The following is a 235,987-nucleotide window of genomic DNA, read 5'->3' as shown; positions in this document are numbered from 1 at the left end:
CCTGTAAGTCCTTCCCTTACCTGGGGCGAAATGGCCCTCGCCTGAAGACAAGCTCGGCGTCAGGATGGATTGACCCACTTTAGAAGCAAAAGTCCTTTTTTTTTTTAAAGATGTTATTTATGTATTTGTCAGAGAGAGAGAGAGCGCGCACACATGCAGGGGGAACGGCAGGCAGAGGGAGAACCAGGCTCCCCGCCGAGCAGCGAGCCTGACTGTGGGACTTGATCCCAGGACCCCAGGATCATGACCTGAGCCAAAGGCAGACGCTTAACCGACTGAGCCCCCCAGGCTTTGGTTTAAAGACATACATGTACACATGGAGGTTTAGAAAGAAGTTACCTGGTCAACTCGAGCGCGGTACTGACAAGGGGCTCTTAGGATTATTTTCTAAGGCCGTCAACGCGGGCCTTTTGATAGATTAACATTTTTTCAAAAGCAAAAGAGAAGTTTAGATTTTAATCCTATCTGTAGGGCTTCTGAGCCTTTGTCTTTCGCTTGTTTGCTTCAAATGTCCCCTTCCCACCTGGGCTCTGTGAGGCGATGGGGACAGCCCAGCAGTCGGAACACCTGTCATTCTGTATCCTGGTGCCTCGTCTCTGGGCGTGAGACAAGCCTTTCCTCTGTTAAGATTCCCGAGAAGTCACTCTTTCTTTCATAATAAAAAGCAAACCCCGCCTTCATCCCTACGCTTCCCCCACTGTGTCGGGCTGTTTTATGCTGGCTCGTGGCTTTCTCTTGCCACAAGGACTTCTAAGTGCCATGTAGGTAGGTTCAAAGTTAGCTGTTCTTGTCAACTGTTAACTGCCCAGAGCAGCTCTTGTAAATCAACTTAACATTTGTAAGATCTCTTCTGACTCCATTCTTTGTGTTTCTTTTAAATCCCTATGTGCCTTTTCATTCTTTTCTTTCCTACCACAAAAGGGGATTTTTTTTTTTAAGAGACAAAGGAAATTCAACTTTACTTGTTCTAGGAATTTTGGAAAACCTATCTTGAGTCATGCTGCCAACAGCTCGTCCCTGTACTTTGGGTGTTTGGAATCTCCGGACGAAGGCATATCGGGCCCCAGGTTTTGTAGCAGGGTACATACCCCAGCCCTCTCCTCCCTGTGCTCCAGACCTTGGCTTTGACTTACAATGCTTGGCTTTGACTTACAATGCTTGGCTTTGACTTACAATGCTGTAACATGGTCTTAAAAAAATGTTCAGGGAGGGGCCACGCCACCCACCGAGCCAGGATGGGGAAAGGAAAATTGACCGATTTATGTCCCTTGCCTACAGCAGTGTAGACGGCAGCTGATTCCAACGCCCTGAGCTGGAGTTCTCAGATAGTCACACACATGTTACACACTCTTGTCCACGTATCGTGTCTGGAACGTCCCATGTTCAAGCAGCTAAATCCTTCCAGGAGGGGGTGGCAGGGACACGGGGTGCTGCCTCGTGGTGTCATTACCGTGTCTGTTCTTCAACTTATCAGCCGATCTTGATGTCCCTCCCACTGCCCGTCTGCCTTCTGCGTCCTCAGGAATGTGTGTGCTCCCGACGCAGACCAGCTTCTGATAAGACGCAAGGTCATATCCTGAGTGATTAGTGCTGATAATCACCAGGCCCAAAACTGGCTTCCTGCTGTGCCTCTGTGATGTCACCGATCACGCTAGACCCCATCCGTAGTCCTCCTGGGCTAACATGTAATCCTCCTGACCAGCAGCACACGGGGAGACGGACACGGGAGGGGGAGGGGCAGGTGGAGCCCATGAAACAGGGTTGTGAGCAGGAAGGGGGCTGCTCTGAGAGTGGGCCGTGAAATCACACAGACACACACACACACACACACTGTACGGCGGCCTAGCTCCCCTGGCTCTTCTGGCATCTTTGGGACAACCATTGGGCAGAGGCCCAAAGCAGAATAGGCCATGGAGGGTGGGAGGAGGCACAGCCCCAGGGACCTCCCCAGTCCTGCCTGGCTCTCTGCGGCTGGAAGCAGGTCAGCGTGTGTACGGAGTACTGGGTGCCTTCCTCTCCCTCTCCCTGTGAGCAGGCTGGGCCATTTGCATGGATGGTCTGCCCCTCGCCTTCTCTGCATGCTGAATGCCTTCTCAACCTTGGGAGATGCCCTCTCAGGTGGAATTCCTCATCCTCCCCACTGGGAACACGCTGGTCTTCCCTTTATGGGGGCACCTACCACATGGTTGAGCCCAAAGCCTGCCTGTCTCCCTGCTGTACTTGAATCTGAGTCTCCCAGGACCTGGACCTGGGCACCTTTTCCTTCTCAGGGCCTAGCATGGGTCCTGCGCAGAGCGGAATGAAGGAAGGAAGCTTGCAGGTATCAGTGCAGGAGTGACTAGACGAACGGAGAGGTGGGAGGGTGGGAGGATAGAAAAGGGGATGGATAAATGGGTGGGTGGGTGGGTGGATGGATGGATGGGTGAATAAATAGGTGGATGGATGGCTGAACAGACGAATGGATTCCAGATAGAGTCAGGGGATGGAGGAGGAAGTCACCTCGCCAAGGAAGAATGGGCTTCCCTGGCTCTGTCCTCTAGAATGGCCCCCCTCTAAGAGTTCCATGTCCTCCCATAAGCTGGGACCCCTGCAGGATACAGACAAAGAATTCTTCCAGATCCCCTTTCTTCCTTTAACGCCAGTCTGTGCATTTTAGGATCCAGGTGAGGCAGGAGTGGCTAAAATTTACCAGGCTCCTTTGATGTGCAGACACTGGGCTAGATATTTCTATCGATGTGGTCTTCTTTAATGGAAACAGCACCTGTTTTGTGAAATAGGTCTATTGTTCCCATTTTACAGCTAAGAAAACAGGTTCAGGGGCGCCTGGGTGGCACAGCGGTTAAGCGTCTGCCTTCGGCTCAGGGTGTGATCCCAGAGTTATGGGATCGAGCCCCACATCAGGCTCCTCCGCTATGAGCCTGCTTCTTCCTCTCCCACTCCCCCTACTTGTGTTCCCTCTCTCGCTGGCTGTCTCTATCTCTGTCAAAATAAATAAATAAAATCTTAAAAAAAAAAAAAGAAAAACAGGTTCAGAGAAGCTAAGTGAATTGCCCAAAGTCACACAACCTATGTCCAGCAAGGATGGCATTTGAATTCAAAACCTGCTCCAGCAGCCAGGGCTGGATATGCCAGGAATCCAACGACACTGAGGAGGGGCGCCTGGGTGGGTCAGTCGGTTAAGAGTCTGCCTTTGGCTTGGGTCATGATCCTGGGGTCCTGAGATCGTGCCCCGCACCGGGCTCCCTGCTCAGCGGGGAGTCTGCTTTTCCCTCCCACTCTCTCCCTGCTCATTCTTTCTCTCTCTCTCTCTCAAATAAATAAAATCTTTAAAAACTATATTACAAGTGGCACTGAGGAGACAGAGGCGGGGATGGCCGGGAGTTGGCCCAGTCTTGCTCTAACAGGGGCTCTGAGTTCCTATTCGGGCTTGGCCTCCGTTTTACTGGGAGATCTGGCTGAGACCTTGTCCCTATCTGGGCCTCAGTGTGCCTGTGTGGACTTGATACCCTGGGGGTCCCTTCTAGGTGACTGATGCAGAAATCGAGGCGGCTGTGAATGCTCCTGGCCCTCCCTGCAGGATGCTCCCTGACTCTCCCTGCCAGCTGGGGGCCAAAGGGCAGGGCCACCCACAGGGTAATGGTTAACTCGACCCGACACCCATCTATAAGGAGTGACCCCAGCTTGCCAAGGCTCCACAGGATGCAGTGGGTGAAGGTGCTTGGGGGGGTGGTGGGGGCTGCCGCCCTCGTGGGGCTGGGGATCATCCTGGGCCACTTTGCCATCCCCAAAGGGGCCGATGTCCCCACTCCCAGCGTCTCCCAGGACCTGGACCTGGAGACCCTCGAGACCGTCATGCAACAGCTAGATGCCAACAAGATCCGAGAGAACCTCAGGTGAGAGGGCCGTCCCCGCTCCCCTCCTGCTCGCCACAGACACCTCCCTAACCCCGGGCTTGGCCCTCTGTCCGCCCTGCAGAGAACTCTCCAGGGAGCCTCACCTGGCCTCCAGCCCCCGAGATGAGGCCTTAGTGCAGCTCTTGCTGCAGCGGTGGCAGGACCCGGAGTCCGGCCTGGACTCGGCCGAGGCCCCCACCTACGAGGTGCTGCTGTCCTTCCCCAGCCAGGAACAGCCCAACCTCGTGACCGTTGGTGAGGTGCCATGCGGCTCTGGGGATGCCTGTGCGGTGGGGAGCCTCCAGGCCCAGCCCTGACACCTGTTCCCCTCCACAGTGGGTCCCACCGGCGGGGTCCTCTTCTCCTGCCGCCAGAGTGAAGAGAACCTGACCGGGGAGCAGGCGGGGCCCGATGTGATACCGCCGTATGCTGCCTATGCTCCCCCAGGAACCCCGCAGGTGGGCCTGGAACATCCCCTCCCCAGTTCCCTCTGGCTGCACCCCAACTTCTCCCTTCCTGACCCCGGGCCCCTACATGCACACTCCATTGCTACTCCTTTGGCCCATCACCTAGTCATTCTGCAAACGCTAATGGCCCCTACTTAAGACCAGGCTGGCTTCCGGGTACCTGGACACAGAAAACCAGGGGTAACTCTGTTCCTGGGGAGCTTCCAAGCTCTGGGTGAGGCGGGAAAACAGAATCCAACTCCATCACCCTGCCACGCAGCCTCGCTCTCCTTTCCTCACCCCCTTTTTCCTGGGCCTGGCTCTGACGATCACCTCCTCTTGGCACCAGGGCCTCCTCGTCTATGCCAACCGTGGAACGGAAGAAGACTTTCTGAGTCTATATACTCAGGGCATCGCACTGGAAGGCACCATTGCTCTGACCCGCTACGGGGGTGCAGGACGGGGGGCCAAGGTGAGCGGCAGCCCCCAGGGCGGGGAGCTGGGTGGGGGGGCTGGGGTGAGGGCCAGCTGCCGACAGGAGGCAGGGACAGGGAGGGGACAGAGCAGGGTTGGGGGGTGTGCAGAGCCCTGGGCTGGGGCGGAAGAGGCGAGCTGTATTTGTACCGTTACCACTCATGATGTGCTGTGTGACCCTGGATGCCTCCCCTACCCCTCTGAGCCTTGGGAAACAGGTGGATCAGGCAAAATGTTCCACCTTGCTGGAGTCTAAGTTCTCCTGCAAAGTAGTTCTGAATATTCAACTTAAATCCCTCCTGTTGCCTCCCTCCCAGCCCGCATCTTTTCAGCTAAAAATTTTGACTAAGTATGTCACGTCCATGGTTTTTTAAAAATGTGGGTTTGTTTTCTCTTTAATTTAAAAAGGTATAGAGTGAGGGAAGGGACCAGGGATTAGTGTTTCGTGACTACAGTTTCAGACTGGCAAGATGAAGAATTCAGTGGGTGGTGGCGACAGCCGTGTAATAACCTGCACGTCCTTCATCCTGCTGAACTTTGTGCTATAACATGGAGAGCAGGGCGCCTGGTGGCTCAGACAGTTAAGCGTCTGCCTTCAGCTCAGGCCATGATTCCGGGGTCCTGTGATCGAGCCCCGCATCAGGCTCCCTGCTTAGTGGGGAGCCTGCTTTTCCCTCTCCCTCTGCCTGCCGCTCCCTCTGCTTGTGCTCTCTCTCTCTCTGTCAAATAAATAAATAAAATCTTCAAAAAAAAATTGAAGTGGAGAGTGCCATAAATTTTATGGTATCTGGAAAAAGAAAAAGAAAAGAAAAGAGGGAAGAGGCGTGGTGGAGTTATACAGATTACAGAATTTTCAGTTTTAGAAAGAAGTTGAGAGTGGAAAAGTTCTCCATCCTCCAAAGAGGTAACCACTTTTTTTTTTTTTTTTTTTAGTTTATGGGAGATCTGCCCATAGTTTCTTTGGAAAAGGCTCATACGAATGTGTATTTTTATTTCCCCCTCTTTTTCTTTTTTTTTTTAAGATTTTATTTATTTATTTGACAGAGATAGAGACAGCCAGTGAGAGAGGGAACACAAGCAGGGGGAGTGGGAGAGGAAGAAGCAGGCTCATAGCGGAGGAGCCTGATGTGGGGCTCGATCCCATAACGCCGGGATCACACCCTGAGCCGAAGGCAGACGCTTAACCGCTGTGCCACCCAGGCGCCCCTCCCCGTCTTTTTCTATAAAAGCAGCATACTATATCCACTGTTTCAAGCTGTGCTTTTTTTCACCTTAATACATCCTGGAGATTGTTCTCAATTGGTACATAAATTGAGTCCTTGTTCTTTCTCTTTTTTTGAGGTACTGTTTTGTTTTTATGGCGCTAAAATAGAGCAGCATAAAATGAAATCTAACCTAATTATAAAATAAATCTTAAGTGTTTAACGCAGGGGCCTTAAGTACTTTTACAATGTTGTGGAACCATCTCCACCATCCATTCCCAGGACTCTCGTTCATTCCAAAAGAAACTCCATGCCCATTAAACACTCACGCCCTTCCTACCTCCTCCCCAGCTCTGGGTAACCTCTAGCCCACTTTCTAGAAACTACGAATTTGCCTGTTCTAGAAACTTCACGTAAGGGGAATCACACACTATCTTTGTGTCTGGCTTCTTCACTGAGCGTCAGGTTTTCAGGGCCCAACGGTGCTGGGTTAGCGCGCCGCTGCTTTTGAAGGCTGAGTAATATTCTCTTGCACGCCGGGCACACCGGCTCATCTGCTCCTTCTGCCGGTGGATGCGTGGGCCGCTCGCACCTGTAGCTCTGGTGCCCGAGGCTTCAGGAGCACACGCTGCTCTACCAGGCAGCCACCCCGCGGGCTGTGGCCAGACGCCTCCGTTTCTGCACCAGCCGCGCTGCCAGGCACCGGCCCGCCTCTGCCCCACGGTCTTTGCCACCTCTAGCAGCGCGGCAGAGAACGATTGGTGCAAACATCCTCCTGCCCGTGGGAAGATAGATTGGCCATACAGAGGAAGGAAGCGGGGAGCAGGCCCTGAGCCCGCCTCCCCCGTGCCCTGAATACAGCCTCATCCACCCCCCACAGGCTGTGAACGCCGCCAAGTATGGGGTCGCCGGGGTGCTGGTGTACACGGACCCCGCAGACATCAACGATGGGCAGAGCTCCGCCAACGAGACCTTCCCAAACTCCTGGGGCCTGCCCCCGTCTGGGGTGGAGCGAGGCTCCTACTTTGAGTATTTTGGGGATCCCCTGACTCCCTACCTTCCAGCCAATCCCTCTTCCTTCCGCCTGGACCCCGATGATGCCCCTGGATTTCCTCCAATTCCCACTCAACCCATTGGCTTCGATGATGCAAAAATCCTTCTCTGGTAAGCTCTGGTGTCCCCCGGGGTCCCCCGCTCCCCCCCACTCCAGTGGCCCCCAACCTTCAATCCCCACACCCTTCACCTCCTCCCCAGTAACCTCCAGGGGACCGTGGCCCCCGATGCCTGGCAGGGAGCACTGGGTTGTGACTACAAGTTGGGGCCTGGCTTCCGGTCTGATGGTGACTTCCCAGCAGACAGGTGAGGTGGGGCCCCTCCTCCTCGAGGCTCCTCTCCTCTTTCCTTGTTACGCTGCTCTGCCCACCTCAAGCCCTAGCCTTTCCCTTTCTTCTCTCTCCCCACCTTCCCCTGCCTCCAGACTACCTGTCCTGTTTTGGGGGAAGCCAGTGAAAGCTGCATGGCCCACAAGGCCCTGCGGAGTTTCACCCCCACTTCACCTCTGACCTCCATGCTCCAGCCACCCCCTCTCTTGAACATGCCAAGCTCATTCCCAAACCAACACCTCCGTACTTGCTGTTCCATCTGCCTGGAACACCCTTCCCCACACTCCTGCCATTCCTGGCCAGCACCAACCTCCCCACCTGCCACCAGGTATCCTCTCACAGGTGGGCCTGTTAGTGTCCTGCCCACGCCACTTCACCCCTGCAGTGGCTCACTTCCTCAGGCTTTGTCTCGCTCCGGGGAGGGAGGTCCCAGAGGGCGGGGCTGTGTCTGTCCCAGTCACTGCCCAGTGCTTGCCTACGCTAAGTATCCAGTAAGTACTTCACTGCGTCTGTGAAAAGAACTGGAGAGGAAGAGTGGGGCTTGCTTCCTCTTTTTTTTTTTTTTTTTTTTCCTTTCTGGTGAATAGAGGACATTTAATATTTCTGTGCTGGTCAAACAGAACACAGGTGGGGAGTAGTACATAGGGGAGAGGGCCAAGGGCCCCCTGCCTATCAGGAGGGGTGGCTTGTGCAGGGGTGTATGTAGGGGCTTCTTGGAAAATAGTGCATGGAGTCTTCTCAGCAAAGGGGCCTGGGCTGAGGTATCATGAGCATCCAACACAGCCAATCCTTGGCCAAAATGGGGTCCCCCATAGGGGGTCTGTGGAGTCTCACCTCTCTTCCAGCTCCTTTGCTGGAATCCACACTCCAGCGTGATGGGGGACTCGGTCCTAGTGAGGGGTCTGGAGAGCACCCAGGAAGCAGCCCAGGGTTGGGACCAGGGCTCAGGGCCCACCGCCCGAGGAGCCGAGAACCGCTAGGGCTGTGCACCTTCTTTCCCTCTGCCCTTGTTCCTTCTTCCAGGCTGCCCAAGATCAGAGTGGGGGTGAGCAGGGTCCCCAGCCTCTGCTGAGGCCCAGGGACCTCAGGGTGGGGTGGAGGAAGGGTGGAGACAGGGTCTGGGCCACCAACGGACACTGTAAACTTTCATTTAAAACTAACTTCAGGGACTCCAGGGTGGCTCAGTCCATTAAGCGTCTGTCATCGGCTCAGGTGATCCCAGGGCGCTGGGATCCAGTCCCACATCACACTTCTTGCTCAACGGGGAGCCTGCTTCTCCCTCTGCCTGCCTCTCCACCTGCTTGTGCGCTCCCGCTCTCTCGCGCGCGCTGATAAATAAATAAATAAAGTCTTAAAAAAAAAAAAAAAAAAACAAAACCCTGTTACTTAAGTGGAGGGAGGGCTTCCAGCCCGGGGCCAGGGGGTGGAGCAAGGAGGAGGATCAGGGGGTGTGGGAAGTGGCGGAGGAAAAAGCCCACAAAAAGCTTTAGTTTTTGCTTCCGGCATAAGAAAGGTCTTTGGTTATCGGATCACCTGGGGTTGGGGGTGTGGAGGGGAGGGCAAGGAGGGGTGCTGAGGGAGGGCTTTGCTGCCTCTCCAGTTACTTGTGGGCCAGAGACTTGGTGGTGTCCCTTTCTTGCTCTGGGCCTCAGTTTCCCCTGCACTGTGTTGGGAGGGGGAGTGGGCAGGCCCAAGACTCTGGTCGCCTCCTTGCCTCCCCAAGCCAGGTGAACGTGAGTGTCCACAACCGCCTGGAGCTGCGGAACTCCTCTAACGTCCTGGGGATCATCCGCGGCGCTGTGGAGCCGGGTGAGCGCCAGCTCGGGCCTCCCTGACACTCTAGAGCCGCGCCCCGCCGCGCCCCGCCCCGAGCATCCTCTGACCACGCCCCCTGCACCCCGCCCGCCGGGCCCCGCCCACACTCGCTCCTCCCCGGTTTCTGAGTCTCTGCTCTTCTCGCCAGACCGCTACGTGCTGTACGGAAACCACCGGGACAGCTGGGTACACGGGGCCGTGGACCCCAGCAGTGGCACTGCCGTCATCCTGGAGCTCTCCCGAGTCCTGGGGACCCTGGTGAAGAAGGGTGAGGCGGCCCCGGTGCCTGGTCTAGGGACTGTCCCAGCAGGCGGTCACGTCCAGCCCACACCTCCCTGAGCTCTCAGGCGTCCTGCCCCACCTCCTCTGCCTCACGCTCCAGTGCCCACTTGTGCCAAGCCCGAGGGCCCCGGGGGCCGACCTGCATGGACGCCAGCCCTGGCCTCGCTCAGGTCGCCCCGTGGGATATGGGGACCTTGTGCAGTGGCCTCCGAGAGCCTCCCGTGCCCCTCCAGCGCCGCCCTGAGCAAGGCAGTGCCCAGGCTCTGACTTCGGGGGGCCTCAAGCCCAGTTGAGGCAGGGATAACAGTCGTTAATTCAAGTATGTCCCGTGTGCCTACCGTGTGCCAAGCCAGTTCTCGGCACAGCAGACCCCCACAGCGAACACCCGATCTGCTGCATGCAGAGACAACCCTGGAAGAATATCTAAGCGGCTTTCTGCACACAAGCCCGAGCTCAGGAAGGCCTCTCTGTGGAGCTGGCAGTTTGGCGTGGGGTGGGGATCCAGGTGGAGGGCACAGCATGTGGAAAGGAGGGCCTGGACCAGGTGGCAGGCCCGCGGGGGAGTTTGGAGTTCAGTCTGAGGTTGGCGGGAAGATGGTGCGGGATTTTTTTCCCATGTGTTTTTACTTTTATTAATTAATTAATTTGAGAGAGCCCAAGCGTTGGGGCGGGGGGAGCAGAGGCGAAGGCAGAGGCAGGGGGAGAAGCAGGCTCCGAACTGAGCAGGGAGCCCAATGTGGGACTCGAGACCCAGACCCCGGGATCATGACCTGAGCCGAAGGCAGACGCTTAACCGACTGAGCCCCCCAGGCGCCCCTGGTGTGGGATTTTAATCAGAAGAGTGACTTGATGGAGTCCCAATTGTACACACTTTCTCCTGCTCCAGTGGGGGAGGTTGTGGGGACGAGTCAGAGGCCTTGTCATCCTCAGGGCCCGGAGGGATAGTGCGGCTTGGGCCAAGGTGGGGGCTGTGGGAAGGAGGTCTGTTGATGACAGAGGTGAGGGAGAGGACAAGGGGAGGACTCCCGGATCCCCAATTTCTGGTTCGAGCAACCTAGTGTATGGCAGTGCCATTTATGAAAAACAAATCAGGGGCAGAGGGCAGATCTAGGGGGAAGAAAGTGAATTCTGTTCGTCACATGTTGATTTTTTTTTTTTAGCTTATTACAAATTGTAGTAAAATATACATACCATAAATTTTACCTTTATTTTTTTTCTTTTTTTTTTAGAGAGAGGGAGAGAGAGAAAGAGAGGCAGAGAATCCCAAGCAGGCCCCACGCCCAGCAGGCAGCCCAACACGGGGCTGGATCCCACAACCCCGAGATCATGACCCGAGCCGAAATCAAGTTGGACACCCAACTGACTGAGCCACCCAGGCGCCCCTAAAATTTACCTTTCTAACCATGTTTTTAAAAAATATCATTTATTTATTTGAGTGAGAAAGAGAGTGAGATCACGGGCAGAGGGGAAGGGTAGAGGGAGAAGCAGACTCCCTGCAGAGCTGGGAGCCCGACTCAGGACTTGATTCCAGGACCCCAAATGACTGAGCCACCCAGGCGCCCTCTAACTATTGTTAATGTACAATTCAGTGGCATTAAGTATATTCGGTGTCGTACACCCATCACCACCATCCATCTGTAGGACTTTTTCACCTTCCGGTACATATAACATCCCAAAGTTATAACTATATAATTTGAATTGATACCAACTTAATCTCATACAAAAGCTCTACTCCTGTAAAGCTCTGCCCTTCCCCTTTATGGTACTGATGTCACAAATTACATGTCCGTTTATGCACGTGTGCCCATTCCCATAGTGATTTTGAGGTGCCTAAGAGACATTCCCGGGGACAGGGCAAGCAGGCAGTTGAAGGGGCTGATCTCCAGGGTCGGAAAAGAGACTCCAGAGAGAAACTGAGGAGTCGGTGACATCAATGACATGTAAAACCAGCAGGTGTGATTGAGATCAACTGAGATCGGAGGTGGGGGGGGGGACGAGCTTGTGGAGAGAGGCTGGGCTTGGGGCTTTCCCCTCTTCGGTAGTGTAGGAATTTCTGTCTCTGTTGTTCAAGTGTTTTCTTTTGAAATAATTCCAGACTTACACGAGACTTGCCAAGATAGTACAAAGGAGCCTTGGACATCGTTCACCCAGATACTCCTGATATTATGATTTTACCATGTTGGCTCTTTCTCTCTCTATTGTTTTCTGGAGTGTTTGAAAGTTGCAGAAATGCTACACCTTTACCCATAAACTTATCACTGTGCATTTCCTGAAAATAAGGACATTTTCTTTCATGGCGGCAGGATAATGATCAGAATGAGGAAATGAACAATGTTGCCAACTGTTCTTATGATGACCTCTAGAGTGAAGAAGTTTCTGACCCGAGGGTCAATGCGGGATCTCCCATTGCCTGTGGTAGTGGCGTGTGTCATCTGTGATAGCTCCTTAGTTCTTGTCTTTCACGATCCTGAGGTTATTTTGCGGAGTGTCCCTCAATCTGGATTCGTCTGATTCGATTCAGGTTATGCATTTTGGGCAGGAAACGGTGTGAGAATTTGTGATGGCAGCATAGAACCCTTTAATACTTATACAATTTTCATTTAAAACAAAAAGCTGAGAGGGGAGCCTGGGTGGCTCGGTCAAGGTTAAGCGTCCGACTCTTGATCTCAGCTCAGGTCTTGATCTCAGGGTCATGAGTTCAAGCCCCAAGTTGGGCTCCACGTTGGGCTCCACATTGGGGCACGGAGCCTACTTAAAAAGATAAAATTAAAACAAAGCATTGAGAAATGATCAAAGGGTACTGAATTGGAACTGGAGATGGGAGCAGAACCAGGAACAGGATGTGCTGTAGGCTGCCGGAGGCTGTGGAAGGCGGTGTGGCCAATTCCTTAAGCCCCTGGACTCGGGAGCCAGACCCTGGATTTGAACCCTGGCTCCATGCCTACCAGCTGTGTAACCCTGGGCAAGTCATTTAACTTTTGTGCGGCTCAGTTTCATCTGTGAAATGGAGACAACAAGGCTCTGTCCCTCAGGGCGTTGTTGTAAGGACTGGCTCAGAATGGATAACGCTTAAGGAGAAACTCACTGTATTATGGAGCGGAGGTTGCGGGAGGGTTCCGCCTGGGATGCGTGAAGCAGACAGTTGGGGGTGGAGGGTCCGGAGGTCTCCTGAAGGCATACCGCTAAGGAAGGGGGAGCCAAGGCATTCTGGCAGAAGGGACCACCTGAGATTGGTATAGAGGGCAATGTTGGGGGGTTCCCAGCACGGGCGGGAGGCTGGGAAAAGGAGGACGGTGCCTCGGAGAAGGCTGGGCTGGAGACGCAGCGGGACCTACCCCCTGTCACCGGCTGCCCCACCCCGGCCGGCCCTTCCTCCTCTCCACGTCCCCAGCCTGTCCCCCAAGCCACCCCGAGATCCGGCGACCCTGTCCTCCAGCCCTTTATCTCCCTCCCCAGGCACCTGGCGTCCCCGCAGATCAATAGTGTTTGCGAGCTGGGGGGCAGAGGAGTTTGGGCTCATTGGCTCCACAGAGTTCACAGAGGTGAGGGAGGCCTGCGGGGCGGGCGGTGGAGGGATTCCCGAGGCGGGGCCTGGCCGGGCTCACGTCGGGCCCCCACCCGCAGGAATTCTTCAGCAAGCTGCAGGAGCGCACCGTGGCCTACATCAACGTGGACATCTCGGTGTTTGGTACGGCGCGGGGGGCGGCTGCGCTGACCCGGGGAGAGGGGCGACGAAGGGGCGGCGGCCCGAATAGTCTTTCTCTGGTCTTGCCACAGCCAATGCCACTTTGAGGGCGCAGGGGACGCCCCCGGTCCAGAGCGTCATCTTCGCCGCCGCCAAACAGGTGAAAGGGGGGCGGGGCGGGGACGACGGCCAGGGCGGGGTGGGCGGGGCTGGAGCTGGTCCTTATTAGAGGGGCCTGGCGGTGGGACTGAGGCTGGGGGAAGGCCTTGTAGGACCCGCGGGCCTGTGCTTAGGATGGAGACTCGGGTGGGCCCGGCCGGGGACCTCCTCTTGGGCCTGGGGAGGGGCCAGCCCCAGACGAGATTCCCCTCCCGGTCAGATCCCCGCACCAAACCCGGTGGGGCTCAGCATCTACGACAACTGGATCCGGCATTCCAACCGTAGCAGCGCAGCCTACGGCCTGGTCCCCAGGTGAGCCCAGGGCCAGGACGGGGCCCCCGGGAGGGCGGGCTGGCCCAGCACCCTCCAGCCCGACCATCTTTCTTTTCGCAGCCTGGGCACTCTGGGTGCTGGCAGCGACTATGCACCGTTCATTCACTTCCTGGGCATCTCCTCCATGGACATCGCCTACACCTATGACCAGGTGAGTGGGTACCCCTCTGTCCCACAGCTCAGTACGTTGCTCCCCCAGCCCCTTCCTCTCTTAGAGCCTCTCTAGTGCAGACTGAGTCAGGCTCCACCACTCAGTAGCTGTGCTCCCTTCGCCAAGTTTCTTAACCTCTCTGAGCATGTTTATGCTCGCCTATTATTTTATCAGATTTAAGGCATTACTGACAACATTGCGATATGCGCTCTCGGAGGGGGCCACACACTGCCAGTTAGTTGCAGGATGACAATGACTTAAAAAGCATCCTGGGGCCCCCGGCGGGCTCAGTCCGTGGAGCGCGCAACTCTTGATCTTGGGGTCGTGAGTTCCAGCCCCATGTTGGGTGTAGAGATTACTTAAAAAAATAAAATCTTAAAACAAAAGAGGCATTCTGATTCCAGAGATCATAAAAAATGAAAAAAATGTTTACCCCAGAATAGATTAAATACAGTATGAAACAGGGATGGATTCATAGCATCGGTGTGCGGGCTGAAATGAGGTAAGGGATGTGGGGTGCCCAGCTTGCCTCCCCCTGCTTGATGCTCCAAAACGCCCTTTCTCCCCCTCATGGCCATACCGCTCCTGGGCGTCGAGCTGGGATTTGAATCCTCTCATCTGACTCCCAAGCCTCAGGCTCTTCTCCGTCATGTGAAATGGAGATCTGGCAGCTGACCCAGCTCTGCCGCTATTAGCTGTGAGGTCAGGCGGGTGACTTAATCTCTGAGCCTCAGTTTCCTCCTCTGTAAAGTAGGAATTATGATTTGAGATAATGTCCCTGTGTCGTAGCTCACTGTTGGTACACCCCCCCCCCATCCCAAGCCTGTCACCTTGGCTTTGTTCCCCTAGAGCAAGACCTCAGCCAGGATCTACCCCACCTACCACACAGCCTTCGACACCTTTGGTTACGTGGACAAATTTGTGGACCCTGGTGAGGAGGGGGCAAAGGGAATCCTGAGGCTGGGGGAGGATGGGCCGAAGACTGAGCCCTGGCCTGGTCACCCTCCCTGCAGGCTTCAGCAGCCACCAGGCTGTGGCCCGGACAGCAGGGAGCGTGCTTCTGAGGCTCAGTGACAGCCTCTTCCTTCCTCTGAACGTCAGTGACTATGGAGAGACCCTCCGAAGTTTTCTGCAGGCTGCCCAGCAGAACCTTGAGGGCCTGTTGGAGCAGCATGGCATCAGTCTGGGTACGGAGCCCCCTTGACATGGGGGTATGGGGAGCCCTGCTCCTCCAGGGCTGAGACGCTGGCTGTTCCCCACAGGGCCTCTGGTGACTGCAGTGGAGAAGTTTGAGGGGGCAGCCGCGGCCTTGGACCAACACATATCCGCGCTGCAGAAGGGCAGCCCTGAGTGAGCAAGGGCAGCAAGCAGGTGTCTGGGAGGGCGGCATCCGGGGCAGGATGCAGGCTGGCAGCTGGGCTGCTGGTTCCAGGGTGACGAAGGTCCTGCCGCTTCCAGCCCCTTGCAGGTCCGGATGCTCAACGACCAGCTGATGCTCTTGGAGCGGACCTTCCTAAACCCGCGAGCCTTCCCAGAGGAACGCTACTACAGGTGAGCCTGTCCCGAAGCTCCCGGCAAGTGCAGCGGGGCGAGGCTGGGCAGTGGGCACCCACCTGAGGGAGGAGAATCTAAGAGTTTGCTGGCCTTCAGAGCACAACCCAGCCCCTTGAAACAGCTGGGGAATCCGGCTCAAAGGATGGGAGGCAATCAGTCAAGGTCACCCTGGAACTATAACCTGCATCTCTCACCACCACTGCTGGAAGGGTCCCAGCTTTCGGAGGCAGTGGGGCGGCGCCTTTGTGCCTTGCTATACACAGACGAGCCCGTGCCAGGCCGAAGCTCCTCTCTTTCCTGGTCCCTGAGTGACTTCACTTCTCCCCCGTGTCTCCCGTCAGCCACGTGCTCTGGGCGCCCCGCACCGGCTCCGTAGCCACATTCCCCGGCCTGGCCAATGCCTGCTCCAGGGCCATGGACACCGGCCTTGGGTCTGCAGCCTGGGCTGAAGTGCAGAGGCAGCTCAGCATCTTGGTGGTGGCCCTGGAGGGCGCGGCAGCCACCCTAAGGCCTGTGGCTGACCTCTGACCCCAGCTCCCCACCGTCCTTCATCCTAATGCTCTCCCACTCCAGCTTTTCTTGGGTGTGTCCCGGTCTTCCCTGATGCCAACCTGAGGCACAGTCGCGGGACCCTATCAAGCTTCGGAGACAACAGCGTAGGGTCTCACCAGTTGTGGACACCTGAGGGGAGTGAGAAGCCTTCCTCATTCTGGCTCTTGGGTGGCAGAGGATGAAGAACAGGAGACAGGAATGGTGGGGTGTGGGTGGGTAAGGATGGGATGCGTAATGCCAACCAGAGACCACCAGAGCCACCCCTCAGGGACCAGCAGGGAAACTGAGGCCCGGTAGGGGCAGTCTGGGTTCTTCTCCCCATATACCCCTATCGTGTGTCAACTCCTCCCTGCCCTCCCCTGAATAAACCAAGCAGAGTTATTGTCCCTACAAAACAAGTTCCTTTTACTGTGTAGGAATTATGAAAAAAGAAACCTGAGTGATTAGATCCAGTCCTGGGCTCTGGGAGAGGGCAGGGCTCCTCCTCATGCTGGGGACTTCGATCTGTCCACACCCTCATCTTCTTCCTCTGCCATGACCACCTCCTCCAGGGTGCGCCCTGCAAGTTTGCTCCCCACCAACACTTTGCAGGTCCCAGCAGGCGGCAGCCCTTCCTCAGTGTAGCGACCCCTGAGAAACACAACTCTTTCCTGTCCATCCAAGGGCAGTCCGTGGGCCTGGCACAGGTCCCGCGCCTCTTCGGGCCCATCCAGGGCCAGCAGGTGGACCATGAAGCCCAGAGGCAAGGTCTGGCCTTTGGGGGTGCTCAGGGCACGAGCGAGGCGGGCCAGGGCTCCCCGGCGGGCACGGCCTACGTGGCACCGGACCGCGCAGCTCTGCAGGTAGGGCAGGATCCGGAGCAGGCGGAACAGACGGGCGGCGTTGCCTTCGCGGAAGGCCGAGTCCACAGCCAGGGCCCTGCGTAGGGCCGGGCAGGAACGCAGGGCATCAGGGAGCTGCAGAACCTCATGAAGGGCCTCCACGGAGCCTGTGAGGGCAGAAGCCAGAGTGAGAACTCCTCGTCTTTCCCATCCCGGGCCACCTTCCATCCCATCCCAGTAGGCCTCCCCCGTCTCCCCTCCCAAAGGCTGGGGTCCTCAGCCAGGCCCACCTCTGGCCTGCCACCCAGCTCAACTCCGACCTTGCCCCACCTACCTTCCACTCTGGCCACGCCCTTCCCCTGGGCCAAGCTCACCTTCCCTCCCCCTTTTTTCCATCAGCCCCTTCCAGAGCCTTATCTGAATGAGTTGCCAGAGCCCCTTCAAACAGTCTGCATCCAGACTGGATCCACGAAGTGAGGCATTGTGTTTGGATGAGGGAGACAGGCCCAGAAAAGTTCACGACTTGCCTGAGGCTGTCTTAGAGTTCAAATGTAGGAGAATTTGACACAACACAATCCAAGTTTCAGACTTCAGACCCACAGCCCTTTCCCCACTTGCCCTAGCTGCTGCACAGATGAGGAGGCTGGCTCAGCGGCCCACCCCATAAGGCCTCTTCCCCGAGGACATTCTGCCTCTGCTTCCCTTCCACAAGGATCATGCACACCGGAACCTTGGGCCACTTTTGTAAACTGAGGCTTCTGACCCATTCGTGGGTTTTGAAACCAAGAACATTTTATTTTTAAATTTTTTAAAAAAGATGTCATTTATTTGTCAGAGAGAGAGAGCACAACCAGGGAGAGCGGCAGACAGAGAAAGAAGCAGGCTTCCTGCTGAGCAAGAAGCCCAATGCAGGACTTGATCCCAGGACCCTGGATCATGACCTGAGTCGAAGGCAGACGCCTAACTGAGGGAGCCACCCAGGCATCCCCCAAGAGCATTTTATTACAATCAAATACAACAGAGTTTATTAGAATGCACCATCCATCCACAGGAAGGATCTAATATCTTGAAACTAATGTGTCAGATATATTCTTGGCTGTTTTGCAAGGGAGTTTAAAAAAGTTTGAAAATCAAACAAGGCCAGTATTTCCGCTCCAACACCGACCTCTCCACTTTTATAACCCCCCCCCCCCGCCGCCAAATTGAGACCCAAATATGGGAAGGGACAGGCCAGAAGGCCCACGTGGGGGTTCAGTGGCTCTTGTGCACTGCCTCGACATACATTTAGAAGGCAGGCATGGGGAGGGAGTTAATGGTGAGATAGTAAAGCTTCTCTTTCCTTCCCCGGCCTCCACTGTCCCCAAGGAGGCACCACGTCCGCCCCGCTGCCAAGACCCCGACTCACCCAGATTATAGAGCAGAAAGAGACCCTGGAAGGCGGCCTGGCGGGGATGCGGCCCGGCGCCTTGCGCGTAGCAGCGCCGCAGAGAGCCGAAGCACTCCTGCACCTGCGCCTGCAGCAGCACCGGGTCCGCCGGCCCGCGCTCCGCGTCCGGCCCCAGCCGCGCCACCACGGCCAGCAGCACGGCTAGCGCCGCCTCCAGCACCGCCGCCGCCTCGGCGTCGCCCGCGCCCTGCAGGGCCAGGTCCAGCCGCACGGCGCGCAACCGGTCCGCCACGAAGCTGGCCACCTCGGCGCAGGAGGCGTCAGCGCGCTCGGCCACCTCGCCGGCCAGGTAGCGCACGGTGGCCAGCAGCACGGACGGCGGCCGTAGCTGGCTCGGCGGGGGCCGCGCCTTGCCGGCGGCGGGTCGTTTGTACTCCTTCACGGCGCGCTGCGGATCCGCGCGGGGCGGGTCGCCGCGGCACCCCGGCGCCACCTCGAAGCGGTGCAGGCGGCCCTCCTTTTCGCGCTCGGCGCGCTCGGCGGCCGGGCACATGTCTGGGCAAGTGCCCACGGGCAGCTGGCAGGCGGCCATGGGGGGGCTGAGGGGAAAGCAGAGGCTCTCAACATTCCAGAGACCGGGGCGGCCACCCGCCCCATTCTACGCAAGGGCTGGCGGGGCCGGTCGGGGCTCGGGCGCCGGGGCGCGCGGATCCCAGCTGGGCCCCGCCTACCCGGCCACCACCGCCCTCTCACCGAGTCTCGTCCCCTCCCACAAAGCCTGGAGTAGGCCTCCCAGGACACACTGCATTGTAGCTCAGCGCCGCCACTTCCGACTCAGACGCCTCCAAAGCCTCCAGGATGCACCGCGCACAGTCCAGCCCACTCCCATGATGCACCAGATTGTAGTCCCTCCCGCAACCAATGGCTTTGCAGGAGGGGCGGGAGAGGCATGGAGCCATGCCCTCCCAGGCTTCAAGGCACCGAACCCTGAACCCTCGCTCTTATCCTTTGGGCACCTCCCCAAATGGGTAACCCCAATTTGGGTTCCTCTCCATCATCCCCTTCACCCAGTAACCTGGTTCAATCGGTCTTACTGTCATTCTCTGCTCTTGTTTCCCTGGAGACTACTCTACCCGTTTTCTAGATCAGGGGTCCGCAGACTTTTTCTGCAAAGGGCCAGAGAGTAAATGCTTTGGGATTTGCAGGTCGCAACTAGGCAACTATTCAACTCTGCTGGTGTAGTGGGAAAGCAGCCACAGACAGTATTAAGTGAATGAGTCCGATTGTTTCCAACAGAATTTTATTTTTAATACTTAGATTTCATGTAATTTTCATGTCACAGAATACTATTCTTTTGACTTTTTTTAACTATTAAAAAATGTAAAAACAATTCTACCTCATGGGCCTTACAAAAAAGGGCCCTGGGCAAGATGTGACTGCAGTGGGAAGTAGGATGCAGGAGGTATCTTACTTAGTTTGCAGACCCCTGTTCTAGATGGGTCAACCGCTAGTTTAGGACCAGGGGTGCTGCCCACACAAGACGGACAGGCAGCATCAGAAGTGTTTTGTCCCGGGCCGCCTGGGTGGCTCAGTCAGTTAAGAGTCTGCCTTCGGCCCAGGTCATGAGAGCCTGCTTCTCCCTCTCCTCCTTGCTCGTGCTCTCTCTCTCACTATCCCGCTCTCAAATAAATCTTAAAAAATAATAATAATAATTAAAAAAAAAAAAAAAGAAGTGTTTTGTCCTGATTCCAAAGTGGTAGGTGTGGTCAAGGAGCTTTGAATCATTATTTGTCTCATTCTTGGTCCAGTTACATACAGAAATGACCCCTAGCGTTACAAGACCAGGATATCAGGCCAGGCCCCAGGGAGAGTAAAAGGGAGTCGCTGGCAGTGCTGGAGCTAGAGCCCTGGGTACGGGTTCACGCCCTCTCAGCAGGGGAGTTGGGACAGGTGCAGGTGCAGGATTTCTTCTGCCCTCTTCAGGTACTCGGCGGCCTTCTTCTTCACACCCTCCCGGCGGGCAGGTGATGGGTCACCTGGGAACAGAGAATGGCTCAGCTGAGATCCCTGGTTTCAGAACCCCTGGTCTAGCCCCTTACAGTTCACAGAGCATGAACATGTGTCTTTCCCCACCTCCCGGGGACTCAGATTTATGCTCCTCATTTTACAAATACGAAAACTGAGGTCACAAGAGGTAAAGAAACTGCCCAAGGTTACACGGTTGGTCAGTGATGAGCAATTCTGATCCTTGACTTGTCTTTCACTTTCCCTTCCCTTCACTCCACCGTCCGAGACTCTAGGCCTGACCTCCCACCTTGCAGCCGTACTCACCAGGAACGCCCTGTAGCAGGACGTGCACGCCGTCCCGGTAGCCCTGCAGAGCCGCAGCGTAGGCACCTGCCTTCTCATCCCGCAGAGCCTGGGTGATGAGCTCTGTGGCTTGGCTCAGATAGGCAGGGGCCGGCCGGCCTTCCTCGTCCTCTTCCTCCTCCTGCCCTCCAGGCTCCCAGGGTTCCTGGTCCAACCTTTCAGACTCTGCCTCCATCGCCGCCAGCTCACCCACATGGATGGGACTGGGGCCTGCACCTTCTACGATCAGATACGGACGACTCAGGCCAAACTGCCCTCCGTTTCCCAGGGCCTGCGGCCCATCCCCAGACCTTTCTTGCCCCGCAAAGTACCAAGCTGCCCCTGGTGGAGGGAAGCAGTCTCTGAGCAATTCGAAAGCCACTCATGAATAACAGACTAGCCATGATCGATTTAACGGTGGAGCTCCTGTGATTTTGTAAAGAACCTTCCTGATTCTTTCTCTAGGTACATATTAACATGAGTTTGTGAGGTCTGGGTCACTGGGCCTACTTTCCTCCTGACTACGGCTGATCTTTTGTAGTAGATCCAAACCCAAGAATTCCCTCCGCAAAACTGAACTGAAGGATGCTAGACCAACTAAGCCAGGCCAAGGGCAGAAACGCTCCAAACCTTGGAATGTCAGAATAATAGATTCAGAGCATCTCAGCTCTTCAACTTCAGCTGAGGACCCACCTATGAAGACAGTGGGGGGCGGGCATCCTCACATTCCGGAGAGAAGGTCTCATTCTAAACCCCAGGACTGGCCAAAAGGGGGACAAACATCCCCTCTGCAGCTTATACAAGAGAAGGCTAGAGATTTGGTCCATCTTTGGTGAAAAGGCCTTTGGAGGGAAGGTACCAGAACAGGAAGCCATGGCACACTAGTGGCCTAGAGAGGGAAGGGTGGGCAGGTCTCTAATCCCATCCCAGTGACCCCGTGAGGAGACTGGGGGCCTCCTGCAGGCAGGGAAGATGACCTCTCACTTCCCAGCTGGACATACAGCCCTTCCTGTGTTGCTCACGGAGCAGAGGGCAGAAGAGCTCTTGGGAGGCCCTAACGTGAGTACGAGAGTTCGATGCATGTGTTGAAGAGAGAGACCAGCGCCAGCTGCTTGCTGGGGGATTCTGACGCTGAGGGACTTGCTGGAGGCGCCCACAACAGGGGGGCAAGGAGATGAGGCAGCAGCTAAGCAAACTGTATTTCCAGGCTCTGGCTCAGCAAGAGCTCGGGAGTTTTCTTATGGGCCGAGGGAATGTCTGATGGGAGCTACGTTCTAGGAGTCTTGACAGGCTCCTGGCCACTGGGCACGCCAGTGACCGCGCCCCCACTTTCCCCCTAATCCCTTCTTCCCCAAGCCAGCCGTGGAGGGGCTGAAGGAGCAGGGATGGCAGGAAGCAGAAGTAGAAGAGGAAAGAGTTCTCCTCCCAGGCGCACAGGGCGGTGGTGTGCAGCAGGGTAACTGGTGGAAGACTAAGGTCCCAATTTGGGTCGGACCCGGGGTGAGTGAACCCCAATGCCTGAAATCGATCACGAAGCTGAGGGTCTGCCCAGCAGGTCACCAAAGGGCCAAGAAGAAGGCCAACAAAATGGGCTTAAAAAGATGGGAGGACTCCAAACTGAAACCCTCTCATCATGAGGATCCTGAAGCAGATCAGCCGTTCCGACAGCCCAGCGGGAGGAACAGACCTTGAGAATGAAAGGGGCCACTGTCCCAGAGCCTGGGACTCTCAGCTCCAGGACCCAGACCTCCATGGGAAGAGGCGGGGGGCTTCCCCCTTCCATGGCGGGTCTGGGATGCCCCCACATGCCCGGGCCTCCCGTGGGAGGGCCTCCTGTGCTGCTCTCTGAGCCCAAGCCTCACGGCCCTGCCCAACAGGCCTCTCCTGCTTTTAGGATCTGCAGTGCGACCCCGAGCCGGCCAGGAAACCCCAGCTTGGGCTCCCAACGGACGGAACTCAAATCCTCCCAAGCCAGTGTGACCCCTGCCTGTTCCAAAGCTCTCTCAGGGAGAAGAGCCACCTCTCCCTGAGGAGATCTCCCCTTCCTTCCTCCGAGGTTGCTCACTGTCCAGCGGCACCCAGCTCGCAAACCCTGGCACCGGGCGCCTGCTTCCAGTGCTAAGGCTGCCAACTGCCCACGGTGGGGCGACTTTCTGGGATTTACAAAGGCACTACACACGCTAGTCGGTGGCTCTGCCCCCCCTCCTTGCCCCTACCTCAGCTTCTCCCCCACCCCCCGCTTGTCCCAGCTTGTTACCTTCCCTGGAGAAAGGGTCGAAGAGGGCAAGCTCAGCCTCTGTGAGGGGGCCTCGGGCAGGGGAACTGGACGCTTCCTCGGTACTCCCACAGTTAAAGAGGAGATCCAGGGCCTCCTGGGCAGGGCTGGAGGGTGGGGGATCCGCTGCGGAATAAATCATTGGGGACCTTCATGCCTGTCCTTATCATTTCCCAGCTTTCAAAATGCAATTCCCCTCTCACTAACTCCTGTGGCACCCAAGGGCATAGACGAGCCCCCTCTTCGTAAGGGTTGTACCCCTTTTACAGACTAAGAAACTACAGCCTAGACAAGGAAAATGGCCCGCTGAGAGCGTCTCAGCACGTTACTGGTAGAGGAGCTGGGACACGCCGCAGAACTTTTACTAAGCTCGCTGAGGAGGTGTGTGCCCTCCACCACCCCCACACCCCCCAGCCCCGGCTCCCTCTCCAACCCCCATGTACCTGGCACCTCCACTTCCTCAAGGCCTCTCCTCTCTGCAGGGAGCGGCTGGGGCAACCAGGGCTCCTCAGGGGGCGGTGTGGGGATCAGAGGGGGTGGCAGGATGTGCAGGTGTCTGGACAAGTCGGAGGGCCGGGTCACCTCCCCACCCTGCAGGAGAGAAGACAGGGACGGAGTGGCGTGGGGGGGTGTCTCAGGGTACAGCCCAGTGGGCAGGTAGGCTTCCCAGGAGCTGGGGACGAGGGACAAGCACGGACACGTACCCGGAAGAACTCCTTGAGCTGGGGGCTGTTGTTGAGCGCAGGGATGTGCACAGTGAAGCGAAGCAAGTCCTCGGCCCCCTTCCGCCGCTCTTCGATCACTGAGGCCTCGAACCGGCCTGCAGCCCCCCAGGACGAGGGGTGGGGAGAGAAGCAGTGATCTACACGGGTCACTTTCCTGCTTCCTCCGGAGAGGATCCCAGCAACCAGCTGCTCTCCTCCCCAGTCTGCCAGCAATCTTCCCTGGCTCCTCCCGGGAGGGGGGGGGGAGGGGGCTGGGGTGCTTGCAAGCAGGGACCAAGCTCCCTAGTCCAGTCCTCCAGGTACCAGACGTTTATGGAGCACCTACTAACGTGCTCGGTTCAGAAGGGGAATGGGAGGGAAGCAAGGTGTCTGCTCTCATGGATTCACGTCCTAGACAGGGGAGGCGGTGGGCAACCATCAAGAAACAAGATCATTTCAGATGTTCCTGATGTAATGGAGAAGTGACTTGCCCAAGGTCACACAGCAAGTAGCTCCTTTTTCACAGTCTCCCTGCTCTGTTCTAGGTATGCTGCGGAATGAGCTAACTCTGACCTAGTAGCTGGCTACACGGCCCCCAGCCTGGCGTCACCGGCCGGCAGCAACCCTTCGCCTTGTGTGAAAGAGTATCTCACGTGAGTCTAGAGACCCAAATAACAGATCGGTCCTGCCCACCAGCAACACATCATGAGCGGCGTGTGCGGTTACTAGTTTTCTTGTAGCCACGTTAAACGGAAACAGGTCAACTCAACTTTAATAATATATTCCACTTAACCCGGTATATCCAAAATAGTCTCCCTGGCACCTGTGATCAATATATAAATTATCGCCACGGTTCACCATCTATTTCACTGTGTGTTCGACCCATACGGCTGCTGCTTTGAACAGCGCAGGGCTGGAGGCGACACCAGCTCCCGGGGAGGATTCTGGTTCTGCCACTTACAGCCAAGCCCCTTTATGACCCTGAGCCTCAGCTGCCCTGTCCTGAAAATGGGGCTAAGGAAGACGGAATGCTGAAGGGCTCCACACACACTGAAGGCTAGGCTGCTCTGAGCCTCAGTTCCCCCACGTGTGAAATGAGGCTGTCTCTAAGGGCTGGGGGTGTTGGCCCCCCATCCAGCCCCCACCAGCAGGGGTCCCCTCCATCTCTGGCCTGAATGCCTAGATCAGCACTCACCGAACACCTGGGCGCGGGGAAAGGCCGGGAACTCCTCTAGGCGGCGGAAGAGGTTGCGGTGGGTGTAGGCCAGGTCCCCGTGCAGCTTGCGGAAGTCGCTGTACCGCTTCCAGACCACCACCTGCCAGGGACACAAGCCTTGACCCCGGCTGGCAATGGTGATGGTGGAAACAGGCTTCCCCCCTCCCCAGCCTGGGCCAGCGCCTGCGTGCTTGCATGCGTGCGTGCCCGTGTGCCTGTGTGCGTGCGTGCGTGCGTGGCTTGGGGCACAGCAGCTGCTCCTCCCAGGGCCGAGGAGTTACCAGTTGTTCCTTTGCTGCTCCTGCATCTGGAACTGGGGAATGGTCCCCTTCCTCCCAGGAGCCTCACCTCTTTGACATCCTCTGGGTCCCTCTTTGAGATGAACTGAGGAAGAGAGGCAAGAACCAGGTGAGACCAGAGACTGACATCCGACACCCCATCGCCCAGTAAAATCCAGAGATGCCCCAGGTGCCTCCCAGCCCTCGTCAAAGGGGCAGTGGCCTTTGGCCGTTGGCCGCTGGTATCAAGGTGTCCTGGCTTCACCAGCAGTTTTTCTATCATGTGCTGGTTTCTTCATCTGCCAGATGGGAGGATCCCATCCAGACCCCTTGGTCCTCAGCCCAACTTTTATCCCCGTTCTTCACGAATCTGCGTGTCACCCTAGCACAGGGGCTGCGCTAATCCTCTCTGTATCATTCCAGTTTTGTATGTGTGCTGCCGAAGCCAGCACTGTCTCACTTCACTCGAAGGGCCAAGGCCCGGCATCTCCTTCTGAAACCAAAGAACCTCCAGTCTTCTGAAGAATGAGGTTCTGTCCCAGGAGCCACTCCTTCCTTCAGTGAGAAAGTCTCTGTGGGGCTGCGGGAGAAAGCAACCCTGGGGTTGCGACCCGGGGAAGAGCAGAATGGGTCTGAGCTGGAAAGAAGGCTCTGTACTCACTATGGTATATTCGTAATAATTAGAAAATAACATTCTCCAGTGTGGACTACTTTATAGTTTTCCAAACATCTCCTCTTAATTGTCCTAGATCCGGAGGTGGCAGATACAATTAACACGCCCATTGACCAGATGAGGAAGTGGAGGCGCAGAGAGGGGACGTGACCTGTGCAAGATCGCACAGCACGTTTTGCAAATGATCTATCTGATAACGAGCTGATATCCAAAATATATAAAGAACTCCTACTCAACACCAAAAACCCAAAATAATCCAATTTAAAAATGAGCAGAGGGGGTGCCCAGGTGGCTCAGTCGGTTGAGTGTGGGTCTCTTGATTTCGGCTCAGGTCATGATCTCAGGGTCATAAGACTGAGCTCCATGCAGGGCTCCATGCTGGGCGTGGAGCCTGCTTAAGATTCTCTGTCTCTCCCACTCTCTCTGTCTCCCCCACTGGCTCGTGGAAGGAAGGAAAGGAGAGGGAGAGGACAGGACGAACACTGGTAAAGGTAACTCAATAAATATATATTAAAAAAAAAGGGCAGAGGACCTGAATAGAATTTCTCCCAAGAAGATACACAGATAAGCAACAAACACATGAAAAGATGCTTCACATCACTAAGCACCAGGGAAATGTAAATCAAAGCCACAATGAGCTTTCGCCTCCCACCAGTCAGAACAAAAAGGTAAGAAATAACAAGTGCTGGTGAAACCGTAGAGAAAAGAGAACCCTCGCGCAGTGTTGGTGGGAATGTAAATCAGAGCATCACTGTGGACAACAGTGTGGGATTTACTAAAAAGTTAATAATAGAAATACCACTGGACCCAGTAATTCCACTTCTGGGGTACTTACCCAAAGAAAACAAAACCACTAATTCAAAAAGATACATGCACCCTGATGTCCACTGCAGCATTATTTACAACAGCCAAGACATGGAAGCGGTCTAAGTGTCCATCAATAGGTGAATGGATAAACAAAATGTCGTAGATCTATACCACGGAATATTACTCGGCCGTAAAAAAGAACGAAATCTTGTCATTTGTGACAAGACAGATGGACTGAGAAGGTATTATGCTACATGAAATAAGGTGGACAGAGAAAGACAAATACCACATGATTTCACTTATATATAGAATGTAAACAAAATAAATAAAACCAGAGACAGATTCCTAAAGACAGAGAATAAACTGGCGGTTGCCAGAGGGGAGGTGGATGGAGGGGTAAGTGACATAGACGAGGCGGATTAAGAGGTACAAACTTCCAGTTGTACAGTAAATAAGTCAGAGGGATGAAAAGTACAATACAGGGAATATAGTCACTAATATTGCAATAACTTTGTGTGGCGACCGAGGGTCAACTACACTCACCATAGTCAGCACTTCATAATGAACATAAATGTCGAATCGCTACGTTGTGCACCTGAAACTAACATATTATTGTATGTCAACTATACCTCAGTTAAAAGTTTTTTAAAAAAGTCACAAACCAAGTAAGAGGGACTGTTAGGGCTGAAACCCTGGCCGTTCCTTTTCACAATAGACTCAGCCTGAAATATCTTGGGTAAAAGAAACTAGATTTAAAAACTGTTGAGGAATATATATCCCTGACAAAGGAGTCCTATCCAGAATATATAAAGAACTATAGATGAATACTAAAAAGTCAAACAATTCAACTTTTAAAATTGGGCAAAATATTTGAGCAGGTACCTCCCACAAAAGGTATCTGAATGGCCAATCAGATTATGAGAATATGCTCGACATCATCAGTCGTCAGAGAAATGCAAACTACACTCCAGTGAGATAGCACGCGACCCATCCACCTAAAATGCCAAAAACTGAAGGTGCTGATGATACCAAGTGCTGGTGAGAATGGGAGTATAAAACGATACTTTGGAAAGTACCGCTTTGGAAAACCGGTTCTTCTTCTTCTTCTTTTTTTAATGATTTTATTTTTAAATAATCTCTACACCCAATGTGAGACTGGAACTCACGATCCCGAGATCAAGAGTCACACATTCCACCGACTGAGCCGGCTAGGTGCCCCTGACGTTGGTATTTTAAAGAGATGACCTAGATAAAAGAACCTGGAAAGGACCAGGTCGCACAATTACATTTCAGAGGCACAAGGACAAGCCTTTGGAGATAAATAGGGAATTGGGATTGGTTTAGGGATTGGTAAAAAAGACTGGCAGATTTTGAATTTTCTGGAGCCACACCTGAGTCCTGTGAAGATTCAAGGTGTAAAACAAGGACAGCTGTTTTTAATTCCTCAGGGAGTTGGCTTGCCACCTAAAAGACATCAAAAGACTGACACACCCATCTATGTTGGAAAGTTTTTCTGTCCTTTTGGGTACATTTAGCAGAGGGGTGAAGCCCCCAAAAAAAAAAAGTTCTAATCAGGTCTCAATATCAACCACCAACCTGGCCAACTTCCAACCACAGAGCTACGTGAACACTCTTCTAAATATTTTGTCAGTTTCAGCTAGGACCAACAGCAAACAGCGCCCCGGAACAACTACACATGTAGCTATCAAATGACCCAGCAATTCCGCTCTTAGGTACATACCAAGAAAAAATGGGTGTACATGTCCATAAAAAGACTTGTACATGAATGTTCATACAATTCTACTTGTAACAACTACAAAATGTTTTAGACACAACCCAAATGTCCAACAACAGGAGAATGAATAAAGAAATGGTGGTATATTTCTACAGGGGACTACGATCACATAGCAATAAAAAAGAACACACTACTTACACATGCAACAGGGATGAATTCCAAAAACATTACATAGAGAGTGAAAAAGGCCAGACACAAGCGAGTATTTTCTGTGTCATGATTTCATTCGGATGAGGTTCAACAGACAAAACTAATCTACAGTGACAGAAGTCAGGACAGTGGTTACTTCTGTGAGAGAACTATAGATTGGAAAAATAAGAGAGTCTCTGGGGTGAGGAGAATGTCTGTCTCCTGATCTGAGCATTACCTGCGCAGATACATACATAGGTAAAAATTACCGAGCTCTGTACGCTTATATAAATGACGTCTCAGTGTAAACAATTTACAAGGGGAAACAACGAAAAACTGAGGAATCCCAGCAAGTGACTTGCGGAACTGTGTGTAAATAATAGACTAGATACTCATATCTGCTTTTAAATGTAGGGTTTACCTGCAAGGACAAATAAGGAACTGGAAGCATTGGTTGTCAACAAGATGGCAGACGAATGGGGATGGTAAAGGAGGGAAAACTATTTCTCTTTCAAAGTTATTAAAGATTTTATTTATTTATTCGACAGGAAAGAGACAGCCAGTGAGAGAGGGAACACAAGCAGGGGGAGTGGGAGAGGAAGAAGCAGGCTCATAGCGGAGGAGCCTGATGTGGGGCTCGATCCCATAACGCTGGGATCACGCCCTGAGCCGGAGGCAGACGCTTAACCGCTGCGCCACCCAGGCGCCCCTCTCTTTCAAAGTTATAAAAACATATCGAAGTTATGCACGTTACTTGCTTACAAATCAACAGAAAGATTTTATAGGAAAAGGGTACAGACCCTTCCCACCCCCCAGTCTGGTCTTCCTAGGGACTATCTCTGTGTGTGTGTGTGTGTGTGTGTGTGTGTGTGTGTGTGTTGGGGGGGGCAAGGGAAAGACATAAAAGATATGGGAAAATTTTTAAACATCTAGGATTCTGCACTTAAATCACTTTGGAAGTGTCTTTGTGGGTTTGCTTCCCTTTAACAACTAATGCACAGTTTAAGAGTTGCCTAGTTTAAAATTCTAAAGGTACAAAACAACTTACAGTGAAAAGTCTTCCCCAACCAGTTCTCCTATATCATTCTACAGATATTCTTTTATACTCTTTCTGTTTTTAAATTCTTCACATAGCTTCCCCCATGTATCTATAAAATCTGCTTCTAACGTTGTTACTGCTTCCTAATCAACTTCGGTCTTTCTCTGCTGACTTCCAGCTGTGACTGAAGCTAGAGACTTACTCTTGAAAATTTCTCTTGAGCTGTATGAATTTTTAAAGTCATAGTTTTTTTTTTAATTAAAAATTAAACTTTTAAAAAGGGCTTTTATGTAAATATCAAACAAACCAGATAACACAAATTACTCCAAGAGATTGGAGAACTAACTAATATTTGGACTGAGCCAGAGTTTTCGTGTTAACTTAAATAAATTCACAGCCTGCTCTGCAGGCACCACACGTTGGGCGTGGGAACCCACCCCTCCCACTCCGAGAACTGCCGTCCACGCCCTTTTAAAAGGACAGCGCCCTCCCAGGGCCGCACCCCCTGATGGCTAAAGAAGTAAACGAAGCCCCCTTCGGCAACCTCCCCTTAAAGGGAAATCCATTTCTGTCGTCTAAAAAGGGAGCGTCCAGCAGTGCCTTGCCTTAAGGTAAAACACTGCCCCGCTCCTGTTAAAAGGGTAAAGGTCCCTACCGGGCCCCACCTCACCTGCGCGGTCACTTTATACTCAGTGTAGCCCTTGGGGTGGGTCCGGGGGTCGGAGACTGTGTAGTGCCGCAGGAAGTCGTCCTTCGCCTGGCGGGACATGGCAACCGAGCCGGAGTGGAGCTGACCGCCGGCTTCGGCCTCCCCCACGCCGCCCCCGCCCCTCCGGGTCAGTCTCCGCCAGCCACGGCCTCTCCGGAGCCTGCGCCCTCCAGCCTCGGGCCCAGGGAGCTGGTCGCAAGTGACGGCGCAGTTCTCGGCCTCGGCGTTTGGCCAGGGAGCGTCTAAAAAGTTCTCGGTGGCTGGTAAAGCGTGAACTAGGTGATTTAAGAGTTAAGGACTGGGGAGGCTGATCACTGGGCTCCGAGCAGTGTTCAAGCCCGCCCCATCCAACGTGTCTAAACGACTTCTTTTCTGCTTCCCAGTACCTTTCTCTCATCCCCTCCCCCCAACTTTTATTGTGTTCAGCGTGCCAGATGTGGCCAAATCATTTCCCTGTCTCCCTCCATCGGATTCGCTAATTCATGTTTTCTGCAAGGGTAGGGGAAGCAAAAAGAACTCCAGAGAAGCGGGATGGCTTCACAGGTTTTGAAGTCACACTTCTTACCAGCTGTATGAGTTTCCTTTAACCTAAGTTTCTCATCTCTAGGGTGTTGATAGTGTTTATAATAGGGGATGTTTATGATAGAATCTACTTCAGAGGATGATGCTTTTTTCCCCTTCTTGGTCTGCCCAGCATCCCGCCCCCAACGTCTCTGTTAGCACCATATCTTTGTTTGGAGGTAGTTCTCTTTAGGTGTAGCCCTTCAGCCTCCTACCCCAGAATCCAAAGATGCCAGTGTTGGGCTGGCCGAGAAAAAGGGGCCAAGACACCCAAGATAACCGACTCTCCCGCCAAGATTTAAATCAAAACCTAGGCAGGAAACCGAAACCTGTCCTACCGACTTTCCTCACCCCCCAGCAGTACCCAATGAAAACCCTCGCTGCCTTGCCCTGGGCACGACTTCTCCAACTCACTGCTCTTTCCTGAGTTGCGGAACCTCGCCCGAGGGTGCTTGCAATAAAGTTCATCCCTTGAACCCTGTTTGCCTTGCGGTCTTGATTTCATTGGCGATGAGAAAAAAACTAACATTTGGTGCAGAAACCCGGGAGGAGATCGAGCCCCTGCTTCGGCACGGAGGCTCTCTCCTCCTCTCAAGCGGACTGGGACCCCTCTCTCCCTCTCTAAACATCTCTCGGAACTTGCTGTGGTGAGTGTTCCCTGGTCCCCGATCCTCCTCCGGCACACCCTGTCCTAATCGCGGCCGCGTCAGGGCGAGCCGCCCCCCTCCGGCCACCTGGTGGCCCTCATAGTTCCGGAGGAATCGGGAGACGTCCCCATTCCGGGCTACTACCCTCCCCTCCGAACCGCGACTCAGCACACGGACGAAGGGACGCCTTCCTCCGTGCCCTGGGTTGATAGGCGAAGGGGCCATGGGAACCTCCCATTCCAAATTTGACCCTAAAACGCCCCTGGGCTGTCTCCTGGACAATCTTCGAACCCTAAAATTGGATCAGGACCTACGAGGCGATGCTTCATACATTACTGTACTGTCGCTTGGCCCCAATGTCAATTGGACAACCAATCACAATGGCCCCCCGAAGGCACCTTCCATTATCAGGTGCTCGTGGATCTTGACAACCTCTGTAGACGCCAAGGCAAATAGTCCGAGGTCCCCTGTGTCCAGGCTTTCTGGGCCTTAGCTCTCAGCCTTCACTATGCTCCCGCTGCTCAACCTCTCAGGCCCTCCTCGCCCTCTCTCCCCCTCCAACCCTTCCGCCTACTGCTCCCAAGGACCCTGATCCACCCTCTCTCTCTCCTCTCTCTGAACCTCCTGAGAACCTCTCGGCCGCCCCTCCCCCCCCCCCCGTAAGGACCCCCCTCGTACCTCCACCCCCCCTTACCATCCCGTTCCTCAGCCGCCTGTATCCCCTAATCCTCCGCAGACCCCAGAGCCGTCCCCAGCTCCGGCTACTCCAACGGCTCCTGAAGTTCTACCCCTCCGGACCACCACCGAGCCCCGCTCACCCCCACTCTCTCTCTTCACCTCCCATCTCCACTCATACCCGTCCCGGAATCCTTCCCCCGACCTGGTTTGTCCCCTGAGGGAGGTCGCCGGGGACGAGGGGGTCGTCGGAGTCCATGCACCCTTCTCCCTGCAGGACCTCTCCCAAATCGAAAAGCGCCTGGGCTCTTTTTCAGCCAACCCAGATAATTTCATCAAAGAATTTCAATATCTGGCCCAGGCCTATGACCTTAGCCGGCATGACTTACATATTGTCCAGACCACCACCCTCACCACCGAGGAGAGGGAACGTATCCAGGCTGCCGCCCGAGAGCATGCCGACCAGGTTCATCTTACCGACGCCACCGTGTCAGCCGTCGCTCAGGCGGTCCCAGCCGTGGAACCAGGCTGGGACTATCAGAACGGACAAGATGGCCACAACGCCGCCACCGCCACCGCATGGTCCAGTGCCTCATCGCCGGGATGAGGGCGGCCTCCAATAAAGCTGTACATTATGATAAGATCAGGGAAATCGTTCAGACCCCTGACGAGAACCCCGCTGTATTCCTTAACCGGCTAACCGAGGCCTTGACCCAATTCACCCGTCTAGATCCGTCCTCTCCGGCGGGGGCCACGGTCCCAGCCACTCTATCTCCCAGTTGGCACCAGATATTCGGAAAAAATTTAAGAAGGCCGAGGAGGGCCCCCAGACCCCCATTTCCGACCTGGCGAAAATGGCATTTAAGGTCTTTAATTCCCAAGAGGAGGCGGCTGAGCTTAAACGGCAGGCCAGGCTCCAGCAGAAGGTTCAGCTGCAGACCCAGGCCTTGGTAGCGGCCCTGCGGCCAGCCGGCTCCGGGAGCCAGCAGAGGGGGGCAGCCAACCGTACCCCACCGGGGGCATGCTTCAAATGCGGAGCTGAGGGACACTGGGCTCGTCAATGTCCCAACCCAAAGGCGCCCACCCAACCGTGTCCTCAATGCCACATGATGGGGCATTGGAAATCGGACTGCCCTAACCTCAGGGGATCCTTGGCGCCTCTACGCGGGGGCAACCCCGAGACGGTAAGTCCGGCCTTCCAGCTACTCGGGTTGGAGGACGACTGACGGAGCCCAGACTCGGACACCCCTCTCACCCAGGCCGAGCCCAGGGTTATGCTCCAGGTAGCGGGTAAGTCCATCTCCTTTCTGCTGGACACAGGGGCTACCTACTCAGTTCTGCCATCCTACTCGGGACCTACGCGAATCTCACTGGTCACTGTCACGTGGATCGATGGGACCTCCTCCTCTCCCAGGGTGACCCTTCCCCGTACTTGCAGCCTGGATGGTTTCCCCTTCTCCCACTCCTTCCTCGTAATTCCCTCTTGTCCGGTCCCCCTGCTGGGAAGGGATATCCTCCAAAAACTGCAGGCCACCATTCGTCTCTCTCCCTCCCCCTCGACCTCAGAATGCCTCGTCTTACCCCTCCTTCCTGCCCATCCGACCCCCGCCCCAGATAACCTTCCTGCAGTGGATCCCCAGGTCTGGAACACCTCTAAACCCATCATTGCATCCCACCATGCCCCTGTTAAAATGCAGCTAAAAGATAACTCCAAGTTCCCCTCCCGAGCACAGTTTCCCATTTCCCTGACTCACCGTCAGGGTCTCAAGCCTATCATAGACCGGCTGAGATGGCAGGGGCTCCTGATCCCCATCAGCTCCCCCTGTAACACCCCTATCCTGCCAGTCCGTAAACCCTCGGGGGCCTACCGACTGGTGCAGGACCTGCGGCTCATTAATGAGGCTGTAGTCCCGCTTCATCCGGTCGTCCCCAACCCTTATACCCTATTGTCTCATGTCCCGTCTAACACTTCTCACTTTACTGTATTAGACTTAAAGGATGCCTTCTTTACTATCCCCCTGCACCCTGACTCCTACTTCCTCTTTGCCTTTACCTGGGAGGACCCGGACACACATGTCTCCGGGCAGCTGACCTGGACAGTCCTGCCTCAGGGATTCTGAGACAGTCCGCATATTTTTGGTCAGGCGTTGGCCACTGACCTGCAGCAGTGTGCCCTTAAGGCCAGTACCCTGCTACAATATGTGGACGATCTCCTCCTCTGCAGCCCCTCTCTCTCCTTATCCCAGGAAGACACCTCTACTGTACTCAATTTCCTGGGGGGCAAAGGGTACCGGGTCACCCCTTCAAAGGCCCAACTGTGCACCCCCTCAGTCACGTAGCTGGGTATCTTCCTGACTCCCACCTCTAAGTCCCTTACCGGGGACCGCATCCACCTCCTCCGGGAACTCCAGCCTCCTCAAACTGCGGAGGAAATTCTCTCCTTTCTTGGGCTTGTAGGCTTTTTCAGACATTGGATTCCAAATTTCTTGATCCTGGCCCGACCTTTATACCAAGTGGCCAAGGAGACCCCCCAGGGTCCTCTCACTGACCCCACTTCAGTCCGGCACTTGTTCTCCAAGCTGCGGGACTACCTCACCGCCGGACCAGTCCTGGCGCTACCTGACCGCTCTAAACCCTTCCACCTGTTCACCGATGAGCGCTCCGGCTCAGCCACTGGCCTCCTAGCCCAACCAGCGGGGCCCACATACAGGGCCGTGGCCTACCTATCTAAACAGTTAGACACCACCACCCGAGGATGGCAGCCCTGCCTCCGAGCACTGGCGGCCGCCGCCTCTCTGAGCAAGGAGGCCCTCAAACTTACTCTGGGACAGTCCCTCGTAGTCTACTCTCCCCACTGACTCATGGATCTCCTCAGCCACCGATCCCTGGCCCAGTTAACCCCCTCCCGCCTGCAACTGTACCATCTGCTATTCGTTGAAAATCTGCAAATTTCCCTCTCTGCCTCCCCTCGCTTAAATCTTGCTACTTTTTTTGCCTGCACCCTCGCTCACCCCTGAACCCACTCATTCCTGCCTGCAACTCCTGGAGGACCTCACTCCCTCTCACCCAGGGCTCTCTGATCAGCCGTTGCCTAACCCTGACCGCGTGCTCTTCGTGGACAGCAGCTCCCTCCTGGCCTTGGACGGCCAAAGACATGCCACCTATGCTGTAGTCACCTCGGAGGCAGTAATAGAAACAGCTCCCCTTCCTATCGGGACCACCTCCCAGAAGGCTGAGCTTATAGCTCTCACCCGGGCGCTACACCTGTCTAAGGGACAGCGAGTCACTATATACACGGACTCCAAGTACGCCTATCTCATAACTCACACCCACTCCGTCCTTTGGCAGGAGCGGGGGTTCCTGACCACCAAGGGCACTCCTATAGTTAACGGGCCTCTCATTGCCAAATTACTCGAGGCCCTTAGCTTGCCCACCGAGGTAGCAGTAGTCCACTGCCACGGCCACCGGACCTCCAAGGACCCGGTCTCCCAAGGCAATAACAGGGCAGACTTAGTGGCCAGGCAAACGGCCCTGAACACCTCTTTGGCTCCGATCTTCTTCCTCAACACCCCCCACCGGCCTTCTTACTCTGAAAAGGAGGTGCAAACCCTCCAAGGCCTAGTGGGAAAACCGGAGACAAGGGATGAATCTACATCCAGAATAAAATTGCCCTGCCGGAAAACATAGCTCACACCCTAATCACAGACATTCACCAGTCTCTCCACATTGGCCCAAAGGCCCTCCACCAGTTCCTGCAACCTCTTTTTCACCACCCTTCCTTATCTCGGGTAACTGAGACCGTTCACAGGGCCTGTAAAACCTGTTCGGCCGTAAATGCACAGGGCGGAATCCGCAGACCAGGGCCCAACCATCAACTCCGTGGCCATCAGCCAGGAGAAGACTGGCAACTGGACTTCACTCATATGCCCCGTCACAGAACCTTCCGATACCTGTCAACTCTGGTCGATACATTCACAGGCTGGATCGAGGCATATCCCACGGCCCGAGAGCGGATACAGTGGCCACAATTCTCATTGAGCACATCATTCCGAGATTCGGACTACCCCGAACTCTGCAGTCAGACAACGGACCTGCTTTCATCTCCCCCAACAGGTGGCAGAGAGTCTCAACATCACCTGGAAACTCCACATCCCCTACCACCCTCAATCGTCGGGTAAGGTAGAAAAAGCCAACGGGTTCCTCAAGGCACAGCTCACCAAACTGACCTTGGAAACCCGTCTTTCGTGGCCCACACTCTTGCCCCTGGCCCTCACCAGGCTTAGGGCAACCCCTCGCGGACCCTCAGGGTTGAGCCCATTTGAGCTGCTGTATGGCCGACCCTTCCTTATAAGCCATAACCTCCCAGCCATTCCCCCACCTCTCCTGTCCTACCTGCCTTACCTTCCCTCCTGCGGGCTCTCCTGAGGGCCCATGCTGATGCTGTCATCCCTGCCCCGAACGACCATGACCATAAGGAAGCCCCCTTTCAAGGGCTATTCCCAGGGGACCAGGTCCTCCTCAGAAATCTGCACCCAGGCTCCTTGCAGACACGATGGACAGGGCCTCATACTGTCATCCTTACCACCCCAACTGCGGCAAAACTGCTGGGGCACCAGGCGTGGGTACACATCAACAAACGGGCGCCTACAGGTAATGACTCGACCTCTCAGATGGTGGGCCCTACCAAACTTCGCTTGTACGGGCTCCTCCCTCTGGTTCTCCTGAGCCCCCTGACCCAAGCGACAGAATGTGAATGCATGCGTGGCAGCGGACGCACAAGGTACTTCCAGTCATTCACCCATATGCCTAGTAAATGCTGCGCAGGAAAGTCCCCATATACCTGCACATCTGTCCACGCCCCAGGAAGAACCTTCTGGATGTCTGACTTCACTGAAAGGTACAGTCACCCTTGCGACACTTACCCCAAGACGGGGAAGGTCTGCTGGACATATCTGGCCCAGATAGGACTCTCCGACGGAGGAGGGGTTCAGGACCAGGCCGGCCGTAACCAAAGCCGGCAAATAGTCAGGAGGTTACATGAGCAACACAAGCCCAGGCCTATTCCACCTACAAGGGAATCAGTCTCGACAGCATCCAGAAGGTTCCCACCACTGAGCAACTGACAGTGGTCCTTTTAAACTACAGCTATAACCTGTGGCGGAACGTCTCTCAGGACCGCGACTGCTGGATCTGTTTCCCCTTCTCTACTCTCTCTAACATTGTGGGGATACCCATTCCAACCCAGTGGCCCCTCCCCAATTCCACCATCGACAATAAGACAGTCCACATTGGACCCATTGGAGGGACCATACCAATCCTTAATCTTTCCTCCACCATCGACACCCTCACCCCTACACCCTCACCCCTTGCACCGCCAACATCACCTCCTCTCTTCCTTACTGCACTCCCTCGGGGGTGTTCCTCTCGTGCCCCAAGGGAATCTATCGCTGCCTGACTACTAATGACTCCCTAGACAGTGTATTTATCCTATATCCCCATCTACCAACATCTACTCCCATTCCCAACTCCTGTCCATACTATTCCCCCACCGCGGGGGGGGGGGGGGGGGGGGAGGGCGTATTCCTTCCCCTGCTGATAGGGGCGGGCTTAACCACTGGGGTGGCGATGGGAGCGGCTGGGCTTGGGACGTCAATAAATTTCTACTATAAACTCTCCCAAGCACTCAACGATGACATGGAACGGATCGCCGACTCCCTTACTGCCTTACAGACCCAGATCACCAGTTTAGCTGCCATTGCCCTACAAAACCGATGCGCCTTGGACCTCCTGACTGCCGAAAAGGGAGGAACCTGCCTCTACCTAAACGAGGAGTGCTGTTATTTTGTCAACCAGTCGGGTATAGTCACCTCCAAGATCCGGGAACTCAAGGACCGGATCTGAGCAAGGCGCCAAGACACCTCCATATGGGGCCTAGACCCCCATACCTGGGTAACGTGGCTTCTCCCTTTAGCGGGACCCCTCTGCTTAATCCTCCTGCTAATCTCGGTTGCCCCCTGCCTTATTCAGCATATACAGGAACGCTTGCGGGAAGTAACTCGGGTGTCAGTCAACCAACTGCTCCTATAGCCCATTCTCGCCTGCCCACCTCCGACTACCCCTATGATGACGCCCGACCGTCAGCAGGAAGTAGCCAGAATGGAGTCGACGCCCCCGATACCATTATATAAAACAAAAGGTCGGAATGTTGGGCTGGCCGAGAAAAAGGGGCCAAGACACCCAAGATGGCCGACTTTCCCGCCAAGATTTAAACCAAAACGTAGGCGGGAAACCGAAACCCGTCCTACTGACTTTCCCCACCCCCAGCAGTACCCAATAAAAACCCTCGCTGCGTCGCCCTGGGCTCTTTCCTGAGTCGCGGAACCTCGCCCGAGGGTGCTTGCAATAAAGTTCATCCCTTGAACCACGTTTGCCTTGCGGTCTTGATTTCATTGGCGACAAGAAAAAAACTAACAGCCAGCTCCTTTCCTTGCCCCAGGTCCTGGGTGGGGGTGGGGGACTCTCTCCTGAAGCCTGAATCTTGAGTTTCTTGAGTGAGGGACAGAGGGCCTGGCAAGGGGACCGGTTTGTTCCTGGTGTGCAGTGTTGGCTGCGGGTTTAGCTGCCCAGCCTCTGGACACGCTGCTTTCCAAACCTGGTGTCCGGCATCCTGAGACCTCCGTTGGGATGCTGTGAGTTCTTAGTATCCTTCCAAGAACCGTCCGTTCTGCTGAAGGCAGTTATGATGCATGTCTGGGGCAGACCGTTGAGGACAGCGACGGATACCACGACCGCCAGCTTGTGAAGCCTCAAAGTGGTAGTGTGGGTGAAGCACTCAAGGGCTCGTGGCCACTCTTACAGTGGACACTGTACGGCCGGTTTCCAGAAAGAGACAAAGCCAACTCCCAAATGAGACTCATGGAAGCTCAGACACAGGGTAGATTATCCAGGAGGTGTTTGGGAGGAGGCTTAGATGGGGTGGTGTCCCCTTGAACAACACACACCTCTAGGACCCCTTTTAGACATCACTTCTGCTCTCTCAAGCTCTCCTGGCAGGACTGGCCGTCTTCTTGCCCATCATTCCTTCCCCTCCCTGACCCTGCAGCTCCCAATTCTCTCTTCTCTTCTTTTGCTCTGTCCCCTCCAAGCCCATTCCTTTCTAGATCAGTTTGTGCCCCCCCCCCCCCCCCACTCCAACTCCACCATTTCCATCACCGGGAGAAGCAAACAGAAGAGCCCTCTTAGCTGGCAGGAGGCAAGAGGAAAGCTGCAAATACACAGCCGCCAGCCCGGCCCCCCACATTCCCACCCCCACCGGGCTGACCACAGGATGGAGGCTTGCTGCCACAGCTCAGACCCCCCCCCCCCATCCACAGGCCTTGGTAATGAGTATAACCTTGTTATTTCCTTGTCTTCAGCCATGCAGAAATCACATTTTAAATCAAGACTGCTGCTTCCTAGGGGCCCCCAGGAGGACTTGAACCCTGGGGTGATTCAGCCGGATCAGTGCATGGCTGAGTTCGTGTTGGTTGGGTGTGCTTGAGCTCCTGCCGGTTCAAATAATGAACATGATGGCTAACATTCTGCTTGCGACACACAAGACACCCACCCGTTTGGTCCTTGTCCCACCCTTAGCAGGTGGGCGCCTTATCTTTCCCCAGATGGGGACACCGAGGCACAAACGTGAGGCGCTTGCTCAGCATCATCCAGGGAGTGGGCTGGGCTTTGGCTCTGGAGCCTGGGTGGGTTCACTCACCACAGGGTTTGGGTAGCACGGGGACGACCGTGTCTGTCTTGAGCAGAGGACAGGGCAGGTGGTTTTAATTTTCCACACTGACGGACAGTTTATGTTCTAAGGTTGTCTTCTACCCAACATCGGTTTCCCTTCTTCCATCCTAACAGAGCCCAGATTTTGCACGTGTCTGTGTACCTCTCCAGGAAGGGATCCTGGTGCCAATCTAGGAGCAAATCTGTCTCTCCCTCGCCTTTTCCTTGGGAAAACTACTCTTTCCTCATTGGACACATTAGGCCTCCTCTCTGCCATCTGAGCTTTGAGCAGAGAGACAAAAACCTGGAATAGTACGGTGTAGCAGTTACATGTGCTGGGTCCAAATCCCAGCTCCCCGACTTCCTATAGCTGGCTGGCTTTGAGCAAGTCACGTAACCTCCCGCCCAGAGGCTCAGTTCCCCCATAGACGGGATCCGGAGAGTCCGTACTGCTTAGGGCTGTTCTCGGATGTGATGATAGCGGGGAGAGCTTCGAACAGAACCCGGCAGAGTTAGCTGCCACCGGTAGGACCAGAGCAGGGGGCCCTATGAAGACCCCCATCTGTCGGGCCACCTGCGGGGCCACCTGGCTTCAGACAGCGCCTTAGTCTTCAGAGAAGGACCCCTCCCTGCTCTGCTCAGTTAGCAAGCCCTGCTTGATGCGCATGTCCTTACACCCGAGTCCTCTCTCCTCCCCACTTCCCAAGAGCCCTTGAGCTTCATTTCTTGGTCAGGTCAGGTCACGTGGGTCCCTCTGCTTGAGCCAGCGCCGCCCACACATCTGTGTAGGTAGTCCACTGCCTGCGGGTTCCTGGCTACGGTGGGGAGTTGGGAGATGAAATGCTGCCCATATTCCATTCAGCAGATCATGAGCCCTGATGGGGGGCCTGGTCCCTTTTTCTTATTCACACTCTAAGGGCAGCAGTTGTTCTGGTAAACCGTCCACCCCCTTCCTCTACACAGAGAACTTCTACTTAGCCTTCGCGCCCAACGTGAATGTCACTTCCTCCGGGAAGCCTGCTTGGACTCTTCCAAATGGAATTAGTTGCTGCCCTGTCCTGTGCTTCTGTAATTCTTCGTGTGTCCCTCTGACACAGCAGCAGTGAACCCTCTGACTGGAATGATCTGTTCCTTTCGGTGCCCTGCTACCCTGGGGGCTCCTGGTGGTCTCGTACAGCTGTGGAAGCAACAAATGACTCCCCCGGGAATTGGGACAAGGAACGGTTTATTCTCACAGCTGAGCAAAGGATGAGGCCCACAGCCTTGGTAGCAGCAGAGGCAGCCCCCTCCCAGCCCCAGCCCTCTTCTCTCGCTATGGCAGCTGCAGGCGGGCTGGGTCGGGAGCCAGGGCGAAGCCAGGGCGGCAGCCCTCCAGCCACGGGAGCCGGCTGGCCACAGAGCAGCAGTGGGCGGCATTAGCAGCAACAGCAGGTTACGGAGTGGGGTCGGGGGTGTTCGTCAGGCTGGCTGACTCCCATTCCCCCATGGATGGTGCCTGACGAGGGCTGGGGTGGGGGGAGCTGGACTGTGAGGTGGGGGGCATCTGGAGTGCTTCAGTCGGCCGTGAAGATGCGGCTGGAAATGTCATCCAGGAGCCAGTCAATGCCGAGTAGGAGGTTCTCGCCGGTGACGGCGCTACAGCCCTGGATGCACCAGTGGTGGCTGTGGATGGAGTCCAGCTCCAGGGCCTGGGGGGCAAGGGGGAGAGGGTGGTGGGCCCCGGTGACCACAGGCCCTGCCACTCAGAGTCCCTTCCCTCTCCTGGCCCAGGGGAAAGCCGTGCCTCCTTCCAGGCTCTCAGAAGTCTCCCTGGGCCCCTGGTGAAGATCTGTCCGCACCTCAGGGCACCTGGGCTCCGTGCTCACCACCATGCCAGCACTACCCCCAGTTAACAGCAGAGCAACCCGGGCTCCTGAGCACCTGCTAGGATCTGGGCGTTGTGCTATGCGCCCCACAGACGTCCACGCAGCTAGTGACAGAACCAAGATTCTAATCCCATCCTCTCTCATTCTGGTGCTCACGGTCCAGAGCAGGAGGCAGGATATGATGTGGGTCCCACAGGCCTGCACTGAAATCCTGACTTGTCGGCTTACCGGCCGCGTGACCTCGCTTCTCTAAACCTGCTTTGCCAGCTGCAGAATGATCGTAACGGCTCCTCCCTCAGGAGGCTGGGGTGAGAACTGAGTGAGTTTGTCCACACCAGGAGCCTGGCACAGAGCAAGTACTCACTACTGGCCGGCTGCTGTCACCCTGTAGGGTAACGTTTGCATGTCTGCCTTCCCCCCGCTGGTAGGGCACAACTAGCTCTTATTAATCACGCACTCTCCCGTGTCCTGCATAGGCCCTGCCACGCTAGAGGAGCTAATACACGCTTTTTAAATAACTTAACCAAGAAACGTGCGCCCCTTTTCCTCCATGGGCCTATGCTAAGGCCTGGACTCACCTCACGGATGGCGTTAGAGGACAGTGCTCCGGGCAGGTCTTGCTTGTTGGCAAAGATGAGCAGGGTGGCTCCAGCCAGGCGCTGGGGGAGAGAAACAGGGGTGGGGCAGGGTGTGGGGGCTCAGAGGGCAGCCCGGCCCCTCCTCTGATCACCCAGAGCAGGTGGGGTCAGAGATCAATCTGGAAAATCAGGGCAAGGCCCCAGGGTGATAGGAGAGCCCCAAGTGGGGTAGGCGGTGTGGACGTGGCCTGTGAATCCAACCATACGTGGGAGCGGGGGGAGGGAGGGAGCCCTAGGCGGGGGCCCAGTGGGCACCTCTCTCCTCCATGCCTCAGTTTCTTCCTCCATAAATGGGGAGGGGGTGATGGACAAGATGATCCCAGAGCCCTCTGGTTCTAGACTGCTCCCATGTGATGACCTGACCTGCACAAAGAATGCAACCGTCCGGGGCCATGGGGTCTGCTGGGAGTGATCTTTCCTTCTTCCAAGGTCATGGAGCGCTTTCGCTGTTCACTACCCTGCCGGGCCTCACTCTGCCTCTGCTTCCAGTTACTTCCACGTGTGTTTCTGACCGGGAGTCCCTCCGGGTAGGTAGGTGGATCTGGGCCCGATAAAGGGCCTTGAGGTGCTAGGCCAGGGCTGAGCATGGACAGCCATGATCTCATTGGACCTGCTGGACACCCCCTAGAGGTGGCTAGTGCTAGACCAGGTGACTGCATCCCTGTGTGCCCAGAACAGTCCTGTTTATGCCTGTTTTCCCTGCATAATTATTAACAAGTCCCTCTTTCGTTCTTGAAAGCGTCCTGGTTTTCACCTAAATGCAAGTGTAGTAACCTGAATCAAATCCTGGAACAGAAAAAGGATATTAACGGAAAAACTGATGAAATCCAAATAGAACCTGTAGTTAAGAATAACTTGCCAATGTTAATTTCTTAGTTTTGACAAATGCACGCTGGTACCTATGATGTTACCATTAGGGGAAGGAAGATGAAAAGTATATGGGACATCTCTTCACTATCTTTGCAAATTCTCTGTAAATCTAAAATTTTATTTAAAGGAAAGTGTTTTGGGCCAGGTTTCATAGCATGTCCTGCCCCCAGCACTGTGGGGCTCTCTGGTACCAAGCACACAGGTGGTCTCTGCCTCCCCTAGGGTGCTGGGCACACGGTGAGGGCTCTGTGAAGAAAGAGACCCCGCCCTAGGTGTCCCTCTGGGGTCAGGGGCCCCTCGGGGAATCCGCTGAGGAAGGTGTTCGCACATCCACGTACGGGCACCAAGTATTGGGGCCCGGATGTGGCTGAAGCCTGGCTTCCCCTGCTCAGCCAGGCGCCCTGCCCACCTCCTCCACCAGCAGGCTCTGGAGCTCCCGCTGGCAGTCCTGCATGCGCTGGCGGTCGGCGCTGTCCACCACCCAGATGAGGCCGTCCGTGCTCTCGAAGTAGTTCCGCCAGTAGGACCGCAGGGACTTCTGGCCACCCACATCCCAGATGTTCAGCTTGAATCTGGGCAGGAAGGGGGGTGGCGAGAGGGTCAGCCTGGCCCCTCACCCGTGCTCCCTGCCCTACTCGGGGCCAGCCCACCGCAGGGTCCCCGCTCACCCTCGGTGCTCCAGCGTCTTGATGTTGAAGCCCAGCGTCGGGGAGATGGTGTCAATGTCTTCGCCATTGAACTTCTTGAGGATGGTCGTTTTGCCAGCGTTGTCCAGGCCGCTGGGGCGCGGCAGGTTAAGGAGAAGTCCCCGTGCTCTGCAGGGTGGTGACATCATCCCATGGCCCCTCTTTTAGGGAACGAGTCATTTCCTACCACGTATCAAATTAGTTGAGCACGTGCCTGACACACAATTTATTGGTCCACAATAAGTGGGAAAGGATCGAGAAATAAAGATTTTCTCATCTCTAACTAACCAAAGGTTCCTAAGTTACTCTACAGTATTTATTGAATGCTTACTACGTGCCGGGCCCTCTTCTGGTGCCGGGGGTACCCCAGAGTCGAAGTCCCCACCCTTGTGCGGCTTCTGCTCTAGTACAGAGACCGTCCACAGAGTGCAAACAAATGAGAAACAAGGCACCGTCAGCTCCTGGGTTGTGTAAAAAACACAACTAAGAGGCTTTCGGAGGGGGCGGCTGCAGGAGCTCTCTCAGGGTCTCCAGCTGAGGCCCAAACTACAAGGAGCCAGCTTTTCAAAGGACTGAGGGAAGAGTCTTCCAGATAGAGTGAAGGGCGAGAGCAAGTATCTGGAGGGAGCCACCCTCACCTTTCTGTTTCTGGAATGTTCTAAACCCTTCGCTGCTAAGTGAGTGTGCAAACAAATGGGTGAGTTCAGCAGCTGGAGAAAACCTTCCCCCATCCCATCCTTGCAACACTTAAGAGGGCTTGCAGCTGGGACGGGGCCCAGGTGACTCAAACCAGTAGAATGAGGGTGACAAAAACTCTCCAGAGACCAAGGCTTCGCTCCGATTGCCCCTCTCACCCCACAAGCTCACCATCCACTGGATGGTTCCCATCAGCTGACAAGCTGGTGTCTCTCCCACCTTAGGAGAAGCAAACCACACCCTCACTTGGTCCCTCTTCCCCTCTACTTATTCCTTTATTTCCTACCCCTTATAGCAAATCTCCCCCAAACCGCTGTCCATACTCACCCTCTCCCATTTCTGTCCTCCTGCTCTTTCTTGAACCCATGAGACTGTTGTTCCCACTGCTTCCCTGAAACTGCTCTTGCCAAGGTCTCTAAAGATCTCAAGTTGTTCTCCAGCTGTGTGGGCAGTCCTCAGCCCCCCTCTTCCTCTCCATCAGCAGCACCTCACAGAGGGGCCTGCCCCTACCTCCAATCCCTTGCCTGGCTCCCCTCGCCCTGACCTCTTATCCAGGTATGCCTCAGTTCTCCTCCGTCCACTCTCATCCCTTAGCGCTCTCACCCAGGATCACGCCTTCAAATACCATCTTTATGCTGATGACTCCCAAATGCACACATCCCACCCAGCTGCTCCCCTGGGCTCAGTTCCTCTATCCAGCTGCCCATCTGACATTTACAGGATGTCTTAGAGGCATCTTGTATGGTCAAACCCTGAGGTCCCATCTTTCTGAACCTGCTCCCTGCCCCCTTCCCCATCTCAGCAAGTGGTTCCTCGTTCTTTGCACTGCTCGGGCCAAAAACCTAGAAGTCAGCTTGACTTCACTCTGCCTCTTACACTCGAGTTCAATCCAGCAGCAATGCCTGCTGGGGCTCTGGTCAAAAGGTCCCCCAACTTCCATCACCTCGCTGCTTCCATCCTGGTCCAAGCCACCATCCTGTCTTGCCGGCGGTGCAGCAACTCATCTCAGATCACACGTGCCCTCGGCAATTCTCATTTAAAGGAAAAGCCAAAAACCCTACATGAGGAGGCTCTTCCGTCCCCTCTCTGTCCTAATCTTCTCCTTGCACTGTCTCCAGCCACATGGCCCTCCTTGGCATTCTTTTAAGACACCAGCTGAGTTCCTCCTTCCAGACCTTGCACTTGCCGATCCTTTTGCTTAAACAAATTTCCCCAGATTATCTACATGGTTCATCCCTCACCTCCCTGTCTTTACTCAGTGGTCGCTTTCCCATTGTGGCCTTCTTTGACCTGTTTAAGCTGCATTCTTCTTCATGCATCCTATACATTTTACCTATTTGCTTTGTTAACATCGCTCCCCCCACCGCATCATAGACCGTCCATGAAGATAAGGATTTGTTTTGCTATTTTACCCCAGCCCCTAGGACAGTGCCTAGCACTTAGTAGGCACTCAATAAATATTTAAGCGGATGAGTGAATTCTCTGAGCTCTTTAAACCAGACACGAGGTGAGTACTATCAAGTTATCTGCCTATTTAAATGTCTTCTCTGCCCTGCTAGATGAGCTGCGGGTGAGACCCGCCCAGCTCTGGCATTGCAGAATCCTGACACGGCCTGTCACAAAGAAAGGGAGACGAGCGCAGGCGCCCGTTAACCGGACTCAGAAGGTCGGCGGGGCACTCGGGCCTACAAGCCGTCAGTTGCGGGCAGGGGTTGGGGGGATAGCGACCAGCAGTGCGTCCACAGAGGTGGAGAGTTGGACACACGGACAAACAGCCCCCAGCGTCTACACCCGCCTCCCTTAGGAGCGCAGGGCGGGGCCCGCACGCCCCCGGGATTCCGACCTTGAGGGCGGGGCCGGGGCCTGGCACCCTCGGACGGGGGGAGGAAGGTCAGAGCCAAGGAGGACAGCGGCCTCACGCTCGAGCCAGACCGACGGGTGGTGACATCCGAGTCGCCTCCAGGACCCCCTCCCCCCTTACATAGGGACGTCTGGTCCGGCCGTTGGGCATTTAGGCCCTCACCTTTGGCCTTGGGAACGGAGTCCCCCCCCCCCCCCGGCCCCGAGCCGGTGGTACGGCCTCCTCCCGGCCCCCCGCCGGGGCGATTGGTAGGGCCCACGTGCGTGACGCACAATGGGCAGTTGGTACGCGCCGGCCGCGGACCCCGCCCCCGGTAGGGGGCGCCTGGCACCGCCCGCCCAGCGGGGTCCCCCCGCTACCCTCGCGGCTCCGGCGTCCAGGAGGATACAGCATGAGCAGTCGCAGCTCCCGCTCTTTCTGCTTCATCTTCTTCAGAATGGTCAGAAGCCCCATGGTCCCTGTAGCCCCCTCCCGGCCGCCGTTTCTTCCTAGTCCCGGGACCCCTCTCCCTGCTCCTATTGGCTATCACGCCCACCGACAGCGCAGCCTATTGGCCGGCCTCTCATTTGGTCCCGCCCTCGCTCCCACGTGACCGCGAAGCCGTCCGCGGTGCTGCCGAGTTGGTCCCTCTAGCGGCGCCGGGGGCTTCTGGGGCGCCACCTGCCTTAACCCTTCGCTTCCCGAAGGCTTGGGGAACGAGGGCACCGCCATTCCCTCCTCCTCAGGAACCCAGGCTCGTCTGGGAACAGAAACCCGCGTTGTGTCTTGGCTGCATAGGAAGCAGGAGTTCTGACTCAGGAGTCGGAATCCGTAGCCCCAAGGAGGTTGACAAGCTCGTTCGGGGGCCAATGTAAGGCCCCGTTCCCCGGAAACATGGTCCAGATCCTGCCCGTCTTGGACCTCGCCAGCATCCTAAACCTGCCAGTTAGAGGTCCTCCCCCTTTCCCGGTCTCTGGACTCTTCGAGGGTGGGTCGGGGATTCTTCATCGCGGGCGAAAGTGCCCCCTAGGGGCCGTTTCGAAATGTGCGGGGGCATTTTTAGGTTGTCCCAATTGCAAGGTACAGCCCCTGTGGTTTAGAGAGCAGGGGGCAGACCCGCACAAAGAATTGTCCCGCCCAGGATGCCCATTGTTTCTCCGTTGAGAAGCACTGTTTTTCATTTTGCCAGTGAGAATATTGAGGTACACCGTGACTGGCCTATAGTAGGTACTCAATAAATACCTGTTGTCCAATGAATGACTTTGTCCAAGAATTTGGTTCTTTACCTCAGCCCTCAAGTCCTGGAGAAGTGAAGAAAATGAGGGCAGGGACTAGGCAAATTGTAAACTCAGCAAGGTGAGCGAAACTTCTTGTCTTACGTAGAGCCCTTCCCCCAGCCCACTAGGGGGTAAATGTGAGTAGACAACACAGAGTAGCCTCTCTCTTCCTCTCTTCCGCTTGGGAAAGAACAGCCCTGCACGAGCTGAAGATAATGGCTGATTTCTGTGACTTGTTTATAAAGCACTCCACGTTTTCTGTTTCATCTTCCTGGCAACCCTGAGAGGTTTGTTTCCTTTTCGTAGACGTGATAGTGAAGTCCAGAGAATTTAAAAGGAGCTTGGGCAACAGTGGAAACTCAGGTTTGGTTGACAGTAAAATGCCCTGTTTTTCAGGGGTTCTCCATAGTGTCGGTCTAGAGAGGGAGAAGTCTGGAGCAAGCCTGAGCTTGCAGTCCTGCAGCAGAAGGTTGTGGACAGATGAGGGATGGATAGAACAGGGTGCCTGGCTGAGCCCCCTCGGTCAGTACTGTTTACCCTCCACCAAACACACCAAGGGAAGACAGTGAGCCTAATTCCTATTCAAAGGCTTTGAGACACAGTTAAGATCACAAGATGCCTGCCATCCTGCCTCCAGGAGTCTGTGCTACAGAAATTCCAGCTCCGGCACCAGCACGTGAACATTTATGACAAGGAAGTTCACTGTGCCAGGGTTTGGAACAACAAGAAATTGGGAAAAAATCTAAGTGCCTTCTGTGGGGATCAGTTACCTAAGCTGGGGTACGCCTATGTGGTAGATCCCATGAAGCTTTTGAGAAAGGTGAGATGGAGCATAACGTACTTGCATGGAAAGATGTCATGCCATGTTAAGTGAAAACAAACATTTCAATCCCATTTTAATTTTAAAAATAGCAATAACAACAACGACCCACGAAACAGCGTTTTCCTACGGGATGCAGCCCATTAAACAGAATGTGAAACTACTTTAGTGTCACAAATTAGTTGAGCCCCATGAAATCGCCCATATTTGACCATTTTGACTACAAAGATGTCAGTTTCATATGGTTCAACCTAACAGCATTAGCCAAAAAATTATGTGGAATGAACAGACTAGACAATATTGCTGCCTTTGCCCGTGGATGAAAGGTTAGTCATGTTTGTTGAAAAATCTAGATATTTATATATACATGTCTACTTCTTAGCGAGAGTCCTAATCATGAAAGTTTGAAGATCACTGCAGTTCAACTGTTAAATAATTATTACCTTGAGCACATCTGGATTGTTGTACTTTACGACTACGACTAGTACTGAAATCCTTGTTTAAATATCAGGATGAAAGCCCTGCCCTGTGCAAGCTGTTGTAGCTTCCCACGGGCCACAGGGTAGGATTATAATGGATAGCAATAAAAGAACAAACCAGAAAAAACCTGGAAGCTCTGAAATAGTGGGCCAGGATGTAACTGTATTTAACTTTTGTTGTGGTTGTTGTTGAAGATTTCACTCATTTATTTGTCGGAGAGAGCGAGCGAGCACTAACGGGGAGCGGCGGGCAGAGGGAGAAGCAGACTCCCTTGCTGAGCAAGGAGCCCGATGTGGGACTCGATCCTAGGACTTCGGGATCCTGACTTGAGCCCAAGGCAGATGCTTCACGAACTGAGCCACCCAGGCGGCCCTGTATTTAACTTTTGAATAATAATTGCCTGGGGGCGCCTGGATGGCTCAGTCGGTTAAGCGTTGGACTCTTGGTTTGGGTTCCTGCCATAATCTCAGTGTGGAGTCTGCTTGAGATTCTTTCCCTCCCCCCCCCCGCCCCCCATCACACACATGCATACTCTCTCTCGCTCTCTAGCTCTCTAAAATAAATAATACATAAATAAAATCTTTGAAAAATTATAATTGCCTGTAGCTAGAAATCTAGATTGGAGGGTGGAGAGGAGGGGCGGAGGGGCTTTTAAAGACCAGTGCAGGGGCCTAGCGAATGACAAGCAGTATTTTCATTTGTCTCATTGAAAGGAAGAAAGGGTGCTCTTAAGGAAGTAAAATCTTTCGGGAATACCTTTGGAAGAAAACTGGAAAGATCTATAGAGCTGTAGCTATATATAACTGAATATATATATATTCACCAGAGAGAAGAATCGGGAAATTGAAATACCAAATCTTAACAGCTGTGAAATCTGCTGTTGAAGGGAGAGTTTCTTGAGGCCAAGTAAGTGGATTGTAGCTCGAGGACAGAACTCTAGTGCCTTTTAAAAAGGCATGCTTGTTTACCCAATGTTTGGGGAGGAAATTTTGGCAGTATAATTTTAATTGTAAGAGGTGTCGCCTTTTTGAGTCAGCAACACATTTCGTGTACGGCCTTTATAATCAGAAAAGAAAAGTAACAGAACTCTTTTTATCCTGGAGCAACAGCAGGTCAGGGAAAACCCTGTGTTAATTAAATTGCTGGTCATTAAGCACTGGCAAGAACCATACCTAAGTATTTTATTTATTTATTTGTGTATATAAATATTTATTTTTAAGCTTGCTCTAAATGAATTTTCTATTTGATTCTTCTGAGGTATAATGCTCATGGACGTTGTTTAAAGTCACAGCTTTGATAAGAGAAATCATTTTTTTCTCCCTGCTGAGGCACATCTGTGGAGCACAGGCATATGACAGAAGCACCAGCTGGCACTTGGTGGCAGCATACCCAAGTGTGGGCTGTGTCCTACTAATCAGTAAACAAAGAGCTGGAAGGTTGAGTGTGCAGCCTAATCACTGGAATGGCCATGGCCTACAGATCACAGTTCTGTCCTGGTACTCCCACCCCTGGTCTTCCTGGAAACCGTAAGGATCCGGGAAAGGCCCTGTCCCCAGTGGGTGTGTTCGAGGTGCTGGCCACGGCCAAATGCCTCACAGGGCAAGCCCGAGTGTTCACGCATCCTCATTCCTGGCCTCAGCCCAGCTGCCTCATGTGGGAGCCAGAGGAGGCAGCCTCTCCAACTTACAGATGACGAAAAGACCTGCGTCATCCATCCAAGGGCACATGGCATCCTCAGGCTTTTCCAGAACCTTAGGAGTGGGGAAAGGACTTGAGAACCCAAGCTCTTCCAACAAACATGTCCACGCCCACTTCACCTGAGCCTGTGGCATCCTCAAGAGCCAGGCTGTGCTGAGGCTTCTCGTTGCCACAGGGCCTGGCGGGGTGAAGGGGCTGGTGGGGTACACAGTGGCTATGCCTTCCCTCAGCAACCCGAGAGGCAGGTTCTGCTCTTCCCTTGACAGTTGAGCTCCACCGGCCCAGTCACAGCCGCAGCCTTTCCACCTGCCATTTTCCTGTTTCTTCTCCCCAGCAGAGGGACCTTTTTATCCTGTGCCCAGATTTTGTCCCTCCTCTGCTCAAAGCCGTCCCCTGTCTCTGGGTGCTCCCTTGTATCTCCCAGAGTTAGAGCCCGAGGTCTCCAGCAGCTTGTAAGTCCTGCATGAGTGGCCCACGAGGCTCTGTGCCCCCATCACCTACTCCTCCCACTGCCCCAAACCCATACTTCCCAGTCACCGCCCTATCTTCAATTCTTTTCTTAACTGACTGAGCCACCCAGGCACCCCTATTTTTTTTTTTTTAAGCAGATGTCTCCCAGCACCTACAGCAGGATGCTCGGTAAAATCTGTTGAGTAAGAAGGGTCCCTTAACTCTGCAGCTCACTCTGCCAGAAAGCAGCAGAGCCCTGTCAACCTTGGTCTTAACCACCAGGCTTCTTGGCCTCCAGACCAAGACAGACCTGGCCCCGACCTTGGCTGCTGAGATCCCGCAGATGCCAACTCCCAGAGCAGGCCCACACTGAAAAGGGCATCTCCTGGGCACCCCCCTCCCCACCATGGTGCAGCAGGGGAGCTGAGGCCTAGAGTGGGAGTCAGGCAGGTGACAGTGCCAGGAGAGGGCCCAGGCCTCCCGTGCCCACGTACCCACCCTCAGTCTAGTGTCCCCTTGTCTGATAGAAAGCCTCCTCTGTTGCTCTCCACCAGGTGAGGACACAGAAGGTAGCTGTCTATGTGACTGGAAGAGTGCCCCAACTAGGAACCAAATCAACTGGCTCCTTGATTTTGGACTTCCCAGCCTCCAGAACTGTGAGAAATAAATGTCTGTTGTTTAAGGAAAAAAAAAAGAAAGAAAGAAAGAAAGAAAGCCTCCTCTGTTCTCTCAAATGGCATGGGCTTCCCAAGCTGCAAGGGGTCCGTCTCCCAGAAGGCCTCCATCTGGCCCCAGCCTCCAGCCAGTCAAGAGGAGCCCTGAAAGGTGAGTTGTCACATTCTTTCATTTTACATATGAGAAAACTGAGCCCCAGAGAGGGCACAAGGCAGCCCGAGGCCCCGTGCCTGATAGCACATGAGCTGTCAGTGTATCCAGCTTTCCTGGGACAGTTTCCTAGGTTTCTTCTGCATGGGGATCCCCTTGGGCTTCAGGGCCCCTGCCCCAGAACCTGTGGGAGGGCCCATCCTCATGGGTGCTTGACCGTGGGTCAGCAGTCTCTCCCCTACAGACCCATAGCGGGTTTTCTCCACAGGAAGGAGGAGCGTTCCCCATCCTCCTCTCGCCAAACCTTACTTTCCCCACCTATAAAGCAAGGAGACTGGATGGACAATCTCCAGAATCTTCTGACCACGACTCAGGGCCAACCTGCCTTGACAAAGCTCTCGGCGCCCTCGGTACAGTACTTGGGATGGGTCAGCCAAGGAAAGTGCTCCCTTGTCTCTTGCGTGGGAGACACTGGCCACGCTGAGTCGGGCTTGTGTATCCCACCCCACTTCGGCCCTCCAGGCTCTTGCTCCTGACCCTGGCTGGCCGTTTCCCTCCACTAGCCGCTCAGAGCTCTTGTGGGAACCAACACCAAAGACAAAATGAGGGGGAGCCATTTGGGGAGTGGAAAGGCTCCCACAAAGGCCAAGGTGACAGTCCTTCCTGTCCAGTGTCTCGAATCTCAGCAGGGCACCCAGCCTGAGCTTCTCCGCGATCTGCAGCACGCAGTGGAGATATGACAAGGGAGAGCCAGCCAGGGACGCTGGGACAAGAGGGAACTTGCTGGTGACTGCTTCCTTCCTTCCTTCCTTTCTTTTTTTTTTTTTTAAAGATTTTATTTCATTTATTTTGAGAGAGAGTGTGTGGGCAGGGGGAAGGGCAGAGGGAAAGAGAAGGAGAGAGAGAATCTCAAGCAGACTCCACAACGAGCACAGAGCCTGACCTGGGGCTCGATCCCATAACCCTAAGATCATGCCCTGAACCAAAATCAAGAGTCGGACGCTTAACCCACTGAGCTACCCAGGAGTCCCCGGTGACTGCTTTCCATACGTGGTTTCCGTCATCATGACCCCTCTGGCAAAGCAAGGGTATTATCCCCATTTTACAGACAAGGAAACTGAGTCCCAGAGAAACCATAGGCCGTGTCTAAGGTCAGACAGCTGGAAGTGGCAGAGGGATTTGACCCCTAGCCTGTCGGGACTTGGACCACCTGGACCACCTGGAAAATCCAGGAGCTGCGGTCACCAGGGCCACATCCTGCAAAGGCCCGGAAGGTTTGCTGACTCTAGCGCTCAGCTGTTGATTATTTATACTCCCTGTCTGCTCCCAAAAGTTTGAGTCCGCTTTCTGGAAAGATGTGTATGTTTAAGGGACAGAGAGTCGGAAGCACAGAGCTTTGGGGGCAGCAGAGGGCCTGGCAGAATGAGGGCTTGGCGCCTGCCCCAGCTCCCACTGCCAACTGAGCAGTGACGCCGTCACTGAGCCCTGGTGAAGTCACGCAGTTCCTGGGAAGCCCGACTATTTGCAGATTGCAGCTGGATGAGTGTTCCCAGGGTGCTGTGCTGAAGTGAAAGTCAGTCCGTTCCTCCCTTGGCCCTGGGGAGTCCCCACCATGTTGCTGCCCTTGTCCCTGCCCAGCATTCGGTTCATCTGGAATCTGCCCTTGAGCAAGCCTCCACTTTCCCACCCGTGAGTCCCCGTGAAGCAATGGAAAGAGAGGGTGCAGGGCTCGTGTCAGAGACGTGGGGGCATGGAGTCCATCCCACCTGGGAATGTGACTCCGCCAAGGGATGGACCGCCAGTGGCAGCTTCTTCATATCTGAATCTGAGCCAAGGGGGTGGCGTCAGCCCAGTATCCGTTCCTTCTTCTCCCGCCAACAGCTCTGTGGGGGTTGCCCTTCCCTCACCCCTAGTCCCTAGGGTTAAGACGGGGCCGACCCCTTCTCCTGGGCTCCAGAATGGGCCTGGGACCCCAGCCTTGCCTATCCTACCTTATCTCCTGGCCACAGTGACTGATGTCAGGAATAGCCACATGACCTAAGACAAACCCAAGTGGTGGCCCTTTATTGGAACTTCTGGGAAAGTGGCAGGGGGTGGAGGGATGCGCCCTCCTTGTGGCCATCTTACTAGAAAAGCGAGGGTGAGACCTTGGCCCCTGATGACATTGATGACATGGTTTGGGTGTCATGATCCAGCTGTGCCTGAAGCTGGTCTGCTCTAGACTTGTCAGTAACTTCAGCTTGAGTTAGATCACTGAGAAAACTAAGAATCCAGAGAATCCTAATTTCCCCATCTTTTATTAATACTTTTTTTTCCCCACTGAAAAGGTAGTGTTTTTTTTTTTTAAAGATTTTATTTATTTATTTGACAGAGAGAGAGACAGCCAGCAAGAGGGAACACAGACAGGGAGAGTGGGAGAGGAAAAACAGTCTCCCAGCAGAGGAGCCCGACGTGGGGCTCGATCCCAGGACTCCAGGATCACGCCCTGAGCTGAAGGCAGATGCTTAACAACTGAGCCACCCCTAAAAGGTGGCTCCCCTAAAAAGGTACCCCTAAAAAGGTATTTCATTAGGGGAAAAAAAAAACACCTCATCCCTCATGTACTCCACCATTTTTTCTTTTTTTCTTTTTTTTTTTCTTTTTGAAGATTTTTTTATTAGAGAGAGAGGGAGAGCGGGAGCAGGGATGGGAGCAGAAGCAGACTCCACACTGAGCCGGGAGCCGACTCGGGGCTCAATCCCAAGACTCTGACTCCGTGATCATGACCTGAGCCGAAGGGAGACACTTACATGACTGAGCCACCCAGGCGCCCTTCCATCATTTTTTTCTTAAAATACGTAATAATAATGAAATAAAATACAAGCCTTTGGTTATGTGAACAAAAATTTATCAGATAATTATTGAGTGCCTGTGACTCTCTGTGTGCCAGGCACTGTTCTAAGCCTTTGACATACATTACTTCACCAGATCCTTGTCTCACTGTGCCCATTTGACAGAAGAGGCATGAAGAGTTAAGTGACTTGCTCGAGATCAAGTTCCAGGTCCCGGGAGGGAGCCTGCTTATCCTTCAATGTCCTTGCTAAAGAGTTTCTTTTTTGGAAGGCCTTCTCTGGTCTCCCCAGGAGGAAGTGGCCTCTGCTGCCATGGCCCCCCCACGCTGATGTGCTCAGTGTGTGTCTCACACCCTGGATGGGTGTGAACTGGTAGCAGCTGAGGCTTTGCTCCCACGCAGGCCATCCTCAGTGGCAAGTGGGAAGTCCATAGCCAGCCTCAGCCCCATCCCACCCTCTTGGCCTCTTTCTCTGCTGTCCTGAGAAGACCAGGCCTCAAATGAGGGGTGCACAGAGCGGGGGGGGGGGGGCGGACAGAGGGTCCTCATTCCTGAACAACTGGAGACCCCCATCATCTCTCCAAGCCCATAAGGTGTGGAAGGAACTGGGACAGGGCATCTCCCAAACCAGCTGTGTGACTGTAGCCTCCCTGTGCCTCAGTTTCCTCACTGGTAAAATGAGGAGGTGGGTTGAGGAGAGACCCCCAGGAACCCAAGGCAGGTCCTGTAGGAATGAGTAAGGCAGAAGTCTCTTTACTCATCCAGGAAGCTTTTGGGGGCTTCTGGCAAGCTGTCTGCGGGACTAGCATTCATTTATTCAATTGAACACTCTTCTGTGGAGTCAGGGGATCGATACTTCAGAGAGTAAGACAGGAAGCGACCCTGTTGCCCGAGAGCTCACTCCCTAGCCCTGGTCTGGGGAGGCCTCCCAGCCTCCCCCCCCCGGGGGCTGCGGGCTTTGAGCTAGAGGGCCAGGCCCTTCGCACTGGCTGTGGAGGAGGGCTCAGGGCGGAGGAGAGAGGTGCGTCCTCCCTCCTGCTCTGCCCCCGCTGGCCTCTCTGGGCATTAGTCTCCTCACCTTCTAAGAGAGAGAGGTTGCACTGGCTGACCCTGAAGCCTGCCCTGCCAGCCTGGAAGGGCGTCCACCTCCCGGGGGAAGGCACGCACCACCGTTCATGGTTAAACATTACCAATTCTGAGTCCCTCACCCCTGCCACGCCTCAGGGAGAGCCAGCCATAAACGCGGCCTCCTTCAGACTTCCTCCAGGGTTGTGGCCTCCTGAGAGGGGCCACAGGCACACTTGCCGTCTCCCTTCCACCCAAAGCTGGGGTCTGCAGAGGGGAAGACTGGGGGTCCAGGTCTGGGGCTGGGGGCTGTGGTGGGGAGCAGTTGGGCCCTAGCCACTACCCCCCTGCCCCACAGACTTTGTCTCTTCTTAGTTACATCATGTGTGTGGCTTCCCCGATCCTTCCCTGTGGACCTCATGTGCTATGCTCATGGACTGGCTTAATGAGCCCCCTCGGTGCCCGCCTCAGGCAAGATGACCTGGCCCTCTTGGTTTCTGAGGAATAACAATCATCCAGAGACATGGAGGCAGCCCCGCTGCGTGGGGTGCCCCACTTCGGCCTCTGCTCCCAGGCCCCTTTCAAGCAGGGAGGGCCGGGCCCCGCTGTCATGCCCATCCCACCCACCTGGGCATTTAAAATTACGGGCCTTCATTAATCCTGCGTTCCCACTAATCTCACCCATGGCAGTGGATTCTAGTGGGATAGCACTTTACAGCTTGCTTCTCAGCTCATTCTTTTCCATCTTCAAAACAACTTTGTAAAATAAGTATGATTTCGTTGGCATCTACAGCGTACATGTGACAACATTGAGGCTCCAGGTCATGGACCTTTGCGTGCCAAGTATCAGAGTGAAGTCTGACTCTAAAGTCCAGACTGGTTTCGTGCCCAATTCTAGGCAGAGCAGGAGGTGGTCCCTCTCCCAGCCCCACTCAGGACAGACATCACTAATCGATCACCGCATGGCGGATGCTGTGCTCTTTTCTAAGAAACTCGGAGGCAGCATTGCAGGACACCATTACCTGTCAGAAGATCCCATCTACGCTGTTTGCCATGCCTGTGATCCCACACCACCAGCCTTGAGCCCTCGGAACTCAGGCACAGTCCCCAGGTGCTCTAGTCACCAGACCATGGGACCCTGGGCACCGCATATCAGTTGCTATGCTGTTCTCGGACTGAGTTACCGGCTGCTCTGTCCCCCAAACAGATGTCCCTTCCGTGCATGGTCTTCCTTAGAGATACACCAACCATGCACGTTTGCCTGAGGCTTCAGGGCTTCCTAGGTCTTTAATAGAGGTTTTTATTAGGGAACATTTCAGAAACGCCTAGGTGGCTCAGTCGCTTAAGTGCCTGCCTTCAACTCAGGTCATGATCCCGGGGTCCTGGGATCGAGTCCTGCATCGGGCTCCTTGCTCAGTGGGGAGGCTGCTACTTTCCCTGTCTCCAGCTCTCTCTCTCTCACAAAAAAAAAAACAAAACAAAACTTTAAAAAAAAAGGAAATATTTCAGGTATACCTCAACGTGTAGATAATAATATCATCAGAATTTAAGTCACAAAACACCACAGACACAACTGAAAACCCTGTGTGGCGGCGCGCCCACACCCCCACATTCTGCATTTCGTGTTTCTCATTCACATGCACGTTTTTACACTTTTATTACATATTTGCGAACCCATGTGATTAAACCTTACAGAAATGGTGTTGTGCAGACCTCCGTGCAGCTAGTGATTTTCAAACAACTGGACGTGACGGGCTCAAGCTCGATGCTCCGTGCAGCTCTGAATCGCCCAGAAGATCAGAGTTGCAAGTACTTGCTGAACTCTTCCTCTGTACCAGGCATGGTTGCCGGTGCCTTGCCCACCTCAACTCATTTCATGTGCCCGACGGAATTATTTTCATCCCCACTTTATAGATTGGAAAACAAAGGCAAAGAACAGTGAAATTATTTTTCTTAAGATTTTATTTATTTATTTATTTATTTGAGAGAGACAGTGCGCAGGAGAGCACAAGCAGGGGGAGCAGCAGGGAGAGGGAGAGGGAGATGGAGGCTCCCCGCTGAGCAGGGACCCTGATGCGGGGCTCAATCCCAGGACCCCGAGATCACGACCTGAGCCGAAGGCAGACGCTTCACCGACTGAGCCACCCAGGCGCCCCACAAAGGTGAAATTATGTCCCCAAGTGACCTAGCTTGGAAGCTGTTCTCCTAACCGCTAGACACCACTCCCTCTACTGCTGCGTGGTCTGTTGAATGAAAACACAGTGATTTATCCATCTGTTCTCCTATTTAAAGGCTATCGCTTATTTCTGCACACTTGCCTCAACATTGGTCTCAGAGGGTTTGGGGGTGGTTGTATCATCTTGCTTGGTTCCTCTGTGAAGCTGTGAGTAGCTATTTGTACCATCCCCCTACACCCTTTGGAGACCAGGAAACTAAGACTCAGAGAGGGTGAGTCACGTTCTCAAAGCTGCGCAGCCCCGACAGGCCGGAGGTGGGCTGCGAACCCGCACGCCGGCAATTCCCGAGCTCAGAGGCTCTCCCGTGACCCACATGAGCCCTCGGCTCCCCATTGGCTTCGCCTCTTGGCTCTGTGCCTGGCCCCTTGCCCTCCCTTTCCCAGGACACCCTCCCCATAACAGGCGTTTGGTCTCCCCTCCTCTGGCCACCCTCCGTCGTTCTCCCTCCAGAAAAGGGGCCCAACCGGAAGGCCAGTTTGCGTTAGGAAATTCCAGCCACGTGAGCCAACCCGAGCCAGGGATTCTGAGCAGCCGGTGGCTTTAGAAGAAACTGAAACTTGGTTTGCTGGGGGCGGAGTGGTCACCGGTGATTTAAAGAGCTGCCACTTCCTTGGGCCCCCAGAGGGCACTGGGAGGTCACCGTGGCAGAGGGACACCCGAACTGAGCCTCTGCCCGCCCCCTGCCTAAGCCATGCACCTCTGTGGGGGCAATGGGCTGCTGACCAGGACGGTGAGTACAGGGAACCAGGGACAGGGGTTGAGAAGGGGAATATGGCCAAGCGTCCCCGGTTCCCAGGCAGGGAGGGACGTGGTCAGAGCTTCTAGTCCCCGCTCTGTACTTATGGGCGGTGTGCCCGTGGGATCCGCAGATCCTCTCTCTGGGCTTCGGTTTCCCCAGGTGATTGACATGAGGGCTTCCCTACTCTCGTATTGCAGAGCCAGGCTCCCGTTTAGGACGTGGCTTCTGAATAGTGCTGTCTCCTAACCCGCCCTCCCCTCACTGCCCTTATGGGAGCATTCTCGTCCTTCCCCAAATTCTCTGGCTTGGCTCCCCTTGGAGGCCCTGCTCCTCTCCCAGGACCCAAGGACCAGAAGCCCACCCCCTTCTGCCAAGTGAAGGTCTTTTCCCCAGGCTCCTGTCTCTTGGCCCTCCCAGCACCTGGAATGGGCCTCTTGTGACCACGACCCGAGCAGCACGGAGTTCTCAGCTGGGAGGGCAGGGTCCTGTCTGAGTTCCGTAGAGTCAGAACACACCCCCAGAGTGACCTAGGAGAAGGGGGATTTGGGCTGTGGGGTGTCTAACATTCTCTCTTGCCCGACCTTCCAAAACTTTGGGCATTTGGGTCCTAAGTTCCATGGACCCCCTAACGTGGGGTCCAGGGGAGGGGGAGGGGCCCTGCTGGGAAGCTTTGGGTCCACTCACGCATTCCAGGTTGCCGCCACACTAGAATGTCAGCGACATGAGGGCAGGGATTTTTGCCCGTTTGATTTGCTGTTCCATCCCCCGCCACCGGCTCAGCGCCTGGCACACAGTAGGTGCTTCATAAATACCTGTTGAGTCACTGAATATCAGCTTCGGGCCCGGGCTGGGCATGGGCTCATGGAGCCAAACTGGACCCTGGCCCTGCCCTTGCCGACGAAGCTCACGCCGGCTTCACAGCCCTCGTGCAGACGAGGCGGCGAGGCTCGAGAAGGGAGTGATTTGCCCAGAGCTGGGCGGCTGCTAAGGAGAGTGTAGGTGTGAAGTCAGTTCTGCCTGCCTTCGAACGGAAGCTTTGGGCTTCTCCGGGTGTCCTCCCCCATTGTGAGCTGTGAGCAGGACGTGTGGGTGAGGCAGCTGTTCCAACAAGCGATGCCGTGTGGGTGCCCAGGGAGGCAGAGGGGCTCTCCAGGAGACAGGAGACCCTCAGGGAATTGAACTGGGGAGGGTGTGGCTTTACAGATGGCCTGGGCAGAGGGGGCAAGCACCCGCCGGGACCCCTGAGCCCTCTGCCTCACACCCTGCAGGACCTCGAGGAGCATCAGAGGCTGAAGAAGAAACAGAAGAATCGTGCAGCCGCCCAGCGCAGCCGGCAGAAGCACACGGACAAGGCGGACGCCCTGCACCAGGTGGGGGATGCCTGACTCCACTTCCCTGGCCCTGCCACCTCCCCCCAGCCCTAGCTCCATGCCTGTGAGCAGCTCCCCCTCCACTGCCATATGTCTCCAGGTCTGAGCTTGAGAGAGGTGCCGAGTACAAACTGTGCCAGACACACGCTGGGCTCTGGGGACACAAAGGTGTGTCTGCGGCCCAGCCCTGCCCTTGAGGCGCCCTGGGTTTAGGGAGAGGAGACAAGCGCTCACCCTGTGAGAAACTGGTTCAGGGTTAAGATGGGCTGGCTTTAGAGTCCCAGCCGTGGCACTCACAGCTGTAAGTCACTTCCTTCGCCGCTTCACTGTCCTCATCCAAAACACGGGGACAATAATCCCTGCCCACTGGCAGGACCCTTGTGGAGACTAAAGGAGGCCAAGGAGCCCAGTGGGGTGGGGGAGGGCTCTGTTGTACTTGCCTCTTCACTGTGGATGGTAACTTGACCTTGGATGGTAACTGACCCTTGGAGCTTTTCTTCTTCCTCCGTGCAGAGAGAAAGGACATCACCAGTTCCATCCCAGGGAAAGGATTCAGAGTGGGCTCAGGACCTGGCCCTTGGGAAAGTGCTTACACTTTAATCCTTACAATGCTGAGTGAAATTCACAGCCTTCCCTGCCAAAGGCCCCATGCTGTCTCCTCCCCTAACACCCTGTTCTCCACGTACCTTCACTGGTCATGCGCATCCAGCCCTGGGGCTCTGCAGGGACTGTTCCTTCTAGCCTCAGACCACCGTCTGCCTAGATTCACACTTCTGTCCAGTTGTTTGGTTTACATGTCACCTCCCCAGAAGGGCCTTTCTAAACCACATGGTCTAAAGAGCTAGACCTGTTACTCTGCGCTATTTTTCTTGTTAGCCCTGAACTTACGTATTTAGAGACCTGTTGCTTGTCCCCCTTACCAGACCGGAAGCACCATGAGCTATTTTGTTCCCTGCTGTTTCCCCATCACCTGGAACAGTGCCCACCAAATAGAAGGAACTCAGTCGTGCCCCGTGGAGCGGGTGTTAGAGTCAGAATGAAGTGCTCTAGGAGCACACAGGTGGGGCAACACACAGGTGGTGGCATCAGGGTGATAATGGGGATGGAGCCTGGGCGGGTCTTGAGGGATGCATAGGAGTTTTCCAAACGGATGAAGGTAGGAAAAGGCATCGCCGGCAAATGGAATTGCACTGGTGTGGGCATGTGTGAGTGAGGACCAGGATGGTGCCCACCTGGCAGGGTAGAGACTTCATGCATTCATGTGTTCATTCCTTCCAGAAAGACCTACTGAGTGCCCCCGTGTGACAGGTACAGTTCTCAGCGTTGGCGATACGCTGTGAACACAGCAGACAAAAGCCTACCCCACACTCTCCAGGGCTCATATTTTCATGGGGGAGCCAGACAGACAAATAAACTATCCATGAGGGATTTGGGATGTCAGCTGGTGATAAGCGCTGTGGGGCCAAATCCATCAGGGAAGAGGCAAGGGAGCGGGGAGGGTGGGGTGACGGAAACCTAACGGGGGGAGCCTTCCTTGAGGAGGAAACGTGAGCAGCCTAGAGGTGGCAAGTGAACGAAGGAGTGAACCAGTGAGTGACTCCATTTCTAGAGGTGAATTGAAGCCTTTGGAGAATTTAGGTGAGAGGTGACCTAATGCCATGTTTTAAGAATATTATTCCACATGCAGAGAGCAGCCTGGAGATAGGGCTGCTGGTGGTTTTGAGGCCTCTTAGAATTTCAAGTTCATGCCCTCAGTAACATTTTTATGTAAAACACCCTTGTGGCTTATCCTTTTAAAAACTGTCCACAAAAGGGGCGCCTGGGCGGCTCAGTGGGTGAAGCGTCTGGTTCTTGGTTTCAGCTCGGGATCCCATGGGTCATGAGATCGAGCCCCACGTGGAGCCCGTGTCGGGGGCAGGTGCTAGGGCCCTGTGCTCGGCAAGGAGTCAGCTTGAGCTGCTGTCTCTGCACCTCCCCCACTCACCAGACTCTCTTGCTTTCACATAAATGAAAAAAGGAAAATAAGTAAAAGATAAATCAAAATTGCCCACAAAAGGGGTGAGGTAGGCGAGCGAACCAGACGAAGTCACTCAGCCTTAGGAGCGTGGAAAGAAAGTTCTTTCATTGCTGTCACTGTAAATGGTCGTTTAGAACGGCACACTGTCAGCGGGTTCTCAGAACCCAGAGTCCAGCAGGACAGAACCTACCAGATGCTGATTCAGGGGTGCCGAATAGAACATTCTGGTGCTGCCACCCTGTGAAACACCACCCAGGGCTCCTCCCACGGTGCCTCGGTGAGTCAGTTCTGGGCACTGGGGAGGTGTGACAGGGCACGGAGCAGCTAAACGTGTGCAAGGCAGAGAAGGCAAGCTGTCCTGAGAAGGCCACGTCAGGATTAGCCCAAGGGAGGAGGTGCTGGAGGAGTGTGCCGGCACGGGAGACAGGAAATGCGGTGGGGAAGCAGAGTCCATTGGAGGGCCAGGAAGCTAAGGGGAGCAGAAGTCAGAGAGATAGAGCCAGAGGTGTGAGCTGGGGCTACTGTGCACAGGGAGGCGTGGTAGCCTTTGAAGGACTTGAATGTACAGTTGATCCTGTAATTGCCAAACAGTTCCTCTGGGCCAAGAGAATGGAGGGGTTTCAGGGGTGCCCCAGTCAGGAGGTTGGTGGAGTTCTCAGGTGAGTGGAGGTGGCCAGCTGGTGGAGACCCGCTGACTCAGGGGACTGGTCTGAGGATGGAGAGCGGGCCAAAATGAACCCCAGTAGGAGTAGAATGGGCAAGAGGGGCTGGGTGGCTGTGGAGAGCCGGCCAGAGAGGAGCCAAGGGGCCCTTGCTTAGACATTTGGGTGGCGGTATACCTTTCCCCCTAAGTTAAGGACCCTGGGGGCGGGGTACAGGACTCATGCTGGCTGACATCTCTCCCCCACCCATCTGCTTCTGCCCCCAGCAGCACGAGGCCCTGGAGAAACACAACCACGTGCTGCGGAAGGAGATCCAGGCCCTGCAGGCCGAACTGGTGTGGTGGGGCCGGACCCTGCATGCGCATGAGCGCCTGTGCCGCGTGGACTCTGCCACCTGGTTGGCTCCGGTGACCCCTGGCTGCTGGGGCCAGACCGAGCGGCCCCCAGACCCCATGCTCCATGGACAACATGGCTGCCAGGAGCAGTTGGGCCTGTTCCAGACCCCAGTCTCTTCTCCCTCGGCTCCCCGGCTCTCTCCAGATCCGCAGCCTCATAGTTCGCCTGGCCTCCCCCTGTCCCCTCTGCCCTCTCTGTCCGTTGGCTCTACAGAGGTCGCTGTACCCCCTCCCCAGCTGTCCCCCAGCCCTGTCCAGTCAGCCTCACCCACTGGCTCCAGCCTGCTGAGGCCTTCCTCCAAGCTTGATACCCTCCTGCCCGGCCCCCCAGCCCAACCTGCCCCTCTACAGCCCTCTGTGATGGAGCACCCCCCCAGAGGGAAGCTGGGGTCCTCACCTGACGGCCTCATAGCGCCTCTGGGGCTGGCCTGCCTGCACAGTCAGGAACACAAGCCTGAGATGTTACCGGCAGCAGATCAGCAAGGGCTGGGCGTGGATCCCAGCCCCCATCCACTCCTGGCCTTCCCCCTGCTCTCCTCTGCTCAAGTCCACTTCTAACCCATCCCCAGGAGCCGAGCTAGCCCGTTCCTCGGGCTGAAGGAGTAGCCTCAGCACACAGGCACCTCCTCCCTTACCACTGGAGGTTGCCTGTCTTGGCTGACCAGCTGGCCCAGCATTTCACCAGGAAAAGAAGGTCATCACTGCTGCCCGGCACTCTGCCAGACCCTGTCACCACCATTATCTTATTTCAACTTCATGGTCATTCCGCAAAATCCAGATTATCATTCCACTTTTTTAGATAAGGAGACAGAGGCCAGAGAAGCCATGCAATGTGCCCAAGGTCACACAGTCTTTTTTGGGACCCGAAACACCACCATCTGCTCCTCTTTCTCCTAGTGGGATCCTGGCCCAGGCATCCTAGGAGCTGAAGTCCTAGAAACTGGGGGCTGGTGGGAGGAGGTTTACTGCTGGGAGAAGGGAGGAGCTCTTTCTGCTGGTTTGTGATTCCCAGAGCCACAGAGCCCGGCAGTTCCTGAAACCTCGCCCTAGCTGGGCCTCGTCCAGAGTCCAAGCCTGGATGGGGAGAGGCCAAGCAGGATCCCGGAAGTGGACTCTTTCTTCCCTAGCAGTGTTTTCAGTGCCAAGGAACTGAACCTGTGGGTTGCAGGTGGGGAGAAGCCTGGAACAGTTCCCCCAGGGATTTCTGCTGGAGGGGCACCCATAGCCACACCAAGACCTCTGGGAGATTCTCCAGGGTCAGCTCTCCAGGCTATTCCCAAATAGCTCCTTGCCTCTCCCAGGCAGGAGCTCAGGTGCAGTATCTGCTGGGGTGGGGGTGTGGGTTCTCGCTCAGACTCAGGACAAGCTCTGTAAGGGGCCTGAGATGAGAAACCCCAATCCTTCACCCAGGTTTTCACACACATGTAAACAGACACTATGCTAGTATTTGACACACTCCAGGATGCTGAGCACAAGTCTTGGCACACGTGTTATGGTAAATAAATTAAAGTGTTTTCCAATTCTCTTTGCTTTAGCCAGTTCTTTAAACCTCTGGTTGTACTCTGCACGGCTGAAACTAAGGGCCTTTGAAAGAAGAGGGAATAATCTAGAGTTTAGAGTTGGGCAATCCCTCATGGACCTCCCAGTCTGCCTCCTCATATCGCATATGAGGAAGCTGAGACCCAGAGACGGGATGAACTTGCCCAGGACCACACAGCTAGACCGGGCGTGATGGTTGCAGGATCGTGGATGGTGCCAGAGCCAGGGTCACCACGGGTTCATGGAGAGCAGACTAGTGGGAGGAAAGCCAAGGTGCTTTTCGTTGGAGGTCAGCTGGAGTCTGGGACAAGAGTTGATATAATGCACCATGGACCAGGACTCAGTGAGGAGCAGGGTGTGTGTGTGTGTGTGTGTGTGTGTGTGTGTGTGTGTGTGTGTGAAGATATCGTGGTCTGGCTTGTGTCCATATACCCTAAAATTTGTCAGATACTGTGTTATGTTTTACTTGGGTTAACTCCAGGTTATGCCTCTACTATGCCTCTAATAACTCTGCGAGGTAGGTTTGGATATTATTCCCACTGTTCAGAAGGGGAAACTGAGGCCCAGGAGTGTTAAGTAACAAGCCCAAGGACTCATAGCCAGGAAGTGACACAGACTTGATGTCCCATCAGGAGCACTTAAACACAGACGACACTGCCTTCTACCTATCCCATACTCCTCCCGTAAGCCCGGCTTGAAGGGGCCAGCATGTACTCACAGATGTGACCCAAGGAGTTAAAACCCTACCTTAAGCTCAAAACCTGAGAGGGGAATGACTAAATTAACGCTAGTACACTCCTATAATGGGCTGCGGGAGGGGTGTGAGAAATAAAAAACGCTTTGAAGAATAGTGAATGAGATGGGGAAATGCTTACAACACACAGGGCAGAAAAAAACAATGTGTAACTCACTATGGTTTGATATTATGTTTATTTAAAAATAGAAAAAGATGAGGAGGAGGAGATGTTGTAGGATTCTCGAGAAGGGATATGAGCTAATATCTGTGAATCCTCAAATTTGTAAACACAGCTACTGTTATAGCATGAGGCTTCCACGTGGTTGAAACTATCCTAGGAATTTATATCTGGGTGTATCTGTCACTGCACAACAAGTTACTCCAAAAATGTAGTGGCTTACCTGGGAAATGTTTTATCATCTCACAGTTTTTCTGGGGCAAGAACTGAGCACAGTTTAGCTGGGGGCACCTGGCTCAGGGTCTTCCACAGCCTCCAGTCAGAGTGCTGGCCAGGGCTGCACCACAGGGAAGGTCAACTGGGGTGGGGAGATCAGCTTCCAACCTCACTCACAGGCTGTCTGCGGGCCTCAGAAGGTCCACTTCCAAGCTTACTCACAAGGCTGTTGCAGGCTTCAGTTCCTTGAGGGCCGCTGGACCAAGAACCTCAGGTTCTTGTAGGCTGTTGGCTAGAGAGATTAGTTCCTTGCCACATGGGCCTCCCCACAGGGCAGCTCGACATGGGAGCTGGCTTCCCTCAGAGCAAGAAAGCTAGAGAGTGAGAAAATGTGAGCCATACGGAAGCCACAGAAATTTCAGAAATAACATCCTGACATTTTTACTGTATTGTATCTCCAGCCCATGCTTGAGGGGACGGGATTACACAAGGGCATACAAACCAGGAGGGGGATCACTGGGGATCATCCAGTGTAGAGGCTGCCTACCATCCTTGGTCAGAACCAGCACTTTCTTGGATCCCTACTTTTTCCTTTTGTCACTAGCATAGCAAGTAGCTAGCTCTCTTTGGGGAGGTCATTTTTTGGAAGGAAACCACTTTGGCACCTTAGTAGCAGTGGCAATGCCCCCAGCAATGATCTGGTGGGTTTGGGGTTGTGGCAAGGTCCCTGGCTGGACTCATAGTCCCAAGTTAGCCTTGCAGCAAGCACAATGAAGAGGACACTCCCTCCTCAGAATGACCTTCGAAGTGATGCATGGACAGTCAGTGCTGAGATAGCAAGTACGTGCAGGCCAAGAGTCTTCTATGCTTTGAAAAATAATGACTCACTGGAAGACTGAAATTTAAACGCAATTTAAACTCTTTTAGTTTCTGAGATTCACCTCTGTACTCAGTTGAATGATGACTCCATAAAAGATATGTCCACCCAGAACCTATGAATGCGACCTTATTTGGAAAAAGGATCTTTGCAAATGTATTTAAGTCAAGGATCTTAAGATGAGATCATTGCAGATTACCCAGGTGGACCCGAAATTTAATGACCAATAAAAGGAAGTCACCAATAATAGGAAGAGAAGGTGCAGAGGAGAAGGCCATGTGGAGACAGAGGTAGAGATTGGAGTTAGGAAGCCCCAAGCCAAACATCTGGAACCACCAGAAGCTGGAAGAGGCAAAGAAGGCTTCTCCCTTTGGCCTCCCAAAGGAGCATGGAAGTAGGGAAAGCAGGGAGGAGGCTGTTACGGTTGTCCAGGTGAGTGATGATGGTAATTATGACCAGGGTGTTAGTAGGGAGGTGGTAGGAAGAGATCACATTCAGGGCATGCTTTGTAGATATAGCTGATGGGACATGCTCATGGATTGGATGTGGGGAAAGGGAGGAAGGAAGGATGATGCTGCAGTTGAGGGCCTGAGTAGTTGATGGCTGGTAGTTCCAAAGAACAAGAAAGATTGGAAGAGGAGCAGTTTAGAGTGTGAGGGGACAAGATCAGGAGCCCTGTCTTGGCAATGTTAATTTGAGATGCCTATTTGTCATCCAACTAAATAGAAAAGAGTTTAGAGATCAGGGTAATGGTCAAGGCTGGGTATATAAATTTGGAAGCTGGCAATGTAAAAATGGATGAGTGGACAATGTGGACTGGACAAGGTGACCTCTGAGGGCCCTTGTAGCTGTGACTGTCTAAGGACTTCCTCTCCTTCTGCCCCCAGACTCTCTCAGCCTGGCACTCCTTCCCTCATCATCCCGGCATGCCCAGAATCTGCCCCCTATCTTTTCTCTTTAGATGCTTTTTCTTCTAGGAAACCTCCTGTGATCTTCCAGAATAAAAATTACCCTCTATTCCTCAGACTCCTTGTCACAGCCATCTATCATTTTCTTTCTTGCGTGACTGTGCCTTCCTGGTTTTTGTTTTGTTTTGTTTAATTTCCCTCAATGGCAGCAACCAGTCTGGCACATCATGAGTCCTTTTTTCTTTTTTAAAGATTTTATTTTTAAGTAATCTCTACACCTCATGTGGGGCTCGAACCCACAGACCCAAGATCAAGGGTTGCATGCTCTAGAGCCAGGCACCCCAACATCATGAATACTTTTAAATGGCCCATGCATTGGGAAGCAGTAAAGCGTGATGGTTAGAGAACTTGAGCTCCAGTGCCAGACAGGATAAGATTCACATCCCAGCTCCACTACTTCCTGGCTCAACTTCTTCAAGCTTCAATTTCTCATCTGAAAAATGGTAATTGAAAAATGTACCACATTGCACCCAATGTATATGTGCGTATGTGTATACATATCCATATATACATGTATATGTAATAGCTTATATATTATGGAAAGGCATATGTTCACCTAAAGATATGAGCAAGAATGTTTCTATCAGCGATATTCATAGTGGTAGAAAACTGAAAACAGCTCAAATGCCCCATCAGCAGTACAATGAATAAATTGTGGAATGTTTTACACAAGGCTCCATGGCAACAAGGGTGAATACACTACAGCTATCTAGAACAATATGAATAAACTTCACAAACGTGATGTTGGGCTCTAGAAGCCAGACACAAAAGAGAAGACAATTTGTTCGATCCATTTATATAAAGTTCAAAAGTAGGAAAAAAGTAATCTATGCTGTTAAAAGTCAAGGCAGTGGTTACAGTTGGAGGGTAGCGCCTGGAAGGGGAGATGAAAGGCCTCCTTGGGTGCTGATAACGTTCTATTTCTTGATCTTCATTTTGGTTCACTGTCTGAAACGTCACTAAGCTGCATGTTTATGATCTGTGCTCTTCTTCGTTACGTCTGGTAGACTTCAATAAAAAGAGGCTAAATGTAGGGAGCATATCACAGTCTCTGGCACGTAGTAAGTGCTCAATAAATGTTAGTTACCACGAAGGAATGAATGAAAGAACCCACACCTTGCCTTCCAGCGAAAGCCACTAACAATCAGAACCATGGACAGATCAGAGTCTGCTCTCAAGGAAAGCTGAAGGGAAAGAAACCGATCTTAGGTCAGCTACAAAGGATTGGAAGCGGGAGAGATTCTGAGACCTTTCCTCTTGGATTAGTGGTTCAGTGCCTTCTGGGGGGCATCCTACAATGCAGAAAGGGGACTATTCCTAGGGAACTGTGGGTATCTGTGTGTGTGCTCATGCAGAATTTCATTCCATTTTCAAAGGTCTGCAGCCTCTTGTTTTTCTAAGCCAGTGAATACTGAAATCTCCCCGGAGAGGCCATTCCTGAGTCTAGCATAACCAATGGCTTCCTCAGGCTCTGCAGGCTGTGCTCACTGTCTTGGGCTTGTGTTTACCTGGTTAGGGGAGACTGGGAAGAGGCCCCGGGCAGGGCAAAGATAAACTATGACAGAAGATCTTCTCTCAGGCATGCCCAGGCTCTAGGGAGAAAGGCATATTTTGTTATCAATTTAATGCTTTATTTGATAGTGAGTCTCCTGTCACTAGGAATATCCACACAGATGCTGCACAACTACCTGTCAGGATATTGCAAGGAAGACTCCTGCAAAATGAAAAACTTATCTACGTGACTGCCAAGGGCATCCCAAGCCTGAAATTCTCTTATTTAATTCAACACAACATTTCCTTGAAGGCATGAACTGCTTCTCTATGCATTGCCCCCCCCATCAGTACTTTTCTTTTTTCCTAAGAATTAAAATAGTTCATGCTCAGTGGGAACCTTGAAAAGTGTGAGGGGGGGGATTATCCATACCACTGAATATTACTCAGCAATACAAAGGAATGAGGTACAGATACACGTAACAACTTTGATGGGTCTCAAGGCCATTACACTGAGCGAAAAAAGCCAATCTCAAAAGGCCACATACTGCATGATTCCACCTATGGAACATTCTCAAAATGATGAAAGTATAGAGATGGAGCACAGATTAGTGGTTGCAAAGGGTTAGGGATGGTCGGGGAGGAGACGGGTGTGGCTATAAAGGGTGGCATCTTTGAGGTGATGGAACGATTCTATACCTTGCATGTGGTGATTACATGAATTTACACACCTGATAAAATGATTCTGAACTGGGGCGCCTGGTGGCTCAGTCGTTAGGTGTCTGCCTTCAGCTCAGGTCATGATTCCAGGGTCCTGGAATCGAGCCCCGCATCGGGCTCCCCGCTCAGTGGGAAGCCTGCTTCTCCCTTTCCCACTTCCCCTGCTTGTGTTCCCTCTCTTGCTGCCTCTCTGTCAAATAAATAAATAAAATATTTTTAAAAAAAGGTTCTGAACTATACACACACTTTATAGCAATGACATTTTCCTGGCTTTAATATTGCAGGTCATGTAAGATGTAATCATTGAGGACAACTGATGTGTACAGGACTTTTTTGTATTGCTTTTGCAACTTCCTGTGAATTTATAATTATTTGTAAAAATAAATAAAATAAAATTAATTAATAAAAAAGTTTTTAGAGCATAGCAAAGCCCACTGTTAACGTTTTAGCAGGTTTCCTGCGGATTATTTTCTTCACACAGTTAGGATCATATTGTATGTAAATTTTGTATCCTGAAATTTTTTCTTAATAGAATAGCATAGGCATTAAAAAAAAAAGAACAGGGGCGCCTGGGTGGCACAGCGGTTAAGCGTCTGCCTTTGGCTCAGGGCGTGATCCCGGCGTTCTGGGATCGAGTCCCACATCGGGCTCCTCCGCTGGGAGCCTGCTTCTTCCTCTCCCACTCCCCCTGCTGTGTTCCCTCTCTCGCTGGCTGTCTCTCTGTCACATAAATAAATAAAATCTTAAAAAAAAAAAAAAAGAACAGCATAGGCATTTCCTATGTCATTAACTACTCTACAACACAATCACTATAATAGTTAACGCTCATCACTTGGAAAAATGGGTAAATAAACGGTAGTACATTCATACAATAGAATATTATTCAGTGATCAAAAGGAAAAACTGCACCAATATGGATAAATCTCAAAAACATCACGCAGAGTGGAAGAAACTTTACACAAAATAGTATACATGATATGCTTTTATTTATATATATTTCTAAAAGAAGCAAACAATCTCTGATGGATAAAAATTAGTGTAGTGGTAACCTCCGAGGGGTGGGGGTGGAAGCGAGGGCAGGAATTGACTGGGAAGGGGAATGAGGGACCTTTCTGGTATGTTGGTAATGTTCCATATCTTGATAGGGATTTGGGTTACACAGGTGTATGCATTTGTTAAAATGTAGCCAATGTGGGGCGCCTGGGTGGCACAGCGGTTAAGCGTCTGCCTTCAGCTCAGGGTGTGATCCCGGCGTTATGGGATCGAGCCCCACATCAGGCTCCTCCGCTATGAGCTTGCTTCTTCCTCTCCCACTCCCCTGCTTGTGTTCCCTCTCTCGCTGGCTGTTTCTATCTCTGTCAAATAAATAAATAAAATCTTTTTTTAAAAAGTAGCAAATGTACACTTACGAATTAGGCATTTCATTTCATGCAAATTTTATCTCAAAAGAAAAAACTCATAAATCAATAGGATTCCTAGTTAATGAAATGCATGCTGTAGTATCCAAGGGAAGCATACTCATGTCTGCAAGTTCTTTGAAATTCTCAACAAATAATGGATTGATGGATGGCGAGAAGGGTGGGTAGATGAATGGGTATGTGATGGAGCAAGAGTGAAATCAGAATGAGCGTCTAGGGAGGTAGGCGTACAACTTTTCTATATGTTTGAAAATTTTCATAATATATATATTTTTTAATTTAGACAAAAACCACTTGGAATCCTTGATACACATGCCAAGTGCCCCCCAGCCCCTGGCAATGTGACTCCCTGGGCTCAGCCTGGGACCTGGAGTCTAGACAGGTTCTTTAGAGGATTCTTGGTACATTGGAGCCTCTAAAAGACCCAGTTAGGTGCAAACACAAAGCCTTTCCAAGGATCAGTCTTCTAAAGGGGTCTCTCCAGAGTCTCTCTCACCTCCTTATTGGGGTTCTCTGCTTCTGTCCTATGGCCGACACCATCGGCAGAAATCAACTCTCTTATTAAATTCACAAAGGCCTCCAAGGTCTAAACTGAGCCCAGAAGGATTCTCTTTTTTGGGGGCGGGGGTGGGAGGAATGAAACATTGTAATCTGCTGGTAGCACATAATACTGAACAGGGAGCGCTCCTAGTTCCCCTCCAGATTATAAGGAAGTTCTCAAAAATACCTGGATTTGCTAGAGCCTGGCCCCCTGCCCATGAGAGGGACAGAGAATGGAGTGGGCAAAGCATTGAGGTCTGCTCTCTTGTCACTCACAGATTCAGTTCTGAGCACAGCTCTTCTAATCCACCAGCTCCCCAGGCCAAAATCACAAGCCAATCTCCTCTGTACTCTATATGGAATCACTGCCATGGGTAATGTTCCTGACAACTTGGATGCAAAAGTTCCCATGGATGGTCCCAGGCTTGGAGTATGAGGGTTGGTCTCCCAGAGCATCACTTGGCCTGTGTTCACCACATTCAGCCCCTTCCAGGCCATGGCAACAACAGGCCCTGATTGCAAGTACTTCACCAGGCTGGCAAAGAAAGGATGGTCCTTCGGGTCAATGTAGTGTTCCTTGTGAAGGTCTTCTGAAGCCTGAATTAATTTCATAGCAATGAAGAAGAATCCCTTTTGCTCAAAACGCTTGATGCTCTCTCCCAAGAGGCTGCACTGGACTCCATCAGGCTTGATGGCAATGAAGGTATATTCACTGCTGGCTGTGGACCTGGGGATAGACAGCCCACCAGCTGCTCGGGTTGCAACTCTATCTGGGGCTGCCCGCACTGGAGGAGCCCAGAAGGATTCTGAGGCCTCTTTCGGCAGACCTAGCCCAACCCATTGCATCCCTGAGCTCTACAAGGCTCCCGCTTGGGTACTCACAGGGTTTCACAGTCTTGCAGAGAACCCGGACACCCAACACGCAAAGAAGGAGAAGAAAATGGACAATCAAATGATAGTTTCCCTTAGGAAACCCCCCTGCTTCTACCCCCAGGGCCACCTCTCTATGCCAGCCAGTTTTCCCTGCAGCCCCACCACACTGGTCTCTGGCCTTTAGCCTCCCCCAGCTGAGGGCTGAGGACCATCACCTGGCTCTGGTAATTGACCTGGGAAGCCCAAAGGGAGATGGCAGGGGCTCAGGGGAGGGGGAGCCCCAGGTGCTGCAGGAAGTGGAGCTGTTAATTAAGTGGCTCCTCCCCTCCCTGGGAGAGGGAGATGGGGAGCTGCAGAGGCTCTTAAAGGGGACAAGACCCCTTTCTGAACCTATCAGTTAGAGCCCTGCTATGTCCCAGGCTTTCTTCACAGGTCACACCCGGGATTTGTCCTATCCTCTAGGGCTCACTGGTGGAACTACTCACTGGGAGAGAAGCCTGTTAAGGAACCCATGTGACCAGGGTTCCTCTGAGAAGCCTTAGGGAGTCCCTGGGAGAAAAGGACCAGGAGAGGGCACTCTAATGCCCAGCTCCAGCTCCAGCTCCAAGGGGTGGGACAGAGGCAAGACTAAGGAAATCCTGAGAAGGGATCCTCAGAGGGGTCAGGGAGTCAGTGGTTGTGATAAGCAGCAGCAAAGAGGGCCCCTTGCTAATGCCCGGCGGGCGGCTTGGCTGTGGGACGCACCTGAACCGTACCCACAGCCGCGGCAGAGTTTCTCTGCGTGCGGCCCCACCAGCACATCACGCTCACCTGGGAACTTACCGTGCATGTTCCCCATGCACAGCGTCAGGCCCCCTCTCCTTCCCGGACCTATGAATCAGAAACTTGGAGGCTAAGCCCAGCAATCCACAAGCCCTCTAGGTGATTCTGACACATGCTCGAATTTGAGAACTGGTATAATCAGATTCTGGAGTTGGGCTGCCCAGAAAACTTCCTCCATTCACAAATTCATTCACATGCCACAAACATTTATTAGCACCTTCTATGTGTGGACCCCGCGTCAAGTGTCACGAGGAGCCCAAAGTGGGACAAATTATAGGCAGACTGATTAGAAAGTACAAAGCAGGGCAAAGAGCCCGAGGAAGGAGCCACTCTTTCTGGTTAGGGGGATTGGACAGGACTTCCCAGAAGAGGTGGGCTTTGAGATGGGCCTTAAAGGACGAGTTAGAATCAACAGAGCAGAAAAGGAAGGCACTTACAAAACCAAAATCTAACTTTTATTTTAATTAATTATTTTTTTTTTAAGAGAGAGAGAGAGCACATAAGCGGGTGGGGTGGGGGCAGAGGGAGAGGGAGAGAGAGAATCTTAAGCAGGTTCGATGCGTGGAGTGTGATACGGGGCTTGGTCTTAAGACCCTGAGATCATGACCTGAGCTGAAATCAAGAGTTGGACGCTTAACCAACTGAGCCACCCAGGCGCACCACCAAAACCTAGCTCTTATTTATTTATTTATTTATTTATTTATTTATTTATTTATTTTAAAGATTTTATTTATTCATTTGAGAGAGAGAGAGAGCATGAGCGGAGGGGACGGGGTGGGGGGAGAGGGGCAGAGGGAGAGGGAGAAGCAGGCTCCCCACTGAGAAGGACCCTGAGATCATGACCTGAGTGGAAGGTAGATGCTTAACCATCTGAGCCACCCAGGCGCCCCCAGAACCTAAAGCTTTTAAAGCCTTATAGCTTTGGGGATAAATTCAAGTGCCTCAGCACAAACTTCTCCATGACCCAGCCCCTGTCTCCTGCATTGACTCCATCTCCTGCCACACCACACCTCCATCCACAGATCTGAGGAAAACGGAGCTGCTCACAGAGGCGCACACACAGCACGGTACTTGTTATCGCCAGGCCTTTGCTCAGGCTGCCCTTCTGCCTGGAATGCCCTCTTTGTGTCTCCTAGCCCAAAAGCCACCCATCCTTTAGGACTCCTTTTAGGTGTTTCCTCTTCCAGGAAGCCCTCCTGACTCCTGGATGGTTAAGAATCATCCTCTAGGGGGACGCCTGGGTGGCTCAGTAGGTTAAGCGTCTGCCTTCGGCTCAGGTCACGATCCCAGGGTTCTGGAATTGAGTCCTGCATCGGGCTCCCTGCTCAGCGGGGAGCCTGCTTCTCCCTCTGCCCGCTGCTCCCCCTGCTTGTGTGCTCGTGCGCGCTCTCTCACAAATAAATGAATCAAATCTTTTAAAAAAATAAAAAGCTGGGGCGCCTGGGTGGCACAGCGGTTAAGCGTCTGCCTTCGGCTCAGGGCGTGATCCCGGCGTTACGGGATCGAGCCCCACGTCAGGCTCCTCCGCTGGGAGCCTGCTTCTTCCTCTCCCACTCCCCCTGCTTGTGTTCCCTCTCTCGCTGGCTGTCTCTATCTCTGTCAAATAAATAAATAAAATCTTTTTAAAAAAATAAAAATAAAAAGCTGCTTTATCTTAATCCCCTGTTAGAATGAGAACCTACTGTGAGTGGGCATCTTCTTCAACTTTGTGACCCTAGACCCTAGCGCAGTGTGCTTTCAAAACAGTTATTTAGCAAAGGAAAGAAGAAAGGGAGAATGTTAAATAGGACGTCTAGGGGGAAAACCATGGCAGGAATGATGCAGAGCCTGACAAGGAGCACATCCCGAAGGCAAAGACACAAAATGTTTTCCTCTCCCTGGAGCCTGGAACAGAGGAGACGGTGCTTAGCAGCCAGGAGCCTCTTGCTGCCTGCTTGCTGGCTTGACAGATCTGGCATATGCGCTTTGAATCCAATTGTCATCTGCTGAGCATTGCTGCTAGAATGTTCCAGTCTGTAGGGCCAAATGTGACTCCATAGAAGCCTGTTCAGCACTGTGGGTTGGTTTCTGAGTTGGGGTATGGGTTTATTAATTCACAAGAACCCCAAGAGCGCATCAGAAGATGCTCAACGTCATTAGTCACGAGTAAAATGCAAATGAGATCTACAACTCAAGACCATTAACATGTATCAGAACGGCAAAAATAAATAAAGAAATAAAACGGAAAATACCAAGTGCCGACAAGGACACACAGCAACTGAAACGCTCATACCCTGCAGGTAAGTACGCAAACCCTTACAGCCACTCTGGAAAACAGTTTGGTAGTTTCTTATCAAGTCAAACATGCACTTGCCATGTAACCCAGCGATCCCCATCCTCGGTATCTACTTGAGAAATATGAAGACTTAAGTTCATACAACAACTGGGATGTCGATCCTTACAGGAGCTCTATTTGAAATTGTCAAAAATTGAAAACAACCCAAATGTCCATCAACAGGTGAATAATAAAAAAGTGCTGGAACAGCCATACAATAGGATACGTCTCGGCAGTAAAAAGGAACAAGCTACGGATACATAGAGCAACGTGGATAAATCTAACTGTATCACTCGAGAAAGAACCCCATTCCGAAAGGCTACATGCTGTCTGAACCCATTTACATGACACACTGGAAAAGGCAAAACCCGCAGTGGAGAACAGGTTGCCAGTGGTTGGGGTGGGAGGAGGGTTTGACCACTAAAGGGTAATCTGAAGTAATTTTCTGGGGTGACAAAAACTGTTCTCTATTCTGATCTATCCTTGAATCTATACATATGTTAAAAAATCATAGACTTATACAGCAAAAACAGTGGATTGTACTACATGTAATTTTTTAAAAAATGCAATACCAGTTTTGGGGTGCCTGGGTGCCTCAGATGGTTGTATCTGCCTTTGGCTCAGGTCATGATCTCTGGGTCTTGGGATCAAGCCCCGGGCTCCCGGCTCAGCAAGGAGTCTGCTTCTTCCTCTCCCTCTGCCTCAACCCCCTGCTCATACGTTCTGTCTCTCTGTCTCGAATGAATAAATAAAATCTTTTTTAAAAATTAAAAAATAATAAAAAATGTAATACCAGTTTGAAGTAAAAAAGAATCCCAAGTGACAAGGCATCCTCAGGCCCACAAGTGGTTCCCCTCCCACTGTCTTGTCTGCGGTGGCCAGTGTCAGTGTCACCTCTAGCTCTTTAGGCAAGGTCATTGGGTCATACAGCCCTCCTGGGTGGCTCATGGTAGCAAGCTACAATCCTCCCATCTAGTTTGATCTCAGGGTCATCTCCATAATGACAGTTAATTTTGTCTTCTTCACCGAAGTATCGCCAAAGGGCTAGAATAGTGCTTATAGTTATTCAAATAAATATTTGTTGATTGAGTAAATATGTTATCCCTTTATGTGACTGGCTCCAAATTCCTGAATCCACCCTCTTAATTGAAATGCTCATCACATACAGACGTAGTGAAGAGAAGGGCCATATGCACCCCAATGTTCATAGCAGCAATGTCCACAATAGCTAAATCGTGGAAGGAGCCAAGATGCCCTTCAACAGATGACTGGATTAAGAAGATGTGGTCCATATATACAATGGAATATTACTCAGCCAACAGAAAGAACGATTACACAACATTTGCAGCAACATGGAAGGGACTGGAGGAGATTATGCTAAGTGAAATAAGTCAAGCAGAAAAAGACAATTATCATATGGTTTCACTCATTTATGGAATATGAGAAATAGGAAGATCGGTAGGAGAAGGAAGGGAAGAATGAAGGGGGGTAAACAGAAGGGGGAATGAACCATGAGAGACTGTGGACTCTGGGAAACAAACTGAGGGCTTCAGAGGGGAGGGGGCTGGGGGATCGGGATAGGCTGGTGATGGGTATTAAAGAGGGCACATATTGCATGGTGCACTGGGTGTTATATGCAAGTAATGAATCATGGAACATTGCATCAAGAACTGGGGATGTACTGTATGGCGACTAATATAACAAAATAAATATTATTAAAAAAAAGAAGAAGAAGAAATGCTCATAACAGCCCCCCCTTCTCTGATAATGTCACTTGCTCTAAGTTCCCTCCTGGAATTTTGGCACTTAACATCCCTGCTCAGGTGCTGGCTCTGCCCATTTTCTGGCCCAAGGGTCTCCTGTTACCTCAGGTAAGAATTCTTCCCTCTAGCTGCATCCCATTATGGACACTCAGCCAGAGCCCCAGTGGAAGCAGCCTGGCCTCATCACAAAAGATAGTGCCCAACATGGGGTTGGCACCCTCCTCAGACAGGAAGGAAAGAACAGCGGACCACATGGGCTGGGAAGCCACCTCCGGCTCTCCAGGTGCTGCTCCCGTGCTTCAACAGTAGCGTGTATGTTTGCGTCTGCCAGGAGACACTTCAGCTCGATCTTACTCATTCAAAGTGTTTGTGTGTTCCTTGTACGTCACTCGACACCCCATAATTGTAGATGACAGAAAGTGGGATGTTTGGTCATTTGGGGTTGTAATAAGGCTTTTGGTTAGAATCCCCTGAGTTTCTGCCTATTTCCCTCCGGGCTGGTTGAAACTAAAGAGTATTTGTGTCCGGTGACTATTTCCCCTGTCCTTCACACCCAGTCAGCAGCCATCCTCCATAGGAAATCATGTACATCACACAGTGGCCATTTAAGACTCATAACCTTGCCTGCTACAATCTTAGGTACAAGTAATATCCAGGTAGGTAGATTACAAGTAAACAACACACGTACAGAATAGTTTTCGCTAGCCTCACCCGAATCCTGATTCCTTTACCCTGCGTGGACTCCATCCCCGCCCCTGCCCAAAGAAGGGTCTTTCTTTTGGTCCCCAAACATGGATTGTGCAAAGGATACTCGCACAACAGCTGCCAGGAGGCCACCCTGTGCTGGGACTCAAGTCTGGCTAACTTGGTCAACTTTTACTCTGTGCCAAGCAAGGTCAGAGTGACAAATGGGTGGCTCGAGAGATGTGTACACAAATGTGTTAGTTTCAGCCCACAGTATATTCAAGTTTTTCAGTCAGTTGCCAACATTTTTAAATTGGGAGATTTCCCATGAAAATCAGACCTGGCATTACCAGGTCACACTTCCCACAGGCCTCCCTTTAGTGGGACACTGGATAGCAGATACCTTCTTTAGATGCGGCAGGTGCCCTCCTGAAATCTATTCTCCTCTTTCAGCCGCCCTCCATCCACTTCTTTCTTTTCCTGCCTCGCTTTTCCAGGTATTCGCGTGTACTACCCGATAGTACGTGCTTTGTTTCCTTTGTATAAAAAGATACAGCCTTCAAAGAGCTTAATATCTGGGCATGTGGAGTAGCGACTTTAGGTGGGGTGGGGGAGGCATTCCAAGCGGAGGGAACAGCAAGAGCAGTGAAGAGGAAGGCGGAAGAATGCAGGAGGACTGTAGGGCTACCCAGTGAGGTATCCATGATCAGGAACGCAGCACACCAAGCTCCCCTCCAGTGATGTGGGGCCAAATCGCTTAATAATTCACAACATGGTCAGAATTTGATCAGCAGGAGGTGGAAGGGAAGGTGCTGCTGGACTTTGAAATCAAAGACCCCTGTTCGCGTCCTTGCGCCTCCACGAGTCACTCCCATTCCCAGGCCTCTTTAAAATTAGGATTATTAATAACTGCTTTACAACACAACGGTCAGGATCAAAGGACAGCAAGTATGGAAAGTGCCTGCACGCTGTTCGACACGTAGAAGGAACTCCAAAGTAGACAGCTCCGACCGGACCACAGCAGGGACATTGAGTGTGCGCTCAACGAACATTCGGTGGACGCGCTGCATAGTGACAAAAGGCGCCGGGAGCCTATGTTCCGACGGGTGGGGCCATCGGCCACTCCCAGCGTCTGCTTCGCCCAACCCGTGGGCGGTGTCGCCGCGCCGCGCACGCGCACATCGCGGCCAAACCTCAGAGCGCGCGCCCACGGGCGAGGCAAGGAAGCGCGTTTGCGCGTGCGCAGAACTCCCGCCCGGCGGCGGGGGGGGAGGGGCGCGGGTAGCGCAGGTGCGCGTGCGCAGAACGCCTGGCGGGCGCGCGGCGAGAGCCGAAGCGCGGGCGAGGGGCTGAGTGAGTTCGCCAGCCACGCTTCGTGCGCAGTCGACGCCCGCCCCCTTCGGGGGCGCTCTCTAGTGGCAGCTTCGGCCGAGGCCACTTTTATGAGGCGCGAAGAACTCTTAGCCTGTGTAAGAGCCCGGACGGGCCCGGGAAGTTCTTGGGTCTGAGGTAACGGCCCACAGCGGCCTGGTGCTCCCCTGAGGTCGGCGCTTCGTTGCCTTCATTTTCCGCGGGAGAGTTACAGCCCCAGCGCCACCGCTCCGCAGCCGCCCCCGAGGGCCGGGTGTGGCCGCCTGCGGGCCGCGAGGGTGCAAGGGCGGGCCAGGGCGGTGGGGGGAGAGGCGCGGCCGGCGGGCGTTGCGGCGCCAGGTGCGGACCCGCCTCCCCGGCTGAGCGGCGCGGGGCGCGGAGCTGCCTCTGGCCGCACCCCGCCTTTAAAACACCCCCCCCCCCCGCCTTAGAACACCCCTCCCGGAAGGAAAGCGCGCGCTCTGGTCCGCAGCCTCCTCTGACCCAGGCCGCGCGGTTGCCATGAAAGCAAGACTTGTCCCATTGAGACGTTTCTTGTCACATCATGTCTTCGTGATCTCAGTGAGCGTCTGCTTCCGCATGCCTCACTGAACCTCGGAGGGAGAGATTTGAGTCATGGCGAGACTTCGGCGTTCAGCGCCTCCGGGGTTTGAATCTTGGCATGTGAGGAAGTGGAAGGCTTCGCGCGGGATACCTTGCTGTACATCCTTGGCTTTTCGGCACTCTGGTTCTTCCCTTTGCGCGTCTGCAGCTAGCAGGCCTACCGCAGTCTCCCAACAGCCCACCGAAACTCTCTCTCTGGCTATCTCACAGGCACCTCGAAATTGAGCATGTCCCAATAACCTCCCCTCAAAAATTTACTTTCTAAGGCTGCCTTTTCCAGGAAGTGGCACTTTTTTCCTCTTCGATAGGTTGCTCAAGCAACTAGGAATCATCTTTGTTCTCTCTGCCTCCCCCCATCAATTCACCAAATCATAACTGGACAACTTCCTAGGCATCTGCCAACCCAGTCACTCTAGACCAGGCTACTGATCAGCTTCTGCCTTGAGCCACAGGCTGGTACTGGTCCTTTTTTATCTGCTCTGGTCTGGGTTATTTCCCACATTACAACCAGATACAGAAATGTGTATACTTTAACTCACAGCTGTGTGGTCATTTCTTTATTATACCCTTCAGTGCCTTCCTATTGCTCTTAGGATAGACTCCACATATCATAACCTGGACTGTAAAAGGCCTTCATCCCTTCTGTAGCTATCCCTTCTTAGATGACCTCATCTCTTCAGTGGCTTTAAATACCATCTAAACACTGATGACTTAAATTTTTATTTCCATCCTGACTTGAGATGTCTAATAGGCCTCTCAAACTTAACCAAAACAGAATGATTGAGTTTTTTCCATAAATCTCTTTCCCTAGAATCCTTCCTCATCTCAGTAAAAGGTATGTACTATTTTCCACCTAATAAAATAGCAAAGTCTAAAAACATAAGAGCCATCCTTGATTCCCACACCTATGCCACCAGTCTAAAATATACCCCAAATTCAACAATTCACTAGGCACTGAGACTCCCCAGTCAAAATCAGCCACATCTTTCCCCTGGATTACTGCAAAAGCTTCCTGACTGATTCCCTGCTTCTACTCTTAATCCTATACAGTTCATCTTTCTTTTTTCTTTTCTTTTTTTTTTTTTAAGATTTATTTATTTATTTTAGAGAGAGAGTGTGTGTGTGTGAGTGGTGGGGGGGCAGAGGGGAGGGAGAGAGAATCTCCAGCAGACTCCCCACCGAGCTTGGAGCCCAACATGGGGCTCCATCACATGACCATGTGATCGTGACCTGAGCCAAAATCAAGAGTTGAATGCTTAACCAACTGAGCCACCCAGGCACCCCATGTACAGTTCATCTTTCTTAAGCATAAATCATTTCACTTTTCTTTATAAAATGCTTAACATAAATTTCGAACTCTTGACAATGGCCTACAGGCCTTACATGATCTGGTTTCTGCCTATCTCTGACTTCATCTCTAATCTGTCTTCATTCTCTGTGCTCCAGTCACACTGACCTTTGTGTCCATTAAACCACCCATCACCGGGGTTCTGTCCTTGCTGGGGTTTTTTTTCCCTTGAAATGCTTTTCCCCTTGACTTTGTGTGGTTTTTCCACTTTCCATTAAAGCCTCAACTCAGTTGTGATCTTGTCCAAAAGGCTTTCCTTGGCCACAATAGTTAAACCAGCCTCCCATTCATTCTTTACTATAAAGCCCTATTTTATTTTCTTTGTAGTACTTAAAGTACTTTAAATTACATTTATGTATTTATATGTTTATTGTTGCTCTCCACACCTCCTGAAATGTAAGCCCTTAAAGACGAGTTATGTCTCTCTTGTTCCCTACTCTAAACATGCTCAGAACAGTGCCTGGTGCATAGTAGGCTCTCAGATATATGCTGACTGACCCATTGCTTGTCTGTATAGTGTTAATCTCATAGCACTGTCTTTTTTGCCCACTATGTTCTGGGTTACTGTACTTCCCTTTTGAAAGTGCCATGCTCTCTTCCAATTGAGGACTCTTACATCTGCTGTTTTCCTGTACCCAGCCCAGACCCACTCTCTTATTTGTGCCTCCGTAACTCATACTTATCCCTCAGATGTGAGTCTGTTACTTAGAGTGTGGGTGGAATGATTTCCATTCTAGGGTAATATTCTCTATCAATGTGCCACATCACCCTATTCTTTTTTGTAGTAGTCATCACACTTAAAATTATTTGTAAGCTCTTTGCAGGTGAGGACCAAGTTCTTATTCTTCTCCACTATATCTCCAGCACTTCGTTTCTGGAACATAGTAGGTATGCGAATATTTGTGAGCTGAATGAATGAATGTTGAATGAACATGAGATTGAGAGAATCAAATCAGGTAAAAATGAGGAGAGCAGTTAGAATATAAGGTAGCTGAATCTGCTCTTCCTACTTCAATGGAAGCTTTTTGATCTTATGAGATAGGGAGAGGAAAGCATTATATATACTGAAAGTGCTCTATAAATATGAGGTCGTTTGCTTGTTTGTTTGTTTGTTAAGATCTATTCACCATCAGATCCCTGTGGTTTGATGGTTTTTCAAAGTACAAAGTTTTATGTTTCTTAGCAATAATAACTGATTTTGTTATTTTAGAGCTAGGCTTAGGTGGTAAAATATAAAGAATTGAGGCTAATATGGAGTCTAGGCCATTTCATAATCAGCTGAACTATCTTGCTTTGGCAATACATCTGAGTTTTAGTCTTGCCCTTGTATGTGCTTGGCCAAATTAGATGGTGATCTCAAGTCAGATATATCTTTTTGTAAATACAATTCTTATCTCCCCAGTATCTCACCAGAATTGGATTAAAGTTAGTAAAATATTTTAAATTTCCTGTGCGAAATTTGCTCTCTTTACATAAAAAGTAATTTAGTTTTCTTATTAACTTAATTTCTTCAGGGTCTGCCATTGTTTCATGGCAGGAACAAAGCTGTGTATTTTAGAAGCTTTCTTTTTACACTTTCCTATATCAGTCTTCTGTCACTAAGACCCGTGAGATATGTACGTCAAAGACTCAAGAGTTTTTAGCTCAAAATTGTAAAAGATGTTCCTTTCTCTCTACCTGAGGATATTCTCTCCATCATTTGCCCTTCTGAAACTATTGATGCTTTTTTCCCCCCATTTAAAAATCTCTTCCTTACGTGTATTGCTTCAGGGCAACTCACCCAATTGTGTAACCAAAAAATAAAATGTCTTTCATTGCCTGCAGTTTTACATCCAAACGCTTTTCGGGTTCCTGGGCTTGGTAGGATGTTTAGAGTGCTGCAGTATGATGTGAATGCTGATCGGTTGTCATTAAATAAGTCACAACTACTGGGCAGGGTGGTGAGATGAGATACCATTCTATTGCTTTTCCAGAATAAGGAGCACAGTTCTAGACCTATTGACCAAAGGTAGTTTTTCCAGTAGCTTTTAGGATGGTTAAGATGTAAGTGGAAGTGGCCCTTAGATGCAAAAGGTCATGTAAGAGATTAACTTAGATTCCTTTCTGGTCTATTGAGTTGTCCGGTAGGGCTTTTGGTTTCATTTTGGGGGATCTTCCTACCTTTCTGTTAGAAGGTTTAGTTACTCCTCCCCTCTCAAACAAAACAAAACAAAATCTGACACAGTTCCAAGAGCAAATCTATTCCTGAACAAATGCCAAGAGCATTTTAAAGATTGTGTCTAAAAAGTGGGAAGAAACCTAATGAGAAAGAATGATATCGATAAGCATGAAAGTATCCTGGGTAGCCTCAGATTAGTCTCTTCTTGTCCCATATCTTAACACCTTGTTTTCTTTTTTTTTAAAGATTATTTATTTATTTATTCGACAGAGATAGAGGCAACCAGCGAGAGAGGGAACACAAGCAGGGGGAGTGGGAGAGGAAGAAGCAGGCTCATAGCAGAGGAGCCTGATGTGGGGCTCGATCCCATAACGCCGGGATCATGCCCTGAGCCAAAGGCAGACGCTTAACCGCTGTGCCACCCAGGCGCCCCCTTGTTTTGTTTTTAAATAAAGAATAACCTATGTGTAGAGCACTACAATAAGCAATTATACCTGCATTATTTCATCAGCCATCCTAGTCACCCTGCAAGGTGAAGAAACTGAGAATAGTTTCTTTTGAAAATAGAGATTGAAGACAAACAAATGTGAATGTGACCTTTTAACACCTCCAAGAAATAATTCTAAGAACGTTTAATCAGAAAAGCTTACATTTTGGTTTGATGCCTTTGTACCCAGATTGAGTTTGTCTTGGAGTCATCCACAATTATGAGAGTGACCAGGGTTTACAGTTTACTAAAGTGACTGACAGAGTGATGTGTTGTAATGGAAAATGTGTGGGCCAAAGGAATCAGTAGTCTTAGGGAGTACTACTCCTGGTTCCATACTGAGTTATGTGACCTTGTGGAAGGTATTTTCCTTCTGTGGTAAATTCAGTTTCTTCTTGTACCCTCTAAAATGAAGGGCACTTCAGGCTATAGGCAAGCATGAGTCTCTAGGTGGAAATATTCTCTAGTATAGAATCTCTAGTCTGGATATACTTCGGTAGAGCCAGGCAGACCTCTGAGACCAGCCAAGGACTTGTGAAGGCAAAGGAGAAGCTGGCCATCTGTCTTCAATCTCAGTTCTAAAACTTGGGTAATAAATTCATAGTATCAGTGGGATTTCCCTATGTTGTTGCCACACTCAGTGGTCACAGAGCCTGTCATATTAGATCTGCCCAGTAAATGTATTTTGAATAAATGCTTATGAAAGCTCTTTTATTCTTTAACTCTGTGGAGGATTTTTTCTATCAAATGTCACCAGATATATTTAGTGACAGTACTTCCTTATCATCTCCTTCCACCTCAGTAGTCAATATCGTTATCCTCATATAGCATTCAGCCCTGCTTTAGATTGTAGGCACTGACCCAGATGTTTCTTTATTGAAACAGATTACTAAAAACCTTAAAAAATCTAACATCATTGCCAATGTGTCATTTAAATCTAATTATTGGGGATTTTCAAAGAAAGGTTCTTGATTGGGATGTGTCAGATTTTTGCACTGAGATTAAAGATAGTTTTCATCTCTTAAATTTGCTTTTCTAGTGAAGCATTAAAAGAGAAACTTCAAATCTATCAAAACAGCTAATGTTTATATAATACTCTAGAGTTCATGAAATACTATTTACAATATAATCTTTTTAAATCCTTCAACAATTCCAGGGGTAGATGGGATTCCCATTTGCAGGTGTAGAAACTGAGAAATGATGAGGCTAAGTGACTTGCTCAGGGTCTAATGACTAATAAGAGGCAAAGCTAGGACTCAAGCCTTGATCCTCCAATCTCAAATCTTCTGTCTTTCCAACTAATGCATATTGCCTCTAACCTTTTCTTTTTTGTTTTAAACCCATCATGTTTTTTGATCACCTGAAAATGGGTTGAGAGTCTGACCCTTCATCTGTTAAGATTCTATAGTGTCATCATGACTGCAGTACTCATGTTGGAAAATAACCTTGTGAAATCTTTGAACCACTACGACTATGTGGTTCTTTCGGATTATGCTGTCTAATCTTTATTTTCAAATGAGGTAATTAGTGTGTGGTGTTTGTTTCTGAAGCAGGCAGCCAGCAATTAACAGGCAGGCCCCAGCCAGAGAGGGCTGTTTTTACCTCTTTCAGACGGCCAGCTGTGGTGCAGTACATGAAGTTTCCTCTCTGGATTGTCATTTCCAGCAAATGTCCTTCATTTCCTTTGCTCTGATCCCCCAGCCCTCTGTCTGTGGTGAGAGGTGACAGCATTTTAGGAGAACCCTCTGAATAACTGAAAGCTAAATTTTTGTGGCTGCGACCTAAGTCTCACCAGGTAGGCTCCTACTTAGAAAAGTCACCTTAGCACCGAAAACACATTCAAATCTAGCTGGGGTTCCTGCCATGCTTTGGACATGGGAATCAGCAAGCTTTTTTTTTTTTTTTTTTTCAGGATATGAACAATATTTCCCCTCTGGTAACTTTGCAGTTGGCACCAACTATTTCTTTTCACTTTTGACTGCAATTCTAGTCTAAATAGTCTCATGGGCTCTGGCTCCAACCTCCTGTCATTCTAATCCCAAGCAGCCGAGATCAGACACTGGGATATCTCTTTACTGGCAGCCCCAGACATGAACTTTGGAAATTGTGGGAAATTCCATTCTTTGGGCACATAGATCTCCTGACTCCACCATACAAGAGTTTTCCCTGTTGAGTAGAAATGGTATTGGGGTAATATGGAGGAAAGAATAATGAAAATAGTCCTTTATGTCCTTTAATATTTAGTACTTACAAAATGATTTTATATTCATTATCTCTCTCTCTCTCTCTCTCTCTTTTTTTTTTTTTTTTTTTGGTACTAAAACTCTTAGAAAACAGAGTGGAAAAGATAAGAGCATCAAGTCTGACCTCACTTTGAATCACGATTCCAACATTCATATATAGCTATGGGGAGATTACTTCATCTTTCAGTGTCTTGATTTCCTTATCTATCAAATTTAGACTATTGATTTCAGGCTTATTGTGAGGATTAAGTGAGATAATGTATGTAAGGCACTTATAATAGGGCATAACAAAAGACTGTTTAGTTGTTGTTATTATTGTATAAGTAAGAAAACCAAGGCCTAGAGAAACTAAGGAGGGATATCGGAGCTGAGGTTCAAACCTAAATTATTATTTCTTTGTGCCTGTTCTGTCTACCCCATCTTAGCTGCCTCTGAAATTTGTGTTTTGTGTAGGTAGCTTTTATCCTCAGGAATTCTGGACTTCTAATCTCATTATTTATTACTTAAACTTCCATATGAAGAGACAGAAAATGCAGAGTTTACTATCTCTACAAGTAAAAAGAGGCACAGAAAAGTCTTAGTGACTTACAAAATCGCTAATCACTGTGTTTGAGTCTTACTTCTGAATGTGTACCAGATGCCCTCTTGGAGGAGAAGAGACATGCCATTCTTCTTTTTCCATCCTTCCCCTTTCCCCAGTTTCCCACCGAAAGGACCTTAAGTGGCCAGAGATTCTGGAATAGGAAAAGTAAAACTAGTAAGTGCTAAGAGGATAGTAGGCACTCTTGTGGCACAGGGCAGTCTCACAAGCAGTGACGAGAAAGAGTGGTTGAGAGGTAGGAAAGATAAGGCATTCCTCAGCAGCACTGGGAAACATTAGTGTACATCCTTATTTGCTGTATTAGCTGTGGCAGGAAGGTGTGCTTATGCCTTAACTTCATCTAAAATTAACAGCAGGGATCTTCCTATTGGTGCGTTTGGATTGTTTCATTATTTGACTTGAGCCCTCTTCACACTGGCCTAGGTTCTAGGGAAAGTGGGGACAACGGAGGAGAATAGATTCAAGAGATATTTGGGAGATAGATTTAATCTTAACAAAAACCTTGTGAGTCCTCAGATGTTGCTGTTATTAGTCTCATGGAGAGAAGTGATTTGCTTGAGGTTGTAAGGTCAACTACAAATCTTGAACTCAGGTCTTTTGATTTCAAGTATAGAGATTATCCCCCAACACCATATATCTTCCCCATGCAGGTAGGAGAATGGTCAAGGTGATTAATATAGATAATCAGTATAAAAACTGAGCTGGGATATAAGCAGTGGTGCTGAGTGTTGGACATTTTATTCATGAAGAGATGCTATAAATTGGGCAGACTCTCTTTTATACCATAAAGTTGATAAGGAACCATCTTTAGCTTTTTAATAATTCTCTAATATTTCTATTTTATTAGGCTATTATTTGGAAGCAATGAGTTTAAAACCCTTCACCTACCCGTTTCCAGAGACGAGGTTTCTTCATGCAGGACCCAATGTGTATAAATTCAAAATTAGATATGGCAACAATATCAGGTAATTTTAAAGCTAGGAGAGTAGCCTTTGCAAATATAGGTTAGTACATTCCCACAGGTTATCCCTTCTCTGCCTTCACTCAGTCCAGGAGACTGGCTGAAGTAGCATCTTGTAGGACTCTATTTCCTAGATATTTTATATTCCATATATTATTATTCAGGTAAGTTTCTAAATTAGTGATGACATACCTTTGGAGCAGTGGTTCTCAAGATTTTTCATCTCAGGATCCCTTTGCACTTTTAAGATTATTGGGGATCCCAAAGAGGTTTTGATTATGTGGGTTATACCTGTCAATATGTATCATGTAAAGATTAAAATAGAAAAAATAACATACTTATTAATTTTAAAATAATGTATCATTAAATGTTAACAGATAATATATTTTATCAAAAGTAACTATATTTCTAGGGGCACCTGGGTGGCTTGGTCAGTTGGTTAAGGCTCTGACTCTTGATTTCAGCTCAGGTCATGATCTCAGCATCATGAGATCGAACCCCACATCAGGCACCACACTCAGCAGGGAGTCTGCTGGAGATTCTCTCTTTTCCTCTCCCTCTCCCTCTTCCCCTCCACCCACTCGTGCTCTCCCTCTTTCTAAAATAAATCTTTAAAAAAAGAATTATATTTCTAAAAAATTAATGAGGAGATTGGCATTGTGCTTGGGATTTACCCCAGGAATACAAGGATGGTCAACATACAGAAATCAACCAATATAGGAGCACCTGGGTGGCTCAGTTGGTTAAGCGTCTACCTTCAGCCCAGGTCATGATCCCAGGGTCCTCTGCCCCTCCCCCCTGCTGTGCTCTCTCGCTCATGCTCTCTCTCTCTCTCAAATAAATAAAACCTTTTAAATAAAGAAATCAACCAATATAATACCCTGCAGTAATAGAACAAAGGGGGGAAAAACCACATGATCATCCCAACTGATAAAGAAAAAGCATTTGAGGCAGATAGCCTCTTCTCTGTTGTCCCACCTGCCGCTCCCTTGTAGTGTCTTATAAACTTTTACCTTCATTAAGAAAAAAAGAAAGGAAAAGAAAAGAAAAAGCATTTGACCAAATCCAGCACCCTTTCATTATAAAAACACTCAATAAACTAGGAATAGAGGGGAATTTCCTCAGTATGATAAGTGCCACAGCTAACATACTCATTTATGAAAAACTGAAAAAGCCTTTCCCTTAAGATCTAAAACAAGACAAGGATGTCTGCTTTCACCACTTCTATTCATCGTAGTACTGGTTCCTAGCCAGAGCAATTAGGAAAAAGAAATTAAGTGCATACAAATTGGAAAGGAAGAAGTTAAACTATATCTGTGGAAGACATGATCTTACATGTAGAAAATCCTGGAGAATCCACACACACACAGAAAAACTATTAGACCTGATCAATGAATTCAGCAAAGTTTCAGGATACAAAATCAACATACAAAATCAGTTGTAATTGTAAGCACTAGCAAAAAACAATCTGAAAAGAAAATTAAGAAAACAATTCCATTTACAATAGCATCAGTAAGAAAAAAATACTTAGCAATAAACTTAATCAAGGAGATGCAAGACTTGTACACCAAAAACTACAAAAAGTTGCTAAAAGAAATCAAAGTATTAATAGAAAGATATCCATGTTTGTAGATTGGAAGACTTAATATTATTAAGATGACAAAACAATCGATACAGATTCAGTGAAAACCCTATCAAAACCCCAATGGCATATTTTCAAAAATGGACAAGCCCATCTTAAAATTTATATGGAATTTCAAGGGACCCTGAATAGCCAAAATAATCTTGAAAAAACAAAATTGGAGGACTCCTACTTCCCAATTTAAGAACTTACTACAAAGCTACAGGCAATCAAAAAATATGGTATTGACATTAGGACAACTTTATAGACCATAGAATAGAATTAGCCTAGAAATAAACCCAAACATCTGTGGTCAATTGGTTTTTTACTAGAATGCCAAGACCATTCAATAGGGGAGGAATAGTCTCTTTTTAATAAATGGTTCTGAGAAGAGTGGATATCCACATGCAGAAGAATGAAGTTAGACCAGTACCTTATACCATATAAAAAACTTAACTAAAAATAGATCGAAGGTCTAGGGGCACCTGGATGGTGCAGTTGGTTGAGCTACCAACTCTTGGTTTTGGCTCTGGTTGTGATCTCGGGGTCATGAGATCAAGCCCCATGTTGGGCTCCACACTCAGTGTGGAATCTGCTTAAGACTTTTTCTCCTTCTCCCTCTGCCCCTCCTCCACTAAAAATAAATAAATAATATATATATTTTTAAAGATTTTACTTACTCATTTGCCAGAGAGAGAGAGTAAGCTGCAGGCAGAGGGAGAAGAAGGCTCCCCGCTGAGCAGGGAGCCTGACTGGGGACTAGATCTGAGGACTCTGGGATCAGAACCTGAGCTGAAGGCAGACAGTTAACTGACTGAGCCACCCAGGCACCCTGACTAAATTTTTTAAAATTGTGCATCAAAGGACACTATCAACAGAGTTAAAGGGCAACCCACAGATGGGAGACAATATTTGTAAATCATATATCTGGTAGGAGTTTAATGTCTAGAATATAAAAAGAAGTACAACTCAACAGCAAAAAAAAAAAAAAAACAATTTAAAAATGGACAAAGGAATAGACATTTTTCAAAGGAGATATACGAATAGCCAACAAGCACATGAAAAGATGCTCAATGTCATCAGTCACTAGAGAAATGCAAATCCAAACCACAATGAGATACCGCTTCACACCTACTAGGATAGCTATATAAAAAAACAAAACCACCCAGAAAATAACAGTTGGCAAGGATGTAGAGAAATTGGAACCCTTGTATAGTGCTTATGGGAATATAAAATAGTGCACCTGCTGTGGAAAACAATTTGGCAGTTCCTCAAAAAATTAAACATAGAATTACCATAAGACCCAGCAATTTCATTCGTAGGTATATGCCCAAGAGAATTGAAAGCAGGCACTCAAGTGGAAGCAGATGGTTGTACAACACTGTTCATAGCTGTATTATTCACAATAGCCAGAAGATGGAAACAACCCAAGTGTCCATCAAATTGGTGAATGGATAAACAAAATGCAGTTATATGTGATATATATATGTATACACACACACACACACACACACACACACACACACAGAGGAATATTATTGAGCCATAAAAAGAAAGTGCAAAAGAGATGAAGTTCTGATACAGGTACAACATGGGTAAACCTTGAAAACATTATGCCAAGTGAAATAATCCAGCAACAAAAGGAAAAATAGTGTATGATTCCACTTCCATGAAATATTAAATAGGAAAATTTATAGAGATAGAAAATAGACTAGGGGTCACCAGGGGTGGGTGGAGGGCAGAATGGGGAATTATTGCTTAATGAGTACAGTGATTCTGTTTGGGAAGATTAACTTTGGAAATAGTAGTGATGGTTGCACACCATGGTTATGAGTGTAATTAATACCACTGAATTGTATACTTAAAAATGTTTAAAATGACAAATTTTAGTTTATATATATTTTACCACAATTTTAAAGTGTATTAATTTAAAATAATAAATATCCATTACATCTTAACACATTTTTATTAAAAATAACCATATTTTCCAAGACAAAAAATTAATGAGAAGATTGGCATTGTTTTAAGTTTTTGCAAAGCTCATTAGTGTCTGGCTTAATAGAGGGCTGCTAGATTATATCTGCTTCTGCATTCAATCTGTTGTGAATTTTTTTTTTTTGGTTGAGTTCTATGAAAAAAATCCAGTCCCACATAGATTTATAGTTGGGAAGGGTAGGAATTTGGTAATAGCCTTCACAGATCATTATGGATGTTCTTCTTTGACCCTGCATCAAAACTTAAGAAGTGGTAGTTGTATTGTATTGTTTTGTTTTGTTTTAATGTAGTTTTTTAAAAAGATTTATTTATTTATTTGAGAGAGAGAGCAGGTGGAGTGGGAGAGTCTTTTTCTAGGATTTTATTTATTTATTTATTTATTTGTTCGTTTGTTTGTTTATCTGAGAGAGCGAGAGAGCAAGAGAATGTGTGCCCCACACATGAGCAGGGGAAGGCTCAGAGGGAGAGGGACAGGCAAAGAATCCCAAGCAGACACAGCACATAGCTGGGCTCAGGGCTCTAGCTCATGTGCCTTGAGATCATGACCTGAGCCCAAACCAAGAGTTGGACACTTAAATGCCTGAGCCACCCAGGCTTCCCTAATGTGGTAGGTTTTTTGTTTTGTTCTTTTTTTTAAGACTTTATTTATTTGTCTTGATAGAGAGAGTGGGCAAACAGGGTGGGAAACCAAAGGGAGAGGGAGAATCTCAAGCAGACTCCGCACAGAGCACAGAGCCCGGAGCTCTGCACGGAGATGGATCCCAAGACCCTGAGATTGTTACCTGAGCTGAAATCAAGAGTTGGTCCCTGAGCCAACTGAGCCACCCAGGCTCCCCTTTAATGTGGTAGATTTTTAAAGGTTAGTTGCAATATGGAATCTGAATTATATCAGTGCACTTTTTGAACTCTGCTACATTAAAAGCCATTGGTCTGTCTTGTTCTGTGAATGAATCTTTTACCTCGGATGGTGTTGAAACATGATGTGTTTCATTGGTCATTTGGAAAATACTAGTTCAATGACTTATATAGATCATCCAAATGTGGACACATTTCATTATACAATATTACAAAATCGTATTTGCTAATATCACTACCAATCTTAGAAAAGTGTTTCAGTATTTGAAAGTTGTCAACCTCAGTGTGGTGGATAGTTTTCCAAAGTTCAAATTTTTGCTTGAAATCCCAAACTTTATCATTGACATAAACTGTCAGTTGTTTTCCTTGAATTGATAAGCTCACCCTTCATTTCTGAGACAATGTCACATTCCTAAATCTGAATAACAACTATAGTTTGTCTGCTAACTGATCATTGAAGTAAAACAACAACCCATGAAAAGACCAGCTAGTTCAGTTTGCAATTCAAACAATCTCACAAGTGCTTTTCCTCAAGATAACCATTGTATTTCATATTTCGGTATGCAGCAGAAGTGCTGAGTACTTTCCATTTTTATCACATAATGTATTAAAAAAGACATGTATTTAAGGATTGAGATTTTATAAAATTATCAATTTTTTCCTGCTTCCTCAAATATATTAAATGAAGCTGGATTTTTTTTTTTTCCTGTGTGGCAGTTCAGATGACCACAACTGCTAGTACAGTTCAGTGCAACTGGTTAGATTTGTGCAAAGGCACCAGCAGTTTTGCCCTCCGCTGCTTTTGCACTAATGATTAAAATGTTAACACACCAAAAAAGGGCAAATAACATCTTACTGTTACTATAAAAATAGTTTTGCCCTTCGAGATTCCTTGAAGGGTCCTGAGGACACCTGGTGGTCCACAGACTACACTTGAGTGCACCTTGTCTAACAAATTATTAACTTTCACAGTGGGAATTTCAGGTCTTGGCAGGTTAATGGAGAAGATATTTTGGTGCAGCCTTCTTCCGACTCTCAAATCGCACCACCTTGGTGATCACTTTTTCCCATGAGCCCTGGGTCAACACACACAACTGTTACTTAGTCATGTTTCTGTAACTCCGTGGAAGTGTCATTTTTGTTCTACTGTCTTCTCTCTACTGGCAGTAGAGTCTACTGTCTTCAGAGTTTTCCTTCTCGGTTTACTTATGTCTTATCTGTTTACCTTCTAGAGGGGAAGAGATAGAGAATAAGGAAGTCATCGTCCAGGAGCTGGAGGTAGGGAAAGAAGCAGACGAATTCTGGGAAAGTTATTCTTTAAGCCAAGGATTTGTCCATACCCAGATCTTAATTATTTACTGTGAACTGAGTCACAGCCTCCACTTGATCACTGGGCTTCTCCCTGCCATATTTCCTCTGCAAAGAAACGTCACTGTTTTTCCAGGGAAATTAAAGCCTGTATCCTTTCTCAGTTCTCCTAGTTGAAGTGTCAGCACCTTTGAGGCTGGGTTCTATTGTTTCCACCAGAGTTCCCAGCCCTCCGCAGCTCTCTTTTGTGGCAGCTGGCATAGAGAAAACTTCTGGAGGACTGCCGCCTTCCAGGGCTCTGGAAAACCTCACCCTCCGAACCACTGCCTGGTACTTGACGTTCAGGAAACTCAACTGTAAATACACAGACAAGACTGCTGTGTCTTCACTTTAATTGGAAACATTTGCGATTTGCTTTATTCCCACTTCATTTTCATTCCTTTTCTACACAGCTTTAGGTTCTCCCACAGGAAGGAGATTGAGCAAGTGAACAGCTTTGTAAATTGGCAAAAGTGTTGTCCAAGGAGTTAGAGCTCTGGGTGCTGGGCCTGGATTTCAGTCCTGGCTGAGCCACTGATTAGCTGTGTAGCCCCCCAGTAAATCATTCTCTTGGTCTTAATTGCCTCATTCGTAAAGTGAGAGTGCTAAACTAGGTTATTTCTCTTCTAACTTCACAACTCAGTGATTTATCACTCTTCTAATTTATGAAAACATATGCTGCTGTATTTCAAAGAATTTGAATACAATGAAATATACAAATAAACTCTATGAAACCAAAAATTTAAGTCATAGCCTTAAAGGTATCTATCTATAGCTCTTTGGCTAAGTGTTGAAAGATACGTTAGGATCTTGCAGGAGCTCACAGACATCATTATAACAATTATTTTAATAGAGGACCATGACAGTTTTCTGCTTATTTTAACTGTGAGTAGAGCAGAGTTTATTTCACTTTGCTTCAGTTAATTTGGGCAGAGAAAAGCGCAAGGCAGCATAGTAAAGTGGAGAGAGCATAGACCTTAGAGCCTGTCACATCTGGATCTGAGTTAAGTTCTGCCTTCACACTGGGCTTTTGGACAAGTTACCCATTTTCTCTGAGGCTGTTTCCCTACCTGTCAATGAAGTTGATAAATAATACCTGTTTCCAAGATTGTGGTGAAGATTAGAAATAGATGTGTGCAATGCTTGCCACACAGTAAGTAGCTCAGTACATCGTAGCTAGAGAGCATCTATCTACATTTATAATCCTACCAAATTTTTCAAAGTGCTTTTTTTATGTTCTTACTCTCAGTTTTGAGTCAGATGTTACCATCCTCTTTTATTTATTAGGAAAATGTTTTTTGATAGGCAGTTAAGAGGGATGGGAGGGTAAGCTCTGGAACCCCACTAATGGTTAAGAGGGTAGGCTCTGGAACCCTACTGCGTGGGTTCATGTCTTGGCTCCACCATTACCTTCTATGTAACCCTGAATAAGTTATTTCACCTCTCTTTGTCTTAGTTTCCTTGTCTATAAAATGGGGATAATAAAAAATGCCTATCTCATAAGGTCTCTGTGACTGTTAATAACTATAAAATAACACCTGCCATTGTGATTATTCAGTAAATATTAGCTATTAAAATTATAAGCCAGAGGCTCCTGGCAGCTTGGTGGAGCATATGACTCTTGATCTCGGGATTGTGAGTTCAAGCCCCATGTTGGGCATAGAGATTATAAATAAATAAACTTTAAAATTATGACCAGATACTATGGTACCACAGAGAATACAAAGATAAATAAGGCACCATTTCTGCCTCCTGTGAGCCCCAATATGAGGAAATTGAGGCGTAGAGAGATGAAATGACAAAACTAAAACTGAAATTCAGGTATTTTCCCCATAGAAATCCAGGAGTCTTTTTATGATATCAAATTGTTTAAATGTATATACTAATAAGCATAGGTTAATTAGAGACTAATCAAGATTTTAAAAGAGTAGAAGAAAAGGTTGGACTTAAGCTAAGGTAAAATAACTGTATATCAGTAAATACCAGTATTATTCATTCATTCTGTCAGCCTACAATTATGAGGCGGACACCATAGAAGGAATGCTAACATAAATCAGGTATATATTCTTGCTCAAGGAGATTTCTCAGTAAGGAAAATAAAACATATGTGGATGGAATGTGGTAAAGACCCAAGGCTAACTACTGAGAAGTTTGAGACTAATAGTTAATTTACAACTGGGAGAATCAGGGAAAACTTTCTGGAGGAGATAGCTTCTGAACTGGACCTCAGAGGATAGGTAGGATTTGGACATAAGCTGATGGGTAGAAAGGGCATTTCAGGCAGAGGGAATAGACTATGCAAGAACACAGAAATGGAGAAGCAGAAGGCATGTTCAGGGAACAGCAGATAGTTCAGCTTTAATAGAATATAGAGGATGGAAAAAGCAGTGACAGGTATAAATGGAAAGATTGGCTGGGACCAGACGGTATTAAAGTCATTTCAAGTTTGTTTTTGTTTTTGTATTTTCAGGATTCTATTCGTGTAGTCTTGGGAAACTTGGACAATCTGCAGCCATTTGCTACAGAGCACTTCATTATATTTCCCTGTATCCTTTCCTTTCTGAATAGAAATGAGCAGCAGGTCGCATTGTGGATTCAAATGGAAACAGCAAACCCACAGGGCAAACCAGGGAAAGGAGAGGGTCTTCTTCCTAAAATAGCTCTCAAGGATTCATACTGACTGACTTCTTTCCTCAATCCTTAGCATCGTTTCCCAGATAAAAGCAAATGGGAGAGAGTGTCCCACCTGAAATTCAAACATGGGGAAATCATCTTGGTCCCCTATCCATTTGTTTTCACTCTATATGTTGAGATGAAATGGTTTCATGAAAACCTGTCACCTGGTAAGTAGAATGATGGAAGTGAGCGGTAGAGAAGAAATAGGGAAGGTTGAATGTCCATGGGTTAGCAGTGCACGCTCAATATGGCGAAATGGTCAGTCAGACTGGGCCCCAGCACTGCACCGTGCAGAGGTTAGGAACAGAGTGCTCCAAGCCAGACCGCCTGATTCAAATCCTGGTGGATTTGCCACTTAATAGTTGTACGACCTTAGATGAATTAGTTAATCTTTCTGTGCCTCCTTTGTGAAATGGTGAAGAATAATAATAGCACCTATCTCATTGGGTTGTTAAAAGGATTAAATATATATGTATAAATACTGGTAGATGGAAAGGAGTACAAAGTCTGACTGGCAGTAATCACTCAGTGAAAGCAATCTATTATATAAAAATACTTCCTTCCATTTTAGAGTATGCAGTGACTTTCACCTTAGGGGTATCTTAAAGGCATCTCCCAGTTTTTAATCTCTGAAGGCCATTGCTATTTTTACTCATAGAGGGACAAATAGATACCTGTACCAGTTTGATTTGGAAAAGAGTGCAAAGGCCTTGCCTCAAAATATCTACCCAATTCATTTACCATTGATGTCTGAAGTTCCACCTTGTTTCTTTTAGTAAGGATCATTCCCTTTTAAGTGGCATATCATTAGAATACAGTATGAATATAATACTTTTGAGCTTGTAGATGACAATAGTTCTAGAAGAGGGGAGGAAGAGAGTTTGAAGACACTGTATTTCTAGCAAAAGTGGTACCAGGCGGAAAGGAGAAGGGCAGACACAGAGGTTTTTGTCTAGGACCAGTTCTGAGAAATAAATGATAGCCAGAAATCTAAGTGAAACAGCATCTTGATCCATTATGATATTCAAATTTCCTGTTGTAGGGGAGCCAATAAACGACAGTCCTCTTGGGTTGGTAAGTTTGTCTTTTCTGTACAAGATGAAAATTGCCTTTATTGCCTTGTTTTGTCCAAAAGGTTCTGCTCTTATCTCTTCCTCTTCCCCTTGGTTGCTGCTCAGGTGCAGTCAGAATTGTATACATGAGACCATCTTTTTCCTCGTGGCTAGATTTCTGAGATGGTCTCTAACAGAATGTCTATCCTTATTTGAAAAGCTGGTGTTAAAAGTCGCTTTTGGCAATTTAAAGATGGGGAGTTCTCTTTACTGTGCCCTCATGAACTGTGAACAGCTCTGGAAAAGGAGTCACAGGAGTCTGGTTCCTCTCTGAAGGTCCTAGCAGAGCGGAAAGCGGCGGGAGCCATGATGAGGAAACGGAAACAAGCAGAAGTGCCCAGCTCCCCCAGCAGGCCAGCGCTGGACAGGTCAGTGATGTAGGGAGAGAGTCTAAATCCTGCATCCTGGTTAGGCTTTGCCAGCTATTGTTGCCAGGCGATCTTGTCCTTCAGTGAGTTGCTTTTTGTCTTGGGGCTTCATGGGTACTTGCCTATTTCCATGGGTGGACTAAGGGAAGGAGGCAAGTCAATATTTGCAATGCAATTTGAACACAATTCCTTCCTCAGCAAAGTAGGATTCTTCTGTTCATCAGACAAGGGCTGGGAGGAAATGCAATCAGATCTATACAATTGAATCCAATGCGTATTCAGTGAGCATTTAGTACGGTCGTGTTACCAGAAGCCATAAGACTTAAGAAGTCCCAGAATATTATACAAGAACATAGAGAAACCCTCAAGAGAGTGAGAAAAAAATAAAATATAATTCTGTTTTACCTAGTAAGCAGTAAACTTTTGGAACTCTACCTTAAGACATAGAGTAGGCTAAAATGGAAATGTCTGCAGGAGGTTATATATCAATTACAGCACGAGATGCTGCAACAGTAGGGGCAATGTTGAACACATCCCTAACATGTCGAAATTGCTATCATGGAGGGTACTTATTTTCTTCTTCCAAATCTCTGTCAGGGACAGAGTGAGTCAGTAAGATAATACAGTCATTCTTATTAGCACCCAGCTAGGGCAGCTGGAATAATCCAAGATGTGGTTTGCTCCCCAGCCCAACGTGCTTTCAGCTCATGTTCACAGAGAGCAGCTGCTCCCTTCCTGGGACTGTGTGGGCACACGGGAGCAGTGAGGGTGGACCATGAGGGAGCTGAGCCTTCTGCCCTCCAAATGCACATGTCAGGGAAGAGTTAGGAAATTTCTTTCCCAACCAGGTGGAATGTGAAGGTACTTGGAGGTGTGACACTTTGCTCAGTTCTGTTTGACTGAATTTTCCATGGGGATGAGGCCTCACATCTTGCCTTTCTCTGGGTTTTGATGCAGACAAGTATTTCAAAATCTGATTGCCTGCTATCAATCACATTTTCCCTTTCTCAACCCCTAGATCACTAAATGTCTCAAATTGGGATTCTGCTGTGAATTAAAGCAGCACCCAAAGAGAATTTGGCCACACAATTTATTCTGCAGGCCAGGAGTGGTATAAAAATAGCCAACCTGCTGAAATATTCATTTGGACCACGTTTGCTTAAATGTGGTGATGTTGCTGCTGCCGCCAGTAACATTTCCTGGGCTTTTCCCCCACCTCAGGGCCAAGATGGAGATTTCCAGCCAAGGCCCCAGCATAAAGAAGCCCCTTATGGAAACCAGGAGGGTAAGCACCAAAATGGAGGCTGTAAGGCTTCTGGCTGTTCCTGCTCTGTTACAAATCAGGATTCCTGTCACCAGCATATCTTGGTCCTAAGTACAGACTGAACTGACTGAACGCATTCTCAGGTTTCACCGTCAGCAGAGCAACATCCAACCATTCCACCCTTGCCACAACCTGTCCTGAAAGCGGCCACGTAATATACACATCGATGAGTCCTTTTGTTAAAAGGTCTTTTCTTCTCACCTTAAAAAGCTGCTTCTTGTACTCTGCAGTGAGATAAGAAAACAGGTCTGTTGAATTGTGGTGGGATCTGGTAGAGAATTTTTTCATTTTAGAAGCCTTTTGCCATCATCTACATTGGCGTCTGAGCCTGGGAACATCTAATTTTTATAGATGAGCTAGGCATGTATCAGCAGGGGATACTGGTAAGAGAAAACTTCATTTAGGGCAGTGGTGGGCTGGTCCCAATGGTATTTGATTTCATTTGTGAGGTTTATTCCCCATTTAGATATTCCTATATCTGCTGCTACTCCATTTTAGAGCTTCTTTTCCATAGTAGTCTCTAAAAGAGCGCTTTTTCTTTTCTTCCCCTCTTGAAAGAGCTGTTAGTTGTGCCTTTTCCTTACTTTTCACTTGTGTCTCTAAAGTAGCTCTGACCTTCAGTATTTAAACACTCCCATTCACCTGCGTCACCTTCCCAAGTCCCATAGCATGATCAGTTACAGAGCAGACATCTATATGTGCATTTATTCGACAGACTTACTGTGTGTCTACTACTATTAGAGGTATCATGCTCTCCTCTAAAAATGTCAACGGCATAAAGCTAGGCAGACAATTATTGATCGATGTGCTACATACAGGAATAAAGAAGTACAGGAAACAAAGGAACCACAAAGGAGAACCTCACCCAAATTAGGTGGATGTGAGGGAGGGTTCCCAGAGTAGCTCAAAGAACTAAGGCCAAGAGGAAAGACTACAGTGCATTTGGTGACTGCAAGCCAGTGTACCGGGAGCTTAGTTAAAGTGCAGTGCTGAGAAATGTTACTGAAGAGGTCAGCACAGGATGGATCGTGAAAGGCTTAAGGCCACCTTCAAGATCACAGGATTTCCCTAAAACATTTGTTAAGTAGAAAGGTTAAGTGATTTTCACTTCTAAATGATTATTCTGCCTCCTGTTTGTAAGGTATTGTGTTAGTTGCTGGGGTTCATGGAAGCAGGTAAAACCTGGTTTCTTTCCAGTAACTTATTGTTTAGTTGGGGGAAGAGGGAACCCTTAGGGCCTCAGACCTCGGCCTCTGTGGGTAGGGGCAGGGCACAGGACCCGTTGTGCAAACCCAGGTGGCCCACTGAATGACTATAGGCAGATGATTACCCTCTTCTATACTCCCATCCTTTCAAGAAGGAAGAAAAAGAAATGAGAAAGTACAGGAGGAGTACATGAAGATCTGAAGAACAAAGACGCTTTATACAACCAAGATAATTACTATTAAAAGAACATTTCCCTCACTCTCTATCCTTCATACCTTCCTATTCTTAGTTTGACACATCATCTCCCTCAAGAACAGTACCCACAGTTTCTTACTCAACATAATTACCTTTTCAACCTGATACTGGGTTTAGAAAAAACCAAGGAAAAAAAAAAACCCAAAAGGAACATGTTTATTGATTTTGACTCAAAGCCCAGTGACGGTCTCCATTGTAGACCCTGTTCTCAGAGAGAGGATTTCTTCTGAATTAGACTGATCACAGTAACTCTCAGTGTAAGTCACTTGAGCTGGAAAAATTGAATTTGCTCCTATGGTCCAATGCTTAATATTTTCTCTCCCCTTTGGGGAACTCAGGGTGTCAGGTCACAGTCAGTGTGGACTCTCATGTCTGAACATGACACCACTGGGATCTGGTACAGGGAAAGCTTAGAAGAACACGACACATATCTGAATAAGGTCTCTGTTTCATAAGAGGTGTTTTGGGGAGAATGGGAAGGAAAGGCAGACCCATTCCCTTTATTACTTCGGGTCCCAGACTAGAGATCCAGACTTTGTAAGGATAAAAAGTGAGGGAGAGCAGATGAATGGTTCAGAAGTAAAACAGACTGCCATGTGTGTAGTTTTTTGTTTTTGTTTTCTGCCACCGCTGCTTGAACTGTACTTCTAAGCAGATCTGGCCCTGAACATACAGAGAACAATCTTGTGTTGGGTTGTAAGTATATATTATGTCTTGTTGGATGTTCCAGATGGTACCCTCAGTCTTATTTCAGGCTGTGTTTTTCCTTTCTTATGACATTTGCCTAAAAAGACATCTGTCAAGTTTTCAGGAGAGCACAAATCCTAGACTATCTCGTGAGGGAAATCTCCCCTGGTTAGGAGACCTTCACCTTTGCCCCAGGGCCTTTGCCCCTCTGTTCCCCACTGCCAACCTAAGTAGATGCTTTCATTAGGACCAATGCAGCAGAATTTAAGCTCCAAGCCATAGTTTCATTAAATTCGTAAGAATCATTTCCTCAAGCTACAAATCAGAGCTATACCCCTGTAACCCAGTGTACCTGAAGACTTAGAAGAGGTAAGAGATGGTTTCTTTCCTCCCCAGAGTTCCCTTTCATGTTTACAGGAATATTACTTAAGTAGCAGCCTATGTGTTCTAGAATTTGAGGTTTTGTGGAAAAGTTTCTCTTAGAAATACAGCTTAGGGTGCCTGGGTGGCTCAATGGGTTAAGAGTCTGCCTTCAGCTCGGGTCATGATCCCAGGGTCCTGGGATCAAGCCCCACTCTGGGCTCCCTGCTCAGCAGAGAGTCTGCTTCTCCCTCTGCCTCTCCTCCTGGCTTGTGTTCTCTCTCTTGCTGACTCTCTCTCTCTCTCTCTCTCTCTCTCTCTCTCTCTCGAAAAATAAATAAATAAAATCTTAAAGAAAAAAAGAAAAGAAAAGAAATACAGCTTATGCTTCAGATGGGGGCTACATCCTAACTTTCCCAGAGGCTTATCATGCTTCTGCCTCTTGACCCACCTCGACAGTCTGCAGTCCCTTGCTGTAGAATTCTTCATTAGCACAATGGCTCAAGGAACTTCTCAGCACTGCTAGGTAGTCAGGAGTGGCCAATTGGCAGAGAATACCAAAGAAAATATCTGAACCATGATCTGAATGTCAGGGTGTCAACTGGAAATGTTGTAGGTTTGGAACCAGGTTATAGGATGTCCCCTCAAAGTACGAAAGAATTTCTATGAAGGAGTAGCCCAGGGAGAAGATTGAGTGGTATTGTGCTGGTTGCTTAGGCTGTAATCATGTTTACACTGCCCCAGCTCTAGCCGTGCTCATCACATTTACTTGTTAATGGTACTGTGCCTTTGTACATCATGTCCCTATCTAGAATGCTGTCTTCTCTCTGACCATCTCCTCACCCTCATTACGACAAAATCCCACTCATCCATCAAGTGCCCGTTCCAATAGCACTTCCCCTATGAAGTCTTCATTGACTAACCACCAACCAACAAATAGCATTCAGACCACCAAGCTCTATGAGAGTAAAGTTTAAAACTTTTCTTCGTCCTCTTTTTATCAGAACAAAGAAAGAAAAACCCAGCAGGAATGGCAGGAGACCCCAACATCTAATATCACTGATATCCAGGAACAGGGTAGGTTCTGGGAAATTTATTCTCTTTTAATAATCGTCCTCTCCTCTTTAGTTCTCTGAAGAGCAGAGCAGCATAGAGCTCTGAGTCTGGGCACACTTGCTGGGTGATGTGTCTTGCTCCCGTGGAGATGCCTGTTGGCTACCGTCCGGTCTGGGGGCCTGCCCTTGAATAATAAAACTCCCCCAACCCCCAAGAGAAGTGAAGGGAAACAATGCATGTACTTCCTGGGCTTCTGATGGTGAAAATGATGCTCCCACTATTTGAAAACATTTCCATGTGGGGTGGTAAGTTTTACAGAAAAGTTGGGAGGAATGGTTTCACTTTTTTGTCTCATTGGAGAATAATCTTTGGGTTGCTGTCTCTCCTCCTCTTCTCTTTAGGGCATTAGTGTTAATATTGAAGGTGCAGTGTATGCTTGGCAAGGGCTGGGAAGGCATGTTAAGGTGTTGTCTAGCATAAGGATTCGGTATGGCCTGTAGTTATCACAGATGCTGGGCTATAAGAACATGAGTTCTTCAATGAGTTGTCATTCCACGAGAAGACAACCATCTGTGGTGGGTGGCTAGGACTTGAGCAGTGTAAAAATCTCAGGGGCCCAACTAAAAATGCTCCAAGGTCAGAGTAACATCTCCTGAGCTGAGATGAAATTGGGAAGGTCAGAACAAACAAGTCACCTGGCTTCAAATGAATCTTGGTGTGAGGCTGCCCTTGGTCCACACTGGATGTCACATGAAAGTAGTCCACGGACTAACACTTTTTCCCTGACTGTCTTCCTTGCAGATTCTAAGTGGGAGGACATCCTAGCAGGGCAAATCATCCCTCCACTGCAGCAAAACAATCCACCTTCACCTAAAGGACCCCCAGAGCTGGGAACTAGTGGCTTCTTTGGGTTTCTAAGGTAGGACAGGTGTCTCTCTTACCATCACACTGAGACCCAGGGCAGTCTAGCTCCAGAGTCTGCCTCATTGAGTCTCTCAGGGAAATTAGAAAAGAAACCAGATTACCTGCATAATCTTGTTTTCCCCAGGATACATGATGGAAATGAGACTCAGCACAAGGGCCCTAACTGAATTTAATAAACACTGTGTCTGGTTCATTTTTACACAACCCACCCCAATGCGCCTAGCATTGGACCTCATCCCACAAACCCTGCTTGGACAGAGACTATTCTTATTGTTGGGTCATTCAGATTCTTTGGTTACCAAAATGCTTCCATTCTCCCTTCTGAATCTAGGCTGTGTCTTCAGAGTCCTTTTTGCCGAAGACAGCAAATCCCTTTCTCACTCTAGAGCTCAGCTGCCCCATTGCAATTCTCCTTCTTCATGCCCCACTCCTGAGTATAAGCTAATTCACGTACCTTTTCAAATGCTGTTCCCAAAAATGCCCTAGCTAGTGGAGCTGTAATAGGACTGGGAGAAGGGAGGGACCTCTAGAATCTCAACCCATTCTGCTCTCCTTCCGACAGCTCTCTCTTCCCCTTTCGCTATTTCTTCAGAAAGAACAACCAGTGAGCTTTCCAGATGCAGCAGTGGAAAGAGTGTCCTCTTGCAGGGACTCTTCCCATCCCATCCTCTGTGTATGACATTTCAGTCATGGGGAACGCGGGCCCCAAACTCCCTGAGTCCTCTTGTGGGTTTGTCCTATCCTTTGCCCCTTTACAATGGATTTTTTTTTTCTATTTGAAACACTAAGAAAAGAACTTCCTTAAATGTTCTAGTCTGAGAACTGTACTGCTCTGAGGGCCAGTTTAGGCCTTTCATCTCCAGCACTTAGGATCCTAATGATAATAAATTATTTATGAAGAGTTATTGACTGAATTTCATGAAGTAGAGAGGGAGCAAACTCTTCTCTGAAGATACAGGGAAGCAATGCCTGAAATCTCCCCTGGGTCTACCCAGTTATTGGTGGTGGGATGCTTTGGGTGGGTGGGGTCTGCACCTGACTGCAAACCTGAGCCTTAGCCTCCCCACCAGGGCTTAGGGAATGGGGTCTCATAAGACTCATCTTCCTGAGCCCTGCTGACCCTCAAGATATCATCTATCCTGAATTCACCCAGTTTGGTCCCAAACTGCACCCTCAGTAGATAAATGCTTTCCACTCACCTATCCCTCTGGCTTTTGACAGTAATACAGTTTAGCTTTTCAGATTAACTGCAAGTCAGCCCAGGTTAGGGCCCTTGGAGAAGGCCAGGGCCCCCAAGCTCTGACTTCATGTAACCCAAGGGCTGGTCTGAGATGGACAGGTTAGACTTGTGTGGTGTGGCCACAGAAGATTAAATAGATGGGAATTTAGGGAAACTCAATTTAGCTCAGAACAAAGGAGCCTAACTGTTATAAATGTCCAATATTAGAATGGGCCACCTTGTGAGATAATGAGTCCTTGTCACTTCTAGTCTTTAAACAGAGCTGATCGTCTGTCAGATGCTGGAAGATTTCCATGATGAATGGGAGAATTGGGGCTGGAATGCTGAGGTCCCTTGGGGTCCCTCTGTTTGGCTGCTGGGAGAAGACATGGCTGCTGTAGATAGGCCTGGGTCCTGAGGGGAGAAGGGCCCAAAGGGAACTGGAAGATTAAGGACGAGTTGCGTTTATAACATTTGTCCTACTGTCCCGAACATGGCCTGCTTTACAAAGCTTCTGAAAGGCACCACTCCAGAATCTAGGGAGCCTAGTGCCATTCTGACTCTGACTAGCTTACAGTGAGGCCTTGGCAAAGTCACTTTCCTCTCTGGTTCGGATTTTCTCATCTGAACAATGAAGGGGTAGGATTCAATGAGCTCTCAGGCACCTTCAGGCCAGGGTGGTGTGTGTGGTTGGCTCTGCCTCTCTAGGCAAATCAGTGAGGCAGTGGCCCTGGGGTGTGGGGGGCCAAATCACCATAGGCTTCTTTCTGATCTCTGGCCTACCCTACCTAGCCCGTGCAGCTACTGCTGACTAGGGATCTTTTCCAACTTGCCATATTCTTGCCCCAAGTGTAATTTAGTACCATGTACGGAGCGCAGATTTGGCCTGACATTAACTGTGTGACCGTTAGTAACTTTCCTTCTCTAAGCCTTAGCTGCTTCACCTGTAAAACCAGAGCCAGAGCTGGACTAAACGATGGGCTTTGCTGGGGTTGACAGCTTCAGACTATTCCAGGAGTCAGGTCCCTGTTATTCCAGGGACTAGGGGGAGCCCCACTCTGTGGCTGACCTCCAGGATGACGAGTGAAAATGAAGCTCTGAAATGGACTTAGAACCCCCCATTCTCCCCAACTCTGCCACCAAGCATCTCTCAGGAGGCCCTTACTGGTGTCAGTTTCCTTGTCCATAAAAATATCCTCCCTGTGCAGTGGATAAGGGACAAGGAGGGGTGAGTTTAGTAGCTTTAAGGTTGGGGTGGCAAGGCCCTCAACAGGGGAGTGTCTTGCTCAAGGTCCTACAGCAAAGGAGAGAAGAACGCTGGTGGCCACAACTCAGCCCAGTCTTGATCCCTCTCTCCCCAACTGTGCACAAGCTGCCCACTCCACCAGCTCCTGGGCTTTTTTCCACAACTCACTTCCCCCAGCCCTGGACCTCAGGCAGCAGAAAGCAGCAGAAGCCACTCTCTGAGGACCACACCTCAGAGAAGAGCTGGATCTCCCAGGTGGGATTGCTCTGAGGCCTCTGCCAGGGAGGCAGGCCTGTAAACTGATCTCCAAGAGGGCGTGGCTCCAGATCCTGGCAAATAAAAATCCGGAGAGCCAGCACTGTCTGGAGACCAGCAGAAGACCTGAGGAACTCATTCAGCAAGCCACTCAGTTCCTGGGCCTTGGAGGCGGTAAGGCCCCTGAGGCAGGAGGAGCCTGGGGAGGGCCTGGGGCCTGCAGAGGGGGAGATGGAGGGAGGCAGATGTTTGTGTTCCAGATGGTAGAGGAGATTCCAGGGGACAATCACTGCAGTGGGCTGACAGCTGCACACACTCACACCCATCACAAGAGACACACAGGCAGACACACCATGCACCCAAAGGCAGCTACAGGGAAAAGACAGCCCTGCTCACAGGCTTGCCGCAGCCCAGTCAGAAGGAGCAGCCTAACCCTGGCTCATTCACCTGGACGCACACAGTGAAGAACTCCCCCTCCCACCTGCACACTTCTCTAGAGACAGCTATCTACCCACTGTGTTTCAGATCCCCATGGCATCCCCCCAAACGCTGCTCCTCTGCCTGCTGGTCCTGGCGGTCACGGAAGGTTGGGGTCGCCAGGCGGCCATCCCAGGCTGCCACCTGCACCGTGAGTAACCCGGGGAGCAGACAGCTGGGCGGGAGCAGAGAGCTAATGGACGGGACCGACGGGCAGGCAGCACCCTCCACGGACCCACACTGAGGTTCCGGGGACAAGAGCTAGGTGAGGCTTTGCAGAGGCACTGTCTCCCACTCGCCTGTCTCCTTCTAGCCTTCAATGTGACGGTGCAAAGTGACCGCCAAGGCACCTGCCAGGGCTCCCATGTGGCACAGGCCTGTGTGGGCCACTGTGAGTCTAGCGCCTTCCCTTCCCGGTACTCCGTGCTGGTGGCCAGTGGCTATCGACATAACGTGACCTCCGTCTCTCAGTGCTGTACCATCAGTGGCCTAAAGAAGGTGAGAGGGCCCAGCCCAGTAGTGGCTCTTTGGGGGTGGGGAGAGACAGAGGAGATGGGCATCTAAGATGGCCCAAGGAAGGTGAATGGAACACGGGTCCCCCTCTCCTGCAGGTGAAGGTGCAGCTGCAGTGTGGGGGGGACCGGAGGGAGGAGCTGGAGATCTTCACGGCCAGGGCCTGCCAGTGTGACATGTGTCGCCTCTCGCGCTACTAGCCCACCCTCTCCCTTCCTCCTTCGCCTTGGTCAGAGGGTTTGAGTTGGAGTATATCCTGTATATCCTGAGGCCCCTTGAGGACAACAGCTCTCTTGAGATTCTGTGTTGGCACCTCCTGAGCAGAGGGCAGCCTCTCCCCTGCCTCGGCCTGGCCTCCTAACCAGTCTGCCATCATTTCACTCCTCTCTTTGTCCTTACCCCTAAATAAAGCAAGCAGTTCTCAAGTTTTTCTTTTTATTAAGTCTACCCCCAGCCAGGGGAAGGGGGACAGACCATGGTAACTGTGACACACACCCCCACCCTAGGACACGGGGAATCTCTTCTGCCTGTGCCCTCACCCCTCCCCCTGCCCAATAAATAAAAAGGGGACAAGGAAGTACAGGGTGAGGGAGACGAGGGAAAGAGGATGCCCCAGGGGTATGTGCTGGGGGTGAGCTGGGGAGAATAAATAGACCATGGATCCCATGGTAGGGTGAGGAAGGACCTCGTGCTGGCACGAGACGGGGCAGGCGAGGGGCTGAGTCCCCTTGCTCTAGGCAGGAGCAGGGTGGGAACCCGCCTGCAGTCTGGAGCCCAGCTTCGCGGGGCAGGTGCAGTCCCCAGTGGCAGCTTCCTGGTCAAGCCTGCCCTGGTCAAGTCCTGCCACAAAGGCCTGAGAGTTCTGTTGCCAGGACCACCATCTCCTCTCCTCCTCTCCCCACAGTGAAAGCTGCCCACGCTGGGCCAGGCAGGGAGCCCTCCAAGCCCACTCTGGCAAGCCCAGGGGTAGGTGTGTGTCTCTCTAGGCCCCTGGGTAGGAGAGGGGACGGAGGGACTGATAGCTCTGGATTTAGCTCCTCCCCTTTCGGGGATCTCTAGCTCTGACCCCCACTGGTGGCCACCTGGGGTGTAAGCCGTTGGAGGGGTGCCTCTTTGGCCCCTTGGGTCCCCTGTAACCGGCGTAGCCGTAGCTCCTCCAGGCCTTGCCATAGCTCCTGACGCTCCCGGGCCTTCTGCTGCTCCCTGGGGAGAGAGGGTGAGGCAGCTCCCCTACCTGGGCCCACCTACCGTCCAGCCTCGCTCACCACCACCCAACTGGAGAGGGACTTTATGGGACCTTCCACTTAGGGAAGGAGCACTGGGAAACCGGCCTCAGCCTGTGGTCACGGAGCTGAAGGGGAGGAAGACTTGGGAGCGTGACTGGAGGATGCAGTGGGGAGCTGGGCATGAACGGCCAGCAGAACACAGGGAGAGACGAAACATCTGATCTCAGAGGATGTGGGGCCGTCCTCCTAGGCTCCCTCCAACCACGAGGAGCTGGCTCCATCCTGCTTTTCCCCACTCTCCCCCCATGACCAGCCCAACACTCACTGCTGCTTTTCTAGCTTGTAGGAGGCTGTGAGCTCATCAAACAGCTTTCCATTCATCTCCATGAATGTCTTGAGCACGTTGTAGATCAGAGATACGATGGTTCTTGGCAGGGTACGGGGAGGGGTGAGGAAATGGGAACAACTTCAGTTTGGTACCATCTCCCTCCCTAGCACTCTGCCTGCCCCTGTGCCCTGAACACACATGCAGCTCTGCACACCACAGGCACTGCTCTCAACCTGCCCCTTTTCCCATCCCTGATCCTCCCAGCTCTGGACTCGCCAGTCCTGGATCCAGCTTTTGTGGGTTAGGTCAGGGCCGAGGCACTTACTGATTCCAGTGTTCCTTAGAGACTTGGTAGAGGGTCCCAAACACAGCAGGCAGCACAGTGTGGCAGTTGTCCTCGATGAGGCTCAGGATATACTCATTGTTCCAGAAATACAGAGCCCGCTCTGCAACCTGGGGCAGCAGGGTGGCAGAGTGAGCGCCTGGTAGTGGCTTCCCAGGCCTGGTATCCACCCCCACCCCCAAGACCCAGGGTCCCTGTTCTCCACACACCCAATCATCAGGGCTCATCTGACCCACTGGAGGAGGCAATGTAGTGAAGAGAAAAGAACACTGGATTTGGAGTCCAACGCTCAGGGTTGAATCCTACTTCCACTACACACTGGACAGATGACCTAGGCTGAGGCATTTAACCTCTCAGCCTCAATCTTCTCAACTGTTAAAGGGGGCTAATAATAGCTATCTCACCAGGGCTGTTGTAAGACTCAAACGAGGTATTTCATAAACTTAAATGCCAGAGTCCCTGAGAGGAAGACTTGACTTCCACCAGGTTAAGGCGCATACGAATGGGTGAAAGTCTGCAAGAAAATAGCAATTACAGCCAGCCTGAGGGAGTGGAACTGCCTGGCTGGGCAATGGAGTGGGACTAATGAAATCAAGAGCCACTAAGAAGAGGGGAGCAGGGATAAGAACCCATTCTGGAGCACACTCCAGTTTACCAAACAGGTTGGCACTCTCTTTAGTCCTTATCACCACCTTGTGAAGAGATCACTGGGGTCCACTTCACAAATGAGGAAGCTTCATCAGATTCAAGTGGCAAACTAACTGCCCGGGGCCCTTTAGCCCGTGGGGAGCATATCTGAGGCCTGACCCTAGGTCTCCTGTTCTTAAGTCCAGCATCTCCCCATTATCAGACCCTGGTGGGTCCAGAGGAGAAACTGAGGGTGGAGGGAGCTGTGTTAGGTCCACCGGTCAGCCCTCCTAGTCCATATCCTGGCTCCCATCCCTACCTGATCCCACCTCATACCTGGAAATGTGGGCTGGACACACAGCGGGCCACCTGCTTGAAGAGGGGCTCCTGGATCTTCACAAACTGGGAGGGCTCGATAACATCAAGAATCTCTTCCATCTCCCCCAGAAACATCACCTGGGGGTAGGGACACAGGAGACAGCAGTGCCCATCTCTCCCCACACACATCTGACTGCCCTCCAGAACCAGAGCCCTCCTGACCCCCCTCTGGGGGACATCAGAGCCCTTCCTCATACCTCCTTCTGCGTACAGGTCTTTGGCCAGTATTTGAGCAGCCCCCGGATCACCTGTGGGAGTTGAAGCAGAAAGGAGTCAGACCTGCAGGGGTGGGGCCTGCCTTTCCCCCAAGAAGTACTCACGTGCTCTGTCAAGGTGGCGTCCTTCTCCAGGAACTGCACCACACAATATGCCAGCTGAGGGGGTGGGGGGTGGGGGAGAGAAAGAAGACTGGGGTCAGGAAGGGACCATGACAGGACGCCAGATGTTTGCTCCCTTCCTGTGTCTCTGCTCTCATTCACCAAACATTTACTGACTGACTACCTAGGATGTGCCGGGAACCATGCTATGCTCTGTGTGCAGGGACACAACCATGTTCTCTGAGGGGGAACGTGCAGCAAACTCGCCCTTATAAATTCCACAAAAGTTTCCATAACTGAAACCTACATCACAATCTATGGGAATATGAAAAGAGAAGGGTTTAATCCTGCCTAGGGCAGGTCGGGAGAGAAAGGGCTGGGAAGGCTTCACAAAGCTGATGTCTGAGATCAGCCTTAAAAACGTCGTGGAAGTTCTCTAAACTGGATGGAACAGAATTAGCAAAGAAAAAGAAGGTGAGGGAAGATCCCATGAGTTCGTGATTTAGTGTGGCTGGAGCAGAGTGTCGGGCTGACCCAACGGCTGCCCTGACTCTGTTGGGATCTCTCTGCTGTGGCAGGGCCAGGCCTGGGCCTTACCTGGGCGTGAAAAACAGACAGGGACTTGACAGAGTGTAGGGGAATCAGGACCCGGACCAGGAACTGCTTGTGCTCGGTCTTCAGGGGCAGCGCAAAGCCATTGATGATGCTGAGGAGGGGGCAAAAGAGAGGAGGGCTCAGATGACCAGGCCTCAGTCCTTCCTCCCAGAATCCTGACACTCCAGCCAAGGCCCAGAGAGAGTCACCTTCCTAAGATCTCCAGCAGCTCAGCCACACCATTGAAGTGCTCGAGTTCATAGATGAACCTGCGAGAAGAAGAGGAGGATGCAGAAGGGCTCAGAGCAGTTAGAGCAGGCCCAGCCCCCTCTCAGCCAGCCTGCCTGCCACCCCTCCCTGCACACTAATCCAACTCTCTCTCAAGCCAGAGGCTGAGCTCCCTTCCCAAACCAGGCCCCACTGAGCTCCACACCCACCTCTGAATCCCCTCCTTGGCCCAGGCACTGGTGCTCAAAGCTCTCTTCTATGAGGCATTCCAACTTGTCTCTTCCCCCCAGACCCTAACTCTCATTTTCTGGACCCCAGCACCTAGCCTGCATCCTGTGCTCTTTATGCCTTTCAACTGAAAGAATGACAAACACTTAAGAGCTACGTACTTCCCAAAATTATCCTGAGAAATAGCGCTTATTAGATCCATTATACAGATGAAGAAATCGAGCCTCAGCAGTTCAATGACAACTGCCCCAAAGTTAATAGTCAAGGGATCTAATGGACTCCGAGGTCCTGAAGGACAGGGATCGTGTCTCACTTATTTTGTAGCCAATACCGTAAGAGCTAAGGTTTCAGAGTCCCAGCCTTGGTCAAAGAGCTACATACTGTGTGCTTTGGAGATATTATCTCATTTCACCTTGACGACTGTCCCTGGGTGAGCAGAGCTATCAATCCCATTTTAGAGATGAGAGAACTTCAATAATTTGCCCACATTCATCTAAACATTTGAACCAAACTCAAAAAGGCCACTGAGCTCCAAAGTTGATCTCCACTACAAGGCCATGTGCGCCCCTATGCCCAGTGGGCACTGTTGCTCAACACACATTTGTAGAAAGAATCTCTTTATTTGGGTCTTTATGGCTCAGCACAAAGGTCAGAAGATTTGATCCTAGGCCCTCAGGACTGACCTAGTCCCTCCAAACCATTCATCTCTCTCGGTGTGTATTTCCTCATCTGTAAAATGGAAATAAATACCCTTTCCCGCTGACCTCCCAGGAGACTTTGCCTCCATCTCCTCCCCTACAGCTCTCCCCTCCCTCCCTCCCCAGGTCTCAGCTGGGCAGGCAGCAGGCACCCACCGGAGGAAGATGTGGCTGCACTGTTTGCGGATATAGGCCCGGAGCCCCAGGAACTTGCCATAGACCCGGTGCAGGATGGTCTTGAGGTACTCACGCTCCCGGGGGTCCTCACTATCAAACAGCTCCAGGAGCTAGGGGACCCAGGGTCAGGGGTCAGGGGGGAGGCCAAGCCCAGGTCGCTTCCATCCTATCCCCGCACCCCTCAGAAAGCCTGCCCCTGTCCCACGGCACCACCCGGCCTGGGCTCCCCACTTCACCATCAGCACAAACTTCTGATCCACATATCTCTTTGCCACGGAGGGCTGGAAGTCTGGGCTCTCCAAGAAACGCAGGAAAAACTCATATACCAGCTGGGAGAGGGGACAGTCAAAAAGGTGAGTTCAGGAACAGCCTCCCTCTCCCCCCTGCCAGTCTAGGAGACCCTCTCCCCTCTACTGAAACGCAGCTCCCTGCCTTCCCCAGCCCCCGTACCTGCAGATGTGGCCAGGAAGGCTCCAGGTTGGGTTCATCCTCTTCAGGATCAAATTCAGGGTTTTCACTGGGTGGTAGGGTCCGGAAGATATTCACTGAGATCTGAAGGGCAGGGGCAGGGTTCTTTTAGGAAGAGCCCTTGAAGGCAGAAGCCAGGAGGTCCCTTATCCAAAGTTCTAATGAGCCTCAGCACCTGAATTCCCTCCTCATCAATCATCACCTGAACATGCGGAAGCCCTGGGCCGGGGGCTGGGGACCCAGGAATAAACAAGACACATCCCCACCTTCTACTGGGCACAGTCCAGCGGGGAAGACAAGATGTGAAGTGGTAAGGTGTATGGACAGCCTAGTCAGCAAAAAGGAGATTTCTAGCTTGAACACTGAGAAGCTTCATGGCAGAGGCAGCATCTAAGCCAGGCCACGGCGATAAGGGACACAGCGTGGCCTCGGGAGAGCATAAGCCAAAGTGCAGGGTGGGTCAGGCCCAGGAGGCACTGAGGGAGGCATCAGGCGGGCCTGATGCAGTGGGGCTGGGGGAAGTGGGGAGAAAGATGGAGGCCTTGAGTCTAAGCCAAAGAGTGGTGGGTTATTCTTCGCGGGAGAAGGGGACCACAAGCAGGTCAGTAGGGTTCCATGTCCCCCAAGCCCTCCCCCAGAGGTCCGGGGCCAGGTGCTTACCATGCGGATGATGTCCGGGTAGACAGGCTCAATGAGGACCCCCCGGGTGCTCCCCACACACTCCACCAGCTCATTGAGTGCTGCCCGCTTCACCTCCTTCCCCTTCAGGTCAGCCACACAGTCCAAAAAGTCAAACATCACCCCGCACTGGGCCAGCTTCCGACTCAAGAGCTCGTGCAGCTCAGAGGCTGGCACATCTGGGGAGAAGGGAGGGGGCTGAGCCTGTGCCCCAGTTACCAGAGCTCTGGGCATTGGCGTGCCCTCCGAGTCCATACAGCAGCCTCCCCTGCCCTCAGACCCCCTGCTCTGTGTCATCCCCCATTCTTTGCAGGGAGGATGTCCCATCCTCCATTCCTTCAGGGTAAAGGAGCTGCAGCTCTCCCTCCTAACCCAGGCTCAGACAGCAGGACGGCCTGACTTAAAGCAAGGTAAGAGAGCCTGGATGCCCGGGCTTTCCACAGGTGCCTGCAGCCACCATGCCTCCCTCTCAGAGCTGGTACTCTGTTCCAGGAGCCAGCAATGGGAAAGAGGCTAGGGGCTGAGGATCTCTTGGGTGCTCTCTGGCTCAGCCAGTCGGGGACCCTGTGGCCCAGAGGTGGGGAGACTACATGGTGATCACAGGGAGCCATGCTGAGCACCTGCTCCAGGACCCTAGCAGTGGCCTCCTGGAACCCAGGTTATGGGCCCCACCCTTGGCCCTGGTCTGCCCCCCAGGGTGGCGCCACTTCCAGATGCCCCACCTCCAAGGATGACAGGCCAGTCAGGCCATGCGTCAGCAGAGAGGGCTGGAGGGCTGGGGGGTGGGGGTCATCTCCAGCGGTGGAGTCCCTGGCCTGGAAGGGGCCATCTAAACCCTCTAATCACAGCTCCCAGCTGCCTGTCACTACCCACGGCAGCCTTGCTTGCCCACCATGGGACTCAGGTACCCTGGCAGCCAGCAGCAGGGCTCACCTTTGAGCAGGGGCAGTGGAGTGAGCTCTTGCTGGTTGCTCTGATAGCGGAACTGAGAGGAGCTATGGGAGCGCCGGGGCCGGGCCCTGCGGAGGGAACGGCGGGAGAAGCCATCCACCTTGTCGGGTGGGGGCACAGGCGACAGTCCTGGGGAAGAAGGGCTCGTGGGGGTGCTTGCAGGGGGCAGCTTTGTCTCCATGGTGGCCAGATGGTGGGTCAAGCCTTCAGAGCCCCTGGGGTTCCCTCTGGGCCCGAAGGTTGCCGAATGGGGTGAGGCTGACTAACTTGGGCCCATCCTGGGGGGGGGGCACACAACCACAGTCTGGGCCCCCCCCCAGGGCCTGCGGCAACTGCCCAGTCCTGGGGGGGCAGGCAGAGTAGAGAGGAGGATGGCTCAGGCCTCAGGTCCTTCCTGGGGGTCCCGAAGAGTCCAGTTAGGGTTCTCACCCTGGCTCTTTTGAAAATGAAGTCAGGGCAGAGAGACCAGCAAAAGAAAGAGAGAGAGCCTGTCAGTTCTTCCAGGAAAGACAGTGTGTGAGGCTGCTTAAGTCTGAGCACTCAAGTCTTCTTTTCCCTCCTACCTGGCCCAGATCCTAAATACAGGTGCAACCCCTTCCCACAGGAGCATGTCCTGCCCTTCTCCCAGACAGAAAGGTCCCAGGTTCCAAAACAACCCCTCTTGGGATGGGGCCTATCCCCCAAACCAGCCTCTACCTAGAATGGGGAACCCCATCCTCATCCCTGGCCCCTAACAGAACGGGCCACCTTCTGCTCCACTAATCCAGGCCACCAGCGACTTCCCCAAGAATGGGGGCCCTATCCCCACACTACCCCTCCCTCCTAAAATCTGGCAACCTCCTCCACCTCAGCTCCTCCTTCCTCACCCCCCAAACCTCATCTGCCTCCTGGTGGGGGGGCACTCACTTCTCAGAAGCCCAGACTTCCGTCCCCGACCAGCGGGGGGCTGCGGGTGGGGAGGGGGCGGCTGTTCAGTTCTCCTTCGCCGCGGTTCCGCTCCGGGCGCTGGCTCTGGGTGGCGGCGCTCCTGGGTTCTCTCTCGGGCTCCGGGAGAGCCGGAGCATACCCCCAGCTCAGCCCCAAGTCGGGGTGCAGGCGTTCGGCGCGCTCTGGGCTACCCCGGCGGCGTGCGGACCTCTCCTCAAGTCTTGGGACGCGACCCAGCGCGGCGCTGCACCGCGGGAGCCCCGGCTCTGTGCGCACCGGCACCCGCCGCCCAGCTGCTCAGGATGACATCAAGTCACCTCCCCCCGCCCGGCCCGCACCTCCCCGAGGGCTGGGGAGTGGAGGGGGGAGCGCTGCGTCAGGAAGTTCCCGGGGCCGCTGGGAGATGTAGTCCCCGCCGGGCTTAAAGGGGGCTGCCAGACCAAAGGGGTAACCCCTTCAGGGGCCTGGGGGCAAAGCTTAAGCAGAGTGGGATGGGGTCCATCTGAGGCTAGGCTCCCGCGTTCTAGAAAGGAGACTGCATAGAAAGAGAGGACTCTGGAGTCTGCACCAGGAAGCTGGGGGTGATGCCAGGACCCTGGCAGGGAAGAGGCCCAGTGCTATACCAGGCCCAAAGATTTGGCCTGCTTCATCTGTGCCCCAGGCATTCCACCCGCTGGGGAATCCCACCCTCACCCCAGAATGGCCAGACACTTCCGAACGCACTTGGAAACGGGCACTGAACTGGTTAATAGTCTGCAGTGAGCCAGTGCCTGCTGGGAGAGGTGTGGTGCACCCAAGACTGCTGGGAAATGCAGTCCGCCCTCAGGCCTGCAGTCCCCCTCCCATCCCTTGCTGTCTATGGTGACATCATGGTCCGGGGTTTAAAGGGCCAGCCTTGGAATGGCAAAGCACCCGAACAGGAGGTGCTCCCTGGCACTGCTATCCCACCCCAGGTGAGCTGGCTTCCCTGGACAGACCTCCAGTAGCCCGTCTGGGCCCTAAGATGTGATAGTGGGGTCTCTTGTTCAAAACTCTACTGCAGGGCATCCAAGGTAAGGGTTGGGATCCCAGGAATTTGGCATTCTGGACAAAAGTTCCCGACCTACAGTCTTGGGCCTCCCTCTTAGGACCCTGGACCCCAACACCCCTTATATCTCTTAATGCCATCCCCTACACTACATTGTGAAATCTCCACCCAGAAGTTTTGGCTGGATGAACAACTAACTGGTTCATGTAAACAGCAGGAATGGGCAATGAGACTTGGACGCTGAGGTCAGGGAGGGGACTGGGGCCATTTTCAGAGTCTTCTTACCCTGCCTTATGCCTTGGTGACCACCCAGCCATCTTCCCTGAGAGGTGCCCACCTGCTGGAGCAACAGAAAGCAAAGGCCATAGTTTAGCGAGGCGGGGGTACAGGGCTCTACACTGAAGAGCTGGCCAGCAGCCCCCCTGCTTAGAAATCTTCAGCCGGCCTTGTCCACCTGGCCCTTGATGTCCGTATCTGTCAAATGAAAACCCATAATTTTCTACTTGCCTACCTCCCAGGCTCAGAAAGTAAAAGCCCGTCCCACATCCCTGCAGAAAAAGCTGGCGGACAGCAGGTCCACAGAGCCTTCTACAGCCAGGTGAGGATCCCCTGGCCCAGAAAAGAGAAGTGCTTTGCCCAAGGTCGCAAAGCTAGGACCACAGGCCTCCCAGCCTGAGTCAGGAGGGCACCAGCTCCAGCCTCCCACCCTAGGCTCCCTGGGGGCTAGTGCCCTGAACTCTGAGGGTCTCGAGGTCAGAAGGAGTGTGGAGGGTTCATGTTTTATAGAAAAGGTGTGCTCCGTCTGAGGATTTGGGGGCCTGAATGGTGGAAGACATAAGACTTCCTACAAGAAGTGGCATTTGAACTGGATCTCAAAATAGGTACAATGTCACCTGGGGGGTACTGGGTAAAAATTCTCTTTTTAAATCGTCATTATTGAGCTATCATTCACATACCATACAGTTCACCCATTTTGGCATTGTCGTTGAATGAGTACAGAATTTCGGTTTTGCAAGATGAAAAAGTTCTGGATGTTGATTGCGCAACAATGTGAATATCCCTAACACTACTGAATTGTACAGTTAGAAATGGTCAAAATGATATAATTTGTTATGTATATTTTACCACAATTTAGACAAAATGCAAAATCCAGGCCCTCCACCATGGACTGAGTCAAAAGCCACAGCCCCCAAGCTACCTTCCAGGATCCCTTCCGCACCTATCCAGAGGCCACTGAGGGAATTCCCAGAGGGGCTTCTTCTGAGTGGACCATCCTGGGAAAGGGAGAGCCTCCCCCTAGGGCCCTTGAGGCCTACAGCACCCAGTTTGTCTGTTGAGTTTCTACCTAAACTAATACAGAGAGGCCCCCAAGGGGCCCCACAAAGCCTGACTCTCCCCCCTTTTATCTCCTTGGAGAGGAGCTATAGCCTGGGTCTTCATCCCAGAAATACCCAGGTGGGGCCCCCACACCACCTTCCCTCTTGAGAACATACCATCCTCTTTATTCTGTACTTTTTTTTTTTAACATTTTTATTTATTTATTTATTTGACAGAGAGAGAGACAGCCAGCGAGAGAGGGAACACAAGCAGGGGGAGTGGGAGAAGAAGCAAGCAGACTCCTAGCAGAGGAGCCCGATGTGAGGCTTGATGCCAGAACGCCGGGATCACGCCCTGAGCCAAAGGCAGACGCTTAACGACTGAGCCACCCAGGCGCCCCTATTCTGTACTTTTTATTCTCCCATTCAGCTCCTGCTCCAAGGCCCCAGCCAGGTTGTGGAACAACTATGTCCTTGGAGCTGGTCTTCTGTGGATCTCATGGTACACTGGGAGAGGCAGCAGGAAAGACTTTTGTGCCCCTCTGAGTCCTGTTTATTCCTCTGCTGTGGTGCAGACGCTGTGCTGTGCAGCTTGGGAAGCTGGCCCAAGAAGCAGCCACCCCAGACTGGGGGCCTCGATACTGGGAATGGCTCTGTGTTCCCAAGCTTTGTACATGATGCCCCCCATTCTCACAGCAGGGGAATGACCGCCTCTCTCAGTGTGGACATCAGGACAACTTTTCCTAGACTCCAGAATACACGCTTCTGTTCCCACTGCCTTTGGGAGAAGTGATGTTTGTTCATTCACTTGCTCCATAGGCTCTTAGACACACAGCCTCAGTTCTCTCCTGTAAAATGGGGATATTAATAGTACCTCCCTCCAAGGGTGTGGTGAAGAGTAAACGAAGTAATGCCTATAAAGTGACAAGCCCATGGCCCAGGACATCACACAGGCTCAATTCATGGTGTCTATCTTTAATAAACTTTAGTTATTATTAATTTAATAAACATGTGATGAACACAACACTGCCCCTGGCCTGTCATGGGGAAAGGCTGATCTTTTCATTAATTCCACAAGCATTTTCCTGTTAGCCTGCCTCCTTGAATGGAACCTTCCCAGGGCTGCCCCAAATTCTCTTTTGAGGTTGTTCCTTAGTCCCTTCCAGGTAAAGGAGCTGTACCACCTACTAACTGAATCCCAGGTTACAGGGGATAAAAAGCTCCTGGGGAAACAGTGACTTGCCTGAGGCCACACAGGACTGGAATCCAGGTCCCTCCCCCTCAGGCCGGGGTGGTTGCCCTTGCTTCAGGCTGACTTTTAGCATTAGATTGCAGTGGAGTTCCCCTCCCTAGTAAGGCTAAAATAGGATAATAATCACCTGTGCGCATCCTTTCAATCACCCATGATGTAAGAGGGCTTGGGTGACCAACCGTGTTAAGCAGGAGTTGGCAAACTTTCTGTAAATGGCCAGAAAACAATTATTTGAGGCTTTGCAGTCCCCCCCCCCCACCTTGCGCCAAGTGCTCAACTCTGCTGCTGTAGCAAGAAAGCAGCCCGACAGTACCTAACCCAGCGTGGCTGTGTTCCACTAAAACTTTATGGATACACATGTGAATTTCATGACATTTTCATGTGTCATGAAATCTTATTGTTTGATTTTTTCCAACTACTTAAAAAAGTAAAAAAATAAAAATAAATAAAAAATTGTACAAAAACAACAGACCCCTGCTCAAGGGATTTAGAATCCATTCATTATTAATTTTAGGTTAGAGATAAGAAAAACAATTGTTTTTTTCAAAGAGGAGTTGGAGGCCTGACCAACTGCGGAGAGAAGGGAGGGTGGGTAAGTCTCCTGATCAGCATTCCAGGTGAGGAGTGGTGAAAAAAGATTTCCTTGGTGATGGACTTAGAGCAACCTTTATAAATTTGCTTTTCTTATTTGTAAGATGGCCTTCCTAGCTGTAAAATCGCCACCTTAGAGGATTATAAGGGGTGAATGAGATAAAAGATGGTAAAGCGTTTTGTAAAATGCAAATACTTACTCACTTAATTGTCTCTACGACGCGTGCTGGAGCTCTCACACAGACTCAGTCCTCTTCGAAGCTTCCTATTACGTTTGATAGGACACTGTCCCTTTAAATTCTCCCCAACTACCTCAAGGAGGTAGACGAGTCAGCACATGCGCATTCCCCTGCGGGGCTGGCGCCTCTAGCCCCAGCCTTCTCAAGAGCCCGTAGAAGGGAGGGCAAAGGTCCGCCCACACAGAGCTTTTACGCAGGCGTAAATCAAGATTAGGAGCACTATATCATGCTGAGAGCCCGGTCCCTTTTTCGTGCTCGAAGACTCCGCCCCCCGCGGCCAATCAGTAGGCCTCGCCCTTTACAATGGCGAATGGCAGTGAGCGTGGGGGGCGTGGCTGAGGGTCCGGGGGCGCGGCCTGACGCTGAGAGAAGCGGCGGGGACAGCCGGGGGCTCTAGTGAACAGCGAAGCCGGACGGGGATCGCCGGCGGGCGGCGAGCGGAGGCGGCCTGGGCCCGGCGGCCTCCGAGATGTCACGATGGCTGTGGCCATGGTCGAACTGTGTGAAAGAGCGGGTATGCCGCTACTTGCTGCACCACTACTTGGGTCACTTCTTCCAGGAGCACCTCAGCCTGGATCAGCTCAGCCTCGACTTGTACAAGGGCAGCGTTGCCCTGCGGGATATCCACCTGGAGATCTGGGTGAGGAACGAGGCCCGAGATCGGGAAGGGGGGGCGGTGCGCAGAGACCTGAGGATCCCGGCTAAAGGGGTCAGGCTGGGGGACCAGGCAGAGGGCGTGGAGAGGCCATGGGAGTCAGGCCCTTTCCAGGCGACTGATCGTCTTCAGAGCCAGAACCTGGGTGGGAAGGGGTTCCCTGCTTCCACTTCACAGTAGGAGAAACTGAGGCTGAGGAGGGGGGTGTCACTTGTCTGGAGAATGCCGGAATAGGCACATCGAGTTTGGGGCCTGAGTTGAGAAGAGTGGTCCTCAGGGGCTAAGGAAAAGGTGAAGAGGGAGCGAAGGAACTAGGGGGCTCTGACAGGACGCGGCCAGGGCAGTGACAGAGTCGGGGCCTTGCAGCTAGCTGGTCAGGCAAGGCTGGTAGGGGTCTGGAGTCCTGCTGAGAGCACCTGTGGGAAAGGTGCTCTGACCTCCTGACCCTCTGATCCTGGGCCAAGTGGGTGGGGTTCTCCTCAGGATGTGGATGTCAACAACCGCGTCAGCTCCCGTGTTGATCAACACCTCGTGTGACTGCCGCTGCCTACTTCCTGCTTTTGGGAGAGTGGGATGGACCCAGTGGTGTTGGGGAGGGGCTTGGGAATCGGCCTCCCTTCCCGCGGGGAAGCCCTCCCCCCTCCAAAGATGGAGGGGTTTGGCTTCAGGCAGGGAGGAATGAGGTCTGGGTCAGAAGCCTGAGGCGGGGGGCGGTGAGGGGCAGTGACTCACAACTCATCTGAACTGGGAAGTTGCAAAGGAGCCACCAGCTAGAGGCATCAGGCCAGGGCTGGCCCTGGGTCGACCCCCAACTCCAGAGCAGCAGGGTTGGGCATGGGGTCAGGGGCTTCTCCATTTTCTGGCTGGGCAGACAGGGTGCTTGGCGTAAATGCAATCTGGGGCAGGAAGAGCTGAGCTTTAGGGGTAGGCCAGGACTTCCTGAGCAAATGTAGGGGCAGAGAGAGACATCCAAGCCCAGAGTTGGGGACACCTCCCGATAACCTCTTGTCTATGAATTCTAGTGGAGGCCTTTTCTGACCTCTGACTTTTAGGCTGGCCTGAAAGAAACGGCCAAGACCTCTAGGCTGCCTCTTTCTACTTCCAGTCCCAGAAAACACTCCCACCTTGCCCTGCCCTTCCCTCTTGGTGGGGGTTGAAATGGCTCCTAGAAAGTCTGCTTTCTGGGCTGATCTCCAGGAAGGGGTTCTCCCCTGGTGGAAAGCAGGTGCTTTCGTAGCCAGCCCCTCCTCCCAGCCACTCAGCCTGCAGCTCCTGCCTTGAAGACCCCAGAAGAAGCCGAGTGCCTGGGGATCCTGGGATGGGGTGAGGAGAGAGGCCTGTCTCCCAGATGCAGTCCTCACAGTACACTGAGTAATTAAACTAGTTCCTTCTCTCTAGGCCTCAGTTTCCCATCTGTGGATCTCTGGGTAAGGAGTTTCACCTTGACCTCTCTAAGCCTTCTAGTTCTGCCATGTGTTTGTTTATTCTTGGATCCAACAAGTGTTTACTGGGAACTTCTCTGAGTGGTACAACACAGTACCTGGGATCACACGGAGCAGGCAGGTGGGTTCCTGCCTCCAAGTAGCTCCCAGATGGTGGTGGTGCTCTCTCCCCATTGGTAACCAGAGGCTCTCAGCCTTGTACCTCAGAGAGGTACAGCTACTCCAAGTGTTTGGAGTTGGTGGGGGTCCCCTCTGACTCTGCTCAGCCCTTTGCCAGCCTCTCCTGTATACTCCCCTTGAACTCCATCCTCGCACAGAGAGAATGTGGGTGCTGCCACACTCGGCTTGGGCCTTTCCACATGCTGTGCCCGTGCCTGGATCATGCCACCTACCATCCTCTCTGCCTAGCTTCCTCCTTTGCATCCTTCAGCTCCCCCCTCCTCAGGCTTTAAGGATGAAACACAATGGGCCAAGAGTAGGAATGAGCTAAAGCAATGGTAGAACTCTGTAGTGAGACGAGGCGGGGGCAGGGAGAACAAGGGAGCTCTCCAAGGTCAGAGCACACCGACAGGGAGTGTGGCAGCCACATTTCGGGTTTCCCTGAGCCGGATTTGTTTTTTTCCCTGCTCCTAGTCTGTGAACGAAGTGCTGGAGTCCATAGACTCACCCTTAGAGCTGGTGGAAGGCTTCGTGGGCTCTATCGAGGTGGCCGTGCCCTGGGCTGCGCTGCTCACCGACCACTGCACCGTGCACGTGTCAGGCCTCCAGCTCACGCTGCAGCCTCGCCAAGGCCCAGGTGAGGGCAGGGCAAGGCTGGGGGTGAGGGGGGGCAAGTGGTAGGAGTAAGCCTGAGCTCCCAGGAGCTGACTAGGCCTGCCTCTCCTGAGACCCTCTTCCTACTCACAGGGCCAGGGGCTGCCGACTCGCAGAGCTGGGCCTCATGTATGACCACGAGCCTGCAGCTGGCTCAGGAGTGCCTTCGGGACGGGCTGCCCGAGCCCTCTGAGCCACCACAGCCCCTGGAGGGACTGGAAATGTTTGCCCAGACCATTGAGACTGGTAAGTAGGCTTCTCATGGCTACCCTGCTGCCTGCCCCTCCATAGCCCACAAGACAGGGGCCCCAGACAGCCGGATGGCCACACTGCTGCCCCAACAGGGAAACTCCACCTACCTCTTCCAACTAGCCCGAGACCCCTTTCCACCCCTCAGTGCTGCGAAGGATCAAGGTGACCTTCCTGGACACTGTCGTGAGGGTGGAGCACTCACCGGGTGATGGGGAGCACGGTGTGGCAGTAGAAGTCCACGTGCAGAGGTAGGGGCATGCGCAGAGGAGTGGGCTGGGGTGAAGGGGGGGTGAGGGGCTGCTGGACGGTGTTGGCCCTGCCCCAGCCCCTAACCCCAGCTTGGGCTCCTGGGAAATAACAGGGCAAATCTTGGGTGGGCCTGGGCGGTGGCTGTGGTGGGAGGGAGACCATATTGTGAGCCTGGAGTGGTGTCCAGGGGCCAAGTGGTACAGGCCCAGGGTGGCCGGGGCCCCACGGATCAGGTGACACACTGAGGGTCTGAAGAGCAAGGGCTGGCCTTGGAGGTCCAGGATGGCCTGGCTGTGATGGGACAGCTCTGCTGGCCAGACTGTCTGGCCCCAGGCCCCTAGAACAGAGCACTGTGTGGGGAGAGGGGCTCCAGCCTGGGGTGGCTGGGGCGAGGGCTGATCCTACACTCGCCAGACTGGAGTACTGTGATGAGGCAGTGCGGGACCCAAGCCAGGCGCCTGCGGTGGACGTGCACCAGCCTCCTGCCTTTCTGCACAAGCTGCTGCAGCTGGCAGGGGTCCGCCTGCGCTTCGAGGAGCTCCCCCCACAGGTGGGCTGTCTCTGATCCCCACAGTCTCTTTCTCCTTCTAAGCCCCGTCTTCTCTCCTGTCTGCCCCACCACACCCCATCCCTTCTGACCATCTCTGACCTCATCTCGACCCCTTCCCTCCTGTATCCTTTTGCCTCTAGGAAGATCCCCCGAAACCCCCCTTGCAGATCGGCAGCTGCTCAGGGTATATGGAATTGACAGTGAAATTGAAGCAGAATGAGGCCTTCCCAGGCCCCAAGGTGGGTCCCCAGCCCCTGTGGAGGAGGGAGTGTGCCCCATTTCAGAACACTCCTCAGCAGTGCTGACCTCCCCCGTATGAAGCAGGCTCATTGAGTGGGGGAAATTACTGCCTTCTTGGTGATAGAGAAATAGGCTCAGTGGTCAGGTTGTGGCCAGGGTCACACAGCTACTTGGTGACAGAGCTTAGCCTCGCCACTGGCATCCTACCTCCTCTGGGTCAGGGCAGGCGAGCGATGGCTCTCCAAGGGCCAAGGTAGCAGGTGCAGCCTCCATGATTGGCCCCTCTGGCCCCTTCTGTCCCCAGCTGGAGGTGGCTGGACAGCTGGGCTCCTTGCACCTGCTCCTGACCCCTCAGCAGCTCCAGCAGCTTCAGGAACTGCTCAGTGCCATGAGCCTTGCAGGTGAGGCCCCTGGGCCCTCCACGGGACAGGATGGCTGGGGAGGGGTCAGCTAGGCTGGACCGACACAAAGAAGTGGCCTCCTCCACAGACCCTGACGGCCTGGTTGACAAGCTGAACAAGAGCCGCCCGCTAGGTGCTGAAGACCTGTGGCTGATCGAGCAGGACCTGAACCAGCAGCTGCAGGCAGGGGCCGTGGCCGAGCCCCTCAGCCCAGAACCCCTTACCAACCCTCTTGTCAACCTGGACAACACTGGTGGGTGTGGGGCCAGACCTGGCAGTTGCCCAGGCAGCTGGCCTGGGTGCAGGAGTCACGGGGGCCGAGTGCGGCTTTCCCTGACCTCCCCTGCCCTGGCCCACAGACCTCTTCTTCTCCATGGCGGGCCTCACGAGCAGTGTGGCCTCAGCCCTCTCTGAGCTCTCCCTCTCGGATGTAGACCTGGGATCCTCTGTGCACAGCGACATGGCCCCCCGCCGGCTCTCTGCCCATGCTCACCCAACTGGTGAGTGCTCCCGGGGCAAGAGGAGCTGGAAGAGGCCTCGGGGCCCAAGTGATGTCATGTGCATGCAGGCCTCCAGCGATGCTTGGCTGTGTGCTGTGGGTGGCTTGGTTCCCTGGGGAGGCTCAGGGGAGGCTGGTAACACAATGGATAGAGGCCTGGTTTCAAAGTCCGTGATCTTGGGCCAAGCACTTAAATTCTTGGAGACTCAGTTTCCCTTTCCGTAGAAAGGGGGTAATAAGATCTGCCCTTGCCAGGCGCTATGGTTGGGCCGGTGTTTATTGAGAGATTATGTGTCAGGTGCTAGCCTGGGTGCTTTTTTTTTTTTTTTTAAACATTTTTTTAAAGATTTTATTTATTTATTTGACAGCGATAGAGACAGCCAGCGAGAGAGGGAACACAAGCAGGGGGAGTGGGAGAGGAAGAAGCAGGCTCCTAGTGGAGGAACCTGATGTGGGGCTCGATCCCATAATGCCGGGATCACGCCCTCAGCCGAGGGCAGACGCTTAACGACTGTGCCACCCAGGCGCCCCTGGCCTGGGTGCTTTATCACTCTAGTTCTTCCAGCTCCTTGAGGGGGTTGGGTTGAGCCTAGGCTCAGTGTCTGGCGTAACGAGACTCTGTGTCAGCCCTGCCCGGCCAAGCCCATGCCAGAGTCACAGTCCATCTGGGCCAGGGCTTCTTCCAGCCCCCAGCCCAGTATCTAACCATCCCTCTACCTGGGGTACCCACGCGTTCTGGGAAGTCCCTGGTGAAATCTCTGTCCTCTCAGGCAAGACGGCCCCCACGCCCCTCCCGGACACCCTGCGCCCTGACTCGCTGGTGAAGATGACCTTGGGGGGCATGACCCTGACCTTGCTTCATACGTCTGCCCCATCTTCCGGACCACCTGACCTCACCACCCACTTTTTTTCGGAGTTTGATGCCACCAAGGATGGGCCCTTCGGCTCCCGTGACTTCCACCATCTCCGACCGTGCTTCCAGAGGGCCTGTCCCTGTAGCCATGTCCGGTACAAGCCCAAGGCAGGGGCCCAGGGAAAGACTCCCTCAGCCCCCCAAGCCCGACCTCTGATGCCCAGCTTCTCCCTCGCAGGCTAACGGGGACAGCCGTGCAGCTGTCCTGGGAGCTGCGGACCGGCAGGGGCCGGCGGACGACCAGCACGCAAGTGCACTTCGGGCAGCTCGAGGTGCTGGAGTGCCTATGGCCCAGGGACGCGACAGAGCCCGAGTACACAGAGGTGAGGGCCAAGAGCAGGTACGTATGTGGCAGGGGCCGCAGCTTGCGGTGGGGGTGCCGGCTTGGCCTGACTTTCACCTCCTGTGTCCCATCCCAGATCCTGAGCTTCCCCAGCAGCCCAGGTTCCCAGGCCTCAGCTCGGCCCTGTGCCCACCTGCGTCATACACAGACTCTCCGCCGGATGTCCAAGGTAAGCCACCCCAGCCCGTGCCCAGGGGCGCTTGGCTGTTTCCTACCCCACCTTTCAACCTCTGCTAGGACCTCCCTGCTCGCACCCTCCACCCCCTTTGCCCGCGTCCAGTTAGAGCCCACCTCCCGACCTGGGAGCCCTTGAAGACAGCTGGGCCCTACACAGACATCCTGTTGGCCTGGTTGGCCCTTCCCTGGCTCATCTTGGCAAACCCCTGCAGGTCTCCAAATATGGGGTGGCTTTTATTAAACAAACATGGTCATCTGTCTTAGGCATTGTGGTGAGGATCTCCAGGTCCCCTGCTCAGGCTTTCCTTCACACCACCCAGGAGGGCTCTGTGTTTTGTTTTTGCTCAAGGGCTCAAGGGGGTCCCTTCCCATCCTGCCCTCACCTACCCCACAGCCCTCGCTGACCTGAACACCCTCCCCCCACAGAGCCGCCCCCGGCGCCCCGCTGCCTGCCATTGCCACTCAGAACTGGCCCTGGACCTGGCTGATTTCCAGGCAGATGTGGAGCTGGGGGCCCTGGACCGGCTTGCTGCCCTGCTGTGCCTGGCTACCATGCCCCCTCCCGAGCCACCTGCTGGCCTCCTGGTAAGATAGCCAGCTGGGGCAGGGAGCTGGCGCGGGCCCTCTGGCTCACAGCCGCAGTGGCGGGGCCCTGGCAGCGGTCTGATGCCCCCTGCCCCCTCCCCCCTGCAGACAGAACCCGCACCAGCTGCCGAGCAGCAGACGGTGGTGCGGCTGTCGGCACCCCGGGCCACGCTGCAGCTGCACTTCCCCATCGCCGACCTGCGGCCCGAGCGGGACCCCTGGGCAGGCCGGGCTGTGCGGGCCGAGCGGCTGCGGCTAGAGCTGAGTGAGCCCCAGTTCCAGTCAGAGTTGAACAGCGGTCCTGGTCCCCCGGTCCCCACCCGCCTGGAACTTACCTGCTCCGACCTGCATGGTGAGAGCCCCGGGGGGACGGCACCCAGGGCAGGGCCTCAGGCCTCTGGGAGAGGTGGGCCCAGGGCTGCGGAAGGGACTGAGTCACAGTCAGGTCAGACTCCGGCTCAAGCCTCCCCAGCTCCATGAGGCACCAGCATTGCCCGTCTCCAGGCTTGTGCGAGAGTGGGTGGAGTGGACCCTTGATCACGGGACTGCTGCAGACTGGCTGTGAGGGAGGGCGCAGGCCTGTAAACGATAAAGACAGTCACCAAAGGACAGGGTGGAGGTTCCAGGCCCCCACTAACCCCACCTCCCACTAGGGAAGAAATGGGGAAAGGCAGCAGCGACGACCCCCCACTCCTCCTCATCCTTCCAGGCACTTACGAAGATGGAGAGAAGCCACCCATCCCCTGCCTGCGGGTCTCCAAAGCTCTGGATCCCAAGAGCCCTGGGCGCAAATACTTCCTGCCTCAGTAAGTGGGGCTCTGGAAGGGTCGGACAGGAGAGGAGCGCTTTGCTACTGAGGCTGGCTACTAAGGTGGGATCCGGGGCTGGAGGGGCCTTGCGGGCCAGTGACAGGCCTGTGCCCTGGCAGGGTCGTGGTGACGCTACACCCCCAGCTCAGCAGTGCACAGTGGGAGGTGGCCCCTGAGAAGGGAGAGGAGCTGGAGCTGTCAGCCGAGAGTCCCTGTGAGCTGCGGGAGCCTGAGCCCTCACCCTTCTCCTCCAAGAGAACCATGTACGAGACGGAGGAGGTGAGGCCCTGAGCCCGGGGGAGCCCCTCGGTGGCTGTGGGACAGGAGGACGGGACCACCTGGGGTGCCAGTGATGTGACCGGGCACCAGCGAGAGTTTTTGTCTCCCATCGTCTTAGACCAGCGGGGGTCAGAAGCACCCCCGCTCGTGGGGCCTGGGCGTCAGGACACTGGTGAGGGCAGGCCCCGGACGGCACAGGTCCCTGATCGGGATGATCAGAACCCCGTCCGTTGACACTGTGTGTTCGGACCTCAGGATCCTCTTCTCTGAAGGCGATGAGATTTGAGTTGGACCCAGATGGTCTGGGTTTGAATCCAGGCTCTTCCATCTGTGGCTTGGTGCTCTTGGAACTGGTCTGATCTCAGAGTTCTACACAGATGAGTTTCCTCGTCTTGAAAGTGGATACAATGATCCGTGTCACAGGCTTATCACGAGGATAAAGGAGTGGACACACGTGAGGTCCTCCTGCATAGCAGGGTTAGCATGCGGTCAGCGCGTCACACGAGCTGGCTGTCATCCATCCCAGCACAGAGGGGCTCCTGTGAGTGAACGAGAGTGAGTGAATGATAGGAAGTCAGGGTCTGATTCCCGAGCCAGTGACCCACCCTGACAACTCTCAGATGCCTTTCCCCGCCTCGTCCATCTAGATGGTGATTCCTGGAGACCCAGAGGAGATGAGGACCTTCCAGACCCGGGCCCTGGCGCTGTCGCGCTGCAGCCTGGAAGTGCTCCTGCCCAGTGCCCACATCTTCCTGCCCAGCAAGGAGGTCTACGAGAGCCTCTATAACAGGTGGTGACTCAAGCGGGTAGGGGGAGCGTGCGGAGGGGCTGGGCTGGGCCACCCTCACTGCTGCTGTCCATCCACCTGTCCCAGGATCAACAATGACCTGCTCATGTGGGAGCCTGCAGACCTGCTTCCTGCCCCTCACCCCGCCGCTCACCCCCCTGGCTTCCCGGGCCCCTCAGGCTTCTGGCATGACAACTTCAAGATGTGCAAGTCAGCCTTCAAGCTGGGTAGGAGGGACGCCCCAGCGGGGTCCCGAGGCCGCCCCAGAGCTGGGCAGGGCTGGGGCAGCCCTCCCAGGTCTCCTTCCCACTTGGCTCCTTGATCTCACCCCAGACTCAGACTCGGATGATGAGGATGCCCACTTCTTCTCAGTGGGGGCATCAGGCGCTCCCCAGCCCCCTGCCCCCGAGTCCCCAAGTCCTCGCTCCCAGAGTACCTTCTCTACACTGGTGACAGTGCTGAAGGGTCGGATCACAGCCCTCTGTGAGACTAAGGTGAGGGCAGCCCTGGGGAGGTGAACCCCGCTGACTCCAGCGCCCCCCAGCCACCGTTGGCAGGAGAGCAAGACCAGGGTGAGAAGCTCCAATTTGGGAATCTAGGAAAAGAAACCCCAGTGTTGCTGAGAGGGGTCTGTCCAGCCAGCAGCACCCACCCACCACCCACTGACCCACCTGTGCCTCCCCAGCCATCCCAACACACCCCGTGCACACGTGTTGTATGTAAGGTGCCATACTGGGGGTCCAGATGGGCACTGTCTCATGCCGGAGGGCAGATAGGGCAGGGATGACTCCCCTTCTGGCAAAAGAGACAGGTGATGGGGCACCTGGGTGGCTTAGCCAGTTAAGGGTCCGACTCTTGATTGAGGCTCAGGTCATCTCAGGGTCCTGAGATCAAGCCTCAAATCAGGGTGTACACCAGGCATGGAGCCTCATAAGATTCTCTCTGTCCGCACCGCCCCCCGCAAAAAAAAAGATTCTCCCTCTCTCCCTCGCCCTCTGCCCCTTCCCCACTCCCTCTCTAAAAAGGAAAAAAAAAAAAAAAGACAAGTGCTGTTCTAGGCCTTCTGCAGAGTCTGGGTAGAGCGAGAGCTGGTCCTACTTAGGCCTGGGCTCCAGGAGGCCACCCCCCCTGAGGGCTCGGGGCTGCCAAGTGCCCTGGGGAGGCCCCGCCACATGCTCTGTCTGCAGGACGAGGTTGGGAGGCGGCTAGAGACCTCACACGGGGAGCTAGTGTTGGACGTGGAGCAAGGCACTGTCTTCAGCGTGTCCCAGTACCGAGGCCAGCCGGGGCTCGGCTACTTCTGCCTGGAAGCTGAGAGGGCAAGGCTCTACCACCGAGGTATGAAGGGAGGGGACCTGCGGGAGGGACGGGGGCCCTGGGTGGTGGGAGCGGCCAGCCAGCTCGCCAGGGGTCTCACCAGCGGCCTCCGCAGCGGCTGTGGACAACTACCTGCTGCCCAGTCGCCTGGAGCTGCCCAGCTTTGCTCCCCCGGCCCAGCTGGCCCCAACCATCTACCCTTCAGAGGAAGGGGTGACCGAACGGGGAGCCTCGGGCCTCAAGAGCCAGGGCCGGGGTCCCCACATGCTGTCCACGGCTGTGCGCATCCATCTGGACCCCCACAAGAATGTCAAGGTACAGCAGTGCCTGCTTCTGGTCTACCAGTTGGCTGGGGCAGCTGCCTCCCTGGTGCCTGGTGGGCTGGGCCCCACCGTGCTGACTGTGCCCCACCTCCAGGAGTTCCTGGTGACACTGAGGCTCCACCGGGCCACCCTACGCCACTTCATGGCTCTACCAGAACAGAGTTGGCACTCCCAGGTGAATGCAAGTAGTGTGGGCAGACAGGCCTCTGCGCTTGGGGGGAGGCCAGTTGAGGGGCCTGGGCTGGGCCAGAGCTGAGTTCCCCGCAAAGCCCCTGGGCAAGGGGTATGGTAGCAGCTGATGGGCATGGTGGGGGGCTGGGGGGGTGGTTAGAGGAAGGAAGAGGCCCCTGATCCTCACCACCTGTCCTGTCCTGGCCCCCAAAGCTGTTGGAGTTCTTAGATGTGCTTGATGACCCAGTGCTGGGCTACCTGCCCCCAACCGTCATTACCGTCCTGCACACTCACCTGTTCTCCTGTGCCGTGGACTACAGGTACCCAGGCTGGGTGGGCCAAGAGCCAGGGGCCGGGGGCAGGCTCTCATGTGTGAGGAGCCCGCCCTAGCGCATGTGTGACCCCCTGCCAGGCCCCTCTACCTCCCTGTGCGTGTCCTTGTCACCACTGAGACCTTCACCCTCTCCAGCAACATCATCATGGACACCTCCACTTTCCTGCTCAGGTAGGCACCACCCCCACCCAGCTCACTTCCCACCCCCCCAAACTGGGCTGCAGCTGCTACTGCCCCAGGGTCCTGCCTACCTGCTGTGTGTCCTCAGGCCAGTCTCTGAGCCTTCCTGTACATTTGGGTGATGACCCCTCCCTCAGGAATGAGATTTGATTCCACCTTCTGGGACCACAGTTTCTCCTCATTAGAGCCTTTAAAGCATTTGCGCTCTCAACCTGGGCGTCTCGCTGCCATGCTTGTTCTAGGGATATGAGGGTAACAGGTGGCATGCGATGCCTTTGTAGTATGATTTAAAACTAGCAAACAATCTGAATGCCCCCAAATGACAACTTGAGTCAGTAAACGTGGCTTACCCAACCATCAAAGTCAAGTTGAAGAACGACATTGAAAAACGTGAGAGATGCCATAACGCAGCGTGTACCGAGAAGCCCGAGGTAGAAAGCTCTACATGGTGCTGTTGTTTTTAAGATTTATGAAGGTTTATTTGTATACGTGTCTGTGGCTTCACAGATAAGATGAAGAAAATGCATATGGCGCTTTTCTCAGAATTTGGGTTTAGGGACTGTGATTAGAGATTATTCCTTTCTTATTCCTGTGTTTTAAAATATCTTAAAGGAGCTTTGTTATGTTGCCATTAAAATAAAGACTTACTTTGAAAGAATGATGAATGCTGTGGGGGGAAGCAGGACACTTCCCTCCTGGGGCCACGGAGGAGTGGGAAATACTTGGAGAGCGCTACCTGCCCTCCGACCTAAGCGAGCACGTGCTATGTCGGGCCTGCAGCCCAAGAGACAGGCCCAGTCTCCCCAGTGTACAGACAAGAACACCGAGGCCAGAGAGGACCCAGCGCTAGTTTCTTGCGGGTTTGGGACCCCTTGTGGCTGCCCCTCTGCCTGTCTCTCAGGGCCCCCACCCCTGTGGCTCCCATGGAGCTGCCGCCTGCAGCGGCTCCTGGGCCCTTCTCAGCCCTGTTCCCCACCAGGTTCATCCTCGATGACTCAGCCTTATACCTGTCCGACAAGTGTGAGATGGAGACCCCGGATCTGCAGCGAGGTGGGCAGGCCCTGGACTGGGCTCCCTCCCCTCTGAGGGCCCCCAGCCACACCCAGAGCAGCCAGCTGTCCTCACCCCGCTGCTGGCCAGTTCTTACCACGCACATACGTGTGCACGCACGCAAGGGCCGCATTTAGATAAACGCCAGATTCTCCGCGCTGGTGGTGGGCCAGGCGCTGGGCGTGAAGAAGCAACTGGAACGTCTCTTGCTTTCTGCTTCAGATTATGTCTGTGTCTTGGATGTTGATCTTCTGGAGCTTGTGATTAAAACCTGGAAGGGGAGCACCGAGGGCAAACTGGTGAGTGTTGCCCAGAGCCCCCAGAGCCAGAGAGTTCAAAGGGCCGAGGGAACCTTCAGGGGATCGCCCCTTCCCCTTGCACTCTCTCCTCCCTTCTGCTCCCTGGGCCTGGGCTCAGGTTCCGGTCACTGCCTGCCCTTCTGAGCTGGGCTGTGGTTCCTGGCCCTCCTGGGAAGGGCGAGACGCATCCTGGGCGTCCCCTCATATGAGTCCCACCACTAGGGGGCAGCTGCAGCCAGGGCAAAAGCAGGGCCTCCGGAGTCCATAGGCCTTTGTGGGGCCTGCTTCCTCCTCTGTAACATGGAGATAACAGCCCCCCCCCACCGCCCCCAGCCAGGCTGAGGTGAACGATGAATTACTGGGCACTCGAATGCTTTCCCGCGGGGAGCGCGCTCCTGCTTCCCTGGGCAGCCCTGGGCGAAGCCGCTTTCGCTCTCCGGGCTCAGTTTGCTCCTTCGTTCAGTGGAGCTGTTGGGCAGCAGGCTGACCAGCCCGGGGAAGATCTGGCCGGGTCCTATCTGTGTGTGGCGGGGATGACGCCTGGGCTGATGGGGTGCCCCCCCCGCCCCCCAGAGCCAGCCGCTGTTCGAGCTGCGCTGTTCCAACAACGTGGTACACGTGCACAGCTGCGCAGACTCGTGCGCCCTGCTGGTCAACCTGCTGCAGTACGTGATGAGTGAGGGCGACCTACACCCCCCTCCCCGGCCCCCCAGCCCCACGGAGATCGCCGGCCAGAAGGTACAGGTGAGGCCTGGCCCTACAGGCTACTGGAACTCTGCCAGGCCCACTCCCCGGCCGCAGCCCCCAGCGCCCTGGCATTGGAGGGGGGGGTGCCCCTCCTTCCCGTCACTCATTTATGACTCCTCCCCTGCCTGGCACAGCTCTCTGAGAGCCCTGCCTCCCTGCCCTCCTGCCCCCCGGTGGAGACAGCCCTCATCAACCAGCGGGACCTGGCCGACGCCCTCTTGGACACTGAGCGCAGCTTGCGGGAGCTGACCCAGCCTTCAGGTGGGGTGCGGGGGTGTTTTGGGGCCAGGGGATGCAATCAGGCACCCAAATCGCGCATCCCCCGCAAAAACTGGCGTCTCTCTCCATAGGTGGCCCCCTCCCTCAGGCCTCGCCTGTGTCAGTCTACCTATTTCCAGGTGAACGGAGTGGGGCCCAGCCCCACTTGCCCCCTGTTGTGACCCCCGCTGGCAGCTTGGGGTCCCGCTCAGAGGCCAAGGAAGATGAAAAGGAAGAGGGAGATGGAGACACTCTGGACAGTGACGAGTTCTGCATCCTCGACGCTCCTGGCCTGGGCATCCCGGTGTGTGGGGGGCAGGCTGGGCAGGGCCAGGATGTGGTAGGACGGGGTGGCCCCCTTCTGCACCCTTGTAGAGCCCATGCTGCTGGAGGGGTCGGAGGTGGTCTCTGTCGCTGGGGAGGCGGGTCTGGGTCCGTGGCTGTTTCTCTGACTCTGGGCTTTGAGGAGCAAGTGGATTTCCAGAGGAAGAGAGAGAGAATGGCATCCAGGGTAGAGGGACAGGACATCGAGGGGAGGCAGGAAGAGGAGCGGGGTGGTTAGCAGTAGGGGCAGAGAACCATTTGACTGCCAGGGTGCTGACCAGCTAGCCCCCAGGAGCCAACGGGAATGTCACATGCAAGCAAGACCCAGGCCCAGGGAGACAGGGCTGGCAAGAGCGTGGGGCATTTAGGGGTCCCCCCGCCCCCGGACAGAGCACTCTGACACAGTTTGTGGATTGGGGCCCAGGAGAGTCATCTTTTGTCAAAAATGGGGGAGGTGTGAGGATGGGGAGGAAGCTGGGAGAGGCTGGCCTGGACGGGGGAAAGGCATCCATGCATGTAGGTTCACTCGGCCCCCTCCCCACAGCCCCGAGATGGGGAGCCCGTGGTGACACAGCTGCATCCAGGCCCCATCGTCGTGCAGGACGGGTACTTCTCTCGGCCCCTGGGCAGCACGGACCTGCTGCGGGCGCCGGCCCACTTCCCCATGCCGACCAGCCGTGTGGTGCTGCGGGAAGTCTCGCTCGTCTGGCACCTCTATGGGGGCCGGGACTTTGGCCCCCACCCTGGCCACAGGTGAGAAGGACGGGGTGCAGGGGGCAGCTATGGCCGTGGGGCCCACCCACCAGGAGATGGGGCCCGGGGTTGGGGGGAGGGGTGCCAGCTCTGACCTTCAGCTGCTGATAACCTTGCACAGAATCCTTGCCTCAGTGGCTCCGTTCTTCCTCCTTCCTTGCCCCACCCACCTCCCCGGGAGAGGCTTTCCTGCCCTGGGCTGAAGGGCCCTCTCTGACGGGAAGGGGGTTCCCCCGAGTCAGCTTGTCCCCTGTCCCTCTTTCCAGGGCAAGAGGCAGCTTCATGGGCCCCAGGGGCTCCCCTTCCCGCTGCTCCGGCCCCAACCGGCCCCAGAACTCTTGGCGTACCCAGGGGGGCAGCGGGAGGCAGCACCACGTCCTCATGGAGATCCAGCTCAGCAAGGTGAGCTGGGGGCTCAGCGTACAGAAAGCCACCTGGGCGGGGGACAGGGCGGGCTCTCCCATCCCTGGCACCCAGCCAGCACTCCACCATGGCCACTTAGCTCCGGTCCCTGCTCGGGCACCAACTCCCCAAGTGTTTGCGGAGCGGTGGCTATGCCACCCCCCCGGGTGCAGTTCTAGACGTTGGAGGGAGCAGTGAGCACGGCAGACAGAAGCCCTGCTTTCCCGTCACATGTGTGGTGGTGGAGGGAGCCACAGAAGATCTGTGTGCTGTGGAATGGGATCAGTGTTTGGGGAAGGTGAAGCAGGAGGGGGACAGGGAGCACTGGGGATGATAGCAAAGTCCTCTTGGGAAGGTCCCGTTGCCACAAAGACCTGCGGAAGGGGGCAGGAAGAGGGTTTCAGGCAGAGGGCACAGCGCAGAGGCCACGGGCCGGGAGCATCCCTGCCGTGTCTGGAGCCACGGGGCCGGCGGGACCGCAGCCGGGCTAGGAGGGGGGCCGTGGGGGCCATGTGGGCCATGGGTCTGACTGGGAACCAGGCTGCCTACGGCCCCGCAGGCCACAGGACAGTTGTGGCTTTTACTAGAGTGAGTGCAGTCAGCAGGAGACGGTGGCCACACAGGGTGGCGGCAGCCGCAGAGCTAGTGACAGTGGTCCGGTTCTGGAGAAATCTGGATGGGGAGGAACCACAGGTTGGGTGGGCTGCCAGGCCGACCTGAGATGGTGCAGGCGGAGGTGCTGCCTCCTGAGGGTGAGCCGGGCGGGCCCTCTCCCCCAGCACACGGGGCTGGTGTGCCGAGAAAACTCTGGGGCTCTCTGCATCCTGCTGGGCTGGGGAGCCGGCACTGGGTGTGGGGGAGAGGGAAGGCCAGGGCAAAGTTCCAAAGATGAGAAAGGCCTTGACCTGCTCGAGGGTTAGGAGAGAGGCCACTGGGGCTGGCCTGTCAGCAGCAAGGTGGAAGGCGGGCTTTGGAGGGAGAGACCCACCCCTCCAGGCCAGGAGGGGGTGTTTGCAGGGGGCAGGGTGGGTGGGCGTGCGTTGTATGGAGATCCCTCTGGGTGTGTGGAGAAGGGGCTGAGGGGCCCAAGCAGGAGGCCGTCTAGGGGAGAGGGGACAGTGGCCTCCAGACTAGGTGGCGGCAGTGGAGACGACAAGTGCAGAGACTGGAGAGATGTGCGAAGGAACCGAGCCCAACGACGGCCTTGCTTGGTGACGGAGAGGCGAGAGGGCAGTGCTGATGCTTGGGGACAGGCACACGGGGGGGGGGGGGGCTCTTAGGTGACAGGAGAGAATGGGAGCAAGTAGATTCAGGGAGAGATTCAGGTCAAGAGCTCAGTGTGCCAAGTGGAGTTTGAAATGCCTCTGGGACAACCGTGGGGAGGCAGCCAGGTGGGGGGCTGAGGTAGGGCTAGGGGCAAGAAGGGTGGCCGGGAGAGGCAGGGCCCTGCATCCCCGGCTCAGGCCTCTGCTTCCCTGCAGGTGAGCTTCCAGCACGAGGTGTACCCAGCAGAGCCCGCTGCGGGCCCTGCGGCCCCCAGCCAGGAGCTAGAGGAGCGGCCGCTGTCCCGCCAGGTGTTCATCGTGCAGGAGCTGGAGGTCCGAGACCGGCTCGCCTCCTCCCAGATCAACAAGTTCCTGTACTTGCACACGAGTGAGCGGCTGCCACGTCGTGCCCACTCCAACATGGTACCGGCCGCCCCCGCCAGCCACCAGGGGGTTGGAGAGCCTGGGAGGATGCCGGGGCTCAGGCAGGCCTGGATGAGGGCACAGGGTGGACGCAGGGGCCCAAGGCCCAGCGAGTACCCAGAGCTTGCCCTCTGCCCCCAGCTCACCATCAAAGCCCTGCACGTGGCCCCCACGACCAACCTCGGTGGGCCCGAGTGCTGTCTCCGCGTCTCGCTGATGCCCCTGCGGCTCAACGTGGACCAGGTGAGCAGGCCAGTCAGGAACAGAGCCTGCGGTGGACCCCACTGCCTCTGGGCCTCGCTGACCTGCGCCTTCCCCGGCAGGATGCCCTGCTCTTCCTCAAGGACTTCTTCACCAGCTTGGTGGCCGGCATCAATCCTATGGTTGCGGCGGAGACGTCCGCTGAGGGTGAGAGGCTGAGCCGGGACTGGAGGGCCCGGTCCTCCCGCCTCCCACCTCCCAGCCGTGCCTGGGCCCATTCCCCCTCTGTGTCCCCCACCCTAGCTCGCCCTGACCCCCGAGTCCAGCCCAGCAGCCTCCAGGAAGGGCAGCCTGAGGACGCAGAGGTGACCGGCTCCCGGGAGGCCGCGGGCGGTGGACACGGCTCCCCTGCTGAGCAGCAGCCCATCTACTTCAGGTAGGGCTGAAGGCGGAGGGGTCCTCGCCCGGGCTGCGGGGGCGGGGGCGGTAACCAAAGGCCCCCTCTCCCTGCTCCCCGCCCAGGGAGTTCCGCTTCACGTCTGAGGTACCTATCTGGTTGGATTACCATGGCAAGCACGTCACCATGGACCAGGTGGTAAGTGGGGCTGTCACGCGGCATGGCCGCATGGGCCATCCCTCTCGGGGGGCCCCGTTCTGCCCACGTGTGGCTTAGTCTGCTGGGGGCTGCGGCTTGCGTCCAGGCCGTATTGGCTGCCGAGTCGGTCTCTAGGGGCTCGGACGGGCTGGGCAGTGCCTGTCCTGAACTGTGTAAAGCCCAAGCCATTCTCTTCCCCAGGGCACTTTCGCTGGCCTCCTCATCGGCCTGGCCCAGCTCAACTGCTCCGAGCTGAAGCTGAAGCGGCTTTGTTGCCGACATGGGTGCGCCCTCTATCCCCTCCATGCCCTCCCCCAGCCTCTCTTCAGGGTCCCCTATCTGCCCTTGGCTGTATCCTGACCGGTTGTGTGGCCTTGGCCAAGTCATCATTCCTCTGGTGCCTCAGTTTCCACTCTGTAAAGTGGGCACAGTCACCCTTTGCACTGGGCTGGGGGGCTGCTATGGAGAGTGTTGGGGTACCTCGGGTCCTGGCCCCATGACCCTCAGTGTGTGGCTCTGCCCCTGTACCCTCCTCTCCTCTCCCCTTCCCAGACTCCTGGGTGTGGACAAGGTGCTGGGCTATGCTCTCAACGAGTGGCTGCAGGATATCCGCAAGAACCAGCTGCCTGGCCTGCTGGGGGGTGTAGGCCCCATGCACTCAGTTGTCCAGCTCTGTGAGTAGCCGGCTGTGGGGGCTCTGGAAACTGCTCTGACCCTTAGGCAGCCTAGAAGCTGCCCCGGGAGTAGGGGGAGGTCCTAAATCAGGGTAGGTGCGGGCCACACAGCCTTGGGCATCTCTGACAACCCCACCCCTGCAGTCCAAGGGTTCCGGGACCTGCTTTGGCTGCCCATCGAGCAGTACAGAAAGGATGGGCGCCTCATGCGGGGGCTACAGCGAGGGGCCGCCTCCTTTGGCTCGTCCACGGCCTCAGCCGCGCTGGAACTCAGCAACCGGCTGGTGCAGGCTATCCAGGTGAGTGGGCACCTGCTTTCAGGCCAAGTAGGGCAGGGAATTTGCTCCACGGACCCCGATCGGTCCCCAAAGTGCTACTGAGTATGGACAGTCTGGGTGTGCGATTTCATTTTATGAGACACAGTCACGGACGGGAGAGGCCCAGTGACCGGCCTGAGCCCGTAGCAACTCCTGGGAGCATGGGTGCCCTGCAGCCTTTAGCCCACCGTGCGTCCGCTCACGGCCAGCTCTTGCAGAGGAGGGAAGGGGGTGTGGCTCTGTTTACAGACAGGAAGGCTGAGGCACAGACCGGTGCACACTCACCCAGGCCCCGCACTTTGCTAGGCCAGGCCGGGTCCCCAGGGAGGCCCGGGAGTTGTCCTGCGAGCGGCTCTAGCTCAGTGCCGTGGACTCGAGTAGGAGGGCGAGGATGGGCCGGCCTTTGTGGGGCAGTCACAGCAGGTAGGGGTGAGCGTGCAGGTGCGAGGGGAGCTCAGTGCTTCTGGGATCTGCATGCCCAGCCCCTTGCAGGCCGAGGAGGCTGGAAGGATAAGCAGGCCCCAGAGAGCCCCCCAAAGGCACAGCTAGGTGGGGAGGCTGGGTGGGAAACGAGGGGCAAAAGGAGCAGAGGAGCCAGCGTCAGAAGGAAGATCAGAGTCGGTGGGGGTGAGCGAGGGGAGCCCAGCACGCTGCCAGGGGCTCCCCTGGAGCTGGCAGGGCCAGACCAGGTGCAGGGGAGGGGAGACGGCGCACTCGGTCTCGAGAAAGCTGCACATGCGGACCTCATAGATGGGGCAGGTACAATGCGGTGGTCCACACAAGGAGGGATTGGGGTCCGGAGGACATGAGGAGAGTCCCCTCGGGAGGCATGCCCTCCACCCGAAGCCCCCTGACCCGGGTGCTGGAAGCATCGGCAGGACCCCAGGAGCAGCACCATAAAAGCGTGAGCCCCCCCCCCGCCACCCCGGGCTGGCCAGGGGTTCCAGCATGGTCCTCTGGGGCTGGCTTGGGGGGCTGGGTGTGTGTGCCCGGGCTGGCTCCCCTCATCTGGTGCCCTCCGTGTCCCCTCAGGCCACAGCTGAGACCGTGTACGACATCCTGTCCCCAGCGGCGCCCATCCCCCGCTCCCTGCAGGACAAGCGCTCTGTGCGAAGGCTACGAAAGGGCCACCAGCCTGCTGACCTCCGGGAGGGTGTGGCGAAGGCCTATGACACGGTTCGAGAGGTGCTGATCCCCTGCCCTCCCCCCCAGCCCCACACCCACCTCCCCACCCAAAGCCCTGCACTGACCTCCAACGTCCACAGGGCATCCTGGACACGGCTCAGACCATCTGTGATGTGGCTTCTCGGGGCCACGAGCAGAAGGGGCTGACGGGCGCCGTGGGGGGCGTGATCCGCCAGCTGCCCCCAACCGTGGTGAAGCCCCTCATTCTAGCCACAGAGGCCACGTCCAGTCTGCTCGGAGGGATGCGAAACCAGATCCTTCCCGACGCGCACAAGGACCACGCTCTCAAGTGGCGCTCGGACGAAGGCCGGGACTGAGCACCGGGTGCCCCGGACCCAAGGGCGCTGCTGCCCATGTCGCCCAGCCGGCCCCAGTGGCGCCTCGGCTCCTGCGCCTCCCCAGAGCTTCCGGCCCACAGCCAGGCGGGCCCTCGGGGAAGGACCTGGAAGGACCCTGGCTGGCCCACCCTGCCAATCGCTGTGAGAATGAGGCCTCCCTGCCTGGGGCCTTGGCCCCGTCTCTGCACTTTTCCTCTGGGGAGAAAGGACACTGCCTCCACCACTACCTGGGCCCACACTGCCGCCTTGTCCCAGGACGGAGGCTTTTGGACCCTCAGACCCCAACCCCACTCAGCCAAGTGTCTTTCTGTGTCTGGGGGGAGGTAGGGGACAGACACTGTGTGGTTCAATGTTATTTTTAAGCTCCTTGAGCGTGTGGGTCAGTATCTGCATGACGTGGAATAAACTGTCCCCACCGCCAGCCCCTTGTCCTGTGTACCTGTGCTGCCCCAGCCTCAGCCTTGACCTTGGCTCTCACCCATGTCCCCACCTCTGCACCCAGCAGCTCCCATGTTACCACCAGGGGTCACCACACCCGCCCAGCAGGTTGAAACTGGCCCCCAGCTACCTGTCTGCCCCTGCAATCCTTCCCCGGCTGCCCGGCCTCTGCGCTGTGCTCTGCCATTCCTGGCCCCACTTCTGTGTGGCAGGAGCTGAGTGAAGTGGGGGAAGAGGAGGCCTGGAGCCCACCTCACCCAGACCGTGTTTCTTGGCTCTAGCCCAGTAAGAGCCCAGGATCCAGCCTTACCTAGGGCCGGGTGTGAGGGGACAGCTAGAAGACACTGGACCAGAGCAAAGGGTCAGATTGTGGGCTGCCCCACGAAGGTTTCCCTGACCATGTGGTCTGAGTCTACGTGGTTGGTCTCTGAGCTGCAGGTCCCTCCTAGTAATCCCTACCCAGGGACCCAAGGGAGGGTCGGTCAAGGCCATTCCTGGAAGGCTGCGCCCTCTGGAGGCTGCGCGTGCCATCCCTAGCAGAAGGCTTCTCAGGAGACCGGAGCCTCTGCGCTGGGGTCCCAGCTCCAGGGCACTGGATGGGGAGGGGCGCTGGGGGTAGCCCTGGCTAGCAGGAGTCCTGACGGGCATTTACACAGAGACTTACGTGGGGTAGGGAACATGCCCGTTGTAACCCGGCCCACACGTACCTTCCTTCTTCCGAACAAGAAGGGGCCGATCTGATCACGCCCCACCCCAGTAGCTCCCCAGTAGCACTGCACTGAAGCAGGTATGCCTGTGGGGAAACTGAGGCTCAGGTTAAGAGACACAGACTTAGAGACCTCACCTGCTGGGGTCATCTGCAGACCTCTCGGGTGAGCAAAGCTTCCCCTCCGACCCAACCCCCTCTGTGTCCTTGCTGCCCCCTTTGCGTCTGGACACCAAATGAACAGAGCGGAAGTTTTGTCCGGGCGGATCCTCGGGGTCCTGGCTGTCCATGGTCACCTGGGGCCATAAGCCAAGCAGAGGGGGAGGGGGAGTGGAAGAAGGCAGGCCGGGGTCTGATACCACCAGAAGGGAAGGATGGGGACCCAGCCTGATGCTTCCTAGAAGCGCCCCACCCTGCCTGGGCACAGTCCAGCGTTCGATGCCCTTCGAACCACACTTGTGATTCGTATTGACAGGCAGCAGGATAATCATTAACCACCGCCAGGGGCTGGGCCAACGGCTCAAAAGGCACTGGGCCCAGGGCGTCCCCACTTCCTCCTTGTGCCCCGAGGGCCAGCCAGGCACCCAGGTAAGAGCCTGCCCAGGCGGTCAGACCCTTACAGCCCCTCGGCCCCAGGGCTCTCCTGAGCCTAGCCTCCTGCTGCAGGGGCCCCAGCCCTTCTGAGAAAGAAAGGAAAGGGCCCAGACAGCTGCTGGGTGACCCAAGCAAGTCCCTTCCAACCCTGGGCCCCCATTTCCCCTGTGAGATGAGGGGACCTGCAGTCCTGCTCGGGCGGCCACCACCACTGCCTCCACCAAGCCTGGCACCTGGCCTTGCCTGGGCGTCCTTGGGAGGGCCTTCTGGGCTCCGGTGGGTGGGAGGTGTCACCTGTTCTGGTGTCTTCATTCACAGGCCTGTCCTCCCAGGCAAAGGACTCCTGCCCAGTTACCTCCCATCCCACCCTGACTGCATCCCAAGAGGAAGAAGGCCACTTCAGAGAAGTTGCCAGACAGGACGGACCTCAAGGCCCTGCTCTGTGACCTTGGACAGCCTCTTTTGCCTCCCTGGCCGTTTCCGCTGCCGGGAGAGGGGGGCATGGCCCAAGTCCACTCTCAAGGCTCAGAGCCCCAGATCCCCCTCCTCTCTAGAAGTTTTGGGTTCTCCACAATGTCCCCTAGGTGGGTAGGACTAGCATTGGAACCTGTCACTGAAACCTCTTGGGCCAGATCCCGTCTGGAGGGTGGGAGGGTGGGTGAGAACACACTTGGCCGCGGAAGAGTCTGCTCCTCTGGGGGTCCTGGGCCAGCTCAGGGACCACAGCCAGCAGCCCCGTCCATTCCCCACAGCAGGGATGGAACTGAAGCTGGAAGGGAGGGCGGCTTCCCACCAGCCAGGGCCAGGGGGCAGGACAGGCCTCGAAAGCCCCAATTTGCATGTGAGGAACCAGCAGCCACTCAGAGAGGTTAAGCCACGTGCCCAAGGTCACCCAGCTCCCAGACCCCTGCAGGCCCGTGTTCTTCCAGATGGTGGTTGCTCACAGCCCTGTTTTTAGCATTCTGCCAGCAGGGTTGTCTGTCAGCATCTTTTCAAGTTCCCTGTTCTCCCCCTTCCTCCCCCCTTGCCTTTCTCTGTCGCTATTTGTCTGTCCCTTGCCAGTTCTCTCCTGTTCCACATCTGCTTCTCTCTTGGCCTCTCTGCTTCACTCTCCTACTTTCTGTGCACCCCCCCGCACCCCCACCCTTCTCAGTCTTGCCTCCAGCTTCTCATCTGGGGCCAGCCCCAGGAATCTGGGCAGGCGGTGGTCCCTGGAGACGGACAGATGCCCTCGCTGTCCCTCTGCCCTGTGGCTGTGGCAGGAAGGGTGGGCAAAGGGCAGAGGGTGGAGGCCACTGTGGCCCAACCTGGAACTGGGGCCCAGCTCTGGTTGGGAAAGAAAGGAGGGAACAAGGAACTTGGGGACAGAGGGCGTGGGGGTGGCAGAGTGGGCAAAGGCTGCCCGGGAGCTGTAAATCGAAGCCACTCCCGGCTTTATGAGCGGAGCTGGGGCTGAGGCTGGACTTCGCCCACAGAAGGAGGCTGGTGCGGGGACTCCAGGTGTGCGCCCGGATGATAAGGAGCCTCAATAAAAAGAACATGGACCTGGGGTCACGAGGACCCAGGAAGCCCTGATGGGTGGGCATGAGGCTCACCACACGTCGGCCCGGGGGAGATGCCAGGACGGCAGGGCCCAGGCCTCCAGTCGGTTCCCACCCCCTGTAACAGCAACTCCATGTGGAAGTGCCCGCTGGTTCCAGTGGGGCTGCTGTTATCGGGGACGGGGGCCAGTGCCCGCGGAGGAGGAGAGGCGGCCGCTGCCCAGCAGACTGGCAGGGACCTCCACGGCCACGCTTCCAGGCCCAGGATGGCCAAAGGCGGTGGGCCATCAGCAGGCTGCTGAGACCGAGTGCACAGGGCTCTGACCTATGAATTGACAGCCAGTGCTCTCATCTCCCCTCTGGCTGCCAATTCCATAGGTCACAGGTATGTTCGCCTCAATGCCAGCCACCAGGACCTGCGGGGGAAGGGATGGGGCTGGGGGTACCCAGAGGCCAATGAAGACTTGGTACCCCAGTGCAGCAGTCAGGCCCAACTCCCTCCTGTCTCCTTCCTACCTTTTCATTTCCCCTCCTGTGAGCCTATACTGCTTTAGGTCCCCACCTATATATGAACTCTTTGTGGCAAGCCTCTGTGCCTTACCCTTGCTGTTCCCTCTGCCTGGAACACCCTTCCAGCTTTTTTTTGGTGGGGGGGAGGGCAGGTTCACACTTACTATTCCAAGCTCTGCACAGGCATTTGCTGCCTCAGGAAGCCTTCCTGAAGCCCACTTGATCCCAAGTGCCCACCTGGGCACCCCTAGCACCCTGCATTTCCCCAGAGGACTGAACTCCCCCAGTGTTTCCATCCTCCCCACCACCTGGGAGCGCAGCTCCTAGCCCAGGCCAGGCCCAGATGCGTGTTCAATAAATGTCTGAACAGATCCTGAGCCTTCGTCGTGCACCCCAAGGAAGCAACACCAATGTCCCGTGTGGCCAAGAGGGGCCAAGGGCCCTGGGTCCCAGTCTGTGTCGGAACTCCCTGCAAGACAAGGACCCAGAGCTGCCTCCCTTCCACTCACCCCCTCCCTCCTCTCCCTCTCAGTCCCAGACCTCACAGGCTCCCCACCCCCTGGCTTTTATACAATGCAGTTCTGGAAACATTCTCATTTGAATAAAAAGGCTTCTGCTGCTAAAAGATAAACTTTTCAAACCTGGAAACGCAGACCTAAGAATGAAGTTCAAATTGCATAATAATAGGAGCCGGTTCTTGCCCCCTCTCTGTGCACTGAGCACTTGCACACATCTGGCACCACCGGGGTCAGCTCAATGACCTTGCAAAGCCACCCTCGAGCCTGTTCCGAGATGAAGACACGGACTCGTAGAGGAGGCGCATCTTGCTAAAGTCACAGAGTAGGGGCGCCTGGGTGGCTCAGTTGGTGAAGCGTCTGCCTTCTGTTCTGCTCATGATCTCAGGGTCCTGGGATCGAATCCTGCATCAGGCTGCCTGCTGAGCAGGGAGGCTACTTCTCCCTCTTCCTCCTCCGCTCCCCCTGCTTGTGCTTTCTCGCTCTCTTTTTGTCAAATAAATAAATAAACAAATAAAATCTTAAAAAACATAATAAAGTCACAGAGTAGTTAAACCTCTCTCCACGAACTAAGCATTCAGCCACCCTCTCTGGCCCTTGTGACAGTCACTTTTCCCAGTGTGGCTTTGCTCACACCGCCCTATCTGCTCCGCATCCCTGGGCCACCACCTCTACTGGGCTCAGCCCAGACGTCCCTCCCCTGACCGCAGGAGCTGCTCGCCTCCACCGCACCTTGGCTCTGGGGGCCTCTCCCACCGCCCCCTCATCTTATCCCTGCAGGGCCGAGAGCTCTGTGCATTTATCTTCTCCCGGTGCTGGCCTGAGCCTCCTCGGGAGGCAAAGTCCTTGATCCAGTCCTCCTACCTGCCCCGTCCCCCCACCACCCCAGCATAGTAGGTGCTCCGGATACACTGGAGCCGAAGATACAAGGAGCTGAACTCTGACCCTCTTGGGGCTGTCAGGCCCCAGGCCCGGCAGCCTGCCCTGCCTTGGGCGTCCGCCTCCATCAGCTTCTACAGACCCACTGCCAGCTCCAGCGGATCCCGTCCCAGCCCCCCAGCAAGGCAGACCCAGCTGCCTCGGACTGGCACCTTTCTCTGCACTGACCTGTGGCCGCTTCCCAACAGGCCGTGGGCCTCTGCCTATCTTGCCTCGCCTGCCTCCTGCTCCCGCTCCCTCCTGAGCCCTTCAGGACACCTGCTGCTCGCTGTCCCATTCCCTGGCTCCCACGATGTTCTGTGAGCTCTCTTAGAGTCCCCATCATGGCCACCAGCAACGCCTAGCTATTCCCGCCCAACCTGTGAGCGCCGGGGAGCACCCGCCACGGGGTGCATCCGACTTTCGGTTTCCTGTAGCCTCAGACGGGCACAGAGGAGCATTTTCGTAAACGCACACTGCAGGACCGACCAATGCGTGGATGAAGACGCCTGGGGGAGGCAGGTGTCCCATGGGGGAGGGTCAGCCGGCGCTGGCAGGAGGGAGGCCCTCAGTAAATGCCAGCCGTCGGCTTCATCACCATCACCACACGTCTGTAAAAGGACAGGATGCCGACCTAGCGTCCAGAGAGGATACGCAAATTCACTGTTCCAACAGCAAAGAAAGGCCTCTGCGGGAGGAACAGTCGGAGGACAGCGGCTCTGACTGGGGAAGTCTCCCTGAGAGGTGAGTCTGCGACCAGCTTTTGCTGAGGTGAATCCTAGGAGTAGCGGGTGAGCACTGGAGGAGGAGGGAATAACGGGGAAAGGTGCAGAAAGAAGGAGGCATGGAGGCTGGGGGCAAGGGGGGTGCTTTCTCTTCTGCAAGCCTCACTCCCTACAGCCACCACCAGGGGGTGCCCTGGGCCGCGTGCCTCCCTAGCTGGGTGGGGCCCGACTGTCCCATCCTCCTCCCCACCTCCGGAGTCCTCCCCAGCCTCTCCACGAGCCCCCAGCCCAGGTCCCCTCCAGGCCGTCACAGAGGGTCAGTCAGTGCCCTTACCGCAGTGGCGGGTCCCAGGCACTCGGGGCGCACCTGGCACAAAGTGGGGGGGCTCCCTGCCGGGACTCTCGCAGCTGCTGTGTATAAACCATAAACGGATAGTGTATATTTATATAATTATAAAGTAAGTCCCTGTGTAACTACCGCTCAAAAGAGAAAATCTCTGGGGACGCCTGGGGGGGCGCAGTAGGTTAAGCTTCTGACTCTTGATCTCTGCTTAGGTCAGGATCTCAGGGTCCTGGGATCAAGGGGGGGCTCGCTCTGCAGGGAGTCTGCATAAATTCTCCCTCTTCCTCTGCCCACCCCCCAGGCTCGCTCACGCTCTCTCTCTTCCAAATAAATAAATAAATAAATCTTTAAAAAAAAAGAAGAAGAAGAAGAAAGAAAGAAAATCTCTGTGCTGCCGAGCCCCCAAGTGTCCTTCCAGGTGACCCGTCCCCAGGTAAGCACAACGCCCTCTATGATCTTTGCTTCGGTGCCCTTCCCTGCGGTTCACCACCCGCACGCGGCCTACAACGATACGTGTTCGTTTTGTCTGGGCTTGTTGTTGTTGCTGTGTGTTTGTTATCCGAGCGGAGCCCTGCCGCTGGGCCCGGCTGTCCCCAGGAGGTGGCCCGGCCCTAGATCGCTCGCATTCGTTCCCGGCTGGGCGGCATTCCGATGTCTGAATAGAAAACAGTTGGTTTCTCCATCGTACTATCAGTGGACTTGGACCCTGCTGGGTCGGGCCTAGGGCAGCAGATATAACACTGGCCCCGACTGCCTCGTGCCTGAAGGAGGAGCTCCTAGGGACAGGTGTGCTTTTGGTTTTGACAAAACAAAAAGTTGCAAGAAAACACAAGAACAGCCATCTACCCTTCACCTGGATTCACCAACAGTAGTTACGTTTTGCAACATTTGCTTTCTCTTTCTCTTTCTCTCTCACACTCTCGAATTTCCTCTGAACCATTTGAGAGAAGGTTACATAGGTTGTGACCCTTCACCCTTAAATATTTCAACATGTATCCCCACACCCCAAAATGACATCTCTTACACAACCAGCATACAGTTACCAAATTTAGGCCTGACAACAGTGAAGCAATACTGTGATCGAACATGCCATCCGCTTTCTTTTTGTTGTTGTTTCCTTAAAGATTTTATTTATGTATTTACTTGAGAAAGAGAGAGAGAGTGAGCGAGCATGGGGAGGCTCAGAGAGAGAGTGAGAGAGAGAATCTCAAGCAGACTCTGTGCCGAGCGTAGAGCCCGACCCGACCTCGGGCTCCATCCCCCAACCCTGAGATCGTGACCTCAGCTGAAGTCAAGAGTGGGATGCTTACCCCACTGGGCCACCCAGGCGCCCCTGCCATCCGCTTTCGAATGTCACTGGCTGTCCCAATGAACGGCAATCAGACCTCACATGCGGTCGCCAGGTCCCTTCAGCCTTGTTTAGTCTGGAACTGTCCTCAGCCTTGTTTTGCTTTTCAAGATCTTGACATTTTTGAAGAGTATAAGCCAGCTGTTCTGTAACATGTCCCTCAGCTTTTGCCCCCCTCCCTAAAGAAAATCAAATATGTCCATTATATCGAATTTGAGCAATATAGAAAAGTCAACAAAAATTGCCCCAGGTCCTGTGATGCAAGCACAGCCCTGTAGACATTTCCTGTAAGCGCTCAAGTTAGCTGACTTCGTTGTTCGGCACTCGGTACGTTAACTCGTTTACCCCTAGAGGTAGGTGCTTTCTTTACAGCGGCCTGAGGGACCTCGAGTCTCGCGGAAGATCACACAGTTGGTAGGACTTGAACCTGACCTTGTACTTGGCCCTTATGCTACACTGCCTCTTGACAGTGGCTGGGCGCAGGTGGGTGGGTCTCAACCTTCTATCGACATTTGGGGCCGGATCACTCTCCGTTGGGGGCCGTCCTGTGCATTGTAGGGTGGTAAGAGGCATCCCTGACTCCGGCCCGCTAGGTGCAGCAATGGTCCCCAAGCTGTGACCGCCAAGAATGTCTCCGGACATTGCCAGATGTTTCCTGAGGAGCCAAATCACCTCGGTTAGGAACCTCGTGTGTGTGTGTGTGTGTGTGTGTGTGTGTGTGTGTGTGGAGCCGGGCAGCACTGTGTTCAGTAAACCAATCTGCTTTCTCACTTATTGATTCCACGATCACTTTTAATTTCCTTCGTTTCCTTCTCACCGCTGGTTGAATGGCCGCCAGGTGTTGCCAATCAAATAAATCGTCAGTTGACCAAAAGACACATCCATTGCGACAGTAGTCTTCCCACCACAAACTTAGTGGCTCAGAACAACCATCTATTAGCTCATGGTTCTGTGGGTCAGAAGTCCAGAGTCCCAGATGCTAAAATCTGGCGTTCCCTGGCTGAGTGCTCAGCTGGAGGCTCAGGGGTGGAGGGGATCTCCTTCCATGCTTGTTCTTACTGGCCCCTGGCAGGGACTGGGATTCCTTGCCCGCCGTCAGCTCTCGGCTCCTAGAGGCCACCACATTCCTTCCACGTGGCCAGCCTCCATCTTTGGCAGCCAACAATGGCACACTGAATCCTTCTTGTGCTTTGAATTTCTGACTTCCTTCCTCTGCCACCAGCTGGAGAAAACTCTGCTTTTCAAGAGCTCATGTGATAGGTCAGGCCACTGGGAGAATCTATCTAAAGTCAACTGTGAGGGGCACGTGGGTGACTTGGTTGGGTGTCTACCTTCGACTCAGGTCATGATCTCAGGGTCCATTGGGCTCCCGGCTCAGTGGGGAGTCTGCTTCTCCCTCTACCTCTGCCTATCCCCCTGCTTGTGCTCTCTCTCTCTCAAATAAATAAAATCTTTTTAAAAAATAAAATAAAATAAAATAAAAATAAAGTCAACTGTGGGGGCACCTGGGTGGCTTAGTTAAGCATCTGTCTTTGGCTCAGGTCATGATCCTGGGGTCTTGGGATCAAGTCCCCTGTCAGGCTCCCGGTTCAATGCGGAGTGTGCTTCTTCCTCTGCCTCTGCGCCCCTCCCTTCTCATGTACACAAGCTCTCTCTCTCAAATAAATAAATAAAATCTTTAAAATAAAGATACATACATACATACACACATACATACATAAAATAAAGTCAACTGTGCCATTGAACATGACCTATCGCAGAGTAAACCCGGTGTAGTCACAATTGCAGGCCCTATACAAGGTGTGTTCACCAGAGTGGGAAACATGGGGTACAGCTCAGAATTCTGCCTACCATGATTAGTAAATGGGGGGGTGTTTTAGGGTGAGGTCTCGGAACCAAGTGGCTGGAGGCCAGGCTAACTGAGCGGGAAATGGAGGCTCAACGCCAGGTCTGGAAGGGTCCTGCCGCACCCCTGCCCTTGGACAAATCCCAACATGTATTTCTGGGAGCAAACATGGAGCATGGGCAGGCCTGGGTCCTCTCATCTCCCCAGCTCCCAGTCCCTTTTCAGATGACCCCTTTTCATTGCCCGTACTTAGGGCAGGATGAAGAAGACACAGGTCAGAGGAATGTTGCAGTTGGGCTGAAAGGGATGTGAGAGACTGACTCTTGGCAGAGTAGGTCACCTGGGGCAGTTGCATGGACCACCCCGCTCAGTGGGACTTTCATGGAGACCGATGTGGGGGAAGGAGGAGAGAGCTGTAGGTCAGCAGGGGGGCCTGGAGGGTGGTGTTGGGCACAATGTCTGACCACTGAGGTGTGGGTGTGAGGGGCTGGGCCAGAGGCCAGAGGAGCTGGGCTTGTGCCCCGGTAGTCACATGTGACACCCTGTTGGGCACAGAATTGCTCCCCAGCCCCCAGCCTGTGAGGCCCATGGGGAGGCTAAGGGTAGCCCCCCGCCCCCTGCCACGGGGAAACAGGGGCTCGAGGCTATGAGGAGGGAGTCAGCCAGAGCAGAAAAGCGTGTCTGGAGGTGACGTGAGAAGGACAGTGGCCTACACTCACACAGGTGGGCAGTCGCTCAGGCAGCAATATCTGAGCCCCTCAGGTGTACCCTCCGGCTGCTGAGACCAAACCTCCAAATCTCTTGTCTTGTCTCTGACTTTGCCACCAGCCCTGGCAGCCTCTGAACAGGCCAATGGCCTCCTCGCGTCCTCCGTGGCCCCTGCTGACCTCAGCATCTTCCTGCCATTTCTCCTCCTGCACCCTCCATTTCCATCAGTAGAGTAAGAAGATCCCAAGACCCTGCCAAAGGACCCCGATCGTATCACTGCAGAAGGCAGAATTGTCATGTGCTGAATAAGAGACGACCTCCCATGGAGTCCCCCACCCCATGTGTCCACAGCAAAGACCTGGAGGGCAGCTCGGGGATGGTGCCTGAGCTCTCCCGGGAGTTTAGAGTAAACACTGCACCCCGAGCTCAGCTGCAGCTCCTGCCTTGGCGGCCCGTGCAAGATGGGGCGCTGGGAAGCCCAGCCGTGGGTGGAGGGCCTACCACAAGCACTCAGGCTTCTGCGGCTCAGCTCTGTGAAGCACTCTCAGGTTCTGTATACATAGCACCCTGGTCGATATGCAGGCTGGACCCCCAGGCTGCAGAGCTTTCGGGCAGCGTTCACCCCAGCCTGCACCTGGGAAGGAAGTTCTTGAAACCCTCCCCCTCTGGGTGGCCACTGGCCCGACGTCGACCTTGCAACTTCAAGATTGGAGCGTGGAGAGGGCAATGGTAAGATTCCAAAGGCCCGGCTTCTCATTCAGCCCAAAGCACTCACCGCCCTTGGGCCTTGGGCTCTTTTCATTGAGATGTGAAAGCAGAGATCCCCAGCAGCCCTGACACTCTGTCACCTCCAGGCTGGGCCTATGGCTACCGCTGGACACCTTCAGAGGCCCCTGGAGCGCTGCAACTGTCGCCAGGACCCTAGTCCCATGGCCATGGGCACTGCCATGTCCCTTCGGGAGAGAGGCTTCATGGGGTGCAGGGACCCCAGACTACAGAGGAACAGACCCCCCCCCCTTTCTTTACCTTGGTTTGACAAAACTCACCTGTTGGCCAAATCTATTCCTCCTGACTGCAAGAAAAGCTGTGTCTACGCAGACTTTCTCAGTAGGAAGAATGAACCACTCCTCATCCCAGGGACAAAGCTAGGTGTTTGTGGTTTTTCCCAGCCTGACACTTCTGCCATATTTGGACAAAAGACTGTTTTTCTTTTCTTTCTTTTTTTTTTTTTTAAGTTTTTAGGGGCCTTGTACATAGACCCTTCTGTAGACCAGGCCATTATGGGACTGAGCAGATCACCTCGGGGGAAAGCAGGTAGGACTTTTCCACTGAGAGCAGTCTCTGTGGAGACCTGGTGAATAAGGCCCGGTTGTGCAGGTGTGTGTTTCTGAATTTGAAAGACGGAAACACTAGGAGTGGAGGACGACGGGGCGTCATTTCCACAAGAAAGGAAAATATTTGAACTCTTCCTTAGTCTTTTGTCAAGGGTCTGGGCAAAGATAGACAGAAAGTGAAACAGAGAAACCAAAAGTGAAATGCTTCGCTTATGTTCTACAAAACTCCCACCGAAGAGAATCTACCCGGCTCCAACAACAAAAAAGAGAATTAGGACATTTTCACAACCTGGGAATTGCTAGCTTAGGAAGCTGCCCAGGACCCGAGGGCCAACTCCATGAAATCGGGGAAACTAATTTCTGCCCCCTTGAGCCTCATCGAGGGAGAGAGATCCCTTCTTTCAGTCCTTCGCGCTCCTTGGAGAAAGTCAAGGGGCCATATAGAACAAACAGGGGCTGAAGTTTCATGTATAAATAACCCAGGAACATTTTGTTGTTTTCACTTTTATTGGGCTGGCTATTCCCAGCACAGAGGACTCTGGGGAGATGTGAAGACTGTGGCGGGTCACCGTGAACGCTGACGAGAGGGAGCTTCCTGAAGCCTCATTCAGGCCATTGAACAACCACCTCTTTCAGGAGCCTCAGCCCCGAGCCCTTTCCTGGAACAGCCCAGAAACTGCGTCTCCGGGGTGGACCCCTCAAAGCGCCATGGAGGAGGCAAGTCCTTTGGCTTCTAAGGCTGGCCCAGGAAGTCCCGACTGGGCCCACCCAGGGCTCCTCATCAGCAGCTGGCACACAGCCTCTGGTGACAGCCCTGCCCGGGAGTTCTCAATATGTTCTTGTGAGGAGTCCACCACGAAGAGTCTTGTGCCTTCTGATTTACTGGTATTGATGAAAAGAATGCTAATGAAATCCCGAATAAAAGCAGTAAGTCAGAGACCAAACAATGCAGACAGGGCTCTCCAACAATTAGGGAGGCAAAGAGGGGAGGGGAAGGCAATCGATTGAACATTTTCTTTTGTCAGAAGGGACTGAAGCCTGATCCTACAAGGAGTGGGCAATCTAAACTCCCCTTCTGCCCTCTCTGGCTCCCACTTGACCCAGGTCCCCGAAGAACTCTGCTCGTTCTCAGATTTGAGTTCCTGCCTCCATCCCACATCTCCCATAAGCCAGAATGTTGGACATGAGGCCTTCAAGTTCTTAGGTGCATTTTAGCTCTACCTAGGAGTCTCCCCACCCCCTCACTGTGCCACCACACCCCCACCCCCTCCTCCTACACTTCGGTGTCCTGATACTGGTTACCTAACAATCACAGTCCCCAAAGCTCTGACATCACCCACCGAAGATTCTCACCAGCCTGGACAGTCAAGGGGGCCAATGAGTGGCCAGGAATGATGGCGGGGGAATGAGCCTGATGGAACAGCCAGGAACTGGTAAGAGGGGCCCACAGGTCAGAGTAAAAGAGGGCAACTGGTGGTGGCCCTGACAGGAAAGCAGAAGTATTTGGGTTTTTTAATTTCCCCTAAGTTCCCACAAGATTTCATTGTTGCCCCACATTTCCCCTCCTCCCCACATAGGGAATTTCCGATTTCACTTCTTCAAAACTCAGGCGGCCAGAAGGCCTCAACTTCCTTTGTACCCCACCCACCCTCGCACAGATGCAGCCCCCTCAGAGAGGTCATCTCTTCTCCCCCTCGTGTCATATGTCCTATGCGTCCTCCACTGCCGTGTCCCTCTTCCAATCCCCAGCCCCACCGGCCTGCGGGGAGCTCAGGCCTCTTGTGGTTGGTCAGGTTTTCCCCAGGGACCCCTTGTTCCCTCCCCATTTTTCTTGCCCCAGTCACCAGCCGGCCTTGAACGTTCTACTCCTCAACCTCCTCTACTCCCTCTCTCTCTCTCCCTCTCCCAGAGCCGATAAAGAAGACAGGCAGGAAGTAGTTTCAGGGTTAAGCAGGGGCGAGGAGGAGGCAAGAAAGGGCAGCTCAGACGCGAGCCCCCCACCCCCCTCGGGGTCCGCCGATACTTCCGGGGATTCCGAGCCAGCGGGGGAGGGAGGACCGTTCGTGGGGGAACTGCGGGTGGGGCGCGCAGCCGGGGAGCTGGGTGTCTAACTGGGCGTCTCGCGGATGTCGGAACGCACGTAGGCTCCGGGACCTCTGCGTACCGGGCTCTCGCTTCCCGCCTTCCCAACCGCAGCGCTTGGCGCCAGCGACCCCAGCAAGGGAGGGGCGAAAACAGGTGCGGTTGCCACGGCACCCGGGCCAGGGGCGGGGAGCAGGGCGAGCGGCGCTCGCGATATTTGGAATCGGCCAATGGGAGGCGGGGGAGGGGAGGACGTGGCGCGGGGGTGGCGGGCGGAGCTCCTTCCTCCCCTGCCCTTTTCGCCGCGGCCGGGCGCGGCGGCGGCGGCGGCGCGCGCGCCCGAACGCGCGGCCCGGTCCTATAAAGGCCGCACGGCGAGGCGCGCGCTCCACTCCGCAGAGGGCGCTCTGCGGGTCGTGCCGTGCGCCTGCGCAGTGCGGGCCGCTCCCCGCCCCCTGCCCCGCCGCCCCTCCGCCGGCCGGCCGGGCCCCGCCTCGGCTCCGCGCCCTCGCCCCGCTCTCAGCCGTCGCTCTGCCCCGCAGCAGCCAGTCCCGTCCCCGGCAGCATGTTCAGCTGGGTCAGCAAAGATGCCCGCCGCAAGAAGGAGCCGGAGCTCTTCCAGACGGTGGCCGAGGGGCTGCGGCAGCTGTACGCGCAGAAGCTGCTGCCCCTGGAGGAGCACTACCGCTTCCACGAGTTCCACTCGCCCGCGCTGGAGGACGCTGACTTCGACAACAAGCCCATGGTGCTCCTCGTGGGCCAGTACAGCACGGGCAAGACCACCTTCATCCGGCACCTGATCGAGCAGGACTTCCCGGGAATGCGCATCGGGCCCGAGCCCACCACCGACTCTTTCATCGCCGTCATGCACGGCCCTACTGAGGGCGTGGTGCCGGGCAACGCGCTCGTCGTCGACCCGCGGCGCCCCTTCCGCAAGCTGAACGCCTTCGGCAACGCCTTCCTCAACAGGTACCCGCCCCTTGCCCGGGGGAGGCGGGGGCAGAGGAGGACCCCCGGGGCCGCACTCGGGTCTGGACCCTACTGCGGCCGCGGCCCGCCCCCACCTCCTTTTCCTTGTCCTTTGTCTTCGAGGCCCCAGCGAGCCCCTCGGCGACCGCTCCCTGGGACAAGGGCCCCTGCCGCTTCGCACCAAAAACCCACCCGGGGGTCTGGGGATGGGTATCGCTGCCCCCTCCCCCGCTTGTCACCCCCAGAATTTTCCAGATTATCAGTTTAACTCCCAAACCTTCCCGCGGATCCCAGCCCCACTTCCCTCAGAACCGGGGTCAGCGTTGGGAAGGTGAGAGATTGCTGTCCCCACCTCCTCCCAGTGTAGTCCCAGACTGGATGCACCGAATTCATTCAAACCAACCCTTTCCCCCTCCTTCCTTCAAGTGGCTGCTAAGTGTCATGGAAAAATATGTGAAACTTTTAGTCATTCCCTTTGCTGCTGTTCTGTGCTGTGCTTCCCCTGGGACCGCTGGTTTTGTGTGGGAGGGACAAAGAGGATCTGCTGTGGCCTGCTGAGTTTGAGGGTAGCCCACGAGGTAGCAGACAGATGGAGTGTGAACACTTCTCCTCGGGGGTCAGCTCGAAAGGGTCTGTGCTCCTTTAGGGGTTTCAGGAAGCAGCCTCAGTCTGTAGCACTTGGGAGCCCTGGAATGAGATCTGGGCCCTGACTCCCTCACTAGGAAGTTCCTTAACCTGCTTGGGCCTCAGTTTCCCCCATTAGATGGATGAAATCTGCCTCTTCGTGATCCGGGTCATCCTGCGAGAGTCTAACCCTCATGATGCTGGGAATGAAACACATGGGTCTTCTCCCTACGGAGTCCAACAGCCAGGTTCACTCTTCTCTAAAGGAGCTCGAAGGCTCTCGTCAGTGGTTCTAAAATCCCTGTCCCCACCCCTACCCCCAGGGACATACCAAAGGACTTCGCAGATCTGACTTTCCTGCCAACCCCCATTCAAGCAGTGACTCCACATGCCTTTCAAAGTCTGTGTCAGGGGAAGAGCCTAGGAAAGAATCCTTGACTCTTGCCTTCCAGGTCTCCGCCCTGTATGGTCACATTCCTTTCCAGACACTGTCCAGCCACACGGGGTGAACCAGCTTGCTCCGATCCAGGCCAGTGGCCAGCCTACCTCTTCTGTGCACAGAGCTGACTTTTAACAGAGAAGGCAGGCAGACTTCTGTTGTTTTTTTGCCCCTTTGGGGCATTTAAGCCCAGCCTCCTCTTTTATGATTGATGGCATTTGTGTGTCATGGCTGGAGCTGAGTAAAACCCTTAGTGTGAGAGGCATGGCCCTCTTAGCCTTGAGCCCTCCTCCAGAGAATACCTGTGTCTCAGAATTACTGTGCCCGAAGACGGGCGATTGGCCCAGCCTGTTAGCTGGTGGGCGCCATAGGACCTTGTGCACAGTTTGGCTGCCGTGCTGGGAATGCCGAGCGTTATTAGGTCTTGACTTTCGCACAGAACTTTGGGAAGCTAGTAGGAGGGGTAGGTACACCTCTGTCCTTGGGTCTTTGCTTCTGATTGTGAGAGCAGACTGTTTTTAAAAGGAGAAACGTGGTACATGACCTGTTTCTGACTTTGGAGACCTAAAGTTTCAGAGTCGGAAGCAATCGCAGACATCATCTAGGCAACCCCGATCTCAGTGGTTCAGGAAGCCCCAGCTCGGAAGGCTCTGCTGATTTGCCAAGCTCAACCTTAATGCAGCGCCCTGACTGGCCTTTACGCATCCGGTTACCACCTACTGCTGCTTCTGCCCAGGGAAAAAAGCACAGGTCAGGGATGCTGGGTCCGAGAGAGACACTCCGATGATGTTGGTGCCACAGGATTCAAGAACCACACTTCTGTTTCCTTTTTTTTTTTTTTTTTAAAGTAGGCTCCACACCCAGCATGGGACTTGAACCCATGACCCTGAGATCAAGAGTCGCATTCTCTACTGACTGAGCCAGCCAGACGCCCCTGATTTTCCTCTTGCCACTTCATCTCCAGAGGGTGCTCGATCACTAACAGCCCTGCCATAAGGGGCCTTATCAGCCGAGGGTCAGAGGGTCAGTGATTTGCACTGGAGCAGGGGCCCCAAGCTGTGTCAGCCTGTGGAGTACACGGAGTGCCGGCCGTCTAGCCAGGGCATACAAAGGGGGCTCTTCTCTGGCTGACACAGCCTCTATTGGCAGCTTAAAGAGACCCATTGAGACATGAACTTGACTTTCTGCCCTTTTTACCCAAAGTGGCTGCTTTAAGGCTAAAATCCAATGGAGCAGACCAAGGCAGGCTGCAGTTAGGATGTCCTAAGAGCATCCTGTGAAAACTGACTGTGTGGCTGGCACCAGCCACTTGAGGGGCGAGATGCAGACGGTGCGTCCTTGGTGGTGAGAAATGAAACGGGCTGCGTCTGTACTGCTTGCTCCTTTGTTTCCCACCAAGCTCACCGGGCTCTGCGGGGCATCTCATTTCTGGGCCTTACTGATGTTAGCTTGCTCACAGGTCTCCTTTACAAGGCGGTTCTATGTATTGTTACTTCCCAGAGCCTGTTCTAGTTCAGGTTCTTTTATTTTTATTTTTTTTTTAAGATTTTATTTATTTATTTGTCAGAGAGAGCACAAGCAGGTGTAGCAGCGGGCAGAGCAGGCAGAGGGACAAGCAGGCTCCCTGCTGGGCAAGGAGCCCGATGCGGGACTCGATCCCAGGACCCTGAGCCGAAGGCAGACGCTTAACCAAGTGAGCCACCCAGGCGTCCCTACTTCAGGTTCTTTTAATTTGGTCTGCTCTCCGTGACCCTTCCCTAGCAGGAGCCCCAAGTCCAGCGCGCCGGTAACCGGGGCGTGCGTGCTCTGCTGCTGGCAGCGGTGAGGACCGGGTCCAAGGTCTGCGGGTCAGCTGGTTTTGCTCCAGTGTGCTTGCAGGCAACACCCCTCACCCTGGCCAGCTGCCCCTGGCCTGGCCACTGGTCACTTGGGGGGGGTAGGGCCAAAAGGAGAACCTTATCAGCTCAGATTCCTCCCCACAGTTGGAAAGGCAGCTTTAAGCCTGCATCCTACAGACAAAGGGTCAGTATTTTCTTTGCGCACAATGTCTTTTTCAGAGAAGTTTTTAAAGGAGCCTTTTCTGTGTCCATTAAAGAATCTCTGCTATCAGTTGGGACAGCCCCTTGCTGTTCTGGGCTGTTCTAAGCTCAGTGGGAACTCAGGCACACACGGCTAAGTCCTCGCTCAGGAGTTGCCAGCCTGTCCCTGGCTTCATTCGTTCCTCCTTGGCCTGCTCCGGCTTTCCGAGAATGGTGTCTGTACTCCCAGCCCTGCCAACCAGCCCATGTGTCCCCCAGCTTTAACTGGCCCCCCTGCCATCCCTTCATCCAAGCAGCTGGCTGGAAGGGGTGGGCTGGTCCCAGCAGCAGTAGGAAAGCCTCTCCCCACCTTCGGTGTGTGGAAATTTAGCCAAGTCCTAGTAGCACCTTTCTCTTTCCCTTCTGGAGTTTGAATGGTGACCTCGGCTGGTGCAGTTTTCACTAACACATCAGCAACTTGAAAGTTGAACTCTTGAACTCCGGGGGGAAAGCTAATGTTAGGGAAATGCTGATGCAGGCCGGTTTGGGCCGCTGGTTAGATTCCCAGTGAAGACAATACGAAGTTCAGGGGCGCCTGGGTGGCTCAGTCAGTTAAGCAGCTGCCTTCGGCTCAGGTCATGATCCCAGGGTCTGGGGTCAGGCCCTGCATGGGGCTCCCTCTCCCTCTGCTCCTCTGCCCTGCTCATGCTCTCTCTCTCAAATAAATAAAATTTAAAAAAGACTACATTAAAAAGGGGGGGGCACCTGAGTGGCTCAGTCGGTTGAGTGTCTACCTTCAGCTCAGGTCATGATCCCAGGGTCCTGGGATCGAGCCCCGCATCAGGCTCCTTGCTCAGCGAGGGAGCCTGCTTCTCCTTCTCCCTCTGCCCCTGCTCGTGTGTGCTCTCTCGCGCGCTCTCTCTCTCTCTCTCTCAAATAAATAAAACCTTTAAAAAAAGAAAATAAAAAAGACAACACGGAGTTCAGTGGCCACCTCTGGAAATGCTAGAAAACCTCCTTTAAATTCCTTGCTTCGGGAAAGGAAGGCAGAGGTGGAGAGGAGGGTGTTCGAAAGCCCCCCCCCCCCGCTTCTAGAGCAAGGAGAGCTGAGTCTTGACGTCTCCCTCCCGGCTCTTGCTCCCGTGCAGGTTCATGTGCGCCCAGCTGCCCAACCCGGTCCTGGACAGCATAAGCATCATCGACACCCCCGGGATCCTGTCTGGAGAGAAACAGCGCATCAGCAGAGGTAAACAGGCTCTGACACAGCCCAGGGCGCCTTCCATCTGCGGTCTGTGACGCGGACCAGATGCTGCCCCCGAGGTCCCTCCCAGCCCAAGTGAGAACCCGTTTTACATCGCCCCGTGTCCGCCCAGCGCGCAGAGCCCCGAGCGGGCAGGAGTTCCTCTCTTCCTTGGCTCCCTTTGCTGAGGTTACTAAACGCTGTCCGGGAGAGAGCACGGCCTATTTCGCATGGCTCTCGTGGTTTCCAGCCCCCGGGGCACGCTGGGAAAGAGGGCAGGCTGGCGAGATGGCACCTTGGGCTGTGAGGTCACGGGAAGTCACTCCGTGTCTGGGCTCCGGGTCCCTCAGCCAGCACTGCTGTTCTGAACGGGCCCTGGCTGCCCTGGGGCTTCCTCACCTTAGTTGGTGTGTGAAAGCCTTGCTTCCCAAGGCCATCTAAATTCCTGGCAGGCCCAGCGGGTCTGCCGAACAAGCCGGCGGGAAGGGGAAGCTGCAGGAATTTGTTAAAGGTTTAGGGGCTCGTGGACATCCGCAGCCTCCCCGGGGGCAGGGGCTGTGCACGGTGGAAAGTTTTTGTGCCGAGTGTTGGTGCACTAGGCCCCCCGGTTGTGTCACCTCCTGTCTCGACTTCGCCAAGCTTTCCTGAAGGTCTGGTTCAGGATGAGCCAGAACTGGGTTATATTTCTGCTGCCGGCCCTTTTTGTGGAGGGGCGGGAGCCCTGGGGCCTGAATGCTTCCTGGCAGGCCGGGAATGGAGCCTGCAGCTGCAAATGTGAAAATGAAAGGAGATCACACGGGGGTTGAGGAGATCTGTGTGTCATTCACTTGACGATCTTTCCCTTGCCCCTTTCCCTCTGGGCTGCCCAGCATTGGCGACCTTTGCATTTGAAGCCAACAGCCTGGTATAGGGGGGATGTTTGTCTGCTGTGGCTCCGAGGGGGGCCCTGTTCTTAGTGCTGAGAACCTTGGTTCTTTTTTCTTCCAGGCTGTAGCCCCCCCCCCCCCACCAATAAGGGCTTTCATCAGAACATCTGAAACTGCTCTCTGTCTGGTTTAAGCTCTTAGGTTCTGCACCCCAGTGATAAAGGCACTCCTAGGAGCTCAAGGGAGCAGCTTTGGGACCCCTTCTAAAAAGACTAGGGCTAGGGGCTCCTGGCTGGCTCAGTCTGAGGGGTGTGTGACTCTTGATCTCAGGGTTGTGAGTTCGAGTCCTATGTTGAGTGTAGAGATTACTTAAATAAATAAACCTTAAGAGTAAGGGGCGCCTGGGTGGCTCAGTTGGTTGAACGTCTGTCTTTGGCTCAGGTCATGATCCCGGAGCCCTGGGATCAAGTCCCGTGTTAGGCTCCCTGCTCAGCGGGAGCCTGCTTCACCCTCGGCCCCCCACCCCTGCTCTTTCTCTCTCGCTCACTCAAATAAATAAATAAAATCTTTTAAAAAAAAAAAAAAGCTTTTAAAAATAAAAAAGCGAGGTTGTTTTTCCTTTCTTACTGCTCTTGTTGTTCCACGCTGGTTTTAAGAAAATGCCTGGTAAGCATTAAAGAGAGAGACCCGCAAGGGGGGATTTATTCTTCGTTCGCTTCCAGGCAGGGCTTCGTTATCCTAGAGGGACTTTCTTTGAGGCTCTGTAGTGTTATCTTCGTAATGATCTGGAAGAGTAGGCGGAGGGGCTGCTTCTGACTGGGGCCATGGGATAGAGAACGAAGCCACCTCTGGGGTGCGCGCAGGCTCCCAGCCCAGGGGTCAGTTGACGTGGGCACGTCTTCGGATAGGGACAGTAGCTCACCAAAAGAAGATTGTCTTCTCAGCAGGCTGTGCTCACTGTGGCCTTCGGAGCTGGGAGTTAAGGCATTTGAGGGAAAGGGCGTAGGGTTCTTGTAACCCCCGCACATCGTCTTGTGAAAGGGAACCCAGAACCACTGTTTCCAGCAGTGCTGTGGAGCTCCTGCGGGGACGTGCATCTCTGACAATCAGCCTGGGTCCGGAGAGCCCAGCGGGGCGGATGGGCTGGGAGTTTAGGGCTTGCTGCTTTGGGCACCCTGGCCCTGGGTGCTGGGATGTTCCCCCCGCTTCCTTTCCTGGTTGGTGAAAAGGTGGACAGCTATGTCCAGACCTGCTCTCTGGGACGGGCCCCACCGCGGTGCCTCCCTGGGCTGTCCAGGCCGTGGATCGGCAGACATGGTGCGCTTTGACTGGGAGGCAGGGACGCGGCGCAGCGAGGCAGTCCCAGCCCTCAAGTTGTCTGTGCAGGCGACATAATCGGAGGAGGAGGAGGCCAGCAAGAGATGCCGGGGCTCACCCCTGCTTGCCTGTGCCCCCCTCCAGGTGTGAGACGTGGCCCCTCTCTGTCCTGGGGCAGCCGCACGAGGCCTCCCACACCCCATCATGGGCAGGAAGGAGGAGTGGGGCTTAAAGATAAGTGCATTGCTACGATTGGGGGAGGGCTGCCTTCTGTGAAATAGTGAGATTGAACCGATTTTACTAGACGGTTTCTTTCCCTCCAGAACCTTAGGTCTTGGTTTCAAGTATCTCATGACAAGTGACCAAGTTGGGATTTGCTCTGCAGTATGTGGTGTCGGTGTTTTGTCAGCCGGAGAGAGACCATGGCACAGTCCCTCTCCGCTGTGCAGGCTGTGGCACCACCTCCGGGGAGGTGGCCGCTAGCAGGACAGGGAAGGCCGCTAGCATGACCTCTGCTCGGAGGCCCCGCCCACCAGTCATCACAAAAGTCTGGTGTTGCCCTGTCCAGCAGAGGAAGTCAGAGGAGGGCAGTGCGTTCCAGGCTGCCCAGCCAGCTCGCCTGTCTGCTCCCTTTGCTGACAGCATGGAAAGCAGGTGTTTCCCTCTCAGCAAGATAGGGCCAACAGAAAGCATGGGTCCTGGGCAAGCAGCATGCGCCTGTGGTCTGCCGATCTCGTTCGCTGGAAACAGAAGGCTCTTCTGGAGGTTTCGTGTGCGTGAGAGTTGTTAAATACACTTACGTCCAGTTCCCACCCTATCTGCTGGGCCCCTCCTGGCTTCTTCCCCTTTTCCCCGTGGTCCCTAATGTGTGGAGGAAATACTGTCTGGAAAGATAACGTAGGGGCTGTGCAGGCCCAGGGCAGTCAGGATATATAGGCCAGGCTCTGCAAGAGACCCGTGGGAATTACTCCGGCAAAGAGAAGGGGGCTCCATGGGGGTCTCAGGCTGCACTTCCCCATTGTGCTAATCTGAGTGACTTTAAAGATAAGCGTTCTCCTGTATCAGCAGAGAAAGGTGATCTGTGGGGACAACATTCATTCTTGAGTGCTGTGTGACTGATAAAGGGCATTCCAAAGGGCATCCGGGGCCCGGTGGGGCGGGCACCCTTGGCTCCCAGGTTGCCACCCGTGCCTGCGCAGTCACGAGCTGGAGCAGGGATTTCCCACAGCTGGTTCCGGGGGGCAGGGACACTCAGGTGGAGGCCCCAGCGTGGGGGTCAGCATGGCCCCAGATACTCCCTGACATTGTCACCACGTGGCTGTGAGCTGGCCATAACTTTTGTGCCTTGGTTTCCCCCGTGCGAGTTGCGTCAGCGGGGAAGTGTTCTTACACTTGGGTCTGGCCTTTCTGCCCGCCTTTCTGCAGACCAGTTTCGCCATTGCCTCCGGAACCCACGACCCTTAGCTGTCAGACAGCTGCACGTGTGAGGACACTGCTGCTTCCCAGATGAGGAGGCCGAGGCTCGGGCAGGTTAAGTCGTTTGCGCAAGGCCGTACAGGCTAGTGTGTGTCTGCGGGCCCAGCAGGAGCTGTGCCTGCGCCAGCCCGTGGCTGAGAGGGAATGCTCCGGCCCGACTCAAAGGAGCGTTGAGAGCACAGATCGGGCACGTCTTTGACCCTGTTGGGTGGTGACCACGCGGGGCTTCCGGGCTCTCCTGACAGAGGCAGCAGCCACCTTCGCCTTCTCCTCCGGCCTGAAATCAGACTCTGAGTTCAGAAATGGACCCGAGGTCCAGGGCTTGGAACAACCATGCTGCTGTCTTCTTCCTTTTCCCTGTTCTCTGCTTCTAGCCAGAAATCGCTCCCTCCGCCCCAGACCCTTTGTGGATGGGTGTAGGACCTCTGGCCGAGGCTGGCTGGTCCCCTAGCTTCTCACCTGCCCTCCTGCTGACTGTCCCTGGTTCCCAGGCCCCCTCCAAGCCTGGAAGCCATCACAGGAGGCAGGTAGGGCCTTCCAGGCTGAGACCCAGGGTCCTCTGACTCCCAGGTGGGGCCGTGCTGTGGGCAGCCCTCCCTTCTGCTGACCCTTATACTGGCCACCTCCAGAGCTGCCCTACCCCTAAAAGCCCTCCATCCAGGTCAGGGTTTCCTGCAGCCCATAGAATGCTCCATGAGGTTGCGTGCAAGCCTTGGGCTGGGCCACGTGCTGCATCCGTCTTGGATTCGCAGCGCCCACAGTACAGATGATGACAGAAGGTTCAGGCCTCTGCGCAGTACTCAAGAGCCCGGGACCCTGGGGAGTTACTGCGGCCACCTGCTAACCCCTTGCCCTAGTGCCTAGTGCTCAGTGACATGTTCAGCCAGCGTCTGCTAATTCCAAGTGGACACCCCAAACTCCAGGGATTCCCAGACTTTCATTAGAAAGACCTTTTGCTGACTAACGTCCCGAGGAGGCCAGAGGCTAGGGAAGCACTGACTCAGCCGGAGTTTTCCTTCCCAGGACCTCCCCCCCCACCTCCTCCAAGCCTCCCTCTCGCCCCTGCCCCCGCTATGATCCCCCCACTCCAGTCCCCTGGACAGCTTTTGGCCCGAGCCTTGGCTGGGAGTGCGGCCGCGCTGCTGAGGGGCGTGGGCCACCGCGGAGGAGTGGTACCAGCCGGCGCTCGGCACCTGTCCGTCCCGACGCTGCGAGCCGACAGCCGGCCGTGGAGCAGCTGGTGCAGGCGCCTGCGAATGTTCCATTTAGACTTGACGGTACGAGGCATTCTCCGAGCGGGAGACGCACTCGTCGCCTACACACCCCTCAGAATCTGCACTCCTTGAGCCCGAAATACAATTCCTGTGTGTAAATAAGAGCAAACATTTACCAAGTGCTTCCAGCGTGCCAGGCACTGCCTCGCTGCCCACAGCAGCCCGGCGTGCTGGAGACCCGACGTCCTCCCGTGACAGACGGAGAAGACAGGCCTGCTGGGGTCACGCAGCTCGCTGCCGACCAGAGGGCTCTGGATGCAAGGGCTGGCCTGATGCCAGAGTCCATCCATCCTTCCCCTCCCTTTGCCCATTTCCCGGTCACGTCTACAGAGCTCTTTACCCTTGTTAGGCGCACAGCTCGAGGAAGCAGTTGCGTAACCACCACCACCATGATCAACATCTCGTCTTTGCATCAGCCCGGAAGGTTCCCTGCTCCCCTTTGCACACCTCCGGTCCCCAGCAACCCACTGACCTGACACTTATCCCTGAAGTTTTGCCTTCTCCAGAATGTTCTATACAAGTCTTCCGTGCCTGTCCTCCACTTAGCATGTGCTTGGGGCGTTCATCGTGTATCTGAGAGTGTCGACCCGTCATTCCTCCCGTCACGTGCATGTACCCTCCGTTCTTAGCCGTTCGCTGCTGAAGAGCCTTTGGGTTTCCAGTTTGGGGCAATTTTGAATAAAGCTCCTATGAACATTTACATACAGTGTGGATTTCAGTTTCTTAATTTCTCTTGGGTAAATACCTAGGAGTGGGGTTTTCTCCTCGCTGTTAAGTGACCCCAGGAAAATCCTTCCCTGAAGAGTGTCCCTGTTGGAGGAAGCTCGGGAACCATGTCGCTCCTCTCAGCTCAGTCTTCGTCTTGCTGTCCTGCGCCCCCTCTCCCGGGCCCAGCACCAGTTGGAAACGTGTGTGGTGGGAGCCACGGCAAGAAATACCGAGGCCCACGCAGCTTGAATGGCAGGAAACAAAAGTTGATTGCAGACAAGCCCTCTATTGTTGATGTTCTAGAAACTTGGAATGTGTGAAGCAGCTTTTCCCCCAGCTGCTGGGATACCTGTGTTTGGAGGGTGCCAGGAGAGGGCGAGGACCTGTCACAACTTCCTCTCTTCCGCCTCTTTGCCCGTTGTGGGGAGTGGGACTCTTGTCAGGACGGCAGACCTGGTGAGGAGCCCGAGGGGCCCAGACGAGGCTTAGTGGGAACAGCGGAGCCGGGCGGCGCATTTGGCCCTCCTGTCCACGTGGCCCTGTGTGCTTCCTTCCCGAGGCCGAGCCCAGCCCTCAGCCTGGTCGCCCTGAGCGCGCAGACGACTCTGTCCCCTCTTCCCCTGTCCTCACGACTGTGCACGCGCTGAGATTTACCACGTCAGCCATGCTCGGTGCGCGGCCCGATGGCACCAAGTACACTCGTGTTGTTGTGTGACCATCCCCACCATCCATCCACCTTTCAGACTTTTCCGTCTTCCAAACGGAAGCTGTATCCCCATTAACCACTCGTTTGCCCGTTTCCCTCTCCCCCCAGCCCCTGGCCCCCACCGCTCGCCTTTCTGTCTCTGTGGACAGGACTGCAGGGACTTGGGATGCGTGGAATCGTGCGGCGTTGGGCCTTTTGTGCCTGGCTTATTTTATCATGTCCCCGAAGTCCCAGAACTTTCTGTGTGAGAGCTTGTCCCTTATGAGAGACGGCACTGAGGCTGACCTCTAGTGTGTCCCGAAGCCTGGAGGCTCACTGAGCAGTGCCGAGGGTGGGGGCGCTGGCACGCTTGTCCCTGTGCTTGTCCCCTGCCGCCCGCTCCAGGCTGCATGGTGGCCGTGGCCGCCCTGCCAGGTGCAGACTCAGTCGAGGCTTCAGTGCTGCTGCTGCTGTGGGGCCAGCCCTCGGTGTCTTTGGAGACACCGTGTCTCAGGCCAGGTGAGGGTTTGGTGGACAGGTGGGTGCCGGATGGGCCTGGCGGTGACTGCAGCCACGTGGTTGTGCGCGCTTATGCACCTGTGATGACGTCAGCTGCACCCGAGTGTCGTGACCCTTTTCGTGACCTGCGGACGTACTTGGCCAGCCACCGTGTCTCCCTCCCCAAAAGTGAGAGCATTTTTCCTAATAAACAGGAAATTTCATTCACCTGCAAAAAAAAAAGAAATGGGCTTAGCTCCGTTGGCTGCAACTTGAGGTGTTGGTGGATAACTGCGGGCAGGGCAGGAGGGGACACTTGGGGGTCTCCGCCCGCCCTGCCTGCAGTGACTCGGGCGCCATGACTCAGAGGTGACTCCTTCCCCCTTCTCTTTCGCGGAGTCCTCCTGGGCCCCCACCAGCGCGGGGGGGGCCGTGAGGCCACATTGAGTGGGGGCTGGGGGGTGAGCTCAGCTCCCTGTGCGCGGTCCTGACTCCCGGGCCAAAGCGAACTTGGGCTGGAGCCCGGCCCATCGGGGCGCCCCCGTTCCCAGCACCTCGCATCTGGCATCGCTGCCTTCCCAGCTGCGTGAATCTGGTCCGAGGATAAGCAGTGTGACCAGGGGAGGAGCTGGGCCTCGTTTTTTGCTGAGAGGGAGCTGTCATTCAGTCCTGAGTCATTGCTTTTCCAGCACTGACCTGCCGCTCCCAGAGGCGGCCATAAAAGGCGGTGGCCGGGCAGCCCGGGAGGGTGCCTCGGGCTCCCTGCCCGCATCCCTCGCCTGCTCGTCGGCCCTCCCGTGCTCGGTTTCTGCAGGGGCTTCGCCCCGGGCACACCGTCCCCTGGCTCTTGGAGCCAGCGCGTGCCGTCCGGGGGCTGGGGGGGCTGTGGCCTCTGGCCCCGGAGGCCTGTGGTGCTGGCTCTAGGCCTTCTCACCCCCTCTGAGCACGGACAGTGGGCGGTCCGGCTGTTTCCGACCCTCTGCACGGGCCTCGGGAAGGCCGATGGCTGCCCTGCCTAGGCTCAGGTTCAGATTCGGGGGGGCTTTAGTGCCTACCCCCCCCCCCCCCCCGTTAGGAGCACCAGCCGTTCGAGGGGCTGCTTCTGATCAGAGCCCTGTTCCCTGGCTGTGCTGTTGGGGGGACAGGCTGCATGTTGCTGCCGTCGCGAGGCTGCCGTGCTGAGTCATCAGAAACAGTGAATTTGGGGTTTTCCTGGAGGTTTCCAGTGTCTCACCCCAAGGACGAAAGCAGGCCCCTGGCCTCAGAACCAGGCTGAACTTTGGCTGCTCTCAGTTCCTGACCAGGAATGCTGTCCCAGGCCCCTCAGCCCCTCCTGCCTGTGGGGCCTGTGCTCGGAGCCCCGTGCGTTACCTGATCTAATCCCCCCTATGGTCAGAGGAGGACGAGTTAGTTGTTTTTGGAATTTTACAGATGAAGACATTGTAACTCGGGAGTTAAGAACTTCAGGTCGCAGTGAGCGGCCGGCGCCGGGCGTCGAATCCAGGCCCATCTTATTTAAGAGCCCGTGTTCTTTCTGAGTGCTTAAGTGTGGGGAGAGGCTTGGAACGCTGTGGCTCCAGGCACACAGACAGCCCCGAAGCGCACTTGAACCTGGGGGGCCTGGCGGCCAGACTGTTTATCCAGCCAAGCCGACCTTCACCCTTTGGCATGCCCACAGTGCTAACTGTGTATCTTAAAGCCCTGTGATGGGGGCCTGGTTCTGGCCTGAGTGGAGGTAGCCTCTTGGGGAGCCTGGCTGCGGACCTGCATTCGGTCCAGGAGGCTTGGCAGGACCGGGAACAGCCGAGTTCTTCTCTGATGACCTACTCAGCGGGCTTCTTACCCGGGGGCTGGGGAGGGCTGCCGTCCCTCCTTGTGGCACATCGGTCACTCTGTCCTTTTCTTTGTTCTCTCCCTGTCCCTGCTACTTCTCTGTAACCTGCAGTCTAGACAGCACATGGCTAAATCCCAGCTTGGTTGGAGGGTTGCGAGCGTGTTTTTGCAAGGGAAGCTAGCCAGGAGCAGGCTGTCAGGACGGGAGCTTGGTGGGCCCTTCTCTAGAGGAGTGTCTCTGGGTTACTTTCCGGGGCTTGACTGCACTCTGGGCTTGACTGCACTCTGGGCTGTATTTGAGGTGGCCTGTGGGTAGTGGGTGAAGAACGAGAAGGAGCCCAGGGACAAGGAGGCTTGCCCAGAATCACCCGGAGAGGAAATGGTAGCTCAGGGGCTTCGACCCAAGCTTCCCAGGCTCGTAGGCCATTGTTGTCACATGGTCTTCCTACATCTCCTCATCTTTATTCCTAAAAGATGAGAAATAGGGGCGCCTGGGTGGCTCAGTCAGTTGAGTGTCTGCCTTCAGCTCAGGTCATGCCCAGGGTCCTGGGATCGAGCCTGGCATCAGGCTCCCTGTTCAGCAGGGAGTCTGCCTCTCCCCCTGGCTTGTGCTCTCTCTCTTGCTCACTCTCTCAAATAAATAATATCTTAAAAGTAAATAAAAGATGAGAAATAGAACCTTCATTTCTTCTGGGGGCAGCGGAAGAAGTGGAAAAAGCGTTTTGAAGAGGCATGACTGTGAAATAGGGTACAGGTTAAACTGCTGTTGGAGAGACCCAACAATCCGTTGGCTTAACTCAGATATCAGCTAGTTTATGTAGGAAGTACAGTCCAAGGCCATCCTGAACGTTCGGCTTTCATCTCTGAACTCAAGGTGGTTGCTCCAGCTCCTGCTATCACATCTACATTCCATTCCTCAGGAAGGGGGAAAAGGACAAAGGTTTCATAGACCCTGTACATTTCTGCCTCAGGCGGGGCTGGAAAATGGGATCTTAAACTGGGGGGCCCTGAATTCAGCTAGAACTAGACCATTCTGTTACTAAAGGAAGAGCTCCGGTGAGCAGTGTCTGCTACACGTGGCCGCGTCCACCAAGGGGCATCCACTGGGCGGTGGGAGACAACATAGCATGCGGTGGAGAGCTAGGCTCGATCTAGTCCAGCGACGTCATTTCGGAGAAGCATTTAAGACCTACAGGGCGGACGTGGTGTGTAGCATTCCGTAGGCTGGTGGTGGAGCAGCAGCCAGCAGAGTTTCCTGAAGTGTCACGGTTAATGTTTTTGGCCTGTGGGCCTGTGGTCTCTGTCGTAACAGCTGAACTCTGTGGCTGTAGGCAAGAGAGGCCCAGAAGGTACGGAGGAGTGTGGCCGTATCCCAGGAAAACTCTTGTTTACGGAACAGGTGATGGGCCAGCTGCAGCGTGCCAGCCCCTGTTGTGGAGAGTAAATGAGGTTCCTGGAGAAGGGGGGCCCAGCACGAGCACCCCGTGAGCAGCAGCTGCAGGTGTCATGGCTGTTCCTAGCTGTCCTTGTTGCGGAAGGGCATCTAGCCGGCAGGCGGCAGCCCCCGAGTCTCTGTTCTTCTCGCCACGCTGCCGGGCTCCCCTCCTCTCTCTTGCCCCGATCTGAGCCACTTTAGAGCTCAGACTTCGTGACTTCTTTTTTTTTTCTTCTTTTTTTTTAAGATTTTATTTATTTATTTGACGAGGGAGAGTACGAGAGCATGAGCAGGGCGGGAGAGGGAGAGGGAGAAGCAGGCTCCGCACAGAGCAGGGTGCCGGACGTGGGGCTCGATCCCAGGACCCTGGGATCATAACTTGAGCCGCAGGCAGACGCTTCATGGACTGAGCCACCCGGGCGCCCCTGGATTTCGTGACTTCTTTTGCTTTATTTATCTGTGGTGCACCTCTCTGTGCCAGGTGTTACGTGGGCGAGCGTATTGGATGGGTACAGAAATGGGGGGGACCTGACGCCCCTACCCTCGGGTTGCTGTGCTGACGCCCTGAGGACATGCTGGGAATTTAAATGACCCCAGGCTGAGAAGTCCCAGGTCGAGTCGGGGAGCCTGCCCCCCGACCCCGTGATCCCGAGCTCACCCCGCTCTTCCTGCAGGTTACGACTTCGCCGCCGTCCTGGAGTGGTTCGCAGAGCGGGTCGACCGCATCATCCTGCTATTCGACGCCCACAAGCTGGACATCTCTGACGAGTTCTCGGAGGTCATCAAGGCCCTCAAGAACCACGAGGACAAGATCCGCGTGGTGCTGAACAAAGCCGACCAGATCGAGACCCAGCAGCTAATGCGGGTCTACGGGGCTCTCATGTGGTCCCTGGGCAAGATCATCAATACCCCCGAGGTGGTCAGGGTGTACATCGGCTCCTTCTGGTCCCACCCGCTCCTCATCCCTGACAACCGCAAGCTGTTTGAGGCGGAGGAGCAGGACCTCTTCAAAGACATCCAGTCTCTGCCCCGAAACGCCGCCCTCAGGAAGCTCAATGACCTGATCAAGCGGGCACGGCTGGCCAAGGTAGACGGGGGCGGGGCGGGGCAGGGCCCGCTGCTGGGGGGGGGCCCCAGGATTGATCTGCCATGGCTTTTGGGGTGCCTGAGACCCATCCCCGCAGACCCACAGCCACACCTGTGTTGCCCTGTGTTGAACGGGTCCTCTCTGCACCCATGGGTGCGGCCCTTTCTCAACGGAGTCTTCTTGATGCACGCAGACGTCAAGCGGGAAGGGAGCACTGGGCCAAGGGGTGGCCTGGGAAGTGGGGAGCAGGAGGGGGTGCAGCTCCAGTCCTCATCGGCTTCCCCTCCCTGGCCTGCTGAGCACTCCACACGTGCGGGGTGCTGGGGACACAGTGGGGACTGACACGCACAGTCCCTGCCCTTCCAGCGCGCACCGGTCGTACCGGGAAAGCGGACCGTGTAAAGGAAAGTCAGGCACGGTTTATTTGTTGTGTCGTGGGACGCCGCAGAAGCAGGCGACTGGAGGCTGCGGGTGGGCGCTGCCGCGTAAGCCAGGACAGGAGGGAGCTAGTGGAGAGATGGGGCCCAGGCCTGTGGGCCGAGGGAGAACCCTGGGTGGCCTCAGCCCGCACAGGTCTCGTAAAGCACCCCGCCCCTCTGTGGAGGCACAGGGCCCGCTGGCACCTGGTGGCGGTGTCTGGATTGCCCGCGAGCTCTTGAGCTCTTGAGCTCGGAGTCTCAGCGCCTGGCCCTGTACTTCAGGGAGACCTGGCGTGGCTGGGCCGGGAGAGAAGGCTGATGCCGCCAGCGGGCCCCTCAGACACGGAGGGGCAGAACACGTGCCCTGACTTAGCGCGGCCGCACGTCGTGAGCCCGCCTGGAGAATTCCGCAGGCCGCCTCCGTGCGCACCTGCCGGTCACGGATCCGGGGGGCTCGGAGCTCGGCTTCCGCCCGAGCCCGTCGCCGATGCTGCCAGCGGGGACCCCATGCATCACCGCCTCTCTGACGAAGTGGCCGCGGACGGCAGGGGTGTTCACACCTGCCTCGGGGCTCTGGGGGTTAGGGCTGGGCGGAGGCAGTCCTGTGGCCCGCGAAACTCTCACCCCAGGCTCCCGCGTATAAAGGGCTGAGGAACGGCGCTTCCTGTCCGGGTGGCAGGCCCCCTCCGGGGAGAGCCAAGAGGAGCCCCGGCCCGTGCTCCTGCCTCCAGGGAACCAGGGGCCCTTGTGTAGCTCCGGCTTCTGAGAGGCCGCGGTGGGCCCCACACAGTGGCTCAGGCTACCCCGCGCCATCTCGAGGTCTGAAGTCAGGTAGCGTTTTGGTGCTCACTGTCTTGAGTAAAAAGAGCTGACCTTTCATCTTCTGCCACCAGTCTGCGGCTCCACGCTAGTTACCCAAAGTGCTCTTGGAGCATATTGGAGCGTGCTAGAAACGCAGGCTCTCAGGCCCCACCTCACACACCTGAACCGTCTGGAGATCTGCATGCACAGTGAAGTTTCAGACTCCTGCTCTGGGGGATACAGGGCCGCACGGTTTTCCACAGCTCTCACTTCTGGAACCTTCCCAATGAGGGGAGCTGGTTCTGCAGAGGGAACCTGTGAGAGAACCCGCATCACTGCCTCCTGGCCTCCAGGCTGCAGGGAAGGGCAGCGCTGCTCCCTCCTTGTCCAGCACCCTGCCCCCCGCCCCGGCAGGGCTGCCTGTGCCCTCGCACAGCCTCCTTCCAGGTCAGAACAGAGGGCGGGCTCTCCATTCATCTACAGAAATGGTGTGTAATCGCCTGGCCTATGGACACCCTGAGTCACCAGGCCTTGAAAACCCGGGGGCCTCCGATCTTGTCCCGCACCTGTGGATTCCAGACTGTTTCCTTTTCCTGGAGTGAGTGGCTCTCTGTGCCAACCTGCACGGGCCGTGCTGGGCAGAGCGGTGGCTCCCACGCTCTGTGACAGGCCTGCTTCCCTTGGGCGTTCTCAGCCGGGCTCCCAGCCTGGGGCAGGCAGGGTCAGGCCAGTGGGGGGGTTTGATGGGGTAGAGCTGGCCGTGGGGGAGGGGGAGGCTGGCCGGCTGCAGCCCTTCACGCCCGGTCCTTACTTGGCAAGGCAGAGGGATCCGAGGGCCCGTGGCCTTGGAGGGTGTCCAGCGTTACCAGCCCACTGTGGGGAAACAAGGGTGTGCCGCCCTTCGTTAGCAAACGTCGAAGTAAGGTACTGAGCTTAGATAAACTTCAAAACATCTGCGAGAAGCCTCATGTGGTTTTCCTAATCCTTCCTCATTCTGAGCCGTCCGGGTGATAAACTGAGCTGAGCTCCGGCCGTGCTGGAGTTGTGTGAGCTCGACCTCAGCGGCCACCGGTGCGCGCGTGCTGCAGGAGGGGAAGCTGGGGGTGCTCCTGGCGCCCCGGAGAAAACGAGCCCTGGGCTGCTTCGGGCAGCCCCCGGGGACGGTCCCAGCCTTCTGGGGCAGCCTGGCGCAGGCCCCCCCTGAGATGGGGCCCCGGAAGCACCTGACGGCCGCCCTTGCCTGTTCTCCAGGTCCACGCCTACATCATCAGCTCCCTCAAGAAGGAGATGCCCAACGTGTTCGGGAAAGAGAGCAAAAAGAAGGAGCTGGTGAACAACTTGGGCGAGATCTACCAGAAGATCGAGCGGGAGCATCAGATCTCCCCCGGGGACTTCCCGAGCCTCCGCAAGATGCAGGTATGGCTGTCCCGCTCGCCCTCCCTGGGCCGGGGCCTCCCCGCTGGGAGCCCCCGAGTTCAGCAGCCGCACCCCACCCCAGGCCGTGACACCGCAGAGGGGAATGTGGTGACTCACCTGAGCGCTCGGGGACGGGCGGGGCGCAGGCCCTCCGGCACCGTCCTGGCCCCTCCAGGGAGGGGAGCTCCGCTTCACAGACCCGGGGAGCCCAGGCTGAGGGCAAGCCAGGGTGGGGTCGTGACCTGGGGCCGGCTCTGTGGCGTGGGAGCCCCTGCTCCGGCCGCTCCGCCTGGGGTCCTAGCGGACCTGACCCGGCCCTTCCCCCCTCCCTGCCCACTGCAGGAGCTCCTGCAGACTCAGGACTTCAGCAAGTTCCAGGCCTTGAAGCCCAAGCTGCTGGACACCGTGGACGACATGCTGGCCAACGACATCGCCCGGCTCATGGTGATGGTGCGCCAGGAGGAGTCCCTGATGCCCTCCCAGGCTGTGAAGGGCGGCGCCTTCGACGGCACCATGAACGGGCCCTTTGGGCACGGCTACGGCGAGGGGGCCGGCGAGGGCATCGACGACGTGGAGTGGGTGGTGGGCAAGGACAAGCCCACCTACGATGAGATCTTCTACACGCTGTCGCCCGTCAACGGCAAGATCACGGGCGCCAACGCCAAGAAGGAGATGGTGAAGTCCAAGCTGCCCAACACGGTGCTGGGGAAGATCTGGAAGCTGGCCGATGTGGACAAGGACGGGCTGCTGGATGACGAGGAGTTCGCACTGGCCAATCACCTCATCAAGGTCAAGCTGGAGGGCCACGAGCTGCCCGCCGACCTGCCCCCACACCTGATCCCGCCCTCCAAGCGGAGGCACGAGTGACGGCCCTGACCGCCTGGCCCCGGGCCACTGGGGGGAGGGGAGGGGCCATAAAGATGGAGCAGTGTCTCCTCGGAAGGAAAATCACCATCTTTCTTTTAGGCTGTTCCCGGGCCCAGCAGGGAGGCGGGTGATACTTGTATGTGAATGATGGAATTTTGTGCACAAGAACTATGGATATTTTTAATATATAACGTTAGAGGCAGCGTTCTTTCTTGCCTCCTCCGTCTGACAGCCCCATACACACGAGCCCTGTCCTTCCCCGTCCTTGCCTCCGGCTCTGCCCACCGTGGCTCGCCGCCCCCTTCCCCGGCAGCTGTGGGGACCCCGGGGCCGTGTGTAGACAGGAACCTCAGGATTCCAGTTTGTTTCTAAGCTGACTGCTGCTTCACTGGGCCAGTGGCTCTGTCCCTGTCCGGCTCTGCCCCCTCCCATGCTCCTGGATTAAGCCACTTTTGGTGCCTTCTGCCTTGCCCTCCCCGGTGGCCCCCTATGCACGGGCTCTGCTCTTTGCTCTCACATCCCACCCACCCCCCCAGCTTGACAGTCACAGAAGCCAGCCCAACTCCCTTTTTTATGAGGTCCAGGGGATGAGGGATGCGAGAACGTCTCCCAGAAAAACATAACAAGCTAGTTTTGTTCTGTAAAGTGACACCTTTCATACTTGACCGAAGTTTCCAGTAACTTCCCCACCTCTTGTTCAGAAGCTGTGATTTTTGTCTCCTTTCCCACACTCCAGCGAGGGCCAGCTCCACCCGGGAGCCGTTGGATGAGCAGAGTGCACCCTGTCAGGGACCCCACAGTTTGTGTTTCCTGCTTCTCTCCCTTTCCCTTTCTTGGAACATTCTGGTGTACCTCCTCCCCCACCTGGGATGGGTGGTGGGCCTTCATGAGTCTGGCGTGGCTTGGTGCTGCAGCCCGGGCTTAGCGTCCAGACAGCAGAGAGCCGGGACAACCCTGTCCCTTCCCTCTTTATACCTCCATTCATTCCCCACGGGAGCTCTCTCGTCCCATCGGGCAGAGGAGAGCAGCGGGTGTCTTGGATGCCCTTAGAATCACCTTCCTCCAGGCTGAGGAAGGAGGGACTGGAGGCAGCGAGCAGCCAGGGCAGGCCGCCTCACCATCAGCTTTGCCTTGGCCGGGCTCTCCCGGCCCAGCCTCGGGGGCCGGGGTGCTCTTCGCTCACTGGCTCCTTGCTGGAGCCCCTGGCAGCGGGGGCAAGCTTCCCACCAGGCACTGCCAGGGTGGGTCTCAGGGACCCCTCCGTCGGACCTCTTCCCCCAGCCCTCCAGTGCTGCTCTCTGGGCCCCGCGGGGTCTGAGTTCCTGCAGCTGGCCTCAGCCCACCCCTGCGAGGGGCCCTGGCTCACCCACACTTGCTTGTGGGAGGAAAAAGCAACCGAAGACAACTTTTTTTTCTTGCATTAAAAAAAAAAAAAGTTTAATTGTGCTGCGGCTGGCTTTTGGTGCGTAGTTGTGTCTTCCAGGGGCCCAGGCCCACACAGCGCCTGCTGGGACACCGGCAGAGCGTCCAGAGGGCCGGGGTGCGGCAGCGTCCCTGCCCCGTGACTCTCAGCTCGGCGGCAGCTGCTGCCTCCTATTTATTAACAGAGTGAGGCTTGCAGTGGGGCTGCCGACCACCCCCAATCTTCGTGCCAGTCTGGGCTGAGCGAGGAGTAGTTTATCTGTGGTGGGGGAATGGGGTGAAGTCAGGATGACTGAGACTAGGCTGGCCCCCCAGGGGCTGGGGGAGAAGGCACCCGAATTCTACCACCTTCACAGCTTCACCTCCAACCTGGGCCCCTCCCCAGCCTTGGGCAGCCGGGGGCACCACGGGGCGCTCGGCACTGGGAGGGGTCAAGCAGACAAGGGTTTACTGTGCTCCACGCTCGCCCCAGGGTGGCTCGGAGACAGGCGGAGCGGACACACCAGCGACACAAACGACAAAAACGCAATTAGGAAGGGCGGGGCCCGCCAGGGTAGGGGACTGTTGGTACCAGCGGAGGGAACGTGACAAATCAGAAGCCGATGCGCCCTGGGACATAGAACACTCGAGGCGCGGTAGGGGTGGAGGCCGGGCCAGGCCGGCACGTGTGTGGCAAAAGGCAGGACACAACAGGTGCCCGTGGCTTTTGATGGCCAGTGGCCGAGCCAGTGGGGGCTCGCCTGCCCTCCTATTACCACTCAGAAGGTTTGCCTTGACCTTCAAGACCTGGGAGGTCACTTTTTCCCATTTCACAGCCAGGAACCGGAGACTGGGGAGAGCTGGGAGACTCAAACCCAGTCTGCCCAAGTCCAGGGCACGAGCGCTCGAAAGCAGCCTTTACAAAGGAAAAGCTCGCGGGGCGCCTGGGTGTTCAGTGGGTTGAGTGTCTGCCTTCGGCTCAGGTCATGATCTCAGGGTCCAGGGACGGAGCCCCACATCGGGCTCCCTGCTCAGCCGGGAGCCTGTTCCTCCCTCTGCCTGCTGCTCCCCCTGCTCCTGCTCTCTGACAAAATCTTAAAGGGGAAAAAAAAAAAAAGGAAAAGCTCCCTGTGCCCCCAAAGTCTGCACTAAAGACTCAGGTTTGAGACCCCCACACGGAAGGTCCAACACAGTCACTCCAGCCCAGGGCCTTAAAGGCTTGGGGCAGCCCTCAACTTCCAGGGGTCACCTCAAGAGGAGGAGTGTGCTTGTTCAAGCTGTTAGAGAAAGAAAACGTAACTCGGAGTTCTCACGGAAGGTGGGTGAGAGGCCCTGTCCCAGGAAATGGCTGCCCATCTGAGGCTGGGAGGAGAGGCCCTAGCAGGTGTCTGCCCCCTGCTGCTTCGGAGCTCATGCCCCCTGTCTGTGTTTTATATTTGGGGGGGTGTCTCCTCCCAGCCTGAGGTTCAAGTGTGGCCACCCTCCTGAGGGCCGGCCCCCCCTCCGTTTCTCCTCCCCCCCCCTCCATGGCCAGAATCCTGGGCAAAAGACCCCTCTTCAGAGACTAGTCAGGGGCTCAGGGGGCTGTTCGTACCCGGCCCCCAGAGCTCTGGAAATGGGGTGTATTTGGGGCCATCTGCCCATGTGGCACCTCAAAGTCCAGCACCCGGGGGGACACTGGGGCTCACCCCCTGTATAGCTCCCCGCTCGGCAGCTCTGTTTTGCGTTTTTTTTTGTTTTTTTTTTTAAAGATTTTATTTATTTATTTGACAGAGACAGCCAGCGAGAGAGGGAACACAGGCAGGCGGAGTGGAAGAGGAAGAAGCAGACTCTCAGCAGAGGAGCCCGATGTGGGGCTCGATCCCAGGACCCCGGGATCGTGCCCTGAGCTGAAGGTGGCCGCTTAACGACTGAGCCACCCAGGCGCCCCTGTTTGTTTGTTTCTTTTTAAGATTATTTATTCATTTGAGAGAGAGCACAAGCAGGGGGAGCGGCAGGGCAGGCAGAGGGAGAAGCAGAGTCGCCCACTGAGCAGGGAGCCTGATGCAGGGCTCCGTCCCTGGACCCTGAGATCATGACCTGAGCCGAAGGCAGACGGTTCACCGACTGAGCCCCCCCCCCCCCAATACCCTGGCAGCTCTGTTTACACACTGACGTTCCTCGTGAGAACTTAGCAGAATCAACATTCCTTCAACTCCTTAGTAAACAAAAGAGTAAACCCTGACTCCAACCCAGTGTCCTGTTCTTATCTCAAACGGGTTGGTCACAGGACTTGCTCAAAGCCACCGGGTCATGATAGGATTAGGACACCCAGCCACCACTCCTGCCCCTCTGAGATCAAACCACCCCGGCTGAGAAAGTACACAGAAGGCCTGCCTCAGGCCAGGCGGGCCGGAGTTCGCATCCCAGCTCGGCCACTTGGTAGGACTCAGCCTCTCCCTTCCCGAGGCTGTTTCTTCATGCACCAAATGCAGGGACCCCAGCTTCACAGACGCAGGGCCCCTGGGGTGCCCGCTCCGGTGGCCCCCCGAGGTGGCTCGGGGGGTGGGAAGGGTGGGTGCAGGGAGCTCTGCACCGCACCCAACTCCCAGAACAAAGCAGGCAGGACCCACCCTTCCCTGAAGCAGCTCGCAGACTGGCTGGCGCCCATAGGCCAGAGGGGTGGTGGCCAAGGGGGCGCAGGGCCCGGCTTCCTGTGCACCCGGAGGCATTGCTAATTACAAAACCACGCGGGGCTGCAGCCGCTGTGTGGAGCGTGGGAGCCCCTATAGCGTGCTGGAGCAGCACAGAGAGGGTTTTTGGAAGAAAAACCAGGATGATGAAATCACCATCTGTCCAGCCATTTGGAGCTTCGGACTTTACAAAGGACACACCCCTGGTGTGCTGGGAGGGCGGGGGAGGGGGCACGCGGGGCTGCCAAGAGTAGCTCGGGGAGTGGGGGCCTTCAACCCCACCATCTCTATCAGCCTCTCCCCGAAAAGCCACCCCAATAGACGCTAAAATAAAACCCGAGTGCCTGAGCAGCGGGACGCAGCGGCCCCACCTCCCCCAACCACATGCACTTTTCCTAGACAGACAAGCTCCAGCAAACGTTGGTGGCCAGACTGTGGACCAATTGCCCCTCACGCCTGAGCTGGGCAGTTCTCCCTTGTGCACAGAGACAGTGGCCCAGGGAGATAGGAAGTGACTTGCCTAAGGCCACATGCCCGGTCAACAGTAGGCCGGCCTGTATGACGCCGCGGCCAGCCTCTCGGTTTTCCCCTGGCTCTCTGGGGCCGGAGTGGGTCACCACTTCTGGTGTAGCCAAGGGTAAGGGCAGTCTGGCGGTCTAGTTAGCCCCACAGGACCCTGTGCAGAGAGCGGCTTCCGGGCACGGCTGGGACGGGCTCAGCCTCAGCCCCTGGGGCTGCGTCTCGCTGGACCCCGGGGGGACGGGGAGCCACAGACCAGGCTGGGGAGGCCTAAGATGTGGCTGTGGGTGCAAGAGACACTGGTGCCTGTCTTGCTTCTGGTCCCCTCGCCGACCCAGGGGGCTATGCCCTGGTTATGGGAGAAGCTGGGTTCCCTGTCACTTACTCGGGGCCCCCTTATCTGGGCCGGGCTCTCTCCCGCGCTAGGCCTGGGTCTCACCACTAAGGCCCTTGGCAGAAGGTCTGTGTCCAGTCCACTGTGGTTTGGCCTTTCCTCACCCCCGTCCCCAGCATCTGGGCACGACATGCTGCCCTCCCGCTGCCAGCCCCTCCCGCTGCCAGCGTCAGGAGGCAAGCTGGCACCGCCCACCTCCCCAGCCTCCAGGTATTAATCTACCAAGGGAGGGAAATAATAACCCCCTCCTGGTGAGGATAACAGATCTGCAGTCACTTTGAAATGCTCAGAAGTACCGCAGGGATGGAATGTAAGGTGTTATCCCGGCGATCTGCTCGTCACAGGGCCGGGGGAGAGATAGCGCCGGCACCTCAGCACCAAAGGGACTCAGAGGGGGGAAGAGGTGGTGGGGGGGGAACAGGTGCCCCTGCACATGGGTGGGCCTCACACAAGCAGTGACCGAGAAGGCAGCGGGGAAGAGGGAGGTAGTGGGGGTCTCCTGCTCGCTCACCCACCCAGCACCGACGGGGCTGGGCCAGGATCCTCGCCCCACACAGGGCTCCCTGGGGCAAGGACCTGTGGCCTTGGCGACAGTCTGGCTCACGCAAGCTCCGAGAACAGATCAATTGAGGCAAAGCAGTGCTGCGTGCAAGAACTTTCTGCTGTCAGGGCTGGAGCACAGGCGGCTTGTGGAGGCTGGAGCAGGAGTTCAGGCACCGACTGAGTCCTGAGGGGCTTTCTGATCTTGGAGCCACAGGGGAGCCCAACCCCCTTTTACAGACAAGGAAACTGAGGCCTGGAACAAGGATGTGACCAAAAAAAAATACAGGACCAAATAGAATCAAGTACTGGATGGGCAGGGAGTGCCAAGCGCCAGTCCCAGCAAGGCCCAAGCAGACCTCAGCAGGACTCCGTTTTTGCTGCCCGTGACTCAGTTTCCCCTCAGCTGTCCTATGTGGGGATGGAATCTTTTTTTCTTTTTAAGATTTTTAATTTTCTTCTTTTTTCTTTTAAGATTTTATTTATTTATTTGAGAGAGAGACAGAGACAGAGAAAGCAAGAGCAGGGGTAGGGGCAGAAGGAGAAGCAGGCTCACCGCTGAGCAGGCAGCCCGAGGTGGGGCTCCATCCCGGGACCCTGGGATCATGACCTGAGCTGAAGGCAGACGCTTAACCAACTGAGCCACCCAGGTACCCCAAGATTTTTTTTTTCTTTTCTTTTTTTTCTTTTAAGATTTTATTTATTTATTCGACAGAGGGAGCACAAGCAGGGGGAGCAACAGGCAGAGGGAGAAGTAGAAGCAGGCTCCCCGCTGAGCAGGACCCTGGGATCACGACCTGAGCCCAAGGCAGACGCTTAACGCTTAACGACTGAGCCACTTAAGTAATCTCTACACCCTGGGGCTTGAATTTACAACCCCAAGATCAGGAGTTCCAGGTGCCCCTATTGTGATGGTTTTCATAGGGACCCCCCCCAAAAGGCAGGAATTCCAGGCATTCAGGTCACCAAAAGGTGGGCTGAGCCACCCAGGCACCCCTGTGGGGATGGAGTCTTGTGGGCAAGAGGACAGCCTTGTCTGAGACCAGCATTCATAGAGGCTAGGGACTTGCCACATGTGGCCTTTGGAGGGATCCAGGACCCAAAGGCCTCACTGGTTGGCCCGTGACTGCTGGCCCCTGGGGGCTGTGGTGGGCTGGGGGCACGGAATCAGGGTGTCCAAGAGGGGCAGCGAGGAATGGCCCATCTTCCCACCCAGGACACCTTGCCTACCCTCTAGTTTCTTAGGAGATGGGCACTTGGGCTTGTCCTGAGCACCTGGCCCTCCTGTGGTCTCTGGCGCCCCCCGGTGGTCTGTAGTGGGGGGAATCTTCCTGTGGGCCCCACCCCAGCCCTCCCGCCCTATTAGGAGGACCCAGAGCGCTTCAGGTGAGAGCTCCCAAACTCCTGCCCCCACTCCTGCCAGGAGTGAGTGAGACAGCCTGGCTCCATCTCCCCATTTCGCAGACGGTGGCACAGGGCAGCCCCAGGGCTGGTCTCAGAGGACAGCAAATGGGAGACCTGACAGTTCCCTGTGTGCTGCCAGGGAGGCTCAGTTCAGCTCCGCAGACATTCACAGAGTGCCTCCTCCGTCGACGCTGGCAATGACCCTGTCGGACTCAAGGAGATCCTCGTCTGCGGGGGCAGGCAAATGCCCCAAAGATCTTTTAATGGAAGAATTTGTTGTTTAGAGCCACTAAAATGCCCCACCCTTTGTTCCCTCCTCTTGGACAGACCCACAGTCCCATGGCGTCTAGTCCAACCCAGCTGCAGACAGCTGGGCAGAAATCAGAAATGCCACTGGACAGAATCAGTCCCTCCCCTCTCCCACCTCCTCTAGCCCAGCGTCCACCTCTCCTTGGCCCTTATGTTCCAGGCCGGCTACAGGCCTTGCTCCCGCCTAGTCTTGAAAAGCCTGTGGTGGAGTTGCCAGCCCAGCCCCACTCCAGGGTCTAGCTGCGGGGCCTCCTCACCCTCAGCCTCTCCATTCAGAACTTCGTCCTTCTCAAGCCTCAGTGTGTCCATCTGCCAAATGGGTGTAACCATCCCTGCCTCACCCACCTGTCTCCCAGGTCGGCTGTAACGATACAAATAAAACGAAATCAGAAACTAGCGAGGTCCTCCCCGGCTGTTGGGGGTGGGGGGTGTGCCAAGCGCGACGGGCATCCCGGGGAGAGAGGGACTACAACTCCCATCCGGCTCCGGGCCCGTGGGCATCTCCAGCCTCCTCTCCCCGAGCTGAGGGAGAGGCAGTCGCTGTCCCAGGGGGCGACGGAAGCTGGACTGCCCCGGGCATCCCCTACCTAGGTTAGGGGCCGGCGAAGGGCCCGATAGGGCTGGGTCTGGGGCCGCGCGGAGATCTAGGCAGCCTTCCCGGCCCCCGCAGGAAGACCCCCTTGCCCAGCCCCGTCAGGAGTTTACTCTTCGGGGCCCGCCCCCCTACTTCCTGGCCGAGGGTTGGTCCCGCCCCCGCGCGCCTCCGCCCTCCCACCTTCACCTCCAGTCGTGTCTCCCATTGGCCGGCGCTCACCTGCCCGTCCGTCGGGGGGCGGGGCCGAGGGCGGGGCGCGGCGCCCAGGTGTGGGCGCGCAGGCGGCGGCGGAGGAAGGTGACAGCGGGGAGGGCGGGAGGGGTGGGGGGAGGACTCGCGGACGACCCGCGGACCGACAGACGGACGGGCCGACGGGCGGGCATGCGGGCGGCCCGGCTCTAGCCCGGGCGCGGGGCTCCGGCCGCAGCCATGGAGCGGCGGCTGCGCGCGCTGGAGCGGCTGGCGCGGGGCGAGGCCGCCGGTGGCCCCGGGCTCGACGGCCTCCTGGATCTGCTGCTGGGGCTGCACCACGAGCTCAGCAGCGCCCCCCTCCGGCGGGAGCGCAACGTGGCGCAGTTCCTGAGCTGGGGTGAGTGATCCGGGCGGGACCGAGGTGGGGTGGCGCGCCGAGACCCTCTCCCCACCCCACCCCACTCCCCGCGCCCAGCTCGCACAGACCCTTGGGCAGGGAGCGGCACCCCCACGGTCGCGGAGCTCGCACTGGCCCTGACACGTGCCACAGGACCCTTTGGGCCCTCTCAGCTGCACACCTTACCCTCCCTCAGATTCACACACACTCCCTCCCACTCACAGAAGCTGGTGCATGTACACAACACGCAACTTACACAGACCCACGCAAGCTTGGTCCCCAGTATAGACTTCAGACTCATGTCCACAGTCCATGTGCTACAGAGTCATGACAGGGGTGCCTCACTCCCACGTCATACTTCATGTCCCTGGAGGACAAACAGGCACACAGGCAGACCCCTGTGTGTCTCCCGCACTGACACACACGCTTTCTCAGTCTCCCACGAACCACACAGACACACTGAGATACCCACAGCTCGAGGAGAGACCCAGGAGCCCCACACTTCACCCTGAACGGCACCCCAACCGCACTGGCTATTACACACTTGCCTACTTGTACTCACAGATCCGTAGGGATGCTGTCACACTGGCAGATATCCCCCCACATACACTTCCATCTCCCAGCATACAAGGCCACCCCAGACTGGACACAGAAACCAACCTCGGCCCGTTTCCCTGTGCACGTCGCTGGCCAGGCTTCCTGAGGTCTATTCCCCAGGGCCGGGGAGGGGGGCCTGGCTGGAGGTGGGTCTGCACCCCTTCCTGGTTGACTCCTCTGAGTCACCGGAAGGGGCTGACGTGGAACAGCCCGCAACCCAGTGTGGGCACCGGCCCGGCACCAGCCCCAGGCCTCCCTGGTTCTGCCTGGCCAGGCCGCGGCCGGAGGACATAGGGGCCCGGCCAGGAGGGTGAGGTGAGACCAGTGTTTGCCCAGTGGGTGACTAGCATTCCCAGCACTCCTTAGCTCTGGGCAGGCACAAGGCCTGGCCTGGCCCGGTTGGGGGCCTGCAAGACATTCCAGTGAGCTGGCCCCCAGCCCAGCCCTCTCCTCCAGGGTGAGGGCAGCCAGGAAGCCCCTGCCTCTGGTGCCCACCACTCTCCCTGGGACTTCTGCACCTTATTCATGTGTGTCTGACCATGTTGTCATCACCGGCTGTGACACCCACGCACACGTGTGTGTGTGTGTGTTTGCACACACATGTGCTCCTTCCTGCGAGCCTCTGGCGTCTCTGCCTGGGACCCCAGCATGGGGGCCTGTCTGTTGACATCTCCCGAGGTAACCGGCAGGCGGTGACTCACTCTGCTCCTGCTGCAACTTGTCCCTGCTCCTGCCCAGAGCCCCCAACCCAGCAGCAAGGCAAGAGGACTGGGCAGTCTGTCCTGGGGACCTTGATCCTCCTGACTCTGGGCCCCAGGTTTTGGCCCCTGTCTGGCTGACAGGAGCCACCCTGGCCTCAGTTCCCCCTTGGAGGCCTGTGGCAGTTCCTCCCAGCCGCACACATACACCTGGGAAAGAGACAATTAATTTCTGTGAGGAGGTTTCCACACCGCCCCTGCGGCAGGGGTTCTGCCTGATAAACCTGTGGAGCAGCTCTCTGACCCACCCACAGACCCGCCCAGCTGGCAGGGAGTTTACCTGCTGGCAGGGGGAAACTGAGGCAGGGAGCCAGACTGCAGCTCCCCCCAACCCCCACCACTCGTTCTTGCCTCCCAGAGTTTCTAGGCTCCAATTCCCTCCCCGGGCCTGTGGCTTCTCCGGGCCTGGAAAGGGCCTGGGAGTGGCTGGAGATGCCCCTCAAGGGAGTATCTGGGACTGGGAGAAGAGGAGGTTCTTGCCCAGATAAAAGCCGAGTCCAGAGAGGGAGGCAGGGCTTAGAGTTGTAGGGCTGGTCAGGCCTGGAGGAGATCTTGAGTGTTCACTCCCTCAGGTGCCAGCGTCAGGCGCCAGGGAAAGGTTTTTTGGCTCCGTTTTTTAAGTCTTGTGAGAACGTGGGCAGACCTATTTATGCCTCCAGACTGAGAAGGCCCCACACCGGGAGCACAAAGCCTGTCCTCCCAGAGCCCTGCAGAATCACTGTGTGACCTGTCCTCTGGGGCTGCCCCAGGCTTCACTCCCAGCCAGGTACCTCCGTGCCTGTAGGGTCCCAAGACCAGGGCTCCCAGCTCCCAGTGGCAGGGAAGCCTCTCTGGGGACAAGGAATGTTGTCCATCCAGTTTCCCAAGACAGGCCCAGGCCTGGTCCTGCTAGGCGCCAAGAACTGTGCGCTGAGGGTGGGAACGATATCCCCTTCCTCCCCAGGGTGACCTGGTCAGCCAGGGTCAACCCCAGACTGGGCAGGACTACAAGTTCCATCAGCCCCTGGGACAGAGACCGGCTAGTCTGGGGACGGGGGTCCAGGGATCCATGGATTTCAGGAAGTCTGGGGGCCAGGTGGTCAGCAAAGCCCAGACCTCACGTTCCATGCTTCCTACTCACGACTGAGTGAGTCCCTGGGGAGGCCATCTGTGCCCTGGCCTTGTGGGGGTTGCAGTTCCTGCTTTCCCCGGGGCAAGAGAGAGAGCTGGGGCCCTCCTTGTGGGTTCCCTGAGCCCCACTCTGTGTCCCCTCAGCCAGCCCCTTGGTAGCGAAGGTAAAAGAGCTGAGGCTGCAGAGAGATGACTTCGAGATCTTGAAGGTGATCGGCCGAGGGGCCTTCGGGGAGGTGAGCAAAAGGCATGGGGTAGGTGGGAAGAGGGGGTTCACACCCAGGCAGAGCTGACCCCGGTGCTCCCTATGGCCTCAGGTCGCCGTGGTGAGGCAGAGGGACAGTGGGCAGATTTTTGCCATGAAAATGCTGCACAAGTGGGAGATGCTGAAGAGGGCCGAGGTCAGTCTGGGGTCCGATGGGACTTCAGCACCCTACCAACGGGCAGGGGGCGGGGGCGGGTGTGCTGCCAGTGGGGTATACAGGGCATGCTGGGGAAGGGGCAGGCGTGGCTGCTGAGCCTGTAGGGGGTCCACCTCCAACAACTGCCAACCTCACCCATTGCTTCCCCACAATAAGCCTTTCTTAGGAGCTAAAGTAGTTCCCGTTTTCCTTATGGTAACACTGAGGCCCAGAGCCATAGAGCATAGGACCTGGTTCACACAGGCAACCTGGATCCGAGCTCCTAGAATTATTTATTCTTCCTCCATCTCCTGAGCTGGTGAGGAGGGTTTCCTGGGCCCTGATCCCACCCTTTGCCCTGCTCCCCAAACCTGTCGCAGACTGCCTGTTTCCGGGAGGAGCGGGACGTTCTGGTGAAGGGGGACAGCCGCTGGGTGACTGCTCTGCATTATGCCTTCCAAGATGACGAGTACCTGGTGAGGAGACTTGGCAAGGTCGGAGGGTGTTGTCTGGGGACAAAGGAGATGCTGGGTCCAAGGAGAGAGAGAGACCCCTCCTATGGGAACCACGAGGCTTCCACTCCCCACCACCTGCTGGGCCTGGAGCCCCCGCTTGAGCTCTGGCTGGAAGCTGGTGACCCTAGAGCTGCTGGGAGACACTCTTGCCTTCCCAGACCCCTCAGGACCCTGGGGAGGTGGGCAGGAGGCAGGGCCCTGGGACAGGTGGTCCCCACCCTCCTCGTCTGATTCTTGCCCCACGCCCACCCCATCCACCACCGTCCAGTACCTGGTGATGGACTACTATGCCGGTGGGGACCTCCTCACTCTGTTGAGCCGCTTTGAGGACCGCCTCCCGCCCGAGCTGGCCCAGTTCTACCTGGCTGAGATGGTGCTGGCCATCCACTCTTTGCACCAGCTGGGCTACGTCCACAGGTAGGGCCCCCACCCCACCTGCTGACTGCTCTGGGGACAGTGGACCGCTGCTGGGTGCTCAGCACATGCCAAGCCCTATGCTGGGCACTTCTAACACACGACGCCTTTGACTCCTCACACCACAAACCTGATGTGATGGGGGCTGCCCTTGTCCCCACTTTACAGGTGAGAAAGTCAGGGTTTACTAGGTAAGTACCTAGCTCGAGGTGACTCAGCTAGCGGTTTGCACCGGCGAAGTCTGACTCCTGCCTCCCCCACAGTGTGCCCTGCTGCCTCCAAGGGTCATCCTTACGGGTCCCTTTTCCCAGTCTAACCACCTTCTTCCTTCCTGGGAGCCAGGAGGCCTCGCCACCAGCTTTCCCCCTCCCGCATGCATGCACACACGCTGTTCTCATGTGCCCGTGGGAGTACGTGTGAGCAGATACACACTGGTGTGCGTGTGCCCGGCTACTCACATCCAGGCATGTGCCCAAACACACACCTACACACGCAGGTCAAGCCCTTCTCTTCCCCTGCGCTCCCTCAGGGATGTCAAGCCGGACAATGTCCTGCTGGACATGAACGGTCACATCCGCTTGGCTGACTTCGGCTCATGCCTCCGTCTCAACAACAGTGGTATGGTAAGGCCCCAGGGCGAGGGCAGGGGCACCCGGGCCGCAGAGCTCCCAGGGGAAGGAAGGACTGGGTCGAGGCCCTGGCGGGGGGTCACCAGGCCGGCTAAGCCTCAGGGAGTGGGGGTGTCAGGGCCAGACCCGGGGTCTCTGGTGAGGGGCCGTCAGGCCTAGCCAAGCCCAAAGCTGTCCTCATGGCGTCCTCACCACCCCCCCAGGTGGATTCGTCAGTGGCAGTAGGGACACCAGACTACATCTCCCCCGAGATCCTGCAGGCTATGGAGGAGGGCAAGGGCCACTACGGCCCACAGTGTGACTGGTGGTCCCTGGGCGTCTGTGCCTATGAGCTGCTCTTCGGGGAGACGCCCTTCTATGCTGAATCCCTGGTGGAAACCTACGGCAAGATCATGAACCATGAGGTCTGGCTGCCAGGCTCCGGGGCTCTGGGAGGGCAGCAGGAGTCCTGAGCCCCCACGGCTGGGATGCCCGCGGGCGGGGGTGGGGTCCTGGATGCCCACCTGCACCCCTCCCTTGCCTGCAGGACCACCTGCAGTTTCCCTCGGATGTGCCCGACGTGCCGGCCACTGCCCGGGACCTGATCCGCCAGCTGCTGTGCCGCCAGGAGGAGCGGCTGGGCCGCGGGGGGCTGGACGACTTCCGGAACCACCCCTTCTTTGAAGGCGTGGACTGGGAGCAGCTGGCAACCAGCACTGCCCCCTACATCCCCGAGCTTCGTGGGCCCATGGACACGTCCAACTTCGACGTGGACGACGACACCCTCAACCACCCGGTGAGTAGAGGGTCCCACGGCTTAGGAAAGCTGCCTTGTCCCTTGCTGGCTGTGGGAACCCCCCAGAAGTTCTCCAGAGCAGCTGCTGGGTGGAGGATGAGGCCCTCGGACTCCAGAGGCTCATGGACATTATGGTTCACCTGGGCGGGTTCAGCTGTACCGCGGTGGGTTGTAACGGCGAAGGCCGTTGGCCCTCAAGTATCATCCTGTTAACCAGAGGTCTTGTAAGGAAGAAGACCCTCAGCGGCACTTGGGAGGCCACGGTCACAAGGACTCATGGGAGTCGTGGTCTGTTTAGATGCTCAGTTCCATCTGAGCAGGAGGTCGGCACTCCCAGTCCCAGGGGAGTCTCCTGGGTCTTGAGCCTCTGCCTGGAGCCAGGCCTGTTGAGTGTGACACTCCTTCCCCTCCTTCTGCAGGGGACCCTCCCTCCTCCCTCCCATGGGGCTTTCTCTGGCCACCACCTGCCATTCGTGGGCTTCACCTACACCTCGGGCAGGTGAGTCTCGTCCTCACATACCTAGTGGGAGGCTGGGGGCTGCCTGGCCTGGAGGACACTGGGAACGTAGCCTGCTGGGACCCCGGGAAAGGGGTCAAATGGCCTACCTGGTGCCTGTACGTGACAGGTGCTCCGGGAGTGTGCTCTGGGCCCTCGGGAGGACAACTCCCACGTCCTCACGTTCTGGTGGAGCCATGCCTATGCCCCCTATGGGTCCCGTCCCAGCATCTGGCCCTTAGAGGACCCTCCGTGGTGGGCTGAGTATCCTGGACTCAGAACCAGAGGCCTAGAGTTAGAAGGGCCCCTCCAAGTCCCTGAGCCGCACTTCGTGCCCATTTTACACTGGGTCAAGTGCTCTAGGTCATTCGAGGGGCTGGCCTGAGACCGCGGTGAGGAGGCGCTCTGAGGTGCAAGCAAATGCGTCTGTCCCGCACCCTGAGAGCCGGTGTGTGCTGGGCCTGGGCCCAACTGGCCCAGATCACCATGTCCTCGTGCCAGTCCCTGGAGGAGGGCCTGGGAGGAAACTGAGGCTCAGATATGTTAGGTGACTGTTCGAGTTCAAGCAGCTTATAACGACCAGGGCTGGGGCTTGCCCCTGGGTCTGGGATCCCAGGGGCGGGGTCTGGTCTCGTCCGGTCTGTTTCTCCGGCCCGGAGCCCAGGGCTGGGTACAGAGCTGGCGCGCAGAGGGTGTTTCTTGGATGAATGGATGACTGGATGCGGGAAGGTGGAGGGGCTCTGGGGGGAGGGGTCTCCGCCAGCACGTGCCGCCCTGCTCTCCCCAGTCCAGGCCCCGAGAGCAGCTCTGAGCGGTTGGCCGGCCTAGAGCGGCAGCTTGGTCGTCTGCAGGAGGAGAAGATGCAGCTAAGCCGGGAGCTCCAAGGTACAGGGGAGCCAGCCGGGCCGCGGCGGTGTGGGTCTGACCCGGGAGCGACCGCTGGGCCAGCCCCTCACCGGCAGGTGCCCCCCTCCGCAGAGGCCCTGCAGGTCTCCTCAGACCCCCAGGAGCTGGAGCGGCTGCGGAAGGAAGTGCAGACTCTACAGGACAGGCTGTCAGGTATCCCGCCCCCAGCGCCACCCCCTCTTTCCGCCATCCTGAGCGGCTTTCCCAGCACACCTGAGTCCAGCCTGGGTTCCAGTCCCGCCCGACTGTGTAGACGTGTGATCTTAGGGAAGTAGTTTAAACTCTCTGAGCCTACACGTAGAAAATGGGCCAAGGAGACCCGCTTCCCGGGCTGTGGTGAGGGTTCTGTGAGACGCTGCCCGCGGAGTTTCTGGCTGAGGCTGTCAGTACGCATGGGCCTCAGTGACAATTCCTGGCAGAGACGCCGAGGGACAGCGAGGACCGGACGGATGGTGGGAGCCCAGGCCAGGACGGCGACCTGCGGCGGGAGCGAGACCAGCTCGCCCGGGTGAGGGCCTGGTGAGGTGGGGGAGCAGCCTGGGGCTCTGTGCTAAGGAGGTCCTGCCCTGACTCCAGGCCTTGCCCGCCCTGCCCCCTCTTGGACCCCTCCAGGAGCTGGCCGAGGCTCAGGCAGGGCTGCGGGCGCAGGCGCAGGCGCTACGCAGAGCGCAGGAGCGGCAGGAGGAGCTGCTGCAGAGGCTGCACGAGGCCCAGGAGAGAGAGGCGGCCACGGCCAGCCAGACCCAGGCCCTGAGCTCCCAGCTGGAGGAAGCCCAGGATAGCAGCAGGAAGGTGAGTGATGGGGGCGGGTGGGGACAGCGGCTCTGCCCCGTGACCCCACAGGGTGGCTGGAGGAAGCCCAGGGAGCTCGGGGCTCGGTGCTGGCAACACCACGCACCTTGCACCCCTGCTGTGGCTGACCGAGGCCCAAGCGAGGGGATGTGTTTGGCGGGGGGGGCTGGAGGTTCACTGCCTGCATTCCCGCTGTGGCTGGCAGGGCCCCAGAGTCTGTAGCAAGGCGGGGGAGTGGGTTGGGGTGGACATGGTCCGCAGTGACTGCCCCTGCGTCTCATCACAGTTGCAGGCCCAGGTGGCCACCCTATGCCGGGAGGTGACACAGCTCCAGAGACAGAGGGAGCGAAGTCTTGAGAAGGAATCTTTCCGGGCCAAGGTAGTGAAGTCTTATCCTCTTCCCAGGGGCACTTCCCTTGGCGTGACCTACTCAGGGCCCTCAGGCCCCACCTGGGTCCCTGGGGTAGGAGTGGGCCACAGCTTCTCAGGCCCCTGCCCTGACCCCTCTCCGTGTCCTCAAGACCATCCACACCACCTCTGAGACCAATGGCACGGGGCTGCCTGAGAGCAGGCCTCAGGAAGCGCAGCTGAGGAAGGAGGTGGCTGCCTTGCGTGTGCAGCTGGAGCAGGCCCGTGGCCATGGGTGAGCTGGGCCACCGGGGTGGGGGTCAGGAGGGCGGACTGTGCTGGGAGGCATCGAGTCATCCTCTCTTCCCCAGGCTGAGTGGGAAGGAAGAGGCTCTGTGCCGGCTGGAGGAAGAGAACCGGCGGCTGAGCCTAGAGCAGGAGCGGGTGAGCACGGCAGACAGAGGGCAGACGGGCAGACAGACCAACGGGCAGCGGGACAGAGGTGGGGAGCTGGCCGGGTGGATGGTCCGAGCTGCCAGGGTCCCAGAGTAGGTGGTCTCCCCAGCCCAGTAGCACTCACAGCTGGCTGGCGAGCTATGGCGGGTAAACTAGGGTGGACACGGATGTGGTTCAGGGGTACGGGGGCCCCTGGAGACTAACCCCTCTTCCTGCCCGGCCCCCAGCTGGTGGAAGAGCTGGAACGGGAGCAGCAGAGCAAGCAGCAGCTGGAGGGCGAACGGCGGGAGACGGAGAGCAACTGGGAGGCCCAGATCGCCGACATCCTCAGCTGGTGGGGGCTGAGGGGCTAGTGGGGAGGGGCCAGGCCCAGGCGGGGCTGAGGGTCCAGGCCATGACCCTGAGCCCCCTTCCCAATCAGGGTGAACGATGAGAAGGTCTCAAGAGGCTACCTGCAGGCCCTGGCCACCAAGATGGCCGAGGAGCTGGAGTCCTTGAGGAACGTGGGCACCCAGACGCTCCCTGCCCGGCCGCTGGTGAGCCCCTGCAGACACCCTGGTGGGGTGGGCGTGCCAGGAGCCTCAGTCGGCAGGCAGGCGGGGACCCTGAACTCACAGAAGATCAGTGACTTGCCCGAGCTCACACTGGGTCGGTGGCCAGTCCAGGGCTTTGAGTCTGGCCAGGTGACATGGATGGCAGTGTGCTCTGGTGGGAGGGGCCTCTGAGGCAGCCAGGCCCCAGGGGGCGTCTTACCTGGGCACCCCCTGGCCACCAGGACCACCAGTGGAAGGCACGGCGGCTGCAGAAAATGGAGGCCTCAGCCAGGCTGGAGCTGCAGTCGGCTCTGGAGGCCGAGATCCGGGCCAAGCAGAGCCTGCAGGAGCGGCTGACGCAGGTGCAGGAGGCCCAGCTGCAGGCTGAGAGGTGAGAGCACGGGGAGACCCTGCAAAGGGGGCTCGGGACCCCTGCGGAGGCCTCTGATGAGCCCCCCCTCCCCCCGGCTGTCCCCCAGCCGTCTGCAGGAGGCAGAGAAGCAGAACCAGGGCCTGCAGCAGGAGCTGGCTGTGCTACGGGAGGAGCTGGTGGCCCGCGGCCCGGGCGGTAAGTGCTCGTCTGCCTGCCTGTCCTGGAGCGAGGCCCCCGCTTGAGCCTCATGGGGACCAAGGGGGGCCCACAACGCCCTTGCAGGACTGTGGAGGCGAGAGCTTGTTCTGGACTCTGCTGCTCACCCCACTGTTACCCGGCACTTATGGGGCACTTGCTGTATGGGTATCCACCACAGCCCGCAGTCACTGCTCCATTTCACTGAGGTGGAAACTGAGGCTCCTGCTGGCCCCCAGTTCCTCAGGAACGGGTGTCAGGGCTTGAGCCAGGGACCCACCCCCAGTGACCTGTGCTCTCTGTTTGCAGACACAAAGCCTGCAAACTCCCTGATCCCCTTCCTGTCCCTCCGGAGCTCAGAGGTAAGAACCTTGCATGGGGCTGGCTGGGAGGAGTCCTGGGGAGACGAAGCACAGGGGCCTTGACTTCCCCCATCATCTCACTCCCCAGAAGGATTCCACCAAGGACCCTGACCTCTCGGCAGAGGCCCTGAAGCCTGGTGTGGAGCCAGAGCTGAGGCCAGAGGGCCGCCGCAGCCTGCGCCTAGGGGTGAGGACAGGCGGGAGTCCTGCGTTTGGGGGGCTGGGCCCCACCGGCTGCCTGCGCCCTCCTCACCTGTTGGCTTGCCTCCCCTGCAGGCTGTGTTCCCCAAAGCGCCTGCTGCCCCCACCGCCCCTGCAGAAGGTCCTCCTGCAAAGGTCAGCACCTAGAGGGGTGGAGCGGGGTGGGGGCACTAAGCCATTCTGCCAGGTCTCCAAGGACCTGCTTGGGTCCCTCCACGGACGGACATGATGGCTGGCAGACCACACTGGGGACAGTGACAGTGAGTTTGAGTGCTGTGACAGACTCACTGGGGCTGGGTTCACATTGCTGTGGGCTCATTCCCTGGTCCCACCTGACACCTCAGGGTGGCCTCAGGGGTGGGACGCAGGGCCCCAGTTGGCCACAGGCCAGTGTGAGTAATGGGCGTGTCCCACCTCCCCAGCCTGGCTCCCACGCGCTGCGGCCCCGGAGCTTCCCATCCCCTACCAAGTGTCTCCGCTGCACCTCGCTGATGCTGGGCCTGGGCCGCCAGGGCCTGGGCTGTGACGGTGAGACCCCCACTCCACCTGCATGCCCACCTCTCGTCCCTGGGTAGAGGGAATGAGACAGCCTGACCCTGATGACACCCCGATTTTCCTCTCGGTCCATGTCTCATTTCCCGCTGCTCCATTTCACTTGCTCTTTTTTTTTCCTCACTTGATGGGGGAATTGGTGACAGTTCCGGTGCCACCACAGCCTCAGGGGAGCCGGGGCTGGGGCCGCCCAGACTCCTGGTTCCGAGCTGTCCCCACCCAGCCTCACACCACCGTCTTCTCCTGCTTTCCCCACAGCCTGTGGCTACTTCTGTCACTCCGCGTGTGCCCCCCAGGCCCCGCCCTGCCCTGTGCCCCCTGACCACCTCCGCACAGCCCTGGGAGTACACCCTGAAACGGGCACAGGCACGGCCTACGAGGGCTTCCTGTCGGTGAGCTGGGGCTGGCCGGGGAGGGGGAGGCCAGCATGGGGGGAGTAGCGACAGCCGGGTGGGCCCTCCCATGCCTGCCTTCCCCCAGGTGCCGCGGCCCTCGGGCGTCCGGCGTGGCTGGCAGCGCGTGTTTGCTGCCCTTAGCGACTCACGCCTGCTCTTGTTTGACGCCCCTGACCCCCGGCTCAGCCCAGCCAGCGGGGCTCTGCTGCAGGCCCTGGATCTGAGGTGGGTGCCAGGCAAGGGCAAAGGGGTGCAGTGGTCAGGGGAGGTGGCCAGGGCCATTATGACCTCTGACCAGCTCCGTGGACCTCCGCAGGGACCCCCAGTTCTCAGCCACCCCAGTCCTGGCCTCCGATGTTATCCACGCGCAGTCCAGGGACCTGCCACGCATCTTTAGGGTGAGTGCCGGGCAGGGTGGGTCGGGCCACTGTCCACGTCTGCGCAGCCCTGCTCCACTCACTCTTCTCTGTGTCCTTCTCCGTGGCTGCCCTCTGCACCGCCCCCCCACCGCCGCCCCATCACCTCCACAGGGATGGCTAAGGTAGCCTCCATCCCACAGAGCAGTGCGCCCTCCGTGTGTGAAGCTGGCCAAGTCCTGCTCGTTTAGGACCCTTCTGTGGCTTCCCATCACCCTCAGGGTGCTCCCGACTGTGGCCTCGAGGCCTCACATTTCTGACCCTGCAGGCCTCCCCGGCCTCCCTCTGGAGCCTCGCTCTGCTCTGAACACGGCTCGCTTTCTCCAGTTCCAAAAGTGCCCTGTAACTACGGACCCTTCCCGTCCCGTTTCCTCTACTCAGCCCAGGCTGCCCCCGAGCCTCTCCCCAACCTGGACCACTCCTGGTTACTCCACTCACCCCCTGGGCTCCAGCAGAAATGTCTCTTCCCCAGGGAGGGCATCTTTCACTCTCGGCCTGGGTCAGGGGTCCTGCCATATGCTCCCATGATGCCCTGTCTCTCCCCCACCACGGCCTTGTTGGTGTGACGGTCTGACTGTCCCGTCTGGTGAATCACCTGTCGTAAGACAGCTGCCAGCCCTGCACCTGGCTGCTCGTGTTGGTGCTAAGAGGCATCAACCAGGGGAGAGAGGGGATGGCAGGGTGTCGGCCCACAGCCCTCCAGCCTAGGTCCCCGCCCATAGGTGACAGCCTCCCAGCTGACGGTGCCACCTGCCGTGTGCACTGTGCTGCTGCTGGCCGAGAGCGAGGCCGAGCGGGAGTGCTGGCTGCAGGTGCTGGGTGAGCTGCAGCGGCTGCTGCTGGACACGCGGCCAAGGCCAAGGCCTGTGTACACACTGAAGGAAGCCTATGACAACGGGCTGCCGCTGCTGCCCCACGCGCTCTGTGCCGCCATCATCGGTGAGCCGCCCGCTGAGGAGCATTGCCCTGGGCCGGCTCCGGGGAGGAGTCTGGGGCTGTCGGGAGGGTCGCTGCCCAGTCCCTACAGCCATGAGCTGCGGACTCTCCGCATTACATACGTGACCCTCTCTGAGCATGGCTGTGTGGGCAGCCTAGCCAGGGGGGCCGGGTTTGGCTTCTGCCACTGCAGTTCTCTGTGCCTCAGCTTCTGCTTTTTCTCAAAGAATCTAAAAGGAGTGAAAAGAGCAAGGGCTTTTAGCAAGAGACGAGTGAGGGCTCCAGTCCTGGCTTTCTTACCGCAGCAGGGTGACCACGGGGGAGTCCCCCACTGCCTCCTATGGGAGCCTGGTGCTCAGCGGGACCTCCGTGAAGAAGCGAGGGAGCGGTGCCTCCTGGCTTCCCTGGGCAGGTGGCCACGGCCCTGAGCCAGCCTCTGCCCTGGAGAGCTGGGGCCTCCCCCTGCACTCAGAGTGGGAGCCCCAGGAGAGACTGTGCGGCTCCTCCAGGGCCCCTGTGTCAGTCGGGAGCTGGGGGAACAAGGGCACTGACTGAGCAGGGCCTGCTGTGAGCGGAACACTCACCCTGCGTGGTCACAGCCTCAGAGCAGTTCTGTGAGAAAGGATCCATTGTCCCCTCTTTACAGAAGGAGAGCCAAGGCTCTGAGAGGTGACAGGACTTACCGCAAATCCCACAACTTGGGGTGGGGACCCCTCCCCCTCCCCCCAGCCCTTGTGGGCCTTCCCCCCGCCCCCCCAGTAGAGCCCGCCCAGACTTTGAGAGACAAGGGTCCAGTGATGTAGGGACAGTGGGATTGCCATCCCCATGCCCTCAGGAGAAACAGGCTCAGCAAGGACAGGCAGGCTGCCTCATCTTCGGCTGCCAGGTGGGCTCCCTGACCCCTGACCCCCTCCCTCCCTCTACTAGACCAGGAGCGGCTTGCTCTGGGCACCGAGGAGGGGCTGTTCGTGATCCACCTGCATAGCAATGGTACACGCGAGGCTGGGCCAGGGGGGACCTGGGTGGGGGTCAGCCCCAACGGCCAGAGGACGGTGGGCACGGGGCTGTTCACCCACCTGCTGGTGACACTCTCCTTCCCCAACCCCGAAGACATCTTCCAGGTGGGCGACTGCCGGCGGGTGCAGCGGCTGACTGTGAGCCCCACGGCGGGCCTTCTGGTCGTGCTGTGCGGCCGTGGCCCCAGTGTGCGCCTCTTCGCCCTGGCCAAGCTGGAGAGCGTGGAGGCGGGGGGTGCCAAGATCCCCGAGTCCCGAGGCTGCCAGGCGCTGGCAGCCGGACGCATCCTGCAGGCCCGCACCCCCGTGCTCTGTGTAGCTGTCAAGCGCCAGGTGCTCTGCTACCAGCTGGGCCCGGGCCCAGGGCCCTGGCAGCGCCGCATCCGCGAGCTGCAGGCACCCGCACCTGTGCAGAGCCTGGGGCTGCTGGGTGACCGGCTGTGTGTGGGCGCCGCCGGGGCCTTCGCCCTCTACCCACTGCTTAACGAGGCTGCACCCGTAGCGCTGGGGGCCGGTCTGGTGTCCGAGGAGCTGCCACCGTCCCGTGGGGGCCTGGGCGAGGCGCTGGGCGCCGTGGAGCTCAGCCTTAGTGAGTTCCTGCTGCTCTTCACCACTGCGGGGGTCTATGTGGACAGCGCCGGCCGCAAGTCTCGCATCCACGAGTTGCTGTGGCCAGCAGTGCCCACGGGCTGGGGTAAGGCCTGCGGAGGGCCCGGCTGCGGCTGGTCCTCCTGCCTGACCACACCCTGCTCTGCCCTCAGTGGACTGCACCGGATCTTCCTCTCTTGGGCCTCTGCTCATGCTCTACCCCCTGCCTGAACTGTCCTCCTTGTACCTGGCAAACTCTTAACAAAGTCCAGCCGCAATGCCAGCTCAGGGCCCAGAGCTGGTAGGCACTCTGTAAATGACCACCATGACTTCTGTCATTGCCATTTCTGCTTTCATGCTCCCTGCGCTGCCTTCCCCCATTACTGGTCCTTTGTTCCTTTTTGCTCCCCCACCTCTGTATGCAGACCTCTGCCCTACTGCTCTTCGTACCTTCTTGTAATGATTGCTTTGGTACGTTGGGGGCCTGCCGAATGGGCTGGGGCTGGTTTCTTCATCACATCCTGCACCCAGCCCAGGGAAGCACACTCTAGGGGCTATGAATGTTTGGAGGATGAATGAGTGAATGAGTGAATGAATGAATGAACAAGGCAGTAGAGGAGTCCAACACATTCACAGGTAACTGTGAGATGGCATCCGGGCCAGAAGACAGGGACAGAGCTCCCTTCATAAGCAGTGATTCCTCTGGGGCGGGGCCTGCGGGTTGGGTGTGGCACAGACTTGGTCTGTAGGAGTTGGAGTTGGACTGCCCAGGGCTAATTCCCAGCTCTCACTCTCCACTGGGTAACCTTGGCCATACTTAGCTCTGGGGTTCCATTCTGTCATCTGTAAGTTAGGGATAATAATATGACCTGCCCAGAGTTGTTTAAGAAGTGAAGGAGAAAAAGTTTGCCAAGTGGTTGCAACTATGCCTGGCATGCCAGTGAGTGCTCCAGGACTGCGATCTCCGATTTGCTATGGCCGTTGGGTGGGGCAACCTGGAGTCTTCAGAAGGACCTTTGGTTGGGCGTGGAAGTTACTGTGCGGTGGCAGGACACGGGGCGGGGGGGGGGGGGTGTTCCGGGGCCGCAGCCAAGGAAACAAGCCCACGGAGGTGCTGGACTTGCACGGTCTCCTGCCCCGCAGGTTATGCAGCCCCCTACCTGACCGTGTTCAGCGAGAACGCCATCGATGTGTTTGATGTCAGGAAAGCAGAATGGGTCCAGACGGTGCCACTCAAGAAGGTGAGGGCGGCCCGGACCCCTGGCCCTGGCCCTGGCCCTGGCCTGGGGGGCTGCTGGGCAGCACGGCTGACCTCTGTGCCTGCTGCCTCAGGTGCGACCCCTAAACCCGGAGGGCTCCCTGTTCCTCTTTGGCACGGAGAAGGTCCGCCTGACCTACCTCAGGAACCGGCTGGCAGGTGAGCAGTGCGTGTGCAAGGGAGTACGGAGTGTGTGCGTTCACGTGTGCATGTGTGACCCTGAGCGCCCGCGTGAGCTGGGGACTTGGGAGCACCGCCCGGCTCTTTGCTTCTCCCACAGAGAAGGACGAGTTCGACATTCCCGACCTCACTGACAACAGCCGGCGCCAGCTGTTCCGCACCAAGAGCAAGCGCCACTTCTTCTTCCGCGTGTCGGAGGAGCAGCGGCAGCAGCGGCGCAGGTGCGCGTGCGCGCTGCTGCGGCGGGGCGGGGCCTCCCAAGCTTGGGGGCGGGGTGAAGCCAGGCGGTCCCAAGTTCGGGTCCGTTTCGGGAGCGGGCGGGGCAAGCATCCCCTGCGCCGCGCCTCTCCCCCACATTCCCTCCACCCGCAGGGAGATGCTGAAGGACCCCTTTGTGCGCTCCAAGCTCATCTCACCGCCCACCAACTTCAACCACCTGGTGCACGTGGGCCCCACGGACGGGAAGCCCAGCGCCAGGGTTCTGCCCCGGGTGAGTTCTCTGGAGCCAATCACAAGCCTCCCCGGTGATGCTCAGCCAATCACCGGCCTTCCCGTCGCGCTTGAGCCAATCGCAGCCCTCTGTTTACCGGACCCGGGACCTCAGCACGTCCAGGCTGGGGGCCCACTGCGGTGGGTTTGCCCTGGGCTGGGTTGCCGCCCGGTCCCAGCCCTTCTGCACTGTCCAACAGGCTCCAGAAGGGAAGGGCCGAGGTACCCGGGGCTCCGGCCCGCAACGTCCCCACAGCTTCTCCGAGGCTTCGCGACGCCCAGCCTCCGTGGGCAGCGACGGGCTCGCTGGAGACGCGGACACCAGTAAGGACAACCCTACTGTTTCCACTGCCTCCGTATCCCTCCGCAAAGTTTCCACCCCCCTTTGGACCCCTCATATTTGACTTTGGATTCTTGTGTGCCCCCCCCCCCCCATCCTGCTCCTGGAGCAGTGAAGAGGAAGCCTTGGACATCTCTGTCCAGCGAGTCCGTGTCCTGCCCCCAGGGGTCTCTGAGCCCTGCAGACTCCCTGATACAGGTGAGCTGGTGGGGGTTTTCCCTCCCCTATAAAAGCACAGGTAGTTCTGTTCTGTGCTAGGCCCTGTGCTGGGACCTGAAGCCAGGAAAGAAGCTAAGCCCAGCCCTGGCCTGGACCCTAAGAGAAGCAGACTCACCCCACAGTGGGTCCCAACAGAGGCCTGGAGGCAGGTCGGCCTAGGTGGGAATCTTGGCCCTGACTGTCCCAGAAGTGTGGCCCTGGGCGAGATGTCCAGCCTCCCTGAGCTTCTTTCACCTATAAAATGAGGTTATTTGAGATTATTCTAGAAGTGATAAGCGTATGAGGTGAGGATGACTTCGGCAGGGTACCTGACACGTGGGGAGAGTGCCACAGAAGGTGAGCTCTTTAGAGGCCCAACCTGAGGTGGAAGGATCAGAGGAGAGTCCACTCTGGCTGGGGACAGGGCAAGACATAAGAGAAGCTGGGAAGGCTCCCATTCACCCTCCAGCCACTTCTCCACTGCCACCCCCACTGGAGCCACACCAGGCCACTGAGAGCCCTGGGACTTGCCATATTCTTTCACACCTTTCGGCTCTTGCCCCGGACATCCCCGCTGCTTTGAATGCCCTTTCATCAACACCCAGGCCACCCTCAAGGCTCTGCACTAATATCGCCCTTTCCAAAGATCAGCTGGCTGCCTGGCAGCCACCAGCCCCCCCTAGGGCCCGTGCCTGCTCCGTCCACCCCTCTTTGTCAGTCCTTCTGTGCTATGGTTTTCCTCCGATGCCAGTCCTCCCTCAACTGTGGGCTCCTTGATAGCAAGGGTCAAGTTTGTCTTCTGCCTAGAGTAAAGCGTGTTTTGTTGGCTGATGAGGAATAGAGTGAACGAACAAAGGGACTTTGATGTGGGCTCCAGGGTTAAGTAGGAGTTCCCAAGGTTTTTCTCCTATAGCCCCACCCCACCTCATATCTGGCCTCCTCCAAGGGCCCTGATGTAGCAGGTAGTGGATCCTGGGAAGGCCTCTAGGGGGCATTGGTCTGGTGAGGAAAGAGTCCTTCCTTCTGTTTCCCTCCAGGTGTCAGAACGGCCCCGGAGTCTCCCCCCAGCCCCTGAATCAGAGGGCTCCCCTTGACACCCTCTGGCAGGGCCCACCCCGATCCCAGGACCGAGAGACAGAAACGAGCAAAGAGCTTGAGGAATGCCATGCTCCGGCTGGCCCGGGATGTGTGGAAATTCGGACTCAGGGAGGGCCTGGGTTGGAGAGCGACTTGGAGGCTGGTCTGGGTACCCAGGCCCCGGGGGCCCTGATTCCCAGCCCTTATCCTGCCTTTCCCCTCTGCTCCCAGCCCCTATCTCTGCTAGCTACTGGGAATAGAAGGGCCCCCTCTCTGCCCTGCGGGCCCATCTGCCCTGGAGTCCAGGGGCGATTGTGCCAAAGCTCTCCTTTCCAGTGCCCAGCCTCAGAAAGCCTGCAAGCAAGAGTCGGGATGAGGGATGGAGAAGGACTGGGTCCTTGGGAGCAATCTGGGGTTTTGGCTGTGGACTGTCTAGCCTTAGGTGAGGCCAAGTTGGGGCATATCGTGGTCTCTGCTCAGGGTCAAGGTAGGAAAGACAGAGTCTGATCCAAAGGAAAGGAGGATGGGGCGCCCGGCTGGCTCAGTCAGCAGAGCATGCGACTCTTGATCTCAGGGTTGTGAGTTCAAGCCCCATGTGGGGGGTAGAGATTACTTAAAAAATAAAAAAAATTTTTTTTTCAAAGTAAAGGAGGATAGACAAGGAGCAGGGAGGATGTAGGTGAAGGAGGATGTAGGTGAAGGATGTAGGATGTGGGAGAGGGAAGGGGAAGGAAAGGAAGTGAAAGTGTTAGTGTTAGTGATTGGCAGGAGGGGAGAGGCATCCAGAGGAGGAGAGGGATAAAGGAGGAGCAGTGAAGAGGAGCAGAGAGCCGAGGGGGTCCGGGAGGAGAACACTACTGAGACGGGCCTTTCTCTCTGGGGAGGAGCTCAGCGGGATTGGGAACAGAGAAGGGCCCTGTGAACCAACTGCCCTTGCATCTAATCCGCCCAGTGGGGGGAGAGCATTCCTAGACAGGGACAGGATGGGGAGGGTATTTATAAAGGCTGCTTGGTGGGAGATGGCATCTGACGGGGGCCACTGGAGGGTCTCCAGGCATACTCTGGCCCCTCCCAGAAGGGGGGGCGGTCCTTTTTCTCAAAGCTTCAACCACCTGTGTATTAGGGGATCATAGGGGGCATTTTATTATTGATCATAGTCATTATTATTGTTATTATATTACTATTTTTATTAAACTTCCCTCTACTGCCAAGTGGGGGCAAAATAAGTATTTATCTCTTCAAACGCCATATTCCCGGGAGGGATGGACCCTGATGCTCTGTGAGGCAACAAGAAACCAATAAAGATGACTTTTTAAGCTGCTGGCCTCCCTGCCTGGATCTGTCCTCCTGGGTTTCAGAAAATGGGGGGGGGGGGGAATCAGAGATGGAGGGAGAAATGGGGATGTCAGAGACAGTTAAAGACTGAGTTGTCTCCCCCCTCCCCCCCGTACTTTCAGGAATCAGATGACACATGCAAATGGGGGTGAGGACAATTCAACAGCAAAGGGACAGTTTACAAAAGCGGGGGCAGTGTTCATGGAACCCACCGAGGAGAGGCAGTGCTCCTGAGCCCCAGCAGCATGGGAATCTGGTAGCACTCGCAGGCAGCAAGAGGCAGTGGTGTCACCTGACAGGAGCTGCGGCTGTCAGCAGAACTTGGCGGTGGTTGAGCAGACAGGCAGCCAGCCCAGGGAATAAATTCCTCATACCTCGCTTGACTCCCTCCCTCCCCCTCCTGCCTCCCTTTGTCCAAACACGAGCAGCAGCCAGAAGACAGGAGAGCTTGGTCACTGCAGCTCCTGGAACGCGGCCTTGGGGGCACCGAGCTGGGTGGAGCAAGGCGGAAGGGGACCTGCAGGGCACCCCAAGGGTGCCAGCACCCTGTCGCCCCGCCCGGGCTGGTAGGCGTGGGAGGGCTCTCATGGTTCTTAGTTCAAGGGTCCCTGACTGAGCAGGACCCAGGCCTGAGTTGCGTGAGGAAGGAAGGTATGGCCTGTGCCCCTGGGATCAGGGCGGACCTGGGGAGCTGAGGGCTATGCCCTGAGACTCATGGTCAGCTCTAAACTGGGGAAAGGACCAAGAAGGGGCCCAGTGTCATACCTGGTTGGGGATAGGAGTTGGAGGGTGCCCAGGGAATTCCAGCCTCGAGAGTCAGACAACCTGAATTCTAGTCCAGCTGTGCAGTCACGGACCAGTTACCTGACCTCTCTAAGTCTCCGTTTTCCCATCTGTCAATGGGGGATCCTAAAACCCACTTCATGGGAGGTTCTGGCGAGACCTTGGTGCAATGAGTATAAAATGCCGTCAGCACACTCTGGAAATGTTTGTTTCTGCCTATGGAGATGCGGAACCAGAGAGGGGGCAGGGACATGAAGGCCTCTTGCGCACTAAGGCCTGCAGCCATCCTCCCCAAACTGGGGGACACCCAGCAATGATTTAGCCAAAAGATTTTCATATTTTTAAAAATTAATTTTCTCCCGGGGCTTCTGGTTGGCTCAGTCAGTGGAGTGGGCGACTCTTGATTTCGGGGTTGTGAGTTCAAGCCCCACATAGGGCGTAGGGGTCACTTAAAAATAAAATCTTAAAAATAAATCCATAAGTAGTGCTCACTTCGGCAGCACATATACTAAAATTGGAACGATACAGAGAAGATTAGCATGGCCCCTGTGCAAGGATGACACGCAAATTCGTGAAGCGTTCCATATTTTAAAATAAATAAATAAATAAATAAATAAATAAATAAATAAAGTTGATTTTCTCCCATTGTTTTATGTTGACACATTTCAAACCTGCAGAAAGATCGAGAAAATATGAACTCCTTGTATTCTCCACCTGTACTTACCAACTGTTAACATTTTGCTGCCTCTGCTTCACCTCCATATTTATCGGTACCTACATGTGTGTCTAGCACGATCGTGCTACCATTTGAAAGTAGGTTGCAGACGTCTTGAACTGAGCACCTAAATACGTCATGGGCGTCCCTTACGAATAAGAGGCAACAGTGCGGTACCTGGGTGGCTCAGTCGGTTGAGTGTCGGACTCTTGATTTTGGCTTGGGTCAAGATCTCAGGGTCATGGGATTGAGCACAGACTCCCGTGCCTCGCTCAGCAGGGAGTCTGCTTGAGATTCTCTCTCTCTCCCCCTGTGCCTCTGCCTGCTGCCCCCACACTTGCTGTCTCTCTCAAATAAATAAAATTTTTTGGTCTTTTTTTTTTTTTGGATTATTATTTATTTGAGAGGGAGAAAGAGAGCAGAGTGAGCGAGAACTCAAGTAGGGTGGAGAGGCAGAGGGAGAGGGAGAAGCAGGCTCGGAGCACCATCCCAGGACCGTGGGATCATGACCTGAGCCAAAGGCAGACATTTAACTGACTGAGCCACCCAGGTGCCCCAATCAATAAAATCTAAAAAAAAAAATTACATAGTTGACGCTATTTTAGATTAATTTTAATTACGATACTTTTTTTTTTGTAAATTAGGGGGTGAATTCCCCTGTGACTCTCTCCCCTCCCTCCATAAGATTAGCTTATGTCTATGTGTTGCTGTATATGCCCGTATATATACCCTGGCAGACATCAAGAGGGACCACCCTCCCCCAGCCTCCTTGCTTCCATCAGCGGACATCAAGTCAGAGCCTTGGGGCCCTTCCTTCTCTTGGCAGGAAGCCCAGCCCTCGGACCCTCACCCTCACACCAGGCTCCCACCTCACTCCTGCCCTTCATCCCTATTGCTCAACATCACCGCAAGGGACTCAGGCTTCCTAGCTTCTCCATACTCTGGCCATCCCCCTTTCTGACCTTATCTCCATGCTCAGCTCCTAATAGTTATCCACGGTCATGGTCCGTCTTCAGCAAAATCCCCCATGTCCTCATCCCCTTCTGTAAAGGTCCTTAACCCCCTGCTCTAGCAGGAACCCTGAGGTCACTACTGCCACCCCTGATGTCACTGGGCCTGGAGGTGGGGTAGGCGCACTCCATGATTCTCATTGCTGCTTACAGACATCCTCCCCCCTCCTTTCAAACACTCAAGTTGGCGTCCACTCAAGTTATCAGGGTGTAAACTGCCCATTTCATTTCTGACCTTTCCCAACCCATGGATCACTCCTTTTTTGAACATTCTAGCTCCTGGCTTGGGGTCACTCTCTCCCTGCTCCTCCAGTTTTGGTTCTTAGAGACTGATAGAACATATGGATGATTAGGCTCTGGGTCTCTCAGTTCCTTGGACCCCCCGCTCTCCTGTGACCGTGTCTTCCACCCTGCCCAAGCCACACACTCTTGTAGCCAGCCTGGAGAGCTGCTCCAGCCTGCATGAGGGCCACCGATTACATGGGCTCTGGAGCCCTTGACAAGTGACCAGCCTGAACTGAGATGTGCTGTGAGTATAAAATACACAGCAGATTTCAAACACTTAGTGTGGAAATATATATAAAGGATCATTAATTTTTATATCGATTACAAGTTGAAATAACATTTCAAACGTTATTAAAATTAATCTCACTTAAGTCTACTTTAAGTGTAGCTACTAGAAATTTTAAAGTTATATATATATAGCTCATGTTACATTTCTACCGGAAGCACTGTGCTAGGTCTTTTCATTGCCAATAAGGACAGCTCTCTCCCTGTGACCTCAGTCCCAAGCATCCCTATCTCAAGCATCTCTAACCAACACCCCTATCTTTCCAGCTCTATCACCCCAGCTCCAGTAAACGTTTGACCCCATCGGAACCTACAGTCCGCTGATTTTGCCGACTTTTGCTGTCCCTCATCCCTCATGTGTCCTTAGGTCCCTCCTCCCACAGCATAAATTCCAGGTCAATCATTATAGTTACTCTTTTGCATAATGCATCTATTTATTCCACAAGTCTTTGCTGAAGACCAATTATATGCCAGACTCTATTCTGGGCATAGGGGACCCATTAATAAACAAAACAGACAATATTCCTGTCCTTGTGGAGCTTCTATTTTGGTGGTAGGAGACAAACAATAAACAAATAAGTAAGTTATATAAGATGCTGGAATGGTGGTTCTCATTCGGGGGTAATTTTGCCCGCCCCCCTCCAGGCGACATTTGGCAACGTCCACAGACATTACTAGTTGTCACAACGGGGGAAGAAGTGCTGCTGGCATAGTTGGTGGAAGCAAAGGGGATGCAGCTAAACATCCGACAGCACAGAGGGCAGGCTCCGACTGCAAAGAATTATCTAGCCCCAAATGTCAATAGTGCCCTGGCTGAGCAGCTCTGTTCTAGTTTTAGAAGACGTTAGTAATTTGGCAGGGGGTGGGGGGAGTAGAGCAGGGTGGAGGGACGGAATAAGAAATTTGTGTTGGAGAGTATGATCTTTTTCTTTCTCTAAGATTTTAGAGAGAGAGAGAGAGTGAGTGCGAGCACGCACATTCGCACACACATGGGGGGAGGGGCAGGGGGACACGCAGACTCCCTCCTGAGTGCAGAGCCCAACGTGGGGTGGAGGTGGGCTTAATCCCAGGACCCTGAGATCATGACCTGAGCCGAAATCAAGAGTCCGATGCATCCAGGAGCCCCAGAGAGTGTGATCTTAAGTACGCTGGTCAGGCCTGGGTCAGCCTCATTGAGAAGGTGGCATTTGAGCAAAGGTGTGGAGGGAAAGAGACCACCTACTGGGTTTCCTGTGTCACTGAGAAAATCAAAGTACCCAGGACATGTGCCCACGCATTCTGCCTTCTCTCCAATTATTGCAGAGAAACTGTTCATGTTTCTAGCAAAGGCCAAACCTGCCACTCAGGAACTCCCCTTCCCTCCACCCATTCGAGGCCATCGGTCCTGCAATGCTCTCCATTGAACGCCACCACCACAACCTCCTTTGACCCTCTCCCCCCTCCCCTGCCCCGCCCACCAGCCGCCATCTTATTTTTTCCTGTCTTTGCTGCAAAGCCCCCTAAAAGAGTTGAGTATTAGCGCCATCTCCAATTTCTTTGCTCTCATTTTTCTTGAGCCAAGGAACTTCAGGTTTTTGCTCCCAGACTGCTCTTAATGTGGTCACCGGGCATTCCCTCTGAACCAAATCCAGTCAGTCTTCCGTGCTCAGTTTGCTGAGCTATGAACAGCGTCTGACACTATCAGTACCACCCCTGCCTCTGCGGTCCATCTTCTGCACAGATGCTTGTCTGGTTTTCTTCCTCTCTCTCAGGCCAGTCTCCTTTGCTCATTCTTCCCAGTCTCCTAATCTCTATGCAAAGAAGGACCCCAGAACTTGGTCCTTGGTGATCTCATCCCCATATACTCTTCGCCCAGCTTCCCCTGATATTAACATCTGACATAATCATGATACATTTATCAAACCGAACTGATGAAAACTATGAACGAAGTTATAGACTTTATTCGAATTTCACAAGGAGGGTTCCCAGGTGCCGTGACCAGTTTGGTTTTAAGACTAAAAATCCCAAACTCCTGAAGTCCCCTCAGTCTTGGGCAAACTATGATGGTCAGCCACCCTATTGACAATTCTTTCCCACTAATGTCTTTTTTTCTGTCCCAGGATTCAACCCAGAACACCACATTGCATTTAGTTGTCCTGTCTTCTTACTCTGTTCTAATCTGCAACAGTTTCTGTCTTTCCTCATCTCTTATGACTTTGACACTTTTGAAGAGTACTGGTCAAGTGTTTGGTAGACTATTCCTCAGTTTGGGCTTGCCAGATGTTTCCTCATGATTAGACTAGGCTTACGGATTTGGGGGGAAAATACCCACAGAGGTGAAGAAGGGCAGAAATTTGATGTTCTACTCACTGCTATACATGCAGTGCCCAGGACTGAGTGCCGGGCCCACAGGCACCAAAAATCTGTTTGTTGAATGAATAAGGAAGGTGAATGGATGATTCTGCAGAAAGTATTTAGTACTGCTCTGAAGTTTTAAAATGTTCTTAATAGGGATGCCTGGGTGGCTCAGTCGATTAAGCATCTGCCTTTGCTCAGGTCATGATCCCAGGGTCCTGGGATCAAATCCTGACAAGGGCTCCTTGCTCAGCCGGGAGCCTTCTTCTCCCTCTGCCTGACACTCCCCTGTTTGTGGGCTCGCTCTCTCTCTGGCAAATAAATAAATAAAATTTAAACAACAACAACAACAACAAAAAAAAAACCAACAAAAAACAATGACTCTAAAAAAATAAAATGTTCTTAATATAGATACTATCTTATACATATCGTTCTGAAACGTTTTTCCCTCAACAATGTGCTCTGAAGATCCATTAGGATGCACAGCGCTACTTTACTTTTATCCTATTGCAAATAACTATAACGATTCTTTAGATGTTCCTCTTTGCAAATATATTAAATTTTCTCAAGATCAGAACTAGAGAAGAATTGTTAGACATACAGTAGACACATATACACGTTAATGGATACTGATCAATATCTAACTCAAGTGTTTGAACGCACTTACAGTACTCTGGGAGTGTTTGAAAATACCCCTTTGCCTCACATCTTGACAACACGTGACAGCCTAAACTCAGTGACCGCCTGCGCCTTTAATCCCGGGACTACATTTCCCAGAATGCACCGCGGTCCCACGGCCTACCTGGAGGGCGTGAAATGGAGTGACCAATCCCGGAGGATCTCAGGAAAGTGGCGCAGCCTCCACTCCTCACCTACCGCTGGGGATCCCGGAGAAGCGGGACTACCACTCCCATCAGCCACCGCGGACAGTCGTCCCGGCCACCATTTCAAATCGCGGCAGACACGGGAGAAGGCCCGGGACTTCACTTCCCGGCAGGCAGTGCGGCCTAAGGGGCGGAACTCCATTTCCCAGCAGGCTCCAGGCGGCGGGCGCCGTGGTGCCTTGTGTGGGATGTAAGCGCGGAGGTGGGCGCGGGGGACCCAGGCCAGGACTCTCCTTGAGATTTGGGGGGCATGGCCTAGGGGCGCCTTCCGGACGGACTCTAGGTGCCCGGGGGTACGGTCGTAGAGAGGGGGCGGGGCGGCCACGGAGGGTTCTCCAGCGGGGTCCTAGGGGCGCACCCCCATCGGGGCCGCGGCTCCTGGGGTTGTGGGGGATGAGGAGGCCCTTACAGCCTCGGCTGAGGGGTCTCCGACGGAAGAGAGGGAACAGATGAGCGGAGGGCCAGGGGGGCGGAGAAGCAAGAGAATGTAGGGAATGGGGGTGTAGAACCTTAGCCGAGCCTGGGAGGGGGCTCCCCGGTGGTGCCCGCCCGACCCTCCCTCCTCCGGCTCGCCCGCAGGCCGAGGCCCGCCGCCATGGGGCTGAAGGCCGCCCAGAAGACGCTGTTCCCGCTGCGCTCCATCGACGACGTGGTGCGCCTGTTCGCTGCCGAGCTGGGCCGAGAGGAACCGGACCTGGTGCTCCTGTCCTTGGTACTGGGCTTCGTGGAGCATTTCCTGGCTGTCAACCGCGTCATCCCCACCAATGTGCCCGAGCTCACCTTCCAGCCCAGCCCCGCGCCCGACCCACCTGGCGGGCTTACCTACTTCCCCGTGGCCGACCTATCCATCATCGCCGCGCTGTATGCCCGCTTCACCGCCCAGATCCGTGGCGCCGTAGACCTGTCTCTCTACCCGCGAGAGGGGGGTGTCTCCAGCCGAGAACTGGTGAAGAAGGTCTCCGATGTCATCTGGAACAGCCTCAGCCGCTCCTACTTCAAGGATCGGGCCCACATTCAATCCCTCTTCAGCTTCATCACAGGTTGGAGCCTGACAGGTGGCAAAGGGCGAGAATCCTGTCTCACCTGGGGACCTTGGCCCACTTCTTCACAACACTGTTACGGTTTGCAGAGCCCTTGCGACCTGTAAGGCTCGTGAAGTGGGGCAAGTGTTATTACCCTCTTTGCAGCTAGGGAAACTGAAGTCCAGAGAAGGGAAGTGATATGCCAAAGGCACAGAATGGCAGGGCTGGGCCTGCACCCCAGTTACTTGACCCTGCCTCCTCAGCACCCCCATCCCTGCCATTAAGCAGCTCCAGGAGTCCCTCCGCCCAGTATGAGGCACGAAAGACAGGAGTAGATTTGGGGAATAAGGAGCCAAAATCTGGCTACATTTGAGACTCTTAAATGAAAGTGAACAGATGAGGGAGGGGCTTCATGTCAAGGAGCTCAAGACTCAGGGCTTGCAAAGAACTTTCTTCTTTGCTCCAAGTCCATTTGACTGGCAGTCAGGTCCTGGAGTGCCCTGCTTCTGCCCTTAGCAGGAAAAGAGGACAGAGATAAATTAGGAATATCTACCAGTGGGTGTGTGAAGAAAGAGTGTTGGCCAGAGGGTCCTGTTTTTGCTGTCCCTGTTATAACCTAATAGGCACAATAAAACAATTATAATACGGTTGCAGAGAAAGAGAAGGGACAGGGTCAAAGGCTGGGTGGAGCTGTGGGAGAGCCAAGAAGTTCTTCCGCTGCAGCATGTCAAGGGGGAGGGAGGGGCTTCGAACACATAGGAGAAAGGGATTGAGAGTTGATGGGCAGGAGCATCTGGTTTGGGCACAGGCTTGGAGGTGAGGGTGGGAGGGAGCATGGCCCATCACCACCTGGCCCCTTCCCCCAGGTCAGAGTTCAGAGGACCCTCTTCCATTCCCTTCTCTTCCACAGGCACTAAACTGGACAGCTCTGGTGTGGCCTTTGCCGTGGTGGGGGCCTGCCAGGCTCTGGGTCTCCGGGACGTCCACCTGGCCCTGTCTGAGGACCACGCCTGGGTAGTGTTTGGGCCCAACGGAGAACAGACAGCTGAGGTCACTTGGCATGGCAAGGGCAACGAAGATCGCAGGGGCCAGACAGTCAACGCGGGTGTGGCTGAGCGGGTACTCTCCCTTCTCCCCGCCTTGTCCACTTCACACTCTCCTCTCCTAGCCCAAGCCACCTCCCCTTTTCCTGGCACCATCTCCATCGGCCAAGAAGGGGGAGGCCCCTTTCCTGGCTGGCATTCCCTGGAGCAGGCGCAGGTGGGCCATCCTGAGACATCTGGTCTTGTCCTCTCCCAAGAGCTGGCTGTACCTGAAAGGCTCGTACATGCGCTGTGACCGAAAGATGGAGGTGGCGTTTATGGTGTGTGCCATCAACCCTTCCATTGACCTGCACACTGACTCCCTGGAGCTGCTGCAGCTGCAACAGGTGAGGGCGCCCGTGGGACCCTGGGCGGGGGCACTCGCCCTTGCTGAGCTTCCGCTTCCCCTCTGGTAACACAGCTTAATCCGCTTAATCTTTGGCCTGGCCTTTCCCAGGGCTCTTGGGAGAGTGGAACTGAGATGTGAAAGGGATTTGACTCCCCTAAGGGGCTGGTTCCTGAATTCTGGCCCCACCCACCTGGTGGGAGGTCCCTGCTGGTGTGGCCCTCCCATCTGCCTGGTAGACCAAGACCCTCCTCACCTCCCCCACCTCATACGTCTCTCCTTCGGCCCCCTAGAAGCTGCTCTGGCTGCTCTACGACCTGGGACATCTGGAAAGGTCAGTAGGGGGAAGTGGCCAGGCTGGGCCTCAGGCGGCTGGGAGGCAGCCTGGGCTCATGACCCTTTCCCAGGTACCCCATGGCGCTGGGGAACCTGGCAGATCTGGAGGAACTGGAGCCCACCCCTGGCCGGCCAGATCCACTCACCCTCTACCACAAGGTGGGGACATCTCAGGAGGGTACAGAAGGGAAGCCCAACAGTGGCTGGGGTCCCCTTCTACCTGGGGACTGGGAGGGGGCAGGTGAGGAGAGAGGAACCTGCTGTGTATTGGGGGGTATCGCCCACCCATTTCCCTTTCTGTATTTACCAGGCACGTGTTCAGTGTAGTCAGGGCTGTCTGAGGGGTATTCTGGGTTCCCCAGCCTGGGAGTGCTGGGGCCTGAATTTGTCCCCTCAGCCCTGCTTTTTCTGCTGCGTCTTATCGTCCTAGAGTATAACAGATGTCACATGTGGCGGGAGCACTGAGGAGGGGTTGTTAATTTCATGGGGGTGGGGTGGGGGGCTCAGGAGGGACACTGGGCTGGGCTTAGAAGGCTTTGGTGTTTGTGCAGGAGTGTGTCCGAAAGCCTGGGAAATAGAGGTGCCCCGAGCTTGGAGGATGGGTCCCTTCCCTTTCCTAGCCCTTGTTCTCTGGGGGTCCCTGCCACCTGAAGCCTGGCCCAGGCCTCAGCAGGTAGCCCTGCAGACTCTGGGGAGGAGCACCTGGGAGAGAGGATAGAAGCGGGTGGAGGTGAGGTTGGAGGCGGGACTCTTTGGGATCTGCCTACTGCCCCTCGTGGGTATGACCCCATGGGATTTGTGCCGTCCGGACCACTGGGGCTGCTCCCTGACGTCCCTCCACTCTATCCCCAGGGCATTGCCTCAGCCAAGACCTACTACCGGGATGAGCACATCTACCCCTACATGTACCTGGCTGGCTACCACTGTCGCAACCGCAATGTGCGCGAAGCCCTGCAGGCCTGGGCTGACACGGCCACTGTCATCCAGGAGTGAGGATCCCCCGCTAGGGCCTCAGGCCGGCCTTTCTTCCCCTTCTACCTAATTTCCAACCACCTTCATCCGGGCATGAGGCCTGGGTCCCCAGCCCTATCCCCTTTCCATCTGGTCCCTAGGCGGCCAAGGCCACCAGCACCCAGGAGGCTGGGACCCCTGATGAGGGCCTTACACCTTTCCCTGGCTCCACTGGCCTCCCAGTTTCCAGTCACCGACACCCAGCAGCAGAACCTGCCCCCCCCCCCCCCCCCCCGCTCAGACCCATCATTTCCAAGTGAAGACCCCAACGGCTCACCAGGTCCCTGGGGGTCCCTGCCATGGCCCAGACCCCACAGTGCCCTCCTGCTCTCACAGCTACAACTACTGCCGTGAAGATGAGGAGATCTACAAGGAGTTCTTTGAAGTAGCCAACGATGTCATCCCCAACTTGCTGAAGGAGGCAGCTAGCCTGCTGGAGGCTGGCGAGGAGCGGCCCGGGGAGCAGACCCAGGTGACGAGCTGGGGCTGCAGCCCATGTTCGCCTTGCCCCCCTGAGCAGGGCTCCCCGGCCCACGACACAGGGACTGCTGCGTAGGACTGGGGCCTACCGGGGGAAGGTGGCCCTGCACGGAGAGCTGCAGTCTCTGCTGCAGTAGGGGTTCCCGGGCCTGGCTTTGAAGGAGCCAAGGCTATTTTAGGGGTTTCTACCCTGTGCCTTCAGGTAAAAGGGGTGGAAGCCCATCTCTGTCATGGTCAGTGATCCTCATTCATTTGAGGGGTGGGATGTAGGTAAGGGATGTCTTCTGCCTTCCCCCAAGTCCGGGCTAAGGGACAGGTTTTATAAAAGGAAAGAGGCTCTAAGAGATCTTTTCCCGTATGCTCACCTGTTTGGAAGCCAGGGCTTTTTGCCTAGGCAAGGGCCTTGGACTGTGCCCTGTGATAGGGGGTGCCTAAGGGGGGGTCTAACCTGTGCCCTCCTTTCCCCTTGCACAGGGGGCCCAGAGCCAGGGTTCTGCCCTCCAGGACCCAGAGTGCTTCGCCCACCTGCTACGGTTCTATGACGGCATCTGCAAGTGGGAGGAGGGCAGCCCCACACCGGTGCTGCACGTGGGCTGGGCCACCTTCCTCGTGCAGTCCCTAGGCCGGTTCGAGGGACAGGTGAGGGGCGGCTGTACAGGGTGGTGGGGGAGGGGTGTCAGGGGGTGACGGCAGCTGCCGAGGCAGAACCTTTGTGGTCCTGAAGAGGGTTGGCTTGTCCCCTTTGGGTGCAGAGAAGACTGAGGCCCTGGAACTCGACGGCCTGGGGTTCCAGCCGCTGGCCTGCAGCCCCTCCGCCGCTTCTCGTCCCTGCCCAGGTGCGGCAGAAGGTGCGCATCGTGAGCCGGGAGGCCGAGGCGGCCGAGGCCGAGGAGCTGTGGGGCGAGGAAGCGCGGGAAGGACGGCGGCGAGGCCCGCGGCGTGAGTCCAAGCCCGAGGAGCCGCCGCCCCCCAAGAAGCCGGCACTGGACAAGGGCCCCGGCGGAGGCCAGGGGGGGATGTCGGGCCCCCCTCGGAAGCCCCCAGGGACAGTGTCCGGCACTGCCCGAGGCCCTGAAGGAGGCAGCGCGGCTCCGGCACCAGCGCCCGCAGCGTCGCCACCACCGGAGGGCCCGGTGCTCACTTTCCAGAGCGAGAAGATGAAGGGCATGAAGGAGCTGCTGGTGGCCACCAAGATCAACTCGAGCGCCATCAAGCTGCAGCTCACGGCGCAGTCGCAAGTGCAGATGAAGAAGCAGAAGGTGTCTACACCTAGCGACTACACGCTTTCCTTTCTCAAGCGCCAGCGCAAGGGCCTCTGAACTACTTGTCAGCCCTTGCGGTGAGGGGAGGAGGGTACTGAATCTGGATGGAGGCGCCACCCCAGTCACCCCCACTGCCCCCTCCCGCCCCTCGAGCCCCAGCCCCGCCCCCGGGCCAAGGGAGCCTAAGCCCCTCCTCCAGGCCCCACCCCCACCCGGAACCCGGGCTGCAAGTTGCTGGAGTACGGACTACTCCAGGGCTCTGCCGGTCGCTGGAACTTAGATCCCGTCCCCCAGAATCCCAGCCGGCCAATGGGAACCTCACTTTGAGCTCCATCATTAATCTTTAAAGGTCCAAGCACTGGAAACAGGCCCCACCTCACAACCGAGGCTCTAACCTTGGGCCAGACCAGGGCTGCTCCTGGTGGCTCCCGGCCCGTGGGGCTGAGGTTTCGCCCTACACCCCAGAAGCCCAGGTGCCGCCTCCAACCCGGGAACCTGGGACTCCGCTCAGCCCCCCTAGGAGTACATTTCCGCACTTCAGAATTCCACCCCTTGGGAATCCAAGCCCCCTACCCCAAAGAAGAACTTAAAACTTTCAGAGTTTGGAAATCCTAGCTTCTTCCCGTCTCTGTCCTGCGAGTCTGGGACACGAAACGCAGTCTCCGGCCTGTGAATCCTGAGACCCGCCCCCTTCCTGACCAAACTGGCTCCAGATTAGAGCAGACCTCTTTCCGACCCTCTGGGAACCTCCCCGAGGTCCAGCCCGTCTCAGGGGACTCCGGAGGAAATCTGCAGGGGTTTGCGAGTGGGTGAGGGGAGCCTGATCTCTTCCTGTTTTGTACATAGATTTATTTTTCAGTTCCAAGGAAGATGAATACATTTTGTAAAAAAAAAAAAAAAAGTACACGTCCGTGTTTCATCGGGGAAATTGCGGGAGGGGCGGGCGGGACGAGGGAGGGGGGATCCCTCTTCCCTTTGCCTTGTGGCCTTTGGGCTCCCCACCCGGAGGGCGCCGGGAACCGGTGGCTGACCGAAGGGCTTCTGCCGGGCGGTCTCCGCCCGGCCTCGGGGCTTCCCCTCCCCGCCGAGGGCCTGTCCCGCGGGCGCCTCCTCCCGGCCGGGCGGCGGGGCATCCCCCTTCTGGCCCCGCCCCGAACCCCGGCCCCGCCTCCGCGGCCTCGGAGCCACCCGCGCCCGCCCCGGCGGTCCTGCCCCGCCCCACCCCGCCCCGCGCCGCCCCGCGCCGGCTCCGCGGCTCCGCAGCTCACTACCGCCCGCCCGCCGGCCCGCCCGGCGCCGGGCAATGGCGCTGCTGCGGGACGTGTCGCTGCAGGATCCGCGGGACCGCTTCGAGCTGCTGCAGCGCGTGGGGGCCGGGACCTATGGCGACGTCTACAAGGTGCGCCAGGCGGCCGGGCGGGGAGGGTGCCGGCTCTGCGCCCTACCGCGCATCCAGCCCCCAGCCCCGCCCCCTCCTCATCCCGCTTCACCTCCTCCGCCCCTGCAGGCCCGCGACACGGTCACGTCCGAACTGGCCGCGGTCAAGATAGTCAAGCTAGACCCAGGTGAGGGCCCGGGGCCAGGGCCTCTGCGCTGGAGGGAGGGCAGAGCGCCCGGTGGGCGCTGAGCTGAGAGTTGGCCCCCTGAGAGGCAGGCCCCAGGAGGTACTGTCACTTGGGATCTTTCTGGCCGGGATGTGCCCATTTTGCAGATGGGGGCACTGAGTTAGAGCAATCCCTCTGCGCCACCCCCATGATGCCCTGTGCTCCCCAGGGGACGACATCAGCTCCCTCCAGCAGGAAATCACCATCCTGCGTGAGTGCCGTCACCCCAATGTGGTGGCCTACATTGGCAGCTACCTCAGGTGAGGCTGCTTTATCCCCTTGCCTACTACCCCCAGGCAGCCCCCATGTGGCCCTGCCATGTGCCCACCCCAGTTCTGTGTCCTCCTCCCCGCCAGGAATGACCGCTTGTGGATCTGCATGGAGTTCTGCGGAGGGGGGTCCCTGCAGGAGATTTACCACGGTGAGGGCCAGGACTCCAGGCCCCAGAGGGCCACAGCCTTTCCCAACCCACCCTTCCCCCGCATGGGGCAGGAGAGGAGAGCTAGGGTCCTGGACTGGGGCTCTTCACTCCTCACTGGCTGTGTGACCTTGAGACAAATGGTGTCCTTCTCTGGGCTCTGTATCCCAGGCCGCGCAGGGAGGGGATGTGGCCAACACCTCTTTCACCTAGCAGTGCCTTCTGCTTCCCCCCACACGGGATGGCCTGGGAAGGTCAGCATATCCTCCAGACCTCCATGCCAGCCTTCACCCCTTCTATTTCAGCCACCGGGCCCCTGGAGGAACGGCAGATTGCCTATGTCTGTCGAGAGGCACTGAAGGTAGCTGGGCCCATAAGGCTGTTCACACCCCCAGTCCCCAGGAGCTGTGGGCAGGGAGCCCAGCTGGCCTGGCCAGTGTGTGTGTGTGTGTGTGTGTGTGTGTGTGTGTGTGTGTGTGTGTGTTGGGGGGTGGGTGGAGTGCCTCAGGCAGGGCTGGCCTGAGGGGTTGTGGGTCCTGAGGGGAAGGGGCCCCAGCCCTTTTGCCGGAAGTAGCACATTTCCCTCTTGGCTCGGTCACTTCCTGTTTGGGGAGAGGGGAGGAGGAAGCTGCTTGGGTGGGGGGCCCCAGTCGTGAGAGGGGGCTCAGGAAAGGGGGGATAGTCCTGGGTGGCTGCTCTCAGGAGCTCCTCTGTGTCTCCAGGGGCTGCACCACTTGCATTCTCAGGGGAAGATCCACAGAGACATCAAGGTAGGAGTCTGGCGAAGGGCATCCTGGGAGGGAGGGGGAGGCTCTTGGGGGCACCAGACGGGATTTTCTCTCCTCCATTCCCACAGGGAGCCAATCTTCTCCTCACCCTCCAGGGAGATGTCAAGCTGGGTCAGTACCCCGGGGACACAATCAGGGTGAGGGTTCTGTGGGAGCTTGCCTAGAGTCTGCCCTCAAGTGTTGGGTGTCCTTGAGCAAGTCACTTTACCACTTAACCCTCAGTTTCCCCATTGAGAAAGTGGAACCGTCCTCCTTCCCCACTAGAAGTTGGATGTGGTTGGATCTGTATGGAGTCTAACCTGGGACTATGCGCTTGGTCAGGGATAGAAGGTGGTTGACCCCTCCCCGAGGGGGCCCTGGCCTTGCCTGGGACCTGTGGCAGTTGTGGCTGAACCTGGGCCACCTGCTCTCTGAACCCTTCAGGTGCATTCGGAGCCTCAGCCCCAGAGGTGGGTGGGGAGTGGTAGCCAGAGGGCGGGTGGGAGCCGCTCTTTCTCCCTGCAGCCGACTTTGGGGTGTCGGGTGAGCTGACGGCGTCCGTGGCTAAGAGGAGGTCTTTCATTGGGACTCCATACTGGTGAGGCTGTGCCTTGGGCTGAGGGGGTGGGGGGCACAGGTCGGGCACCTGGCCATCCCTTCTGTGACCCCGCCTCTAGGATGGCCCCAGAGGTGGCCGCCGTGGAACGCAAAGGAGGCTACAACGAGCTCTGTGACGTCTGGGCCCTGGGCATCACAGCCATCGAGCTGGGCGAGCTGCAGCCCCCTCTATTCCATCTGCACCCCATGAGGTCCGCTGAACACTTACTTGCCCCCTTGCCTGACCTCGAGGGCCCTGCTGACCTTGTCCCCTGACCTCCGTGCTCTCCACAGGGCCTTGATGCTTATGTCGAAGAGTAGCTTCCAGCCGCCCAGGCTGAGAGACAAGACTCGCTGGTGAGGGCCCACATGCCCTGCTGGGGCCTCCTTTCCAGCAGTCTCCACGGGGGCGGAGAACCTTCAGCCAACTCCCAGGGTGCAACCTGAGGAGCCCTGCGCTCTCGGCCTTTGTGGACCATCTGTGGGAGGGGCCTGCCCCTGCCCGTGGGCCGGGGACCCGTGTGGGCAGGGAGGAAGGGCAGATCGTTAATGATGGAGGAGCGAGGAGCTGCCGTGTCACAACAGCAGGGTTGCCTAGGACAGCTGCCCTTGGCCTCAGTCTGGCTTCTTCCTGGAGAAGACTCCCTCCTCTGGAGCTGGCAGGATGCCCCACATGAGGGCTAACCTGGGTCTGGGGGCGGGGGGCTCTTGTGCCCACTAGGACCCAGAATTTCCACCACTTCCTCAAGCTGGCCTTGACCAAGAACCCCAAGAAGAGGCCTACAGCAGAGAAGCTTCTGCAGGTGGGAGATGGGGGTGGGGCCGGAGCCTAGGAGTTTGCAAGCAGGGGCCTGGAGGCCGGGAACCAACCTGTGCCCCCCTCAATCCTCTAGCACCCATTCACAACCCAGCACCTCCCTCGGGCTCTCCTCACGCAGCTGTTGGACAAAGCCAATGACCCCCACCTGGGAACCCCCTCCCCAGAGGACTGTGACCTAGAGGTGAGTGAGGGCAGCTGAGGAAGGGTTCTCGGCCTGGCCAGGTGGTAGGGAATGCAGAGGTGATAGGGGCTCAGTTCCTTTAACTTGAGTGTTTCCAGCACCGGGAGCTTTTCTGCAGGCGAGCCCACCCGTTAGAAATCTTCCCTGGGCCCATCTTGCGCCCGGTACCCCCCACTTGATAAATTCCTGCCCTTGGCTCAGGCTGACCCGACCATAGCTTAGCTGTCTTCTGGTTTCTGTGTGATCTTTGGCCAGTCGCTTGCTTCTCTGTTCTGGTTTTCTCATCTTTAATCTTACGATAATCTCCGAGGGTTGTTGTGAAAATGAACTGTGGGTAAAGCACTTCCAGTGAGACCTGGCGGGAGCCGAGTGCCGGGTGTGTGTCAACTGTTTGTGCTCCTTCCTAGACTTATGACATGTTTCCAGACACCATTCACTCCCGGGGGCAGCACGGCCCGGCTGAGAGGACCCCGTCGGAGATCCAGTGTGAGTCTGCTCGGGGGGCTATGTGTGTGTGTTGGTGGGGGTTTGGCGGGGCTGTGAGTGTGGAGCTGGGGGGGCTGTGTGTCGGATCTGTTGGGGGGGCTGTGTGGAGCTGGGAGGGCTGTGTGTCAGATCTGTTGGGGACTGTGTGGAGCTGGGGGGGGCTGTGTTGGATCTGTTGAGGGGGCTGTGAGTGTGGAGCTGGGGGGGCTGTGTGTCGGATCTGTTAGGGGGGCTGTGAGTGTGGAGCAGGGGGAGCTGTGTGTCGGATCTGTTGGGGGGGCTGTGAGTGTGGAACTGGGGGGGGCTGTGTGTCGGATCTGTTGGGGGGGCTCTGAGTGTGGAGCGGGGGGGGCTGTGTGTCGGATCTGTTGGGGGGGCTCTGAGTGTGGAGCGGGGGGGGCTGTGTGTGTGTATATCTGATGGGGGGCTATGTGTGGGGATCTGGTGGGGGGCTGTGTGCGTGGATCTGGTGGGGGGACTGGGGATCTGGTGGGCGGCTGTGTGTGGGCATTTGGTGTTAGTATGGAGGTCAGTCGGAAGACCACCTTGCTAACTCGGGTACCCTGTGCCCCCCAGTTCACCAGGTGAAATTTGGCGCCCCACGCAGGAAGGAAACAGACCCACTAAACGAACCGGTGAGGGGGCTGGTGGTGCAGGAGGGGCAGTGCGCAGGGGCGGCCCAGGGAGCTGGGCTAGAGGGTTGAGCGTGTCAGATCCTTGAAGCAGCAGTCACTGCCCTGAGGCCCCGGGAAAGCCGTGACACTGAAGGGTGGGGGGCTCCTTCCTGGGCACAGTGACCACGCTTTTCTAAAAAGTGGGCCTAGCGCAGACTTGAGCCCCCATCCCACCAGCTCAGCACGGTTCTGTCTGCTGTTTCTGTGTCTGCACCCAGTTGTCCAGCCCACCACCTCTGGCCCTTGCTGCCCCTCTGTCCCCTTCTCTCGCTGTTTGTCTGTCATTTTCTTTCAGTTTCTCTGTCTCTCCTTGTCTCTCACTCACAATTCTCTTGTCTGTTCACATGTCATTTTCCATCTGTTTGTCCGCTCTCTCCCACAATCTCTCAATCACCCTCTCATGTTGCTTCTCTTTGCTTCTCTTTTGGCCTTCCTGACTTGGTTTCCCCGTAGTGGGAGGAGGAGTGGACGCTGCTGGGAAAGGAAGAGCTGAGTGGGTGAGTGGGGGAGAGGGAAGCTACAGGGGAGGGGTGAGTGGGGGAGAGGGAAGCTACAGGGGAGGGGTGGGAGCAGCAGAAAAGGCTGACTTCTGACCTCACCCCCTCCGGCCCAGGAGCCTGCTACAGTCCGTCGAGGAGGCCCTAGAGGAACGGTGAGGTGCTGGGCCTGACGGTGGGGGGCGGGCAGCTGGACCTGGGGCTCAGTCACATGTCACACCTCATGTCCCTCTGGTTTGTCCCCCACAGGAGCCTGACCATCCGGCCGGCCTCAGAACTCCAGGTATGGAGTGGGGGGAAGTTGGAGCTGGGGGTGGGAGAAGCCTATAGAGGGTGCAGCTGGGGTGGGGTCTGGTTACGGGGGACCTGCTGACAGCCAGGCTCGGTCCCCTGACTCTCCTGCCAGGAGCTGGACTCCCCAGATGATACCATAGGAACCATCAAGCGGGCCCCATTCTTGGGGCCGTCCCCCCCTGAGCCTCCAGCCGAAGACCCTCTATCCAGCCCCCTGGGTGAGTCCAGGCTTGGGGCCCAGGAGGCAGGCTCGGGTGGGGCTAGAGCTGTAATTCACAGCCGGTCTGTGCCTGTAGGAACCCCACCGCCACCTCCCCCAGGCCCGAACAGCCCCCCACTGCTCCCCACTGCCTGGGCCACCATGAAGCACAGGGAGGATCCTGAGGTGAGGGGGTGCTCCAGAGGGGCTGGGAAGATGGGAGGCTGGGGGTGCCACCTTGGCCCTCACTTTTTCCCCTCCCTTCCAGAGATCGTCCTGCCACGGACTCCCCCCAACCCCCAAGGTGCACGTAAGTGTTTGTCCCGCAGCCCTGCCACCCTGCAGCCTCCCCCACCTATGCCCCCCCTTCTACCCCATCCCCCGCCTGTCTTCTTCACCAGCCTCTTGCCTTCTCCCCAGATGGGCGCCTGCTTCTCCAAGGTCTTCAATGGCTGTCCCCTGCGGATCCATGCTGCTGTCACGTGGATTCACCCTGTCACCCGGGGTAGGCCGGGGCAGGGAGGAAGCAGGAGCCCGGGAATCCCCAGCTTGGCCCAGGGGTTGTGACTGACCTCTGACCCTGTACCCACACCCACAGACCAGTTCCTGGTAGTGGGGGCTGAGGAAGGCATCTACACCCTCAACCTGCATGAACTGCATGAGGATACACTGGAGAAGGTGAGGCCTGGCTAGCTTGGGAGGGAGAGGGCCCCGGGGGCTTGGGGTGCTGACTCGCTGTCCGTCAATCACCCTGTGGCCTCCAGCTGATTTCACACCGTTGCACCTGGCTCTACTGCGTGAATAACGTGCTGCTGTCGCTCTCAGGTACAGGTCGGGGCACGCAGGGGCCGGGGCCTGCCCCCCTGCCGGCCCGCCCTCTCTGAGCCCCTCTCTCCCTCCCCACCAGGGAAATCCACGCACATCTGGGCCCATGACCTCCCAGGCCTGTTCGAGCAGCGCAGACTCCAGCAGCAGGTTCCCCTCTCCATCCCCACCAACCGCCTCACCCAGCGCATCATCCCCAGGTCAGGGACCGTGGGGAGCCTGCGCGCGCCGCGGGGTGGGCAGCGGGGAGGCAGAGGGATGGGAATATGGTCTTGCCTGTGACCGGGCCTGTGATCGCAGATGTGGCTTTGCATCTCTGAGCCTAGTTTCCTCACCTGTCGGAGCCATTGGTAGCCCCTGCCCCGGGCTCCCGGGCCCTCAGGGAAGCGAGGACACCGTAGCGAGGCAGTCGTGGTCGTTCGGGTACGGAGCCAGCGTTGACCAAGCACTTGCTATAGGCCTGGTCCTAAGCTGGGCTTGGAGACAGCAAATCCAGTCCTGGACGGCCGGTACCTGGCCCTGGAGAGAGCCAGGGGGAGAGCTGGGAGGGGCGCAGAGGCCTCCGAGAGGCCAGCCGCCTGAGGCCATGGCGTTGGCAAGGGCACGGTGGGCTTCCGGGCAGATGAGTTTGGGAATGGCGTTCCGGGTAGGGGAAGAGCACCAGCGAGTTCTTGGGGTGATCTGGGGAGTCGTAAAGCGTTTGGCCTGAGGGAGGAGGGCGGGGCAGCCCGAGGGGAAGACGCGTGGGTGGCAGAGCCCTTCCTTTGATGCCAGGCCCAGGATCTGGGTTTTGTTCCCCTGGCAGCAGCACGGGGAGCATTTTAGAAGGGTCCCGCAGTATGTCACTCCGGACCCTTCCTGTTGCAGGCGATGCAAGTCAGCGACTTAAGCAGAAAAGGGAATTTGGGGGTCCACGTACTGCAAGTTCAGGAGTAGGGTTCGCTTCGGGCCCCGCTGGATCTGGGCTTACATGGCTTCATCAGGAATCTGCCTGCATCCCTTGGTTCTGCTTTCCTCTAACACCTTCCTCCGCAGGGAGGCTTTCCAGTCCAGGGAGGGAGGCCGCCGTTCCAGGCCAGCGTTCCATTAGCTAACAGCCCTGTGGTACGAGCACCTCTGCTTCCAAGTAATTCCCACCAAGTCCAGGGGCCAGTTCCCATGGGTCTAGCTTAGGTCCCTGCCCACTCAGAGCCCGTCACTGTGGCCACGGCATGAGGTGCTCGGCGGTGGGGGGGGGGGGGGCGGCCTGAGTCACGTGTCTCCTAGAGCTGGGGGTCAAGAGAGACAGATGAAGACTAGGGGCATCTGCTGGCTGGCTGTGCTCGCCGTGGTCACAATGACTTGGAGGGGAGGCTGGTGAGAGGGCACCCCAGAAGGAGGTCGGCATAGTGACCTGAGGCGGTGGGGGGAGGCTACAGGGTGGTGAGAGCTGGACGGACCTGAGCCATATTCACGAAGCGGGGTTGACGGGATCTGGGGCCTGACTGGAGGGAGCAGGAGGAAGAAGGGAGGGGCTGGGAGACCCCCGGGGAGCAGATCGTGTCGCATGTTTTATGAGGTGTCCGGGGGGATGTCCAAGGTAGAGTCCCTTGTTCAGTCATTCAGAGGGTGTCTCCTCAATACCTAGTATGTGTCTGGGGGTCTCTGTAAACTAAAGAGTCCTTCGTAGTCTCCTGACTTCCTTGTCACAAGAGACAGACCACAAACAACCAACATAAACAGGGTGTTCTGTGATGATGTGCAGAGGGGAAAGTGGTACGTTCAGCGTGGGGAAGGAGGAGGACCAGGAGGGGTGGGGCCTGGACTGTGGTCAGGAAGGACCTTGCTGAGGCGGTGCTGTTTGAGTAAAGACTTAGAGCAAGCCTTGTTGATATCTGGGGAATAGCATCCCAGGGGGCGGGGACGGCTGGTGCAAAGACCCTGGGGCAGGAATAGGCTTGGCCTCTTTGAGGAACAGCAAGGAGACTGGTCTAAACAGATGAATGGAGCGCAGGGAAGATGATCTGGGAGGGCCCTGTAGCCACAGTGAGGCCTTTGGCTTTGACTCAGAGCAGCCCGAGTTCCGCTACAGAAGAGTGACGTGGACTGAGGTTTTCAGGGGATCCCTGTAGCTGTTGTGTTGAGAATAGACAGAAGGGATAAGGGGAAAGCAGGGGAACCTGTCAGGAGGTTCTTGTTGTCAGCAGGTGGGAGGCAATGGTGGCGTGGGCCAGGGTAGCAGTGAAGAAGCTGAAAAGCGGCTGAATTCTGGTTTTCTTTTGAATGTCGAATCAGCAGGATTTCCTGACGGTGGATGGCAGAGAACGAGGAGTCAAGGATGACTCCAGGGTTTCTGGCCTGGGCAACCGGAAGGATAGAGCTGTCATCAGGTGTGGGTGGAGCGGAATTCAGTGTTGTCACACTGAGTTTGAGATGTGCGAATGGGACCTCCACCGGCCATGGGCTAGGTGTGGCTGAATTCAAGGAGGGGTCCGGGCTGTGGGCTCAGATGTCGCCCTGCCCAGGTGGGTGGTGGGAGCTGGTAGGGGTGGTGGGAGAGGTCAGGCCAAGTGGCTACCCCAGCTGGGGAGCTGCGGGCCCAGGCCCTTCCTGCGGCGGGCTCACTCACGTACCCCATCTGGAGCCCTGCGGCCCTGGGGCTTCCTGAGCTCAGTCCCCGAGCGAACCTCTGCTTTGTCCCAGGACCTGCAGGAAACAGGCCCCAGCTAGTCACAGGCAGCTGGGGGGGTGTGTTTGGCAAGTCACGGTGTCCACCTTGAACATAAAAAGCAGAGAGACAAAATTGTGTGGAGAAAAAACAGATGCAAAAAAATTCCTGCCTCTGTCCCATCCAGAGGCCAGCTGGGGAAGAGAGTGGCCGGAGCAGAGGGAGAGAGGAGACAGAGGGGCAGAGAAGAATGGGCGAGGGCTGTCTCGGTGGGGCCCATGTCCCCGCAGAGGACACACATGGCCTGGGTCGCTGGGAGGAGGTGGCAGGCCTCCGGACATGTCACCCTGTTCCCCAGAGGAGGAAACAGGCTCAGGAGGTCCCCTGAGGGCTTAGGGGACAGCCAGTAACCAAAGCAAGGACGCTACCTCCTCGCCCCCTGCCACCAAGGCCAGCCAGCCGGCCCCCGTGGTGTCGCTCAGCTGAGGCTCAGCCGTTTGTTTGTGGTTTTCTTGCAACTCTTAACCTTCTTGGGCCCGCCTGCCCTTCTGTGATGCGTGGCATGTGGCCTGCGGAGGGGGGACCGCCAGCCATGAGTGCTCTGACAGCCTCGCAGGGCTGGAGCCGCTGTGGGCTCCAGCCCTCTCCCTGCTCTTGCTTCTTCATTCCTGTCTGCTTCTAGACCTTGCCTTCGCCTAAGAAGGATTTTCAGTGACTGGCAGGAGGCGCTCGAGTAATAATGGAATGGGAAAAGCTAGCCCTGCTGAGTGCACGCTGTGTGCGGCTCTGCTGCCGGCCCTTCTCCCCACTACGGGGCCGGTGCCGCGGTTACCCCCATTTTCCGGATGAGGACGTTGAGGCGGGGGCGGGTTAAGTGAGGGGCCCGAAGCGGCCCACGTAAGGGTACTTCTATGGCCACAGCCCCGGGCTGCAGGCTCTGGAGGCGCGTGCCGGAGCCGTGGGACCGGGTCCCATCCCGCGCCCCCCACAGCTAAGTTGCTGTGCGTCTCCCAGCCTCAGTCTCTCCCCCGTAAGGCAGGGAAGGGGATAGTGCCCTTCTCGGGGCTCCGTGGGGCCTTGACCACGGATGGCACCCATGACACACGCCTCGGTCGTCACCCCTGCAGGCGCTTTGCCCTGTCTGCCAAGATTCCAGACACCAAAGGCTGCCTGCAGTGTCGTGTGGGTAAGAGCCGGGCTCGGGGTGGGGCTGGGGTCACAGGCCCGGCCTGGTCCCCACCGCCTCCCTGTCTTGTAGTGCGGAACCCCTACACGGGCAGCACCTTCCTGCTGGCCGCGCTGCCCACCAGCCTGCTCCTGCTGCAGTGGTACGAGCCGCTGCAGAAGTTCCTGCTGCTGAAGGTGGGGGGGCGGGGGGGTGGGGGGGTGGGGGGCCCTGGGTGGTGGCAGTGGGCCTGGGGGGAGAAACGGAGACCTGAGCAGCCCTGCTGCCCCCAGAACTTCTCCAGCCCCTTGCCCAGCCCAGCAGGGATGCTGGAGCCGCTGGTGCTGGAAGGGAAGGAGCTGCCGCAGGTGTGCGTGGGGGCGGAGGGCCCCGAGGCGCCCGGCTGCCGGGTCCTGTTCCACGTCCTGCCGCTGGAGGCTGGCCTGACGCCTGACGTCCTCATACCACCTGGTGAGCCGGAAGGCTGTGTGTGTGTGTGTGTGTGTGTGTGTGTGTGTGTGTGTGTCAGAGAGAGTGGGTGGGCTAGGGATTGTGTTCACCGCAGCTTACGGCTCCATGGAGAGCCTGGAGGCCCAGAGCTCCTAGCCTCCCTTCAGCCGGGCTTCTGTAAAAGACTTCATTAGACCACAGGGCTCGACAGCTAAGAAAAACCTGACCGAGACCACAGGGGGCCACAGGGACAGAACCAAACCGGGCAAGGCGGGCGCCAGAGGCCTTCATTCTGAGCAGGGAAGCAGGACCCTGGGTTGGGACAGCTCAGGGGAGCAGGGCGAGTGGCCGTGGGTTAAGAAGGACAGGTAGCTGTGCCCCAGGCCCTGAGCCAGGGGCCTCCCAGACAGGCCTTCATTCTTAATCCTCACGACGGCCCGCAAGGTTGGCATCGCCCTGCCTGTGTTACACACGAGGGGACCGAGGCTCAGAGATTTCTGTCACAGAGTGCTTCTCCTGGCTCCAGCAACCCTGCCCCCCCGCCAGCTCCCTGGGACTCCTCTCTGCCTCTCTACGCACCTGCAGGCGGGTCACTTAGCCACTCTGAGCCTCAGTTCCCCCAGCCGGCCTGCGCGGGAATCAGTCGGGCTGCTGTGGGTTGAAATGCACTTGCGGAGACAGCTGGCTGTAGCCGTCCCCCGGATCTATTTCGAGGGGCCAGAGCGGGGCTGGTGGCTCAGCCAGGACGTCTCCCTTGTCTGCTTGCAGAGGGGCTCCCGGGCACAGCCCAGCAGGTGATCCAGGTGGACAGGGACACAGTCCTAGTCTGCTTTGACCGTGAGTACCCCTGGGGTCAGGGCTGGGGGCAGTGGAGGGGGTGAGGGGAGAGTGAGGGAAGCCATGTGAATGTGGGTCTGCCTCCCCAGAAGGGAGCCACCCCATTCGCACCCACCAGTCCTCTCCCTGTACAGGCTGCGTGAGAATCGTTAACCTGCTGGGTGAGCCCACGTCCACACTCGCACCTGTGCTGACCTTTGACTTCCCCATTGAGACTGTGGGTGAGTGAGCCAGATGGGGTTGGGGGCGGGAATATCCCCAGCCTAGAGCATGTGATGTGGCCCAGGGGCCCGGGAGGCAGGTGCCACAGCCCCTCTCAAGAGCCACACCGGTCACCTGCCGTCTATGAGGACCTCTGTGGCCCAGACCTGGGCCCAGGGTGTGGCTGGGGAAGCCAGCGTCCTCAGGGCAAGTGCAGGGCAGACGGCAGCCTGGTTGCTCCTAGTGTGTCTGCAAGACAGCGTGCTGGCCTTCTGGAGCCATGGAATGCAAGGTCGTAGCCTGGACACCAACGAGGTGAGTGGGACTCTGGACCCTGGCTGCCCCTGATCTGATTGTCCCTACCTCTTAGGAGAGGACCCGCTGGGGTGGCCTTAGTAGCACTTTTCTTCCCAGGTGACCCAGGAGATCACAGACGAGACAAGGATCTTCCGAGTGCTTGGGGCCCACAGGTAGGACTTGGCACCCCGACCTCCCCTTCAGATGCCCCTGAGGCCATATGGACGTGTGCACAGGTCTTCCCTGCCTCACTTATCTCCGGTTCTCTCTCCCGTCCAGAGATATCATCCTGGAGAGCATTCCCACTGACAACCCAGGGGCTCACAGCAACCTCTACATCCTCACGGGCCACCAGAGCAGTTACTGAGAGGGCCGGGTCTGGCTGGTGGCCTCCCCCCACCCTGCTCCCAGGCCTTGGCTACAGCCCGTTTTAGGCAAAGGGGCCCCTCCTGGGTCAGAGGAGCCCAGGCTCTGCTGGTCTGAAGGGCAGAAATAATCCTGAGAAGAGTTTTGGGGCTGTGGAGGGGAGGGGAGGGGAGCCCACCCCAGGCCCCCCGCAAAACTGGACCAGAGGAAGCTGCTGTCACCTCCCCCTCCCCTGTGGGCAGCTCAGGCCCCGCGGCAAGGGCCTCGGGCAGGGTGGGGGCAGGCCCAGGCTACCCATTCCATTTTGTTCCACGTTTCCTTTCCATTCTTCCTGCCAAGAGCCTGCCCCTGCACCCTGCCCTGGGGAACATGGTATTTAAAAGAGAGACTATATTGGTATTAAAGCTGGTTTGATTTTACTCCGCTGACCCCTCTTTGTCGGGGGTGGGGGGGAGAGCTGAGCCCACTGTCTCATCTCCTCCTCCATCCCACCCTCCCTCCCTCCAGCACATCTCTCTGTGGCATCAGGGAAGGGGGGGCACCAGTGTTGGTGGCTCTCTAATGGGGGAGCCGGGCAGAGCTGATGGAGAGGCCAGTGGCCCCAAAAGGCATCTCAGAGGCACTGTCTTCCTGGGCTCCCCTGCTCAGATTGAGCCTTCAGCTTTGAAGTGTGAGGCCTCTTTTGTGGCCAGAGAATCATGCAGATGGGAGGCCGGGCTGAACAAAGGGACTCTCATCAGGGCACCCCTGCCCCATCCAGGATCTCACCAGGCAGCCAGGGCCCAGGAAGGGCCAGCCACTGGCCGCTCCAACCAGTGCCAGCAAGGCTTTGGTCTGTGGACACAGCCGGCTATGACCCGTGTCCCCTGCCCAAGCCTGGGGCTGCCTCCCCGCCTCCCAGGTGCTGTCTAGGTATCGGTGTGCTCCATCGGGCCAAGACTGTGGCGTATGGGCTCCATCGTCAGACTAGACTCTGGGAAGATTAGCCTGTGTCCATTTAACAAGTATTCCCAGACAGCCTCCTCAGTGTCAGACCCTGGGCTCACAGAGGGGTCAGCACCAAGATGCGGACCAGCCCCCAGTGAAGGCAGCGGTCCTTGCTGGAGCCTGCATCTCAGTACGTCTGTCTGCCCTTGGCTGACCCTGTGCTTTGCGTTGTCGTTCTTGCACTTTTCTCTCTTAGAGGGCTCCATATCCTCAGGCCAGGAAGCCCCCCCCACATTGCCCCAGGCACTGACCAGGCTGTTCTTGACAGAGCCTTTGGGCAGGTGAGGCCAAAGAGGCAGGATGGCCACTGGCCTCGAAGGAGAGGTCAGGTGAACACACAGGACCACAGCTGCATAGGGTCGGAAGGCCCTGGGTCTGGGGGAAGAGCTTGAGTAAAGGCCCCGGGGGTCAGGTCTCAAATGCGGCCCAGTTATCTTTCTTCTGAAATTCAAGGCAAGTGTGTGAACTAAGAATTTCTCTCCACCCGGTGGGTTGCTGGTATTTGATAAATGGATGCAAGTGGGTAGGTGGGTGGTGGGTAGATGGCGGCATAGGTCAAGAGCCTGGAGTGGCCCAATCCCTACTGCCCTTGCCGGGGGCCGGGCCATCCCAGGTTGTCCTATTGTCCCCTTGTCCGCCCTCCCGCAGAGCCCCGACTGCTCTGACTCCTAGGGTTTTTGGCTGAAATAGATTGCCAGACAGGGAGGGAGACAGAGCTTCTGTGGTTGGCACTCACACCTGTGCTCTCTGAGACCCGAAGGAGGGTGACAGGCACCTCCCCAGTTCTGAAAGTCTGCACCTGACGTGGGACGTTTGATGGATGGTGGAGGGACATGATATGATTCCTAATTTCCCATTTTCCAGATTTCCTGGTGGAGGTGAAGGACTAAGTTGAGGAGTGCTGGGGGTGGGGAGGTGAGCTCCCACTCAGAGGCTCCTGACCCTCACCCCAGGTGCCTGGGGACAACAACGGCCCCCCCCCCCCAAAGCAGTGGCCAGCAAAGAGCACCACCTTGTGGCAGGTTGTCCCAGCCCTCAGCTGCCACCCAGGTCTGAAAAGGGGGTTTGGGGGAGTTGGGAGTGTAACATGCCAAAAAGTGTGAGGCTGGGGAAAAGCAAGGGCTTCTGGTAAAATAGTCACTGGCAGCACAGGCTGGCCACAAGTCAAAGAAAGGCCAGGAAGCTGGGAATTTGCACTGAAAAGAAAAGTGTTATTTTATTTATGTATTTTTAAATAGGTAGCCCTTGTCCGTGGCACGCTATTTAAAAAAAAAAAATACAAAATAGATACAATGAAAAGTCTCCCACCTAGGTCTCAGTTATAAGCAGCAACGTATGATGTATTTTTTTCTTTTTATACGTGCAGTAACTATTCCACACACTGTTCTGCTCTTATCCTTTTAAAATCTGTCCTGGAGAACTTTCCATCATCCATGTCCCCCTCCTTTGTTGTTTTCACAGCTAGTGGTGTTCTACCGTATAGCCTCCCCTCGACTCCTGCTCACTGTGATTAGATCCCTACCGATGTAACTGTGTTTCTACGACTCTGATATTACGAGTGACATTGCAATTTACCCTGTGCGGTAAATACCGTGCCCATGCCACCGTACCCACTCAAGTCCCAGAGGGTGACTTTCTGGAAGCGGCATGGCTGGGTCGGAGTGGCCGGGTTTGTTCTTGTGAGAACAAGAGTATGGGCAAAGCCTCGGAGATGGGGCAGCTCAGCCTCTTTAAGCCATTCTGTGGGGAAGTGGAAGAGGCGCCCCAAAATGGGGGGCGGGGGGAACAACTGGCTCATAGCCAAGTGAGGGTCAGCGGTCAAGGCGACAACCAAAATGTGCACTTGAGAATGGCAAGGACCTGGCCGTCCTCCTGTGGCGTGGTGCGTGGCAGGCCCTCAGTTGTGCTTTCCGAGTGAAGGGACGGGCTGGGCCTTTGGGAGGGTTGAAAATACTGCGATACACAAAATCAGCCCTGCGGATGAGCCTCAGACATGGACTACTGAACTCAAAGAGCAGATCGCGTGAAACTACACACCCCAGGCTCAGAAAATCAGCAAAACGAAGCCATTTGTTGTCTGGTGAGACAGGTACATGGGATAAAACTCTATCCGATCAGGGGAAGAAAAAGTACAAAATTCAAGGTGATGGGCTCTGAGAGGAGAGTAGGAGTGCGATGAGGAAGGACCCCAGGAGTTTGCAAGGGTTTGGGTCAGATCTCGGTTCTCAGGTTGGGTGGTGGGTTTGTGGGCATTCGATGTATGTCAGTTGCTAACTCAGACCAGGTGCCACACGCCCTTTTGTATGTATCAAACACTGTGTAATAAAATGTAAGTTTAAATATAATCACTCAAAAAATCATCACTCGAAAAATAAAACCTTGTAATGGGTTAAAAAACAAAAACAGGGGCGCCTGGGTAGCACAGTCGTTAAGCGTCTGCCTTCGGCTCAGGGCGTGATCCCGGCGTTCCGGGATCGAGTCCCACATCGGGCTCCTCGGCTAGGAGCCTGCTTCTTCCTCTCCCACTCCCCCTGCTTGTGTTCCCTCTCTCGCTGGCTGTCTGTCACATAAATAAATAAAAAATCTTTAAAAAACAAAAACAAAAACGAAAAGCCAAGATAATCCTTTCCTAGATTATGAAATCAGTGTTGTGAGTAGAACTACGGGTAGATCTCTCTCTCTCCTTCTGTTGTTTCTTAAAACAGCTTTATTGAGGGGCGCCAGACTTGCTCTGTCAAAAGAGCATGCGACTCTTGATTTCAGGGTTCTGAGTTAGAACCCCACATTAGGTGTAGAGATTACTTAAAAATTAAATCCTAGGGATGCCTGGATGGCTCAGTCGGTTAAGCGTCTGCCTTTGGCTCAGGTCATGATCCCAGGGTCCTGGCTCAGTGGGGAGCCTGTTTCTCCCTCTGCCTGCTGCTCCCCCAGGCGCTTGTGTGCTCTCTCTCTCTCTGGCAAATAAATAAAATCTTTTAAAAAAATGACATTAAAAAAAATCTTAAAGGGGCACCTGGGTGGCGCAGTTGGTTAAGAGTCCAAATCTTGGTTTGGGCTCAGTATGTGATGTTAGGGTTGTGGGATTGAACCCTGGGTTGGGTCAGGCTCCACGCTCAGCAGGAAATCTGCTTGAGATTCTCTCTCTCTCATGGAAATAAGTCTTTAAAAAAAATAAAAATGAAATCTTAAAAAAGCAGCTTTATTGAGGGAAAATTGGCATCCAATACACCACATGTATTGAAAATGTACTATCTGGTGACACACGTATACCCTGGGAAACCACCACCACCACCCCGGCTCCCCCGCCCCTTGTAATCATGCTCTCCTCCTCTTCAAAGTATCCACTGAACTGCTTTCCGTCACTAGAGATGAACTCGCAGTTTTCAGAACTTATATAGATTCGTACAGTATGCACTTTTTTTCTCTGCCTCTCTCACTAAGCAGATTATCTGAGGTTCACCCATGTTGTTGCATGTATTCATACCCATTTTTTTCATTTCCAAGTACTATCTCATTTTGTAGACGTACCATCGTTTGTTTGGCTAGTCACCTGTTGGACATTTGGGCTATTTCCAGTTTTTTTGTTTTTTTTTTTTAAGATTTTATTTATTTGACAGAGCAAGACAGCCAGCGAGAGAGGGAACACAAGCAGGGGGAGTGGGAGAGGAAGAAGCAGTCTCCTAGCGGAGGAGCCTGATGTGGGGCTCGATCCCAGAATGCCGGGATCACGCCCTAAGCCGAAGGCAGATGCTTAACCACTGCGCTACCCAGGCACCCCGTCCAGTTTTGGACTATTACAAAGAAAACTGCTATGCACATTCACATATGTGTGTCTTGCATGTGGACATGTACTTTCATTTCTCTTGGATAAATAGTTTCGAGTACTGGGCTGGATCACATGGTGAGTGGTGCTGAACTTTTTAAGAAACTGTGAACTGTTCCAGAGCGGTTGTACCATTTTCATTTTGCATTTCCCCCAGTAAGGTAGGAGAGTGCTAACCTCTCCACTTCCTCGGCAACGCTCAGTATGGTAGGTCTTGGTTCATCTTAGCCAAACAGATGTGTACTGGCATCTCCTGGTGGTTTGCATTCGTATCTCACTCCTGACTGATGTGAGCATCTTTGCCTGTGCTTACTTACCATCTACATAACTTCTTTGGAAGAGTCTGTGCAGGGGCACCTGGCTGGCTCAGTCAGTGGAGCATCTGACTCTTGATCTCAGGGTTCTGAGTTCCAGCCCCATGCCGGGTGTAGAGATTACTTAAAAATAAGGTCTTTTAAAAAGAAGAAAGAAAAAGAAGAGAGCTGTTCAAAGCTTTGGCTCCTTTTAAAGAAGTGAGGTTGTCTTCTTGAATTTTGAGAGTCTGGAGACAAGTCCTTTATCAGATGTGTGATTTGCACATACCTATTATGCTGTTATTTCTAATCTGTACCAAAGTCACAAATTTTACTACCTATCTCCCCCTGGCTCAAATTACCTTCAATAATAGGAAGTGGCCATTATTTTTCAGGCAAAACAAAATTATGAAAAGTGCTTAGTGCACAGTGGATCCCTCACTCCATGGTAGAAGTTATTATTCCTGATTCAGGTAATGGAATCACAGGTGGGGCTCTCCAAAGGGTGGACACAGAGGCGAACAGCCACGGACTTGCTCCTTCTCTGGTGTCAGCCAGCTGCATGATACTACCAATCAATCTTGACAGTGGCTGGGGTTTCTGAACTATCAGATGTAGAGTTAAAAGACCGAAAATGCCAAAGATTAGTAGGAAGGGCTGGAACTTTGTACCTTTCACATTCCAACGCCCAATCTCTGACACCAACCGGATGTCCTCCCATTCGATTCAATTCTGACATGAACTACCCTGAATTGGTGAAGAGCCCACAGGTTAAGGAATTTAGTCATAAGTCCTGGGTCTCCAGGTTACCCACACCTCTGTCCAAGCTGGCTGCAAATTCAGGGTTCCCACAACCCCCCTTCAGGTTCAAAAATTTGCCGGAATGACACACAGAACTCAGGAAAGCACTACATTTATGATTACTGTTTTATTATAGAGAACACAAATGACTAGATGAAGAAATGCAGTAAGGTCTGGAAGGGTCCTGAGACCAGGAGCTTATTATGTCCTTGCGGAATGACGGTATGTACCACCTCCTGTCACATCAGTATGTTCACCAACCCAGAAGGTCTCCAAACCTCATTGTTCAAAGTTTTGTTTTATTTTTCTTAAAGATTTTATTTATTTATTTGAAAGAGAGAGCACAAGTGGGGGTAAGGGACAGAGGGAAGGGGAGAAGCAGACCCTCATGCTGAGCAGGGAGCCCGATGTAGGGCTTGGGGATCCCAGGACCCTGGGATCATGACCTGAGCTGAAAGGCAGATGCTTAACTGACTGAGCCACCCAGGCGCCCCTGTTCAGAGTTTTAAACTGAGGTTTTAGGGTGCCTGGGTGGCGCAGTCATTAAGTGTCTGCCTTTGCCTCAGGGCGTGATCCCAGCGTTCTGGGATCCATCCCCACATCAGGGTCCTCCTCTGGGAGCCTGCTTCTTCCTCTCCCACTGCCCCTGCTTGTGTTCCCTCTCTCGCTGGTTGTCTCTGTCAAATAAATAAATAAAATCTTTAAAAAAATAAAATTAGGGGCGCCTGGGTGGCACAGCGGTTAAGCATCTGCCTTCGGCTCAGGGCGTGATCCCAGCGTTCTGGGATCAAGCCCCACATCAGGCTCCTCCGCTATGAGCCTGCTTCTTCCTCTCCCACTCCCCTGCTTGTGTTCCCTCTCTTGCTGACTGTCTCTATCTCTGTCAAATAAATAAATAAAATCTTTAAAAAAATAAATAAATAAAATTTAAAAATAAACTGAGGTTTTATTACATAGGCATGATTGATGGAATCATTGGCCATGTGATTGAATGTAATCTCCAGCCTCCTTCCCCTCCCCAGAGGTGGGGCTGAAAGTTGGGTGGTTTTTCTGATCAGCGAGCATCCTGGAGCTATCCCAGGGCTCTCAGAGCTGGCGATGAGCCACCTGTTAGCTTAAACTCAGGTATGGTCCAAAGGGGCTTGTTACGAATAAGGAAGGACACTCTTATCACTAAGGAAATCCCAAGGGTTTTGGAAGCTCTGTGCCAGGATCTCAGGACAAAGACAAGATATATTATTTTTGATTGTACTGCAGATTTGTAGAACACCTGGAGGCATCTATGTCTGAAATCTGTGTGTAGTTCTTGCCTCTACATCTCAAGAGGTATCCTATTCAAACCAACAGTGCCCTCTGTTCTCATCAAATCAGCACAGAACCCTGCAGGGGTAGCGTCAGTGTCTGCACTTTGCAGACAAAGAAACTGAGGCATGGTGAGATTAAATTACTTCCCGAGTTGCCAGCTGGTGGATAGCTGGCCTGGGTCTGTAAGGATCCAAGTTGCTTCAAAACTGGGAAGAGTTAGCCTGACGGTCCTCAGCCAGAAAGTGGCACGGACTGCATTCCAATCCTGTTCTGACCAAACAGGAGTCTTGGACCAGTAGACTATACGGGTAGACTGGGTGACCTTGGGCTGGCGGACTTAACCTCTCTGTGCCTCCGTTTTCTCATCTATAAATTAGAGATAATAACCATCTCCGAAGGTGGCTGTGAAGATGAAATGAACTACTACCCTATGTAAAAAACCCAGAACAGAGCCTGGAGTAGCCAACATCCAAACTCTTAGCTCTTAAATTTGTCCTCGGAACACTTATAAAAATTAGTCACAGGAGCGTCTGGGTGGCTCAGGCGGTTAAACGTCTGCCTTTGGCTCAGGTCATGATCCCAGGGTCCTGGGATCAAGCCCCACATCAGGCTCCCTGCTCAGTGGGAGAGTCAGCTTCTCCCTCTCCCTTTTCCCCTCTCCCCTGCTTGTGCTCTCTCTTTCTCTCAAATAAGTAAATAAAATCTTAAAAAAAAAAAATAAAAGAGGAAATGCAATTGAAATGGCTAGACAGCAGTGAGAAGGACTGGCCCATCAGACATCACTCGGAGCTGTAGCCTTTACCAAGGTCAGTATGGTAGCATCATTATTGTGCTGGCTCAGCCAATAGAACACGCAACTCTTGACCTTGGGGTTGTAGGTTCGAGCCCCACGATGGTTGTAGATTACTTACAAAAATAAAATCTTAAAAAAAACAGTATGCTTTCATTTGCGCATTTGTCTTTCTCCTTTACTAGACTGATTTTCTGGAAGGCAGGAACTGCGTTTCATTTACTCTGGTATCCACCAACCTGTCTTGCACTTAATAGCTGCTCACACATTGAATGACTCTTTTCTCTCCTCCTCCAGAGAATTTATATTTGCTGAATAAATTGACTTTTCCTTCATGTTCAAACAGATAATTTAAAAGCTTGTGTTTTCTTGTCCATTAATATTAGCTTCATTTTTATTATACAAATAATACTTGCTATAAAAAACACTTGGTATAAAAAAATTAAAGTAGAATATAGGACATATAAAAATAGGAGGAAAAAAAGTAAAAAATTACTTGAGATCCCACCACCATTATGAATTTGGTGATTTTCTGGGGCGCCTGGGGGGCGCAGTTGGTTAAGCATCTGACTCTTGATTCCGGCTCAGGTCACAATCCCAGGGTCCTGGGATTGAGCCCTGTGTCCTACTCTGTACTCTGGGGACAGTCTGCTTCAGGATTCTCTCGCTCCCTCTGCTCCTCCCCTGCTCGCTCTCTCTTTCTCAAATAAATAAATAAATCTTAAAACAAAAAGAAATTTGGTGTTTTCCTATCAGTGCATTTCTTTGTTTATACGGTTATGTTAAAAAATGGGAGTCATAAATTTTTTAAAAGGATGAAGCACATTTTGATTTAAATGTTTTTATTTTTTCCAATTTTTAATTTAAATTCTAGTTAACATATCATATTAGTTAAGATTTTAATTGATTTTTTGAGAGTGAGAAACATGTAAAGCAGGAGCACGGGGGAGGAGCAGAGGGAGAGAGAACCTCAAGCAGACTCCCTGCTGAGTGCAGAGCCCAACACGGGGCTTGATTTCATGACCCTGAGACTATGACCTGAGCCTAAATCAAGAGTTGGACACTTAGGGGCGCCTGGGTAGCGCAGTTGTTAAAGCGTCTGCCTTCGGCTCAGGGCGTGATCCCGGCGTTCCGGGATCGAGTCCCACATCGGGCTCCTCTGCTGGGAGCCTGCTTCTTCCTCTCTCACTCGCCTGCTGTGTTCCCTCTCTCGCTGGCTGTCTCTCTGTCACATAAATAAAATCTTTAAAAAAAAAAAAAAAGAGTTGGACACTTAACCGACTGAGCCACCCAGGGGCAGCAAGATTTTTATTTTTAAAGTAATCTCTCCACCCAGTGTGGGGCTCAAAGTCACAACCCCTAGATCAAGAGTCACATGTTCTTCTGACTGAGCCAGCCAGGCGCCCTATGAAGCACATTTTAAAAATACGTTGGGTTCTTAAAATGTATGGAACAATTTCCAGGCAGCCTGTTTACCTCTCCAAGGTCTTCACTGATAACATGTTGTGTATACCCTTCTATAGCTTTCTCTGTCCTCACGTCATCAAATGCAGACATGCACACATATATAGGGTTTTACAAAAACAAGATCATGTAATACCTATTTCTCTGCTTTTCTTATATAGTAACAGCACAGAAGTCCCTCTAAATCAGTTGGTATGACTTAACTGATTTTCAGATCTGCCTAATAATCCAGGTTAGGGATTCTAGTTTGTCAAACCCTTCACTTATTAAAGGAAACTCACTTTGTTTCCAGATTTTCACTATTACAGACGGTGCTGCAGTAAATGCCTAGAAGACCTTGAACACATTACATT

General features: G+C 55.1%; 12 protein-coding genes, 2 long non-coding RNA genes, 2 other non-coding genes and 1 pseudogene across 41 annotated transcripts; 10 read left to right on the top strand and 7 right to left on the bottom strand.

The window, feature by feature from the left end:
- The first annotated feature begins 3,699 nt into the window (after window positions 1-3,699).
- Window positions 3,700-16,323, top strand: NAALADL1 (N-acetylated alpha-linked acidic dipeptidase like 1). Its single transcript, XM_026483277.4, has 18 exons — window positions 3,700-3,893; window positions 3,976-4,148; window positions 4,230-4,351; window positions 4,689-4,811; window positions 6,896-7,179; window positions 7,270-7,374; window positions 9,121-9,206; window positions 9,361-9,480; window positions 12,951-13,036; window positions 13,119-13,182; window positions 13,272-13,339; window positions 13,559-13,650; window positions 13,732-13,822; window positions 14,672-14,753; window positions 14,836-15,009; window positions 15,085-15,172; window positions 15,281-15,373; window positions 15,718-16,323. Exons 1-18 carry the CDS (start codon window positions 3,700-3,702, stop codon window positions 15,902-15,904), a joined length of 2,232 nt encoding a protein of 743 aa, XP_026339062.2. The 3' UTR covers window positions 15,905-16,323.
- SAC3D1 (SAC3 domain containing 1) lies at window positions 16,296-19,401 on the bottom strand. Its single transcript, XM_026483276.4, has 3 exons — window positions 18,890-19,401; window positions 18,155-18,735; window positions 16,296-16,916 (listed from the first exon to the last, which is right to left on the bottom strand). Exons 1-3 carry the CDS (start codon window positions 19,093-19,095, stop codon window positions 16,414-16,416), a joined length of 1,290 nt encoding a protein of 429 aa, XP_026339061.3. The 5' UTR covers window positions 19,096-19,401; the 3' UTR covers window positions 16,296-16,413.
- Window positions 19,402-19,419: 18 nt separating this feature from the next.
- SNX15 (sorting nexin 15) lies at window positions 19,420-30,297 on the bottom strand. Of its 2 annotated transcripts, none has more exons than XM_057317466.1 (8): window positions 30,072-30,297; window positions 24,962-25,064; window positions 24,660-24,797; window positions 23,465-23,580; window positions 23,204-23,351; window positions 22,743-22,886; window positions 20,468-20,725; window positions 19,420-20,172 (listed from the first exon to the last, which is right to left on the bottom strand). In XM_057317466.1, the coding sequence occupies exons 1-8, from the start codon at window positions 30,168-30,170 to the stop codon at window positions 20,066-20,068; spliced, it is 1,113 nt and encodes a 370-aa protein (XP_057173449.1). In that variant the 5' UTR covers window positions 30,171-30,297; the 3' UTR covers window positions 19,420-20,065. The 2 variants fall into 2 exon arrangements, with proteins under 2 accessions (XP_057173449.1, XP_026339064.1); XM_026483279.4 differs by having other exon boundaries at window positions 24,660-24,780; window positions 25,029-25,064; window positions 30,072-30,296.
- LOC113244209 (U6 spliceosomal RNA) lies at window positions 25,302-25,409 on the bottom strand. The gene has a single exon (XR_003312318.1). It is a non-coding gene; the product is annotated as a U6 spliceosomal RNA (small nuclear RNA).
- Window positions 30,298-40,965: 10,668 nt separating the features above from the next.
- On the bottom strand, window positions 40,966-46,891 carry ARL2 (ADP ribosylation factor like GTPase 2). The gene is made up of 5 exons (XM_026483285.4): window positions 46,762-46,891; window positions 43,799-43,909; window positions 43,540-43,702; window positions 42,201-42,281; window positions 40,966-41,445 (listed from the first exon to the last, which is right to left on the bottom strand). Exons 1-5 carry the CDS (start codon window positions 46,824-46,826, stop codon window positions 41,311-41,313), a joined length of 555 nt encoding a protein of 184 aa, XP_026339070.1. The 5' UTR covers window positions 46,827-46,891; the 3' UTR covers window positions 40,966-41,310.
- On the top strand, window positions 46,639-64,737 carry BATF2 (basic leucine zipper ATF-like transcription factor 2). 5 transcript variants are annotated; one of them, XR_008961105.1, is made up of 4 exons: window positions 46,639-46,812; window positions 51,632-51,902; window positions 54,274-54,448; window positions 54,550-54,787. XR_008961105.1 is itself a non-coding variant. In XM_048217598.2 (4 exons), exon 4 carries the CDS (start codon window positions 63,044-63,046, stop codon window positions 63,773-63,775), a length of 732 nt encoding a protein of 243 aa, XP_048073555.1. In that variant the 5' UTR covers window positions 46,639-46,812; window positions 49,756-49,835; window positions 51,632-51,902; window positions 60,042-63,043; the 3' UTR covers window positions 63,776-64,737. The 5 variants fall into 5 exon arrangements, 4 of the variants coding, with proteins under 4 accessions (XP_048073555.1, XP_057173408.1, XP_057173407.1 ...); XM_048217598.2 differs by lacking the exons at window positions 54,274-54,448; window positions 54,550-54,787 and adding exons at window positions 49,756-49,835; window positions 60,042-64,737; XM_057317425.1 differs by lacking the exons at window positions 54,274-54,448; window positions 54,550-54,787 and adding an exon at window positions 60,042-64,737.
- A 7,443-nt stretch (window positions 64,738-72,180) lies between these two features.
- On the bottom strand, window positions 72,181-73,602 carry LOC113243924 (nucleoside diphosphate kinase A-like; annotated as a pseudogene).
- Window positions 73,603-80,056: 6,454 nt separating this feature from the next.
- On the top strand, window positions 80,057-112,805 carry MAJIN (membrane anchored junction protein). 10 transcript variants are annotated; one of them, XR_008961052.1, is made up of 11 exons: window positions 80,063-88,132; window positions 93,832-93,877; window positions 96,417-96,492; window positions 96,664-96,789; window positions 97,665-97,696; window positions 97,990-98,102; window positions 99,324-99,387; window positions 102,939-103,011; window positions 103,792-103,909; window positions 106,557-106,808; window positions 107,160-107,245. XR_008961052.1 is itself a non-coding variant. In XM_044378505.3 (11 exons), exons 1-11 carry the CDS (start codon window positions 88,032-88,034, stop codon window positions 112,781-112,783), a joined length of 918 nt encoding a protein of 305 aa, XP_044234440.1. In that variant the 5' UTR covers window positions 80,063-88,031; the 3' UTR covers window positions 112,784-112,805. The 10 variants fall into 10 exon arrangements, 9 of the variants coding, with proteins under 9 accessions (XP_044234441.2, XP_026339075.2, XP_048071253.1 ...); XM_044378505.3 differs by lacking the exon at window positions 106,557-106,808 and adding an exon at window positions 112,718-112,805 and having other exon boundaries at window positions 107,160-107,262; XM_026483296.4 differs by lacking the exon at window positions 106,557-106,808 and adding an exon at window positions 107,425-107,537 and having other exon boundaries at window positions 80,066-88,132; window positions 107,160-107,262.
- PPP2R5B (protein phosphatase 2 regulatory subunit B'beta) lies at window positions 108,046-117,151 on the bottom strand. Of its 2 annotated transcripts, XM_026483289.4 has the most exons (14): window positions 115,772-117,151; window positions 114,848-115,301; window positions 113,897-114,093; window positions 113,219-113,320; window positions 113,005-113,097; window positions 112,748-112,878; window positions 111,647-111,706; window positions 111,441-111,549; window positions 110,847-110,900; window positions 110,724-110,774; window positions 110,485-110,604; window positions 109,504-109,631; window positions 109,176-109,277; window positions 108,046-108,827 (listed from the first exon to the last, which is right to left on the bottom strand). In XM_026483289.4, the coding sequence occupies exons 2-14, from the start codon at window positions 115,044-115,046 to the stop codon at window positions 108,680-108,682; spliced, it is 1,494 nt and encodes a 497-aa protein (XP_026339074.1). In that variant the 5' UTR covers window positions 115,047-115,301; window positions 115,772-117,151; the 3' UTR covers window positions 108,046-108,679. The 2 variants fall into 2 exon arrangements, with proteins under 2 accessions (XP_026339074.1, XP_026339073.1); XM_026483288.4 differs by having other exon boundaries at window positions 110,724-110,900; window positions 115,772-116,247.
- Window positions 117,152-118,331: 1,180 nt separating this feature from the next.
- Window positions 118,332-120,293, bottom strand: LOC130544640 (uncharacterized). 2 transcript variants are annotated; one of them, XR_008961053.1, is made up of 3 exons: window positions 120,179-120,293; window positions 119,515-119,593; window positions 118,332-118,983 (listed from the first exon to the last, which is right to left on the bottom strand). It is a non-coding gene; the product is annotated as an uncharacterized LOC130544640 (long non-coding RNA). The 2 variants fall into 2 exon arrangements; XR_008961054.1 differs by lacking the exon at window positions 119,515-119,593.
- Window positions 120,294-120,581: 288 nt separating this feature from the next.
- ATG2A (autophagy related 2A) lies at window positions 120,582-140,788 on the top strand. Of its 4 annotated transcripts, none has more exons than XM_026483286.4 (41): window positions 120,582-120,857; window positions 122,948-123,110; window positions 123,221-123,373; window positions 123,525-123,627; window positions 124,043-124,178; window positions 124,319-124,417; window positions 124,723-124,819; window positions 124,908-125,072; window positions 125,179-125,319; window positions 126,089-126,326; window positions 126,410-126,554; window positions 126,651-126,743; window positions 127,178-127,336; window positions 127,445-127,688; window positions 128,046-128,142; window positions 128,265-128,424; window positions 129,072-129,214; window positions 129,299-129,438; window positions 129,545-129,705; window positions 130,399-130,549; window positions 130,644-130,843; window positions 130,946-131,026; window positions 131,236-131,342; window positions 131,435-131,527; window positions 132,516-132,586; window positions 132,809-132,885; window positions 133,459-133,629; window positions 133,767-133,893; window positions 133,983-134,194; window positions 134,759-134,967; window positions 135,234-135,369; window positions 136,851-137,057; window positions 137,199-137,300; window positions 137,381-137,465; window positions 137,562-137,694; window positions 137,781-137,853; window positions 138,055-138,137; window positions 138,406-138,527; window positions 138,672-138,826; window positions 139,877-140,029; window positions 140,110-140,788. In XM_026483286.4, exons 1-41 carry the CDS (start codon window positions 120,687-120,689, stop codon window positions 140,344-140,346), a joined length of 5,793 nt encoding a protein of 1,930 aa, XP_026339071.1. In that variant the 5' UTR covers window positions 120,582-120,686; the 3' UTR covers window positions 140,347-140,788. The 4 variants fall into 4 exon arrangements, with proteins under 4 accessions (XP_026339071.1, XP_026339072.1, XP_044234329.1 ...); XM_026483287.4 differs by having other exon boundaries at window positions 120,598-120,857; window positions 133,459-133,623; XM_044378394.3 differs by having other exon boundaries at window positions 120,598-120,857; window positions 126,410-126,743; window positions 133,459-133,623.
- Window positions 140,789-145,772: 4,984 nt separating this feature from the next.
- Window positions 145,773-152,837, top strand: LOC130544628 (uncharacterized). The gene is made up of 3 exons (XR_008961040.1): window positions 145,773-146,333; window positions 146,959-147,090; window positions 150,680-152,837. It is a non-coding gene; the product is annotated as an uncharacterized LOC130544628 (long non-coding RNA).
- Window positions 152,838-154,366: 1,529 nt separating this feature from the next.
- Window positions 154,367-174,149, top strand: EHD1 (EH domain containing 1). The gene is made up of 5 exons (XM_026483304.4): window positions 154,367-154,944; window positions 159,174-159,271; window positions 170,032-170,444; window positions 172,916-173,080; window positions 173,423-174,149. The coding sequence occupies exons 1-5, from the start codon at window positions 154,541-154,543 to the stop codon at window positions 173,945-173,947; spliced, it is 1,605 nt and encodes a 534-aa protein (XP_026339089.1). The 5' UTR covers window positions 154,367-154,540; the 3' UTR covers window positions 173,948-174,149.
- Window positions 174,150-182,128: 7,979 nt separating this feature from the next.
- Window positions 182,129-200,995, top strand: CDC42BPG (CDC42 binding protein kinase gamma). 4 transcript variants are annotated; one of them, XM_057317134.1, is made up of 37 exons: window positions 182,130-182,370; window positions 184,980-185,071; window positions 185,153-185,236; window positions 185,617-185,712; window positions 186,020-186,168; window positions 186,695-186,788; window positions 186,998-187,198; window positions 187,321-187,569; window positions 187,989-188,068; window positions 188,853-188,950; window positions 189,044-189,124; window positions 189,391-189,479; window positions 189,584-189,763; window positions 190,050-190,142; window positions 190,285-190,406; window positions 190,483-190,555; window positions 190,795-190,901; window positions 190,989-191,103; window positions 191,343-191,491; window positions 191,580-191,668; window positions 191,978-192,030; window positions 192,119-192,217; window positions 192,307-192,366; window positions 192,654-192,759; window positions 193,042-193,175; window positions 193,264-193,403; window positions 193,495-193,576; window positions 194,317-194,533; window positions 195,458-195,520; window positions 195,641-196,240; window positions 197,278-197,375; window positions 197,467-197,551; window positions 197,673-197,793; window positions 197,945-198,062; window positions 198,262-198,385; window positions 198,511-198,599; window positions 199,637-200,995. In XM_057317134.1, the coding sequence occupies exons 1-37, from the start codon at window positions 182,211-182,213 to the stop codon at window positions 199,691-199,693; spliced, it is 4,647 nt and encodes a 1,548-aa protein (XP_057173117.1). In that variant the 5' UTR covers window positions 182,130-182,210; the 3' UTR covers window positions 199,694-200,995. The 4 variants fall into 4 exon arrangements, with proteins under 4 accessions (XP_057173118.1, XP_057173116.1, XP_057173117.1 ...); XM_026483306.4 differs by having other exon boundaries at window positions 182,131-182,370; window positions 198,514-198,599; XM_057317135.1 differs by having other exon boundaries at window positions 182,129-182,370; window positions 198,514-200,995.
- Window positions 200,996-202,278: 1,283 nt separating this feature from the next.
- On the top strand, window positions 202,279-202,385 carry LOC113244205 (U6 spliceosomal RNA). Its single transcript, XR_003312315.1, has one exon. It is a non-coding gene; the product is annotated as a U6 spliceosomal RNA (small nuclear RNA).
- A 4,979-nt stretch (window positions 202,386-207,364) lies between these two features.
- Window positions 207,365-213,715, top strand: MEN1 (menin 1). 3 transcript variants are annotated; one of them, XM_026483308.4, is made up of 10 exons: window positions 207,365-207,497; window positions 207,887-208,347; window positions 209,240-209,448; window positions 209,630-209,758; window positions 210,051-210,091; window positions 210,165-210,252; window positions 210,946-211,082; window positions 211,441-211,576; window positions 212,059-212,223; window positions 212,421-213,715. In XM_026483308.4, coding segments are annotated over exons 1-10 (1,851 nt in total). In that variant the 5' UTR covers window positions 207,365-207,495; the 3' UTR covers window positions 212,904-213,715. The 3 variants fall into 3 exon arrangements, with proteins under 3 accessions (XP_026339093.2, XP_026339094.2, XP_057173115.1); XM_026483309.4 differs by having other exon boundaries at window positions 207,405-207,509; XM_057317132.1 differs by lacking the exon at window positions 207,365-207,497 and adding an exon at window positions 207,520-207,600.
- A 352-nt stretch (window positions 213,716-214,067) lies between these two features.
- Window positions 214,068-226,590, top strand: MAP4K2 (mitogen-activated protein kinase kinase kinase kinase 2). 2 transcript variants are annotated; one of them, XM_026483313.4, is made up of 32 exons: window positions 214,068-214,245; window positions 214,354-214,411; window positions 214,620-214,710; window positions 214,807-214,871; window positions 215,174-215,229; window positions 215,591-215,638; window positions 215,725-215,767; window positions 216,161-216,233; window positions 216,313-216,444; window positions 216,527-216,589; window positions 216,954-217,035; window positions 217,126-217,233; window positions 217,641-217,719; window positions 218,296-218,354; window positions 218,847-218,890; window positions 219,007-219,045; window positions 219,140-219,173; window positions 219,297-219,402; window positions 219,481-219,569; window positions 219,652-219,693; window positions 219,804-219,888; window positions 219,982-220,061; window positions 220,148-220,208; window positions 220,291-220,408; window positions 223,983-224,041; window positions 224,114-224,217; window positions 224,314-224,491; window positions 225,239-225,307; window positions 225,442-225,528; window positions 225,753-225,823; window positions 225,923-225,978; window positions 226,085-226,590. In XM_026483313.4, exons 1-32 carry the CDS (start codon window positions 214,150-214,152, stop codon window positions 226,170-226,172), a joined length of 2,463 nt encoding a protein of 820 aa, XP_026339098.2. In that variant the 5' UTR covers window positions 214,068-214,149; the 3' UTR covers window positions 226,173-226,590. The 2 variants fall into 2 exon arrangements, with proteins under 2 accessions (XP_026339098.2, XP_044234354.2); XM_044378419.3 differs by having other exon boundaries at window positions 214,104-214,245; window positions 223,983-224,217.
- The last annotated feature ends 9,397 nt before the right edge of the window (window positions 226,591-235,987 follow it).

Source organism: Ursus arctos, unplaced genomic scaffold (genome assembly GCF_023065955.2).
Source record: "Ursus arctos isolate Adak ecotype North America unplaced genomic scaffold, UrsArc2.0 scaffold_23, whole genome shotgun sequence".
Classification (NCBI taxonomy): Eukaryota; Metazoa; Chordata; class Mammalia; order Carnivora; family Ursidae; genus Ursus; species Ursus arctos.
The sequence above is the reverse complement of the archived record's forward strand: the minus strand, read 5'-3'. Positions and strand labels throughout refer to the sequence as shown.

Bases quoted from the DNA above. Each gene is read 5' to 3' on its own strand.
- NAALADL1 (XM_026483277.4), top strand. From the start codon at position 3,700: ATGCAGTGGGTGAAGGTGCTTGGGGGGGTGGTGGGGGCTGCCGCCCTC. The intron at 3,894-3,975 runs GTGAGAGGGCCG...TCCGCCCTGCAG, and splicing joins AAGATCCGAGAGAACCTCAG to AGAACTCTCCAGGGAGCCTC. The intron at 14,754-14,835 runs GTGAGGAGGGGG...CCCTCCCTGCAG, and splicing joins GGACAAATTTGTGGACCCTG to GCTTCAGCAGCCACCAGGCT.
- SAC3D1 (XM_026483276.4), bottom strand. From the start codon at position 19,095: ATGGCTCCATGCCTCTCCCGCCCCTCCTGCAAAGCCATTGGTTGCGGG. The intron at 18,736-18,889 runs GTGAGAGGGCGG...CTTTCCCCTCAG, and splicing joins GTGGGAGGGGACGAGACTCG to CCCCCCCATGGCCGCCTGCC. The intron at 16,917-18,154 runs GTGAGTCGGGGT...CTGCCCTCACAG, and splicing joins CTTTCTGCTCTATAATCTGG to GCTCCGTGGAGGCCCTTCAT.
- SNX15 (XM_057317466.1), bottom strand. From the start codon at position 30,170: ATGTCCCGCCAGGCGAAGGACGACTTCCTGCGGCACTACACAGTCTCC. The intron at 23,581-24,659 runs GTGAGTGCTGAT...GGGGGGCTGCAG, and splicing joins TCCCCGCGCCCAGGTGTTCG to GCCGGTTCGAGGCCTCAGTG. The intron at 20,173-20,467 runs GTGAGTACGGCT...CTCTGTTCCCAG, and splicing joins CCTGCTACAGGGCGTTCCTG to GTGACCCATCACCTGCCCGC.
- ARL2 (XM_026483285.4), bottom strand. From the start codon at position 46,826: ATGGGGCTTCTGACCATTCTGAAGAAGATGAAGCAGAAAGAGCGGGAG. The intron at 43,910-46,761 runs GTATCCTCCTGG...GCCGCGCCCCAG, and splicing joins GAGCTGCGACTGCTCATGCT to CGGCCTGGACAACGCTGGCA. The intron at 41,446-42,200 runs GTGAGTCCAGGC...CTTGCCCCCCAG, and splicing joins CCTCTAACGCCATCCGTGAG to GCCCTGGAGCTGGACTCCAT.
- BATF2 (XM_026483283.4), top strand. From the start codon at position 58,726: ATGCACCTCTGTGGGGGCAATGGGCTGCTGACCAGGACG. The intron at 58,765-60,041 runs GTGAGTACAGGG...CACACCCTGCAG, and splicing joins ATGGGCTGCTGACCAGGACG to GACCTCGAGGAGCATCAGAG. The intron at 60,144-63,088 runs GTGGGGGATGCC...TTCTGCCCCCAG, and splicing joins AGGCGGACGCCCTGCACCAG to CAGCACGAGGCCCTGGAGAA.
- MAJIN (XM_026483290.4), top strand. From the start codon at position 88,032: ATGAGTTTAAAACCCTTCACCTACCCGTTTCCAGAGACGAGGTTTCTT. The intron at 96,493-96,663 runs GTATCCTTTCCT...ATCGTTTCCCAG, and splicing joins GCACTTCATTATATTTCCCT to ATAAAAGCAAATGGGAGAGA. The intron at 107,610-107,722 runs GTGAGAGGGCCC...CCTCTCCTGCAG, and splicing joins CCATCAGTGGCCTAAAGAAG to GTGAAGGTGCAGCTGCAGTG.
- PPP2R5B (XM_026483288.4), bottom strand. From the start codon at position 115,046: ATGGAGACAAAGCTGCCCCCTGCAAGCACCCCCACGAGCCCTTCTTCC. The intron at 113,098-113,218 runs GTACGGGGGCTG...CCCCTCTCCCAG, and splicing joins CTTCCTGGCCACATCTGCAG to CTGGTATATGAGTTTTTCCT. The intron at 109,278-109,503 runs GTAAGTGCCTCG...TACCCTGCCAAG, and splicing joins TCTAAGGAACACTGGAATCA to AACCATCGTATCTCTGATCT.
- ATG2A (XM_044378393.3), top strand. From the start codon at position 120,687: ATGTCACGATGGCTGTGGCCATGGTCGAACTGTGTGAAAGAGCGGGTA. The intron at 132,886-133,458 runs GTGAGTGTTGCC...CCCGCCCCCCAG, and splicing joins GGAGCACCGAGGGCAAACTG to AGCCAGCCGCTGTTCGAGCT. The intron at 133,630-133,766 runs GTGAGGCCTGGC...TGCCTGGCACAG, and splicing joins TCGCCGGCCAGAAGGTACAG to CTCTCTGAGAGCCCTGCCTC.
- EHD1 (XM_026483304.4), top strand. From the start codon at position 154,541: ATGTTCAGCTGGGTCAGCAAAGATGCCCGCCGCAAGAAGGAGCCGGAG. The intron at 154,945-159,173 runs GTACCCGCCCCT...GCTCCCGTGCAG, and splicing joins GGCAACGCCTTCCTCAACAG to GTTCATGTGCGCCCAGCTGC. The intron at 159,272-170,031 runs GTAAACAGGCTC...CTCTTCCTGCAG, and splicing joins GAAACAGCGCATCAGCAGAG to GTTACGACTTCGCCGCCGTC.
- CDC42BPG (XM_057317133.1), top strand. From the start codon at position 182,211: ATGGAGCGGCGGCTGCGCGCGCTGGAGCGGCTGGCGCGGGGCGAGGCC. The intron at 187,199-187,320 runs GTCTGGCTGCCA...CCTTGCCTGCAG, and splicing joins GCAAGATCATGAACCATGAG to GACCACCTGCAGTTTCCCTC. The intron at 194,534-195,457 runs GTGAGCCGCCCG...TCCCTCTACTAG, and splicing joins GCTCTGTGCCGCCATCATCG to ACCAGGAGCGGCTTGCTCTG.
- MEN1 (XM_026483308.4), top strand. The intron at 208,348-209,239 runs GTTGGAGCCTGA...TCTCTTCCACAG, and splicing joins CCTCTTCAGCTTCATCACAG to GCACTAAACTGGACAGCTCT. The intron at 211,083-211,440 runs GTGAGGATCCCC...CTGCTCTCACAG, and splicing joins ACGGCCACTGTCATCCAGGA to CTACAACTACTGCCGTGAAG.
- MAP4K2 (XM_044378419.3), top strand. From the start codon at position 214,150: ATGGCGCTGCTGCGGGACGTGTCGCTGCAGGATCCGCGGGACCGCTTC. The intron at 215,768-216,160 runs GTCAGTACCCCG...TTCTCCCTGCAG, and splicing joins CCAGGGAGATGTCAAGCTGG to CCGACTTTGGGGTGTCGGGT. The intron at 225,824-225,922 runs GTGAGTGGGACT...TTTTCTTCCCAG, and splicing joins GTAGCCTGGACACCAACGAG to GTGACCCAGGAGATCACAGA.